Here is a 288358-nt window from a genome sequence, read left to right as displayed (position 1 = left end):
AGATCTATAGTTTTTCTTGTTGATGTTGTTGTTTTGGGGTTTAACATCCTTGCAACAGCCAGGGTCATGTGAGGACGGGTGTCAAGGAGACGCCGATAGAGGAAAACAAAGCTCAGAGAACAGATCAGTGAGGAAAGACCTACTTTTATGGCCAGTCTTTCGCCTTCTATGATAAAAAGCTGGGAGTATCTGATCTGGTAAAAAATCCGTAATACAGCGTGGTGTGTTCCTAATAGTCTTTAAATAGTTGATTGGTTTTGAAACTTCGAACCAAAATATTACAGTTCTGAAACATTTGGGTAAATCTTTGTAGAATTAGCTTGAAATTAGCTTGAAATTAATAATTGACTCATTCAAGACAATGACTCTGCCACGCTACAAGTTCCTTTTCCGAATATTTCAAATCGATAAGAATAGCTTTATAGTTGATATTTAAAAAAAATGTAACATTGATTCCTGCGGTTGTGAAAATGCCTAATTGTTTCGTTTCGTCCAACCGCAGTTCTATTTTTGAGAACATGACATGACCTTGAATGCAAGCCGGGTGTCAGCGATAATAATCAGAGGAACGCCTGGTCGTGCCAATCTAAGTTCCGGTTTCGTTTACAGGGCAGAATTCTCAGGAAAGAGATTCACACGAGACCGGCCGTAAAACCGTAACAAGCGAGCGTAATTCAGGGTGGTCGAACTTGGGTTGGTCCACATTGTTAAGTACTAAACAAGTAAGTATATATATATTCTTTTAATAAAAGTGTATCACTACAAGACGATTTTGTCTATTTTCCTACAGTAGGATTAAAGAAGCTGCCTGTCGTTTAAACATTTTTCTTGCCTTTTGCATGCTTACATGTTCGTAAAAATCACAAACAAAAAAGAGTTTTTTTGAAATAAATCGAAATAATCAGTTGAACAAAAGACACTTTAAAACAAGAAATAGGAATAAAATGATAATTATTGATTGATAATAACTTTTATCGATAAAAGTAATATGATTTTTAGTGAAATCGTTAAAATGCTTTACACTTATTTTTCTATGATAAGTATTTGTTCCATATTTGCAGAGTACCAAGTAATGAATGGCGCGAGAAAGTCGTCCATGGAATTCCACGATGTTGGCCACGAGACACAGCTACTATCTATGGAAATATGTTGTGTTTTATCTCTCTGCAGCTGTATCCGTAGGCATTTTATGTATATAGTCTTTATTTTATGCTTTGATATTCAACCTTTTATCATTTACAGTGGTAAATTGTGTGGAATGGCATTGTTGTGAACTGTAACTGTAGCCAAAATGTGTTGCATATATATGTAGTAAGTAGTTTTACTTTCTTATTTAACTTTCCTTTTTTTATGTATATACAGTGATAAATTGTGTGGCATTTCATTATTGGTGACTTGTCCGAATTCACATATCATGCGATGGATTATTCAGTTAACATATTCGACATCATGATGTTTACCAAGGAATTATCCGACCATCTCCTATAGTCAATTTTGTATTAGTGTATCGCCGTTAGGATTTTTATACTCTATCGTTGAGACGTTACAATATGGTAAAGTGTTGTTGCAGTCTCACTACGTATATTGCATCATGAACGCAATGCAATAGAAAATTCCCTGTTTTGAAAGAACGTGAATGAGGTGCAGTTAAAAAGGCAATTAGATACAGTATAAACGAGTCCTAAAAGATATCTTCATTCGTCATTTCTGTCAAAATGTGTGCATATATATGTTATTACATTTTTACCAGTGAAATATCAAAAATTATTCATTCTTTAAAAGTGATATTTTTCACTAGTGAAAAATATCACTTTTGCTGATTTGACCAATCAAATTAATGATTAGAAAATACCAAAATGATTGACCAATCAGAAAGCCCGACATTTATGTCAGCACCTGGACAGGGGGAACTACTTTTTTTGCTTAGAAATTTTCGCTGTAGGCCTAGTTAGCATACGGGGTAGGTTTTTCGTTGATAAAAAATGTAATAAACAGAATATCTAACAGTGTCTTCAGTAATACCAAATATATTTCACTCGTGTGGCTAATATTTTGATATTTTTCACTCGTGAAATATATTTGGTATTACTGAAGACACTGTTAGATATCCTCTTTATATATATATATATATCATATTAACATATGTACTATGTGTTGTGGGTCCGAATTTCTTGTCGCAATGGATAAGATGTATGCATGTCTTGTGTGTTATCATAAAATCGTTAAGATTGATACTAATATATATAGTCGAATGTGATCCAACTCTTTTAATAAATCGCAGATCTGCTGATCAACTCAGATTGTACAATGATATTTCCGCAATTATATTCACGAATCGGCATATTTAAAAATGTTTGTCGCATTTTATATTGGATTGTGAGCATTTTTCATGATGACTCACAAATTTGATCAATTTTATGCAATATACATATTGATTCATTTTCAAGATATAGATTTCACGAAAGAAAGCAGCGATTACTGTGCTAGATACCTTAAACAGGAGAAAAGATGACTAATAAAATCTGTCCCTACCACGAGAGTATGATGGAGAAATCTCCTACCTTTAGGATGATACTCTGAGCAGTCTAATCCGAGGCTCTGCCAAGGGTAATTAAGAATATCAACCCGAGTGTTTGAGATGTATCTTTCACGTTGTCAAGGTAGGGGGTGGTTAATTTTCTAAAAATTTAATGAAAAAAAAGTATTGCAATGCAACACAATGTTGGCGAGACATTATTGGATTGCCGACATGACGTCATTGTATTGATACAGCACGTGCTTTCTGTCATACCCTAGGCGTTGACATGGAATCGAGTCATATCGTAGGGGATGACAGGGAAATCTCGAACAAGCAAAACGGGAGAGAACTCTGTGAATATTGGGAGAAATGAACTGTCATTTTTCAATCAGAATTTTCAAACGTCCAACATAGCGTTGGTGTAATGTTGACAAAAAAATATTGTTATCTAACCACGTGACTGAATTATGTCACGTGCTATCACTGCGATGTAAGAGGATCATATTATAGGTCAATCACTAGTTGTGGTTGTTTAAAATAAATATTCTTAATTGAAATTTTAAATATTTTATTATGATAGTATATATATGTTTATCATATAATCAAGCAGTATGCTTCAGTTAGGCATGTATATCATATTCGTTTTTAAGTTGACCTCCCTAATGAACGATTTAAATCTGAACTGGTTGTCAAAATAAACATTCCCTGTGTTATATGGGTTACCTCCCCTGTCACAGTATTAACCAAGTCGCTACAAGATCACCGACACGCTAACCACCATATTTGTATGAAAATCGCCAAAGAGTACACAAACTCGGGGTTTTAAATACGTTTTGCTTACCATTCTGTATCATTCCGCTTTGCTAAGTATTTATGAATGAATGTTTAGATTTTGTACGATCAAAATTTTACATATCTAAACCTGATGTAATGTTAACATATCAAATGTTTTTATACTAGTTTATATTTTGATATTCGTATTGATTATTCATTCATAACACATAAACTTACCAATGTACAGTTGTACTAGACAGATCCCTTAAGGTAGTGCGTAAGAAATGTACATGTTATCATGAACGAGTGAGTTTGAAAGTAGTGTTAATATTGTTTATGAATATGACGTAAAATTCTGCAAAAATAATATAAATATATATACATGTATATATAAAAGAAAGTGAAGAAATGTACATGATTTTCCCATCGCATGATCAGCAAATATATCCCTCGATTTCTTTCAGATTTACTTTTCTTCTAAGTGTCTCCTTTGACACTGCATTTCAATTTGCCTTTAGTTGAGCATTCATCCTATATGCGGAAGGTTGTGTATTCAGTTTCCAAGCCTTGACATGCCGAAGGTCTTTAAAATGGTACTTTGTGCTCAACACTTAACGCTCAGCTCTGAAGGGTGGTATATATACCTGACAAGGTCTCGGTGTCAGTATAATGGGACGTCAAGTATGTTACGTCAATGTATCTGTCGAGGGACATTGCAGTCGACTCGCGCTATACGTGAAGGTGTTGATAGGACGTTAAACTAAATAATTTAAGCTGGTTTACCTTTATATTGTTAAACGACCTATCAACTGCTATGGACATCTAAGGACGGCCTCCCAATGTGCAAGCCTGCATGTGTGCAATGTATGTGTTTAAACCATCATATTATGCATGTTTTACCAACTTCCTTTATCACACAATTACTCTGCTGTTTTGGCAATAGAACAACAAACACTTTGGTTGTCGAAAATTGAACATTTACTGAAATGCCAGTTATCTGTTCACAAATAAAAAAGATGAGGGTTTCTTACTTATAAAACGCCCATAGTATTTTTGGAGGCCGCGGTATGCACGGGCGAACCAGTCGTCCCATTCCAAATATGCTGAGCGCCAAGCAGGAGTAGCAACTATCATTTTTAAAGACTCTGGTATGTCTCGGCTAGGGGACGGAACCCAAAACCTTCCTCACATGGGCCAACGCTCAACTAAAGGCCAAAAGTGAGGCATTGTCAAGGGAGACATTAGGAAGGATAAAGAAGAGAAAAGATAAGATATCAAATTAAGTCGCCTCTTACGATCATGCAATGGGGGCAGCAGGTACAATTCGGTCCCGGGGACAGCACCCAAAGCCTTCCTCACAGGGGCGACAGAACAAAAGTGAGGCATTGGCAAGGGAGACATTAGGAAGAAGATAGTTGTTTAAAATAAAAGGGGAAAATATGAGATAGCAAATTTAGTCGCCTCCTGAGATCATACGATGAGACAGCAGGTACAATTCTTACGCCCTACCTCCAGAGGTCAGTATCGTGCTGGATGGAACAATTTTGATACAGTTTTTGACTTTTTTCGTTAACTTAGAAGAAATAGAATATATGTTAGTGTATACCAAATTTTCGATGAGGGTACACCAAAGATATACCTAAGATATTTGTGTACACATTTTTATGCATGGATATGTGTTTGCTTTTCATCCAGATTTATGATGCCATAATCATAAATATACAACAGACAAATAATCCTATTTTTTATACTGTTGTCGAAGTTACTGAAGCTCGATTCCAGGTTCTGATTGTAGGACATTATCAAGGAGTTTAGTCAATATAAAATGATTAAAATGCTGAAACAGGAAACAACTATAACATTCCTGACTATCTGAAATAAAATTAAAAAAAAATAAAATAATAGTAATAATTATAATGCAATTTGGGATTAGCAATTGTTTGGTGATGTTTGATTTAAATACGATTTATTTTCTATGAACCCAACTTTTACGCTAATCCAAATAATTCTGAAGTTTTAAAGACTTTTATAGAATAGTGCCGGAGATATACTCAATCTCTCTTGAAACCACTCAGGTTTGGGGAATGCTACAAATTTTTTCTTCTTTTTTTCTTTGTTTTTTGTTTTTTTGTTTTTTGTTTTATTTTTTTAAATAAGATATTGATTCATATGATATTTACATGTATGTGGTTTTGCTGTAGCCTTTTAAGTTTCTCCTCATGGTGATATACAAAAGAGGAACCTCAATATTACATACATATCATCACAAATATTATACAACGTACATGCTACAGAGAGCATTACCATGTCTGTTTGGTATTTTTTAATATGATATTGACAAAAATGATAATTGTTTTGTTTTGCTAAGGTTTTATGCTTCTTATAATGACGCTATGCAATATAGACAACTCACATATTACATGTTCTATGACATCCCTCCGAACTGTATTCCTATTACATATGCATATTACTGTCTGCCTTTATATTTACTAATAAACTGCTTTGGTTTTGTCAATATATTTTGTCGTCTTATGTTTAATTTAATTTTCGCTTGAAATAGCTTTTATGTTAGAACGATAGCTACATTTATATACGACGATGTCAACATGTACACATGCTTTATTATGATACTCTGATATACATGTCAGGGTATTATTACTGGACATTGTAGTGTGTTATTTCAGCGGGATAGCACTATAAAAGCGTACAAAAGTATCGTCTATTCATTATGACTTTTTGTGATAAAAGGTCTTCAACGCCATGCCTTTCCCTACACTGAAAAATCCCTTATTGAATAAAGAGGCCGCATTCACAGGCGCGTTGCAGTATGGTCAGATTAATATAAACATGATATAGCTTTCATAATTGTTTGCATCGAAGAGAGTCTTGGGGACACCAATAGACAGGGTAATATAAGGATGGGTGTCTAGGGGACACCAACAGGTAGGCCATATGAGGACGGGTGTCTAGGGGACACCAACAGACAGGGTAATATAAGGACGGGTGTCTAGGGGACACCAACAGGTAGACCATATGAGGACGGGTGTCTAGGGGACACCAACAGGCAGGCCATATGAGGACGGGTGTCTAGGGGACACCAACAGGTAGGCCATATGAGGACGGGTGTCTAGGACACCGACCGGCAGATCATATGAGGACGGGTGTCATGGTTGCATCAGGCATCAACAGTCAGGGTCATATGAGGTCTGGTGTCATGGAAACGCCAACAGGCGGGGTCATATCAGGTCGTGTGTCATGAGACACCAACAGCCAGGGTCAAAGATCTGCTCGGGTAAAAAGTCAAAATGTTCTAATTGCTAACTTTTTAAATCTTATACCTCATTTAAAAGGGGCTAATTCGGAGATAAAAAACGCAAAGAAAGCATATGTCGGTGTGCCCTTTTTAGCTATTGTTGATCAAAGATTAGAATTTGACATCATATGTAATTTTACGTGAATTCTGCTGTTTTGACTATACACACAACAAATCAAAGCACTGTCTTAAAAGTATATTTTCAGTTTGGTATGAATGTTTTTGGAATTGACAAAACTGACATATCATTTTTAGATTAAGAAATAAAAAATGATCTAACCAATTATGATCTAATCAGAAAAGCAGTCTATGTAACCCATACCCCTAACTTTTAAACTATAAAAACTTTTACCATCAGTCTACATATTTTGGATGTAACGCTTAATATATTTTTCAGTTTTCCGGGATCACATTTTTAAGTGCTTATCTTGCACTGAAACGTGAAAATGAAAATGAAAGCCTGTGTAATTTCCCACTTCGTAGTTTACTAATTTCGTAATATTGGACATCGCCAAGTTTTACAGCAAAAATCAATTCATAAACATTCAAAATTGTCAACACAATGATGCTTTCAGTGAGAACGTCAAAAAACGTAAAAATTGAGCCTTGTACTAAATTCCAGAAACAGCAATATTCAAAATTACCGCAAAATGAACCATTCTTTTGAATTCTTCTAAAATAAAATCTACTCACATAAGAAGTCAGAAATTTTGATACATTTTTGAAAAACAATCTTGCTATAAATTTTTTCCCTTCTTTTCCCCCCTCTTTTTATACAAGTTCAAAACGAGATTCCAACGTGACTGAAACCTCAGAAGAGTAGCTTCTTAAGGAACAGTTTCCTCGATAACTAGAATGTACTTTAGTTCGGTAATTCAACATCACCAGTATGTTATACGGAGACATCATCCACGTACGGTTGTATAACATCTTTGCTGTTTCTCTGACATTTCTGAACACGATTTACATTTCGAGTTTGTTCGTTTGTCTTCCGTCTTACGCCCCCGCACCAATAAATGTCAACGAATTACACAATGTTCTAAAAGTAAATCGCTCTTTTGATATATGAAAATATAATGTTGACCTGAACATCTTATATAGCAATAATTTTTAGAAATTTTCTATCACTGTCATGAGAAAAAATGACAATAATTCAGCGGTAATTTTATTTTAGCCGTTTTCGCGCTTGAATGTTAATGCTAAAAATCATTACGTTAATCACACTTTCTGTAAATTGTTTCTATATACATGTATGATTATTTTGGCGCGATAATTCACGAAAGCGTTAATCAGTTAAAATTCGGAAATTCGCCAAAAGTTTTAGTAGGCCAAATAAGTTTCATTTACAGTAGTATATTCCCATTGAAAAGTAAATGTAAAATACATAGGAGATATTGAATAAAAATGTATTTCACGAGTATGACAGCATATCAGTATTTTTTAACGAGAGCGAAGCGACGTTCTGATTGGATACAAAATTTACATTATCACGGTTTATCATCGTCTTATCTTATCAACCGGATCTGGAAATAACATAATAACAAATATTGAATTACAATTGTAACCTGAGTAAATACTAGCGGAATAGACCGCTCAGCTAGAAAGATCTTCTCTTTATCACGATCGGTTGAGTGTAAGACTATTAAGCCAGAGGTCCAGGGTTCGATCCTTAGCGGAGGAAGTGATTTGAATTTAATTCATCATGAGCTCTGATACACAATCAATTTAGTAGTGCTGCGTTTTAATGAAAGACCATAATGATCCGCAAAATTAATACCAGTGGTCTGCACATGCAATGAAGAGCACTTCCGGTTGTTTTCCGACATTAGTTTACTAATGATGTGAGTGTCGTTTGTACGGGATAGTTGTTGGAAAAAGGTATTTGACATTAAACACCTTAGCAGTCTCGTATATCCAATTTTAAATTCACAAGGCTAATCTGTCGGGATTTTCTATGTCAGAACTCGTTCGCATTAGACTTCATACAGTTCTTTTGTTCACCAGAGATGCTAGTGACATCATACAGCCCAATCATGTTGTAAACTTGTTACAATAAAATACGTTTAAACTTAAACAGCTGTTTTGGTCCTAAGGACATATGTATTGTCTTTCTAGGACTCGTCAGTAATGTTAGGGACATCACACAGCTGTTCAGTCCTTCTAGGACTCGTCAGTAATGTCAGGAACATCACACAGCTGTCCAGTCTTTCTAGGACTCGTCAATGATGTCAGGGACATCATACAGCTGTTCGTCATTCTAGGACTCGTCAATGATGTTAGGGACATCATACAGCTGTTCGTCATTCTAGGACTCGTCAATGATGTCAGGGACATCACACAGCTGTTCAGTCCGTCTAGGACTCGTCAGTAATATTTAAGGGCATCATACAGCTGGTTCGTCCTTCCTGTACTCATCACTGACGACGGCGACGACGACGACGACGACGACGACGACGATGATGATGATGATGATGATGATGATGATGATCATGATTATGATGATCATGATGTGTTAGACCGATATATCTCTATTTGAAACATACAAATAAAATAGCCCAACCATACAAAAAATACAGCTACATGTATTAAAATATATAAGTAATTGCGCATTAACTCCCTACTGTAATCAGTGCTGTGTGTTTATACGATAAAATCAAAAAACAGAAATAAAAAAACTTGAAAGTGAGTTGAATGTGTATCTGTATCTACTTGCCACTGATAAGAATTCAAATGTGATTCGTCTCCGAAAAGAGTAATTATGATAAATTGAAATAAAAAAAAAAATATTTCATGTAATATCAATAGTGACATATTTTACGCTAATATCTTCCTCCAAAAGCTTGAGCTTCTTTTTATAGGAATAGGAATAGATTCAAATTCCGATATTGCCGGTCATCTATTGTGGGTTAGCTTTTTCCGTATTCCTTGAATATTGTCAACTTAATTCAGCCAACTGAATTTTATCGATGATTTGTTGCATGTATATTATCATATTTCAAAATGAGTATTGAGTTGTATGTTTGTTTATATTGATCAGGTATTACGTGAATGTTTTGCTTATAAGTTCAAATGAAAGTAATATACGCTAGTTCACTTATAATCGATATGAAAACGACGGCCATATGTACATGTGACGAATCTCGCTATAAAAAGAAATGCGGCGATTTATCTTTATACACAAAAAACATGTCGCAAAGATTCCCCCGGTCAAATGTCGAGTCCACTGGTCATTCAATATTAGGAGATCGTGAATGAGCATCTTGAATTTCCATTTATACATGTGTGAAATTAAAATTCTAGGTTATTTGAGAGTTTGCGGCTTTATCACAAACATACCGCAGCCTCCAAAAACATACATATTATACGCACTCATCACATGAATACGTATCGAACGCACGGGAGGACGTCCTTAAATGACCTTAGCTGTTAACAGGAGGTTAAACAATAATTAACCAAACCAAATCAAATGATTCAAACATAAAGGAGTACATGCTGCTAAATAGACGAGAAATATATATGTTTTATTGCTTAAAAACTAGAAAACGGCTAAAATTTGTATATGTAATCAGGAAAATCTATTTTGTACTTTGAAAGCACCTTTCAACTGAATTCCTCACCCTGTAGATACTAATACGGACAACATTGGACGTCTTACGTTGATAAATATCATTAAATGGCGATCTTAAACGACCCGTAATCAATTTCAACGTTCTGCGTACCAGCACAAATCTGGCCGAAATTAACATAGATAGAAACTGACACGGCCATCATAATGAAATCAACATCATTCAATCAGCGTGAAAGTGATTACGAGAAATCTACACTCGCCCTGATCAGAAAAAAGATCACGTGACCCAGTGTCCCGTTCCCGTGGGCCAATAAGAGAAAGTTAAAGCATCGCTGACACGTTTGAAATCAGATTACGGAACAATCGCACAAATCTTAGGTGGTTATGTACTTAAATAATTGACCGCTGTGTTGTTATATCGGCCCGAATTAGAAAAACAAGATGTTTCCCGGATAGACTCCTAAAGTACACCAACAGAGGCCTGCGGGTACTTTTTGTCTGATAAAATAAATTACTGTCTGTCCAAAATCTATCTCGACTTACCCGCTGTACTTTCAAGTTTTTATTGGATTTTGATTTTACTTTTTTATTTTGAAGTTTGTTTTGCAAAAGTACATAATGCATTTATAACAATACGTAAATAATTGAATAGATAAATAAATGATAAAATAAATAAATAAAAATAAATAAAAATAAATAAACGAAAAAAAGGTTATAATTAAACATACATATACACTTTTTCTCAGAAAAAACTCCAATAAAACAAAATCAAATTCCTGTGAGTGATTCTTAAGAGGCGACTTATGTGATAAGCTATCAACCAACAGGATTTATTCCCGTGAAAATTCAAAATTCACAAACATAAAAAAAACCATTGCAAATGTCAGAAAATTATAAAATTGCAACGGAGAAGAAATGAATAAAAAATATGTATATCACTTTTTATTCACCTTCAAGTAAAAATAATTTTTAAAATAGTTAATCGTATGAGTGCGTAAAATAAAAACATCCAAAGAAACAACGAAAATAACAATAAAAAAAAGGAATAAAATTAAAAATTAAAATTAAAAAAAATAAAAAAGAAGACGAAAATTATTGATTTTTCAGTATATGGATACCAGTTTGATTTGTTTTTAATCTACAGAGAGACAGACATGATACAACTGTATACTTTCCCGATAACTCCCGAGATATGCTCTGTACTTTGACAGCTTACACGGTACACGTCGATCTCGTTAGCGTGCAGAATCATGCACGTGCATCGGTCTTTTATGTAAACGATGTACTTTTTGTATATCAATCTGTTTTATGGCTTCCATGGTATGCCGCTCCCGATCAATTCAAAATCAAGCATCGCGCGCTTTGAGAACAAACATTTGAATCTATAAACCTTTTTTCTACTGTAATTCAAAACAGACGTTTATCTAGATTCAGAATAATAACTGAAGTCAAAAATCGTGAGAGATATACACTTTTTAATTTGTTGTAGAACATTATGGATTGTGTTTTAAATTTTCGTTCTTTTTCTGTCGTAAAGCTTATAGGATCTGCACTCAGGGATCGCCTCACCCAATGTTCTGTTAACTCGCACCCTATCAGATAGCCTGCACTTTATAGATACAAATATCATCGGTCGGTGTTTATCATAGAGTTCTACTACACCCGGGACCAACGAGAAATAAATCACTTCGGAGTTCCTCTGCACCCTACATTCAGATCGTACGTATCAGCGAGGAATTATTTCGAGTACTCTATAACTAGAGTGCGCGGAAGATACATGTACATATGCTTGATATTATCATACAATATAGTGCACTCTTACTAAAGTCCTGTTGTGAGGTCGAATGGACATCATGTTATCACGGGAAACATAGGCATTTGGCACGAATTCTCAACAAACGGTCCATATATTGGGGAACGATTTATATTTTATTATCACTCAGGAAGCATGCTATAGTATTCAACAAAAGCCCACCATGAAATAGTACAATATTATATTATGGTTGACAGCAAAGCACTCCTCCTGGGGCGTCGGTGGCCGAGTGGTTAAGTCATCTCGACACTTCATCACTAGCCCTCCACGAGTTCGAAACCTACGTGGGGCAGTTGCCTCTACCTCCACAACCTGGTACATCCTTAAATGGTGCTGGCTGTTAATAGGACGTTAAACAAAAACAAATCAAACAAAAGCACTCCTTTTACTTTGCAAGCAAACATTAATATATATAAAAAAAACTATTACAATCATCATAAACGTTACCATATCAGAGAGTAGTTAGGATCGTAATTTCTATTGTTTGTTGTATTGACTATTTTGTATATATTTACTAGATCACTTGAGGCTAGGTCCAGCTTCTTCCCAATAATCATGAAGCAGAAGGCCATGATGAAAGCCAGAAGCATGCTTTGATGAAAGGCTTTCAAATTATTTGTTCAAATGAATGACCTTGACCTAATTTTTAAGTCACATGATTCAAATGTGTTAAAACCATGATACCCGGGTTTATGATATTTTACCAGTATCATGCTGGGACGAAGGTCAATCAAGCTTTTTTCAAACAAGTGACATTGATCTACTGTCAAGGTCGTAGGGGTCAAATGTGCCAAAATCGTCAAACGACTTCTTCTCAATCATGTCTGTAACCAAGAGGCCCATCGTAGTGGTATCGAAGGACCACCGAACTCGCCGTAGAACTGTCGTACAAGCTAATGTCGTGACTGTCCGGGAATGATCGTAGCTTTCGGGAGCATTGGTGACTCACGGCTGCACTACGGCTTAACTACGACACCACCACGGTGACGCCGTGGAGCCACCGGAACGACCGTAGTATATTCTTGGAAAATCGGTATTAGCCCGGGACAAGCCCTCACGATAACCTAGTAACACGGAGGTGGTGTCTGGACGTCCCTTGGTATATCGTAGTTGATACGTAGTGGCACCAGCATAGAACCCTAAAGTTACTGTACAATACCGCATACCGTACAAACACGATACGAAACCAGGCTCTTCCGGAATATACCGCGGTCAGTACCAGCGCTGGGATAATGAAAATTATCTTAACCGCGCTGGGGCTAAAACTGGTGACTTCTCGCTCTCTACGCGTAGATCCTACTAAAAGGGGTTCAGGGAAATTCTCGCTCGTCAGAACTGGTAAGAAATGCTTAATCCCTCCAATTTTGTCCCCGTCCGTATATGACTTTTACCTAAAACCGGTTTAATTTGTATTCCATATACCTTCTGCCTGCTCTGTCTCGCTCCCTTCTCCGTAAAACTTATCCTGATTCCTTCGGACCTATAAATTACTTAAAGTGTCTTCCGGAAGGGTAACGTTATTACAGCGCAGTTACCGTATACATCTCGCATATTATCGCATTTATATATCTGTTTGTGCACTCTCAAGCCGTTACTGTCCGTTATTCAATGTCCCGACCTACACAACTACGCCCCACTCCAGTATCCTAATGGTGTTACAAATTAGGTTGTCCTATCGCAATCTACACCTTTCACAACTGTCCTGCAGAAAAGTGCGTAATGATCGTTAGAGGCGACTGAATTTGGGATCTTCTTATTCTCGTATTTATTCTTCATAATGTCTCCCTTGAGCTGAGCATATCCCCCCCCCCCCCCCCCACCCCTCCCGTATGGATTGTACTTTATGTTATTTTCCTTGGTCGAGTCTTTAAAGGTTGGTAGGTGATGATACCACTTAATGTTTAGTATTATGGGACTGGGACGAATTGTTCGCTCGTTGTTAGTATAATGTGACCGGGTGGGGTGTCCTGCTTGGTGTCGTTGGCAGTATACTTCAGTGAGGTAGCACTATAAAGTCGACATCCGTTGTGAACTATCACAAGGCGACAAACACTAACATACCGCATCCGCTCAAAACACGCATTCACCACACGCGCGACTCTCGCACACAGGGTCGGGGGAGGCTATCCTAAAATGACAATAGCTGTTGACAAATCAAACGAAACCCCTTCTTCCTATGTCCCCTACCCACGGGTCCCGTATAGCTCCCTGATTCCTACGTATACACACAGCCCTGGGTACCGTGTACTTTAGTGTTATCGGCTGCCGAGAAGACAGGCCGTGTATCTGTTTAGCGTTGAGCGGCAGACAAGTATGGAATGCTATCTCGGGCGGATGTAAAATGTTATCACACTCATAAAACATGGCGATAGGCAATAAAACGGGAGGTTAAATAAGCGAGAGACATCACTTAATTCTCAGCGGTTCCATGGGGTCCCCCTCCCCCACTGTGGGGGAGGTGAGCAATTCCTCCGTAGTCCCCGTGTTACGGCCAGTGTATGTGAATGGAGCACCGCAACTGAGTATAGCAGACATCTCTTGACTTCGGGCGCTATATACTATGCCACTACCATTCGTGACAAAACCTGTCTATAGCGACCGACCCTGACTAAAGCGACCCGGTCTGTTTACAGCAACCCGCCCTCATTATACCGACACATTTTGTCTTAAACGATTAGATCTAACAACCCATAGACACATACTTTATATACTTACTACAACGGCCCACTGTCTATAGCGATTTGTCCCTACTGGTATGAGACAGACTTACACTACCAGTATATAACCTTACTAAAAACACCCACCCAGCATATAGAGGAAAAAGCCTCGCTATAGCCACCCAGCCCTACAACGACCCACCAAGTCTATAGCGAACAAGCCTCCTAAAATCGACCTAATCCCTCGACCCACCCAGTATATAGTTATCCTGTCTGAACATAGCGAAACACCCTGTCTACAGCGACCTAACCTCACTATAGCGACCCACCCTGTATATAGCGACCTTACCTCACTACAGCGACCTAACCTCACTATTACGACCCACCCTGTCATAGCGACCTTACCTCACTAGAGCGACCTAACTTCACCATAGCGACCCACCCTGTCTACAGCGACCTAACCTCACTATAGCGACCAACCCAGAATACAGCGATCTAACCTCACTATAGCGACCCACCCTGTATATAGCGACCTAACCTCACTATAGCGACCAACACAGAATACAGCGACCTAACCTCACTATAGCGACCTAACCTCACTATAGCGACCCACCCTGTCTATAGCGACCTAACCTCACTATAGCGACCAACCCTGTATATAGCGACCTAACCTCACTATAGCCACCAACCCAATATATAGCGACCAAACCTCACTATAGCGACCCACCAAGTCTATATATAGCGACCTTATCTCACTATAGAGACCCACCAAGTCTAAAGCGACCTAATCTCTATATAGCGACCCAACAAGTCTATGGCAACCTAGCTTCACTATAGCGACCCTACCACTCCTTAATGACAAAGCATGGTTAGGTTTTTTTCAAACGGAAGACGATATAATATGCAGAGAACACATATCGTAATATTATTCAATGTCAAATATCGAAACAAACTTTCGTTAAAATGACGTGTTCAACTTTTGTGCAGTTCTAAAAATATAGTAATCTACCCTGTGACCGAAAAAAACAGTTTCAAGATGAAGCGACTTTTCATGACATTTGATTTCTATTTGATGTATCCGCACTATCATAACGAAATGATACTTCGATTTGGTTTGGTTTGGTTTGTTTTTGTTTAACGTCCTATTAACAGCCAGGGTCAATTAAGGACTTGCCAGGTTTTGGAGGTGGAGGAAAGCCGGAGTACCCGGAGAAAAACCACCGGCCTACGGTCAGTACCTGGCAACTGCCCCACGTAGGTTTCGAACTCGCAACCCAGAGGTGAAGGGCTAGTGTTAAAGTGTCGGTACACTTCGAAGCATTCGAGATAAAAAAAAATGTATCAAAGTTACTAAAGATTTCAGCTTTTCGAGATATCAAAGTTACAACTAAGTTAAGCAATTCGAGATATATATCAAAGTTACAACAAAGTTCAGCTGCACTGTATTTCGGAATACATGTCAAGACTGGTAGGGATGCGATTGATCTGACAAGGGAGATAAACATGTGGGGCGCGAAAGACTTTTTGTGAATCCATTTAACATAAACATTCTCGGATAAGCGAGACGTAATTAGCACAATTTAAACACTATTTACATGTTGACTTTCTAAATTCCAGCGAGGTCGGATGATAAATGAGCTAAATTCTAATGATAAATCATCATGTTTCTCGTCAGCAGTTCTTATCATTGATATTTATGTTTCTCGCATTTCGTTTTAAACCAGACATGCTTCTTGCAATCTTCCGTAAATAAATCGTTTTGAGCATTGCACCCTAATACCTATACAGATTCCAGATACTTGCAGGTAGGTGCTGTGAGATTTTCAGTGCTAAACGAACAAGATGTTCATGTTTGATTTTTCAGGTGGCATTCATAGCCAATGTGAATGCCAAGTTTCTTCAACATTTTCTCTGTTTTTGGAATAAATAAAATCGAGAGATTCCGGATCGTTTTAGTGTCAGTAATTATTATTACTAATGTACTTCCGGTTTTCTAGATTACAAAATTCAGAGTATCTATTCACTCAGAAACAATGAGCATGCGGCATGTGTAATATAACAGACATCTATTTAACAGACTAACAATATCTATATACAAAAGTTTATTCGGTTTTTCAAATCTCTTGTCAAAGTTTAAACAAACTGATAACTGGCTAGACAATGACGAGACAAATTATTGGTACATGCGCACTGACGTTGCCTGGCAGCCGTCTCTGTTCCAATGTTGGAGAAAAACAGAAATGTCTATTTCTATGGACAAAAAATGGTAGGTGATGAACTCTCGTGCCGCCCTCACGTGATGATGATGTACTATTTCTCTACCTTCTTTCCAAAAAAGTTCATCAAGATTGTCCATTTCTTTTTTATTTTAACGGATATTTTTGACAGTTAAGATACAACACACAGTAATATTTATTGCAGCTTTCAAGAGCGATACTGATTCCAACATACTGTATGATAACAGAAAATATTCATAGATCTTTAATTTGATATACAAATGTACATTCTTACATGATGCGGCCATAATCATTTAAAAGATGTGTTATTTCTAACACGCAGTGGGTTATGTTTGTGAACACATGGAAATGAAAGAAATACGATATAATACTTCTTACATATTGAGTAAATATTCTGGTACACATAAAATAGATTCGTTTTTTATACAATTATCATTCGCGAACCATTAATTGAGCGAAATCTCTTAATTTGTTTATACAATTATTATCATTCGTGAAACATTAATGGAGCGAAATAACTTAATTTATTTATACAATTACAGTTGTATTGTCATTCGTGAAACATTAATCGAGCGAAATATCTTAATTTGGGTTTCGCGAGATGTAAATAAGACCACGGGAAGATTAACATCATGATGTTATTGAGAAATACTCCATTTCCTTGTGTGACATAAGTCAGAGGTATGGTGACTGATTACGGTCATTTTGTGTTGTCATGTTGTCGACTTGTCGTCTTGTCGTTTTGTTGCTTTTCGCGGCTTGAAAACGTAACACGACGACATTTTATCTACTAAATCTTGGATTGTCGCAGATTTTGAACGCGACAAAGAGACAACACGACAGGTCAACATCACGACAACACGAGATGGCCGTCACAGCCATCATAAAGGCGTGTCCCATCCTTGTTGTTTTCACGACCCACAATCTCATTTTCAGGAAATGACGTAGAAACCTGAACTTTGACCTAAATTTAAAAAGAAGATGACGTCGATGAAGCGGAAGACGTTTACCCTTCAGGAACGCCAGGGCCTTATTTCTCTATTTTTTCCAAGTTTATACATACAATCCAATTTTTGTTCGTTTTGTCTTCACTTTACTAAATTTAGATAAGAATGACGTTTTTGTGTTAAGGTCGATACTTTCTTGTGGTTTTTGTTTTGTGTTGCTGATTGTTTTTCATTCAACGTCTAACTAATCAAGGTGTTTTATATAATGACAACTTTGAAGGGGCTATGGAATCATCATGTCAGCATTGTAATCCAAAAACAGATTCTAATATTGTTTGGCAAGATCTAAGAGCAAGACTTAGATAAAATCCTTGACAGTCCCGTGACTAATTTAACGCTACTATATACCGTATTTTTTCTCAATTGTTTAGACTCATTTTTACATGATGTTAATGTTTTTTTTCTAACTTGTGCGCATTTTCATTTTTCGCTCTCTGACTTTCGAGGATAACGCGGATGTGTAAGAATAATATCCAGAATATTTCTTCGCTTTCGATTCGCGTTTTAGTACTAGTCCCCTCGACCTTGTTGAACTCATATGTGGGTTAGAACTAATAAAATCAGATGTAATCTTAATGGTACATTTGGATAAGGAAATTATTTGGTGTATTGTCGGTAATTTTTTCGATAATATCTTAATAAAACTTAACCCAATTGAACAGATTTCACCAGAATCTTCACCTTAATATTGCGTTTTTCTGTGTCAGCGTTTACATACCCTCCAAGTTACAAAAATGTACTTTTAGACGATACAGATATTTACGACATGATTAAGCACGTGCTGACAGCTCGTGCTGTTGGAGGTAAATACGAACCAGTAGCGGGATGTGGGGAACACTGATCCCTCCGATAGCCTTTTCAATCATAGCCTGTCTACGATGTAATTAATTTTGAAAATAAACCACGTGTTTCTATGTTTGTTGTGTTTAGACGTACCCTACGTTTATATGGCATGGTATCGAGAAGCATGCGGAGTGTACTTTTAACGCCTGAGTGACAATGGTGATGATGGCTTTTAGAGCAGATGAATCCGGCGGTAAACAATTACCTCTAACTAGACGACCAAGATGTAGAGTCTCTCGCAGAATGATATTCCGTACTCATCCTTAGAATACGTTCTAATTAATTTGACCCAAGACAAAATTTGGTCCTGTCTTCGGAATTGTCTCGAGGTAGAGGGGCATATATGCATTGTATAGTCCCCTGTCGGAATTGTTCATCGGAGGGGGCCGAAAACTGGAGGTCTCGTGTTCAGAATTTCCACAATGGTATGATTTAAATTTGTTTTCACTCGCTGCCCCACTTTTCGTCCTTCTAACGTTCGCTTCTATATTATAGTTTTTGGTTGTGTCACTTTAATGGCCGAGACATATCAAAATAAAAGTTGCCGATCCTGCTAACCCCCAGAATTTCGGGAGTGGGGACGACTGCTTCATCCGTTGTCTGTATAATATGACCCGGTATGCTGTCCTGCTGGTGGTCTTTGGCAGTATATTTCAGTGGGGTAGCACTATAAAGTCGGCTTCAGTTTCGTACTTTAACCATAATATACATTACAGAGCGCAAATATACCACACATACCCAAAACACACACTCACACCACGCAGGCAGCTCACACATAAATGGAACAAGTCCTTAAATTGTCATAGCCGTTGATACAAAATCAAGTCAAACCTGTAGGTACCTCGTCACAAATGTTTCCCAGACGGGACCCGAAGTATGAGGCCAGTCTCCTTTGCGGGGCGTATAGCTACAGGTCGGCGCCATACAGGTATTTGATATTCAACTTCAACAACACAATATATCGACTCTATTGAATACGCTACAGCGCCGACAAATAGTGATTGTTATTGATAGGAAACAAGACCAGATACGTTAGTATTTTTCTACAATAACAAAAGTTAGATGTTTAACGCTAATCCCGTCCTCGAAATGTTTCAGCTGCTCCTTCATCTTTTAAACTCAAGATAAAGAAACAATTAATCGCATCCGAAAGAAATTCATTCATGCTCAACCTATATATTCTAAGTGGGCGATCCCTATTTAATCTAAGTGGGCGATCCCATTTGTGAATAGGTATGGCAACCCGTTCATTGATGTTTTCGTGCACCGAGTTCATTACCTAGGCCTACACGGTGTGGAGAAGCTGCTGTGATATTGCGAGATGCTTACAAATGATTCAGGAAATACCAGTGTTTTGGGGAGACAACAGCAAACAGTGACAGGTCTAAACAAAATCATAATGTGTCATACGCTCAATGTTGCCTATACAAAAAACAACCCGAAACAATTAACCCACTAATTGAAATGTAAACAAACATAACATATATGTTTATTTGTATATGTTAAATGATATTAAATACGTAAGGTTATCAAAAATATTTTCATATTTTCATTATAAACATTTACAAAATTGAATGTTATCGGACGTTTGAGGATCTATAGTTATGGCTATAGTCGAGTGGTTAAGGCTGCCAGCAATGAGAATGACGGCAATAATTGGAGTTTGACTTCGAGAAACTAACGAAGAAGGAAAAACAAACAAAGGTAGATAGACGGATGCAGTAAATACATACAATTGAAAAATGTACACATAAACAAAGGGAAAACAACGTTCTTCGGGATTCGGAACCCGTTACGTAACCACTCGGCCCTCACGCCCGATTCGTCGATATAAATAACCTCTTTTTTCTCTAAACGAATATCTTCACGCCGAAAACCAAAATGTAATCAAAGGTCAACACGAGGGGTCATTCTGGTCGGATTATAACTTTAGGTCTTATATTCGACCATTATTGGGATTATTTTTTTTAATTTTAGGTCACCTGAGACGACCGTCTTTTGCCGGCGTCGTCCGTCGTAAACAATTTACATTTTCGACTTCTTCTCATTAACCAATAGGCTCCGGGTCATTATATTGGGCCAGAAGTATACTGGGATAAAAGGCTACAAAGATTGTATAAATCAATGAACTTGACCCACTTTCAAGGTCAAGGGTGTCAAATATGTTAGAATCTTTAAATGACACCTTCTTAATAACAAGGAGTTCCAAGGTCATGATGTTGGGCTAGATGTATGCTGGGATGAATATCTACAAAGTTTGTTCAAATCAATTACCGTGTCCTAATTCTAGGTCACAAAAGTCAAAAGTGTTAAGATATTTAATCTCTTATTCTCATTATCAAAGAGACCCAAAATCATTATAATGATTCAGTAGCATGCTGGGATGAAGGACTACCAAAGGTGATAAAATATATGACCTTGATGTACTTTCAAGGTCATAAATGTCAAAAGAGTAGAAATATTTAAACAACTTCTCAACAATCAGGAGTCCAAGGGGCGGGATATTGGGACAGCGGCATGCTTTAATGCCATATTGAAAAGTTTGTTCGATTGAATTACCTTGACCTACTTTCAAGGTCACATTCGTGATTTCTGTTAAATTCTCCACTAAAAAATAAAACATCAACTATCAGTATGTATTTCAGATCTCAAGTGACCGTAAATCCCAATGGGCCTCTTGTTTAAATCTTGTTTGTTATTATCTTTACCATGGGTGCAATTTTTATTCATTTTTAAACAAGCAGTGTGAAACCTGTTGGCAGGCACTGTTGCATCGTTAAGTTAATTATTTATACCATTTCGTTTTTTGTTTTTGTTTTTTTTTCTGTCGGGATAAAGAACCACCTATTCAAATATTATGTGTAATCGGTAAGATCACGAAAATCATGTCATTCCGTTCGTTAATTTTAACTTTTAAAATAAATCGTGCACTAGATAAACCGACCACATGGATTTCCGCCAAAGCAGTAAAATTACATCTGTATTTATTTAATAATCTTATTGCACTTGGCTTGGATTTACACCTCTCCGTGTTGCCCAAATTCTGTCCAAGAACTTCACTTTTAAATCAATCGTGCATTAGATAACACAGCCTCATGAAATTCCGCCAAAGCAGCAAAATATGTCTTTAATAATCTTTCTGCAATTGGCCTAGATTTACATTTCTTTGCTTCGTACAAATTCTGCCCTAGAGCCAGGAATCGATCCGTGCTACAAAAGTACACATTTAGTGTTGTCGGCCAATACGGAAATAATGCATGAGGATATTTTGGCGGGTTCTCATTGTGGATGCTACGGTCTGAATACTTAAAGTACACTTACGGCCGGAGAGCAAGCCGTTACTATGGATACCTATAAATCACAGCTGTTTTATCAATATCTGAAATGGTTGCCGTCACTCAATATCTCATGTACTGTAGCAAATACAGACACACGCGGTCAATCTTAAAGTTCAGGTCATTTTTGCACTTTGCTTTGGATATGGACAAAATTTACAAATTTACATTTTGCGTTGAGATTAGCCGTAACCTGTAACTTTAGATCACGTGACCGTGACATGACGCCATTTTAGCACTATGTTAACCCACGTTTAATCAACGTTTTGCACGAGACTTTTGATAACCACCTTTATATTTTTTTTAATAATGTTATCTTTCTTGTAACAAGCATTTCATAAGCTTGAAAAATCATGTTATCAGTCCATAACATAAAAAAATGATAATGACGTCGCCGTTTGTAACGTCGCTTTTGATTGGCTAATACAGCGGCGTAATTATTCCCTAGAGAAAAAAAGTTCATCAATAACAGTTGATTTTCACAGGGATTGTGGACAGTAGATTTAATTATAAGGATTAACTTGAATATCTGTTTGATGTTTTGGAGCTATAACACTAAGAAAAATACATTTTCAAGTTAATCACTATCTGTTTAGTGTTTGTGAAGCTCTATTACGAAGTAAATATACACGATGAACTTTATAATGAAGGTTTAATTGGGGCAAAAAATGTTCAGAAAATTCTGAAATATAATCATTACTTCTGAGCGGATGTCGTTCTACTGAACTGTTACCCATACTGCAATAACTATATGACGACCGTTCAATAGAACGTGACGTCACATTCAGATTAAGACGTCGATTTTGTGACGCCATTTTTATCACAAGCCTATTCTTATCACTGACGTTATTTTCTCAAATACGCAAATTCAAGTTTACATTAACTGTGACGTCACTTTCGAGCGATGTCAAACCGAAGTACATTCAATCAGAGACCTGTATTAATTATTTAGTATATAGGTCTCTGATTCAATATATTACATTTTTCTCAATACCCTTCACTTTTCCCTTTAATTCTGTATCACTGTGTCCAAGAACGAGAACGATAATGTCCACTTGAAAAGGCATCAACTTTTTTTTTTCACATTTGAAGGTATATGGTTATGACGTCACTGCACCTTTAAGGGTTACCTTAAATAATATGACGTCACTATCATCTAAAATGACGCACTAAAACGATAAATTTAATACCCTCAGAATTTTTTAGTTTGATATTGTTCTCATATGCTGCTCCTTATATTTGAATAGATATAGTCCATAAGGGCCTGTGATTATGACGTCACAGAATCCCCGATGGATATCTCACGTGTCATTTAACATCCCGACTCCCCGGGAGTGGTATACGATTGTCCTGGGACGAGTTCCCTGGAGTACTGTAGTAACCACGCGCTACAGCTTTCGGTAGCCGCCGTATGCCAAACAATATGATGTGACTAGGTTCTGATATAAATCAATCGGAGTAAAAATCTCGTAAAATGTGATAAGAATAGAGGCTCTGGCACGAAGCCTCGCCTCGACAACTCTTACACCCACCGCGTCTAAAAGTACAGTCGACTCCGGACCGCGGATCCGTATTCAGCGGACGAAAATGTACTTTTAACTGTAGTATTGTTCTCTTCATCACTCGAGTGTCCGTGTTTTCTGTGTAAGCCTTGTCAGTCTATCATGAACGGAAAACTAAATCACAAATAGAAATAAAAATCAATTATAAAAAGGAATTTTAAATCTAGACACGTTCAATGTAAATGTATATATTTATATGCAGGAAAACAACACATAACAAATATAATTTGCCGTATTTGAACAAAGTCATCCTAAGTGTATATATATATTTAAATGACCAAGCTTTTTGTACAGGAAGAAGTGTTTACAGAAAATCTGTCTATATCTTACTGTTTTATTTATTGCTTTGGCGCTTAAGATTCTGCTGAACTATCAAACAAGATTTTAACACAAATACAAGTTAGTATGACTGTTCGAGTAGTAAGCATGCACTTAAAAAACTGATATGAAATCTATGGTGGGGCTTAGGCAAAACCAAACTAATTAGTAGATTTATTTCTTATATGCTTGTGTATTTATTTCCTATTTAACTCTTTGACAATATTCCGAAAAAAAAACAACAAAAAAAAACAAAAAAAACAAAAACAAACAAACAAACAAACAACACAAAACAAAAACAAAAATCCAAAAAACAAACAAACAAACAAAAAACGCAAACAACATTATATTGATCTCTAATGAAATACATTATTTCACCTTTCTTCAGACAAATATGGTGGAACCTTATTGAGAAACATTGAGACAAAACACTTCAATTGTTTTTAATATGAAAAGCATACATTATGTATTTCTCCCCTTCGATGCATTTTAGTTTAAAATTAGCAGGGGTCAAATGCAATTTTTGCTATTTTTTATGATATTTAAAGATATATATATATCTGGGTGTCCATACATTTGATCACTTTTGGAGGTTAAAAATTAAATTTTAACATAGGATTTTTTTTTACCTTTAAGTTTGTTTTCTAACTGATCAAACATGTTTTTGCAATAATAGTCAAAGACGCAATTAACACTTAACAGGGAACTTCTGATAGGAATAATGATCTATTGATCAAATAAAATAATTAATTAAAACAATCAATTAAAGTAATTAATTAAAATAAATAATTGATTAAAATGATTAATTAAAATAATTAAATGAAAAATTAATAATTAAAACAGTATTTTGCATAACCATTTTCCAAGGGGGAGATAGAATAAAAGTGGTTTATGAAAAAATCAATAGATACCAAAATAATTCACCCATAGTTAACCGAGATTATTTCAAGATGTAATGTAACCAGTTATCTAAAAATAGATAGTTTACGATACGGCGTTATAATTTTCCAACAAAACAATACTTTGGCTTGGCCTTACTCCAGACGAGCTCTGGTTATAATAATAGTAAATTTACCAATGTCTTTACGCCTAATTCTTGTCTCAGATCATATTACAGAGGTGGATTTTTATTAAAATGACAGAATATCAAATAAATAGATCAAAGCTGCAGATTTTTTTACCGAGTTCGATAAAATGAGATAGCGCCTCCTACAGTACTAGTGAACTCAAACTCCTGGCTGTCAACTAAACATGTACTTTTATACTCGGAATTCAAAAGTTCCGGAATTATAGACAGAGACTATTAGGAAAGGAATTGAATATGTATAATACGTACTCGTCTAGCCGGGGATACGGTCTTCGCTACAGTATTGTACACATATATAGCTTAGCTAAGAAATTTCGCAAACCCGTAAAAAACGAGGAGCTGTATTTAATTTGAACGTGAACATTCATAAAATAAATAAATAAATAAATAAATACCTGATTTCAGATTTAACATAATATAATATTTGTTATTTTTCCGGATCATACTGAAATCCGGGTATTACATGTATGTTCCGGAATGTTGGTTTTTACTTAAGATGAAACTGATTAGTTTAAACTTTATTTTATTCAATAATACATGGCAACTTTCCGTGACATATATTAACTGCTGACGGTGAAATATTGACATTGGACTTCCAGAGATGTAGGTTGATGAACAACCTGGTAAAATGCTTTGGTCGTGACGTCACGATCTTGTAGAGAAGAATGATATCTTATTGTGACAGAGAGGTCATGTGTTCAGTGGTTGCCGATATGTTGTCACTACCATGGTTCCCATTTTGAGGAAGTGACATTACATCTGACCTTTGATTTGACCTCTAGTTGACCTCTATGTCGCCCTGTCCTTGCCCCACTTTAACACATTGTTCAATGTCTTGGCACTTTTCAGAATCGGTCTTCAGTTTGAATTAAGAGTTCGTTTATGTGTTGATGAGCTCAGTTTATTCATGAAGTCCTGAAAATTAAGCATTTTTCTGTAACGTTCCCCCTACCACCAATCAGCTGACTAAACGATGAGGACATATTGATCCCTTTCTACTTCAACTTTGTCTGACGTCATAGATTTTGTTGTTAGTTAAGTAATACACAAAACGCTCACAGTGATAATCCGGAACTCCGTCTCTCTAGCAATATCGTGACGTCACTGACGTTTCACGTCAACCCTTTTTTTCTAGCGCCAGCGTTATCCAACATTTAACCGATGTATATGTCTACATTTAACCCACGTATATGTCTACATTTAACCCATACATATGTCTACATTTAACCCATGAATATGTCTACATTTAACCTATGAATATGTCTACATATTACCCATGTTTATGTCTACACTTAACCCATGTATATGTCTACATATAACCCATGTATATGTCTACATTTAACCCATATATATGTCTACATATTACCCATGTTTATGTCTACACTTAACCCATGTATATGTCTACATTTAACCCATGTATATATATACATTTAACCCATACATATGTCTACATATTACCCATGTAAATGTCTACATATAACCCATGTATATGTCTACATTTAACCCATGTATATATATACATTTAACCCATACATATGTCTACATATTACCCATGTATATGTCTACATTTAACCCATGTATATGTCTACATTTAACCCATGTATATATAAACATTTAACCCATGTATATGTCTACATATAACCCATACATATGTCTACATTTAACCCATATATATGTCTACATTTAACCCACGTATATGTCTACATTTAACCAATGTATATGTCTACATTTAACCCATGTATATGTCTACATATAACCCATGTATATGTCTACATTTAACCCATGTATATATAAACATTTAACCCATGTATATGTCTACATATAACCCATACATATGTCTACATTTAACCCATATATATGTCTACATTTAACCCACGTATATGTCTACATTTAACCCATGTATATGTCTACATTTAACCCATGTATATGTCTACATATAACCCATGTATATGTCTACATTTAACCCATATATGTCTACATTTAACATATGTATATGTCTACATTTAACCCATGTATAAGTCTACATTTAACCCATGTATATGTCTACATTTAACCCATATATATGTCTACATATAACCCATGTATATGTCTTCATTTAACACATGTATATATAAACATTTAACCCATATATATGTCTACATATAACCCATACATATGTCTACATATAACCTGTATATGTCTACATTTAACCCATGTATATGTCTACATTTAACCCATGTATATATAAACATTTAACCCATGTATATGTCTACATTTAACCCATATATATGTCTACATATAACCCATGTATATGTCTACATTAACACATGTATATATAAACATTTAACCCATGTATATGTCTACATTTAACCCATGTATATATAAACATTTACACATGTATATGTCTACATTTAACCCATACATATGTCCACATTTAACCCATGAATTTGTCTACATATAACCCATGTATATGTCTACATTTAACCCATACATATGTCTACATATAACCCATATATATGTCTACATTTAACCCATATATATGTCTACATTTAACCCATGAATATGTCTACATTTAACTCATGTATATGTCTACATTTAACCCATGAATTTGTCTACATATAACCCATATATATGTCTACATATAACCCATGTATATGTCTATATTTAACCCACGTATATGTCTACATTTAACCCATGTATATGTCTACATTTAACCCACGTATATGTCTACATTTAACCCATGTATATGTCTACATTTAACCCATGTATATGTCTACATTTAACCCATACATATGTCTACATTTAACACATGTATATGTCTACATATAACCCATGTATATAGTCTTACATTTAACCCACTGTATAATGTCTACATTTAACACATGTATATGTCTACATATAACCCATATATATGTCTACATTTAACCACATGTATATGTCTACATTTAACCCATGTATAATGTCTACATATAACCCATATATGTCTACATTTAACCTGTATATAGTCTACATTTAACCCATGATATATCTAACATTTACCCATGTATATGTCTACATTTAACCCATGTATATGTCTACATTTAACCCATGTATATGTCTACATTATAACCCATGTATATGTCTACATTTAACCCACGTATATGTCTACATATAACCCATGTATATGTCTACATTTAACCCACGTATATGTCTACATTTAACCCATGCATATGTCTACATTTAACCCATGTATATGTCTATATTTAACCCATGTATATGTCTACATTTAACCCATGTATATGTCTACATTTAACCCATGTATATGTCTACATTTAACCCATATATAAGTCTACATTAACCCATACATGTGTCTACATTTAACCCATGTATATATAAACATTTAACCCATATATATGTCTACATTTAACCCATGTATATGTCTACATATAACCCATGTATATGTCTACATTTAACCCATGTATATGTCTACATTTAACCCACGTATATGTCTACATTTAACCCATGTATATGTCTACACTTAGCCCATGTATATGTCTACATATAACCTATGAATATGTCTACATTTAACCCATGTATATGTCTACATATAACCCATGTATATGTCTACATTTAACCCATGTATATGTCTACATATAACCCATGTATATATAAACATTTAACCCACGTATATGTCTACATTTAACCCATACATATGTCTACATTTAACCCATGAATATGTCTACATTTAACCTATGAATATGTCTACATTTAACCCATGAATATGTCTACATATTACCCATGTTTATGTCTACACTTAACCCATGTATATGTCTACATATAACCCATGTATATGTCTACATTTAACCCATATATATGTCTACATATTACCCATGTTTACGTCTACACTTAACCCATGTATATGTCTACATTTAACCCATGTATATATATACATTTAACCCATACATATGTCTACATATTACCCATGTAAATGTCTACATATAACCCATGTATATATCTACATTTAACCCATGTATATATATACATTTAACCCATACATATGTCTACATATTACCCATGTATATGTCTACATTTAACCCATGTATATGTCTACATTTAACCCATGTATATATAAACATTTAACCCATGTATATGTCTACATATAACCCATACATATGTCTACATTTAACCCATATATATGTCTACATTTAACCCACGTATATGTCTACATTTAACCAATGTATATGTCTACATTTAACCCATGTATATGTCTACATATAACCCATGTATATGTCTACCTATAACCCATACATATGTCTACATTTAACCCATATATATGTCTACGTTTAACCCACGTATATGTCTACATTTAACCCATGTATATGTCTACATTTAACCCATGTATATGTCTACATATAACCCATGTATATGTCTACATTTAACCCATATATATGTCTACATTTAACATATGTATATGTCTACATTTAACCCATGTATAAGTCTACATTTAACCCATGTATATGTCTACATTTAACCCATATATATGTCTACATATAACCCATGTATATGTCTTCATTTAACACATGTATATATAAACATTTAACCCATATATATGTCTACATATAACCCATACATATGTCTACATATAACCTGTATATGTCTACATTTAACCCAAGTATATGTCTACATTTAACCCATGTATATATACATTAACCCATGTATATGTCTACATTAACCCATATATATGTCTACATATAACCCATGTATATGTCTACATTTAACACATGTATATATCTACATTTAACCCATGTATATGTCTACATTTAACCCATGTATATGTCTACATTTAACCCATGTATATGTCTACATTTAACCCATATATATGTCTACATTTAACCCATGTATATGTCTACATATAACCCATGTATATGTCTACATTTAACCCATGTATATGTCTACATATAACCCATGTATATGTCTACATATAACCCATATATATGTCTACATATAACCCATGTATATGTCTACATATAACCCATGTATATGTCTACATTTAACCCATGTATATGTCTACATATAACCCATATATATGTCTACATATAACCCATGTATATGTCTACATTTAACCCACGTATATGTCTACATTTAACCCATGTATATGTCTACATTTAACCCATGTATATGTCTACATTTAACCCATGTATATGTCTATATTTAACCCATGTATATGTCTACATTTAACCCATACATATGTCTACATTTAACACATACATATGTCTACATATAACCCATGTATATGTCTACATTTAACCCACGTATATGTCTACATTTAACACATGTATATGTCTACATTTAACCCATATATATGTCTACATTTAACACATGTATATGTCTACATTTAACCCATGTATATGTCTACATATAACCCATATATATGTCTACATTTAACCTATATATAAGTCTACATTTAACCCATGTATATATAAACATTTAACCCATGTATAAGTCTACATTTAACCCATGTATATGTCTACATTTAACCCACGTATATGTCTACATATAACCCATGTATATGTCTACATTTTACCCACGTATATGTCTACATATAACCCATGTATATGTCTACATATAACCCATACATATGTCTACATATAACCCATACATATGGCTACATATAACCCACGTATATGTCTACATATAACCCATGTATATGTCTACATTTAACCCACGTATATGTCTACATATAACCCATGTATATGTCTACATATAACCCATACATATGCCTACATATAACCCATACATATGGCTACATATAACCAATGTATATGTCTACATATAACCCATGTATATGTCTACATTTAACCCACGTATATGTCTACATTTAACCCATGAATATGTCTACATTTAACATATGTATATGTCTACATATAACCCATGTATATGTCTACATATAACCCATGTATATGTCTATATTTAACCCATGTATATGTCTACATTTAACCCATGCATATGTCTACATTTAACCCATGTATATGTCTACATATAACCCATGTATATATAAACATTTAACCCATGTATATGTCTACATTTAACCCGTACATAAGTGTCTACATTTAACCCATACATATGTCTACATTTAACCCATGTATATGTCTACATTTAACCCGTACATAAGTGTCTACATTTAACCCATGCATATGTCTACATTTAACCCATGTATATGTCTATATTTAACCCATGTATATGTCTACATTTAACCCATGTATATGTCTACATTTAACCCATGTATATGTCTACATTTAACCCATATATAAGTCTACATTAAACACATACATGTGTCTACATTTAACCCATGTATATATCAACATTTAACCCATATATATGTCTACATTTAACCCATGTATATGTCTACATATAACCCACGTATATGTCTACATTTAACCCATGTATATGTCTATATTTAACCCATGTATATGTCTACATTTAACCCATGTATATGTCTACATTTAACCCATATATAAGTCTACATTAAACACATACATGTGTCTACATTTAACCCATGTATATATAAACATTTAACCCATATATAAGTCTACATTCAACCCATGAATATGTCTACATTTAACCCATGTATATGTCTAATTTAACCCATGTATATGTCTACATATAACCCATGTATATGTCTACATTTAACCCATGTATATGTCTACATATAACCCATGTATATGTCTACATATAACCCATACATATGCCTACATATAACCCATACATATGTCTACATATAACCCATGTATATGTCTACATATAACCCATGTATATGTCTACATTTAACCCACGTATATGTCTACATTTAACCCATGAATATGTCTACATTTAACATATGTATATGTCTACATATAACCCATGTATATGTCTACATATAACCCATGTATATGTCTATATTTAACCCATGTATATGTCTACATTTGACCCATGTATATGTCTACATATAACCCATGAATATGTCTACATTTAACCCATGAATATGTCTACATTTAACCCATGAATATGTCTACATTTAACCCATGAATATGTCTACATTTAAACGATGTATATGTCTACATTTAACCCATATACAAGTCTACATTTAACCCATGCATATGTCTACATTTAACCCATGCATATGCCTGCTGTTTCCCACTTCATGTTGTAAGAGACGACTAATTGTGTCTATGCTGTTATGTAACGTCACCCTATATATATATATATATATAGGTGTCAGATTTATATAAGGGTCTTGACACTTGTTTCTGATTCCTTTTTGTATAATTTACATGATGTATCTATATCTTTAAATGAAAATTGTCAAATAAAATACAGTTTAAACTAATCAGGGATTTTCTTTTGTGTCGTCTATTAATTAAGGGGACATTGAAGGGACTAAATAGATACTGCGCCCTTCGGAACACTTCGGATCTTAAATCTGTCTTTTCTTTCCTCACTTCTCTGTTTTCATGGCTTTGTATTCTTAGTCCTTAATCTAGGTGTTTCCTTGGCATCCTTCCTCCTCTTGGCTTTTGCGAGGACGTTAAACCCCTGAAAACAAAACAAACAAAAATATTATACATAAACAGTACATTTGTATGTTGACCTTATGTGTCATTATTCAAATCAAGCATTTTTAGGATTTTTCCATATAGCTTCCTATTAATATTCTGTTAAACCCCCAAACACTTCCAGCGCCTCTGGGAACACATTTACTCTCATCCCAAGATTAAACTTTTGACCCGTCAATGGCTGAAAACGGTTATAGTTGTAAAAGTGCGCCCGACATCGGAAAGTCTATTCCGGACTTGTCGACTAGTTCTCGTGATTTGGGTGTACTTTTGACATGAAGCTAGGGGTTCCGTCAGTAAAACAGGAAACAGAAATTGATTGTTTTGGCATTCATTACAAAAATAATGGATTTTGTTTTAGTATCATTTCTGTCCAAAGCTAATGTAAACAAAAACACGAGGAAATGTTGACATCCTCTGCCATAATAATATTCACAAATAAATATAAATAAATTGTTTAATTTAATTGCTATAATCTTAATAGTTTTATAATGGGTTTTAAAAAAAAAAAATTACTATGTTGTTTAATTTAAAAAAATGTATAATTTGAATAGTTTTGTCTTTATTATTGTTTAATTTCACATTATTACTTAACAAAAATTAATGTTTGATTTGGGTTAAAACAAGAACGATTTAAGCATAGTTTTGACGTCTCCTACGTTAGAATTGGCCCCCTGGAAATGGAGAATGCGACCAATAAATATTGTAATAGCTCTATTTTAAGCGATACACGCACCTATACATATTACATCAAACTTGTGTATGTTATTGTACCTATATGTAAAGTTTGCTCAAAAATTTCCATAGAATTTAAAATATAAAGGTCTGCTATGATTTTGCCAGTTTGAAATTGGTGCTAAAATATATAATAATTCTTAAAAATTAAAATTCGTTTAAAGTTATTACCCAGAGGAGCGAGTCTGTTAAAGAAAGTCTAAAATCTGGTGTCACGTCAATGATGGCGATCGAATCTTTGATTGGGGAGGCGCCATGACAAAAAACGGATCACTCGCTCTCCTTATTCACGGATTATTAAAAGTGCAGCCTGTTGTTTCCGTTATGGCTAGATAACTTAAAAACCCATTAAAGTTACTTTTGAATCAAATCCATTTCCATTCGATCAAAGAGAAATTTTCACTGATGAGACGGTGGATTCGAGTAAACAACTATCGAGTTATGTAATTTCAAAAAACCGTGATTTCAAGATAAATAGATTTAGTTACATCATGTTTATGAAATAATATTTCTATTTTCATGGCAGTACCGGCGATATTAAACAACTAGAAAGTAGCGTGTTTAAAAGGTTGTAAATGCCACTCAGTGCGTGCTCTTGATGACGTCATAACTTTGGACATGGGGACGACGATTTTTCGCTATCAAAATTGTCTTTTACATGTACATCTAAAAGCTTCCGTTGTAGGTTATAACTTGTACAGCTGAAATGTTATTAAAAGCTACTCTAGGCAGCTAAAGGAGTAAACTGGCAGTTATATGTATTACAACTGTAAATGCCAAAGCAACGAAATTAGCCTCACGTTTGAACATTAAATTCTGTCCAGTAATTTTGTCTCGAATATTGCAATAAAATATAGTTACCATGCCTTGATGGTTTCCAATGTTTAACAAAAATAACATGTTTACCGGAAATCTAATTCATCTTCATGTACAGAATGTATTTGTTATCAGAACTAAACGATAATGATTCGGTTACTTTCAAACAATGCAGATTTATGTTTGCTTACAAACAGAATTCTTAGTGCAAAGAGTTTTTTTCCAGAAACACGGAAGTGGCATTGTATAACTAAATAAAAAGTCGATACCGGTCATGCTGTGATCCGACTGAGTTGACGCGCACTTTAGGCCGTGAAATGATGGGCGGTATCGCTGTATTATGTTAGAGCTACTGCGATCGTTTAGTTAGGAATTCGGTTGCAAGCAAAACTGTTAATCAATAAAGATGTTTACATTAATTTTTTTCAAACTGTTCCTGTAGCTGACAATTATCTATCTGTGACGTTGCTAACAGGTTCCTGTTGGTGACAATTATCTATCTGTGACGTTGCTAACAGGTTCCTGTTGCTGACAATTTTCTATCTGTGACGTTGCTAACAGGTTCCTGTAGCTGACAATTTTCACTGATTATTGTTTAAAACTTCTCTGTAGAGTCAATGTTCTAAATATCTAACGTCTGACCCCATGTCCTCGATAACGAATACACAGAATGAGTGTCGTTTATTGTTCGGTATTTTTTTTCCATTTTCTGTTTTCTTTATTATTTTTTTTTCGTTTTTTTCTTTCTTTTACTTGTACCTTGTTGCTTGTTTCATTATGTTATTGAGTCATCGTTTCATCATGACTGCTTTTTGAATCAAGGGAGACATATTTGCCTTAGCACCAGTTCTTACGATTCTCATTCTTCTAATAATTTATTGTCAGAGTCATGTCTTTTAAAAATTAAAGACATCTTGACCAAACCTGCAGTACTATTGAATCACTTAAAACTGATATACAGGTTTTCTGTGGTTAAGTCACTGTAATGTTCACCTCAAGGTCAAAGGTCAAATAGGTGCACATTTCCATTATATGTTTTGTCCGGTGGATAACTTTTAAATCGTTTAGGATTACTTGATCAGGGCTGTTATTTACATGGATCACCAACTGACGAAGAACATAGCTCTGTCATTGAAGTATTGTGACCTTGACTGCAAGTTTCCAATAAAATCTTGTCCTGGCGATATCTTTAATCCCTGGTAAATATGTCTTAATAAAACTTGCTGCAAACATGAACCTTTATCATCCACTGACGAAGTGCAGTGCTCTGTCATTCGATCACTGCGACCTTGACCGGAAGCTGGTTAAATCCGACCCCTGGGGCCAGAGGGCCGAGGGGACGGGGCGACAGAGTACATTTCCAGCATCACTTCAGCTTAAAAGCAACATTAGTCTAATTCTGACGAAACTTGGTAGCAATCATAAGAAATGACAGAGCAACATACTTCGACACATCAGTGGTGAACCATTCCCTGCAGGCGGATGACAGCGCCATCTACAGCCCAGACATGAACAGACTTATCCGCCGTGCAACAGCTTTGTCGTTACTTCCCCTCGACGAAGTCGACGACTACTGGATACCATTTTCCCCCAGAGTGCAATGCGGTAACCCTTCATGGCATGCATTATAACCGCAATGCACCCTGGAAGAGGTTGTCCTGGGTACATGTTTGGTAGAACGTACCCGAAACTGTTGTCTGTACCAAACTCCACGACTACGTCATGGAGACATTCGAGGATGTCAGATTTCCTCAATAATCTTTGAATCCACTACCAAACAGAGGGGGCCAAGACCAACAACCACCTCGAGGACTCACACAACAAGCTGAACCAGAGAGTCAAGATAGCTGGCTCAACCATCTTTAAGATTGTCAGCAAATTCCAGAAAGAAGAAGCGGCGAATGAAGTGAAGATCGTGCAGAGGACGCAGCAAGTGGAGAGATGAGAAAAAGGACGAAGAGGTACAAGTGGAAGACACTAAAGGCTGAAGTCGAGGATGGACTAATGACATAGTATAATATGGGGAAGGAGCTTCATACATCTTCAAGAGTGGTAATTCACAGAATAGTCTTAGTTTGGTTTGGTTTATTTTGTTTAGCGTCCTATTAACAGCCAGGTTCATTTAAGGACGCGCCAGGTTTAGAGGTGGAAGAAAGCCGGAATACCAGGAGAAAAACCACCAGCCCACGGTCAGTACCTGGCAACTGCCCCACGTAGGTTTCGAACTCGCAACCCAGATGTGGAGGGCTAGTGATAAAGTGTCTGGACACCTTAAAGGGACAATTTAGTCAAGCATGCTTTTTATCATTCAGGCAGAATCGATAAAACATATATCCAGACAAAATAATTTGCGGTCAATAATTATTTGCTACGTAGCCAATGTCCATTATGGTCAGTTTAAGTTTTGGGAAAGCCCACGTCAAATATAGCGATACTCCAAATATAGTTCAACATGTTGCGCCCTCTGGCGGGAACAGAGTTGGTTATAAGTGACGACACGGTAGCTCTCACTATACTTATTTCTTTGGATTTTGATTTAACAACATGCGTGGCAAACAGTTGTTACATGTATCATAATTAATAGATTCAATGATGATTTATTGTTTTGACAATTCAAATAGACCAAACACAGGTTTATTCTATGGGCACCGCACGGGAATTCGTGTTCATGTAATTGTGTACACACATGCATGTATGCGACCGGTACGTATACAGAGGTAGATTGTATTTTTGATTTGTGTACGAATGAAAAAAAACGCCCATCTTGGTGCTTTATTTCATCCATGATGTAATCAGAACAATACTTATAACAACTACGAATGGAATTATGATAATGGAAGTTGTATAGAACAAAAATATCGCACCTCAACATTACTCCGTAGGCCGGTCTAGATCTAGCTACGTGTAGGTCAAGTCTCGGCAAACTCGCTAGAAACTTCTTCATTGTTGTCACAACCGTTCGAAAAACTCACATCTGTTATATTGCTGTCCTAACAGTAATTCTCTATATTTTGTTTATCCTTTCCCTGTCTCCGTTTGGCACGAGACTCGCAACCCAGTTAAAATATCCGCTAACGGCTTTAACTGCAAACCAATGTTTACAGTCACGAGACGGGGCTGCGCTTGCACACATGTGTACAAAGTGTGTAGAGACGGCTTGCTTATTTGCATATAAATCGTATGGTTATACGATTAAGATCCCCCTTACAATTAGTTAAAAAACGAATGGAAAACATAAACTTGTATCAATATATGGCCAAGGATAGTTCATAAGGAGAACTGAAGTATACTTTCATGAATTAATTTGTGAAATGATAAAAAAGTAAACAAACTTGACTAAATTGTCCCTTTAACCACTCGGCCACCGCGGCCCAATTCACAGAATAGACAGAATAGTCAAGTTGTAACTAGTGCGTAAAAAACCCCACAACCATTTATCTTGTTATGTGTGTCGACCAGTGCCTGAGTGTAAATTATCATGTCAGATTACTCCCAGCTTGTATATTAAACTATTAGTGCGTGGTTAAACATGTTGTTATGTGTGACGCCCAGTGTTTGAGTGTTTATTACGTCAAACTACTCAGAGCTTGTTAAATTATATGGTTATAAAATGGTAATAAAATTTGAACATTTTACTTACCTGGGTAGTTTCGTTTATAGCAATCTCATATCTCACGAGCTCATAAAAAAGATATTATCTGGTTCGTACCCACTTCACCTGTGAATCACAGATAAGGCTGAAGGACAATATGTTCAATGTAAGATTTTCACATCGAAGGCGAAAAATGAAGATCGACCCAATTAAGTGCAAAAATTAAATGTCTAGTATTGGAGAAAAGAAGACATGTTTTTTATTCACAAAAACAAATCTTTAGTTATAATTAGATTGTCGATACTTCTTTCGCTGCTTATCGCTCAGCATATTTGGAGTGGGACGACTGGCTCGCCCGTTGTCAGTATAATGTGACCAGGTGGGGTGTGCTGCTGGATGTCTTCGGCAGTATGTTTCAGTGAGATAGCACTTTAAATCGGCAAAAGTTCCGGCCTATCACAAGGAGACTTAACACGAACATACCGCAGCCTCCCAAAACACACATACGCACTCACCACACGCATACATGTCGCACGCATGGGAGGCCGTCCTTAAATGACCTTAGATGTTAATAGGACGTTAAACAAAATAAACCAAACTTCTTTCGCTATATGTAACACCTTTTTTTTTTGTAAAATAATTTCCTAATAAGGGAATGTCATATCCTTATCGTGTATCGTGATCTTCAGATGAATTATAATCATTTCCATAAAAGGTATCACACCTCCTTATTATATATCACAATTGCCTTATATGGTATCACAATTCCTTATATGGTATCACAATTCCTTATAAGGTATCATAATTTCTTATATCGTATCACCATTACCTTATATGGTATCACAAATCCTTATATGGTTTCATTTCCCAAAGGATATGATGTTGAGGAATTAGTATACAAGTTTCCTTGAAAACATAATATATAAGCGCTCCTTGTTGTTTATGACCTGTCGTATTGTCATTAATCACGTGATATTCGATACTTTTTATGATGAAGACGACTAATCCCTTACAATTACATTGCCTTTTTTTAGAGATAATCAAGCCATCATCATCATCATCATCATCATCATCGTTTATCTTGACCAATCCGAGGTAATATGACGGTGATGACGTCATAATCATAAGGACGTCATAATGTCCACATGTAAATTACGAAGATAAATATAATGGAATTCCACCCTTTGGTAGACAAGTTTCATAAAAATTACGAACCTATGATTCGGTTGATATTGTATTTTCTATAAGTCCAAGGTCAATATTTTTCTGTGCTGTCGTGCTCGGGGTGGCATGCGACGGACCTCCCGTATGTTGTTCAGTGAGGTAGCTAAAGAATACTAAACCGCTGGATTCTTAAAAATAGATAAGACAGGTATTGGATAAAAGTGCATGAGATAAATATTAAGCGAACACTACCGGTGTCCTGAGTCTACAGACAGTCCTAGAGAGGCACGTTATGTCTCGCTCGCATTTTGGAGCTAACCGACAATTTAGAGCATTTCAAAAATAAAAAAAATATGTGATAGAATTATGTCTAGATTGTTTGCATCAATCGAGGATAAAGAGAAAAAAAATGTAATATGATGTGAACTCATTTTTACTAAATGATACGTTTTGACCTTGCGATACACCTTGGGCTATGCCTTTATTTCTTATTTTATAATATGATTATCACATTTTAACGGTTCCTAGCAATTTCGAGAAAGTACAAAAAATAAGGGTCTTTTTTGTGGATTTTACTTTAAGTAATCCAAATATCCGCATCACCGAAAACCGAAGAAACTTTGAGATAGGACAATTTAAGTGCATGTAGTACATTAGAAAATTCAAATCATGATCTACGAATGAGTTCTATTCGCCAAAACAACTCCATCGAGATAGTTGGGGTGTCGATATACATGAATCCAATTTAAAAATCAATCATCAACTATCTTCAAAATCAATAGTTAAATATTGCGTTATAGGCATTAAGGCTTCGCATCCGAATCATCAAAATTCTTTACTCCGCTAGAACGAGAAATAAGAAATTTTGAAAAAGTGGTAGCAACTACTGGAACCCTGGCGACATTTTATATTTCGAACTAGGAACTGCTCTATATTTACGCGAGATTTTAACATTTCAAATGTGTTTTTTTTCTTTCTTTTTTTAATCGCAATCTAAGTCAAGGACGAGTTGACTTTTCTCAGCTGTTTCATCTGTCGTCGGGACCATGTTTATTATAGGTAGCAGTCCATTGTTTGACCGTTCACGTGTCGACCGCACGTGACATTAGTGAATATCTATTTTAAAGACCTGTTTATTTAATCATATGGCAGATCGTGCTACTGTCTGACCAATATGGCCTTTCGTATTGTACTTTTCATTTAATAGGCAAATTAGGTTATCCAATTTGTGTGTATGACAACATGTTAAGTGATGTTTCGGTGCATCGAGTTCATATCTCATGGAGATGTTAGCATCCATCAAATACGATATTGCGTATAGTTTACATTATCCTTAAAATGTAAAAATGTTATAACAAAATACAAGATTTTAAAGATTTAGGGATACATGTAGCGGACATATTTTCCCCTAAAATTCACCATGACAGCTAAATTACGTGGCATTTCAGTTTCTTTGTTTGTATGTTTGCTAGGTTTATCGCCCCGTGAACAGCTAGGATCATTATAGGCGGGGTCTCCTTGTAGTAGTTGGTGACTACCTTACTGAACAACATACGGGAGGTCCGTCGCATGTCATGCAGAGCAACTAGGGTAAAATGTCTTGCCTATGGACACAACTACGAAAACACAGAATGACACATTTGCTAGCTCCGAAAAACACACAATAGTGCAGTGTAAGAAATGCCGTGTGTAAGCTGTTAGCGCCGAAATGGCAGCTCCGGCGGTATGCTCTCCAGAGAGTTGAGAAAGTCATTGGTCGATCGCTATAGACCTAAAAACCACTTTTAGTGTCATTAAACATCGATAATGTTATAAATGTAATATATATATATATATACTTGTTTTTGTCTATTGGAATGTTTGGTTTTTGTTTTAGTTTATTAATTTGCTTCGGGGGATAGGTGTGAAATCCGTCAAGCTACTGAATTCTAAATCAATCAATAGTTTGTAGCAAAACTAATTCCTTAAGATCCGACTATTCCTACGACAGTACGTAAACTTACTAATGATCCTGTTTTCCAACTTTATAACACGGGCAGTCTGTGTCTATTGATACATGTATCTTAACCAAAACGTAGTTAAGTGACAAGGTATGTACTACCTGTTAATAGGTGACTAGCTATACATAGATGTGCCCGTGCATTAGTGCGCGTGTCACAGGAGTTCCCAGTACGAATCTATACACAGAATGCATTGTCACATCTACGACCATTTTGGTAACATACCAACAGTCAGTATGCCAAGGATACCAGAGTACCTAGAAGGTCCGGTAAGATCAATAATCGGCCAACAAATTCAGAGAAATTAAACTGTGGCAATATACATATAATTGTATATATACGTTTAAATGTATGCTTCAACAAGAAGTTGAATAAACGTGGTTCTAGGTGACAGTTTCTTTTTTTTCAAATGATTGTCAAAATTAGGCAAACAAAAATGTTAGCTTGACGCCAATATGCGGGATTGGGGGATTTTGTTGGTTTGCTATTTTTTTCATACAAGGACATGATCACAGATCTCCATTTCAAGACACAGGGACTTGAGGATTTGTTACAGTCTACGTGTATTTGGACCTTTCATAGCGCTAGACACACTAGGGAAGGTCTAAATACACGTAGACTATAACATATTCATAAGTCCCTATGTTTCCAGATGACCCGTACTGGACCCGGACTGTCACGCGCACAGTGGTTCTATTCAGACACGTAAACATTACAATAAAACATAACAGAGGTCATTTTTGAAGTGCATACATGTAGGAGAGGTCAATCTAGTTGGACAATACACAGATTTGTTTTCATCCCGTAAGGCCATGTTGTGAATGAAAACATTTACGTGGAAGTAATAGTATTTAACTAATCGCTGAGTCGACACCGGACCGGAGACTTGTTGACAAACGTGTGCCTTTACATGCAAGTTGTGCTAATTTATGTGTTTTATCAAAACGACATTTGTTCATTATTTTTGATGATTTTTGTGAATTTCAATTTTTTTTAGATCTAAATGCAAACAAATAAATACTTAATCGTCAAAATATTTTTTACCTCTCGATTTAGCTTATGAAGAAGCAGACTTACACACAGACTAAGATCGGTTCTATTTTAAAGCCAAATACAATGTAAATTATAACTAAATTTATAGTCAAAAATGAACATTTATTACCTTAAATAACAATCATCAATGATGTACAAAAAATAATAAAAGGGGTTATATATTCAGTTGACAAACGCCTCAAAATTAATCATAATATCGCACTTTCTAAAAAAAAACAATGAAAAACTATTTCTTATATTTACATTTTTTAATGGAACGCTACTTAAAAATCAATAACCGTCATTCATTGGACGTTATACACACCGACGGAACAGTCCGACTACTGACGGAACAGTCCGACTACTGACGGAACAGTCCGACTAGTGATGGCTAGCAGAAGAGCTGGTTCTAATTTGGCGGGAAATGTTGTCACCTGCAAGAAGTAAACAGAAGATAGTTCCACAATTACATCATTTTAATTTGTTTTAGTCATATATTTAAAACATTTACAACTTCAATTCACATCTTTTGATTTGCATCATTGCTTATAAATATATATATATTCACAAAATGTAAAACAATAGAATAGAGCGTGAAGGTGCTGATTCTGTGCTCCGACATCACTAATTAAGAGTGTACATGTATTATGAGGTTACTGATGAGAAGACCCTGGGCGTAATGATGGATAAAAAAATAAGATTCTCGGCGCACATCCACCTTTCGGTCAAAAAAGCAAACAGAATGTTAGGGTCATAAAGGAAACTTTCCGGAACATGACTACAACACCGGTCCGAAACTTATATATGTCTTTATTTTGCATTAGGCAATATTGCCTTTGAGCAAATACAAAACCATTACAATCTATGGTGGACATTTGATGTACAATTGAGTAGCAAGATTTTAATAAGTACAATAAGGAACAGTAATAATTCAGTTAGCATATAACAATCCAACAAAACCAATTTAGTAATATAAATCAATGGTACGACCATATTTGGAATAACGCCTCACCAGCATGGTCGATCATTAACAAAAAAAGACGCCTAGCTCATAGAGAATGTCCAGAGACGTGCCACCAAACTATTTCGACAAATTAGGAATTATAGCTAACATGAAAGATTCGTCACTTTTGGACTACTATCACTTCAATACATGCGCCCAGGAATGGACATGATCGAGGCCTACAGAATTCTCCTACTGGATAAATGTGACAAAGATAAACTGTTTAAAGTACGAAAGGAAGACACAAATAGAGATCACTCAAAACAACTTACCAAAGAACACTGTAGATAAAATATTAGAAAGCTGTCATTCTCTTAAAGAATGATTAACCATGTACTCAAAATAATTAGTTTATTTAAGGAAGTGGTGTCAGCTAAAACCATAAACCAGCTCAAATCAGTATAAGAAATATTTGGAAGAACATAAACATTGAACCTATATAGGTGTTGTATTTATATAAGTGTTTTGACACTTGTTTCTGATTCCTTTTTGCATCATTTACATATTGTATATATATTGTTAAATGGAAATTGACAAATAAAACGAAGTTTAAGCTAAATTCTGCCCTGACTGCTGCCAAAACCAACCGGAACCGGAAACATATATTGTGATGGGTCAGAGAGGCGAACGGCTATAGAAGACCTCGACCACAGATAACAGGTATGTTTGGTTTGTTTTTGTTTAATGTCCTTTTAACACCAAGGGTCATTTAAGGTATGTATTCCTACGCCCAGACTAAAGTTCACCAAAGTGTAAAGGTCAATTTCTTTGGTAAGGCAAAATAGACATTAAACACCGAAAATGGAAATGTATTTGTAAATGACCCTGCCGATGAATGAGGGGTCTATTCCCGCGACATCAAAGTCACTGTTTCGACATGCGATCTGATTCGACACATGACTTGATTGCTTTCGCGTTCATTCATCATGCTCTTTATGGCACATCGTTGACAGCCTATACACTGCATCAACAAAAATGCATAAAATGGTTTTAACTTATTGAGAAAAATTAAAACTTACAAATGTACAAATTATAGATTATAGAGAGGAAACACGAAATAATTTCTTTGGAACGTAAATCAATATTTTTCATCTAATATTGAAAAAGAAGACACATGTTTGGAGAGTGCAAATACATGTAGCGTGTGGTATTTAACTTTTGGTATAAAATTATACAACAGCCTATTGTTGCGCTCAATAGATCATGATTAAGCTTAGTTGGCGATGTAGCACCTATTTGTAAGTTGCAGTCTTTAGTAGGTTTACCGAACATAATTATTAAATTGATTAAATTGATACGTCTTTTGTGTCACGAGTGGTTGTTCTGACGAACCATTAAATGTCCTTGGAAGAGTTCGATCAGAAGCTTTTAGACTCTTGACTGGTCTCTCAACAGTAGCCTGCTGTGAGCCACTTTACCTTGAGGATCTTACACCTGGTTCATACGCCGTATATTTGTTGAAAGTTGTATAATATTTTTCCTGTTCATCATATTTCTGAAAGGAGACTTTAATAAATAAGTTGAAGTTGAAAAGTTAAAGTAGTTGAAACTGGCTGACTGCGTTTGATATCGAAACACTAGAAGTACAAACTCTCTCAGCACCATATTATCTTCATTGCTTGTTTCGTTCAAATAGCGGCGGTCTTTATCGAGACTTCCGCAACCCAGATAACTACCAACTGCCAAGAAGTAGATTAAATGCATTTAATAAAGCATTTAGCCCTTCTACAATTAGTTTGTGGAATGATTTCAAACATTCTTCAAAGACTTAACTTCGTTATTGGTATTTAGTATTAATATATCGCCTTTATCATCCGTTTTACCTAAATACCTGAATGCCGGAAGCCGCTACCTAACATTTTACAGGCCTATAAATACCTACTATGGTGTAATTTAACAGAAATAACTTGATCAACTTTTACTATGTATCATGGCAAACCATGAGTCTTGCTGTTGCCATTTTATTTGTTAAGCTGTTTGTAAATTTCAACAAAACATGCGAAACATTCATGGTTCAGGGGGACATAAATAGCTCATTTAAGGATTGAATAAAGTTATGTTGAGGTGTATGGGGGTATAAACCTCAATAGGTCTTGAGACAAATTTATTATGAACTGCTTCATAAAATTTGTCTCAAGACCTATTGAGGTTTATACCCCCATACACCTCAACCTAACATTATTCAATCCTTATATTTATATTGTTTTGATATTTTGTACAATATTTTGTCTTTGACAAATAGGGACTTGTGCAAGTCTACCACAGAACTTGCCGAAATGGACGTCATCACTCTTCGTCTACATATGGTTAATACTTTTAGGATTTCTTTCGTGAACAAACTTAATAGCGAATTAAAACAAATATTAGTTTTTAAAGAATTTATTTCATATAAATATGATCACTTTTGAAAAGGAATTAAAAAAATATAGTCCAAGCTCGACAAATGTATTCCTACGCTGGACTTGATATAGTTCATTGAATAACTGTGGTAGGTTCATTGAGTCTTAATTGAGTGGAAATATAAATATTTGTGAATGATATCACACAAATATGGATATTTCAAACATAACAAAAAAATATTCATATTAGACAATATAAAGAACTCTAGATATGGCAAGAAGACTGTTTTTAGGAAAAAATGTTCAACCTTTGAGTTTGAGCTGAAAGATGCATGTTTCTGAAAAAGGCAATTTGTCTTAAAAGAGTCCTTTTACTATGATCAGATGTCTTAAAAGTATGATAAAGGACCATTTTTTGTTGCATGAAATGCCTCCCCTTTTAATATATTTGTGTAATATTATTCACAGACGTCATTGGCAATTCAAGGTCAAAACAAAATAAGTGTTTATACCTACATAAAGTAAAATCCGGTCAAACAAATGCTCCTACCCTGTGCTTTAGACACTTGTGAGCATAAGAGCTTTGCTATTTTTTCGCGTTGGTTATTTGCGTGACTTAAACATTATTCTGCTATGTAGATGACCCTTAAGAGTGACCTATCTCGTGTGGGTATATGACCGTCACTTATTCGCCAATGAAGTCTGTCACGTGATGAAGATTCGTATCACATTTTCTCCCATTTGTCCACAATTTGCAAATCCACGATTAGCCTTATTAAATTCTCTATAGATGATATTGGTATCCAGCTAGTTCGTCATGTCCATAAACTCCTTTGGTAGACATAATTAACCTTTCATTTCAAACAAATCTTAAAGTAGTCCTGGACGTACTTTCTTTTATCAAATCATCAAAAAGGTTTGAAACTACTTAGTAGACAACCAGATCTTTCGCTCCTTATCTCTCCCTTCCTTATCTCTCCCATCCTTAGCTTTCTCCTCTTCCCTCTCTTTCATTCCCTTTCTTTGATATTAACAATAAGAATACTATGAGTACTCGTACATGTTTAAATCATATCGGCGCGTGCTATATGCTATTTTACTGTCAAAAGAGGTCATTACAAGTTGTAAGAACTTGTGCCCAACCTCTTTAATGTCCTATCGATATGATACGTTTGAATGAATTAAATTGATTTGTAGGGGAACTGTACTGGGCAGAACGCCGGTAGCCAGTAAATGATTAGAGCGTCTGTCTGGAGTTAGAAGGTCCCTGGTTCGAGTCCCGGTCTGGGCGCTGCATTTTTCCCTCTTGTTACATCTGACGCCCAACTAAAACACCACAGGTGCGATTAAAGGTCACGTGTGAGTCTTCAGGGTCGATATGGCGGAGTCTAGTGCAGTTTTTCCCTGGTGTTGGAACTAAGCGACTGTATCGGTGGTCGAGTGGTACAGTGGTAACAAACTTGTCTTTAACATACGCGGCCTGGGTTCGATTCCACGATCGGACGTTCACCTAACCGACCACGTTGGTTTTCCCCGGTACTCCGATTTCCTCCCACAGTAAGACCTCTCGCGCGCTTCCTTCTGGGGCCAACAAGCGTGATTAACATAAGTTGATACATGTATTACTTGTTTCGCAATTGCTGTAAAATAGATAACGTTTACATTTAAAAATGCTGTACAAGCAACACTATTGTGACGTCACACGATTGCTTGTGAAAAAATGTCTAAAAGAAAAAATAGCATGAAAGTTTATATTATACGCAAACCTTCGTATCATATCATTGAACTATTAAACAATTGCATATGATATCAAAATCATGTAGGATAATTTAGTACATATGTGCTGTAGTCACGTGATATAGGTATTTATGCAAAGATAGCCTCTGACTGATAAGAAAGTCACCGTGTTATCTCAGAGATCGGTCAATATGGCGATTGAACAGTTTATACTTCTGTTGTTGTGGGTAAATGTGACTTTCACTAACGGTGAGGACTCTCTTGAAATGCAACTCCGTAAAATCGAAAGAGACTTTTCCATGTCCATACAGTCGCTTAAATCCGAGTTGAAAGACACTCAAGCAAAACTGCAATACGTGGAGTCGGAACTAGTCTCCACAAAATCGACATTGAAGGTTGTCGGTTTAAAACTTTTAGTTGCCGAAACGAAGCTAAAGGACACTGGCTCTGAACTAAAGAAGACTCAGTCTGAATTAGAAATGACTAGGACAGAATTGTCTGCAATAAAGTCAGAATTTCACAAAGCCCGATTCATGAGTGAAATATTCAGGGATGAAAGTGAAAAAGAAGCACCAGAATCGGGCATCCCTACACCTTGTGTTAATGACAGACAGGACACAGGTTCCGAACAGCATACATTCAGTGACGAAAGTGGCAAAATCGCTCCAGTCTCTGGGATTCAGAGTAGAGTGATTCCGCTGTTGTCTGATGGACAAACCTCGTCCCCTAATCTACAGACAGCTTGGGGTAGTAAAACTAAAAATTATAGACGTTTATCGTCACGAGGTAAGTTTTAAATCATAAATGTTGTTATTTCCAAGGGATCACATTTCCATCGTATCCATGTATAGAATATAACCGGGAAAAGATTACATGGAAAACAATATTAATGAAAAAAGTTTCATCATTTTCAAAATTTCTGGTAAAATGAGTTCTTTTGTGGCTTCAAAATGTTGGATATTGTATGACACCCAATCCCACCCACGGTCCATATACATAGAAGCATTTAAGGATTGAATCTTGATTTGGTCGATTTCATGGGGTCATGAATTGAGTTGCTCTTGAGACAAATTCGCAGTTCATTAAATTTGTCTCAAGAGCAACTCAATTCATGACCCCATGAAATCGACCAAATCAAGATTCAATCCTTATATTTCAATTGTTTTTTTTTAAATAAAAAAGTCGGTCTAGATATTAATGTCTCGAAGCTTGTGCAAGTCCAAATGCAGAAAAACCCGAGGAGTTCCGGATTGTGCATGTCTAGTCGGTCGAGTAAAATAGTCCGCAATGTTAGGATAAAAAACAGCATTATTTTGTCAAAATAGAAGTATTTATTTTCATAAAATACAACAATACATTATAAATTTGATAATTTTAATAATTATTCCATGTTTATAACAACAATGTAAAAAAGTGAAATCGTTCCGCGGAAGGATTTTAACCATGTATTCATACGCAATGATCAGTGTTAATCTGGTCAAATTCATGAGCAAATGAAACAGATTAAGTTTGGTAGTTTCATTGAGTCCAACTTGAGTAGAAATTGAAATAGTGTTTTATCAAATATAGGAAATCCCCGGCAGAGAAAACCGGATAAGAATTTTCAAAATTGTATTTCATACATATATATATATTGCGGGTCGTGAATCCAACTTTATTATATATCAACGCAAAGAGAAAACATACAAAGAAATTGGCGAAGTTTTTAGCAAGTTATGATATTAGGAATTCGAAAAAGTTGAAAGATGGTGCGGAAATCGGATTGAAATCAACAAGCCACATATATTTTTGACTTCAACCGCCATGTTGACTTTTTCTTTTGTAAAGGATGCGGTTATCACGTAAGGAAGCAACATTGTCAACTATGAAATGTTTTAGGGAGTTCTCAAAGGAACATAACCGAGAAAATATCGAAGTTAAACAATCTGAGCAGGAGATTTAATATTTCCCAATGGATAATTTTAATTGATTTATTATTTATTTGTTTGTTTGTATTTATTTATTTATATTTATTTATTTGTTTATTTATGTATTTATCTATTTTGTGAAATAAACAATGCATTTTCCTTGCTGTCGAGTGACAATACTATTTGTTCACCCTCGACATGTCACATTATCTTAACCACCGCCACCGGCAAATATATATTACGGCTCGGGTTAAGAAATATTCATATCTCCCCGGAGGAAGGGTAATACGTGTATGTATAATGTATCCGACATTCAGGGACCCAGAAAACAGTGTATACAGTCAATATTGTCGATCCTGAATTTTTACTATGAATAAAGATATTCGAGTTATCAGAGTTTATGTTAACGAAGTTTGAATATATTCTATATTGCAGGTCGCCGTGTACCTGACGAACACATGGAGAAGGCATTTTCCGCTCAAATGGCAGATCATGCCCAATCGCTTTCATCTCACCAGACAGTTTTATTTCCTCACTCCATCCTCAACGAGGGCGCGGCCTACGACAATCTGACGGGAATATTTACATGTCCGGAAGCCGGGGTTTATCATTTTTCTGTTACTATCATGGCATTCTCCAACGAACAGGTCGAAACAGAGCTGGTTGTCAATGCCAACCTGTTGATGAGGAACTATGCCGGCGGGAATCAGCGGTACAACCAGGGCTCCAACTCAGTGATGGTACATTTGAACGTCGGAGACCGGGTTTGGGTTCGAATAATGAGAAGCCCGGGTATCAACAACGAAGGTTCTACACGGGTATATGGATCTGTTTGGTCAACTTTCTCCGGCTTTAAGTTATAGCTTCTGGGGAAAAGGTTATCGTGTGAAGCATGTATAACATACTTATAAAGGACATGGTTTTACCCTTCTGTCTTTTGGATTTATTTTTTCCCTTTTCCCCCTTTTTCCTTCTGTTTTCTTATCCTTTCTTTCTTTATGATTTTTTTAGCAGATTAAAATAATCTTTCTAACGAGGATTGGATTTCAAGATTCCGATCTCCTTTAGGTTTTGCTTTTGAGACAAAAATACGTGACGTCATAAAACGAGTGACGTCACTCATCCCTGATGTTCAAGAATACAAAGCATGCGTATCATATCACCTAAAGTTTTACTTATATATATCTACTTCTGTTGTTCATTTGCCTACATGTATATGTCGTTTGTAAACCAATCTGTAGTAAATGAGATTGCATGCTTCAAGTTGCAGTGATTCGGCCAGCGTATGAATACAACTAGAGGTGTTTGGGCAAACAAACGTATGGCTACGTGGTTTCAATATTTCCGAATGTTAGCCTTAGTTACGAATATAAGATTTCAACACTGTAAATATATGTCAGAACGAAGCTGCACAAAATTATTATAAGCACCTTTCAAAGTTCGTCAAAGTCGTCTGTAAGCAACACTGATTTGACCGAATAAACATGGAAGAATCTAATTCAAACGAAATGCTCATCATGTGCCACTGGAATCGTTATCACCTACTGAGCGGAAGGATTTTATTTATTAATTCCGAATGGGTATTTTGCCGAAAATCCAGTTTAAAGAAACATAACCATTTCAATGGAAACACTCGAGACTCTCAATCTAACCCGTTCGAGCCCCGCCTCATGACTTTTAATCCGTGCAAAATATCAAAGCACGATAAGGCTTTAATTCCAAACTATTTTTATTCTATGAGCTTGTTGTTTATGATGACACGAGGAACTATAATTTGCTGGAAGTACCGGCTGTTCTGGGAATCACTACTGGATTCAGTCTTTAGGTACACTGTAAGCAGCAAATTTAAGCACCCTATTTGTTTGATGGTCGGGTGGCACATTACCAATTACCACACTTGCCTTTCACCTAGGCGGCCGGTGTTCGATTCCCTGGGTACTCCGGTTTCCTCCCATAGTAAGACCCCTCGCGCGCTTCCATCAGGGCCACAAGCGTGTTTAGTATAAGTTAATACAACTTGTTTCGCAATTGTTGTAAAATGAATAAAGTTTACATTTTATGTGTTTCTGATTAAGAAAAAAATGCCAAAATGCAAAGATTAACGTTGAACTGTTACGGATGCTATGCCAGTATACAGTCGATATGAATACAATTAGGGTGACAGATAAATAGAATGTCGCCCGCTATTATCTGTGACTCAAATTGTATTCATACCGATTGTATACTAAATAGCATCTTCAAGTGATATATTATATATTGCTTCAGAGATGATAAAGACTTTTATCTCGGATTTATGTATAACTAATGTAGACTGGATTAACTAGTGTTGACTGAGTTACCTACATTAGTACCATTTTTCTCCGCTAGATGGCGCTAATTAGTTCTAAACTTTGAGCGTTTACATGAAACCAACCATGTTTAATAAGAAAAGTCAATAAACAGCTAACGATATGTAGGACTGTTTTTAATGGACAAACAAGTCATTATTGAGCAGTGCTTATAGGAAATATAACTTTTTTCCCGCGAAAAATCCCAGACGCCATCTTAAACAAAACAATATAACGGTCGCTACGAATATTCAAAATGATAGATTTGATACCCCCGTGCTGTCGATGTATTGCCGAAACAACCCTGCAATAGTGGGACGAGGAAGACTTGATAATCACGTAGGAAGCGTAAAGCTTAAAAACGCCGCTAAGAAATCTGTAGATATCTTTAAAAGAAACTTAAAAAGGTTTGAAATGTGATAATAATAAAAAGTGTTTTTTTTTTAAATGACAAGAATGAAAATAAATATAATCCCCTCTTATAAATGGATCAGTTTTTCGATTATCTCTAGATGTTTGTGAGGAAAGACGAGACGATTGTCGGACATGCCCAGTTTGACTTTGACGGATAAATCATTGATATGATTTCTAATTGAAATCGAATTAAGGAAACGACGCATCTACGTTACTGGTGCAATTTTATGAGAAAAAAACTTCTTCTGACGTCATTTAACGTTATACCATATAGACTTAATCTCCGTAGTCTAATTTGATTTAAAAAAAGATTATCTATTAATATATATCTAAAGGATGTAAATCCTAAAGAGATTAAAAAAAAAACAGGAAAAAAGTTCAAATCCGGTCAAAACATTATCTTTGGTGTCTGACATGTACAGCAACTTATTATCCAATTAGAACTGCTTCAGCTAAAGGTTTATGTATTTATTATGAGGCCTTCCGACATTTAGCAACCGCTGTCTGTTAGACATTACGGAACGAACGTCCGAAATCTAGGAGGAAAGTTAAGTCAATAAGGTCTATATTTAAAACTCTAAAACATAAAAACAGTCGTGTGTAGTAAGAGTTTTAGTGCACGCTCTACATATCCCATTTAAATGAAGTCAATCTACTACTTATTCACATCAAATTAATAATTATTTACCACCATCATTCTACAGCACAATTCCACCACTTTAAGTTATATAAGATCATATATAAATGTTTATATGAGAGGTGTTATGATTTCCTATCGGACATTACTATTGCTGACAATCTGTATTTATTATTTGGATCTCTCTTCTCATTTTGAGAGCGTGACATTGAAAACTATTGAACCAGAAGACGCTTTCACTTCCAGACCATCTGGTCTGTCTGAAAGGTCTCAATGTAAAGATAATCTTGCAGGTAGAGCGTAGGAATAGTACTATGAACATGCTGCCCCATTGTACAATTCTTAAGAGGCTACATGATTTTATCTTTTCGCTTTTTTTCTATGTGATGATAGAATTTTCTAATGACTTCCTTGAAACTTTCTCATTTTAACATAAGGTAAAAATCTGAGTCACACAGTTCGACGTTCCCTACCCGTGGCGTTTTTTCTTGCTCGGGAAGCTGAGAAACGGACCGGTCTGGCTGACGTGATGGTGTCCTAGGGCAAGATGCTTTACTCTTATTGCTCTAGATGGCATATGACTGACCTTCCGTCTATTGTTAATAACATAGCCACAAGCTACTACAAGATAAGTGTGCCTAAAAATGACCCTTGCTGTTCATGGGACGAAAAAAGCAACAGACAAACAAACACTCCAATCACTTCTTATTAGAGGTTTTTGTCCCTAAGCAGTGAAATTCAGTTCCGCTGTCAGTGTTGTTGACCGAGAGAAATGACGTCATGCATATCTCAATGAAACGGCTTCTGCCTGAAGGTACACGCTGCCCCATTTGCATCATTCTTGAAGAGGGGACTAGATTTTGAATTTATCTTTTCTCTCCTTTCTTCTTTCTAGTGTTTCCCTTGTCAATGCCTCACTTTTTGGCTTTAGATGACCATCCGCCCCTGTATAGGAAGGTTTTGGGTCCTGTCCCCTTGACCTTTAGTTGAACGTTCGTGAGGAAGGCTGTAGATTCTTTCCCCTGGCCTTTAGTTCAGCGTTCGCCCCTGTGAGGAAGGCTTTGGATTCTGTCCCCTGGCCTTTAGTTCAGCGTTCGCCCCTGTGAGGAAGGTTTTGAGTTCTGCCCCCCTGGCCTTCAGTTGAGCGTTCGCCCTTGTGAGGAAGGTTTTGGATTCTGTCCTCTGGCTTTAGTTGAGCGTTCGCCCCTGTGAGGAAGGTTTTGAGTTCTGCCCCCTGGCCTTCAGTTGAGCGTTCGCCCTTGTGAGGAAGGTTTTGGATTCTGTCCTCTGGCTTTAGTTGAGCGTTCGCCCCTGTGAGGAAGGCTTTGGATTCTGTCCCCTGGCCTTTAGTTCAGCGTTCGCCCCTGTGAGGAAGGTTTTGAGTTCTGCCCTTGGCCTTCAGTTGAGCGCTTGCCCCTGTGAGGAAAGTTTTGAGTTCTGCCCCCTGGCTTTCAGTTGAGCGCTTGCCCCTGTGAGAAAGGCTTTGAGCGCTGTACCCTAGACGAGACATACCATATACAATGGTAGCTGCTACTACTGCATAGCGCTCAGCATTTTGTAGAGCTGGACGAATTATTAAAGTACACTTTCCTCTTATTTCCTAAGTACTGTCTCCTTCGTGTGATATCGCCTCACTTTTAGTGAATTTCATAATGAATCCGTAAAACATTGTAATACTGGAAATCACTTCTATTTCGCGTAGGAATTATTTTCGCGTTATACAAGAGGCGAGTCAATCGCAAATGCAAATCATTGCAATTATTTGTACGGAAATTACTTTGGATTGCAACCAAGCTATTGGATATATAGGACTTCTGCAAAACCAATCACCCTAAATGCTCATCATTCGCGAACATCAACTATTTCTAGATCAGCGTTTGCGAAATCAATGTATTCGCGAATATATCAAGAGGTACATATTCAAAGGGGCATTCCTTCGTGCGGACATCAGAAACATACACATTTTTTATTGATGAAATCTAGGTCCGAACGATGATAATATGAGAGCTTGTGGCTATTAGTAATGAAATTAACGCCGAAATGTACAGGAAAAGGGTTTATCGTAAAGAAATACCGTATGTCTTTGCAGTAATTAGTGATACTTCGGGTCGAATTAAGAATTTTCAGGACTTAATACTCGAAGAACGTTGGTTTATCTTGAAAGTAAAAATGCCTTATTAATGTAAAGATTAAAACTTTTAATATTTAAAAAAAAAATTCCTGTAAGTTTAATTTGACGACCTAAACTTTTTTTCAAACGGAGGAATGTCCCTTAAAGTTCGCGAAATAAAGTATTCTTAGTGATTCACAGTTTGTCTAACATATGGACAGGAGTGTTCAATTGTATTTATTGTATAACATTTTGTTAAAGAATTTAGTTTCAAGGACAGATCGTCGGTTGACTTAAAACTTAAGTTCCGGTCTGATATTGACTGATATTTCCACTAAATATGAGAATATTGTTATTGGCTGGGAGCGCTATTTTTTTTTTATTTCCAACGGAACATTGAAATTTGTTCATCCGGATCACATCACGTCCGGCGTCCGGATCAGATTTTAGCATTATAACTTGTAAACAGTTTTGGGAATGCAACTTTCTATCCATCAGTTATCACACAAGCGTTAACCAGACGGCGATTAAAACAGTACAGCGATATTGATTACACAAAAACATATACAATTTCGTTGTTGTTGTTGTTTTTTTGTCTATAAGTCATGTATAAATAACGTCGAGAATGAAGCGGCTTCCTAAACATGTATCGCCACAGTTGTTATATATTGTAAGATATTAAGTGAATTTTTATTTCATATGATATTTGATTAAACGAGTCTAAGATGTTATTATTTTACGAGCTCATAAAATCTCATTTGAATTGAAAACAAATTCTTAATACTTCTTGATTACAGAATTCAGGAATTTACATTTTGGCAGGTTTTAAAGTCAAAATGCGGAGGACTTAATTAAACGGAGACTGCCATTTTGTTGTGCGATTTACAAATCATGACGTCAGGTCATTGTCCATATTATGATATTACGATCGATTGGAAAATCGATATAAGCATTGTAAGAGGTGCATTCATTTGAGGCCTGACTTTCAAATTAGGAAGATATTTATACTCTCTCACTTTGACATGAATCGATAATGCAGGAGATGGCAAGCCATACATGTGCAGTGACCAATCGGGAACTGTCGGCAATTTCCGTAAACGACATCCTCGTTTACGGAAAATGCCGACGGTTCCCGATTGGTGCCACGGACACGGAACAATTACGATGCATAAATTGTCTTATTGTGAAAATAATATAAAATGTACATGTATGACACCAGTTGCTTTCTACCTCTCTTTATCAGACAAGCTTTATTCACACCGAAATCGGTTTTATTGCAAACAAATCTTGCACCAGTCAATTCAAGATACCCAATATATCCAGTTTCTGTCCTGCAGGTAGGGCGTAAGAATTGTACCTGCTGCCCCCATTGCATGATCGTAAGAGGCGACTAAATTTGGGATCTTACCTTATCTTTCTCTTCTTTCTGAACCACTTTCTTTTTCCTAATGTCTCCTTGTCAATGCCTTACTTTTGGCCTTTAGTTGAGCGTTCGCCGCTGTGAGGCAGGCTTTGGGTTCTGTCCCCTAGCCGAGACATACCAAAGTCTTTAAAAATGGTAGTTGCTGCTCCTGCTTAGCGCTCAGCATATTAGGAATGGGACGACTGGTTGGCCCGTTGTCAGTATAATCCGACCGGGTGGGGTGTGCTGCTGGGTATCTTCGGCAGTATGTTTCAGTGAGGTAGCACTATAAATCGGCAAAAGTTCCGGCCTATCACAAGGAGACTTAACACAAACATACCGCAGCCTCCCAAAACACGCATACGCATTCACTACCCGCATGCATGTTGCACGCACGGGAGGCCGTCCTTAAATGACCTTAGCTGTTAGTAGGACGTTAAACAAAATAAACCAAACCAAATCAAATATCCAGGTTGATCAAGACATCATGATCTCATTGGAAAATACCATCTTTCCTTTTACGATATAACGCGACTGGTTCCGTTGTCAATATCCTAGTTCCCATTTTGAGATTTTGACGTAACCCAGATTTGACCGAGATTAGGGTGGTCGGCTGGCACAGTGGTTACGCACTTACCTTTCACTTAGGCGGTCGGGGTTTGATTCCCCGATCGGACATGAAAAGATATGGGGGTTACCTAACCGACCACGTGGGTTTTCCTGATTTTTCCGGCTTTCTACCACAGTAAAGCGCTTCGTGTGTTTCCACCTAGGCAAACAAGAATGAATAATATCAGCTCATATAACTAGCTTCGCTATTGTTGGAAAATAAATAAAGTTTGCATGTTACAATTGTTTGGCGTGTGTCGTCGATGGAGCAGAAGACGCTAAACCTTCCGGACCACATGGTCATATTCTCCAAGTGCGTTTTCAAGTGTCTCCGTGTATACCTTCATATTTCGCCCTCGTTTCACTGATTTTGAGTTAGTATTATGATTTCGTCATTATGTCAAAATGATCTAATCTTAAATTAGAAGTACATGTACGTTTTTGGTGATACATAAGAACAACACTGTTCTTTCATTTAACAAAACGTTTTGATACTTCCTGAATAAACCTTTTACAATCGGCATCGAATATGTACTCCCTGTACTCCCTGTACTCCCTGTACTTCCTGTACTCCCTGTACTCCCTGTACTCCCTGTACTCCCTGTACTCCCTGTACTTCCTGTACTCCCCTGTACTCCCTGTACTCCCTGTACTCCCTGTACTCCCTGTACTCCCTGTACTCCCTGTACTTCATGTACTTCCTGTACTTCCTGTACTCCCTGTACTTCATGTACTTCATGTACTTCCTGTACTCCCTGTACTTCCTGTACTCCCTGTACTCCCTGTACTCCCTGTACTTCCTGTACTCCCTGTATTTCCTGTACTCCCTGTATTTCCTGTACTTCATGTACTCCCTCTACTTCCTGTACTTCCTGTACTTCCTGTACTCCTGTACTTCCTGTACTTCCTGTACTCCCTGTACTCCCTGTACTCCCTGTACTCCCTCTACTTCATGTACTTCCTGTACTTCCTGTACTCCCTGTACTTCCTGTACTCCCTGTACTCCCTGTACTTCATGTACTCCCTGTATTTCCTGTACTCCCTGTACTTTCTGTACTCCCTGTACTCCCTGTACTTCCTGTACTCCCTGTACTTCCTGTACTCCCTGTACTCCCTGTACTTCCTGTACTTCCTGTACTCCCTGTACTTCCTGTACTCCCTGTACTCCCTGTACTTCCTGTACTCCCTGTACTTCATGTACTTCCTGTACTCCCTGTACTTCCTGTACTCCCTGTACTTCATGTACTTCCTGTACTCCCTGTACTCCCTGTACTCCCTGTACTCCCTCTACTTCCTGTACTCCCTGTACTCCCTGTATTTCCTGTCCTCCCTGTCCTCCCTGTACTCCCTGTACTTCCTGTACTTTCTGTACTCCCTGTACTCCCTGTACTTCCTGTACTCCCTGTACTTCCTGTACTCCCTGTACTTCCTGTACTCCATGTACTTCCTGTACTTCCTGTACTCCCTGTACTTCATGTACTTCCTGTACTCCCTGTACTTCCTGTACTCCCTGTACTCCCTGTACTTCCTGTACTCCCTGTACTCCCTGTACTCCCTGTACTTCCTGTACTTCCTGTACTCCCTGTACTTCCTGTACTCCCTGTACTCCCTGTACTTCCTGTACTTCCTGTACTCCCTGTACTCCCTGTACTTCCTGTACTCCCTGTACTTCCTGTACTCCCTGTACTTCCTGTACTCCCTGTACTTCCTGTACTCCCTGTACTTCCTGTACTCCCTGTACTTCCTGTACTCCCTGTACTTCCCTGTACTCCCTGTACTTCCCTGTACTCCCTGTACTTCCCTGTACTCCCTGTACTTCCTGTACTCCCTGTACTTCCTGTACTCCCTGTACTTCCTGTACTCCCTGTACTTCCTGTACTCCCTGTACTCCCTGTACTCCCTGTACTCCCTGTACTCCCTGTACTTCCTGTACTCCCTGTACTTCCTGTACTCCCTGTACTCCCTGTACTTCCTGTACTCCCTGTACTTCCTGTACTTCCTGTACTCCCTGTACTTCCTGTACTCCCTGTACTTCCTGTACTCCCTGTACTCCCTGTATTTCCTGTCCTCCCTGTCCTCCCTGTACTTCTTGTACTCCCTGTACTCCCTGTACTTCCTGTACTCCCTGTACTCCCTGTACTTCCTGTACTCCCTGTACTTCCTCTACTCCCTGTACTGCCTGTACTCCCTGTACTCCCTGTACTTCCTGTACTCCCTGTACTCCCTGTATTTCCTGTCCTCCCTGTCCTCCTTGTACTTCCTGTACTCCCTGTACTCCCTGTACTTCCTGTACTCCCTGTACTCCCTGTATTTCCTGTCCTCCCTGTCCTCCCTGTACTTCCTGTACTCCCTGTCCTCCCTGTACTTCCTGTACTTCCTGTACTCCCTGTACTTCCTGTACTTCCTGTACTCCCTGTACTCCCTGTACTTCCTGTACTCCCTGTACTCCCTGTACTTCCTGTACTTCCCTGTACTCCCTGTACTTCCTGTACTTCCTGTACTCCCTGTACTCCCTGTACTTCCTGTACTCCTGTACTTCCTGTACTCCCTGTACTTCCTGTACTCCCTGTACTCCCTGTACTTCCTGTACTCCCTGTACTTCATGTACTCCCTGTACTCCCTGTACTTCCTGTACTCCCTGTACTTCCTGTACTCCCTGTACTCCCTGTATTCCCTGTACTCCCTGTACTCCCTGTACTTCCTGTACTCCCTGTACTTCATGTACTTCCTGTACTCCCTGTACTTCATGTACTTCCTGTACTCCCTGTACTCCCTGTACTTCCTGTACTCCCTGTACTTCATGTACTCCCTGTACTCCCTGTACTTCATGTACTTCCTGTACTCCCTGTACTTCATGTACTTCCTGTACTCCCTGTACTTCATGTACTCCCTGTACTCCCTGTACTTCCTGTACTCCCTGTACTCCCTGTACTTCCTGTACTCCCTGTACTTCATGTACTTCCTGTACTCCCTGTACTTCATGTACTCCTGTACTCCCTGTACTCCCTGTACTCCCTGTACTTCCTGTACTCCCTGTACTTCATGTACTTCCTGTACTCCCTGTACTTCATGTACTTCCTGTACTCCCTGTACTTCCTGTACTCCCTGTACTTCCTGTACTTCCTGTACTCCCTGTACTCCCTGTACTTCCTGTACTCCCTGTACTTCCTGTACTTCCTGTACTCCCTGTACTTCCTGTACTCCCTGTACTTCCCGTCCTATCTTACATCTTTTTCCTCCTAAAACCATTTTCGAAATTGATGTCAACAATATATATATAATTTTGTTTATAAAATTACCTCTGTGCATACGAATAATGTATGTCACGTGATGTAAATTGAATTGCATATGCTGTATTTAAGGAAAAAAGCTCCTTTGTTTTAAGAACACGTCTCTCACCATTTATTATTTTGGACAATAGTCTCTCATCCATTTGTCAATTTCGACAATAAAATATGTTTAAATCAACTATCTAAAATTGCAGCAGAAACGAAATTACAATTGACGTCTTGATGAAATGAATTACCAGCGCCCTTTAAAAAACAATAAACAAGAGTACATATGCGAGGGCGCATGCGTATTACAAAATGTGTACATTTACGTAACTAATCTCGTAGTAAGTCTATTTGTAACAGCATTCTTAATATATCTTATCGGTAACATTTTACATGAGATGATTAAAAACAAAAAGATAAGACCTTAGGGATATATTTTATTCCAACAGTTTTGTAGAAACAAAATAATTTAAGAGGCCGTAAATTCAGTAGGCTGTTTTCGATAGATAGTGTTTATCTGTGGGCTGGGAAACGCTATGCTAGAGTACGCCAACAGAAAGCGACTGAAAAGATTAGTTAGCTTAATATTGTCAATCGCGAATATCTTCGTTAACACTTATTGCAAAAACGACCAAATATTCTAAATTGATTCAATTATATTTTGTAAAAGATATTTAGCAAATAAATGAAACATCAAATATTAAAAAGAAAATAAGATTGGTGATATCATTTAATGTTTAAAATGTTGGCTTGATTTTTATTAAGTTGAGTCGAAGGTTTGTACTATCGAAAACTGCCGACAACGATTCTGTGACGGCTTTGTACTTTAAGGGGCACAAAACCGAAATGACTCCATTTGTTGTAATATTGCATATAATATCAGAGTAAAAACTAAATAAAGCTTTTACTTAACAACATTTGATAACTTTTGGAAAACGGTAAATTTGAGGCGATTGAGAAATGTTTCCAAACATTAGGAGACGTTTGCGGACATGTACTTTAAGGAAGTATGCTAACCTGACAGTGATATGTACCTTCATTTACAAAAGAGTTCCTTTCTTCGAAACAGGTTGAATACTAAAGAGTGGCGATGCAATAAAACATGCTTCAAAAATCTAACACGTTTATGGAACACAATATTCGGGTATTGTTCCTGTAAATAAAAATAAACAATTAAATAAATACAAGTCAACATGGCGGCGCTTTAAAAAGTACAGGGACCAGGTGTTCTAGAAGAGGAAGCGCCCTGTTTCATCGACGACAGCTGTTTTGTAAATCCAGGGCAGTAGCGATGTACATTAGCAAAGGCTGCAAAAGGATATACACGTGTTAAATGAAAATGATATTATGTCTCGAAATGCTAAGTAGAAAGATAATGTTATGTTCTCATAATGCGAACCGGAGCAGCGATTATAAAACTGCAAAGCATAACAGCGAACATTGGATACAAAGTCAAAGAATATTTCCCTCATAATTATAACGACTCATCAATACTACCTTAGTTCCTTTTTTTAGATTTTAACATTTAACATTTGAATCCCACCCTTGCAGTCTCGGTCCGTTTTGGAAAAATAAGAAGAATTCTACGTCAAATACAACATTAGAATATCGAAGTATTATAAAAATTAAAAAAAAAAAAATGAGATAGTGAATTCCGGCGAGGAGTATGCTTTTTCATCAATTTTTCCACAATTCGTTTTTCCTGCAGAAGACGTGATGTTTAAAGCAGTATCTATAGTTTCACATTCCAAAACTCCGAATCGTCCAGAAAGAATGAAGAATATTCAACCAAGTATCGTAAGGAAAAGAAAGGGATGTTCTTGTTTTCGAGTTAAGTACAAATGTTATACTTAATAGCCGTAAATAAGTTTATTACTACTATGATTTGAAATATTACATCGTTTGTTGTTGTTGTTTTTGTTTTTGTTTTTTGTTTGTAAAATGTATATATAGCAGGTGTGTGAAGCATCCATGTATATGACTTTCCTGTTTTGACGGAATGAACATTGACACAAATTAATTTTAACCAACTTAAAAAAAAAATCCAGAATAAAAAAAAAACAACAATTAATGATCTAATTTCACTTAACAGTACTGATACCCAATCAATATATTTTCGTCCAATGTATCAGCATTTTATTACAAATGTGTGGACAGACAGACGTACAAACGGAAGCAGTTTTGCCTCTTTGCCTCTGTCCGTTTCGTGCTATGGCAGAACCCAAAGACATTTCGTTGAATAAAATGCACTACTAAATGCGCCTAACCTTATTCTCACAGGCATGTAAAACTGTTTTATAAATGAACACTTTGTTGTGTGTGGTCTAAACGTGGATTCATTTACACATGATAAAGCAGGCTATCGCGTGTGACAGATCACGAATCACGTGCTAACCTTGCGGTCGCGAAAAGTACGTGTTGATTAAACGTGATACAGCCGTTTGGGGTAGAACAGAGTTAATTGTCCGTTATATCTATATGGTTTGACTCCATGGGTGGTATGTACATGTACTATATAGATCTAGAGGAGGAGGAGGAGGAGGAGGAGGACGAGGACGAGGACGAGGACGAGGACGAGGGCAGAGAGATGGCGTCGAGGGGGAGGAGGAGGAGGAGGAGGAGGAGGAGGAGGAGGAGGAGGACAGAAAGATGGAGTCGAAAAGGAGAAGTAGGACGAGGACGACGAGGAGAGAAGGAAGATGGCGTCGAGGAGGCAGAGGAGAGCAAAACGATGGCGTCGAGGAGGCGGAGGAGAGCAGAAATATGGCGTCGAGGAGGCGGAGGACGAGGACAAGGAGAGCAAAAAGGTGACGACGGTGGAGAGAGGAAGTGGAGGAGGACAAGAGGGGAGGGCCGAAGGAGGAGAAGAAGGAGGGAAAGAGGAGGAGTACGACGACGACGAAAGGAGGAGAGGACGATGAAAGGAGGAGGTCGACGAGAGCGATGAGCGGGCCTGGTCGACGACGAGGACGATGAAAGGAGGAGGAGTATGAAATTCACAATAGACTTGTTTTGTAAATACAGGACGGTCATTCAATTGATTTTACGTCATACAGCGAGATAGCGCAGGCTAGCATGTAATTGTTCCTAGCCCTTGCACGGGTTACAAAAGAGTGCAGAAGAGTAAAATATATATCAATCGTAAAATGTTGATTCATTTAACCCGCTAAACAAGTTATATAACGATACTGTCGACATGTAGTCTCGCCGTCTCTGGTCCTGATAACGACTTGATGAAAATCGGTCGATTGCTGATAAGCGTATCAATTTCTGAATAAAGCAATTCAATTTTTATCATCGTACGCATTCAGTAAGGCCCAAGTATGATCCATTTTAGTCTTTCAAACTCAACAACATGAACTTTACTTGTATAGAAGTAAGAAAGTGATTTCTTTTTTTACATATAAATAGACATGTTGATTAGTATATAATGAGTCGTAAATGCTAGATCAATATGATGAATCAACAAAAACAAGAGGCCCATGGGTCCTACCGGTCACATGAGTTCTGAGTTCAATTTTCGTCAATTTGCCCCTTTTAAGGCCCCGTCCATCATCTCTTGGGGTCAGTCAGGGCTATAAACCTTCAAACAGTCATCCCATACTGATAATTCTAATCAAGTATGTAATGCTGTGTATCCAATAACAATTAAATGAATTATGCCCAAAAATTGCGCTATAAAACGTGGGACCCCAGGATCATGAAACTCACAATTTTGGCAGAGCACCTTACAATTCTATATCAACATCCTAAGACCCTTTTCACCGATTCTCACTCATTGGGGTATTTAGAAGAAGAATTTTGAAATTTCTGTCAATTTGACCTATTTTGTCCCGCCCCTCAGATTTCTGCAAAATGTTATTGAAATTAGTTCAGATGATTGTTAAAAGTCGTGTAAATTGTTTACGGACGCACGACGCACAACGGTGGACAAAAGGCGGTAAGAAACTTCGTCTCATGTGACCGAAAATGATATACGTCCCATTTCAAACAGTAGATTCCAATTTAAAAAAAAAATGAAAATTACCTTATTTGAACCTATTCCGATGACGATAATGATGGAATCGTATTTTTAAAGTAAAACTTAGGGAACACAAGTGATTAATTAATTACGACAATACACTTCCGTATGGTATTTCTGATTTCTGACGGGATATCTTGAGAAAATTCATCACACAGTAGTTCAGCATGTCACATCGCTACAACAGAACATAACTAGAGACAAAAAAACATATTCTACATCCCTGATAAAACATATAACTGGTAATGGCCATATGTTTATTGGCTTAAATACGGTACAATATCTGAACGTACCAGACGTTTGGCTAATCACCATCGAGGTACAATCCGTATGTACCTACATGTGCGTGTGTCACTATACATCGCTAGACAACCTGATTGAAATCAGATTCAGATCTTTGTTGCGTTAACCGAAATATTGTACTCTAGTATCTACAGCTGATCCGGAAAAGCGGCGACCGCATTCCGCCTGCTAGTGGTTAGGCGGGAAAATTGGATCTTTTCGAAACAGGAAGACAAAAACACGTCTAATCAAATCTCCCTTTCATTAAATCTGTCTGTTTCAGAATTAATGAGCAATGATGTAGTATACGGATTCAAAAATGTACATTACAATCATTCGTGAATCATCGGTCCTGTCCGTAATTGGAGAAATCATTTACGAAGATTGCCGACTGTGTACGGTGGTACAAAATTGTGATCTAGTAGCTATGAACTTACAAACTTTTAAAGTCGTAACACTGACTGTTAGTGTTCCCATAAACATCTCTCCTCATATGACCTGACCGTTGGTGTTCCCATAAACATCTCTCCTCATATGACCCTGACCGTTGGTGTTCCCATAAACATCTCTCCTCATATGACCCTGACTGTAGGTGACCCCCTTGTCACCAGTCCTCATATGACCCTGACTGTTGGTGTCCCCCTAGACACCCGTCCTCATACGATCCTGACTGTCAGTGTCCCCCTAGACACCCGTCCTCATACGATCCTGACTGTTAGTGTCCTCTAGCAACTTGTCCTCATATGACCCTGACATTTGGTGTCCCCTAGACAATCGTCCTCATATGACCCTGACTGTTGGTGTCCACACAGACACCCATCCTCATATGACCCTGACATTTGGTGTCCCCTAGACAATCGTCCTCATATGACCCTGACAGTTGGTGTCCACACAGACACCCATCCTCTTATAACCCTGACAGTTGGTGTCCCCTAGACACCCGTCCTCATATGACCCTGACTGTTAGTGTCCCCCTAGCCACCCGTCCTCATATGACCCTGACAGTTGGTGTCCCCTAGACACCCGTCCTCATATGACCCTGACTGTTAGTGTCCCCCTAGACACCCGTCTTCATATGACCCTGACAGTTGGTGTCCCCTAGACACCCGTCCTCATATAACCCTGACTGTTAGTGTCCCCCTAGCCACCCGTCCTCATATGACCCTGACAGTTGGTGTCCCCTAGACACCCGTCCTCATATGACCCTGACTGTTAGTGTCCCCCTAGACACCCGTCTTCATATGACCCTGACAGTTGGTGTCCCCCTAGACACCTGTCCACATATGACCCTGACTGTTAGTGTCCCCCTAGCCACCCGTCCTCATATGACCCTGACTGTTAGTGTCCCCCTAGCCACCCGTCCTCACATTTAACCCTGACTGTTAGTGTCCCCCTAGACACCCGTCCTCATATGACCCTGACTGTTGGTGTCCCCTTAGACACCCGTCCTCATATGACCCTGACTGTTGGTGTCCCCCTAGACACCCGTCCTCATATGACCCTGACTGTTGGTGTCCCCCTAGACACCCGTCCTCATATAACCCTGACTGTTGGTGTCCCCCTAGACACCCGCCCTCATATAACCCTGACTGTTGGTGTCCCCCCTAGACACCCGTCCTCATATAACCCTGACTGTTGGTGTCTCCCTAGCCACCCGCCCTCATATAACCCTGACTGTTAGTGTCCCCTATAGCTAGCCACCCGTCCTCATATAACCCTGACTGTTGGTGTCTCCCTAGCCACCCGTCCTCATATAACCCTGACTGTTAGTGTCCCCCTAGACACCCGTCCTCATATGACCCTGACTGTTGGTGTCCCCCTAGCCACCCGTCCTCATATGACCCTGACTGTTAGTGTCCCCAAGCCCCCAGTCGTAAGACCCCGGATGTTCAAACGAATAATCTTTTCATGATTATCTCCCTTCGGTAAGCTATCTAAATAACATTTCTTATCAAGTGTATACTGTTAAAAATGAAGGATGGTCATGCTATTAATATTATATATACCTACAATATTTTTTATTTATAAACCCTGGTTAAATACATAAAACATAGCTCTCATTACCTGATGTATCTATTTTTAATCCAGAGCTTCAAGCAAAAGATAAATCGGTCGAAATCTCGGTTATGTAATCTTTAAATCCATTCCGGCATGGAACCCTTCTTACTTCGCTCTCCGGATCCCAAATAATTAATAACAGAAATACGCGAATTCGGATGTACGCATGATGCCAGTTTAATCGTTATAAAATATATAAATGAAATAGACGTAAGCCGAAACATATTGACAGGTACGTTTCTATTTTACAGTAATGCTACTTTACGAGTGGCCCCCGATTAACCGGGGATTTTGTATAGCCGTCGAGCCGGCGGTAAAGAACTTTAGGCCAGAACCACCAGACATAGTAAATAATTGACAAGGCAGTAAGATTAATATTAAAGATACATAGTCATCTTCAATAATTTTGAACAAAAGCAACTTCTTTAAAAAAACAAACAAAAAAAAACACGAATAATATACAACGTCAAAAATCTAAAACACTTTGTTCTTTTGAATTGTATTCAGTGCGTAAAGAACTTATGATGGAAGCGTAAAAATAAGTAGATTTTTTAAAAAGTATATTTAAGCATTGATGTAATTTTTTTTTTCATCTGGGTATGAAACAAATTTTGTTTGCAAACTGTATGAATCCGCGTAGCGTAGTTTGCAAACAAAATTTGTTTCATACCCCGATGAAACTAAAAAATAATTGACATCAACGCTTATAATTAATTTTTGAAAATGATTTTCTAATTTAAAACATGTTTTATGTACAATTTTACTGGTTTTAAATGGGATTATTTTTCTCAAATCAATGCGCAACGTCAATTGCCGTATTGTGACGCCACATTTTTCGCGCTATTCTCGGAATTTCTTTCATAGAAGAATGAAAAGAATTTTTCGACCAATCACATTTGAGTATTTACCATGAAAACAAAGAAAAATTAATTATATTCAGATAACAAGATAAAATATAACTTCAGTAAGTTATATTTTTATAAACCGGAAAAAAAAATCATTAACAAGGTGATAGATATTGATTTCTATCCCAGGGGATCAATTTCAATTCTAATTCGTGTATATTTCATTTCCAGGTAGTACGAACATGTTTTGATGTTTCTATAACGGCTGGAGCGAATCAGCGTTAAATTGTGTGGTTGTTCATCGCTAGGCGCCATAACAGAGCATTAAGAAGTCCCCCCGCCCTCGTCTGTTTACTCAAAAATGCCATTTTAAAGCTTTTTTTATTCGTTTTAAAACTCGGCATAGTTTGCCGAACCCATTTATAACAGTATCGTTAGTATGGCAACACCGGGTTATAATGGAAAATGCCAATCCCGAATCATCGGGGTTCTAGTTTTCTGTGCAAATAACTAGAGTAGGGGGCTTAAATTCCGATTGATAATTTCCTGTTTATATTGGTGCAAGTTTATGTGTATAACTAATATCGAAACTGCTTAAAATGTCTTATTAGTACAAATCAGTGCACGATGTACTTTAGAGCTATCCGGATCAACACTTTGACGTCAGCAAATGAAGTAGTGAAGTATTCTGTGAATTTAAACTAAGAATGAGGGTGGGGGCTCTGCTCTGCACTATGACAACATTGGCGACATATTTACTAATTGGGGAGTTTGTATGAAACGCCATAGCTGTCACATACGGCATAAAAATATATTAATTGATATTTTCAATGTTTTATTTGATTTGGTCATTATATTATATGGTGTTTTTGGTTTGTTTTGTTTTACATTGACGTATTAGCCATGATCATTTAAGGACAGTCTTCGCTGTTTTTCCAGGTGCATGTGTGGTGGATGTTTGTGTGTTGCGGTAGTCTGTGGTTATAACCGTCCTTTTCCCCTTATGACATAGCGCTACCTCACTGAAACATACTAACGAAGACATCCTGCAGGACACCCCACCCGGTCACATTATACTGACAACGGGTGAACCATTTGTCCTACTCACATTAAGAGGCCAAGTATCATAACTAGTTGTCTTCCTCACAGGGGAGAACACACAAATAAATGCTACAATAACTAGGTAGTGTCAAGGGAGACATAAGAATGTCGCGAGACAGTTGTCTAGAAAGAAGAAGAAAAATATTATCACAAAGTAAGTCGCGTTTTACGAGCATGCGATGGGATCAGTAGGTACAATAATTACGACTTACATGCTACATTTTAAACCCCATTTATGATTTGTTAATGAATAAAAAACTTTCAAGTAAAACTTCTTAATCCGTTGTGATTTATCTTCGTTTAATTGCCATCAAATCGGCTCAGTTACGTCAACAATTCATCAGTAAAGTATGTAAAAACATCTAAAAATAGAACGTGGACAGACCATGCGCACGCCGAGTTACACCCCCTGATGATAAACAGAAAAGCACGGGTTTGTTTATCAAATGCCGAGAAATTTTATTGCCTTCCGGCTTTCCGGTTTAACCGATCTTTAATTTTTGTCTAATAATCTCACGTGACTTTAAGCCGTAGATGATGTTATGATTTTACCCTAATCCTTTCCTTTACCTTGGTGGCAGCAACGGGTACGTCTGATCGACTTTAAGCTTCTGATGCAAGGCTTTGATTACCAGTCTGTCATTCTTAAAAATCAAACCAGTTTACGCATGCGTGCATGACATATTTTCCGCACTCATTTACATATAAAAAGTGGAGCACCGCATTAGAGACTCCTCGTAACATGTGGGGTGGTTTTCTGGTTTTAACAAGGTATTGATTTTCACTTTATATCAATATACGGGTAGATATCTAACATTCTTTTTTTCTTAATTCCTTCATAATTTTTGAGTTACGAAAACATACAGAAACCTTAATGATAAAAGTGGATTATAATTTTTTTCATTTTTTTAATCTGTCATGTAAATTAAAATGAAGGGATGGGATGACAGCTTTCTACACATCTTTCATCAAGATGGCCGATGGTTTGTTGTACCATCTGGCTGATCCACATCATTCGAGATTTATATGTGTGTGTGTGTGTGCTAGGTTTGTTGCCCGGTGAATACCAAATGTCATTTTAGGTGGCGTGCGCTTGAAGCATGTAGTGGCTACCTTACCGTAGCAAGCTTACCAATTTATAATTAATACTTGTGTGAGGAATCCCTATCATTTATCGTTCAAATCGACTCAGCTGTAAATGAGTACGTGGTGGAAAAGTTCAAGCAACGGCGTGTGTAATTAAGCTGTTAGCGCCAAAATGGCAGCTCCGGCGGTTTTCTCCCCACGGAGTTGAGAAAGACATTGGCTTGCTGCTAAACGCCAAAAACCACATATAATAAATTGTGAGCCGTTTTAAGACGCTATTCTGCTGTGATATAGTGGTAAATAAAATCTATGTTATATCAAATGATCATCTTAAAATCTATATAACACAACGCATGAGCTTGTCCATACCATCGGCATTACCGTCTTTTAAATTATCTGTCACAATCGATAGCCATTTATAAAAAGTGTCCCGTAGCAAACTTTACATTATGAAATTAGGCTCCATAAAGTCCATAATCCTTTCATTTGTAAAACGCCCTGGCAACTGTGATAAAGCTAGGCTGTCCGTAACCTTACCATTAAGTTGTACGGGCCGTATATTTCATTAACCGTCTGCTATTATTGGCGCGTGTGTTGTCTATACATTACACTGAAGCTACAGTGGCTGAGCCCGTCTCAGAAGTCGCTAGCACTGCCTTATTTGGATAAAACTCAATTAGCCTTATATTTGTTATTGAGTCTGATTCGCCGTAAAGCGCACGTGAACCTGTAGGGGGACGTGTACCTTTAGCGAGAGTTCCCACGCAATGTAGAAAACTGAAACGGACTATAACTCCGGCTCTTGGCTCGAGGAATTTGGCAAGAGTGCATGGAACTATTTAGATTATAGGAATAAGAGGTGGAATGGTTATAGCCGATTTACAGCTTAGGGTTATTAAATGAGATAGCACAGTGCGGGTAGGGGGCACATGGATTTATTGTTTATTCCAATTTGACATATCAGCTTATAGATGAGAGTCGAGATGTACTCTTCTAGATAGCGTCGCTATCCGTGACTTCTGCGCCGTATCTATAGAGAGCATACAAGTAGATTTGCAATGTCTTTTTATTCTGACGATATTCTATGAATATTTAATGAATATTGATAGTCGAAGAGAGCGTGATTGTTGGAACTATTTGGCACCGGTCTTTGTAATATATACTGCTAAAGTAGAAGTAAAAAAGAGAAAGGTTTCGTGCGAAAAGTCCATATCGCTCCGCAAGGTAAACAGACCGGGACGAAAACGGTGAGCTGATTGAGGAAAAGAGATGTCTGATGCCTAATAGCGAGTCTGGACTTCCCTAGAGAAGCGTACTTTTAATCTAGCACAAACACAAAAGACGCGATCGAAACTCTACCGCCTTCCTTTTGATCAAGTTCGCAGTTAATTGTTCGAATCATAGAGCCAGAGAAAGTGCAACGCTTGAAACATTATAGAATTTCAATAATTTCCGAAAGATAAATTGATAAAAAATAAACGGAAATCATTAATCCAGATTCCAATTCCGAAAAAAGAAATTAACATTTTATATATTAAAAATGCATGTAATTGTATTGAAACATATGTATAATATAGATAGTATTCGAAAAGAATTTGTATTGATTGACATAGAATATCGATATATTATGAAATTTCTCCAATCCGATTCTAATAAGCCGCATTTTTCCGGATGCAGAATACTGAACAGACCGTACAACATTCACCGGACAGACAGGAAAAACGCATACTTAAAGAATCCCAAACGGAGTTAAATCGCAAATCGCAATTACCTTATTAGGAAATACAATGTACCTTGTATACATACATTGTGTCAATAATTATAAATCGATTAATTTACATGTATTTATTTCAAAAATAGAATTTCATATCAATGTCTTATATTGAAATTGATTAAAATTTCAATTGAATGAAATTACGGAGTCCTGTATCATCGACGTCTTTAATTGTCTTAATTGTTTTTGCTACTTACATATGTATTTTTAAACTTTCCAGAAATTTGGAGTCTGGGTTAAGGAGTTCGTAGTGTATTCTATTTTGTATGTGGTTTTAAAATTAGTATTGCACATGAATTTACAAGAAGCGCATTGGCGCATGCGTGAGAAATGTATACTCCAACAAGCGTTTTAAAGTAGATATGGTTGTCTGTATGTTACGTTAAGTAATTAAATTTTCAAACTTAAAGATTTATGGTAAAGACAATTGTATTTGTGTTTTCCTGTCGATCATTTTCGCCAGGAACACACACACACAAAAGTACTCTATGCTCCACACGAACACGCTTCTAACGGAATTCCAAATCAGCGATCAACCAGGATAGACATTACAAGCTTAATGCAAAAACTTATAAACATCATTTCTTGCTTAAAAAAGTGAAATTATTCTAAATACCTGATAATTTTATTTTACCTTGACAAAATCCTTTGATTTTAGTATTTAAAAAGTTTTTAATTTTGTTTTCATGTTATTTTTATTTTTAAAGTTAAAAAAGAAATTTTGTCAAACTAACAAGGCTTTAAGTAAAATGTTTCAGGTTTTCTTTGGAGTCATTTAATCACGATACATTCTACACAATCAAAGACAGAATTCATTGTAGAGAATAATGAGATCAACCCTGTGTGTTCGACATAATTGGTAACTCGGGCGGGCTGTACTTTATAGAAGGGAGCTTTCCCGTGGTGTGAGAGACTGGAACATCGCGTTAGAGAATGGTAAAAAAACTCCTGGGTTAGAGCAGTGAAAATATGATTGATTTAATGGGTTGTGTTGGGAAGCGCTGTGTCAAGAGGATTGTAGATTGTACTAAAACATAATGTATAGGTTGTGGTATATCTGAATGTTAATTAATAATGCAAAGCAGACATGTCGAATGATGGGCAAAACAGACACACTGCAGTGTCGTCCTTCTTTACAGATGGTGTTCAACATGCGACAGAGGAAAACTACCTGCTGACATTCAATCCAGCCTAATAGATACCGCGCCCATGTCCACCCCAGGGAGCTGTCCGGCCTTGAGAACGTACCGAATGGGCTTAAGTTTTTTTCGGCATAGCCGTCTAATTTTGTTTTGGCCCCGGATATGACGCGACAGGTGGCGTTACTGGTCAAGATGAAATATGTGATTGGTCAATGTAGCGGTCAATGCAAAATGCAGTATACAGTTAAAAGCGAAACAAAGTTAAAGGAACCTCACGGTAAACCAATATTTATTTTGTATTTTTTATCATATTATTGGGTATATCTTTTAAAAAAATAACCTTCTGAACAATAACCATTCGAATTCGATGATGTATGTACATAAAAACATCAATTATCAATTATTAAAAGGTTATCACAATTCGCTGATCAACAATCTGAATATGCAAAAATTTTGTGACATATACGATAAACGCATGCGCACAACAAACTAAAACACATGGAAACAAAAATGGCTTCCAATGTGAATCGGCTGCGGTTGAAAACGATAACAGCTTCCGCAATGAAGAGAATAATTGGAAAATGGGTCAAACACAATCCTAGAATTAAACTTGGGAAGCAGTACAATAGACTGTAACAGTTCAAACATGAAAACAGCAGTAATACGGACGCCTCTCGTATTCTGCTTGATTGTTTGATAGTAGGTCATGACAATCTCGGTAATATTTACACAAACTCTGTAATATTAACACAAACTCGGTAATAGTTCCACAAACTCGGTAATATTTATACAGTCTGTACCAGTACATCGCTACATGTACTGTCACTATACTATATGAACAATGTTTACACTTATTTACACATACATATGTGTGCCGTAATATATACAGAACGTGTTATTTAACATTTAAACCACTGTATAATGTCGTTATCCAACTAACCCAGATGGAATATAGATATCGCCTTGTAAACTATCGTGTGTTTGTGTTGCCACGATTTCAAAACAGTCACGTAATGATTTTAAAATAATTTCCGCGCTAAATTTAGAGGGGGATTCCCAACTAAATCGAGTAGTCAAGCTGGACATAGGGATTGACTGTGAACATTGGGACAGCACAGAAACATAACTGGAAAGGAACAAAACGCGTTCATTCAGTGAAAATTGCAACGTTTTTACCGTGATGTCCCTTTTAAATTGAATGCAAGCTGAATAAGTGGATGCATCTATTCAAATGACACATTTGCAGTCTTATTATCACCAAAAATGATTCAAACTGATATAATTTTGTTATCCGTGCTGAAACTGCGCAGGGCCGCGGTGGCCGAGTGGTTAAGGTGTACCGACACTTTATCACTAGCCCTCCACCACTGGGTTGCGAGTTCGAAACCTACGTGGGGCAGTTGCCAGGTACTGACCGTTGGCCGGTGGCCGGGTACTCCGGCTTTCCTCCACCTCCAAAACCTGGCACGTCCTTAAATGACCCTGGCTGTTAATAGGACGTTAAACAAAAACAAACAAAACAAACAAACAAAAGCATTTATTAATTGCAATGTAGTTCGTTAACTTATTTCACCTTATTTTACATTATAACCAGCAGCATTAAAACTATGCCGTTTATCTTTTTTAAAGATATTTATGGCTTTGTTATAATTCAGTTAGAATTTGAATCCAGTAAAAGTTTTAATATGATATGAATTTAAAGTTGGTTAGAATTTTAATGTGATAAGAATTATAATATAGTTAGAATTTACATACAGTAAAGAAATAAAAAATTGTAAGAATTTCTATAACGTAAGAGTTGATTGTCCTTTTTTGTTTATCTGTTGGATTTTAATATTACCTAATGAACAGCCAGTGTCCCTATGAGGCATATTATCTTTGTAGTAGCTGATGGCTACCTCAACGGACATGTACGCTGGTCCTTTTTAACATCAAGAGCAACTTTGTTCACATCAAGACTAACTTTGGTTAATCAAGACAAACTTTGACGAAATGTGTAAAAAAAATTACGTATAAATATTTGGACATAGCCAGGGAGTGCAAACCTACTAAAACTGTTATAATTAGACCTAACGACAAGCCCTAGTTTAACTCTGACCTTCGCCGAAAAATTAGAAAAAGAGACAGACTTTTAAAAGTTTTTAAATCAAATCGCTCTGTAAAAAATTTGACGAATTTTCGGAAACAACGTAACCATGTCAACAATCTTAAAAAACATACCAATGAACTTTTCTATGCGGATATAAATGGTATTCTAGATCGTTATTCTTCTTAAAATCCACGAAATTTTTGGAAAATTGTTCGGAGATTAATAAAAACTTCTGACACTGCTAATATTATACCACCGCTTGTACATACAAACGGAAATCTTGTAATGACAGACGTCGATAAAGCCAATATACTAAATGTTTACTTTGTTTCCATTTCTACCATTGACGATACAGACATTGACGAGCCAGAGGTCGAACTAAGGACTGACGCTACGATATCAGACATACATTTTCAACTCAGCGACATTACCGACATACTTAAATCTTTATCTCTTTACAAAGCTGTAGGTCACGACGGAATTAGCCACAATATGTTAAAAAATACAGCATTTTCTATAGCCTACCCATTATCATTAATATTTAGATACTCTCTTGATACTGGTATTTTCCCGGAACACTGGAAATTAGCAATGGTTATGCCATTATTCAAAAAAGGGGATAAACACGTTTCTTCTAATTATAGGCCTATTTCATTACTTAGCACTATCGGTAAAGTTTTTGAACGTTTAGTAGTTAAATATTTGAATAACTATTTGCTTGATAACTCACTTATTTATAAATACCAATCTGGTTTCCAATCTGGTCATTCTACCGTCCATCAAATGATAGAAATGTACCATACCTTATGTGAAAATTTGGAAAAATATCAACCAACCTGTCTAGTACTTTGTGATATCTCCAAAGCGTTCGATCGTGTGTGGCATAATGGACTGTATGTAAAGTTAGCGAATTATTGAATTAATGGGAAACTTCTAATTTGGTTAAAAAATTATGTAAGTAACAGGAAACAGCAGGTTTTTGTAGGAAACAGTAAATCTTCCGTTAGGACTACTAATGCTGGCGTGCCGCAAGGATCTGTATTGGGCCCACTACTTTTTATTCTTTACATAAACGACATATCTAATAATCTCGATAGTCTTTCAAAATTATTTGCTGATGATACCTCTTTATTATGTTCTGGTCGATCACCATTTGAAATTGAAATTAAAATAAATAATGACTTAGCAAAAATTCAAAATTGGGCAGAAACCTGGTTGGTGAAATTTAACCCTCTGAAAACGGAAGCCTTACTAATTTCAAAAAATGAACATGAACATGCTATAGACATTAGATTTAATAATATAGATGTAGAATTTGTTGATCACCACATACACCTAGGCATAACATTAGATGTAAACTGTAAAAGGTCTCGACACATTGAAAGCATATGCAAACATGTATCTAAACAAGTAAGTATTCTCAGAAAGCTCAAATATATTTTAAATAGACAAACTCTGTATAAAATTTACAAGTCATATATTCTGCCTTTATTTGAATATTGTTGCGGGGTTTGGGATGGATGTTCTCTCAGTGATGCAGATAATTTGGAAAAATTAAATTTAGAAATTGCAAGAATAATTACCGGATTACCTTCCTTTGCTAGCAGGCTTTCATTATACTCTGAAAGTGGATTAGAACCTCTTGTAAATCGTCGTTCTAGAAGAAAACTACAACTGTTCTATGAAATTACTAACCAACTCACTCCTAGTTACTTATCCACTTTATTACCTCCCTTGGTATCTGAAAACTCGCATTATAACCTACGTGATGCAAATAATTACTCTCTACAGAATTTCAGACTTCAACTAACAAACAAATCGTTTTTCCCATCTACTATTCGACTTTGGAATCAACTTGATCTAGAGATTGGACATAGTATCTCATATTCAGTATTTAAAAAATCTATCTCAAATAGAACACAAGTACCTACCCGTTACTCAGTTGGAAATAGAAAATCTAATATATTGCATGCGAGATTAAGAAACAAATGTAGTATTTAAAAAAATGACCTTTTCCAATCACATCTTATTGATTATCGCCATTGTCAGTGTGGACATCCTATTGAGGATGCATACCACTACTTCTTCATTTGTCAAAATTAATTTGAACAGATAATCGAATTGTTCCGAAATCTAAACATTTTCATGCCACTAGACCTGCAACTACAAGTATTATTATATGGAAACAATGATTTATCCATTGAAGATACTTATATGATAAGCCAAATCACTCAGAAATACATTCTTGACTCAAGAAGATTTTAATTCCCCGTTTTCTCTTTTCTTAATCAGTATTGTGAAATAATTTACATACATATATATATATTGACAGTTAAAAAAATGTATTTATAAAGTCTCTTCCGATTCCGATAGCGCAAGAGAAACGATTTTTTCCCAGAAGGCAATGGATCGAACGGAGAAAGCTTACCATGGAACAGGATATAACGAACATTAGAAATAGCAGTGGGTTTTTGTGCAGCAAACAGTTTAATCTTCTGCTATCGAATCGGAATCGTTTGTTTGTTTAGTAGATAATTAAACTAAATTTATCAATTGAATATTTGAATAAATTCGACTCGTAATACCTCTCTCTCTCTCTCTCTCTCTCTCTCTCTCTCTCTCTCTCTCTCTCAAATATAATTGTTAATGTTTCAAATGTCATGTCATCTTGTATAAAAATTGTAAAAAATCATGATAATTAGGAAAGGGCTTCATATAAGTTTGAAAACGTGTGCCCAATCCTCTTGTATATATTGATACAAATCAAATATGTTTAAATCACAATTTGGTTAATCAAGAGTAACTATGGTTTATCAAGAACATTTTTGGTTACGTTAAGAGTAGCTTTGGTTACATTAAGGACAAGTTTGGCTACATCTATACTTACGTTGGTGAAGCGTCTAAGAATCATACAAATTCGCAGGACGGTGAGAAACAAATCGCTCTCTTAAATGTTCCTGCAGTCGCTGTTCTTTCGGATCCCCTCTAGTCCTTCTATTTATCTCATCGGAGCGTAGTTCCAGAGAGGAGCCCCGATACCTCAGTTGTTAGAATATTGTCTAGCCGAAAGTGAATATCAAATTCATATTCATATTTACACTTCGCATTAAACAGTGAACATAATGAAGACTAGTATCCTAGACGGTACTATCCAAAAGTTTGTTGTTGTTTTTTGGTGGATGAGCCGTCATATTGTTTATATTAGCAACCTTTGTGGGAAAATATCGCCTATTACTCTTACGGAAAGTGAGTATGCTAACCGATATTTACATCAATATTGTAACCCAAATTTTTGTTTCGAAAGTCTTGATAATCTTTTTATGCGGAATTCAAATTCGAGTCTTGTCCCATGCCCTTTGTCAGTATGATGTGACCGGGTGGGATGTCCTGATGGGTGTTTTTGACAGTATGCTTCAGTGAGGTAGCACTATAAATTGGCAAAAGTTCCGGGCCGTCACGTTACCTTTCCTGGATTTGACCTAGATTTACATGGCGGGAATTATTAATCAGACTGAAAACGCTTCCACTTCAGGAACACTTTTATTTCTTTTGTATTTATATAGGGTCAACATGGAAATCCATTTCTAGTTTGCAGTGTACCTTCATCTAATCGATTTGTGTTTAAATTAATATTTCGATTAAAAGGTTCTAAGAATACATCTGAAACAATATCTGTCGGACAGAATGCATTTCGGTTATTATTTGGAGGTCCTCTAACCGGTGACACAGTCACACACAAACGTCCCAGACCGGTGGCACAATCTCACAGACACGTCCGAGACCGGTGGCACAGTGTCACACAAACGTCCCAGACCGGTGGCACAGTGTCAAACAAATGTCCCAGACCGGTGGCACAGTGTCACACAAACGTCCCAGACCGGTGGCACAATCTCACAGACACGTCCCAGACCGGTGGCACAGTGTCACACAAACGTCCCAGACCGGTGGCACAGTGTCACACAAACGCTCCAGACCGGTGGCACAGTGTCACACAAATGTCCCAGACCGGTGGCACAGTGTCACACAAATGTCCCAGACCAGTGACACAGTGTCACACAAATGTCCCAGACCGGTGGCACAGTGTCACACAAACGCTCCAGACCGGTGCCAGAGTGTCTCACAAACGCCCCAGACCGGTGGCACAGTGTCACACAAATGTCCCAGACCAGTGACACAGTGTCACACAAATGTCCCAGACCGGTGGCACAGTGTCACACAAACGTCCCAGACCGATGGCACAGTGTCACACAAACGCTCCAGACCGGTGCCAGAGTGTCTCACAAACGTCCCAGACCGGTGGCACAGTGTCACACAAATGTCCCAGACCGGTGGCATAGTCTTACAGAAACGTCCCAGACCGGTGGCACAGTGTCACACAAATGTCCCAGACCGGTGGCACATTCTCACAGAAACGTCCCAGATCGGTGGCACAGTCTCACAAACACGTCCCAGACCGGTGACACAGTGTCACACAAATGTCCCAAACCGGTGGCACAGTGTCACACAAACGTCCCAGACCGGTGGCACAGTGTCACACAAACGCTCCAGACCGGTGCCACAGTGTCACACAAACGTCCCAGACCGGTGGCACATTGTCACACAAACGTCCCAGACCGGTGGCACAGTCTCACATAAATGTCCCAGACCGGTGGCACAATCTCACTGAAACGTCCCAGACCGGTGGCACAGTCACACAGAGACGTCCCAGATCGTTGGCACAGTGTCACATAAATGTCCCAGACCTATGGCACAGTCTTACAGAAACGTCCCAGACCGAAAGCAGTCTCACAGAAACGTCCCAGACCGCTGGCACAGTCACACAGAGACGTCCCAGATCGTTGGCACAGTGTCACATAAATGTCCCAGACCTATGGCACAGTCTTACAGAAACGTCCCAGACCGAAATCAGTCTCACAGAAACGTCCCAGACCGATGGCACAGTCACACAGAAACGTCCCAGACCGGTGGCACAGTGTCACACAAACGTCCCAGACCAGTGGCACAGTGTCACATAAATGTCCCAGACCGGTGGCACAGTCTTACAGAAACGTCCCAGACCGAAAGCAGTCCCACGGAAACGTCCCTGACCGGTGGCACAGTCACACAGACACGTCACAGACCGGTGGCACAGTGTCACACAAACGTCCCAGACCAGTGGCACAGTCTCACACAAATGTCCCAGACCGATGGCACAGTGTCACAGAAACGTCCAAGACCGGTGGCACAGTCTTACAGAAACGTCCCAGATCAGTGGCACAGTTACACAGAAACGTCCCAGACCGGTGGCACAGTGTCACACAAATATCCAAGATCGGTGGCACAGTGTCACAGAAACGTCCCAGACCGGTGGCACAGTGTCACACAAACGTCCCAGACCAGTGGCACAGTGTCACATAAATGTCCCAGACCGGTGGCACAGTCTTACAGAAACGTCCCAGACCGAAAGCAGTCTCACGGAAACGTCCCTGACCGGTGGCACAGTCACACAGACACGTCACAGACCGGTGGCACAGTGTCACACAAACGTCCCAGACCAGTGGCACAGTCTCACACAAATGTCCCAGACCGATGGCACAGTGTCACAGAAACGTCCAAGACCGGTGGCACAGTCTTACAGAAACGTCCCAGATCAGTGGCACAGTTACACAGAAACGTCCCAGACCGGTGGCACAGTGTCACACAAATATCCAAGATCGGTGGCACAGTGTCACAGAAACGTCCCAGACCGTTGACACAGTGTCACACAAACGTCCTAGACCAAGGGGTTTGAACTCTTATCGTGACACCGATTGGTCGACATTTTTTGGCGAAAATCGATAGCGCTACGCCACATACCTACGTGAATATAGTCCACGATTTCTGAGTTTATGCATTACATAACTACAGTCTGCATAGTCTGAACGAAGTTTAACTGCCGTGGATTTGTCACGTAGTTGCTTATGACGAAATAAATTTGAAGATAGACTGGCATTTACTAATAAGATGTATTTTTTAATATTAATTAGGGACTGTTTACATTTTACATTATCACTACCCTTTGTTTGCATAAGACGACAAGCACATGCGTATTAAAACGAGGTCACGATTCCGTCGCTGCTGAGTGATATTATTGTTTTAGAAATAGATCACACAACTCGTGGTTGTTTTTCTCAAAACTAATTCGAGTGAAATAAATACTATTTTAAACACCTACTCGTTGTGAAAACCTTTTAAGATCACATAGTGTAATCTGATCACAGCCTTCCTGTACGGAATATCCTCCAGAATTTATGGTCCAGAGAGTCTGGAGATTACGGATGCTGGAAATCTGGACTGTACTCAACTCAGTTCCTCAAAACAAGTATTTTTGTATCAACTAAACATGTAATATATTTGCATCGTAGTATGAACATCACAATACATTTTACTGATTCTTCAGAAAGAGTGATTTTTGTGGTAAAGCTACGTATTTAGATTATTATCGATCTTGCTAAATTTGCCATTTGTTTTCGATGTGTCAATACTTACAGATATAATGTATATGGTATTTTTATGCTATCAAGTTCTTTTTTTCTTCTTTTTTTTTCTTTTAAAGCTGATTGATTTTTTTGTTTGTGAATTTCCGAATTCTCTTAGAAGTTCCCTACTTTCCATACTGATAACGTGGGACAGGCGAAATCTATAATAACGTAATTCCTGGTATGTATTCAATATAAACCGTTTTTCATTTCATCATCTTGGAGTTAAAGGAGCCGCGGTGACCGAGCGGTTAAGGTGTACCGAGTTCGAAACCTACATGTTCTTGGGGCAGCTGCCAGGTACTGACCGTAGGCCGGTGGTTTTTCTCCGGATACTCCGGCTTTCCTCCACCTCCAAAACCTGACACATCCTTAAATGACCCTGGCTGATAATAGGACGTTAAACAAATAAAAAAAAAAAAAAAAAAATCTTGGAGTTACAATATACAATTCAATTACGGATTGTACCTCATTTTGACTGCGTATACGGTAGTATGCCCGCAGTTTCCTATGGTTAGAGCGTTAGCGCTCCATAGGATATGTTCGTTGCCTACTGCGGGCATACTTCTGTATACGCAGTCAAAATGAGGTACAATCCTTATATTTACATCAAACAAATAGTTGAAGCACCGTACGAAGAAAAATAAAAGTCGGGATGTGTTTCGCCGTTGGTAACTATGGCAGCCGTGGTTGCTAAGGTAATATACATATATGTAGTTCAAGTGAGTCTGCGTAAAGACACTAGTATTGTTATCAAAATTAAAAGAAACAACTGAGCATTTTTGTTTATATTTTTTACGTTTTACATCAATTGATATATTCACAATCCACAATGTCCGACTCAGACTAACTTTGGTTGTCAAGCACAGCGTGTATTGACACAGGTTTAGTAGTGACGTGGTCAAATGTTCTAGGAGCTGTACGCTTCAAGCAGTTGTTCCTTTTTTTGGCAAAACACTCACTTGGCGTTAGCTTTTAGTACAGAGGTAATCTTATAACAGGAGAAAACGCTAAAATTGCGTTGATCAGTCCTTTCAAAATGGTGCCGTTTAATTGAAATTCCGTAAGTCTTAAACAGACGACGCCATGTACATGTAATATGTAACCGATTCCTGCGCTTATTAATCCGCTGAGCCTTTTTACAGTGCGTATACGCTTATATATTCGCAGTAAGAATCTATTAGGCTAAAAAAGGGAGATATGTAAACATTCAGTATCTAAAAAAAAAAAAAAAACAAGAAATAAGTTGTGAAACGTATACAAGTCAATCTGCTTCCTTATGCATTTTATGTAATAATGATAATGTTAATTTGATTTTCCATTTCCTGCATACCGTTATATCACAGCAATACAGACGTCTGAGAGTGGTTCACAAATGATAAATTAATTGGTGTTTACGTTATTATTTTATTATCCCACTGTTATTGACGTCAGCAACACCCGGGTGTCACGTGCGTAAATCGCATCAATCCACAGGAGCTCATGCGTTTTGGTCATGTCTCGAGTAAATATGATACTCGAACCAATATCAAGGATGAAAATTAACGGTTTTCCGTTGACACTTAGCTTGTGTCCTCTTACGAACATATCTCCAATACAGAATTATCTAAGGTAGTTCCTCCTGGGGCGAGGTGATTACCGGAACATATCTCCAATACAGAATTATCTAAGGTAGTTCCTCCTGGGGCGAGGTGATTACCGGAACATATCTCCAATACAGAATTATCTAAGGTAGTTCCTCCTAGTGCGGGGTGATTACCGGAACATATCTCCAATACAGAATTATCTAAGGTAGTTCCTCCTGGTGCGGGGTGATTACCGGAACATATCTCCAATACAGAATTATCTAAGGTAGTTCCTCCTGGTGCGGGGTGATTACCGGAACATATCTCCAATACAGAATTATCTAAGGTAGTTCCTCCTGGTGCGGGGTGATTACCGGAACATATCTCCAATACAGAATTATCTAAGGTAGTTCCTCCTAGTGCGGGGTGATTACCGGAAAATATCTCCACAAGGTCTTACATTCAATCAATCGATGAAATTTATGTGTGTGATTGCATGTATATACTGTATGTGAGCAAGTAGCTTCAAGTGTCTATGATACATATGATATATGTGAGTGTGAGTGTGTCAGTTTGTGTACTAACTCAATGAAATATATCATCTAATATTTACCGCGTGGTTCATTGAAATACCTTAATCATTTCAATTTCACGAGTGAACAGCACGAGTGAAAAAATATCAAAATATCAGCCTCACGGGTGTATATATGGTATTACTGAAGACACTGTTAGATATCCTCTTTGTAATTAAATAGTTGTTATGAAGACAAAAAGCATATGTGTAACATATTTTAATGGAGTTTTCCGTTAAAGTTCCTCACTCAATGAGTATGTAGCTTTTTCTTACAACAATATTATAATTTGGTATATTCCACCATATACTTGGAAACTCTCCTATTGAATAATCAAAATTTTAAAGTGAATGTGATATGAAACGCTCATAAATGCTACCTCCCGAGAAAAAAGAGTTCCAATCGAACGTCGACCTACGTTTGGGTATAGTTGGTAAGAGTTGTCCCCCCTTTGATAATGTAGTCAGGTATCATTTCAGTCTGTGGCACTATGGAAACGACGGAACCACGTGACGAAATATATAGGGGAGATAACTTATCTTTATATGATAAAACGAAAACAACAATCATGTGTTGTATTATTTATATTTTCGTGGTAAAGTTATGTTTAAATTCTTCCATAATCTAATATTGATGATAGTCTATAACTGCAAGTTCGGTTTTATGATTTCATTCTGGACAAAAAAAAAAAAAAAATAAATAAATAAAAATGATGGCGCAAAGATTATTCATGTCAATTTCCAAGACAATCACTTAATTATTTCCTGGCCTTGTCGTATCCCCTTGAAATATATCTAAAGGTTATTGACATGCATGACAAATGGTCGGTTTTGACTCTCTGTAGTGCAAGCCGTTACTGGTCATGTGGTCTTAGCTCCTGTGTTTGTGTTTAATGGCCAGATAGCTCCGTCCACTCCCTAATTAGTTACTGTAGTTGCGGACAAGCCGGATTTTTTTTTTACATAGGTCATTGACAGATTTTAAAGTACACGGAATTTTCATTGGTCGGTTATATTATATGATAAGCTGTTTTCAGGGACAATTACGAATCAGAGATGAAATGTGAGCTGACGTCTTTTTGAGATTATTCACAGCTTATTCCTTCTATGACGTAAATGGTGTCAGTATTTGCCGGCTAATTCTAAACTGCTTAATTTGAATATCACGCATTTAACATTTAGAAGCGTGACTTGTCCCCTGTTATGAAAACGAGGACAAAACTATCGATATACATATTTTAGCTTTAATTTAATTTAATTGCGTTCCATGCTGTACACATTACGCTGAATTAGGAGTGTGATAATTATAATTTTCGACAGCAGCTGTTGTGACTGCTCAAACTCATCAAGTAATACATGATACATGTGATGCACGAGACAATGTAATAAATGGAGAATGGAGAGCATTGTTACATTAATGATTTTCTCAAATTATTCGCATATAATCACAAACTTACTCAACATACTGAACTCTTTGCCATGTGGAGTTCTGATAATATAAAAGCGTGAAATATTAATTAGAGACCCCCCCCCCCCCCCCCCACCCCCCCCCCCCCCCCCCCCCCTAAAGTATATTTGTATACACTTCCGTTCTAATATCTTAGTCACATGGACACACTAAAGACAAATTCAGTATGCGGTAAAATTCGAGTGTGCCAAAAACAGAGACGTATATTGTATAACCACCTGATATACAAGTCTCTGCCAAAAATAACCTCATTTGCAGTATTTGTCATTACTAGCAGAGACATATATAGTGTATATATGTCTCTGTTACTACAGTGTAGGTAATTTTTATTATCATTTGCAGTATTTGTCATTACTAGGTAATTTTTATTATCATTTGCAGTATTTGTCATTACTAAGTAATTTTATTATCATTTGCAGTATTTGTCATTACTAGGTAATTTTTATTATCATTTGCATATTACCTCTAGATTTTGTAAAATATATGAAATGGGTACTTTCTATATACGAGAATAAAGTGTAGGGTCTTGAGGGTTGGAAAATAAAAAAATATACACTCATACAGAGAATAGAATGACGTAGAATTCGAGGTGTAAAAAGGCGGGAATTCCCCAGGTAGGGGTTCCCCAGTGTACTGTTAAACCGATACAATAACAACATTTATCCGATAGAAAAAACTTCAAACTTTAATTTGATATAAATTTCACATCATTTGAACTTCAAACGAGCGAATAAAGTGATTGGGTCACTAGTAATAACATATAGTGAATTATTTAGTTGTGTGAGTCCTTTAATCTGCGCTACGATATCTGAACTTCGAAAAGTGAAAGTAGGCAATTAATTCCAGGTACCGCAGTCTGTAGGTGTGGTGACGAGTCACGTCCAGTCATCATGTGACCTTCGACTGACGGATAAACAGTCCAGTTCCTACGTAATAGTTCTTCGTAACCATGTGAAGTACAGTAAGTAAATTTACTTTTGCGCGTTTTCTAGGCCACCTATTAGATCTACTAAACTTAAGTAGCGATGCTCAAGCAAAGGGCAGGTGGCTTGTATCGATATCTTAGAAACGCTTTAAAACACGTACCCCAACGCATAAATTACCTAAAAATATCCATTGGAAATCCCTGTGATTTAACCATATTGGCAGAAGGGTAAGGAATGACGATTTTTTGAAAAACTGAAACATGAATATTACCGTGATTTCGGCCGGGTCAAATGGCTTCTCCATGCTGGCTGAATTACTTAGGCATTTCTGATTTTTTTAGTATATGATAATATGCATAACAATACCGGGAAATACATGAACATGCCATTTATTCAAGACGGGGTCATGACTGACACATTACCTCGTAAAATCAAAGATGGCGGTTGAGAGTAGCGCCGAGAGACCCTGATCAAGGCGGTACACAATATACATTTTCTCTCTATTTTTGTATGGAATCAATTTGTTTGAATTACCCAAAAACGAAGCAAATAAATTTAAGCATCAATTAAACAAATGAAACGTTTACAATAATAGATGAACACACCATTTCTTTGACGAACTGACTCAACGTCATGTCGAAGTCAACTTCACAGTGTACAGTATAACTTATTTTTTGTGTAGACTGCAGTTTATCACATACCAACATTACTATCATTTGTTTATATAAAAAACACAATTAATTAAATGGTGTTATAGCTACACTGAGGTGTTATTACTACCTCGTTGAAGATATTTGAATCTATATACTTTCAGTTTCACTTTTAACAAATTTAAGAAGGGGAGGTAATCCACTTAAAATGGCCATAATGGAACATTTTACCTGTAATATCTTAGGTAAAAATAGAAGAATATTCTGTTTTTAGTTTAAATAGTACAATTGGCAAAATCTTACACTATTTATACAAACAAAATCATATATTACTTATGAAGATGGAGGAAGGTGTGTAGCGGGACTGGACTGGGTCGATCATCGGTGACCAGGTAGCTCAATTGGTAGAGCATCCGGCTAGTGTTCGGAGGTCCCGGGTTCGAACCCCGGTCTTTGCCCTCGAAGACCCACGAGACCCTTTTACCACCACCGTGGTTATTTTAGTTGGACGCCAATTTTGTAACAGGAGAGGAGAAAATGTAGCGTCTAGACTGGGGTTCGAACCCGGGACCTCCAAACACTAGCCGGATGCTCTACCAATTGAGCTACCTGGTCACCGTGATTGACCCAGTCCAGTCCCGCTACATCATATATGGAATGGATTATTAGAAACCAGACACCTGTGAATGAAACCACCATAATTGTTTGAATATTTCCAATTACAATATATATTTCAGGATAATGATACATTGATCATAATCAAAACAAAAACGTACCATGGTTTCTTGATGTGGCGTGCATATAAAAATATTTAACTCTTTACCCTGCTAGACTAATAAAACAATTTTGGGCACTGGGTGTCTTCGGCAGTATACTTCAGTGAGGTAGCACTATAAATCGGCAAACAATCCGCCCTATCACTAGGAGACATAACACAAACATACCGCAGCCTCCCAAAATACACATACGCACTCACCACACATTGCATGTCGAATGCTCAGGAGGCCGTCCTTAAATGACCTTACATGTTGATAGGACGTTAAACAAAATAAACCAAACCAAACCAAACCAAAATAAACAATTATCCTTGTCTTCGCAAGTTGTTGAAAAGTATGGGAAGGGTTTCTCAAACTTGGTTGTACCTGGTTGTACCCCAATTTTGAGTGTAATTTTGAGAGCCATCTTTGATTTTGACGCTTGTTATTGCTAATTTACAAACTCCACATGCACTCATGTAGGTTTCCCTTCGTTCCTGTTATGCTGAGTTGGATCGTAAAATCAAAATTACCAAATGACAGCCGTCTTAGATTTTTACAATGGAAGATTATTATTTCTTGAAAAGTTCTGAAGGGATATTTATCATATTTTCATATGTAGGTTCTCCTTTGCCCCTAGTTGTATACATTAAATTTGGAAAACATGATGGCCGACAGACAGCCATCTTTGATTTTGACAGTATCTGCTGGGGATGGAACCAATAACCTTACAGTTTTAGTGTAGTGACAGTTATTTCCCTGATGGTATAATGCCTCCAGACTTTCTTTCAAATGAAAGTGTGGTATACTGGATAACCTGCTGTTGTCTTTAGGTCACCTGATACAAAGTTACGCCTTTTGTCTGTCGACGACCGTGGTCCGTCGTACATCATGCATTGTGCGTCCTTAAACAATTTAGATTTTCGAATTCTTCTCCAAAACCACTGAACCAAACTTAATGAAATTTGGCAGGAAGCTTCTATGGTTAAGGGCAACCGAAAATGTGAATTATATGGTCCTCACACCATAGGAGCCTGAGGGGTGGAGCCAAAAAGGGTCAAGTTGACCAAAACTTCAAAAAAATTTCTTCTCTACTCTCAGGAGGGGCCGCGGTGGCCGAGTGGTTAAGGTGTCCCGACACTTTAACACTAGCCCTCCACCTCTGGGCTGCGAGTTCGAAACCTACGTGAGCAGTTGCCAGTTACTGACCGTAGGCCGATGGTTTTTCTCCGGGTACTCCGGCTTTCCTCCACCTCCAAAACCTGGCACGTCCTTAAATGACCCTGGCTGTTAATAGGACGTTAAACAAAAACAAACCAAACTCTACTCTCAGATATGGTGTAATCGAACACTCTTCATAGATGGAAGGGTCTTAAGGTACTTTACCAAACTTGTAAATTTCATGACCCTGGAGTCTCACGTTTGCCCCTGGGGAGGGGGTAAACTTTACTATAGTTTATATAGGGAAATCACATTTTTGACTAGGATTTGATTGATTTCAATTGGAATTCATCCTTACTTTTAACATAATCAGCATGGGATGGCAGTTTGATGGCATGCACATGTTGGTCCTGACTGATCCCCAGGAGTAAATGTACGGGCAAAAGGGTCAAATTAACTGAAATTTAACAAATCTTCTTCTCCCGACCCAAAAAAGTTGAAATAAATACTCTTCATAGATGGAAGGGTCTAAGGTGCTTTACCAAAATTGAGAATTTCATGACTCTAGGGTCTCACGTTTGCTCGTGGGGAGGGGGTAAACTTTACTATGGTTTACTTAAGGAAATCACATTTTTGACTAGGATTTGATTGATTTGTATTTGAATTCATTCTTACTTGGTTAACATTATCAGCATGCATTGGCAGTTTGATGGTATGCGCAGATTTGCCCTGACTAACCCCTTGGACTGATGGGTTGGGCCAAAAAGGGTGAATTGAATTAACTGAAATATTTCAAATCTCAGGTGACCATTAAGGCCCATGGACCTCTTGTTCTGCTGTCCTCCTCGCTTCGAAAATACAAAAACAGATTAGGGCTATCGATCCTGATGTTTTGATTGGCAAATATTTATCTTGTGTCTTGGAATTTTAGCAAAAAAAATACAAAAATCTTTTCTTACAATCACTACCCTCTCATTGATCATTAATTGAACAGTAATCAAAAAACATTTCTTGTGTGTACATGGAAGAATATTTTTTATGCTGTTGGTTGTGTGTTGAATGTTCAATTTAAACATATGGTTGTTACAAGCAGAGGTTTCCATCACTTTCAACTACATGGGATGGTAGGATACATGTAATTGGTCCCCTACCGGTGAAACCAGGGGGAACTATAGGCTTTGACTGCATCCACCACCCGTTTGTCAGACCGTCAGTCCGGTTAAAGTTTTGGTTAAAGTTTTATAATGACACCCCATTCACTTAATAATGGTATAAGGATGCTGATTCTTTGCATAGAGGTTCTTTGGTAGCACACCACAGTAAGACAGCTTGGTATATTCAGTATGAAGTAGTACATACATGCAGGCTTCACATTTATTAAAACAAAAATTAATAAATTGGTTTCCCGATTATAAATATCCGGATTTTCCGAACGTGTGTTTACACACGAAATTTAGTTTTGCCTACAGCGAAAAATGGAAGCCCACAGAAAAGGTAAGATAGCGGAAAAACTTAATTTACAACATATGTCCAAACAAGATTAATTCTGTCTTTGGGATAGAGATATTTAATTTTAAATAGGTTTCAGAAAAAAAATTGTGTAGAGAATTGTGCCATTTTGGGTCAAATATCATAATATTTTGCAATTTTTGAGAATTTTTTAAGCTGTTACCATGGTATTCACAGCTCTAAAAATCACAGAAAATATCAGTTTACTTTAATCCTTCACAGTTCTATTAAAATTGCAAATGTTGTACAGATTTCAAATATATATACACTTTTATTAGAGGTTATATGTAAGGTTAACTGTCAATGTTTACATATCTAAAACATGTGCCATATTTTTCAGAATTTGGCATTTTTACTGTACACTGCTACCTTATGAGGCTGAAAAATGTATTTTTAGGAAATTGTGCTTAATTCATGCTTGATTAAGCTTGATTTTAATTCATTATTTCTCAAAAATACATGAAAACAATTTAAAATTTGTTAATTATCTGTCTTGTCATATTAGTGGAATCAGGGGAGGTAACTTGCATATCTTCTCATTTTAAGGGTGGGTTAATTAAGCATAATGTTAATGAGTCAGTGTAAATTGAAAAGATATTCTATGTTTTATAACAAACCCAAAATAACTTATTGGGTATCTAACAAACCATATAGACTGAATTCTGGTTTATTTTACCTGATTTATTACCCCGTATCCATGGAAACTATTTCAGTAAGTGAAATTTTTGGTGAAACCATTGTTTTCAGTTTATTTATACAAGGGTAAGCATGTAATTTCAATGGATTGAGTGTACGGTTGATACAATATTGTCAATTATTGTCATTTCCTTTGGTGAAGTAGAAAAAATAGCATTTTCCGCATAAAATGAGATCAGCGGGCAGTTTCATATTATCAATGGTACATATCTGAATTACAAGGGTGGAAACAGATGACTGTGATGTCATAGGCATGACATTTTGAAATCTTGGATGTCATGTCATGATTTATCAGTTAGAATAGTGCATGTGTTGTTAAGCTGAGGTTTGGAAAGGAATTTGGTTATTTAGTATGACACCATTGAGTATTTATGACGTCATAGATACCCTCTGATGGCGTCATAGTTACTGATGACGTCATGGTAACTATGACGTCATATTACAAGGCTAAATTTGATAGTTGTATAGTATTTTTTGATTGACGACATGCACATAGACTCAAAGTACCATGTTCAACTCAAAACACAACTTTATTCAACAGATATGTACAGAATTATGGGAGTTTTCATTTTTAGCTCACCTAGTCCGAAGGACCAATTAAGGTGAGCTTATTCCATAGCGTGGCGTCCGTCGTCCGCCTGTCGTCCGTCCGTCCGTCCGTCCGTCCGTCAACAATTGACTTATTTGACTTCTTCTTCTTAACCGCTGATCAGAATTTGAAGAAATTTGGTCAGAAGCATCCCTATGGGATGGGGATTCAAAATTGTACAAATGATGGGGCTGACCCCCAGGGGCCTGAGGGGCGGGGCCAAATGTGGTCAATCTGGCTATATTGATATAAACGACTTCTTCTCTGAAACCAAGCAATGGCTATCGCTCATATTTGCCGGGTAGCATCACTATCGGGTGGGGATTCAAAATTATACAAATGATGGGACTGACCTCCCTAGGGGCCTGAGGGGCAGGGCCAAATGTGGTCAATTTGGATATATTCATATAATTGACTTCTTCTCTGGAACCAAACAATGGTTATCTCTCATATTTTACTGGTAGCATCACCTTGGGGTAGGAATTTGAAATTGTACAAATGACGGGGCCGACCCCCTGGGGGCTAAGGGGCGAGGCCAAAAGGGGTCAGTTTAACAGAATTGATATAAACAACATCTGCTCTGAAACTAAGCAATGGATATTATTCATATTTGCCTGGTAGCATCCCCATGGGGTGGGGATTCAAAATTGTACAAATGGTCGGGCTGACCCCCAAGGGATATGAGGGGTGAGGCCAAAATTGGTCAATTTGTTTAAACAACTTCTTCTCGGAAATTAAGCAATGAATATTACTCACATTTGTATGGTAGCATGGTTATGGGGTGGGGATTCAAAATTAAACAAATGTTGGGGTTGACCCGGTCTAAAAGGGGGCTGAGGGGTGGGACCAAAAGGGGTCAATTTGGCTAAATTGATTTAAATAACTTATTCTCTGAAACTTAGCAATGGTTTGACTGGTAGCATCCTATTGGGGTAGGGATTCAAAATTGTATAAAGGAAGGAGCTGACCCCCAAGGGGGCAGGGTCAAAAGGGGTCAATTGGTCTAAACAAGATCTTCTCTGAAACTAAGCAATGGATATCACTCACATTTGTGTGGTAACATCCCTATGGGGTCACGCCAAAAGTCAATTTCATTTCATGGATTAATGCACTTTTTGGCATTTTCAGTATTAAAATAAAACCAATGTACATGTACCCATATACAATGCTTATGATATATATTGACATAGCAGTACCAGCGCCAATATATACTTAAGCATTATTCTTGTTTCATATCTCATGAAACCAGGTGAGCGATACAGGCCCTCTGGGCCTCTTGTTAAAATTACCTCCCCTTTTTACTGGATTGGGAGAAAATGTTGTCAAAATACACCTGTCAGGGAAATCAGCAATACTCGGTGACTATTAAAGATACACAGTAACCCGATATGTCATTTTGTTCGTCGGAACATATTCTAGAGATTCATGGGGTTTTTAGTAAAATTAGAATTTAAAAAAGTGATGTATAAGGTAGAACACCACAGTATGACAGCCTGGCCATGGGCAATTTTTTTGTTAAGCAAATAACTCCTGTATTATGATATGCATAAAAAATGAAAAAAATAAATGTACACTATAATTGGTATATTCAGTATGAAGTAGTACATACAGGCTTCACATTTATTAAAACAAAAATTAATAAATTGGTTTCTGGATTATAAATATCCAGATTTTCCGAACGTGTGTTTTTATTTGAACTTTTTATGATTATTTTACTTCAGTTCATTCCTACTAAACAATTCCAAGCTTCATCACACACACAGACCTGTCAAGTGCCCCGCTTTTTGCGGGTCACTCCCGGAAAATCGGTCTATAACCCGCAGACAGAAATAGCTCCTGACGGGTGTTTTGAATCTCCTGCAATTCAGTAAGATCTTGTTTTCGTTCGAGCTACCTCGACACATGATGCAGTTGTATTAATCAACCCAGAGCTCACTTGGTCAGGATCCTGACCAAGATGGCAGCCCTGACTTGTCTTTGCATTCATGAACCTAGCAGAGAGAGAAATGGTAATCTTGTCTAACAGTTTAGTGACAGAGTTATTTCCTTTTTTGCTTAATGCCTCCTGCCTTTTTTGCCCTTTAAGTGTAGTTGCAGAGTAATTTCTCTTTGGGTATAAAACCGCCAAGTGACAGAAGTTTGAGTAATCAGGGCTTTTTCTCACTGGTTTGGGATGGGGCTTTTGGTCTCATTTTTGGAAGAAAATTTGTGATTGGGAAAGATTTTTTTTTCAGGAGTAAGCTGCAATTTTTGGGAATTTGGCTTTAAAATAAAAGAATTCCAATGGGGAATTGGGCCCATTAACGGCCCCAAAAAGCCCTCAGAAAAAGCCCTGGATTTCTACTTTCATTTTCCGTTGGTTTACTCTTAACTTCTTATATTACAAAGCATGCTATTTAAATATAATTAATAGCAAAAAATATAAGTTAGAACTGTTCATCAACAAAGATAGCAATCTAATTGAAATGAGACTTGTGATTTCGGCACATCCTCGATACATGGCAATTATATACAATCATTGTATTGCAATGTATTGTAGAGGAGCGGAAACCACATCTTATTTTAATTAGATTGTAAAGATTGTTGCGTCAAAATGTTACGATAGAAAATAAAGATGTGAAACTACATGGAGTACGGCAAGTATGAAATAAAAATAATGTTACAGAGAAAATAGACCTATTCAATTCCGGGATAAGAAGCAAAATGGGCGATTGACATTGAAAAAAAAAAAATAAGGAATATTTAATGGTAGACTTACCGATCAGTAATTAAATATCGTTCAGTTAACTGATTATATCCAATCATCAATGTTGAAATCTCAACTGATTCCCAATGCTATTTGAGGATGCTGTGCTTTGAATGATCTTGGTACTAGCAAGCTACATCATGTTGAATTTGTTTTTTATTTCAGTTTGCTGTCTCATAAGAAAACGCCAGTCATGGACCAAGGACTGAAGCAGGATAGTTTTATCCTGGTGAGATGAGAAGTATCTCAACTTTAGTCAAAACAAAGCAGCCGATAGAGACATGTCTGATCAGCGACAGAATTTACCAGGAGTTGTGGGTCCATCACATGGTAAAGGATCCATTAGAATGGTACCAACACAAGTGTTACAAAAGAGCACAGGGAAACAATTGGCTACAGACTCCAACAATTCTGAAAAAGGTGATTACAAACAAGAAATTATGTGTCACAGAATGACATGAATGATATTATAAAAACTCAAGTGCATAAGCTCTTATATTTAACCAGTCAAAAGGTCAAGGTCACTGTTACTGTAAATAGAAAACTGGTTTTAGGTCAATAATTCAATAAAGTTCAATAGGACAAATCTCACACAAACGTCCCACACTGCTTTCATATTGGAGTGCTTCTTTTTAGGTTTCTTTTCAAGTCAAAAGGTCAAGTTCACTCTTAGTATAGGTAGAAAGTTTGTCTCAGCCCTATAACTTAAGTGTTCATGGAACTTAAACATTAAAAGTGTAGGAAATCCTTTTTTTCACAGACACAGTTTGCTTGGGATTGCTTTTTGATATCAAAAGGAAAACATCTCTGTGTTACTATTTTTTTATAGAAAATGAAACTTTGTGTCTGCTCAATTGGACAGATCCCTCTGTTTCGACTGCTATTTCCATGCAATGAAGCAAGTTCAAGTGGACCAATCAAACTCAAACTTCACAAACATGTTGCCTTATTGGAAGTTTGTACATAACTGTTTTTCTATCAAAAGGCTAAAGGTCAGACGTACTATTAAGATTGCTAAAAATAGCTGGAAAGGCTGGAAAATGAATCAATTTAGAGATTAATATTGTTCAGTGTTACCTGGTTTAACCTTTTAAAGTCTATTACCTCCTAGAGGCTGAGGGGTGGGTCCAATAGAGGAAGTCATAGCTGGTTCTAAATGTTGAGTGCTTTTCCACTGAATTAGCTTTGAATCACCTATGGAACCAGGAAGCTAACTGACAGTAGATGGAAGGTGCAGACTACATTGTAAGGTCCTAAATAGGATAATGTTTGAAATATAACTTGAAAATGTTTTCCATGATGCAGACCTTCTGGGCCTCTGTTTCAAACTTGATTAAGTAGTACATGTACCTTGACCAATATAGATATGGCCCTGTAAATTATATCTGACTCCTTTGTCCCTTGGTTGAAAATTAATTGTCCAATTATGTATTTGCTTTTTGCTTATTTGCAGTTAAATTTGTATCAGACCTTTGTTTTGAGTATTATAGCCTATTGTGTATGGTATATAGTTTGGATTCTGATCCCTTTTTACAGCAGTTGTACTCTTCTAAATTCTTTGTCCTCTATTCATTTAGCTATGTTTCAGCAAATGTCTATGTGACTGAAAAAAATATTACCCGATGTAATTCTGTTCCTTGATATTATTTTAGTTTTGCCCCTGTATATCAAGATTACAAATGTTTTTAGATAGGAGGGGGAGTACATATAAAATGTATGTACAAATGGCTGAGTATGGGCTATTAATTGGCCATTCTGACATAATTCTTGTATTGATTAAACAAAAAATGTTAGTTAGAAAAATAGCTTCATGTTTTATTTTGTTTTTCTGTTTATACATTCTTGTTTCTTATACTCAGCAGATAGAGATCAGAGAGAATCTAGCCAGGAATATGACAAAGAAATGAATGAGGAAAACTTTCCTTCATCTGGACAAGTTCATCCTCGTAAGTTTGAACATACATTGTACATAGCAAAGCCAAGAAAACAGTTATAATGTCCTATGTTTTCAGCTCCCCTGGCCCAAAGGGCCAAGTAAGCTTATGACACATACAGCTGCATCTGTCTTCCTTTGTCCAATGTCTGTTGTCCATCAACATTTTTACATTTTAATCTTCTTCTTCAAATTACTTGGCCAATTTTGACCAAACAAGAGCATGGGGATCTGAATTATGGGAAAGTGCCGCTTATTTAATTGCCTTATGAACAGCCAAGGCCAATTTTAGAGCTGGTCACCTAGTATAAGTTGGTAACTACCTCACTGAACAACATATTTGAGGCCTGTCACATGCAATCAAGGATGAAGTATGGTAAGGTGAAGCACATGGTGAAGTGAACCCCCCCATGGTAAAGTTAAGCACAACCCCCCCCCCCCCACCCACCCACCCTAAATTCCTGACCCAAACATTTTGTGTGTGTTAATGTGTTAAGAGGAATCATATAGTGTAATTTGAATAAGATTTGACGAAAAAAAGTGAATTAGTAAGAAAATAGTGAAATGCTTCACTTTACAATGGCCATGGTAAAGTGAAACGCCCCGCCCCACCCTAAATTTCCTGACCCCTAAACGTTTTTGAGCTTATATATGCCATACCGCGGCGTCCGTCGTCCGTCCGTCAACATTTGACTTCTTCTTCATAACCGCTGATCAGAATTTGATCAAATTTGGTCAGAAGCATCCCTATAGGTAGGGGACTCAAAATTGAACAAGTGATGGGGCTGGCCCCCCAGGGGCCTGAGAGGCGGGGCCAAAAGGGGTCAATTGGGCTATATTGATATAAATGACTTCTTATCGGAAACCGAGCAATGGATATCGCTCATATTTGCTTGGTATTATCACTATGGGGTGGGGATTCAAAATTGTACAAATGGTGGGGCTGAACCCCCAGGGCCTGAGGGGCGGGGCCAGATGTGGTCTATTGGGCTATATTGATGTAAACAACTTCTTCTCTGAAATCGAGCAATGCATATTTGCCTGATAGCATCACTGTTGGATGGGGATTCAAAATTGTACAAATGACGGGGCTGACCCCTATGGGACTTAGGGGTTTGGCAAAAAGGGGTCAATTTGGTTAAATTGATATAAACAACTTCTTATCTGAAACTAAGCAATAAACAACTTCTTCTCTGAAACTAAGCAATGGATATCACTCAAATTTGTATGGTAGCATTATCATAGGGTGGGGATTCAAAATTGTACAAATTTGGGGGTTGCCCCCCAAGAGGGCTGAAGGGGTAGGGACAAAAGGGGTCAATTTGGCTAAATTGATGTGAACAATTTCTCTGAAACAGCTCATATTTGACTGGTAGCATCCTTTTGGGTAGGGATTCAAAATTTTATAAAGGAACTGACCCCTGGGGTGCAGAAGGCGGCTCCAAAAGGGGTCAATTGGTTTAAATGACTTCTTTTCTGAAACTTAGCAATAGATATCACTCACATTTGTGTGGTAGCATCCCTATGGGGTTACACCAAAAGTAAATTTCATTTCATGGATAAATGTATTTTTTGGCATAAAAATCTCACGTTCCCATATAAAATGCCTATGATATACTGACATAGCAATACCAGTAACAAATATACTTAATCATCATTCTTGTTTCATATCTCATGAAATCCAGGTGAGCAATACAGGCCCTCTAGGCCTCGATCTTGTTGTGTGTTAATGTGTTCAGAGGAATAAAACAAGGAAATCTAAAAAAGATTTGGTGAAAAAAAATGAATTAGTAAGAAAATAGTGAAATGCTTCACTTTACCATGGCCATTTATGTAATTTGTATCCGTGAACAATTCTTGTTAGCCCACCTGGTCCGAAGGACCAATGTGAGCTTATGCCATCAGTTGTCTGTCGGTCGTCCGTCGGTCGTCCGTCCGTCAACAATTGACTTCTTCATAACCGCTGATCAGAATTTGATCAAATTTGGTCAGAAGCATCCCTATGGGTAGTGGACTCAAAATTGTACAAATGATGAGGCTGGCCCCCAAGTGGCCTGAGGGGCGGGGCCAAAAGGGGTCAATGGGGCTATATTGATATAAACGACTTCTTCTCTGAAACCGAGAAATGGATATCGCTCATATTTGCCTGGTAGCATCACTATGGGTTGGGGATTCAAAATTGTACAAATGATGGGCTGAACCCCCAGGGCCTGGGGGGCGGGGCCAAATGTGGTCTATTGGGCTATATTGATGTAAACAACTTCTTCTCTGAAACTGAGCAATGGATATTGCTCATATATTTCTGGTACCATCACTATAAGGTGGGGATTCAAAAGTGTATTAATGATGGGGCTGACCCCCCAGGGGCCTGAAGGGCGGGGCCAAATGTGGTCTATTGGGCTATATTGATGTAAACAACTTCTTCTCTGAAGTCGAGCAATGGATATTGCTCATATTTGCATGATAGCATCACTGTTGGATGGGGATTCAAAATTGTACAAATGACGGGGCTGACCACTTGGGGACTTAGGGGTTTGGCAAAAAGGGGTCAATTTGGTTAAATTGATACAATATTGTATAAAACACTTCTTCTCTGAAACCAAGCAATTGATATCACTCAAATTTGTATGGTAGCATTGTCATGGGGTGGGGGATTCAAAATTGTACAAATTTGGGGGTTGCCCCCTAAGGGGGCTGAGGGGTAGGGACAAAAGTTGTCAATTTGGCTAAATTGATGTGAACTACTTCTCTGAAACAGCTCATATTTGACTGGTAGCATCCTTTTGGGTAGGGATTCAAAATTTTATAAAGGAACTGACCCCTGGGGTGCAGAAGGCGGGTCCAAAAGGGGTCAATTGGTTTAAATGACTTCTTTTCTGAAACTTAGCAATATATATCACTCACATTTGTGTGGTAGCATCCCTATGGGGTTGCACCAATGATAGAAATGATACTAATGATAGGGCTGAACCCCCAGGGCCTAAGGGGCGGGGCCAAATGTGGTCTATTGGGCTATATTGATGTAAACAACTTCTTCTCTGAAATCGAGCAATGGATATTGCTCATATTTGCCTGATAGCATCACTTTTGGATGGACATTTTTTGTGTGTTAATATGTTTATAGAGGAATTATATAGAGTAATTTGAAAAGATCTGGAAAAAAAAGTGAATAAGTAAGAAAATAGTGAAATGCCCCACCCTAAATTTATTAACCCCAAAACTTTTTTAGCCCACTATCATCAGATGGTGGGCTATTCAAATCGCCCTTCGTCCGTCGTCCGTCCGTCTGTCTGTCAACAATTGACTTCTTCTTCATAACTACACATCGGAATTTGACCAAATTTGGTCAAAAGCATCCCAATTGGATTGGGACTAAAAATTCTCAAATTTCAAATGTAGGTTCCCCTTGGTTCCTCGTATTGCTTTTTGGAACCAATCTGAAAACAACATGGCCAACAGACAGTCATTATCGATAAATCTCAAATTTCATATATAGGTTCCCCTTGTTTGAAAAATACTGGAGGGATGTTTCTCAATTTACACAGATTAGTAAGAGGATGGGAAAAATAGAGAGATGATCAATCTGACGTGAAACCTATAAAGATCATTCAATGGTGGGTGCCAAGATCCTTCTGGGATCTCTTGTTTGGAACCAGAAAGCTAAATGTTAGTTATATGAAAGTGTTGACTGCAATGCATGGTACTGAATAGTAGATCTTAAACTGGGAAAAAGAATTGTAATTATATAACTTAAATGAGAGTGTTTTGCCATAACCACTGAAATATTCAGGTGAGTGTCAGTGTCTTGTTAACATAGTGGTATTTAAAGCAGTTGGCTAATTTGACCTTGTATATACCTTCAACATAGTTCTTCAACAGTGTCAGGTTTTTAATTTGCTGAAATGTAAAGTAATTATAGTAATTATCAATTATGTGGAACTAACTTGATAAACAACTCACATTAAAAAACAATTGTGTCTTTTGAGTATTCAATTCTGTCGGAATCGCTATTTTTGGCACGGTGCTGTAGTATTACTTTTGATATTATATTCGAGATTTGATCAGTAATCAGTAAAGATCATATTTGATAATACCAAAAATAAACAAGATCATTACAGATGAGTCAAACTGATTGTTAATGTGTATATTAAAAGATAAACAACACAATTTCAAACATTGTAATCAATGTAATGTAATAAATAATAAGCCGTTGAGCTTATGCCATAGTGCAGTGTCTGTTATCCAGTGTCTGTCTGGCTTTTAATTGAAAAAAGGAAAGAAATAAGGTAAAATAAGGAAAAATAAAATAAAATAAAATAAAATCCCGAATAACGGGATTTTGTCCACATTTGGTTTGAACCTGTTACCTGTATATTTTTTTGTGAGTTGCAGAAAAAAAACTTTAAAAGTAGGAAAATAATTGTAATATAACTTGAATGAAAGTAGTTTGTCATGATTACTGAAATTTCTAGGTGATGCAGGCACTATGGGCCTCTTGTTTATTTGGTTTTGTTTTTACGCTAATATGCGATACATATCTTTTATTTTAGGTACTGTACAATATAATGAAAGAGGACAGACGAACCAGACTTCCTCCTATCAAGAGAAACTACAAGAGACGACAAGCGATCAAAGCAGGCGAGTAGTAGAATCAGGAGCTATGCCATTTGATAAAGGTATTCAGGTGGAATGTAACAGACTTGATAAAGCCTTGCCGATGTACGCCAGAAGATCGGATATCCTTGATATTGTGAAGAACAATCAGGTGTCGGTGATCATTGGGGAAACTGGATCCGGAAAGAGCACACAGATTGCCCAGTTTCTCTATCAAAGCGGCCATGCCAACAACGGGATGATCGCCTGTACTCAACCTCGCAAAATCGCCGCCATCAGTGTTGCTACACATGTAGCAAGCGAAATGGGCACATCTGTAGGAGACATTATTGGATTTAAGGTTGGAATGCAAGAAAAGAAAACATCACTTACAAAAGTTTTGTTTATGACAGATCATGTTCTATTGAAAGAATGTCTTCGGGATAGAAATTTATCTTCATTTTCTTGTATCATCATTGACGAAGCACACGAGCGAAGTATATACACAGATCTGCTACTCGGTATGATCAAAAGCTGCCTTGACGTGCGTACCGACCTTCGTGTTGTGGTCACATCTGCTACAATTGACCCTGAGATCTTTGTCCAATATTTTGGTAAATGCCCAGTACTGTCCGTGTCCGAAAGAATGTTTCCGGTAGATGTCATATGGAGAGAACCCGATTCTGTTCAGGAATCGTTCTCAAACTACATAGATGAATGTGTCAAGAAAGCAATGGATGTTCATTACAACCAACCTGCAGGAGATATCCTTGTGTTTGTTACCTCTCCACAAGAGACGGAAATATGTTGTGAGAAGTTTATGAATTTCACGGAAGAAAGAGATCAAAATTTTGTTTGTCTACAGCTGCACGGGAAACTTCAAGCTGAAGAACAGAGAAAAGTGTTTGATACTGTTAATGGTAAACGCAAAATCGTGTTTGCTACTAACATTGCTGAGACGTCAGTTACTATCCCCGGCATCCGGTATGTTATTGACACTGGCTTGGCTAAGGAGATGAGATATGATCCGAAACGAAATATGAACACATTGGCCGTAACAACAGTGACACAAAGCGCAGCTAATCAGCGAAAAGGTCTCGCGGGACGACTTGGACCTGGGGTATGCTATCGACTTTATACAGAGGATGAATATAACAAAATGAAAGTTAACATGGTTCCAGAGATACTACGAGTGAATATTGGCCAGGCATTGTTGAAGCTTATTGAACTTGATATTGATCCTTTCGAGTTCGATTTTGTCATGTCACCATCTAAAGAAAATATGATAAGTGCAGTGAGCGAGTTGGAAAATCTTGGAGCCGTATCTGCAAGAAGAATAACCAATCTTGGCAAACGGATTTCAAAGTTGCCTTTTGATCCGAAGTTTGGAGTTTTCATCCTTAATACACTGGCTATTGGTACTGGTCTCGAGGGGATAGTTATATCTGCGGCTTGTAGCGGAGGTCCTGTCTTCCTCAGAGCTGGATCAGCTGACGAAAAAGAGCAAGCCGATCGAAAAAAGATGAAGTTTTGCCACAAAGATGGAGACTTGATGACTATGTTGAACGTATTTAGAGAATGGTTCGGTCAGCCTGAAAAAGCCAGAGGACCGTGGTGTTTTGATCAGTCAATTAACGGCAAAGCGATGGAAGGAATAATGGAAGTTGTCGAAGAAGTTCTATTAACGCTGAAGAGAGAACTGCAAACAGAAGTATCATTTCGATTTGATAACCCAGTAAAATGTAGACCACAAGCTTATCAAGCCTCTTCTAAAGATATTTCATGGAAATATCAGTTACTATCTTGGTCATCCAAAGGTAGGGTATGGTCTCGTTACAAGGAACCAGAGAGTAGAAGTTCATCCATCATCATCTTTGATATCTTTGGGAAACCAGCCTGAGTGGCTTGTCTTTGATCAGGTGATGAGGACATCGAGAGATTTTGCAATGAATATAACACCAGTTAGCAAACAAATGGTGTTAGACTGCATTAAAGAGGGATTATTGGATTTTGATATTAAAGAAGCCATAAGAAATCGAGTTGTACCCATTGATACATCATATGTTGGATCACAAGTTTTTAGAGAAGTTGTAGGACCTCGATATGCAACTCTCCGAACTTTCGAGGGAGCGTTGGTTGACACATGTCACGGATCAATGGTTGTGGTTATACCTGACAGCGAAATCGGTGAACTGAAGATATTCTCTAAAATAGCCCATCAAGAAACCCTAAAAGGTTCGTTAGATAACGTTCTTAAGCCTATCAAAAAAAAATTTCTTTGTGAGGAAAGGGAGGTAAAACTTGGTGTTAAGTCGACTGACCAATCTGTAAGAGCTATCCTAAGAGCAGGGGGCTGTACAGAGACATTGTTGATGCCAGATGAGAACAAGGTCGTGATGATACACTGTGCTATAAATAAAACACAAGAATTGGAATATGATGACGTATTTCAACATTTCATCAAGTTCGGAACAATTGCAAAGTGTATTAAATACCATTTTGAGAAGAATGCACCGTCTCGTTGGGGTAAAGTGGTTTATCAGAAAACTGAGGATGCTGCACGAGCAGTTTCTGATACAAGAGGAAATCCTGATCTCTCCGCGCGTCCCAGTATTAGATTGACAAGAGAACAATCTAATAAATTCAAAGTACGCATACAGTGGTGTCGCAGACGTTCACGGGGGTTTGGATTTATCACATTTAGTAGCGTGCTAGATGCCGAGAAGGCCATTCGGACAGGTCATATTTCGGTTGGTAATTCATTCGCCGAGATCAGGCGATCAGTAACAAAAGGGAATAGCCCAACCACAGAAGGACAGATCTATGTGACTGGGCTTAGCAAAATGGTTAATGAGGATGTGTTGAAGGAAAGCTTTGCCAAAAGTTTGGATTTGGATCAAGTCACCAGTATAAAAAGAGTTACTATCATCAGGGAAAAGGTCAGCAGCGAAAGTGAAGACAATCTTAACAAAATAAAACAACGACTTGGTGCAGAAATCGAAAAATATGTTGATCAAAGTTCCTACGCATTGGACCTGAGACAGATCAAAAGAGAAACTGACATCAACTTCACTGCATTTGTTACGTTTGATAAGCCCGAAGATGGCCAAATAGTTTGTGAAAAAATGGACCACAAATTTGTATTGAACGATCAGACTGTGTCAGCCAAGCCTGTTCTTCATTGTTCTTTGTATATCCCGAAGATAATATACGAAAAGAATATCGATGCTATAAATCTGTACGTTAGAGAGCTGGAAACAAAGAGAGTTAGAATGAAAATATGAAACCTCTCAAAAATGAGAACGTTCTTATTGAAATAAAAACAGATGATGTTGAAACCCTCGTCAGAGCAAGGCGATCTTTCCAAGATATCATGAAAGGAGAAGTAATCGAATGTGACGAGTCAGTTGAGTTGAAGTCGTTATTCACATTAGAAGGCCGACACAAGTTGAAGCAGATCATGCATCGAAACAGAAACTCTCATCCTTACAGACAATAGGGTGATGTCTGTCTGCATCCACGGGCTTCAAACAAAATCGACAGAGAGCGAAACAGAAAATCGACGAGTTTCTGTTGGAAATATCCTCTGACAGCTTCCGAAATCGTGACTTTAAAAGGCGAGGGAAAGCCACCAGGAGTTTTAAAGGCACTTGTTGTGAAGTACACATCAGATTTCTCGAAACTGTGTCAAGAAACTGGTCTTGTTTCTATTCGATTGGACCAAAAAAATCATCAGTTGATGTTATTCGGATCAGAAAGCACTGTCAATGCAGCAAAAACACTCATTAGGGAAGTAATGGAGAGTCTAAGTCCTATTGGTGTTAAAGTAGAAGAGGATGATCCGGTATGTATCACATGCTTTTGTCCTGTGAGGCGAAAAGATTTGTACCGTGTAGAATGTTGTGGTCACCCTTACTGCATGGAATGTATCCAGCTCCAAGTCCAAACGTCCATCACAAACAGGGAATTCCCACTGAAATGTGAAATGGAAGACTGCAACACTCTATTAACGTGGCAAGATATCAGCAATCTCTCGAAAAAATTGGTAACATCAAAATCTCCGAACTAACCGATTCGTCCGTAAGTAAATTTGTTCAAGAAAACAAACAACTAATATCGTTTTTGCATAACGCCTGACTGCTCTGTTGTGTACCGAATTGCAGAGATTGGAAAGCTCTTTATTTGTCCAGAATGCAAAATCAGAATTATGTACAAGCTGCCATGTACAGTTTCATGATGGTATCACATGTGCCACGTTCAAAGCAGAGGAAAACGAAGATCCAACTATGACAAGCTGGTTCTCTGAGAACAGAGCTAATCGAAAAAGATGTCCGAAACTGTGCTATGTCTATAGAAAAGAACAGCGGATGCAACCATTTAATATGTTTGTCATGTAGAAAACATATTTGTTGGGTGTGTCTGGATTTCTTTGACGAGAGTTGCGCATGTTACGGCCATCTTCGTAAAGCTCATGGCAGCTTTGTTTGAAGACGTTTATTTATAGTCCCCTGATGTTAACAGAACCCTATTATCCCGATGTCATCATGTATAAGTGCGACAAAGAATGCAACTGTCCAAAAAAAATGTACAGATGAATTCGCGAGAAGAGGAAAACAAAGTTTAGATAGACGTGAAAACTTTTTCTTGTTTTGAGCGAAAAATGCTTGTGAACTTGCTGTATGTGTAGTGAAAGGTCAAAAGGTCGCACTTGACCTCTCTGAAGATAAAAAAAATTGTGTATTCGATATCTCCTGAACCCCAAGACAAATATTATATACATATATAGTTCACATCAACGACATCGCATTACACCATCAAAATCTACACCTGATAAGACGCCGATGGGCATCGGTCAAGGTTAAACGGTCAAAGATAGCGCTTACAACTTGAAAAAAAAAGTTGTTCACACATAATCGCATGAACCTTTAGACAGATTTTGATGGTCATTGGTCATGGATTAAAGTCAAAGGTCACATTTGACCACTTTTGGACTAAAAAACTTGTGAATTAGATATTTCACGAACTTATATTCACCCTATAACCTTATAACCTTATGTTGGTTAATTTAAATGCTATCACCATCTCCCATGATATTTATAGACAAAAGACATTGTTATTGCTGAAAGGATGTCATTTTGAGCCAGTTTTCATCAAACTTTATTTTTTGTTGAGTGTAATAATGACGAACATTTTTGTGTTTTGGTTACAAACATTTCATATCGCGTACCATTAGATTATACAGAGACAGTTGATATTATTATTTTTTCATCAGGCATGGGTTTAATTACACGGAAATAGTATTAATTAATTACATGTTACATTGTAAAAAATACATAACCATTACCATTGCCAATATTTGCATTGTAACTTATCAAATTAGCGTAACTTTTAGCCCGTCTCTTCGAAGAAGAGTGAGAGCTAATGTTGTCATCCCGGCGTTGGCGTTGTTATCCCAACGTTAAGTTTTTGGTGCAAGTGTTGAAGCGCATTAAGAAATCACCATTGTATTAGGGTAATGATATTTGCCTAGGCTCCCTCTGGGGTTATACTAACCTCTCCTGTGGTCGAACTAAAATATTGTTTTGGGAAAAGACCTGCGCTTTGACATGTTTTGGACTTAGACAAATAATTGAAATTTTTGATGCAAGTGTTGAAAGGCATTATTATATCACTTTATGATTGTACTGATGTGCTGATATTTAAGTTTAGACTCCCTGTGAGGTTATATTATCCTGTCCTGGAGTCGAACTTAACAATTTTTTGGGAAAAATGCTTTTTGACGTGTTTTAAACTTAGACAAAACCTTTAAGTTTTAATTGCAAGTGTTGAAACGCATCAACAAATTATAATAGTACTATGGTGCTGAAGACTATCCTCTCCCGGAGTCGAACTAAAGTATAAAGTTTTTGGTGCATGTGTGAGACACATCATTAGCTCACTTGTTAGGCTAACACGTTTGTTCAAATAAATGACCCTGACTTTCATTCAAGGTCACATCGGTCAAATAGGCTATAATCTTCAGCGACTTCTTCTCAATAACCAAGAGGCCCAGGGACTTGATATTGGGCCTGTAGCATGCCGGGGTGAAGGGCTACCAGGTTTGTTCAAATAAATGACCCTGACTTTCATTCAAGGTCACATCGGTCAAATAGGTTATAATCTTCAAGCGACTTCTTCTCAATAACCAGGAGGCCCAGGGACTTGATATTGGGCCTGTAGCATGTTGGGGCGAAGGGCTACCAAGTTTGTTCAAATAAATGAACTTGATCCTCATTCAAGGTCACATGGGTCAAATAGGCTATAATCTTCAAACGACTTCTTCTCAATAACCAAGAGGCCCAGGGACTATATATTGGGCCTGTAGCATGCTGGGGTGAAGGGCTACCAAGTTTGTTCAAATAAATGACCTTGACCTTCATTCCAGGTCACATGGGTCAAATAGGTTATAATCTTTAAACGACTTCTCAATAACCAAGAGGACCAGGGACTTATATACTGATATTGGGCCTGTTTGTAGCATGCTTAGAGCTAAGAGTCACCAAGACCCGATCTTAGGCCAATAGTATGCTGGAATGAAGGACTAGAAAATATATTGGCATGAATAAACCTGGCTTACTCTGATATTTGAATAAAGTTGTTATCAGCATAGTATCTGTAGAAATGACCTCAATCAACTGCAAGTTTGCTGTAATGCCAGGTGAGCGATACAGGCCCATTGGGCCTCTTGTTTTATAATTGTACTCGGGTATTGATAATTGACATCAGGGTCCCTGTGGGGTTAGCCTATTCTCTCCCGGAGTCAAACTAATGGGTTTTTGGAGAAAAAAGCCCCTGCTTTATGACATATTTTGTACTTTCGATATTTTTTAGCTAGTGATGAATTATGTCTATTAGGGTTGAGAATCATAAATTAATTCTGTCAAATACACAATATAACTCTTATTTATCCAATATGCAAAACAATACAACTTTAATTATTTTGATTATTTATTGTCAAACATTTGTGAGACGAGCGATGCTGTTTTACAACAGGTCTTCTTTTTAGAAAGTAATCAATCAAATTAATATTGCATTCAATTCAAAATTACATGTTACTTTTCTCGTGATGTATTTACATATAGCCTTCATTTAAAACACACACATTGTGACCTAACTATACAAAGGAAGAGGCCATACTTAATTGTATATGTACGTTTTTAGCTCACCTGGTCCGTCGTCCGTCGTCCGTCCGTCCGTCCGTCAACAATTGATTTATTCTTCATAACTGCTGATCGGAATTTGACCAAATTCGGTCAGAAGAATCCCTATGGGGTGGGGACTCAAAATTGTACAAATGGTGGGGCTGACCCCCAAGGGGTCTGAGGGGCGGGGCCAAAATGGGTCAATTTGGCTCTATTAATATAAACGACTTCTCTGAAACCAAGCAAAGGATATTGCTCCTATTTGCCTGGTAGCATCACTATGGGGTGAGGATTCAAAATTGTACAAATTATGGGGCTGACCATCCAGGGGCCTGAGGGGCGGGGCCAAAATGGGTCAATATAGTTACATTGATATTAACGACTTCTTCTCTAAAACTGAGCAATGGATATCGCTCATATTTACCTGGTAGCATCACTTTTGGGAGAAGATTCAAAATTGAACAAATAGAGAGGCCGACCTCCCTCGGGGCTGAGAGGCGGAGCCAAAAAGATTATTTTGGCAGAATTGATATATATACAACACTTTCTCTGAAACTAAGCAATGGATATCTCTCATATTTAACTGGTAGCATTCCCTTGGGTTACAAATTCAAAATTGGACAAATGACAGGGCCAACCCCCTGGGGGCTGAGGAGCGGGACCAAAAGGGGTCAATTTGGTTAAATTGATATAAACAAATTCTTCTCTGAAACTAAGCAATGGATTTCATTGTGTAGTAGCAGATTCCCTATGAGTTTGCGCCAAAAGTAAATTTCATCTCATGGATTAATGTATTTTTTGGCATAAAAACCTCACGTACCCATATAAAATGCCTATGATATATTGACATAGCAATACCAGTGACAAATATACTTAATCATCATTCTTGTTTCATATCTTATGAAATCCAGGTGAGCGATACAGGCCCTCTGGGCCTCTTGTCTGTATCCCGTTTTATACCATTTGAGATTTGCAGTCTCTTTGTTTGACCAGGACAATATATAGTTGAAGTTAGTTGCCTCTCTACCTGGAAAAGTAACTAAAATAGCTTTTTATTGTGTACTCTATGAATTACATGGTAGTGTCCTCACCTGCCTTTGTCTACTGTATTTGATTATAATTACCTATGTACAAAAGCTGTATTGAGAAGTTAACGCATGATATACAGGAATATATATGTTTAATACAAAACACTTCCAATAGTCTTATGTAAATAATTGTTAAATTTTATATACAACTTGTTGTTCTATTCTTAATAAAGTATGCAGGAAACTGTTATGTTCCGAAGATGTCTTTGACCTCCAAAATATGCTTGACGTTTTAAGGAGGTACAGTTTATTCGGAGCGTTAAAAACTGACTGTAAATGTAGATAAAACCAAAAAAAAAGCAGAAAACATAAGCGATTGTTTCCAAATGAACTATGGAAAAGTGATGGAAAGGGTTTACATGTCATTGTGGTAGATAAGTTTTGATACTCAGACTTGATACATTGTATTTAATTATAATGGTATATTTACTGTGGCACATGATAACATTGCTGCGCAAGGCAGCAAAGCGTATTATATCTTCACTTGTACGATACAAATATTTATCTCATGATTTATATTGTCATATTCCGATGTTGATAAATTCTTTTGTACATTTTCAACTAAAATAGAAATCAATCCATTCTTATTGAATGTAGACATTACGATTGTATTTTGTTTTTATGGTTTGAATTCACTCAGGTGTAGTTGTCTTGACAGCAATTCGCAATCCATTATTATTTTTGTACTCTTGATAAAATATACAAATGTTATACATTTTTGATTTTTTAATCATTACTAACATAAGAAGTTAAAGTTGAAAGACTCAATTCATTTTGTTCAGTTGCTGAATTCAATTATCTTTCTACAACGTAAGTTAGGAATTTATTATTTTACAGACAATAAATCTCTTCCTGCGTTTATATATGTTAAAGCCATGGGTCACCATTAAAGATGTAGGTGCTCATATAGCATCATGTTGTCCTCTATAGCGCTATGGATGGTCACAACGTCACGTATTATGCCAACAAGCTATAGGATGACGTAAGAAATGTGTTTTATTCCGAGCGGTGAACAAAACTCTTTTAGCAGCAATTTTTTAAAACCATTTTTAATTGTTATACATTGTTATATTATTGTTTCCGTTGTAAGATGATTTCCGATTAGTCATCACGACTTGTTATTATTTTTCCTTCTTTTTACAAATATACGTAAGATATATGTTATCGTTTTTTAATTTTTTTGTTGAGTGTTACCTATATTGATGACATCTAAGTGTTTTTCAAGCTTCCATATCTCTTAATTGACCCATGAGATAGTTCCCGATGGGTCATCAACCGTATCAATATGTGATCAACCGACTGTTATTTGTTTAAAAAAAATCGTTATTTTCTTGTCCTTATTAAAGAGGCTTACCCGCAGACGGACCGGTAAACGGCACATCTCCGATCACTAAATAAACTTCAGTACACGTTTCTATGTGACAAAATTAGAGGCTTTCCGACTTTATTTCTTGAAAACAATTACAGAATATGTATTTAAAATACATTTTAAAACTCAACCTGAGAGGGAAATGTATGGAATATAACGGCAAATCTCCTTTGTAAATCGCCGCTGCCTTTGAAGTTATCACTGTGCGGCACTGTGCACGTGCTTGTTTCTTTGATGTGTCAATCAAATTAGACTTATTGCGGGTTGCGATTAAATAAATAATATTTAAAAATGAGGTTTTAATATCACTTTTCAGCGTTTTATAAGGAAAATAAAATGAAAAACTCAACAATTCCAACAATCTGTCATGTGTAAAAAATCTTTTTCTATTAGCCAATTTTTCTGATCTCTCTGCAGGCAAGCCTCTTTAAGAACCATTATACACCATGCTGCTTTAGCTACCCCGAGACGATCGAACTGTGGTGATTCTACTAAGCATCTTGTTAAACAATTATGATTTGTAAAAACGCCAGCTAAATACTGGCTGTCGATTGTTCAAGTACATATTGCGGGAACGTCGACAGTTTCATGTGTACCGGAAATCAAACACAAATGTTTAAAAGTGAAAATTATTAGTTCAGGAATGTTTTCCTTACTTGAAATGTGTAATTTTAAAATAAAATGTTGAATGTCATTGTGTCTTTTTTATAACTTAAATATATTTCCCTATGCAGCTTTTTCTTCAACAAAGGAAACAAGACTTTACATGGTCTGGGAAACGGGTTAGGTGGTCAATCTCTACCGTTTCAAAATCGGTCGCACGTACACTGTTACTTTAGGGGTACGAAGTCGTTATTTATGCGGGTGTCAACCAGTCTCTTACTAAATTGATATTCAATGTAGGTTATAATTACGTTCTAGCTGACCTGGTCCTGAGGACCGGTACGCTTATACCATAGGGAAATAGAAGCAAGTCATATAAATCGTCACTAGAAATGAACGAATGAAATAATTATGCCAATTTTGGTCAGAAATATTATTTGGTGAAGGGCAACCAATTAATCAATGGTGACTAGTCTTTCTGGAACCGGAGGGATAGGCCCAGTAGGAGAAGTATATGTTATTCCTTTATTAGCTCACCTGGTCCGAAGTGATGTAAGTTATTACACGGTAGTTTTAACACATTACTGATGCTATGTTTTACACAATAGCAGTTTTTACAGATTACTGGTATAAGTTATTATACAATATTAGTTTTAACACATTAATGACGTGATGCATTACACAATAGTAGTTTTAAAACATTACTGGTGTTAGGTATTACCCAGTAATGGTATATTGATAGTAATAGAATACCCGACTATTTTAGTTTCAAAAGCAGTCTTATATTCACCTTCAACATTAGTTTCCAGAATGAAATGTTTAGCTACGAGGCACAGGTGTTGTTGATCTGTTACTTAATTGTAGCATCTGATACACAAGAGGTTGATCTAACCTCAGCGCTTTTTAGGTCACCTGTGACCTATTGTAATCGCCTTTTGTCCGTCGTCGTCCGTCGTCGTCCGTCGTGCGTCGTGCGTCCGTAAACTTTTTACATTTTCGACTTCTTCTCCAAAACCACTTAACAAAATTCAATGAAATTTGGCAGAAAGTTTCTATGGCTGAAGGTCAACCAAAATTGTGAATTATATGGTCCCCAGCCCCCAGGGGCCTGAGGGGTGGGGCCAAAAAGGGTCAAATTGACTAAAACTTCAAAAATCTTCTTCTCTACTCTCAGATATGGTAGAATCAAATACTCTTCATAGATAGAAGGGTCTTAAGATGCTTTACCAAAATTGTGAATTTCATGACCCTGGGGTCTCACGTTTGCCCCTGGGGAGGGGGTAAACTTTACTATAGTTTATACAGGGAAATCACATTTTTGACTATTATTTGTTGGATTTGTATTGGAATTCATTCTAACTTGTATCAAATTATCAGCATGGGATTACAGTTTGATGGTTTGTACATGTTGGCCCTGGTTGACCCCCAGGGGCTGGTGGGCGGGGCCAAAAAGGGTCAAATTGACTGAAATTTCAAAAATCTTCTTCTCTACTCTCAGATATGGTAGAATCAAATACTCTTCATAGATGGAAGGGTCTTAAGGTGCTTTACCAAAATTGTGAATTTCATGACCCTGGGGTCTCACGTTTGCCCCTGGGGAAGGGGTAAACTTTAATATAGTTTATATAGGGAAATCACATTTTTGACTATTATTTGTTGGATTTGTATTGGAATTCATTCTAACTTGTATCAAATTATCAGCATGGGATGACACTTTGATGGTATGTACATGTTGGCCCTAGTTGACCCCCAGGGGCTGGTGGGCGGGGCCAAAAAGGGACAAATTGACTAAAATTTCAAAAATCTTCTTCCCTACTCTCAGATATGGTAGAATCAAATACTCTTCATAGATGGAAGGGTCTTAAGGTGCTTTACCAAAATTGTGAATTTCATGACCCTGGGGTCTCACGTTTGCCCCTGGGGAGGGGGTAAACTTTACTATAGTTTATATAGGGAAATCACATTTTTGACTATTATTTGTTGGATTTGTATTGGAATTCATTCTAACTTGGTTCAAATTATCATCATGGGATTACAGTTTGATGTTATGTACATGTTGGCCCTAGCTGACCCCCAGGGGCTGGTGGGCGGGGCCAAAAAGGGTCAAATTGACTGAAATTTCAAAAATCTTCTTATCTACTATAATTTGTTAGAATCAAATACTCTTCATAGACTGACCCCATTAGGACTGATGGGTGGGGCCAAAAAGGGTCAATTTAGTTGGCCGAAATATTTCAAATCTCAGGTGACCGTTAAGGACATTTGGGCCTCTTGTTATCTTAACACAACCACGCCAATAACGTTGTTTTTTTAAACAAAACTACCACGGGTTCTATCAAGATGTCTATAACATGCGCCACTCCCATCGAAAAATTCCAGACACAACCAACAAATATGTTTTCTACGTGACAAACATGTCACATGGTGACACCCATCGTTCTTTTCTATAGAAATGGCACAGTTTGGTCATCTTTTTCGGTTGGTTTTGTTCTTAGTGATCCATCTTGTCATAGTCGGGTCTTCGTCTTTTTCTACTTTGAACATATCCACATTCTGGGCAGATGAATGATCTCCCAATCCCTGTTACTCTATAGACAACAGGGCAGCCAGGTGTTACACAAAAGCGGAAGTCTTTCTCATTTCCTTGAATAATTCAGAAATTTTGGCGAAACCCATTTTGGATAGGTTGCAGATGTCATGCCAGGTAATCGGAGTGGTACAATTTTCCCTTTCACACTTCATCGGAAAGTTTCGATTGGTAATGGACATTTGGACCTTTACCTGAAGGCAATTCTTACAATAAGGATGGCTATTGCATACCTTACGATACAAATTCTTTTGTTTGATAGGGCAATAACACGTGACGCATTCTGGTTCGTCATCTTTTTTCAGTCCATCGGGGATGATTTTGCAATTGTGCCTGTAATCAGTGTTTTTATCTTGGTTAGGGCATAATTTTCTCCGATCAAAGTCAATCTGTGATTTCCTATATCCACACGAATAGCTACTAAGCCTGTCTCTTGACACAATCTAGACAGGTCAATGCTGTATTTTACCAAAACTCCAGGTGGACTTCCTTCGCCTTTTTAGTTGATCACTTCTGAACTTGCTGTTGAAAGCCTCACCAGAAACTCATCGATTTTGTTTCGCTCTCTGTCGATTTTGTTGGAGCCCATGGAAGGAGACAGACATCACACTATTGTCTATAAGGATGAGTGTTTCTGTTTGATGCATGATCTGCTTCAACTTGTTTCGGCCTTCCCATGTGAATAACGACCTCAATGATGTTGCACATTCAATGATTTCACCTTTGGTTATATCTTGGAATGTATGCCTGACCCTCACAAGTGTTTCCACGTCGTCTGTGTTAATACCAACGACTACATTGTCGTTTCGAAGTGTTTTTATCTTCACCCGAACTCCATCTTCTTCAACGTCATTGACGTATTTTCCGACTTCTTCGACACTCTTTTCATAAAGTCCTTTTAGAATGTACAAGGAACAATGTAAAACTTGTCTGGCAGAGACAATCTGATTATTCAAGAGAAACGAATGACCTATTTCGCTTCATACCCCTTCTCAATCTTCAGGGTTATCAAACGTAAGAAATGCAGTAAAGTTGATGTCTGTCTCTCTGACTGGTTTTAACTCCAGTTCGTATGTTCCACCCTCGACATACCTTTCAATTTCAGCACATAATCGTCTTTTAAAAGTGTTAAGTTTTTCTTTGCTTTATGGTTGAACCTTTTTTCTAGTAATTGCCACGTCTGTAATATCATTATCAGGGTCAAGGTCACAAACAGTAGCTAGACTTTCCCTCAAAATATTTTCATCAAACATTTTGCTAAGCCCAGCCACAAACACTCTGAAATCATCTGGTTGGTTTGCTTTGGAATGTGGACGTCTGATTCGTGCTAACGAATCTCCTATTAGAAATTCATGTTTACGAATGGCATTGTCGGCATCTAAAAATGAGGCAAACGTGACGAAACCAAATCCCCGGGAAGGTCTGCGACACCACTGCATCCGGACTTTCATTTTCTCAGATTTGTCACTTGACCTCCGTATGTTTGGTCGAGCAGAAAGATCTGGGTTCCCTCGCGTTTCTGTGACAGCTTTCATGGCATCTTCAGTTTGTTGTATGTCACCTGGCCCCAAATGGACGGTGCCTTCTTCTTGTGGTAATACATTTTGCACTCCTTATTTTTTCAAAATTTGCTGAAGTGCTAAAATACGTCATGGTACTCCAATTCTTGTTTTTTGTTAACAGCACAGTGAATCATTATATCTTTGAACTCATCCGGCATAGACAAAGTCTTAGTACATCTTCCAGCCTCTAGCACTGCCCTTACGGATCGACCCGCAAACTTTACACCAAGTCTCTTTGATAGACTTGAGCACGTTTTCTAACGTACCTTCCATAGTGTCTTTATTAGCCGGTTTTGAGAATATCTTCAGCTCGCCTTGGTCACGGTCTGCCTCTACAACAACAAAAGATCCGTAACATTTTTGTACTAATTAATCTTCAAATAATCTGAGGTATGTGTACCTTGGTCCAAAGAATTGCCGGAGAACTTCTGATCCAGCATATTCTCTATGCACATGTATGATTCGTTTTGCTCTTGCTTCCTCAAGATCCAAATTAAGAAATCCTTTAGCTTTTTCAACATTTCCTCACTGATCGGAGTAATAGTCATCGCGAAGTCCATTGAAGTCCTCGTCACTTAATCAAAGTCAACCCATTCTGGCTGACTTCCTAATGATATCATAACTGTTGTTGAACTTCAACTCGCTGGTATTCCGTGATCAGCACGTAGCCTGCTTTAGGGTGACCGAGGTAGTGACTGCTATTCTCTCGGAACACCTTCAAGAGAGGTTGGATCAGCAAAGAGTCGACCCTCTCTGGATCTTCAAACTTGAATGGAACGTTTACTTTTATTTCTTTTTTAAGAGTAGTGAGCATTTCATTCACGGTTTCTCGCATTCCTTTAATTGCTTTGCCGTTGATTTAATTTTGGAAACACCATTTTCCCTTGACTTTCTCCTGCTGTTTGGTCCACTCCCTGAAGACATTTAAATATCAACATATCTCCATCAGAATGACAAAGGGGAATCTTTCTTAGATCAGAAAGTTCTTTTTCCTCTTGGGTACCAGCTCGGCAAAATATTGAGGATCCACTGCAAGCTGCCGCAATTACCATTCCTTCAAGACCAGCTTCGATTTCCAGTGAGTCATGAATAAATATGCCTAATTTTGGACCCTGGGAAAGGTCTGAAATTCATTTTCCGAGATCTGTGATTTTTCTCTCTGAAACCGCACCAAGATCCTCCAAAGTCTCCACTCCAGTCTCTTTTGACTCGGTAGATAGTGCCATTACAAAATCAAACTCCAGAGGATCAATGTTAAGTTCTATAAGCTTTAACATTGCTTGAACAAGATTCACTCGTAGTATCTCTAAATGAACTGCTATGACTTTAAAAACAACCACAGCGTTACGGTGATAAAAACTTGTACGGTCACTGAAAAGTACTTTTTATCTCTTGTTAAGATGGCAGAAATCGGTACTGCTTCAATGGAATACGCCAATGTTAGACTCAGAAAAAATACCCTGTTTAAAAAAACACAAAGAAAAGAAAAGAAAATTTCCAAACACCAATATATCCAAATTTATGGTAATACTAGTCCGAAGCAAAGATCCTTTTGTCGAAATTATAAGACAAAAAATTATTTGCTTAATTATAAATTATTATTAAAAATTGACATTATTTTAAACGTAATTTTTTTTTGGGGGGGGGGAGCGAATTGCCGCACCGAATGAAAACTATTATTGTAATGTATGTAATGTAAACTTTATTTACTTTACAACAATTGTCAAACACGTTATATCAACTTATATTAATCACGTTTGGGTGCTCGGATGGAAGCGCGAAACAGTGGCGAAGGGGGTCTTACTGTTGGAGGAAACGTTTTTAAATCTTTAAATAGAGCTCTGGAAAAAAACATTTGCTTGTAATTTAATAGATGTAAATATACCAATGAGTAACCCGATATCTTCTTCAAACTCACAAGAAATACACTTTTTTAAATTTATTTTTTTCTGTTAAAAATCTATATGTGTAATATTGATTTCCTATTAAGATAATTAGGAATACATAAATCATTTCGACGTGGAATAAATGATAATGCAGTCAACCTCAAAACGGACTTGATCTTAAATTCCAAATTGGTGCATTAAGAAGGCAATGTGAAATCAGGATTGTACAAGATCGACTTTTTAAAAAGTGATTATCATTCCTCCAGAAAAGGCTCTCTGACAATACATATAGCATAATGATTAATTAACAATTACTATCTTTCCATAATTTTCAATCAATATTCAACTGCAAGTAATCAACAAATTATTATTCTCAATAATGGACCTTTGGTTAAATCAATAAGGTGTGATATGTATTGACCGAGGGGGAAACGAGATCAAAATCTTATATTCTACCAGGTTGATATAAAACCGTATTGACCGAATGAAAGTCCTTATTTTATATAAGATATGAAACTTGTCTGTAAAAAAGTAGAATAGTATTATATTTATATTAATAACAGGAAATTTACATGTTTTAATCAACGAAAATTGAGGAAAATCGGACCACATCTAATTTTTCATATTTAGCGAACGATGTTATTTTTAATAATCAAAGAATTTTCTTAACTTCCATTCAACAATAAATAATGATAATATATGATACATATATATATAAATAAGAAAAATATTATATTTATATATCTACAACAAGATGGAAGCAGCAAATCCTATTTTCATGCTTTTCTCCCTTTTTATTAACAACAATATATCTAATTATTTGATCAAATTTCAGCTATTCACAATAGACTCTATTGCCATTATGATACGATGTTTTATCATGTCTATGATGTTATGTAACGTCAACCTACATATATAGATGTCAGATTTATATAATAGTCTTGACACTTGTCTCTGATTCCTTTTTGTATCAATTATATATTATGTATATATTGTTAATGGGAACTTCACAAATGAAACACAGTTTAAACTAAAATATTCTACAAAAAATAGCAAAATGAACTAATGATTTCTTCTTGTCTATTTCTTTAAAGTTATACTATTTCTTTAAAGTTATATTATGAAAAAGAAATTGTAGCAGTAGATGATAATATATAAACTATATATATTCTAATATTCAACGTATGAAAACGTGTGCCAAAGTATATAAAACTGATATTCGTATATCCACTTAATTGTTATATTGTTTTTCGTATATAATCTTTTCTATTCAATTGTTTGTATATGTAACCTAATACATATAACATATATCTTTACATGTTACCTTTTTATATTATATTATTCCGTACATAATCTTATCTACAGAACTTTTTTTTATTCACATGTTTCTGGATTTGACCTAGATAAATCCACACATCCTGTACATGGATTATTTGTCATATCAATTTTTCCCTATAGTATTGCACGATTCAATTTACCTCCAAAGTATTACCTGATGATATTAAAACATTTCCTTATAAAATATATCACATTTAAATCTTTTCTGATTATTAAATCAAAGTAATTTTGATCTCCGACAAAGGGTTGAAAACAAGACCAGGCTGTTGCATTTTTCTAAACATAACCAAAATTTGTTTCGTTAAAGATACATCCTCCCGACTTTTGAGCTAGTTTTATTCTCTGAATTGAAAGGAAAACATAATCATATCATCTCATACTCTAAAGTATGAAATTCTCGGTCCTACAATTGATCATATTAGAACACTGATTATTTCCCTTTTTCGTCTGTTGGTGTTAATTAAAATTATACCAAGAATGCTCTATAATAACTGTTTTGTAGCGAACTATTTCTTGTATATATCTTTGATATCAAACTATTGTATGTATATTTTATTTTATATTAAATTATTTCCTGTACAGAACATTTCATATTGGACTTTTTTTCTGTATAAATCCTTTTCTATTAAACTGTTTAATGTATTTATCATTTTATATTTAACTATTTCCTCTATATACCATTCAATATCAATCTATATTTTACAGTTAACCCTCGATATAACGCCCCTCACTTCTCATTATAAAGTCAACCCTCGATATTTCGCCCCTAGTTTCTCACTGTAAAGTCAACCTTCGATATTACACCCCTCGCTTCTCATAGTAAACTCAACTCTCGATATAACGCCTCTAGCTTCTCATTGTAAAGTCAACCCTCGATATTTCGCCCCTAGCTTCTCACTGTCAATAACACCTTTGCTATAATGTCCCTAGTATCCACTATATAGGAAATGCCTTTCATTTGTGTGTATTGCCAATATAAATTGCCCTCATTTTCGTTTGCACTTTTCTCTTAATATTACGCATTACTACCCGAGTCCCATGTCATGAGTATAAACATGACCTAGGTAATAAATTCCATGAATTCTGTCGCCAATTCAATTAAGAAAGCAGGAAATTCAGGTAATATACACTTCTTAAAAAAATCTGATTAAAACGTGTTGATTTCATCGCCGTACAGTAAAGGCCGTGAATATCAACAGTTTGTTAAATGTCAGCTTCAGATTATGGATTAGAAATTAGATATCAGCATCGTGCACTTTTATGTTTCTATTTGTTGTTTTAATAAAAAAAACTAATCAGAAGGTGTTATATTGACAGACATAAGGAAACGGCAGTTTTAAGCACGTTCGCCGAGGAAAATAGAGACAAGCAATCCCACTATCTGATTGTAGCCTATAGATTTCGAGCTAATTAGCAGGATCGTTAGACTTGTCTCCTATATCGTTCTTACTTGATTTATAAGCTTTGTACACAATAAAAAAACCCAGCTGTATTACATCTCTGACGAGACCTACATGTAGAAGGATGAAACAGCTGTATGATGTCCTTAGCTTCATCGACGACTGTTAGAAGGGCGAAACAGCTGTAAGATGTCACTAGCACCACTGACGAGTCCTAGAAGAATGAAACTGATGTATGATTTCGCTAGCATCATAAACGGCTCCCAAAAAGGACGAATCAGCTGTATGATGTCCCTTGCAACATTGACGAGTCTTTGAATGACTGAACAGCCCCTAGAATGATATGACAGCAGTATAATGTCCCTAGCATCAAGGACTACGTTTAAAAGGACGAATCAGCTGTATGATTTACCTGTATGATTTACCTGTATGATTTACCTGTATGATTTACCTGTATGATTTACCTTTGTTTATACTGCAAATGTCCTTTATTTTGCGTACTCAAATTTTAGCGGATTTCCTAATTATGAAAATATTGCTAGGTATTTAATCCCTCAATATATTTTAAATGACCGTCAATATACGGAAATTAAATCCCACACATATTTACCGACTATACAATGTATCTTCCCGTAATTTTTTATTCATCCTCGAAGAATAGGAAATTGCTGTGAAAATAACAAAATTTCACAGTAACAGTGGTTATTATCCTTTTGTTTGTCAGTACAGTGTGACAATGTGAGGGGTCGTGTTAACTAGCCTGGCTGTAATATACAAGGGTGATAGCGCTTTACAATGTTCCCTTGATTAATGCTATTATCGGAGGCCACAGTCGTTATAACCTAAACTGATGAGTGGGGACGTGTTTCTTTTATATTTGTTGAGGTTTATATGAGGATGGTGTACATGAATGAAGAGGGATAAATAATGGTTTATTTTATAGTGCAAGTACACTGAAATGCCAATTGTACGTTGTGTTGTTGTGTATGGGGTGCCAGTTGGTGGTTTTTGCAATCGGGCATGATATGATTTGGGGTCACCTGTAAGACTAATGAGTTTTCTCCAGCTTTTCGGTTTCATCACATAGAAAGGGTCCTCGAATGATTCCAATCCTGGTCATAAACGATTGGCTTTGATTTGTATAATTTGATCCCTATGATTTTATAACAACTAGATAAAGTTGACATATAAAGTAATTTTGAAAATATGTTTTTTTGTTTTTCAATTTCCATTAAAAAACAAATGAAAAACGTACCTAGAGCAGAAAACCTGGTTTTAAACTCCGTTTATGTTTTGGGGAGCCTCCATACATGACCATTCACACACCTGCAGAGCCATGACATAGACTAACAAGTCAATTGATACCTCGTGGTGAGGCTGAAAAGGGTTGTCCAGTTTATTTGTGTCGGTTACATATTAACTTTCTCATAACAACAGCCATTGTCATATGTATGATGACTTTCTCCACTTCTCTCCTCATCCCTCTATCTATCTTTCTCTCCATCCTCTCTCTCTTTTTCCTCCCATCTTTCTTTTTTTCTTCTTACTTCTTTCTTTCATCAATGGAATTTATGTTCATGAAATCTAAGCTTAATATAATAGTTGTATAATGTATTTTGTACGTTATGGCAATAGGGCGATTTTGAATTGCAATAACTGTCCAATCCCTTTGTTAAATCTTTTGCAATAAAATATGATTAAGTTAAACTATGAGGACAAGTCTCATGAAGAAGCGAAAAAACAATAAAAAAAAACCCAAATCTATAAGGTATTAAGAATATTGCAATGTTCAATGGTCTGCATGAAAACTCTAGAATTTTGGAAACAAGAAGAACGGGTCCGAACTGTTGGAACCCAAGTAGCTTTGACATAAACTGACACGTTTTGAATTGTGTTGCTTCAGGCGTTTCTCATAACTTAGTGTCTTCTCTTTACCATTGTTTTATAGAGATCTAAGATTGGAAAAGTTGAACGAACCTATCAGGAGGGCACCTGTCAGACCAAAACGATCCATAATGCACAGTATATAATATGTTCTCAACAAAATCGAACGCACCTGCAACTCCACGACAAAAGCAGCCCCACACTTGTCAAACGTATCATCTCTTCTTAGGACAACGAAATGTAACCCGCACACATGCTAAGGGTAAGTCATGTTTCTTATGTAGGTCATTTCCGTTCTATGCCAATAGGTCCATATTTATGTTTGTGAAAAAATCATCTTTTTTATCAATTCCTTTTTGGGTTCTTCATGTTTCCCGCAGGGTGGCCTAAGAGTACATCCAGGTGTTCGCTGCAGTTTGTTATCTATCTATTGATAATAGTGCTAACTGGCTTCTCAGAAATGAAAGACCTTTTACCATACAACTAATAATAATCGTTAATGTTTCTCGTTCCCCTTCAAATCTCGTCTAATTATGGTAGTAGACTTTATCATCGGTCTAGACGTCTAATTGGGCTGTTCATGTTAGGTGAATGGTTCATTAACAATCATGGAATGTTTTCTTCAGGAAGAAAAAAACAACCTCTTTATAAAACCTTTCTCACAGGAAACAATTACGCGCCAGCGCTTCAGGCACGTAAACACACGTGTTAGTTAGTGGTACATATCAACCCGGACTACACTCTGTCACTCGTGTATATTAAAACATGTGGATTTTTTTTTGCTTCATGTTTGGTTTTCCTAAATTGAATTTAAGGGTAGATTTACATTAGTATAAACAGTGTCCTGTGTGTAATATTTTGAACTTTGCCTTTGATGTTGAATATCAATCTCTTCATGGAAATAGCATTGTTAAATTGAGCTGATTTTGTGGATAGGTTGACATAAATATGAAAAGTTTTTGTTCTCCTTATGATTAAATTATAATCAAAAATAAATAAATCATGCAAAGGCCCTTGCTCATTGATGTACACATATGTAATTCTATCGTCTCTTAGCCAAGCTAATTTGAATTAATTTGAATTGATTTTCGTAACTTTTTACAGAACTCCACTGACGGCATCAAAAATATGTGAAAATATACAATTTCCGCAAGTTGATGAGGTTGATGTATGGTTTTATTAAACCCATGTCGGCCTCGGTCGATATCATTGACCTTGGCTTGATAAAATCATGCATCGACCGTATTCAACATGCGATACTAGTTTAATTATTTCTTCATATTATTGTGTGTAAACAAACTTTTCAGTCGCAGCTTCTAAAGGTTCCCCCCCTCCCAAATATACCAAAGGCAATAAAATTTCATCTTTAACAATATGGTTTTTTTTTTTTTTTTTTTACAAAATGCATAGAAATTATTTTACTTCCTTAATCAAAACTTATATGTTCGAGGTCGTCATCATTGATGAAGGGGTGGCTTATTTTCATAATTTCTTTAGTTATTCCGCCATCAATCAAAATGCTTTTGTAATTTTTGATGTCGGTATTGTTCTTTTCCAGATACCACTGTAATTCTTGTCGGTAGGCGATCAGGGTAGATTTGTTTATCCATTTCTCCTTGTTTTTTTTCAAGTACTATGTTAAAATCCCTAGTGCTTTTTCAGGTTTTTCCTTTGAAAAGTTGTCGAAACCAACCGCTTTTACTGTATTCTCCAGATATTTCTTCAGTTGCCTAACAGCCGCGGATGTTGACCGCTTCTTCATCCTTGGACTGCCAACTTTACAAACAGCAGACAACTCCCCATATGCATGTTCGTTGTTATCTAGGCAGGAATTATGGTCATTTAGAAATTTGACATGCTCGATGTTTTACCGATCGTTTAAGCGTTCAGTTGAGCGCGAAAGCTTTATAACGTTACCAGGTCAATGCACGTTTTTGTTCTGCATTTTCCCCAGTCGTCTACAAATGATCACGCGTGGTTTTGTTGCCTTATGAAAATACAAGTGTACGTTGAACTTGCATATCTTAACTATCTAGTTATCTATCCATGGCATTCGAAAGAGTGTTGTAGTGGATTGGAAAAGAATCTCTTCTACTTCTGAAAATTTGTGTTCAATTATTTTGTTCATATTCTTTTGAAATTAAACATTCTCCAATTAAATTTCCCAATTTAGACTCGCTTATCTAATTTCATACAATTTCATAAAAAGTGGGATCAGACCAGGTGTTCCGGAAGAGTAAGAGTCCGTAGCTTCTTCGATGACATTTACAATAGAAATCTAGGTAAAATACGGGTTAAACCATATTCTCTAATTGAGAACTACGGTGGTTACTACTGTGCAATAAGGAGGCTTATCAACAAACATCGGACATGTCTGACTTCAAACAGAAACTGTCGTTTTCTGCATTGAACTATTTCAATGAATTTCTTGTGAATGTTTATTTTGCTTCATGTACCCTTATTTTATCGATTTAGAAGTTTAATTTCTTAATGTGTCACACCAAGGGGGTTGAAAAGAAACAGTAATAATATCCTACCATTGCCGCGCTTAAGACCGAAAGTTAAAGAGAGATGCTTAAACATTTTTTAGGCAGTAAAATAAGTATGCAACTATTGGTGTTGTTATAAGTATAGAACAGCCTACTCTTGTTTTCAAATAAACATAATTACTCATTCGGCAAACTTCGACAGATTCATGTAGGGAAATCTTGCGAGGATGATAACTCTTTAAAGGCGATGTAACACATTCGAGAGATTATCACTTTACTCGCGTCGTACAATAACTGGGCTACAGCATGCCACAACTCAGTGGTGCTCATCTCGCGTTTAAACTTAAGTATAGATAATTGTTAATAAATTAATTCTTCCTAAGTTAGACATTCACGATGCACGTGTCATTTGGTGATTGTTTTAATGCATGGTCTATGTATTAAAGAAACGGTAATGGTTAACATGTCTAACATACGCAATCTCTCTGTCTGGCAACGTTGAGTCATTCTCATTACATAAATCATCTAATTGTATGCTATACTATTAATAGTTAGAGATTTGAACGTTAAGATGCGAAGATTCGTCAAGTCACTTCAGCTGTTTGATCACTGATGCAGGGATTGATGCAGGGATTGCCATGTTTAAAATGTATTGAAATATTCCTGCAAGTTGGATATGAAAAAGTCCGATGAGTGTTGTTCAGCCTAGCAAGGACGATAAATTCTGTCAATTTTTGATTTACACGTCTGTTTTCCTACCATCAATCTAGGTCATGTGATGAAAGTTGTCTAGGAGGACAAGATCATCCAGGTCACGTGACGACGGTTGTCTAAGGCGGAGAAAAACAGTCAGGGTCATGTGATGACGGTTGTCTATGGCGGAAAAGAACAGCCAGGATCATGTGATGACGGTTGTCTACGGCGGACAAAAACAGCCAGGATCACGTGATGACGGTTGTCTACGGCGGACAAAAACAGCCAGGATCACGTGATGACGGTTGTCTACGGCGGACAAAAACAGCCAGGGTCATGTGATTACGGTTGTCTACGGCGGACAAAAACAGCCAGGATCACGTGATGACGGTTGTCTACGGCGGACAAAAACAGCCAGGATCACGTGATGACGGTTATCTACGGCGGACAAGATCATCCAGGTCACGTGACGACGGTTGTCTATGGCGGACAAAAACAGCCAGGATCACGTGATGACGGTTGTCTACGGCGGACAAAAACAGCCAGGATCATGTGATGAAGGCTGTCCAATGAACATCAGACATTGTCATGTGAAGACGAATGTCATTGGGGTCAACAGCAGTCAGGGTCACACGAGGACGAGAGTAAGGGGAATGTCAACAGCTGGGTTTATATAAGTCAAAGGTATTTGTTTAGGGGGAAACAAATAGAAGGCGACACTATACAGGAACAACTGAAAAGAATAAACGAAAACGATTTGATGTAATGAAGACTCAAAAGAGTTTTATTGGAGGAACAAACGAAATGTCCCTTTGTCTAGACAGCTGGTTCCATCAAACAGCTATCATCGGGGTACAAAGGGAAAAAACAATTAATCTATCTATGGTGTTCCGTTAGGGCTAAATTGCCAATATCGCTCCTTCGCTCCTTCGACCTAAACGCAAAGGAGCGAAGGAGAGAAAACACGATGGCGAAAGAGCGAAGAAGTGAAGGAGCGAAAACACGATGGCGACGGAGCGATTGAGCGATATTGGAAATTTGGCCCTAACGGAACACCATATTTATCACATATCTTGTCAGTTCTAACATGTCATAAGGTCATGTAATACATATCGTAAGACACTTGTAATTACACTATCATGGCGTCAATAATACAATAAATCTGTGACGTCGCCCGATTGTCTCTGCAGATAAAGTTTACCGTTTGGGCCTTTCATATAATTTAATTTGAAACATTTTACTTATATTCTCATAGATATGAGTTATTTGATCAACAGAATCTTACACTCGTGGCTGTGTTATATGGAAATGATTTAACTTTGATAATAAATTTCGTATTGCATAGCCACGAATATAAAATCCTCTATATTAAGCACAGGTTATCACCAGACATTAATTGCTGGTAACGCCAGGGGCTGCGATAGCTCAGTCGGTTTGAGTGCTGGCCACGTTACCTCAGGTGAAGGTCCGATGTCCGTCTTCCCCTTACCGTGTCGGTTTATTTTCTCGGTAAGCTATGAAACAAGCCGGTCTGGGCTGCCGTGGTTGTGTCCTTGTGCAATACACTTTACTCTGATGGCTCTGGATGGCATGCGACGGCCTCCCGTATGTTGTTCAGTGAGGTAGTCACCAACTACTACAAGGAAATCGAACCTTAAAATGACCCTAGCTGTTCACGGGGAGATGATAAAGCGAACAAACAAACAAGGTATCGCAAATAAAGTTTGATTCCGTTTTACACTTCTTCATTCATGTAGTCTTACTCTTACGGTTACTTACAATTGTATGTGTTTCAGTCATCATACCATTTTCTACTTATTAATTGTGTTATTTTAATGACCATTTCTGGATGTGATTATCACCTCTAATTAGGGACTCTGTAATAATGACACATGTAAAAGTATATCAGCCGTCAGATACACGATGACGCTGGATAGTGTGAATCGGTCCTTGTCGTGATGTTATATCCTTGAATTGACATGTCAACAAGTTACTTAATCTTTAACAAAACGCCATTACTGCTGACGTAAACCTCACGTTCACACAGGGCTAATTATTAACTAACGATATAGTTACCATGACAACGATTGACGATCTGCGGTGTTTACAGTATGACGTATATGGCGTGTTAAATAATATGTTATTAGTTTGCTTGTGATGATGATTGGCAAAATAAGTACATTCATGAAATATGTTTGCATTGTCATCAGCATTAAGTCCAGACGACAATGGCAAGCCTATCTCTATATAAAATAGGTTTGCCTATACTTAAGGCTTATCTCGGGAGTATAATTGTGAATTTCATAATGGATAAGTATTTACAAATTTGCACAAAATAAGTCATATAAATGACCAAATTGTTTTTCTGGACATATATTTTCTCAAAATTATCAATAATTTGTTGAAGATGCTGTAGTTCCTCAGTAGAGTAATTTTGTGGTAGGATGTAAGAGGGGATCTTTTATAAATCGCATACAAAATAACAATGCTGTTATTATAACACGTGTCTGCAACACACGATAGGAGAATTTGTTTGATCGAATTTGACTTATGCACAAGTACGTATAAACAATTATTTAATTTTGACTTGAAATGTAAATGACGTCTTTGAATAATATTACATAAATTATTACAAAGATTTTTTTGCAATATTTGTGATACAAATGTGTCAATTCTGTCCCCTGAAATTAGTATTTTTTGCATGTTTTGTTTAATTGTTCAAACAGCTTAACAATTTACTTGTCAATAGCAAGGCCCATGATTAACCATCCACATACTTAAAACTAATCAAGTTATTTCTGTTAAATTGCACCACGATAGGGAGGATTTATGGGCTTGTAAAAATATCACTTGATTTGCTGAATTTTGTGTTTAGATGTCTCTTAAAGATACTTCCTCTCTGACAGAGAGTATTTATGACTTAAAACAGAATAAACTATATACATGTATATTCTTACCAAAACTTAACACGATATTACGTCCTTTCAAATTGTGACCGTCTTTATTTTCTTCTTTTAAATTTGAAGTAAGTACATAATTATATAATGTGATTACATCCTTTGGAAATGTTCGCCTCTATTCTTATAGGCCCCTAAGTTTTTTGATAACATTTGCTCGGCTAAATTATAATACTAGATTATTTCTCATTAGTTTGAAACCTAAAATCAGACAAACTTTGGAAACCAATCAATTTTAAACATTTTATACTTTATTCCCTATTTTTCCTTATTCGTGCGACTACAATAGTTTTTTCCATCTTAAAACTATGAAACAATTTCAAGAGCCACTTCATCATTATTCCTTAACTTGAAATTTTTCATAGAAAAGCATTAGAGAATTGAAGGACGATCCTTAACTCGGCAATTTTACATTATTCAAATCATGCTTCACATGGAAATTTTCAAATTAAGGAATAATAATAATAACTGGCTTAATAACATATTGAGTCAACAATCCGTCTTACATATGGTCAAACTTTATAAAACGTGCATAATATACAACAACATTACAATTATGAAACAATCAAGCCGTTAAATATGTTATACACTTAATTTAAATATGTTATACACTTAATCATAACAAAATCAGTAGTAAGGTGATAATGTACAAATATCACAATGGTATTATTGTTGTATGACCACATATGGTACTACATTTGTAATACTTCCTGGTAGTCTGATCTATCGTACCAACGCAACAGCCTCTGTGTCGGTCATATCAACGGTTGCCAAGTCAACTGGGTCATCGGCACGATTGACCACGCTCCAAACTTTTTAATCCAATAACAAGCTGCCACACATATCACAGCTTTGAGTATTTCGGAAGCAATGCGCTTAGTAGGAAACACCATTTTAAAAGGACTAGAGGCTATTGTATAGTAAAAGCTATGTGTATATTAACATTTCTAAATCAAATGAATACACGTTGCATTTCTGCACAATGAAATACTGTTTAAAAACATTTCTTGAAAGATAAAAGACGTTTTACATTTTTGTACGTAAGCTCGTAAACTATTCCATGTGTGAGAACCTTGATATGTAAAAGATCTTTTGAACATATCTATTTTGTAGTAAGATCATTTTGTTTTATGTTTCTGCAATTTGTTTTTTCTCAAGATAAACACGCATCAATTGCTACTACAAGATGTTGTTATTTGTAAACGATTTAATAAGACAGAAAGTTGTTCTCTTTACATTTCGTTTGTGATGCTTCAATTAACATAATCATAGGTTTTTTGCAGTGTTGACATACATTTTGTTTTACGTCACACAAATTTTGAATTAGATATCATCATCATTTAGGCTGTAATTGATGTTTTCAATGGATTTCCCATGTATATGAGCTGTTGTGTCATCGGCATACATATCCTTTGATTTCATTAAGTTACGAAAAGTTGTTGACCAGGTCTATAGTGGTAAGGCAGAACACGCTCATCCTTGCGGGGCACCTGGTCATATTATCACTGTACTTGTTAAAAAGCATCTGTTTATGTAATGTTCATAATATTTGGCGGGTGACGTTGATGAAGCAGAAGAGTGACGTTGATGAAACAGAAGAGTGACGTTGATGAAGCAGAAAAGTGACGTTGATGAAACAGAAGAGTGACGTTGATGAAGCAGAAAAGTGACGTTGATGAAACAGAAGAGTGACGTTGATGAAACAGAAGAATGACGTTGATGAGGCAGAAGTGTGACAATGATGAAGCAGAAGAGTGACGTTGATGAAATCAAAGACGCTTACCATTCCCGAACCCTCGGTCCTATACTATTCCATGCAAATCTATATTAGGTTATCAACTTGAATTAGTTATATATTTGTAGTTTGCCTCATTTCTATCCATTTTGAATTATATTTATGTTTCCCTTACTAGTCAAAATTTGTTTGCTTCTAAAACATAATAAAAACAATATCTTATGAAATATGTTACTGTAAGCATGAAAGCTTCTCCTTATGACACTGTGCTTTATATGTTTATATCTTGATCCTGGCTTGGTATTGATAGTAAGGCTATGGATGAAGTAATTTAGGAGGTAGAAAGGAGATATTGAGGTCGACGGGACTTTAAAAATTATGCACTGAAAAATGTACAAATATATATAATCGGCATGACGCTGCAGTTTGAAATCATGAAGAGTTTGTAGGTTTGTATAAGGGCATGTCACAAGGGGACAACAACAGATGACAGCAACAGATGAGAAAAACAGATGACAACAATAGATGACAACAACAGATGACAACAACATATGAGAAAAGAAGAGCATGCAGATAAGAGGTAAGACTCCATGTTATTATTATGGAGAGAATGGTTTGATTTACATATTTTACATAATGAGGACGTTCTTACTGAAGTCAGTACTTATCGCTTTTCTAAATCTCTGTGTACTTTTGATATCAAACCACCACCATAGCCCCCCCCCCCCCCCTCTCCTTTCCGTTACCTTATACCTTATGAGTTGGTAATGTGTTGTCTTCAGATATATGAAATATAAATATTACCCTTATCCACTTCATATTATTCTTCAACACCTTTTTCTCATTTTTTTCCATTTGTTTTTGTTACAACAACGATTTCATTAAGGACTAGCAATTGTCTTTTTTATATAAGGTGAAATCGTGTTTTTTTCTTCTTTTTTTTCATTAAACACATTTTATTGTTTAGAAAACAATTGGGTAAGTAAAAACTGAACAAAATACCATATCACACAATTAAAGGAATCAATATCGTTTCAATTCGTTATATTTGTTTTAAGATTAACTATAGCAAGTTAAAATTCTTTAGAAGGATAGCCAATTCATGAAAGATCATGCGGAATTCACAAAACGTTTTGACGACAACTTTAGGACTCGTCACTAGCACTCACTTGTTTCCATTCATCTCGGGGTAAACAGTAAACATAGATTTACAAATCATTTTCGGTAGTCGCTCTTGTATAACTCATTTCATTATCGATAAAAAAAACCTGTATAATGAGTATTAAATAGATATAGTCGCTTTCAAAAAAGCCTCGAGTGCGCCCACGTTTGACTTTTGAAGCATCATAAAATAGCAATCATTAAATGGTAAAATTGAATTGAAAAATGAAAAAAGGCACGAAGGAGACAAAAAGATTTCTTAATTGTTATTGACTTTGCCTATGCTTATGTTTCTCAGTTATCTATAGGAAATAGTTGGAAATTCTAAATTGTTTAGAAATATTGAATGTTCACGATTTACACCCACTACTGTTCATGTATTTTAACTTAACACTGTGTATCGAGCGCGGCAGTATATTAGTATTAGTAGTAATTAATATTGGCGACAATATCATGTTAAATGTCATCTATAGGTGATGATGTCAATATCGTTATTGGCTAATTTGTGCTCGTGACGCAGAATTCCAAATATTATTGATAAGCAATGCTCAATTTCTGATGATGTGGGCAGTTGTTTATCGTGAAAGCGTGGATATTGATGACAAACCTATTAGGATATATTAATCCTGTATAATATATATATATGAATTATGTAGAAGATACATTAATGATATATAGAATTACATTAATCATGTAGATCTTGTCGTTTTAATGCGTTCTCAAATTCACGCTTTCAAGTATTTTATTAAACCGCAAAATAGATACTCTGAAAAATAATTATTATTTAAAAATCTTCTGAAAATGGATAGATTTCAACGTCGTTCTTTTCCGAAAATTTTGCTTATGTTTCTGTTTATACCCGGAGAAAAACCACCGGTCTACGGTCAGTACGATTGCCCCTCGCGCGTTTCGAACTCGTAGCCCAGAGTTGAAGGGCTGGTGCTATATCACCAAGAAGTAATTTTGATCGGTTGAAAAGAGCAATAGACTGTTGTTAATTTTAATAAAAACCTAAATTTACATACTTCAGGCAATTACTGCCTTCATCACATTTAAGCTTCTAATTGTATATTTTAAATTACATTTTTTAAATGACACCCCCCCCCCCCCCCCCCCCCTCCCTCCCCGGTCTAATTGGTATGTAAATGTCGATCTTATAAGCGATTATTGCTAGGACGATGCTATTCCTTCTATACCGTGGATATTAATATCTGTTGAATTTTATTTTATTAATTTTACTGAGAAGCCTTGTATACGCTGTAGGTGTTAGAGCGCCTTTGACGACCCACTGAGCTATTGTTTTCAAACAGATCGGGGTTAATCGGAAAGGACGCCACCGATGGCATGTTGGTTACATTTTAATAACCCCGGTCTGTTTTAAAACAATGGCTCAGTTCTTTGTCTAGATATATTTCTAAGTTATCCATATCAAAGCGTTTGTTAAAAAGCAACGTAGCACTGCATACAGCAGGCAGTAGGGTTTGTTTCTGATTCTACCGACTTTGACGGCTTCCACTTTACCCGTCCTTTGGCGTCTGGCGATTTCATGTTAATTGATAGTATAGATAAAAAAAGGTTGTGATATGGGAATAATAGACGGATTTGGCGATATGATATTAAATAATAACTCTGATAAAATTAACAAATATGTTATATTTCCATTGAGAACATATCTCGGGTGTATGCATGTATGTAGGTAAGTGTAGGTAGGAAGGTAGGTAAGGTAAGTAGGAAGGTAGGTAAGTAAATTGTAATAATTGACATCTATATATGGACTTATATTTATCTTTCGTTTTTGCCCGGATAGAAGCGCGCGATGGGTCTTATTGTGGGAAAAACTTGAGCACCTGTAGGAAACCCATATGGTCGTATGTTGAAACTATCTTGATGTTTCGGCATTGACGATATCAGTATGTGTTCGACACTATCTTGATGTGTTTACAACTGTCAAATTTGTCATCCTTGTTTATTGACAATTTCTTTTTGTTTGACATTATCTTGATGCGTTTTTAAGCTGTAAATATTTCATCCTTGTGTATTGACAATATCAGTTTGTGTTTGACACTATCTTTATGCGTTAACATCTGTACAATTTTTCACACTTGTTTATGACGATTTCTTTGTGTTTCACAGTATCTTGATGTGTTTAAACTGTAAATATTTCATCCTTGGACATTGACAATATCATTGTGTATTGGTATGTAGTTGTGTTAAACTGTAGAACATTTCATCCTTGTGCTATAACAATATCATAATATTTACATTTCATTCTTGCTAATTGACAATATCGTTGTGTGTTGACACTATCTTGCAGTGTTGAAACCGTTGTATATTTCATCTTTTTGTTGACGCAGCAATATATTACATTTGTGCATGTTGACATGTCTGTTCATTTACTGACATAAAATACACAACGCCCTAACTTAACATCAGTTATTTTTGCATGGCATTGTTTTATATGTAAAAGTGGAACAAAGAAATCGAAATTAACAAAAAAGGGCATGCTCAGAAGAATAACAGATTTAATTCATATAGATGATATCTTCCTATCATTCAAATAAAAAAATATATATATACCATTTGTTGAACTAATATACAGCTGTGGACTAGGGCGTTTTAGATATACTCCATCCCCTATATAACAAAAGACCCTCAAATAAAATTAGATGGTCTCTATTCAATTCATAGACATTGCATACAAATATACAAAATAACAGTTCATAATTTGCAAAAGGATCTGGGAACAAGTTTAAAGCTTATATCAATCCATCTCCCTTAAGAGGTCAGCAATTTTTTTATGTAGCATAGTGGTCAAGTCACAACACTGCTTAATCTTTTTACAATTCATATAGGTAGTTATATAAATGATAATGTATTAAAACATAAGATGTTTATTCAAGGAATGAAATTTCAGATAAAGAACATTGGTGGAACATATAACGAAAATTTGTTGAGAGTTATTTGAATATTGTACATTGATACATAACTATCACATTCATAGCTTCAATTTGGTTTGTAACTGGGGGTTAACTATGATATCTATTCAGATTCCTTTAGTCAAACCTTTAAGATGGTTCCCTAAGGTTAATATCAGAGCTAGAGGAATCATTGTCGTAGACGACATTAAGCGGTTTCGATATGCTGTATCGGATACAATAGGTTGCATGGAATTCCGTCCACTTTTAGATAGAGAGAAATACAGTTGGCATAAAACCTCCATTCTACAATCATGTTCCTGATTGAGGATGGCAAAATGTTCCTTTCAACTCATAATCTGTCATTCAATGTTTTTTTATCTCAATAATTTCATGTGCCAAATATATATGAAATGAAACAACGCTGTTTTCTCATTGTATTTTTATGAATATCATTATTTTAAGCTGCAATAATTCAACCATTATGCATACTCTATTACATATATCCTTTATATTTGTTAAAAGATTGGGATAATTTGTTTTCAACATCTTTATTTTTGTTTAAGCATGAGATTATCAACATGACCATGAGTTGGTTTAGAGACCTGCCAACAGATACATTCTACTTCGGATTATACCTTAACATCATACCGACGCAATAATGTCATTTATGGACACTGTCCACATCAATGGACAAAATTATGAGCTAATAATATGGATAAAGTTATCAAATGGAACGGCATCAATCTATTTCAAATATATGCAATTTATGTCTCTTAAAAATAGCGACGCAATAAGGTCGTTTATGGACATTGTCCACATCAATGGACCAAATTATGAGCTAAAATATGACTAAAAATATGGATGCAAGTTATCACTTCATCAATTTATTTCAAATATATACAATTTATGTCTCTTTTAAAATCTGCATATCTAAAGATAACACTGTATACAAACAAACATCTTTGTTTTTGTTTTGTTTTGTTTTCAATTTTTAGCATGAACCTATTTACATAATTATGAGCTGCTTTAGGGACCTGTCAACAGACATGGCGGGGTAAAAATAAAACAACTCATTAACATATATATAGACAGTAGACATCTTAATAACCAGCCGACGATGTGTATAAAGTCATGGGGACAGTACAATTTGTGTATGCAAATTGACAAGATTTATGCAAATGTATAATATTATACAGCGACATTAGAACGAAAGGTAGATTTTGTCACGAGGTTCGGATCGTCTCGACTGGGGACAGGTGACTGCTCTTCTGCTAAAACCTGAAATTGCTCACCTGTAAGTTTTGTACCTGGGACATATCATCGCTTGCTAAAACAGGTAGGTATTAGGAAATTTATTTGATAAGCATAAACATTATAAAAGCAAATGCCTTCATTTCGAATCAAATTAGTAATTTGTTATCATCAACTGAAACCCTTTACATAGGAAAATGAAATGTTGAAACTCAATAAGAAACGTCCTCTTATAAATCAATAATTTCTTCTTGTAACGTGAAGCAAACAAAATTTGTAAAAATTGATAAATATGAAAATATAATGTATTAAGTTAATAAATCTCTTGTTAGGAAAGGTAAGACAAGTACCGAATAAATAAAAACGCAAAATGTTTAATGTCGTACCTCAAGTCAGCCATTTACACAAACAGTTAGAGGGCGAACTCAGCCTATAGGATCTGATGTTATTTCAATTGTAGGTTGCTGAATACGGATAACATAGTTATACATGAAAGCATCTAAAACTAAAAAAAAAACTAATTGTAGACAAAACAGAAAATATACTAATTCAACTACCGACAAATGTCTAACCAAAGCACATTAGAGAGAATCAATTGCCCGTCATAACCGCTTTTTCATTGTTTTCATTGACTGGCATTGCATGCTTTAAGTGCTAATATATATTTCGAGAACAACAATTATTTAATATATGACTTCACAATATTAATAGAAACAAAACTATTTATAGCTTTGTAATTGGAATTTATGAAATATGAATGATTTCTTTCATGTTTTTTTCTGAAATCAATTAATCCCTGTAGGCTAATGAATTAACAATTATGTGTAAAATACTTTAAAAAAATCAGTTTCTATCTGTATTTTAATAACAATCATAAGGTTGAGTTTTGTGTATCAAAAACACCTTTCTGTATATGGTAAGACAATTATCAATCAGATATACATAACCTATTTCTAGAACCAAAAACATTAAGTTAGGACTCTGTACGATTCCACATAACATGGGAGCTATATTTCGTTACACTACGATCATGCGGCTTTAGTAATATACACATGTCTTAATTAATTTACCATTGAAGTAATTTTGTGGAGTAAAATGGGGATAAAATAAAATCTGTTTGTAATCTAATTATATGTTTACTTACATATACACGATAAAAACAAGCAGGCAAGAACACTTTTATTATCGTCGCCTCGATACAGTGTTTAAATAATTTCGACCATCATCATATATATCACTGTGGACGCCTAAAGTTTATTCAATCGCAACCAGTATACCGATGTTCAAGCCATGGCAAATCCCCTTAATCCAATATATAGATTAAATAACCATGTTATATCAGCTCCAAAGATATATTTTATCGCTAATTAATGTCCAGTATGGTTTTCGTTAATTCCTTTCTGGAATAACACACTAGCATCTCCGACAAGTCCTCGAAGGAGGAAACAGCTGTATGATGTAGTTTGCGATTCAGTATTCACCTTGTACTGTGTCGTGTACTATAATTCTATTTACAAGTGCCGCTAGACTGGCCGCCAGACCCAAGTTAAGAATTGCCAAGCTAAGTTCTAATGCTAGATTCTAGAATCAGACATCTCCTAGGAACCAGAATCATGAAGCTCAATTTTATCTATAATTTAAATATTCTAGAGACAGGGGGCCAGTCTATAGTGCCACCAGCGTACGTGTTTTTGTACATTGTAAAATTCTTAAACCTCACAGTCTCTAGTCGGAACCAATTATATAACATACTAAGAGCAATATCCGTTCGTTTTGCCTTTTCTTACTATCTTTTTGTCCTGTGTTAATAATCCTGGTAAATATCATATCCTATGGAACCATGATGTATTAATATTTTTTTTACAAAAACGCCAAATTTTTAATTTCCTATTGAAACTTTGTTTTTAAACCACAATCTCCTATTATAAAGGACCCCGTTAGACTATTCATTTTTTATAAAAGACAAATACTTCGACAATCAAAACATGTTATGTATTAGATTATTACCTGAAAGATAGATATTCCATTGTTAGAATTACTTATAGCACAGTTGAAATGACGTCAATAACACTAGCGGGTCCTTTATTCCAAACTACAATGAAAAAAATGATGTCAAGAATGCCACTTATAAATACTAACAATGTAAAACGAGAACTTTCCACAACATCTATACACAGGGGTACACTTGAACCTCACGGAGGACAGTAGAATAAACTATCCCGTATCTACTTGTGTAATTCTCAGTCTGAATTCCGGCCACACAAGTCTTGGTGTCCGAGCGTCCATTATTTACTATGATCTATTGGGATATATCATCATAAATCACAAGGGTCGTCATAACCTCAGTCTCCACTTGCCAAATAGACTGGACCCTATTAATAACCCCGGTGTATATTTAGCAAGGGACATAGACATCTTATTAGACAGACATTAAGCGCATATTATACATCATAAAACCAATATTTTATCAGGGAAATCATTATTTCAAATTCATTGAATTAATTGTCTGATATGTAATATAATGAAAATATGACGTCACGGAGAATGTTATTACGTATTATTATTAATATCATACTGCGATTTCGTAACAAACTTATCATGTCGATAAGGTTAATGGATATTAACTGAATCTTAGGCGAGTCATCTAAATCTTCATTTAATAAACCGCGTGTTTTTTTCCGGGTTCTGCGATTGCCACCCACATTTAGTCACCCTTTGTGCACATCCGGATCAACATAGGTGATTTATGAAAGCTTATAAATTGTAACATAATTGTTTTTGATAAATAAATTGTAACTGAAATTAACTCAAAAACATGGCAGACAACTGTATTAAAATGTGAATAGTCATAAAAATTCAAATATTATGCCTAAAGTATCGAAAATGAATACAAAAATATCTCGTTATTTTTTCTATAATTTACCGGGGGTAATGTAAAGTCAAGGTTTTCTCCCTGAAGTTTGTGACATACATTTTTGTAGTTTCTATCATTTTCTGCTGATTTATTTTGTCATTATGAAACCAGATCATGATTGTTATTGTTCAGTCTACTAATGACTGTTGACTAGTACCACCTGTTTTAAATATAAACTATAAATACAATTATGCTAGTAAATCATCTGTTATATGGTTTAAGTCCGAAAGAACGACATTAAAGACTTATTGATATTATGACCGTATTTTACTAGATTTGATATATAATATACCTGGTCATGCACATAGTTTATAAACATAATTTACAATAGTTAAAATATATATGACTAAATATAGGCATAACGTATACGACAAAATTCCTAAACGTGAAGTACATTTTCAATGAAACACCGAGTCTTATGCTCCAGATATCTAAATCAACGTCTATAGGTACACATTTAAATTTGTTTATACAAACGCTTTTGAGCTGTTGGATGCACTTTTGATTATTTCAATCTGCAGTTGTCATTACTGTAGCTGCGCACTTAAGTCAGCGAATTGACTGTGCATATCTATCTAATTCTAGTTGTAAAGCGTTCTGATAGAAGGGTAGGAAAAACGTACCATTTCATAGCTATCAAGCTCCCTGATTCTATCTATATTATACCCATACACGTAATCTTTACTACATTAAATTTAACCTAAAATGATCACAGCTTGACACAGAAGAGTGCATCTAGCCAACAGGGAATTTGTCGGAATATTTAGAAGGATTAAAATATTATATGAAATGTAGGTAGATTTATACATATCAGAGGACCGACAGATTTAATATAATCATACGCTTCGTAATAGTTGAAAATTAGATAAAATATTTCAAAGGAGAGAGAAATAATCGTTATAATGGAATTACATAGGGTTATATGTACCTTACCAACGTGGTGATAAAAATTACGTACAATTACCTCATAGAAATGTTGTCTATGTATGGCCTATCAACAAAGTATTTTAGCTTTTTAGAGCTATTTAGTGTGTAATTAGAATTTTATTTTCCGCATCATAATTATTAATAAATAATTATTAACTAATAACATAATCCAAAACAATTCACAAGTCTTACCGCGGGAATTCAACGACTGGAAAATCCGGGGATGGCCTGTGACGCTGTAGTTCTAGATTTTAATTTGAAAATTATTAAAGGATTTGTCTTTCATTAATCTAGTTTATGAGATGATAAATCCAATGGAGCACGAGGTAAATCACATAATGCCACTTTAAACGTCAGAAAAATTACATGTTCTTCAAATATTAAATAATGATAACTTATTAAATAATTCTGATAAATTGTCCACCATTAATGCATATACGTGTTATTGACAGATTAATTATCATTTGGCATTATCAGATTGTTCTGAAACATTGTTTTAAAACAATACTTTTGATCATTGTTTACTTTCTGACGGTGAAATAAGGTAATTAACGGACAGTGTCCAAATAAACTGACAAACTTAAGGGCTAAAATGTGACTTATATTTTTCAGCCTAAACAAATACTATCTGAAGATGACACTACGATATGTGAAGTGCAATTAATGAAATTTTCTAAATGTATATTTTGAAAACATATTTTTCATACTTCTCAACACATTTTTATGTAGAAACTACTCCCTTGATAAACATTGGGTTTGCTCTCGGTAGAATAAATAACAATCTCAAGCAGATAGGGTATGACTTATCGGTTTTCACCTCTGGCAAATTAGGTCCCCTACAAGACCACATGATGAAATCCTGTGGATTTCGTACCAATTTTTACAAGTAATATCTTGTATTTCTATGTCAGCTTATGGTAAGTGCCACAATTTCCACTGATTGAACTAGATACCAGTCGTTATCACCTAAAACATGCTCCATGTCTCACGGCTTAGATTACAACCAGTTTCAGCGTTATAAGCAGGGCTCTTATCAAGCTATCCCCATTAACTTTTGAGAAATGTCCTAAATTCCCTCTCCATGCGTTCATGAGTACTTTAGTAGTGTTTAAGATATTTATAAAATATTATGTTCTCATTCACTGATTCTCTACAGGTTGAATTCATGTCATGAAGTGCGAATGATAATTGTTTGTTTATCTGTGACTTGTTGTGGAAGATTCTGTCTATACTGGCTATGATTGTTGATATTGTCTAGCAGTTCCAATTCAGCGAAAAGTTAAATGTTACAGACATTGCCCAAAATACGATAAATATTTTGATAGAATATAAGCATATTACAAAATATTTATTTGCAAATTTTCATTATCTTTGTAAGACTTATTTCGCTTCAATTTTCTATTCCTTTTTTATAACATGATTGGATCTACAATTATTTATTTCTCTTAGGATTTAGAAAAATAAAGATTTATTTGTATCAGAAAATAAAATGTGTTTAGATTTTAATTGATTTGTATCAAACAATACTTACAAGGTATTATGTATACAATAAATGGTTATAAATAATCATATGCATTTTTATGGAAAGTGTTGAAGTTTATATCATTTATTATTTTTTGTTGATGGCTGTCTTGGTCTGAAATATAGCCTAGCTTTAGAATGATATATCTAAATAATTGTAATTATCTACAAACTTCTGAACATGAATTAACAAACACATTTTATACTGAATTGTGCATATAAAACTGCATCATATGTCTGTTACGTAGCTCTAAGGCGTTAGTTGCCAAAAAAACGTAGAAATTCAGAAGGGAAATCGAGCGAGAAAATGTATAATATAGACGAGAATGTGTGTTACTGGATCAGTTTATCGGAGAAATGAAATTACATAATAAAGTCCCGATCTCAATTTGTATTACAAAACAGACATGAGCTTAATGGTGTTATCATTACATGTTTAAAATTCTATTTAAAAGCCATTTCCGTCAAAAATACAAGTTAATCGTGTTTTTAACGAACCAAATGTACAACCATTAATATACACACTGTTTTTATTTAAAACACTTACAGTTGAATTGAAAATATAATTTATAAATCATGCTTCTATTTCAGAAGTAAGTTTACATTTGTAGATAATTGCTAATCATTCTGTATTTTTCTTATTGATTCCTATCTGACTTTCACACCGTGGACATCCTCACAAACATATCGCCCCGAGACAACATGTCAAATAGTGACATTAAACATTGTAGTGTATACATACGCGGATATCGGTGACCGTCTGTGAGTGACCAGTGTCCACAAGCACGGACAAGCGAGTCCAGAGATAACATTAATTCCATGTAGTGTAGTGTGTATGACGCAGACCGACTGTCCCTAACACTTCAAGTGGAAGTACGCCTCTGTTTTTTAGGATATTATTTTGTTAGTGAATGGTATCATTTTGACTGTAATCTCGCCATCATCTCGTATGGTTTCAAAAAATGAAACTTCGCCCGCAGATATCGCGTTAGAGTATTCTGCTCTGCCATTGTCAGCTTTCGTATAAATGTTGTTTAAGGACAGCCTAACACACATGTATGGTTTTCATGGACATTGCTATGTGAATTATGAAAATTTCAGGAGGGGAGGCAATCAATTAATTGAAATAAAACGACTATATGATAAAAGTGTACGAGATAACAAAATGTTTAATGTGCAATTGAAGGTTTGAGGTATTGATGCTTTTATAAAATGTCCATCGTTGGTTCACAGCCACTTACTTTTGTGTACTACTTGATTTACTTAATATACATGTATGTTTATAAATTGGGGTCTAGTAAGTAATACCGACGGTGAGGTACAATACAGGTACTGGATTAAAAAAACAAATGTTCTCTGGATACGTATTACCAGAAAGAAATAATTTGTCAAGTAGCAATAACGACGAATTTTCAAGGCAATCTGCCCCTTTATCAAGACACAATTTAAATGTTCCATGTTCTATGTCTATGTGTATTTGTTTGTAATTTACGTGTATATATATGTGTATATATATTGATTGATTTACTTATTTCAACTCAAAATTAGAGTTAGATACAGTAGATCCAAAATAGAATCAACTATATCATACAGCTATTTCATGAACCATATCACATAGCTATTTCTCAAACTATATAATACAGTTATTTCATAAACTATATCATAGTTATTTCATAAACTATAGCATACATTAATTTCATAAACTACATCATTACGTTATTTCATAAACCATATCATACAGCTATTTCATTAACTATATCATACAGCTATTTCATTAGATATATCATAAGACTATTTCATTAACTTTATCATACAGCTATTTCATTAACTATATCATACAGCTATTTCATTAACTATATCATACAGCTATTTCATTAAAATTATCATACAGCTATTTCATAAACTATATCATACAGCTATTTCATTAAATATATCATAAGCTATTTCATTAACTATATCATACAGCTATTTATTAACTATATCATACAGCTATTTCATCAACTATATCAAACAACTATTCCATTGACTATATCATACAGCTATTTCATTAAATATATCATAAAGCTATTTCATTAACTATATAATACAGCTATTTCATTAACTATATCATACAGATATTTCATTAACTATATCATACAGCTATTTCATTAACTATATCATACAGCTATTTCATTAACTATATCATACAGCTATTTCATAAACTATATCATACAGCTATTTCATTAAATATGTCATAAGCTATTTGATTAACTATATCATACAGCTATTTATTAACTATATCATACAGCTATTTCATTAACTATATCAAACAACTATTCCATTGACTATATCATACAGCTATCTCATTAACTATATCATAAAGCTATTTCATTAACTATATAATACAGCTATTTCATTAACTATATCATACAGATATTTCATTAACTATATCATACAGCTATTTCATTAACTATATCATACAGCTATTTCATTAACTATATCATACAGCTATTTCATTAACTATATCATACAGCTATTTCATTAACTATATCATAAAGCTATCTCATTAACTATATCATACACCTATTTCATTAACTATATCATACAGCTATTTCATTAACTATCTGAGGGACAAACATATTGATACATCTTAGGCGGGAGAAAAAAAATAGGTCAAACGTAAGAAGAAGACATTTTTTTAGTGGAAGTCAAGTTGGTATTATTCGTCCTACCCTTTTTAGGTTCTCGAGTCAATACTCTAATACAAATATGATCATAGTTTTCATAGAATTGTGTACGGATTATGATTTATCTATACTTAGGAATCGTTGGTATATACTGTGATCAACATACGTACCGTGTTGATCCTTACTTCTTAAGAGAAGGTACACGTAATATTTACAAATCAAAAGCTGTTTGGGTCGTTCCGCCATTTTGTGACAGAATGCAGAAGCAATATATGGCATGACATTAAGTGTAAATTATGACGGAAATGCCCGAATAGATTCCTTTTTGACCTTTGACCTGTTTTTGCCTTGTAGAATAGATATTCATAGAAAACACTACTATAGCACGAAACAATTGTTGTTCCATCCATTGGGTGTTTTAACATGTGAAATAAAAGGATACATATGGAGCCTAGTTGAATTCAAGCATACTTTCAACAATATGGAATGTTGTAGCAGCTTAAATAATTTTATATTAAGCTACGAAGGTGAATCAAAATATCAAGCGAAGAATCGGTATTAATACAATGATAAATGACAAAATGTTTGAGTGCAAACCACATTTTCGTTCAGGCGGTATTCGCATCCAGAAATCGTCAATTATCACGTAACCGTTTTAATATTTTTCTCAAACCAAGTGTCACTGAAAACAATCAACACTGTTAAACGGTAATATCTAGCCAGTTAAAATGTTATCAAAATAACAAATTGTACTTCCCGTGAGCTTTTGGCATTTTACAGTCTATATTCATGAACTTATTTTCTCATTCATTTTTATAATTGAACTACTGTTTTATTTTACTGCTTTTTGCTTTTTAAAAACAATGTGTATGCTTATAAAGCAATATTTATGTAAAAGAACGTTAATAATTGGAGCAACTGACTCATTGTTATTGAGAGCGTTACTTGAAAATGAAAGACAAGCGTGAAATTGAAATAAATACATACAACTTTAAGTAGTTATTTGATGGATCCTGAGCAATGGGGGTATTATATTTCCCTCTGGTAACGTTTTTGTAGAGGAAAGCAGTAAAAGTATAACCATTTCCCTCGAAAATGGGTAATGACATTTCTTTGTTTAAATTTTTACTTTGAGTAAAGCAGGGTTTACGAGTGATTGGAGTTCGTGATAACGAACTTTGATTACATAACTATTCTCATGTATAAGAAAGCATCAAATATTAATGGTTTACTGATCACCGATGTCCATAGCCAAAGGAACGCATTTCATTCCCATTCCGAAATAAATCCATGAATATTTTTTATATGACGTCAGAAGAATCGCTCAACTGTGTTCATTGCCAAATAAACATCTAGGAAAACAATCTAAGAAAGGGAGATATGTGATCAGAACCGCAGCAAACTATTTGTATGGCCTTAAACTTGTTTGAGTCCATATACATGATAGTTATGTAGATGTGGAGGGGATGATCTGCTGATCAATAAGATCCATAGCCAAATAAATGCATGTCTTTCTTTATATTATTTTAAGAGCAAATAGTCACGACCAGAACCACAACACGCTATTGGTATAGCCTTAAACCTGTTTAAGATAGCCCATTAAATATACATGAGACATTAAGTTATGTAGATGTGGAGGGAAAGATACATATAATTATTCATTCACAGTACTTCAGTCAGCAGGCATTACACTGTTCACCGGTTTAATATTCATTACAAACAGGTCATGAATATTCGCCTGTCACCTACCTACAAATATAAAGGACATTGTTATGTATGGCTTACCTTGAGAAACCTTTGTAGTTCGTTGGCCCTGTACACGACGACTATACCTCTCTGTGATGGTCTTTTTGCCTCTTTTTTCCCCTCTGTGTTTTAGCTGATACGACATTTAACAACCTCTCTGTTTATTTGTATGACTTATTCCTCTTTTATATTTCGTCTTTCTCTGTCTTTCTCTCTGTCTATAATTATCTCCCTTTCATTTTAGCATGTCTCTCTATATGTTATTTAAATATTTAACTGTCCTCTTCGGAAAATTGTTGTCCTAAAGTTATCACAGGATTTCAGAGAAATTGAGTTTGGAGAAGAATTATATCAGCTTATATCTTCTTATATAATCCTACTGATAGAAGTAATTATATTGTGATGTAGTGTGGAAGTATATAATATTGTTAGAACTAAATTGAATAATGCACGTTATGATTCATTTGTCTTCAAACTTGAGAAAGTTATAGACGAAACTTTTCCCTGAAATTTCAAAAACAACCAGAACAAACAAAGGACACAGTTATTTAACGAAATACTTTATTTTCAACTTTCTAAACTCGTATATAATCCCTTCATAAGGTACACACATCGTGTAAAGGACGCTTAATGTTTCCAGATAGAGGATTAAAACATCAGCATTTCTCCCGTAAACGTTTATTACACTTCATTGGCAATCATCAATGATCATGTTGTGTTCATGTATTTATTCGTCAGGTGTGTATGATGTGTAATGTATATGTACAATACCTACATGAGGATAAATCTTAAGGGGGAATTGGTGAGATAAACAGAAAATTAGTTGATAAATCCATCTGCTGAAACATGGAGTATAAAAAGGCTGAATTATTAATCAGCTCGTTTAATCAAACACCTTAATTATAAATATATAAAAAGGATGATTTAGAGCTGAATATAAACCAAATATATTTTCAAAGAAATTCTTTCAACAGGCAACATGTAATGGTGTTATTTCAGGTTTTACCAGTAGAATAAATCCTCTATGGCTTAGGTACATACATTTAACACTATTCCCATGTGTGTTTGATATCATGTTTATATCATTTGATCATCAGAGAGATGCATACAGAATCCAGTTGGCATGCTATCTACTTTAGTTTAAGCTAGGTTGATTCAATGTGTGCATACACATTTCTGTTATACACGAATAATCCCCAACAATAACAATTAACGCCAGACACCTAGTTATATTCTGTAAATGTGGTAACTGGATTTGGAGAATTAGCATGAGTGTAATGCGGAGAGCATACGGCGTGAAATTATGTAAACAAAATAGATTAAAACAAACTGAAAGAGATGAAGCTACATCGTCTGTTATGAAGGCTGAAACAATAGTTTCTTCAATTTGAATAAATCAAAGTCAGTGGGGCTTAAAGATCATTTCGGATATGTATGTATGGATTAATTAATTAATTATTTCATGAATGAATAAACGAAAAGAATCGATACTATATTGAATCAATGAACGAACGAATAAAAGAATGAATTAATGAATTAATATGTATGAATGAATGAATGAATGAACGAATGAATGAATGAATGAATGAATGAATGAATGAATGAATGAATGAATGAAAGGAGAAGGAGAACAGTTAAAAACAGATCAAGAACTTCCCCCGAACACATACTGTGCGAAATTAGAGCTGGAACTACTGACACCACACACCTCTCAAATGACGCTGGAAAACTAAGAATAATTGAGCCTAAAAAAATCACCCGAGTTGCCACAATGACAGCGTCATATAATGTAATCAGAATGAATTAAAACAAACTGACAGATATGAAACAAGTTTCTTCATTTCGTAGAATTACAGTCCAACGTCCTTATCCTGAAGTCAATGGGGTTACGGATAAACACTTCCGGATACCCCGAATATTCGGGTTAACCAATTATATTTGTAAGATAATTTGAACTGTCGGCACTGAATCTGTACTTCGAGTTAAGTAGTATTCGAGTTATCGAAGTTCGACTTTTTAGCACAAATCAATATTTTGTTTGTTTATTTAGTCCTCGCAACAGCTACAACATTGAGATTGAAGCCGATCAAAGGCCCCTATACAATGTCATCAGTGAAATACCGAACCTGGATAGGGTTGCATACAACTCCCCCATTCTCACTCTATACTGACAACATGCTATGGGTGCATGACAACTTCCCCATTCTCAATGTTTACTGCCAACAGGCTATGGGTGCATGACAACCTCCCCATTCCCACTCTATACTGACAACATGCTATGGGTGCATGACAACTTCCCCATTCTCAATGTTTACTGCCAACAGGCTATGGGTGCATGACAACCTCCCCATTCCCACTCCATACTGACAGCAGGCTATGGGTGCATGACAACTTCCCCATTCTCACTCTATACTGACAACAGGCTATGGGTGCATGACAACTTTCCGATTCTCAATCCATACTGACAACAGGCTATGGGTGCATGACAACTTCCCCATTCTCACTCTATACTGACAACAGGCTATGGGTGTATGACAACTTTCCGATTCTCAATCCATACTGACAGCAGGCTATGGGTGCATGACAACTTTCCGATTCTCAATCTATACTGACAGCAGGCTATGGTTGCATGACAATTTCCCCATTCCCTATTTATACTGACAGCAGAGTATGATTGCATGACAACTTCCCCATTCTCAATCTATACTGCCAACAGTCTGTATATTCCTTACCTCAAACGCCTTAAAGCTAACAGTCAACCATAAATACGTACCAGTTATATCGACTTATGTCTCGATAAGGGGGAATAACTCATGACCTCCCTTTTTAAGGGGTTGGTATGTATAGTTATTTGGAAACAGAGAGAACATACAGCAAATGCTGAAAATTCTGGTATCTTCATAAAAGGAACAAAGATATAACCTTGACAAAAAGATTATCTATTCTCATTAATCTTATGTACGAGAATAAGAGAATTAATTAACGAATGAATAAACTAATGAATGAATGAATGAATGAATTAAAAGATGAAAGAATGAGTAAATATGAAATAATAAATGAATGAATTTGTACAATTATAGTCTATCAGTCTTATCACGAAGCAAGCGGGGTAATGAAAAAAAATTCGCGGATAAATATGAATGATTGAATGAATGAATGAATGAATGAATGAATGAATGAACAAATGAATGAATTAATTAATCAATTAATTAATGAATGAATAAATTAAATAATTAATTAATTAATTAATGAACATAATAAGTTTATAATGAATGAATAAATGATTACATTAACTGAATGAATGAATGAACGAATGAATGAATAGAAGAAACGAAAGTGAAAAGAGAACAAGATGTAAAAGATACCACCTGTTTGAAATGACAAATTGTTACAATGATGAACCTAGGTCTCTAACCCCTGACACACATTTCTCAAATGATGTTGAAGAATTCGGCATAATTGAGCCGTAAAAAGACTTTCTGCCCGAGCTACCTCAGTGACAGCAACTTGTTAATTACCCTTCCAAAGGTGTATCTGTGTTGACACCGTCCAAAAAGTGTCTATATAGTCCTATATACACCTGCTGTATAGTCCAACAGGACCTTTTGATCCATATGAAGTTATTCTATAAGCTGAGTGAGAGGGTCCGATCCCGCGATAACCGACAGTTACCTATGTAAATCCATCAGTAGTTCCCTTCATGTTGTTTATACACTTGACTAGATATCTGTATCATACAGGACCACTCAGAGGCTGGACTAGTTCAGTCGAGACATTTAAAGGCCAAATGTAATTGAATTTAATTTGTATTTTGTGATCCGTTAAGAGATATCCGGAGGAAGTTGTCCTTGATGTCTCCGAAATCATTGTTACTTACTCAAAAAAAAAAAGAATAAATGTCCTACGTTTTATTGAGGGACACTCTAGATATGCTGTGTTAATTGAATTTTTTCTCCCACAAAAAGTGGTACTTACACCACACATTCTAGGTTTAACGGCACATAAATTCAACAGTGATCCGCTTATGATATTTTTCGTAAAAGATAAATACTACAGGACTTAGAACGATCACGTGATGAATCAATATTTATTATTTACCAATGCAGTAATTTTTGTTATGTTTTGATAAAGACAAAAATTAGAACAATAGAATTACAAACCTTTGTTTACATTTTCAGGTTTAAATCAGTATACATGTTAGATTTTTAGGTTCAAATCAGTATTAATGTTAGATTTTATAGTTCAAATCAGTATACATGTTAGATGTTTAGGTTCAACTCAGTATACTTGTTAGATTTTTAGGTTCAAATCAGCATACATGCTAGATTTGTTAGGTTCAAATCAGCATACATGTTAGAATGTTAGGTTCAACTCAGTATTTATGTTAGATTTTTGGGTTCAAATCAGTATACATGCTAATTTTCTAAAATGAGATGGGCCCCAGTGTCAAGACTACATACGTATGTGTATTTTTGTTTGTTATTTACATGGCATTCGTTGTGTAATGAAAACATATTTTAAACCACTTGTCCCAATACTCATCTACTTTTTACCGAAATTGTGCTTGGTGATATAACGCATCAACTTAACAAATTCGATAGGAAATATGTATGAATGACATTATGTTCTCTTTAAACAACAAGATAACCACTATTCATGAAATTACAATTTTCTATTTAATTCTTAAACAATTTTATTTTGTTCTGTTATGGATAATAGTTTACTTCAGTGATGACAACCAATATAAATCTATATTGAAGTCAAAAGCACAAATTTATTTTTGATTTCTTTCACAATTTCGTTCTGTTTTGTTAAGGATAAGCGTTTTCCTCAGTGATGACAACACGAACAAATCACACGGAAATCAGAAGTAACTTATATTGTCGGTATTTCTACGGTCTTACCAACAACATTATGCAATTGCATAAGAAACTTATTACATATTCCATAGTCTATACCCATGGCGGTGTGAGGATATATCAAAATCACATGAACGTATAGAATGATTTATGTGGGGTCAAATAGAATTTTGTTGTAGATTGTCCTTAGGGATTTGCGTCATTCTCTATCACTTATTTTCCATTATGTGTTGATGGACTGTTTGTTTTTATTTCAATTTATTTTACCGATTAAGTTTACGACTTCAGTTTCGTCTTTTCAGAAGCACACAACTCTTAAAACACCTCGTATAGCGACAACTCTCCCAAAGGTAACCCCATACATGTATAGTATAAAATGCCTCCAGTATTGACGTCAGTCTTATAAGGAGCCTCATACATCTATTATATATAATACCTCGTGTTTTTACGTTAGTCCATACGGAGCCTCATACATCTATAGTATATAATACCTCGAGTTTTGACGTCAGTCCATACGGAGCCTCATACATCTATAATTATTTTTTCTTTGTTTTCATGGTAAATACTCAAATGTGATTGGTCGAAAAATTCTTTTCATTCTATGAAAGAAATTCCGAGAATGGCGCGAAAAATGTGACGTCACAATACGTCAATTGACGTTGCGTATTGATTTGAGAAAAAGAATCCCATTTAAAACCAGTAAAATTGTACATAAAACATGTTTTAAATTAGAAAATCATTTTCAAAAATTAATTATAAGCGTTGATGTCAATTCTTTTTAGTTTCATCGGGGTATGAAACAAATTTTGTTTGCAAACATCTGTAAGAATCCGCGTAGCGGATTCATACAGTTTGCAAACAAAATTTGTTTCATACCCCGATGAAACTAAAACAAAATGACATCAATGCTTAAATAAAATATAATACCTCGAGTTTTGACATCAGTTCCTAGGGAGCCTCATACATCTATAAAATATAATACCTAGAGTTTTGACATCAGTTCCTAGGGAGCCTCATACATCTATAAAATATAATACCTCGAGTTTTGACATCAGTCCCCTAGGGAGCCTCATACATCTATAATATATAATACCTAGAGTTTTGACATCAGTTCCTAGGGAGCCTCATACATCTATAAAATATAATACCTAGAGTTTTGACATCAGTTCCTAGGGAGCCTCATACATCTATAAAATATAATACCTAGAGTTTTGACATCAGTTCCTAGGGAGCCTCATACATCTATAAAATATAATACCGAGAGATTTGACGTCAGTTCCTAGGGAGTCTCATACATCTATAAAATATAATACCTAGAGTTTTGACGTCAGTCCCATGGGGAGGGAGTCTTATATATCTTTAATATATTATATCTCGAGTTTTGAAGTCAGTCCGATAGGGAGCCTCATACATCTTTTATACTTGTATAGAATAACTCGAGTATTGACGTCAGTCCCATAGTGAGCCTCATGCATCTATAAAATATCATACCTCGAGTTTTGACGTCAGTCCCCTAGGGAGCCTCATACGTCTATGATACAACATACCTCGAGTTTTGACATCAGTCCCCTAGGGAGCCTCATACGTCTATGATACAACATACCTCGAGTTTTGAAGTCAGTCCTATATAGAGCCTCATATATCTTCAATAAATAATACCTCAAATCCTGACGTCACCCTCATACAGAGCCTCATACGAAATGAACCTAATGTATCTACAATACATAATGACTGAGGCGTTTTGAATGTGAGAGATTGATTCTCGAGCCCTTGAATTGTCCTGATACCTTATGACGTTTATTCAGTATTTCAGGTACACCGCTATATACGATATCAATAGGTTTAGATAAAATATCAGACACCTACTCAGTGTCTAATTGAGAAAAGATTAGCTTCGATAAAAGGACATACTACAGGTTAGTTTACGTCGTATAGAACGAACTACATAATAGATAAACAAATAAAGAAATGCATAAATAAACACATACATTAAAAAAGAGATAAATAAGGATTCAATTCACAATAAGATAATAATAAAAATAACAATATAAAAACCAAAAACAAAAACTATTTATTGTTCAAAAATGTTTTTCTATACAATATTTTTCTATATTTCTATTTTTTATCAATGTTCTTTTCTCTTGAAAATTATTAACAGGAAATTTGACAAGTATTGTTTTACATTTATTTGAGATATTTTCTATCATGCTTTGTTTTATGTTTAACTTGTACGTCGTGGACCTGACCTCCTACCAACAACCAAATTCGTGTGCTGCCAAGGTGAAGGTCACACTAACAAAACGTAAACAAAGCTCTGACCGAAAGGATGAGATCAAAACTGTTGCGCTAACGACACTTTCTATTTTACATATATATATGTACGAAAGTTCAGTTTACAATACCGACACCTTATGACAGACGTCTAGGGTTACCAGTAATTCAATTATACACCTACAAATTTACACCATTTCTGCTCTAATGCTTCAAATAATTCTCTCTCATATAATTCATAGGGGTAATATTGAAGATTTTTTGTTGGTCCATGACTTCTGATTTTTATCCATTCGAAACTGGAACGTATATTTAACGATCATACTACATTTATTTCAAATTATACATGCCTTCGACAACATCTTTATTTTATAGACTTTTTTCATTTACCAGATCAAAACCAAAGTATTGTAGCAACACTCATGTACGCTTTAAAACGATTTTAAAGACGAATGCCTAATGTATTGGGAAATAGTTTGTTCAAGTAACTGAGTTTATTTAGCACAGTTTAACAATGAATTTGACAGGATGATTGAGAAGGTAACACGGTCTACGTGTAAACACTGTAGCGACATTTTATCTCCATTGTGGTATAGTAGAATATGAGAAGAATAAGAGAACTGCTACTGCCCCTGTTAAAAGGCACCTGTGTAACAAGCTTCTATCCCTGAAAATCAAATACCTGATATGCACGTTTTATGTCGTATCGAAATTGTACATTAACTATATATGCTTCCCTAAACATGTTTGACATTAGAAACTAGTAAGTGTTAATACATTAAGAAAATCCTAACACACAAGATACTTTAATTTTGACTTTTCAGTTCTTTGCCTACCCTACAATATTTGTTTTCTGCTACTGCAAGTGAGGAACGATCATAAGTATTCTACTTTGAATAATTTGCTGCAATGTGTTTAAAAGCTATCATCTTTTAGAACGTTTTAATGTTATGTCTTATAATTGTTATCTATTTACTAACAAACATAAAAAAATTATTGTTAAAGAAAAGTGAAGCTGGCGATTCTACTAGCCTGCTTTTGAAATAAACTATAATACTGAGATAGAGGTATTTCCAGATAACAAAAAGGAAATTGTATTCAGGTAAATGACCCTTTCAATACACGAAATAAAGCACTAAATTTGCTAGTTTTAAGTGCGATGACCCTCTAGTCACGTGAAAATCAGCACAACAAAAACGCTTTGATTGTATTGCAATTTCAATAGGACAGCTGTTGGACAAATGTAGCAGTGAACAGGTAAAAATGTCCAATTCTGAAAAATATGGCACATATTTAAGATACGTAAACATTGCCAGTTAACCCTACATATTACCTGTACAAAAGTATATATATTTATATATATATCTATACAACATTTACAATTTAAATACAGATCTGAAGGATAAGTAAACATAGTTTTTCTATGATTTTCATACCTGTGAATACCATGGTAATAACTAACTTAAAAACAAATTAAAATTGCATAATATTATGATATTTGACCAAAAATGACAAAATTCTTTAAACAATTGTTTTCTGAAACCTATTTGAAATTAATATCTCTATTTCAAAGACAGAATTAATCTTGTTTTGACATGAGTTGATTATGAGCCACCATTTTTAGCTGTAGGCAAAACGAAATTTCCTGTATAAACACACTTTCGGAAAATCCGGAACCAATTATTTATTTTAGTTTTAACAAATGTGACGCCTGTATGTACTACTTCATAATATACCAATTATAGTATATATTTATATATGTTTCGTTTTTTAATGCATATCATATTACAAGAGTTATTTGCTTAACAAAACATCCACCATGACTAGACATTCTTTCTTTGGTGTGGTGTGCTATCACAGTCGTACTAATAGATGTGTGATCGAATTAAGAAGAATATGATAGGTAGCTTACTCTTAATTGGATACAATGATGATAGGATATTCCATAAGTTCTTTTAAAGTGATACGAAACTGATTTATTCTTGTATTTGATTACAAAAGTGATTATTGCTAATGCAATGATGATTATATATCATTGTTATTTCAATAGTCTATGAGTCTAAATTATATATATATATATTAATAAATAATGAAAGCAACCCATATTTTTTTGTCAACATCAAAACCAACAACAACAAATGTTAAGCATGTTGTTTCCAACTTCTTGATCGCATGTAATAATCCAATACGAAACTACAATTGGTGTGGTTTATATATCACTTTATATATCGGGGGTTATGTCCACTAGTATGGCGTTCCGGCATTTCAGCTGACGAGCAAATACAGCTAAGGGAGAAAAAGGGAAGAAGCGTGGAGTAAAAGGAGAGACTGGTGTGGAGGAAATCAAATAATAGGATCAATACAAAACTTGGGCTTGTTTACGTATGTGATCTTAATTATTGATAAAAGAAAGTCAACATTTCTTTTATGTTATTGTATAAAGATACAGATATTTTTGTGTCATTTTGAAGACACGCTAGATTTAGGAAACACAGACAAAAACTTATTCGTCACACCTCTCCTGTTATTCCATATTTTCAGATACTGAACTTTTATGACTTTTAAATAAACTGAAAGAATATGAAGCAACACTCTCAGACTGACATATTCTTCCTAATATTACTGTAAGGCTTTATTAAATAGGTCAATTATAAATGACAGATTTATCGGTAGAAAAGCAGATATAATTCGGGCGAAAAGTATGGAACCTGAAATAAATATTCAAAATATGCATAATTAATGTTTTGATATTCATTGAAGATTATCTACAGTATGAAATTAATTTCTAATAACATATATAAAACGGTTTTCTTTGCAATGGCTGATTATACATTCTACAGTCAAATTAGGAATACTGTATTGCATTGCGCCATTCTGTTTAATAGTTCCTAAATGGGAAACGTAATTTCGTAATCCGCTTGCTACTTAATAATTTATTTACAAATATGTATTTATAAATTACACACGTACTTAACGCTCGTTTTAAATCAAATTTTGAAAATGATTAAATTCATTGAAATTTTGGATAACTTGCATTAATATGTTGACATTTGTTTGACCTTTGACATTCGGCCGCCTCTTAGGATCACGTTAAGTCGTTAGCATCACTGACGAGTCTACGAAGGATTGGATGGGTGGTGCTCATATCTTTAAGTATCATACACGATTCAGCAGTAGATAATAAGTTAACATTCATCTCCGAAAAAGCTCCAAAAATTAACCATTTCTTTAATGAAATCATTATATACAACCATATACAATGATTTTAGAACACAAGATAAGTAAGATAAGTAATTGCAATTTCACCGACTTTTTTCTAATATTTCAATTCAGATTTGAGTTGAAAAATATATATCCACTAAGCATAAATTGAAACATATACATATGATATATAAAGTAATACATATGTAAACATGTTTAGGTTATGATACATGTGTATGTATATATGCTTTCACGAATCATATATCATACAAAAATGAGCAATTTCATACAAATACGTGGTGACAATATCAAATAGAGAAATCCCATTGAAAACGTGAAGGCCGGTGTGGTCATAAAGCACGGTTACTATAATGTGTACGTGTCTCTCTGTGTAAGGTGATTCTGACAGCATAAAGAGAGGGAGATTTATTTGCTAGTACCCGTATGACGGGAGGAGGGGGGCATAAAGCAGTATCGTAGAGCAGAATTTTACAGGCGACTGGGCCGGTACAAAGGCCGCCCTAGCAGGCTCCTGGTATTATAAGCATATTCAACTTAATAAAGAATATTTTCAATATAAATCGTTTAATCTTTCCCCAAACTAATGCAAGTTTGGATTCAAAATGACCATCAGAGATTAATGAATTATATAAATAACGATATCTCAAAGCAGTTTTAAAAAAGAATACATTTTATGAAAATAGTTTTTTCTTTATAAAGCTGGTCGTATTTTTAATTACAAATTGAAGTCCTTTAATGCCCAGCCGCAAGGTGTCAGCACCAGATCTAGTCGACCAGAAATAGATACCCACCACTACGTTTAACATCTCCCCGGATGAGTCCGAGTTTTAGATAAAAATACTGTTGTAGTTTGTGAGATTTTATATTATTCATAATATTTTGGATGAACCTTTGTAGATGATGTGATCGAATTGGGATTTTCGATGTGATTTCGCTGGGAATCATGTGATGCAACTGGCCTCCAGAGCCGGACGGTCCCGTGAACTGTGAGTACTCACACAACCTGTTTGCACGTACATACATTACGAACATTCATAATAATAACATTTACTAACCATTTATAACTGAAAAACATGAGTTTGTACACAATGTTGCCAAGTTCGTCATTTGCATAACACTTTAAAGGCCCCGTCGCCCTCGTAAATAACTAAAGGCATTTTTTTCCGCCCCCCCCCCCCCCCTTTTTTTTTTTACGAAATCCGTATTTATATATGGATTTCATTAAAAACAAAAGCAAACAAAAACAGAAATGGCAAATAATATACACATGTATACAAAGCTGCCTCGTACATTACGGCTGCATGTCTCGTCCTTTAAGGACTCGTGAGGGATTCGAGGGGACAAAATGTGGTGAATGTATTCAGGACAATTTTGGGGGAAAGACGTACTACAACTGCCAAAAGTAACCGTGTGATTCAATCAACGGAATAACTTTTGAATATTAGATAAGATTAAAAGAATGTGGAACGTGTTTGTGTATTTAATAAATATATTTAACTTCAGTACATCTTTATATACAGAAAAAAAAATGTTTTGTTAGCCAAGCGATGGGCAGACGTAAAGAGATCCCTTGTAAGAGTTTATATGGTTTGGTTATACATGCATACGATGTTGTGGAATGATTTATGGGGATACGAATATGGTCCAATTGGTAAGAGAGGAGAAAGGTTTTGTCACTGAGCAATTTAGTGTACATGTTGTCGCTTGTGTTTGTCTCTTGAGCTTCTTTTTCTACAATAACCCAGGTAAATAAAGATATACAATACCTATGTAGGCAACTTAAAGATCTCATATATATTCAAGAAATGCCTCTCCTTCAATATATATATCGCTACATGTCTGATACAGGACGTCATAGTTTACCTATAATTTATAAAAATGGCAGTTGCTACACTTGCTAAGCGCTTAGCCTTATGTGAGCAATGTCAGCATAATGTGACCGGGTGGGGTGTCCTGCTGGTTGTCTTCGGCAGTATGTTTCAGTGAGATAGCACTATAAAGTCGACGTTAGTTCCGCGCTATCACAAGGAGACTAACACGTACATACCGCGGCCTCCTGAAAAACACATCTCACCATGCATCTGGCACTTATGGGAGGTTTGGTTTGGTTTGGTTTATTTTGTTTAACGTCCTATTAACAGCTAAGGTCATTACTTATGGGAGGCCGTCCGTAGATGACTTTAGCTGTTGATACGACGTTAACAATAAGACAACAAACCAAATAAAGGACATCGGAAACATCATACTTTTCCATATCCATCAGTAAAACTTATCACATTCAATGAATAATGCAAATAATGCACATACATGTTGACTAATATCTCGACATGTCTCTATGAGGAATTAATGTAAGAAAAAATCACAATTTATTAGCTTCTACTTTTACATGAATTCGTGATCTATCTAATGCATGACGAGGCCTAGAATGAAGAAACAGCTGCCTGGTGAAGTTTAATATTCATTATGCCTCATAAATTGTACCCATTACTTCACTATTTGACGGATTATACAAAAAACAAACAATATACAAGCACGTTTAAAAACAAATATAGGGTTACGTACAGTAGAGCCAAAATGGATTAAAATCAGAATCCTGTTTCCTCCTTCTAGGACTCGTCAGTGATGTAAGGGGCATCATACAACTGTTTCGTCCTTCTAGGACTCATCAGTGATGTTATGAACACCATACAGCTTCTCGTTCTAGGCAAATTTCCGTGACACAAAGGTCATAAAGTGTTGATGTCTCCAAAGCGAACATTTCTTCCATTTGTCTTCTTGCACTGGTATATTTCCATCTCTTGATTTTGTCTTTCGAATAACTTTCGGTTGAAATTCCTTTTTCTCTTGATGTCTCTTACTTCTCTCTTCTCACGAAAATTAGAGCCATTCACGGCCTAACAACACCAGAGAAAGACGCCTATAAAAGAAATACATCAAAACATCAGAGAATACAGACATAATAACGAAACCATTATTCTAACACAACACAGACACAACGAAGGCAAAATATAAACAAAAAGGGTTAAATTTGCATGGAGATCCTTGGAAAAGGACAAGGAGAATGAGACCAGGTTTTCTGGCAGGCTAAAGTTCTTCTACTCCATTGACGATATCCTTCATACAAATAGGTCAAGTCTGGGCTAAGTGTCATAATCAAATGACACCAACACAACCTAATTCGAGTTCAAAGTGTGTAACGGTACAATTATAAAAGTTGTTAAATACATATAATTGTATGCCAAATATGAAGATACATGCGGTATAGAAATTGTATAATAAAACGTAAACATTTAACGGAGTAAACAACATCAGGAAAAAACTTGAATTGTTCAATTTTAATGAGTTGATATTTCGCTACAGTCCCGTGGTTTGGATATTCCGTACGTTTCTACTTTCGCGATATCCTTAATGACCGCAAATAAAGGGAAATAAGGTCAGCTGCTTATAGCATGACCTCTATAGTATAGTGATTAATTTGCTTAATGTATGACATTTATTGTTTAACTTCATAATAGAATACAAAATTGTAAGATTATTCCTGTTAGTAGAAGAATATGGAAATCCATGCAAACCAATTTTTACTGGTACAATAAGAAATTGTAAACAAGTGAATGGTAAACTAAATGAGTAATAAACAAAGAAATGGTAAATGAAACATGGTAAATGAAGAAATAGTAAACAATGAAATGGCAAACAATGAAATGATAAACAATGAAATGATAAACAAGGAAATGATAAACAAGGAAATGATAAACAATGAAATGGTAAACAATGAAATGATAAACAATGAAATGATAAACAATGAAATGATAAACAATGAAATGATAAACAAGAAAATGATAAACAAAGTAATGTAACGAGAAACAAAGAAGTGTAAACAAAGAAAATGTCAACAAAAAATGGTAAACAAAAAAGGTTAATAAGGATAAGGTAAACAAAGAAACAGTAAACAATGGAATAGTAAACAATGGAATGGTAAACAATGGAATGGTAAACAAAGTCAATTTGTGCAAAGAAACGGTAAACAATGGAATGGTAAACAAAGTCAATTTGTGCAAAGAAATGGTAAACAATGTCAAGTTAAGCAAAGAAATGGTAAACAAAAATCATTAAAACGTTGTTAAAACATAAATGAGATAGAGATGAACTTTGTAAAACTTGAAACAAATCAAGGAATAAAATACCAGGTGTCCTTGAGGGGTAGCCATTCTCTGTTTCCTTAACCAAACCAAACGTGTAAATCTAGGTCACAACCGTTCTCAGAAAATGTTAGCCAAAAAAAAAGAATACAATATAACTCGAGGACAATATCAAAACAAGTTATAGATTTCGTGGGGAACATTGAAAAACCAAGAGATATGAGACAATGTATTCCGCAAGGTTAAATATATTCTGCTTCATCGAGTATATCTATCATTTAGGTCTGGGTCATATCCAGGTCAAGTCGTGATTTCAAAATGATGATTCATTCAAATCTTTTTATTGTTTCGTTCGAAGATAAGGCACTTCCTTGTCGCTGTGGCTTTATTCCTGGTTCAATTTCAAAATTATCAGGATATTAAACAAAACTTAACATAATTGTAAGAAATATATCTTATACATAAAATATGAAACACGAAAGTTACTAAGATTTGACCCTGATTTGAATGGCGGGTATATTCGACAGAACAGTCTTAACCTTGCGAAATACCTGGTCTCATATTCCTTGGTTTTTTAAATGTTCCTAATTTCCTTTAAAAGTATCAGGATATTGAACAAAACTTGATATAATTTGAAGAAAAATATCTTATGCATAAAAAATAAATTACTCAAAGTTGCTTTAAGTGGTAATTTACAGTTTTACCAGCAGTAGGAGTTTTTTTTAAAGGGTTTATTTTTATTGAATATTTTGAAAGTAAAATGAAATTCAGAACTGAATTTCATATCACTTAATTTCGCTAGTTCTCCATTGTCTGATCTCGTCGTCATTAATATCACGTGATCGCAAGACAGACAGACATACTCTATTTATGACATGAGATGTCGTAATAACAATAACTCGTTAATCTAAACAATGTTCCCAGTTGGATTGTTATATTACAAAAAATCGACCTATTACAGTTAAATGTCCTGATGACTTTGATGTTTTGCCTTAAGTTGTAAGTGTAAATGTCAAAAGTCTCCATTTATAAATTGATCACGTTTTTGCCATTTCAAACATTTTTAGAATAAAATGGGAACGAATCGTGAGTTAGATGTCGTTAATGAGCTTGTTTTGTCTGCAGATTGAATAAAGCTTATCTGTGATCATTGGTATCGAGACTGATTTCCTGAATTTGACAGCAGACGCAAAGGCTAGTTTTTTAATGCGGCATCATTGCATCAAGAAAACAATGTCTGCTGCGCGTGATGTAACTCATCGTAATAGACGATAAAAGGGACATTGTCGTGTTACGTGATAATAAATTACCAAGGATATAAAGTGAAGATGAATAGACTTTTACATCGGTCTTTTGTTGTCGGCATAGTATGACCGGGTTAGGTATCACACTACCGTGTCCCGGCATTCCAGTATGATAGCGCTATAGTAGAGACCATCAGAGGCCCCCGTCAATCATTGACATCGTCCGTAACTGACGTTAATGTTTGAAAATGACGTTAAATAGTACTAAACCAAACGTGTTGATTTCAAATAATCATTCATAGGGGATGACGGGTAAACTTTTTTGGGATGTTTGGTCAAAGTTCAAAGTTCGTATTTATTTTCGACAATTGAGAAAAAATACATAAACTGCAGATTTTTTGTAAACTAGTAATAGCGAGCTGATCATTCAATACCCTTCAATAATAACATACCAAAATGACTTTGTCTCCAATGACTTCAAACGTATTTCTGGTAAGTAACTTCAATGTAAACAATGGTTAACACTCACCGCATTGTTTGTTTAGGTAACTATATCTCTGGTCAAAAAATATGCTATGAGGGACAACGAGAGAGGGCAACAAAACATGAATCAATAATCCAAATATCTGATAGCGATAGAAGATCAAACGTTGTATCTTCAATGTCTCAGGAGACATTTTAGTCAATAGAAGACACGGAAGAAAACGCGTGTGTGTCATGCGTCTAGAATTGGAATTTTAGTGGAGAAAGCGATATAAAAGCGTCTGTCAGAGGCGCGAACATAATTGAACACCACTCTTTATGACCTTTAAGGACATGGGTCACGATTTTAAGGGGAAAAAATATTTTGCGTTAATCTGATAAAATGATGTGATAGGACGTTCAATCATGAGCAAGCAATCTTGTTATTACCCTCAAAATGGTTGACAATCCACTGCTAGAGCCTTGACCGACTTGCATAATTCATCATTATAGAAACGTCATCTTTTTTAACGAGTAACTCCATATCACTGTTCAGACTGGGTGTGTTCTAATAGAGCTATTGTAGTACAGACTGATTGATAATTCCGTTCCATTGTGATGACTAGATTGTCTGGTTGCCTTTTGCGATTTCATAAGCAGTTTTAAAAAACATTTTGATATTTTACCGTCAGATATTGATTTTGTCACCAGATTAATTAGTCTGCTTTGAATTATTGATTAAAGAACTCTTTTGATAAGGCACAAAATCCAATACTTTAAAATAGTAAATAAATTGTGATGTTTCCTTTGAGATTAAATCTTATCTCTAACTACCGATTATTTGAGCCTCGGTATCAATATTTCCTGTAATTAACGTTTTTTTTTTTTATAAAAGTAACTAATTTACATAACGGAAAAGAAGATTTGGAATCCTAATTTAATCGTCTATTTTTAAAATCAACCTCAATGACTCTTTGTTTTAATCATGTCATACTTATTAAATATATTGAAGATGCATCATCAACTCATCGTTATAGAAACGTCATCTCTTTCTGTGTACCACTGAAAACGTCACCAATTCTATGTGCGTCATCAATTACTGTATACCTATCAAGTGTGTCATCATTCTTGGTGTAATGCAACATCAATTTATGTGTTCCTCATCAAATCGTCACCAATTCCCGTGTAACTATTATATTCTTGGTTAAGCTAGACATTTAGACATAGTCAGAAAATCTATCAAATGAGATGTTATATGCTGTAGATTTCTGGGAAGGAAGTTGCATTAATAATTATAAAAAAAGACCCATTTAAACCTTCGTTTTATTAACATAAACCCATAAAAGTGCTTTCGGGATTCAAAACATGCAAGATTTTAGTGATACAGTTCAGCAATTTACCGTAAATCATTTTCATCCATCAAAAGCTGTCATGTCTAGATACTATCTTATGTATAACCACTTTGGCAGCTACCTTTCATGGCCAAATGCTGACAATAAAATTCATTCTGCTTTTTGATTCTGACAACAATAGTGGAGTTTAATTTTAAATGCTGCAGATTCAAACATAAGACAACTGAAACAAAGACCCCATGTGAGCTGGCTTTGGTACCAAATAACGTGCTCATTCAATGCGGCCTATTCAAGGGATGCTTCAAAATACTGCAAGTTTAACTGTAGTGTCATGTCACAGAGCAGAGGACATGACATCTCAGCCAGATAACGGCAAAGCATGCTTCCGAAAATGTTCAATCCAATGAGTCTCTGCAATATTACGCATACATTTTCCTTAACATGTTTCCATGCTCAAATATTTCTGTATAAGTACTAAACGACATTAATGGCACAATAAAATCGTTTAAATCAGGCAAATCTGGGTATCGTCACATTCTCAAAACGATTATTAGGGTGTGACAATGGAACCATAGGCATATCAACGAGATACAGACACGTGTGATGTCATATCACATCAGGAAACTAAATGTTTCCAAATAAGGTCATGTTGTCAGCATCACATCCCCCCCCCCCCCCCCCCCATATTCTGCAGTAACCAGTATCATTCAAAACCTTGTGTTACTATTTTTTTGGGTGTAGTCGACATTGGAGTGGAAGATGAGCGAAGTAAAGAATCTAACTCCATCATACAGCTGTTCCGTCCTTCTAGGACTCGTCAGTGATGGTAATATAAAACTCCGTCATACAGCTGTTCCGTCCTTCTAGGACTCGTCAGTGATAGTAATATACAACTCCACCATACCGCTGTGCGTCCTTCTAGGACTCGTCAGTGACGGAATATAAAACTCCGTCATACAGTTGTTCCGTCCTTCTAGGACTCGTCAGTGATAGTAATATAAAACTGCATCATACAGCTATCCGTCCTTCTAGGACTCGTCAGTGACGGAATATAAAACTCCGTCATACAGCTGTTCCGTCCTTCTAGGACTCGTCAGTGATAGTAATATAAAACTGCATCATACAGCTGTCCGTCCTTCTAGGACTCGTCAGTGATAGTAATATAAAACTGCATCATACAGCTGTCCGTCCTTCTAGGACTCGTCAGTGCTGGTAATATAAAACTGCATCATACAGCTGTCCGTCCTTCTAGGACTCGTCAGTGACGGAATATAAAACTCCGTCATACAGCTGTTCCGTCCTTCTAGGACTCGTCAGTGATAGTAATATAAAACTGCATCATACAGCTATCCGTCCTTCTAGGACTCGTCAGTGACGGAATATAAAACTCCGTCATACAGCTGTTCCGTCCTTCTAGGACTCGTCAGTGATAGTAATATAAAACTGCATCATACAGCTGTCCGTCCTTCTAGGACTCGTCAGTGATAGTAATATACAACTCCACCATACCGCTGTGCGTCCTTCTAGGACTCGTCAGTGACGGAATATAAAACTCCGTCATACAGTTGTTCCGTCCTTCTAGGACTCGTCAGTGATAGTAATATAAAACTGCATCATACAGCTATCCGTCCTTCTAGGACTCGTCAGTGACGGAATATAAAACTCCGTCATACAGCTGTTCCGTCCTTCTAGGACTCGTCAGTGATAGTAATATAAAACTGCATCATACAGCTGTCCATCCTTCTAGGACTCGTCAGTGATAGTAATATAAAACTGCATCATACAGCTGTCCGTCCTTCTAGGACTCGTCAGTGCTGGTAATATAAAACTGCATCATACAGCTGTCCGTCCTTCTAGGACTCGTCAGTGACGGAATATAAAACTCCGTCATACAGCTGTTCCGTCCTTCTAGGACTCGTCAGTGATAGTAATATAAAACTGCATCATACAGCTATCCGTCCTTCTAGGACTCGTCAGTGACGGAATATAAAACTCCGTCATACAGCTGTTCCGTCCTTCTAGGACTCGTCAGTGATAGTAATATAAAACTCCGTCATACAGCTGTATCGTCCTTCTAGGACTCGTCAGTGACGGAATATAAAACTCAGTCATACAGCTGTTCCGTCCTTCTAGGACTCGTCAGTGGATAGTAATATAAAACTGCATCATACCGCTTGCTCCGTCCTTCTAGGAACTCGTCAGTGATAGTGATAGAATATAAAACTGCATCATACAGCTGTCCGTCCTTCTAGGACTCGTCAGTGATGGTAATATAAAACTGCACATACAGCTGTCCGTCCTTCTAGGACTCGTCAGTGACGGAATAAAAACTCCGTCATACAGCTGTTCCGTCCTTCTAGGACTCGTCAGTGATAGTAATATAAAAACTGCATCATACAGCTATCCGTCCTTTCTAGGACTCGTCAGTGACGGAATATAAAACTCCGTCATACAGCTGTTCCGTCCTTCTAGGACTCGTCAGTGATAGTAATATAAAACTGCATCATACAGCTGTCCGTCCTTCTAGGACTCGTCAGTGATAGTAATATAAAACTGCATCATACAGCTGTCCGTCCTTCTAGGACTCGTCAGTGATAGTAATATACAACTCCACCATACCGCTGTGCGTCCTTCTAGGACTCGTCAGTGACGGAATATAAAACTCCGTCATACAGTTGTTCCGTCCTTCTAGGACTCGTCAGTGATAGTAATATAAAACTGCATCATACAGCTATCCGTCCTTCTAGGACTCGTCAGTGACGGAATATAAAACTCCGTCATACAGCTGTTCCGTCCTTCTAGGACTCGTCAGTGATAGTAATATAAAACTGCATCATACAGCTGTCCGTCCTTCTAGGACTCGTCAGTGATAGTAATATAAAACTGCATCATACAGCTGTCCGTCCTTCTAGGACTCGTCAGTGCTGGTAATATAAAACTGCATCATACAGCTGTCCGTCCTTCTAGGACTCGTCAGTGACGGAATATAAAACTCCGTCATACAGCTGTTCCGTCCTTCTAGGACTCGTCAGTGATAGTAATATAAAACTGCATCATACAGCTATCCGTCCTTCTAGGACTCGTCAGTGACGGAATATAAAACTCCGTCATACAGCTGTTCCGTCCTTCTAGGACTCGTCAGTGATAGTAATATAAAACTGCATCATACAGCTGTCCGTCCTTCTAGGACTCGTCAGTGATAGTAATATAAAACTGCATCATACAGCTGTCCGTCCTTCTAGGACTCGTCAGTGATAGTAATATAAAACTGCATCATACAGCTGTCCGTCCTTCTAGGACTCGTCAGTGCTGGTAATATAAAACTGCATCATACAGCTGTCCGTCCTTCTAGGACTCGTCAGTGATAGTAATATAAAACTGCATCATACAGCTGTCCGTCCTTCTAGGACTCGTCAGTGCTGGTAATATAAAACTCCGTCATACAGCTGTTCCGTCCTTCTAGGACCTCGTCAGTGACGGAATATAAAACTCCGTCATACAGCTGTTCCGTCCTTCTAGGACTCGTCAGTGATGGTAATATAAAACTCCATTATACAGCTGTTTCGTCCTTCTAGGATGACGTTAAATGTCTTAAGATTTGAAACCTTAGAGGCAACAGGGGAAATGCAGAATAGGAAAGAAATTTCAAAATCTAGATTAGGATGTGACATAGCTCAATTATTGTATAAATTTCATAATTTTCGCTAGTGATATTCAAAATAACGACCAGCACGTGTATTTTCTGAACTATGTAACGAGTAAATTGATTCGAATGATGTAAAGGTACAGTATTGATATAATTTTCAATCTCTTATGCTTCAACATTTTCATAAAAATCATAACGACAAAGACCTTGCTGACAGCCCATCTTCTCAACAGATCTTACCACTTGTCATATATGGAGTTTTTTTTGTATACACACTTGTTTACATCCTTTCAAGAAACCTGACGCCATTTAAAACCGGCTTTTCAGTAAGTGAAATATAATGCGGATTTTATTTAAATAAACATATCTCGGAGCCTTTATTTAACAATTTATTTTTAAGTGTAATCATGAAGGGCTGGTTGATCTGTGGTATTTGGAGCGTGAAGGATAATCGTATTGGTTGGAGGTGAATTCGGTATCCCGCTATGATGTACATGTTTGTAAATGTAATTTGCTATGTTGGATATTACGAATTCTTAATTTTCTTGAATACTGGGCTACGTTGGGGACACAAAAGCTGTTTTGCTTCTTTGATTGTTGTTGTTGTTGTCGTCGTCGTCGTCGTCGTCGTCGTCGTCGTTGTTGTTGTTGTTGTTGTTGTTGTTGTTGTTGTTGTTGTTGTTGTTGATAGAACTAACGACAAAATTTTGTTATTTCATCTTTTCCCTTTATGTGCCTCAGTAATTTGTTTTACTATTTGACGTTTAAGTTTTTGCTTTATTTGTTTCTTACGTTTTTCTCTGTGTGTGTGTGTGTGTGTGTGTGGGTGTGTTTGTATGTTTTTTTTCATTAGTTTTTTTTTGCTTTTTGTTTGCTTTTTGTTTGTTTGAATTGTTTTCTGTTTTGCTTTGATTGTTTGTTTGCTGTTTTTTTTTTAATTACTTTGCTGTTTAACTTTTTATTTGTATCGATGTCTCCCATTTTTTATGATTGAGTAAACATTAACAAAGTGTTTGGATTTACATTCGTCCTCATATAGCGCTGTCTGTTACGAAGACGTTAAGCCCCGTACAACCATAATTAAGCAAATAAGCTCAATCAGACAAGCAATAAGCAATACCTTCAGCATATCATTCGACATTTTCTTGAGGCGCTATTGACTTCTATTTCTATTATTTTCTTCTCATATTCCTTTGTTTTGTGTGGGTTTTTTTTCTTTTCTAAACACTTATTTCACACACAGGATATTGCCCTTCTATAAACCGCATCTGTATAGCGGCGAAAATAGCGATAAGAGTTCCAATATCGATACAAAGCACTTCTTTCTCATACTCGCGTTGATCCATATCAAGTTCATGAATTAAAGTTCTACAAATTGGTAATTCGACAGAAACTGCCAAAAGAGTCTCTTAAGAATTCCTTTGGTCAAAATATTCCTTACTAAAACCACATTCTGGAATTATGAACGACCTACGTACCCTCCTTCACTTTTTTTATTCATATTGATGATTTTTGACAAATAGGTGTGTGGGTAAAATTAGGGATTAATGGTACTTTTCGTGTTAATTAAGTCCCAAAAAAACGGAATAAGTTAAATTAATATACACACTTTGGAAAGTGATTCCACGGCGTACTCCCCCTCCCTTCATTTTGACTGACAACGGGGCGCTTTAGGTGTCGCTCTTTGCTTTGATCAGCGCGTGATGCTCGCGTGAGAACCTTTGATGTACCCTAACAGCTAGCAATGTAATTAAAAAAATATCCAGGATTTAACAGAATGTACTTCTCCTAAATAGGGATGCATTGGCTTGATTTGAAAGCGTATACGATTATTGACAGATTTGTTTGATGTTAGACACATTCGGCTCAATGCCCTTATAAAGTTTGTTCATAAATAGATTCACTCTCACCTTCAACGTCAGAATTGCAAAAACGACCTTCATTTTTCTCGCGAGGAGGTCTCACTATCCTGGTTAATTAACAATCAAATAGATTTTTTAAAAGGTGTACAAGGAAAAGGAAACTTAAATTCCTAGCATATATGATAAAAACCATGTGACACTTCAGCGAAATTAACTTTGACGAGCGGTCCGACCTACTTTTCCAGTAAGTGTTAATTTCAATTTTGAACTAAATGAACTGTAAATCACTTAAATTTCGCGATTAATTTCTGTTCGCGAACTTACCTCTTCAGACATATCCGCTAATATATTATTTCACGAACGCTGATCTAGAAATGACTTTCAATTCGCGAATTATGAGCTACCGTATAGCGGGAAATTTTAGCGGTCATAAAATTTGCTGATTTGATCATGAAAACTGACAGTTAAATTTTGGCGGGTTAAAATTTAGCGATTTCCCTCAAATCAAGGATTTTAATTTGGCGTTGAGCATATATATTACCTACCGGTATATATAGATACTTATGTTATGTCCATACATCCTATCCATGTTGATTAAGTGTGTTGTGTATTATCGATCGTCTGTCTCGAAACCGGAAACTATTACAAAAAAAATTCAGACGAACACATACATGTAGATTTGTCAAATTAGTGTTTATATGAGTATGTGTACAAGCAACAGACATAGAGAATTTAATCAACCGTAAGCTATCGCCATGGTCATCTATTGAATGAGGCGTATACGTACAGGTAAGTTAAGCAATGAGTCTACAGGTAAAGTGTAAACATCAGTTCATTGAAAAGTATAGGTAGATGGCTTTGTTTTCACAAAAATTAATTATGATGCGATATATGTCATACTTGTATTGCTATACATGTACATGTATCGTGAGTAGTTGTTCACTTAGCTATTCGTATAACATGTACATATCGGCATTTTGGCCGACAGTTGCCAGGCAACAACCAACGTTACGCACAAGTCGTTACTCTCTTGAGTTAGCAAAGGTAAACGGCCGTCAGAACGGAAACTATTGGCAAAATTGAAATTTTCGCGTCTTTTTATTTGGCGGTTTTAAAATTTGACGGGTTAAATTTTCGCGATCTTTATACGGACCCGCCAAATTAAAGCCCCGCTAAAATTTCCCGCTATACGGGTATTACAGTCATGGACTCTATATCGGTAATCGGTAACTTGTCGCCATTCAAAGATGGTATTGTCGTACAAATAATCGCAATGATTTGAATTCGCGATTGTCTCGTCCCGCGTATTAACGCGAAAATAAATCACAGCCGAAAAAAGAGTGATTTACAGTAATTTAGGTATATTCTGCATAACACACATCTGCTGTATGATATTGTTCCCAGTGATAGTGCAAGCCTTCGACAACATGCTAGGTAGTTCTACTAAAGTCGACATCAGTTCCGCGCTATCACAAGGAAGCAAACACGAACTGCCGCAGCCTCCCGAAATACACTCACCAACCACACGCACACACAGGGAGGCCGTCCTTAAATAACTGTAGCTGTTGATGGGACGATAAACAATATAAAACCAAACTTGTAAAACTGACGGCGTCATGAAACGGTTGGTGAATAATTTAACAGGGAAATCCTGAAATTATCGGGTCGCGGGGGCGTTTAGTCGAGTTTACGGCCATGGCAATGTTGTTGGGGGCGAAAAGGAAGAATTTAAAGGTCATAAACCGCCGTTTAACATTGACATTTAATTAACATTGTGTATCAATTGATGTAAGGCTTCTGCAGTTTGTAGACATTTTAATTTAGAATTTACTAATCTAGATTATCATTCAGTCAGTTAATTTATCTATGTATTCGAATTCAATGGAAGCCGTACTAGTTAGGAGATTTACGATATGGAATCGGTCCTCAGACCGAAAAAAAAATTAAATGAAAATAGTATGAAATGAAATATTAATGAAAAACCGTAATTCTAACAGAGAATCAATAATCAGAGGAAAACTACGAATAAAAGAGATTTGAGACCAATGGAAAATTACAATGAGGATAAGATCAGGTGTTTCGAAAGAGTAAGCGCCTTCTGCTTCATCGATGACGCCCGACATACTCCGAGAGATCGTAGAACATATATGACGTCATTTCGCCCAAGGAAATGGAATATTTCCGTTGAGCGGTCACTACCATTTCGCCCGTGGTTAGTATCATGATTAAGAAGAGCAAGAATTGTCAGAACACAACATCGCTCGGCGAGGGAGTTTAAATTCGGAATTAGTTTTTTTTAAGTAAAGGTCAAAGGTCACGGTCAAGGTCAGCTGATGTACATGTCGTACCAATGGAAATGTCTTTTCACAAGGACAACACATGTCAAATGTGCAATCCCTATCTCATACAGTTAACAAATTGAGATCAAAGGGTCAAAGGTCACGGTCAAGGTCTAGATATGACGTTTAATTCGCGAGTGATGAGCTATTACAGTCATGAACTCTATATCTATATCGGTAATCGGTAACTTGTCGCCATTCAAAAGACTACTTGATTTCGCGACTGTCCCTTCTCGCGTATTAACGCGAAAGTAAATCACATGCAGGCGAAAAATGAGTGATTTAAGTAAAGGTCAAAGTTCACGGTCAAGGTCAGCAGATGTACATGTAGTTCCAACGAAAATGTCTTGTCACAAGGAAAACACATGTCAAATGTGCAATCCCTATCTCATACAGTTACCATATTGAGATCGAAGGGTCAAAGGTCACGGCCAAGGTCAGCTTGTCCTCAAATGTAGTACACGTATTAATAGAAAGGTCTTGTCACCAGTAATAAACCTGTCAAACACCTTAGCTGTATCATCATTAGTACTGAGAAAAAAACTGTTTTATAAAAAAAACTAACCAGCTGTCTACGGACCCGAAGACATGGGGTATACATGTAGCCATAACGCCCGTGGACTTCGTTCCGGCGGGCTGAAAACGGACGGGATTTGATCTATGGTTAGGTACTTTAATATCTGTACAGAGATGTTCTTATCACGTAATATTGTGGTATGTTTAAATGCCGCTGAAAGCACGCGATTGAAAAATTAAAATGATACACACACAGCCACTGTCTTACGTAGAGGGCACACACAACCACTGTCTAACATAGAGGGCACACACAACCACTGTCTTACGTAGAGGGCACTCACAACCACTGTCTAACATAGAGGGCACACACAACCACTGTCTAACATAGGGGGCACACACAACCACTGTCTAACGTAGGGGGCACACACAACCACTGTCTAACGTAGGGGGCACACACAACCACTGTCTTACGTAGAGGGCACACACAACAACTGTCTAACGTAGAGGGCACTCACAGCCACTGTCTAACATAGAGGGCACACACAACCACTGTCTAACATAGAGGGCACACACAACCACTGTCTAACATAGAGGGCACACACAACCACCGTCTTACGTAGGGGGCACACACAACCACTGTCTAACATAGAGGGCACACACAACCACCGTCTTACGTAGAGGGCACACACAACCACTGTCTTACCTAGAGGGCACACACAACCACTGTCTAACATAGAGGGCACACACAACCACTGTCTAACGTAGAGGGCACACACAACCACTGTCTAACATAGAGGGCACACACAACCACTGTCTAACAGTAGAGGGCACACACAACCACTGTCTAACGTAGAGGGCACACACAACCACTGTCTAACATAGAGGGCACACACAACCACTGTCTAACATAGAAGGCACACACAACCACTGTCTAACATAGAGGGCACACACAACCACTGTCTAACATAGAGGGCACACACAACCACTGTCTAACGTAGAGGGCACACACAACCACTGTCTAACATAGAGGGCACACACAACCACTGTCTAACAGTAGAGGGCACACACAACCACTGTCTTACGTAGAGGGCACACACAACCACTGTCTTACGTAGAGGGCACACACAACCACTGTCTAACGTAGACGGCACACACAACCACTGTCTAACGTAGAGGGCACACACAACCACTGTCTAACGTAGAGGGCACACACAACCACTGTCTAACGTAGAGGGCACACACAACCACTGTCTTACGTAGAGGGCACACACAACCACCGTCTTACGTAGAGGGCACACACAACCACTGTCTTACGTAGAGGGCACACACAACCACTGTCTAACGTAGAGGGCACACCCAACCACTGTCTTACGTAGAGGGCACTCACAACCACTATCTAACGTAGAGGGCACACACAACCACTGTCTAACATAGAGGGCACACACAACCACTGTCTAACATAGAGGGCACACACAACCACCGTCTTACGTAGAGGGCACTCACAACCACCGTCTTACGTAGAGGGCACACACAACCACTGTCTAACGTAGAGGGCACACACAACCACCGTCTTACGTAGAGGGCACACACAACCACTGTCTAACGTAGAGGGCACACACAACCACTGTCTAACATAGAGGGCACACACAGCCACTGTCTAACGTAGAGGGCACACACAACCACTGTCTAACGTAGAGGGCACACACAATCACCGTCTTACGTAGAGGGCACTCACAACCACCGTCTAACGTAGAGGGCACACACAACCACTGTCTTACGTAGAGGGCACACACAACCACTGTCTAACATAGAGGGCACACACAACCACTGTCTTACATAGAGGGCACACACAGCCACTGTCTTACGTAGAGGGCACACACAACCACTGTCTTACGTAGAGGGCACACACAACCACCGCCTTACGTAGAGGGCACTCACAGCCACCGTCTTACGTATAGGGCACACACAACCACTGTCTAACAAAGAGGGCACACACAACCACTGTCTAACGTAGAGGGCACACACAGCCACTGTGTAACGTAGAAGGCACACACAACCACTGTCTAACGTAGAGGGCACACACAACCACTGTCTAACGTAGAGGGCACACACAGCCACTGTCTTACGTAGAGGGCACACACAACCACTGTCTTACGTAGAAGGCACACACAACCACTGTCTAACATAGAGGGCACACACAACCACTGTCTTACGTAGAGGGCACTCACAACCACTGTCTAACATAGAGGGCACACACAACCACTGTCTAACGTAGAGGGCACACACAACCACTGTCTTACGTAGAGGGCACACACAACCACTGTCTAACATAGAGGGCACACACAACCACTGTCTAACGTAGAGGGCACACACAACCACTGTCTAACGTAGAGGGCACACACAACCACTGTCTAACGTAGAGGGCACACACAACCACTGTCTAACGTAGAGGGCACACACAACCACTGTCTAACATAGAGGGCACACACAACCACTGTCTTACGTAGAGGGCACACACAACCACTGTCTAACATAGAGGGCACACACAACCACTGTCTAACATAGAGGGCACACACAACCACTGTCTAACATAGAGGGCACACACAACCACTGTCTAACGTAGAGGGCACACACAACCACTGTCTAACATAGAGGGCACACACAACCACTGTCTAACATAGAGGGCACACACAACCACTGTCTAACGTAGAGGGCACACACAACCACTGTCTAACATAGAGGGCACACACAACCACTGTCTAACATAGAGGGCACACACAACCACTGTCTAACGTAGAGGGCACACACAACCACCGTCTTACGTAGAGGGCACACACAACCACTGTCTTACGTAGAGGGCACACACAACCACTGTCTTACGTAGAGGGCACACACAGCCACGGTCTAACGTAGAGGGCACACACAACCACTGTCTTACGTAAAAGGCACTCACAACCACTGTCCAACATAGAGGGCACACACAACCACGGTCTTACGTAGAGGGCACACACAGCCACTGTCTTACGTAGAGGGCACACACAACCACTGTCTTACGTAGAGGGCACACACAACCACTGTCTAACATAGAGGGCACACACAACCACTGTCTAACGTAGAGGGCACTCACAACCACTGTCTTACGTAGAGGGCACACACAACCACTGTCTAACATAGAGGGCACACACAACTACTGTCTAACATAGAGGGCACACACAACTACTGTCTAACATAGAGGGCACACACAACCACTGTCTAACATAGAGGGCACACACAACCACTGTCTAACGTAGAGGGCACACACAACCACTGTCTAACATAGAGGGCACACACAACCACTGTCTAACATAGAGGGCACACACAACCACTGTCTAACGTAGAGGGCACACACAACCACTGTCTTACGTAGAGGGCACACACAACCACTGTCTAACATAGAGGGCACACACAACCACTGTCTAACGTAGAGGGCACACACAACCACTGTCTTACGTAGAGGGCACACACAACCACTGTCTTACGTAGAGGGCACACACAACAACTGTCTAACGTAGAGGGCACTCACAACCACTCTCTAACGTAGAGGGCACACACAACCACTGTCTTACGTAGAGGGCACACACAACAACTGTCTAACGTAGAGGGCACATACAACCACTCTCTAACATAGAGGACACACACAACCACTGTCTAACATAGAGGGCACTCACAACCACCGTCTTACGTAGAGGGCACACACAGCCACTGTCTAACGTAGAGGGCACACACAACCACTGTCTTACCTAGAGACCCTTGTCCAGTACAATATAGTGTTAACGTCTGGTAGGATCAAGTCTGTTGCACCTGGCATGGATTATGGAATTTGATATACGGTGCGTAGGCCAATATGTAAGCAATGTAAAGTGCCAAGCAGGGGATTCTAGCTAAGGAAACATCTTATGACGACTTGGGTTAAACTCACGTGAAATACAAGTGCACATGTACCTACATATGCTTATCGGATTATAAACATGCATTGTCACCTGTCTAACACACAAACCGCCGTATCTATATTTGTAGCGCGCGGGATCTGTACAGCATTCACATCCGACAGCCTCAGCAGCTAAAAGTACAAATGTTATCGATCTAAAACTGTTCCCTCTTGTACGCAGATACGTACGCCTCTGTCTTCGTTTGTAAATAAATACAAATATTTCGTATGGTATAGATTTGTCTGTAATTCGTATTTGGCAGATCTTTCGTGTATGTAATTACCTGTAATTGATTCCAATTACGTGTGATTACATTACTTACCTATAGTATACAGATGTGTGTATAACTTCACTATCTGCGTCAAGAATATACATATAAATCCACAGATTGCTTATACATTTGTTATAGACCTTCTACAGCTTAAAGTGCAAAAATGACACCATGAAAGTGTTAACATTATGTGTAAATGACAAAAAATATTATCGTTATATATTTAAATACTCCGATAAAATTATATGTTTACATGTATTATTTTAAGTTTATAATTGTATGTACTTGTACATCACTTGACTGTTTGTACATTATGTTCCTGTATTTGTCCCCATTCTATATGTTTACATTATCTTTTTTCTTTAAAGATCCATCACTTACATCATTTTCATGTGCTTACATTATTTCACCTTACCTACAAGTCATTTTACATGTATTTATATTTTTACCTATTATCTCAACATTTAGTTGTTGTTGTTTTTACATTGTTTGCTCTAATTGATCCCACATTTATTTGTATTTACATTATTTTCCCTTATCATCCCACATTTAATTGTATTTACATTATTTTCCCTCATCGGTCCCACATTTAATTGTATTTCCATTATTTCCCTTATCATCCCACATTTAATTATATTTACATTATTTTCCCTCAGTGGTCCCACATTTAATTATATTTACATTATTTTCCCTCATTGGTCACACATTTAATTGTATTTACATTATTTTCCCTTATTATCCCACATTTAATTGTATTTACATTATTTTCCCTTATTATCCCACATTTAATTATATTTACATTATTTTCCCTTATCATCCCACATTTAATTATATTTACATTATTTTCCCTCAGTGGTCCCACATTTAATTATATTTACATTATTTTCCCTCATTGGTCACACATTTAATTGTATTTACATTATTTTCCCTTATTATCCCACATTTAATTATATTTACATTATTTTCCCTTATCATCCCACATTTAATTATATTTACATTATTTTCCCTCATTGGTCACACATTTAATTGTATTTACATTATTTTCCCTTATTATCCCACATTTAATTGTATTTACATTATTTTCCCTTATTATCCCACATTTAATTATATTTACATTATTTTCCCTCATTGGTCACACATTTGATTGTATTTACATTATTTTCCCTTAGTGTCCCATATGTAATTGTATTAACTCAATTCCTCTTATTGCCCTTACATCATCAGCGCTTGAAAATGAATTGGAAGATACTTCATTTAAAATGTGATTGGGTGGCCATATTTAGGAAAATAATGATTATCCTTCTATCAATAATGCAAGTAGAAATGTTTAAATGACCTTGTTCCAAATAGACGCTTAATAGGAACTTTGTCGTCTGCAACCGATATTGACATGATGAATCAAGCTATGATATTTTCTGTTTCAGTATCGAAGTAATTTACATTGCGGTAACTATACATTGATTGGTACGCCAATAGGTAGTCACCCAAATGTGAACATTTCTTTGCAATACAGGTACAAAAAAAAAACATAAAAAAAAAATAAAAAATACTCAGTTGACAATCATGTAGAAATATTAATATATTTTTTTTCTGTTAACATCCACTATTTATGTCATATTCCTCCTTTTTTAACACTTTTTAAAATTGGCTACATATCCATCCTTTTTTTTTTACATTATTTTATGTCGCCGATTAACACATATTAACCTTAGTGTCCATTATCTGACCAGCATTTGTATTAACTTCATTTTTCTTTCATTTATCAATATACCAGCTGTATCTGTCAGCTAATGGAACAAACGTCCCAATATCTGTTTCCAATTGACGTTCATGAGATTTAAGACAAACCTGTACCAGCATCCCCTGCTAAAAGTACAAATTATCTGGTATGACGGTTAGACACGTACACAAGCGTATCCTCATTTGTAACTCTTAATTTGCACGTGCAATAAACTTTACCTGTATTTACCTGTATTTAAAAACACACCTACACGCACACTCACAACTTGAACACACCTATCTGTAGAACCTATGTTGTGTACTGCACGAGAACTGAGATAAATACGCAAGCTTCAGCATTCACGCTTAAAAGTGCAAATGGTATCGACCCGGTCGAGTCGCGTGTACGCTTAGCAGAGAGCGTGTTTTCTGTATGTTACAAAGACTTGAGCCGACATTGGTGTTTATCGTTTAAGCTGTCCAGTTAGCCATGTGTATTTTACGCGTGTCTGCTATTTCAGCCTCTCCACTCTTGTATGCTCTGGTCATAACAGACAATATCTAATCCAGGAATCTGTTATACGCTTGTACAGAGCTCACGCCGTCGTAGTCACTATCATTCGCACGCTTGCACCGACCGCGGGAAAGTACACGTAACCTTTCGTTCAATATACGACAAAATCCACTGCCCCGCCCCTCGAGCCATCTGATTGGCTATTTCGTTTTAAGCAGAGACAGTTGTCATCATAACAGTAAGGGTTTGTAATTAGTTATCTATGTAGATACGGCGTTTATGATTGGCTACCTGTATAGCTACGTGTGATTTGATTGGTCGATGCACAGGTCCCACGGTACTAAAGTGCATGTGTAAAACTAATCACAGACCATATGATTTATAAAAAGAAAAGCGCATTGCTCTGGTTTTCATATTAGAATTTTACTGTGAAAAGTGAACAGATTCAAGATCGACGTAAGGTAAGATTTTTTAACCACTGTCTTAATTAAACAATAGTGATTATACATTCTAATTTCAATTAAATCAAAAAAATTGTCTTAAATTGGAAATAGTTTAAAAAAATCTAGTCTGATAGCGTACAGATAGGTGAAAATTGAATGAAATTAACTTCTAGAAATAACCATAAAAATAATTTTGAGATTATCTAAATAATCTCTACTTAAATGTTACCAATTAAATTGTTTTTAATAGGGCCCGACTTAAATCATCGTAAATATTTTGTACATATTTCCCTTTTCATAATTTACAAAAATATTCATAACTGGTCTCACAGGTTGGTTAGCAATACAGGAGTGACGTCACTTCCTGATTCATTAGTTGATCAAGTTATTCCGTCGTACCATCTAAATATGATTTGTATCAAATACTTCCTCATGTCGAAGTGTTGCTTTATTCCATTCTTCTCTTATCTTAAGCAATTCACATAAATGAAGTATCTTCTTATCTCGAAGTACGTTTGCTATTGCGGAGTATTTCTGAGTATATCGGAATTTTAGGTTATCTCGAAGTATCTGTCGTATTACAGAGGTTTCGACAATCCACTTTCCAGTACCAAATCCGTATAATGATGCATGACTGATATATCTTCAATATATCGAATGTCCAGTTTGTCTCGACTTTTTGCAAATACAGAGCGTCAATGATCACTATATCGATGAACTGTTTATCTCGCAGTATTTATCTAATTATAAAGGTTGATTTCTGAATATGTCGAAAATTATAGTACTACGTCAGTATATCTCTAATACATTTGTATATCGTCGACATAATGAATATCTTGTTTATCTCGTATAATTTTGCTTGTATCTAGAGTTATTTTTATGTTTATCGAAAATCTCGAAATATTTCTGGTAAAGTATATTTCACAAGTTATCGAATGTACAATGTACAGCTAACTCATTAGTATTAAACTTCGATATCTCGAACCTCTATCTTATCTGGAATATTTCTTAATGATATATATACGATATGTCTAGTTTATCTCGAAGAATTTTCAGTAGCACAATACAACTTCGATATAGGTAAACCATTTTCAATATATCGAACTTCCAATTGTATCTATTTAAGGTATATTACATACTTCGAAAGTGTCTTACTAAGTGATTTATCCTCCATATACCGAATACCTTTCTATCTCGACGTAACCGTTTTCTTGCAGTTGATTTACATGTATGTATACTATATTAGATACGTGATATTATAAGTGTATATATCGAATGCTACTTTGTAGTTTTAAATGCTTCGACAAAGCGATTTTTTTTCTAAACGGAATTAACAACTTTCAACTTAACGAGATATGGACAGCTCTGCCATTTTCCCGTATCCGTTCAAGCATTATAAAAACAATCAGTAGAAATCAGAGAAGTCCGTAAATCAAACGGCACGCTACTAACACTACAGTACATTCGGGTCGATTCGTATTTATCGATATCTTAACCTCTATGTTATCTATGTATACATGTTTTATAGGTTTTTTTTTAGATGGACTTGATAATTATTGAATCACTCAAGGAAAAAAATATATTAATACAGAGATATTGTTCAGATCTTATGGATTACACGTTGTCATATTTCATTTTGAGTATTACATATTATTTTTAAACGTTATAAATAAGTTATTAGTGCCCGGCGAAGATGATTATTTTTAGATCCTTTAGCGTTTCATTACGTATCACAAGCCTCTCTGTATTACGAATTGTTTGACCTTCATGGTATGTTCACGTATATATGATGAATATAATTCTAAAAAATTTTTTTTACATAACAGCATATCACGACAAATAAGAAATTAACACCAAACATATATAAATATATACAATATATATACTGTATCATGAATAGACGTACGCCTATGTTCTACACGTGGGTAGATATCGTACGATCTATCAGCCAGCTCTCATGGAGAATGATGTAAGACACAACTAGAATTGAACACTTACTGTATAATATCTATGGATTTCGGGAGTATGATTATATTAACAGAAGTACATTTTCCTGTTATGTGATATGATCGATGTAGAAAAGAAGGCGTATGATAAACTTGATGAGTATGGAGATTTCTCATAGCAGATTAATGTGTATAGGAACAGTGACGTATATAGCCGTTTCCCGCTATTTGATGACGTATTTCACATCTCTCTAATTCAATGACGTGTGATAATTCCACGCGATATCATTTCCCATTGTGTTACGATAACTTACAGTCCGTGCTCGAAGGGAGGTAATCAACTTGTCAGAAAGAAATTGTGACATTTGTGTCTCGGTAATACCATAACAAGGGAGGCTACTCTCATATATCGTGTTCTCTATTGAAACTATTAATTTTGAGCTTTATAATTTTTGTCTCCTGCGTATGATTCTAAGCTTCAAACTGAAAGGAGATAAGCTAGTTTAAGGACTTAGATGGGCAATTATAAATAAATCGTAGGGGCTTTAGCCAGTCAAATGTCTTAATGGTAGAGGAAAGATTTGGTTGTCAATTATTCACATCAAAACTATATCATGTGACACTAACAGAATAGAAATCTGTTTAGATTTATCCGACAATGAGTAATTATGATGGATTGAATGATAATACATACAGGTATCTATACAATACAAACCGTTAATACTCTGTGACCTATCTCCAAAGTTTGAGCTTCTGGTAAAGTAGATTAATATTTAATCTAATTCCGATCCGAAGGAGTTATATATGTACATGATACTCTGTTGGTGTAGTTTGAAAATATGTATATATAACTTTCGGTTTAACAAGCATCATTATTAGGGCGTTAATTTCTTCGCGATATCTCATTCAGTTAGAGCGCCGGCCAGCTACATAGCCAATTCCACAATCTACAGTGGACAAATCCTATTTTCATTGGTGAATTTAAAATACAATTCACTATAATGTAGAATTGTTTTCAGCTTTTCCAAACAAAAGTCTTGTCCCCATCATAGCTGTGTAACATTTAAGAGGTCCCAAGTTTAATGGTTTGGTTTGGTTTATTTTGTTTACCGTCCTATTAACATCCAGGGTCAGTTAAGGACGTGCCAGGTTTTGGAGGTGGAGGAAAGCCGGAGTACCCGGAGAAAAACTACCGGCCTACAGTCAGTACCTGGCAACTGCCCCACATAGGTTTCGAACTCACAACCCAGAGATGGAGGGCTAGTGATAAAGTGTCGGGATACCTTAACCACTCGGCCACCTCGGTTTAATGGTCAGTGTGGTATCCATTAGTTACTATCGTGACGGAGACTGTGGCTCAAACACGACACTGGTTGTACACGAAGCGAGAGAACCCAACATTTAATCAATGTTAAAGAGTACCGCTGTCGATACAGTACAATACAGGATTGCTGGCACGTGCCTAGATTGTATATAAATGACTATGCACGTGAATAGATATCAGTTAATCAAGTACTTGTTTGTATTTTATAAAAATGATGTAATTAAATTATATTGGTTACAGTATAGATCGATCGGTCTGAAAACCGCCATAGCTTCAAAAGCAATCGCCGCTATTTCAAACCGATTAATGCAAATTCAGTATTAATTGAAGACAAATGTATAGCAGGTTTGTGTGATGGAGAGTTTGATGTGACTTATAAGGATGACAATGAAAAAAAATCAACCTATTCTGCCGAAAAAATTACCATTTTTTTCGACACCAAAATAATCCAATTTACGGCCTGTATCTTCTCTACGAAGAAGGTCAGCATAAAAAACCCTTGGATTTCGATGATGGATCACACGTGAATACATTACTGACTAACTCATTAATAATTTGATCATTTCTAGTTGTTCCAAAGTTGATTAGCTTAATCAATTGATTAGTGAAAATATCATTTCTCCTTTATTTCAAAAACCTAGAGGAGGAGATTGAAGGTGAATTTTGTAACATTTTGTCAAGTTTATTACCACCAGAAATGATTTTATCGGGATTCCAAATTTGTTGTCAAACTGCGGTTTTCCGAATAATGTTTTCACAAAGGGGCACAGAAGTATCACCCTAATACGTTTTTATACTAAACAAAAGATTCCATAACAGGGGAGACAACTCCCATGTATAGTGTTCTACACTGTCAGAACGGTAGTCAGGCAAATGTCTCTTCAATATTAAGATGATAAATTAAAGTGGGCTTTATCTTCTCGTCTCTTGGACATGTCTTATCCATATTTTAAGTTTCAGAGTGAGAAAGGGAGATAAGCTAGTTTAAGTACTTATATGGTTGATATATCTAAAAACTTCACACGTCAATTAAAAATCTTAAAACTTGAAAATCCATCGTAAAGGAATAAATACACTACAGTATAAAGAAAGGGAGATACAAAGATGCTGGTAATTATATATAAACATTAGCAGATTGATGTCGCTTATGTCATTATCAAGAGATGGATAAGTTGTAAAGGGAGATAATCCTTAAAAACAACACGCACACTATAATGTAGCATACACACTTAAGAAAACCACTGATTTCTCCTCATCACCTCAGTTTTATAAGGAGAAATATGTATTTATTCAAACTTAATGAGCACGCAAAACTTTATAGACTTCAGGTGTAGGAGGAGCCTACTACTTTTGTAGATCAATCACATACCAATCGTGTATCAATTTAATAATAAATTAACATAAACAGAAATTAAATCAAAATTTGGTTATCTAATAAATTATTATTTTTAGCTATTATTTTTCGGTTACCAAGGGAGGTTATTGATGATACTAAACTTATTCATTTTCATTACAATCTAGGATACAGCATATTGTTTACTTTCAGAAACTGAAAAAATGTACCTTCTGCACCATTGGAAGGGACAATATTCTTCATCTATTTTAAGAATGTTGAGTTATAAAAACATTCTTACTTTTATTTATAGAAATTTTGGTTAACAAGTAACACCTTTACCCAAAGACCCATTAACCTTTCTTTTTGGTGTTACAGACATAGAACATAATTATAGAATAAACTTTTTATTGCTATTGATAAGATGCAATATATATATGTGTACATTGAAAAACACAACTCCGATAATTTCTGAAAGCAACAATATCATCAACCGTTACAATGAAATAGAGGATATGTGTACATATCGTCTAAAAAAATAATATTGAAAAAATTATAGATTTTTTTTTTTCAGAAATGGAAACTACTGTAAATATTTGACATACATATGTATAATAATAGCTCGATAGAGTTTGAACGACGGGGGGGTCATAGTAAGGGAAGTAACTCGTGCAATTCGACCACCCTTAGGTCACTGCCTCTAAAAAACGACTGGTGATTTGTTTTATCTCTCAGATAAGTTCAGTTATAAATCTTCCTATGTTTCAGTCGAGACCGAGTTATGTGTATGGACGGTTGTGTATTTGGGAAAAGAGTGGGAGAGGTTGGTTAAGGTAGATTTGTTTTAAACGAAAAACAGAACATTTGTAAAGCAATTTTAATCGCAGGAATGCAGGAGGATAAAGGGAGACCACTCGTGTGATCTTAACATCCAATTCACAACACCACCAATCCCTGTTCGTCGACATAATACCCGTCGGTAGCTTACATCCATGACCCACTCTTGCGATCACCGCCTATAACGACCATTCACTATTTCGACAAATCACATTCTGCCGATCACCGCCTATAACGACCTTTCACTATTTCGACAAATCACATTCTGCCGATCACCGCCTATAACGACCATTCACTATTTCGACAAATCACATTTCTGCCGGTCACCGCCTATAACGACCATTCACTATTTCGACAGCCATTATGACGATCACTTATTGTATTGATGACCGTATATAACGACCACTGTTTATAACGGTGACACTCACCACCAACTCAAAGGTTTTATTTGCACCACCTGTCGAAACAGTCAGCTTACACAAAATATTTTGTCCCGCATTATTTTCATTAATACAATTAAATACTTTATGCATTTTTTTTTATTTCTTTGTGATAGCTAGACCTACATTCGCGTATTGTTTTCCTTCTTTCTTTCTTCACCTTTTGGTTACTAAACCTATATGTACTATTTCTTTCTTTCCTTCCTTTTTTGGTAGCTAGACCTACAGTTACTTTTTTTTATTCTTTCTTTCTTTAAACAAGTTCTTTCTTTTATCCCTTTTTGGTAGCTATAGGTCTACATTTACTCTTTGTTTGTTGATTTGTATGTTTGATTGTTTGTTTGATTTTTTTGTGTTTTTCTTTTATTCGTTCTTTCTTTCTTGGTAACTAGACATACACATACTATTTCCTTCTTTCCTTTTTTCTTTATTTCTTTACTTGTGGTAACTAGACCTACACATACTATTTCTTTATTTCTTTCCTTTTTTTTAATTTTTTTTTTCCTTTTTTGATATCTCGACCTACAAATTATAATTCTTTCTTTCTTTCTTTCTTTCTTTACTTTTGGTAACTAGACCTACACATACTACTTGTTTCTATGTTTCTTTCTTTTTGTAACTTTTTGTAGCTAGACCTACACCTACTACTTCTTTCTTGTTTCTTCCTTTTTTTCTCAAATGTTTACTTTCTGCCTTTACTTTTTGATGTCGAGACTTACAAGTTCTAATTCTTTCTTTCTTTCTTTCTTCACTTTTGGTAACTATACTTACACATACTATTTCTTTCTTTCTATCTTTCTATCTTTCTTTCTCTCTTTTTTCTTTATTCTTGGTAACTAGACCTACACATACTACTTTTTTCTTTGTTTCTTTTTTTCTCTCTCAAATATTTCTTTCTTTATTTTTTTGTATATTTACCTACAAGTTATTTTTCTTTCTTTCTTTCTTTCTTTAGGACTAGACCTATATGTCCTATCTTGTTCTTCATCTTTTTTTTTCTTTTTTTTATCAGAAGATTTGTTTCCTTCCTTCTGTGTTTCTTTATTTTTTGCTTTCTTTGTAAAACTTTCTATCTTTATCTCATTTTGGTAACAAGGCATACACGTACTATTTCTTTCTTTCTTTTGTTCTTTCTGTTTTTCTTAATTTTTTTTTTTTTTTTTTTGAAACTAAATCTTCATGTACTATTTTGCTTTAACTTTTACATCCTTTCTTGTTTTTTTTTTCTTAAAAAACTTTCTTTCTCATTTTGCCCTTATTCTGTTTTTGCTAACTTGACCTTCGTGTACTAACTCTGGGAACTAATTGATAGACCTTTTCTACACGTAGCGTTAAAATCAATTTCCCCACAAGTAACAAAGTTCTAAGGGAGGTAACTCCCAACAAAGACTGGGAAACCATCGATTGTTTTTTGGAGATTGTTTAGACTACCGTGTGACCCTGTATGTCATTATTCTATCGCCAATGATAACAAGACAAAAGACAAAATGAATACGAATATAAAGTTCCTGCATGTTAAATTTAACGTGAGAGAAAGAAAAAATCGTAGGGACCTTTTTCCTCGTAATGCACTTTTAATAAGTTTTTTTCTGATTCAAAATACACTGTAATGTTTATCAAGAAATGCCTTGAAGGCAAGAAGAGCAAAAATTAAATGATCTTGGTCTCTAAATCGTTAACTGTCGTTTTATTGTATCCAATGGGGCAGAAATTTGTCTCCTGATGGTGGAGATCAACAGCATTTTACCGGAGATTTTTACCGAAAGGAGAACGATACATTTTAATGTCACAATGATGAACAATATCTTCTAACATTCTCATACAGTTTTACAATCTTTAATCTAAAGCAGACTGTTTTTATTTGCTTGTTACAGACTCTTGTCTGCAAATAGAAGGTGAGGAACATCTATTGAGCTATCGGCATATTGACAGTTCAGTAAATATATTTATTTTTATTGCCAGAGTACATATGGATTTCCGCCAACCCCATCTCTCCTATCCTAACCATGCAGGACCGGATACGCCTTAATTAAGCGTGCTTGCTATCCATGTGACATTTTCTTAAAGTCTCGTTTTCCCCTTTTTCCCCTGCCTTGTGTATGTATCTTGTCGCCGTTGTTGACCAGATTATAAAAATGTTGAACCTGAAGGTATTTTATATGTCTATCTGATATTGTCTGGTCACAAAACAAACTCCCTTACCTCGCATTATTATTATTATTTGTTTTTAATCAAATTGTTTATTTCAGTAAATATTGCTCTATTAGACAGGTATGATTTACAAGTGTTTGATATAATTAATTTTTTTTTTCTCGACTATTTACTTTTGTCAGTCGAAATCAGTAGCACGGTTATGTTCATGGAACGGTGTCTGTTATTTTAAACAATTCTTTGTATTCGTGTCTAAAATCTAAATATGATCAAATTTTAAATTATTTATTAGTTTTTTTTTTATATATTTTTGTTATAGATTTATATGGCCGGATACATCCAATCCCTCCTGTTTAACCTTGTGTACGTGTACTTTGTGACCCCCCCCCCCCCCCCCCCCCCCCCCCTCTCCCTCATATCCCTCCGGACTCCCACTGACCGCAAATGTTAACCCTTTTATTCCATAATGAATTTAAGGCTTAAATAGATATAATTCTCCTCCTCCCCGGTCCGCCGTTTCCCCCTAATACCTCTTTCTCCTAAACTGACCGCAAACCTTGCCCCTTATATAACGTACTTAAGAGTTATATATACGTACGAACCCCCTCCCCGGTCCGCCCTACTCACCACCGGTACTGACCGCAAACCTTGCCCCTTATATGCCACATGAAAGGGTTCAATCCCCGGCTCACATTTACTAAGTAGGGGGCGTGTCACTCTGAATACACAATCCGCGTCAGATAGTCGAACCTTGACACCCAATCGCTACAGATCAATACTGATCAATACTGATCAGATCGATTATCGACCTATTGCTGTGATCATTATAAAGTACATTCTTAATATGTACATATGTGTATTTATTTTTGGTGACTGGAAAGTACGGTTTAAATAGAATTGAGATAAAAGGCGAGACCGGGGCTAGAATCGGTGACGTATATATATATTACTGTACATGGGTGGCGGCGAGCAATAGCTGTGGACTTAAGGAACATGTCAACGAAAAAAAAAAAACACGCAGGCTCCACATTCACCCCCACGCCACGGCTGCCCTCTCGCCCCTCCCACGGTCCGCCCGCGCAGTGACGCCACGGCCGCCGCGCGCAGGACGCGCCACGGCCCCCGCCCACCGCCACGCCCCGCGCGCGGACCGCCACGGCCGCTGCGCCGGCCACGCCACGCCGCCCGGCGCAACGCGCCACGGCCGCCCGCGCCGACGCCACTCCGCCCGCGCCCGGACGCGCCACGGCCGCCCGCGCGCAGGACGCGCCACGGCCGTCCGCGCGCCGACCGCCACCCTCCCGCGCGCAGGACTGCCAGGCTCGCGCAGTACGCGCCCGGCCCCCGCGCCTCCGCCACGGCCCCCGCGCAGGCACTGCCACTCCGCCCGTCCATGACGCCCACTTGCCGCCCGTCCTGCACGCCCTCCCGCCCGCGACGCCCACCTCCTCGCCTACCTACTCGCACGTCCCCACTCGCCATACCCCACCCCCTTATCATCACTTCCCCTTCTCCCCCCTCCCTTAACTCTCCCTTCCCCCTTCTCAACCCACTTCCCCCTCCTTACTTCCACTCCTCCTCGCAAACCCCACGCCGTCCGTCGCAGACGCGCCGGCCCCGCCGCTACCCCCGACGCCGAATCAGCGCCGCTAACGCCCCCGCTGCCGACCGCCCTCCCCAGGCCCCCCGACGCGCCACGGCCGCCGCGCACGCCACTGCGCCCGTCTCTCCGCGCCGACCGCCTCCCTCTTCCCCCCGCCACCCCCTCCCCTCTCCACTCCTCCGCTCCGCTCACCAATCCACTTCCCCCGCCCCTTACCTCCTTCCTGCCTCTCCTTCCATCCACCTCCCTCCTCGTACCCCACTTCCTCCCCTCCGCACCCTTCCTCCCCCCATACCAGCACTTCCGCCGCCTCGCCGCCACGCCCCTGCCATTCCACTCCCCCGCGCGCTCGCTACGCCAGGCCCCGCGCCAGACGCGCCACGGCCGCCGCGCGCAGGACCGCCACCCGCCCGCGTCGCCGTACCGCCACGGCCGCGCGCGCAGCCCCGGCCGCCCCTCGCAGACGCGCCACCCGCCCGCGCCGACCGCCACGGCCCCGCGCCTCCACCCACGTCGCCCGCCGCAGACGCGCCAGCCGCCCGCCGCCTGCCACGCCACGGCGCCCGCCTCGACCGCCACGGCCGCCCGCGCGCGGACGCCACGGCCGCCCGCGCTGCAGGACGGCCACGGCCGCCCGCGCGCGGACGCGCCACGGCCGCCGCGCGCCGGACTGCCACGGCCCCGCGCGCAGGCGCCACGCCCGCGCAGCCACGGCCGCCCGCGCGCGACGCGCCACGGCCGCCCGCGCGCCGGACGCGCCACGGCCGCCCGCGGCAGACGCCACGCCGCCGCGCGCCGTACGGCCACGCCGCCCGCGCGCAGGACCCCACGGCCGCCGCGCGCAGGACCGCCACGGCGCCGCGCGCAGGACGCGCCACGGCCGCCGCGCGCAGGACGCCACGGCCGCCCGCGCGCAGGACGCAGGGCCGCCCGCGCGCAGTGACGCCCACGGCCGCCCGCGAGCGCGGACGGCCACGGCGCCGCTGCGCGGACGCCACGGCCGCCCGCGCGCCGGCCACGCCACGGCCCCGCGCGCAGGCGCGGCCACGGCCGCCGCGCGCAGCCAGCCACGGCCGCCGCGCGCAGGCACGCGCCACGGCCGCCCGCGCGCCAGGACGCGCCACGGCCGCCCGCGCGCTAGGACGCGCCACGGCCGCCCGCGAGGCGCGACGCGCGCCCGCGCGCAGGACGCGCCACGGCGCCGCGCGCGGCCACGCCCACGCCGCCCGCGCGCCGGACGCGCCACGGCCGCCCGCGCGCCGACGCGCCACGGCCGCCCGCGCGCGGACCGCACGGCCCCCCGGGCGCGTCAGGGCGCGCGCACGGCCGCCCGCGCGCAGGGACGCGCCACGGCCGCCCGCGGCCAGGACGCGCCACGGCCGCCCGCGGAGCACGCTGCCACGGCGCCCGCAGGCAGCGCCACGCCTCCCGCCGCGGACGCCCACGGCCGCCGCGCGCCGGACGCGCCACGGCCGCCCGCGCGCCGGACGCGCCACGGCCGCCCGCGTCCGGACGCCCACGGCCGCCGCGCGCAGCACGCCACGCCGCCCGCGCGCAGGACGCGCCAAGGCCGCCCGCGCGCGGAACGCCACGGCCGCCCGCGCGCCGACGCGCCACGGCCGCCCCGCGCGCACGGCACGCCCACGGCGCCCGCGCGCGACGCGCCACGGCACGCCCGCGCGCGGACGCGCACGGCCGCCGCGCGGACGCGCCAAAAAAAAAAAAAAAAAAAAAAAACCGCGCCCCCCCCGCCCGGGCGGCCCGCCCTCCCAACCGCCCCCGGGCCCCCCCCCGCCTCGGGCCCCCCCCTGCCCCCCGGTTTTCCCCCTCTCTCCTTACTCTCCACTTCCTCCCTCTCTCCTTACTCTCCACTTCTCCTCAAGTCTGCCTTCCACTCCACCACTTCCGCCTCTCTTCATTCGCTCTCCACTATCCTCCCCTCTCTCCTTACCCCCCTCCACTTCCTCCCTCTCGTCCTTACCTCCTCCCCTTCCTGCCTCGCTCATTACGCTCCACTTCCTCCCTCTCTCAGGAACTCTCCACTGCCTCGCGCGCCACCTCGCAGGACGCTCCAGGGTGTTTCTGCCGTCCGCCCTGCTCATTACTCTCCACTGCCTCCTCCTCTCCTCCACGCCACGTCCTCCCGCTTCTCATTATCTCCACTTCCTCCCGCTCTCCTTACTCTCCACTTCCTCCCTCTCTCCTTACTCTCCACTTCCTCCCTCTCTCATTACTCGCCACCCACTTCCTTCCCTCATGCTCATTGCTCTCCACTTCCCTCCCTCTCTTCCTTACGCTCCACTAGTCCTCCCTTCCTCCCTCTCTCCTTCCTCTCCACTTTCCTCCCTCTCTCCTTCCACTCCACTTCCTCCCTCTCTCCTTCCACTCCACTTCCTCCCTCTCTCCTTACTCTCCACTTCCTCCCTCTCTCCTTATCTCCACTCCTGTCCCTCGCTCCTCACTCTCCACTTCGCCCTCTCTCTTACTCTCCACTTTCCTCCCTCTCTCATATCTCCCACCCTTTCCTCCCTCTGCTCCTTACTCTCCACTTCCTCCCTCTCTCTTCCCTTCCAGCTTCTCCCTCTCTCATTAACTCTCCCACTCCTCCCTCTCTCATTACTCTCCACTTCCTCCCTCTCTCCTTACTCTCCACTTCCTGTCTCTCTCCTTCCACTCCACTTCCTCCCTCTCTCCTTCCATTCCACTTCCTGCCTCTCTCCTTCCATTCCACTTCCTGCCTCTCTCCTTCCACTCCACTTCCTCCCTGTCTCCTTCCATTCCACTTTCCTACTCCACTTCCTCCTTCCTCCTGCCTACCCTTCTCCCTCTCTTCTCTCCTTACTCCGCCCACTTCTCCCTCGCTCCTTAACTCTTCCATTCCTCCCTCGCTCCTTACGCCTCCACTTCCGCCTCCCTCTCCATTACTCTCCCACTCCTCCTCTCTCCCCCATTACCTCCTCCACTTCCTGCTCCTCCTTAACTCTCCACTTCCTCCCTCTCTCATTACTTACTCATCCATCCTTCCCTCTCTCCTGCTCCTCCTTACTCTCCACTTCCTCCCGCTCTCATACTCTCCCACGTTATCCTCCCTCTCGCCTTCCACTCCCCTTTTTCCCTCCCTCTCTCATTACCCTCCACTTCCTTCCCTCCTCTCTCCTTCCACTCCACTTCCTCCCTCTCTCATTACTCTCCACTTCCTCCCTCTCTCCTTCCACTCCACTTCCTCCCTCTCTCCTTACTCTCCACTTCCTCCCTCTCTCATTACTCTCCACTTCCTCCCTCTCTCATTACTCTCCACTTCCTCCCTCTCTCATTACTCTCCCACTTCCTCCCTCTCTCCTTCCACTCCACTTCCTCCCTCTCTCAGTACTCTCCCTTTCCATTCCTCCCTCCTCTCATTACCCCTCACTTCCTCCCTCCATCATACTCTCCACTTCCTAGTTCCTCCCTCTCATCCTGCCACTATCCACTTCCTCCCTCTCTCATTACTCTCCACTCCACTTCCGCCCGTCTCTACCTTTCCACTTCCAACTGTGCCTTTCCTTCCTCCCTTCGTCTCATACTCTCCACTTCCTCCCCTCTCGTCCTGCCATCTCCACGTCTCTCCCTCTCTCATTACTCTCCACTTCCTCCCTCTCTCATTACTCTCCACTTCCTCCCTCTCTCCTTCCACTCCACTTCCTCCCTCTCTCATTACTCTCCACTTCCTCCCTCTCTCCTTACACTCCACTTCCTCCCTCTCTCCTTACTCTCCCCTCTCCTTCCCTCTCCCTTACACTCTCGAATTCCTCCCTCTCTCATTACTCTCCACTTCCTGTCTCTCTCCTTCCACTCCACTTCCTCCCTCTCTCATTACTCTCCACTTCCTCCCTCTCTCCTTACTCTCCACTTCCTCCCTCTCTCATTACTCTCCACTTCCTCCCTCTCTCATTACTCTCCACTTCCTCCCTCTCTCCTTACTCTCCACTTCCTCCCTCTCTCCTTCCACTCCACTTCCTCCCTCTCTCATTACTCTCCACTTCCTCCCTCTCTCCTTACTCTCCACTTCCTCCCTCTCTCATTACTCTCCACTTCCTCCCTCTCTCATTACTCTCCCCTTCCTCCCTCTCTCATTACTCCCCACTTCCTGTCTCTCTCCTTCCACTCCACTTCCTCCCTCTCTCCTTCCACTCCACTTCCTGTCTCTCTCCTTCCACTCCACTTCTTCCCTCTCTCCTTACTAACTCGCTCTCCACTTCCTCCCTCTCTCCTTCCACTCCACTTCCTCCCTCTCTCCTTACTCTCCACTTCCTGTCTCTCTCCTTCAACTCCACTTTCTCCTTTTCTCCTTCCACTCCACTTTCTCCCTCCCTCTGCTACACTTCATTCCTTCCTTTCTTTTTCCCTTCCACTTTCTCCCTCTTCTCTCTTCTTCCTTTCCTTCCTCACTCTCTCCTCTCCACTTCCTTCCTCTCTTCTTCCACTCCAGTTTATCCCTTTCCCTCCACTCCACTTTCTCTATCTCTCCCCACGATCCACTTCCTCCCTACACTCTTACGATGACGCAAGGACCAACCTTTCAATTCTTCCTCATCCATCTACCGCATTTCTCGCCCCTTTTAGCCACCCCTCCTAGCCCCAACTTGTCTATTTCCACTTATCTACCCTTCTTCTATCCTCTCCTCAATTTCTTTTACCCCGTCTACCCCCAATCGCTCCTCTCTCTTGACCAATATAGCTACTTTAACTGTCACTCTTTCTAAATCCTTCATATCCATTGAGCTCTCCTACCCTTATTCCAACTTCTGATCGCGACTACTTAACCACAAGAACTATAGTTTGTACGACTCGTTTCATTTGCAGTGTATACATAATTGAAGTACTAATTAACGATATGAGTAATCAAATAATTTAATCCCTCTTATTTTATGTGTATCGAGTCATTACAAATGTGGGTAAGAATGTTCAACCGGCCACAAAGTAAACCTACCCCACACCTCTGCCACCGCCAGAAATAGTACAGTTAAGGATATTACACACATAGAATATCTTGTAAGGTCTTCAGTGAAACACTGGACTCCCCGACAGACTGTGTGGGGCGCCCTCCAGCGGCGACTTATGTCGGTAGAGGTACGAGAATTTCTAACAATCTCTCAGATCACCCTAATTACATTGAGTGATTAATTAACGTTAATTAGACACGGACAATGCGTAAGGTATGTTAATCTCTCTCTAGTTGGGGCTGTCATCGGTCAGGTCTTTGTCATCGACGTTCTCGTCAGATATTTGCCCTACAATTGTCGTCGCGGCGAAGACCTCCTCTCTGTCTTGTTAGATTTAAAATCCTCTCACGGTTCTCAAAATACAATAATTACTAGTGTCCACCACTAATTTTTCTACTTTGGATTCTACCCTCGAAATAACCCCGTTCCTTGTCTCCTCTCTAAGGCACCCTAAACTATACCTACGCCTATCTCAGTCTACGATCGTCTACATAACCCTTAATTAAGAATTTTAGCAAAATAATAATAATAAAATCCATTTCGACCCTCCCTTCCCTTTAATTCCCGGCTCCCCCACCCCTACTCATCCTCCGACCCCACCCGAGCTATCCCTTGCCTTTGTTTCCATTACTATTCAGGCCCCTACTGTATGTACTGTAAGATTTCTTGCCTATTTGCAACCAAGCCATCATTTGACCTTGGTTATTGGATGCGATAAAGCTCCTCCCAAACACAAACATTACACAAACAAATAAACAAAAATATAAGCAAACAAACAAACAATGATTCAACACAATCTTGATCTTGATTCCTACCTGTAATCCGACCTTGACATTTACCTCAAATTCTTGTAAACCACATCTCACCATTTTTTCAGCCTGGACCTTGACCTCATTCTCGGCCGTTTACCTTTACTATACACAGCCCAGTTCCAATCCTCGCCCTCGGGGCCCTCCCAACCAATTCCAAATTTCACTTAAGTTTGTCCAGATTGTTTCCGACAATAAAGAGTTTACGTCAACGATAAATTGTGTAACAAGGTGACCCGTCAGCATTGTTTCCCTTTCCATAACTTCACTTCCGGTAAAATGAATTTCAATGTTTACCTTCAATCGTAACATCTCGACCAATTCCGTCCAGAGTTCGATTCCGAGAATTGACGGAGATGGTCGAGATATTGCGATTATCTTTGTATTCTTAAGATACATCCCAAGACGACTCGTCGCTACCGTTTCCATTTTCGCACTTACTTCCTGTTCAATAGATTTCAATGTTTCAATCGCAACAGCTCGGCAAATTCCGTGTTTGATTCCGGGCATTGCCGGAATTTGTCGACATGAGGCGATTGTCTTCTCCCTCTTTGTTGCTGTATTTTATAATCATTATGTTACATTTCTTTAAAATATTTTCATTTCTTCTACAACTTATAATTCTCAAAGGTTAAAATGATGATGTCGCAAAAAATATTTCTTTTGATGATAAAATGTCGATAAGTGAACGGGCGTAAGCATTTTAATCTCTTCACGTTTCAGTCATAAATAGAAAAAAAGGAAATAAAAAAAACCGCCGAGATGGCTATGTGATAAACAGTTAAGTTACTAAAATCCTGTTTACTTCTTATAAGGAATCGTAAAAGTTGTACTTTTAGATTAATTCATCGAGCAAATCGTGAGTTAAAAGAAAAACGCATGCTAATTTTCGGATTGAAACGTAATCTCGTGACAATTCTCGTTTGACCTCGTGCCTTTACGTGTTCATCTCTATAGGTCATTTGCCAAATAGGAATTCAACCAATTGTACAGTTGTTTAGTTTTAATTAAGTATATAATACTATACGTTAGCTCGAGATAGTCAAAACCGGTGAGCGTGAAAATATGCTGCTGCGCATGTGTACTTTTAGGGCCGTTGGTCTACATTGTATATTTACGAGCAACTTAAGGTACATATTTTATGTAGGTAAAAGTACATCTCATATATGTTATTATTTTGAAATGGGAGAAACGTATATTCATCCTATATATCTCGCGATCTGACTTAAACGCTTTATCATATATATTAACAATGTTTCATGCCCTTTCTCATACGCATCTATATATTTTGCACTTTTAAGATGAGAGAAAAAACTAGGAGCTTTTCTAGTCATAAAACATTCGTTTAATTGGGGGTAAGTTTTATAGTGACATATTTTTGTAGAAATTATCTCACAGAGTCTATAGAAGACCTGTTGATTTATTACCGAGAGTTCACCCTCAGTATGCCGGGTAGGTAATTCCCCTGTGATTTACACCGACGCGGTTATGGTCCTGTTTACGGAGCGCAGGGCGTGTCTTAAAGTACAAATATTGGTTAAAGTGTGTCCTCAGATAGGTTTATATACAGAAGGGGTCGGTGTACTAATTCAGGGTGCTATTCAGGGTGGATAAACTTCGACCACCATACCTAAAGAACGCTTCAGCACGTAGGCCCAACATTTAGTATTCAGTTGATATAAATAGGTATTTAAAGAATAATAAAATTCTCGACCAAACAAACAAACAATCTCATGATAGCCTTGATAGTTTGATTCTACATATATGTATTTGGATGACAGGCTGGCGACCGATGGGTCGCGAGTTCGAGTCCCGGCGCGGCACTGTTTATCATTTACTCTGTTGTGTTCCACTCGACTCAGCTGTAAATGAGTATGTAGAGAGACAGAGTTGGTAATATCGTGTGTAAGTTGTTAGCGCTGTATGGCAGCTCCGGCTTAAGTGCCGAATGGCAGCTCCGGCTGTGTACTCTCCAGGATATACATATATCACATTACGAAGCATGTATTTAATTACTTTACGGTAAAGTAAAATTTTATCAGCGACATTATATCACATTTAAAATCAAAGCAAATCAGGTTTACTGATAGTATTTAAATAAAGATCGGTTCCGCACGTGGCGCAGTGGTTCGCGTACTCGATATGTTGCACGCATGGCGCAGCGGTAAGTACTCGATAGTTTTTTTGTTTTTTTTTACATGAGTGTTGTAAAATATGTATATTTATATATGCAGTCTATGTATATATCAAACATAGTTTGTAGCTGTGCTAGGTTTATCGCCCAGTGAAAAATCAGTTTCGTTTTGAGTCTCCTTGAAGTAGCTGGTGGCTAGCTCAGCATACATGAATCCCCGGTGAACTATACATACGTTAAACAGATACCGAATTTCCCTGCCTACTGAATATCTTATCGAATCATAGGTTAGTCAGAACTGTTTTTACTGTTACAGTAAATGTTACAAAAACTAAGCACTCTACGAGTAATCACTTGGGCTTGACGTAACTCAAATCTTCAAGTATTGTTTGTATTAAATGCAACATCCAATTTTTGCATTTATTTTACAATTACCTTAAAACTGATAATCAAAGATATTTTCAGAAATCAAATTCATTATCGTAGAAAGAAATTAAAATGACAGTAATATCTGTATCCCTTAAATGGTCATATACATATAGCCAATCATAACGTGTACGTTTTCAATAGGATTAAGCTGTCATCGCTACAGTTAGATTTATATATAAAAACATGTACAATGTACTGTTAGTAGTACAGTATTCAAAAGTACATTTCTTATAATTCTCAATCTCCTGGTACCTACTCCGACAATAAATACGTCTACCTATTTTTATGAAGTACTTAAAAAGTTTTAAAATGTTAAAAGTACAAATTTAATGTTTAATCTGGGAGGTGACAGCGGTTAGATAAATCTAGAAGACTTACACGAACTCGACATGGAGAAAGCATTACAGACAACAGTGGAAAATAAAAACACTTCCACGTTTCATCATTACTGAGTCATATATTGGTATTTGAATTAACAGATGTTGTGATATTGTGATATTACTTAAGGGAACATGTTTGAATTAACAACTGTTTACACGTGATTTATAGAAATACATTACACAATGAAAGAGGATGAAAGTTGTTTTTTTCTGTTTGCACCCCGCCAGAATAAACAAAAATGAAACAATTAAAAATCAAACAAACAATATGACAGTTAAAGTAATGAGGCGACTTATGTGAAACACCATGCAGAATTACTTCTTCTTTTTAGACTGTGTATATTTGTAGATGTCTTCTACCGAGGGTATTGAGTAGAGTAAAATCAAGTTGCATCCGTTTCCATATCAGAGGTTTCTTTCCTGTTTCTCTTTTCTTTTCTTCTATTGTGTCTTCCGTCTTCCTATGATCTTGACAGATTCAAAGATGAAAATTCCGATGTAAATGAAGAGTAATAAATGCACGAACGAACAAACGAACAAACGAACGAAAGAACGAACGAACGAAAGAAAGAACGAACGAATGATCAAACGAAACGAATGAACGAACAAACAGAGGAACGAACGAACGAACGAACGAAAGAACGAATGAATGATCAAACGAAACGAACGAACAAACAGAGGAACGAACAAACAGAGGAACGAACGAACGAACGAACGAAAGAACGAATGAATGATTAAACGAAACGAACGAACGAACGAACGAACAAACAGAGGAACGAACGAAGGAGCGAGCGAACGAACGAACGAACGAAAGAACGAACGAACGAACGAACGAACGAACGAACGAACGAACGAACGAACGAACGAACGAACGAACGAACGAACGAACGAACGAACGAACGAACGAACGAACGAACGAACGAACGAACGAACGAACGACTCACGCCATATCGAAAAGAAAACAAGCTGCAGACATACCTTTATTCCACAAGAAATAAAAATTTATTAACGTACAGTGTATCTACCTTTTCTATCGATGTTTAAATCGTGACGAAATCTTTCCCAATGCATGACGTATGTTGGGTTAGGTTAACACTTAACTGGACACCTTGACCTTGACTAGGCGAGGATATTAATGACCATCGGTCATGTTGACGTCACGATGGTCAAATATATTCGCAGGTTCATAATCTCTGTTGTCTTTGATTTATAACGCTTCATGTGACCATACTGTTGATACACCCATTGTACGGTTTACTGGGGCGAGGCAGTGCCCGTTAAAAATATGAAAGAGGCCATCTCGGCATGGATTAATGTTCCAATTTAAACCAACGAAAAATGACATCTCGGCATGAGTTATCATTCTGATAGACCATAACATTACTGAGGATCAAATAACGTTGTCTCGAACTCTGATAACCCGAAAACCTGCTTAAGTCGAAGTTAAAATGCAGTAAAATTCTATTATGTTTTCTCGAATACTCAGTATATCTCGAAGTATTTTTATGACCCGTTTGACATCGAGATACAGAGATTTGTCTGTATGTTCAGTATTAACTAGGCCGGGACCGTGTTCCTTAACATAATGTATGTTTTCGCAGTATTTTTACCTTTGTTCTGGAAAATGACATTGATTAAAAGTACATTTTATTTTCGTATGTTTTACGAAATTAAACAAACATGCATTAAAATCATATCTATTTTGTCTCGTAAAATGTTTTTTTTTTAATTTGATACCTTCATAAAAACGTGACGTAAATCAGGAGTACAATTTATATAAAAATAAGTTGCTACCAATTGCATATTGTTAGGAATGTCTAAACATTTAGGCTTCAATATGCACGCATGCGCATCTCTCGCAAAATGTATTCATGATAAACGCTACAGTTAGTTTATTTGAACATAAAATGCATGTTTAACATAGTTTATTGTCACAAAAGCTTTTAACCAATCAATCTTTTTGTTACGTTAATAACTCGGTAGAATTTTATATATACATAATTCTTGCCATGTTGGCAAGATTCTTACACAGAGCATGACCGGAGCGTCGAAGATGTCTCCCGTGGATCTACGGCTTTCCTTACCTGTTTAAAATCAATACATTTGTTTACCCATTTGACAAAGTAAAAGGTATCATTTGTCAGAATTTCTTTTCTTTGTATTACGCTTCAAAGGAATATCTATAAGCTACCTAGATATCAAAATAGGTAACGGTATGAAGTAAATGTGTGAGCGCCCGGCGTCCCTTTTCAGGATGTGCCATAATGGTTCGATCTTTTAACAGCTAAAAGATTTAAAAGCTTAAATAAACTATCAGACTTTGGATACCGAGACCTGCGATAACCTCACCCGGTTTTTTTTTCTCTCTCTCTCACTCTAAAAAGTGGGTTATTATCTTAAGCACTTGTATATTAGGGTCAGAAAAATGCTTTGTAAAACGGATGTTAGTTGGAAACCGGGGAACGCCGACTCGTCAAATATTAGAAGTCCAAACAGGCTTTGGTAAAGTGGGCCAGTAGGCTTTGTACTCTAGGAATGCCACGCGACAGAGAGATAGATAGATCGTTTTAGACATTCTCGGATCTCCTCAAGTCGTCGTTGACATTTTCTGAGCGTATTAAATGTCCACTGAAATGTCAGCGTCGCTATCTGTATTTCTCCTTATTTATGACATCAACAAGAGTCATTTCGTTTTTATACCCATTCGTTTTTTCCTGTGTATCTAATCCAGAGACGGCTATCAGCACCCCCCTTCCCTCCCAAGTTACGGCTATCAGCCCCCCCCCCCCCCTTCCCTCCCAAGTTACGGCTATCAGCCCGCCCCCCCCCACCCCCTTCCCTCCCAAGTTACGGCTATCAGCCCCCCCTCCCTCCCAAGTTACGGCTATCATCAGCCCCCCCCCCCCTTCCCTTCCAAGTTACGGCTATCAGCCCCCCCTTCCCTCCCAAGTTACGGCTATCAGCCCCCCCCCCCTTCCCTCCCAAGTTACGGCTATCAGCCCCCCCTTCCCTCCCAAGTTACGGCTATCAGCCCCCCCCCCCTTCCCTCCCAAGTTACGGCTATCAGCCCCCCCCCCCCTTCCCTCCCAAGTTACGGCTATCAGCCCCCCCTTCCCTTCCAAGTTACGGCTATCAGCCCCCCCCTTCCCTCCCAAGTTACGACTATCAGCCCCCCTCCTCACAAGTTAGGGCTATCAGCCCCCCCCCCTTCCCTCCCAAGTTACAGCTATCAGCCCCCCTCCTCTCCCAAGTTACGGCTATCAGCCCCCCCCCCCCCACCTCTCCAAAGTTACGGCTATCAGCCCCCCCCCCCCCCCCCCCCCCCTCCCCAAGTTACGGCTTGAAATACACGGTTAAGGGGACGAAATACACGGTTAAGGGGACGCCTCTGATAAGATATCGGCTCTGATAAGTGGTCACCTCTGTTAAGAGACCGACTTTTAAAAGTCCCTACAATAAAGACATTCATTTGGTAAGAGAACCCCTCTTTATGATACTTTCCGTATTAAAACACCATCAATTTTGAGATTCCGTATGAAAAAGACATGAATGACATTGAAAACTCTGTTTCAGGTTTTACCTGTTTAGTGCACCTTTATTAAGACATCTCATTAAAATACTCTTACAAATGTACATCGTCAGATCTGAATATACAGGTTGGTGAGTACGTAAAACACAACATATACCGAGTCTTTATACCGTTACAATTGGCATTTGCAGCGACGACGACAACGACGACGACGACGACGAAAATGATGATGATAATGATGATGATGATGATGAGGAGGAGGAGGAGGAGGAGGAGGAGGAGGATTGGTAATAGACTAACCATCAAACCGAAAAATCATCATCATCATCATCATCGTCGTCGTCGTCGTCGTCGTCGTCCCTAAAAAGGGATAGATACCGGGCTACATACACATTATACTTATAAACGAAGAAATACACACCATTGTACAGAGAGATATGTGATGGGTACCTACATTGTACGATATCCAGGTGTATAATCACCTTAATGAGAAATTCAACACCTGTAGTTTAAGAGTACACTTACACCAGTGATAAATGCCGGTGTTGGTATCATGGCCTTGTTATACACCGCACGACAGCAATAATAATTTTAATCAAGAGTGTATTCTTAATATCTAGATTATGACATGCATGATATATAGATTTTCTGGTAAAAGTGCATGCGTCATGGCCAAATGTGTTAAATGACATAGTTTGTGCGGCTGTTCCATACATTGGATAAAATTTATGTTATCCTGGAAAGTACACATCCTATTTACTACCGGACCGGTCAGCCCGTCATATGTACTTTTACCTGTCTGACTCCGCCCACAACGAAACTGTGACGTCACAACAGAACGTATACGGCTTCCGATAATGATATCTGTTAAGGGTCGCCCAAGATAAATTATTCCATCAGCTAAATTTTAAAAAATAAAAAAAATAAAAATTCAAATAATTCGGATGTTTCAAAGCACAATTTGAAGGATTAATCATCATTCCTTTCCAAAACGGGACCCCGGTCTCCCGTCCCCCGGGGACACGAGTCGATGTTATATACGAGTATTACTCTGACATGTCTCTATAATAAGATACAATAAGTCACACCAGAAGCCATTGGGGATTTATATATATATTTATATAACCATATATATGTATAGGTGTACCGTTTACTCTGTCAAATGTTCGTGCGTGTATAACACGGTCACCTGTGGTAAAAGTGCCCTCGACCCTGGCCGATGGTAAGCCGGCCCAGAATTTACTGCAATGTCATTTATGTACACAGCATGTGTATTGGGACGTTTTCTGGTCGGTGGGGAAAAAAACCACTCCCCCATAGTATATACCCAACAAAGCTAACAATAGGGTTGTCTCGATTAGATATATACATAGACTACCCGATCGAACCACGGACTGGCGCCAGAATTATCGACAGCGCACCCTGGTGGTCGTACTCGTCCAGGAATACGATTAAAACGAAGACCGTTTATTAAAACATGCACGTGCTTTCTCGCAGATGTTTATTTTTGCGTTAAATACATAGACAATCTGTCAGGAATTAAAATTACCCTTGAATTTTTTTTTTTTTTTTAATTTTTAAGAACTATTGCTGCCATCATTGAAATAATATTCCTTCCACCGCAAAATGAAGAGCTCCGCAAATGCAAGAGACATTATTCGCGGGATAAAGTGCACGCCAATTACAGTATGTACATGCTACGCACTGGCATTTATTTCAGGCTTCCAGGGCTCGGAGTCTATCAAGCCCAGATTCATAGTATACCTAAACTTGAAGAAATTCCGTAACTTAAAAGTTCCCATAGGAAAGCATTACAGTGGAAAGTTCTTTAACCGAGGTCTATCGCCTTAAATCTAATAATGCTTTCCGAAGGGAAATTTTAGGAACTTCCGTAGCTAGGAAACGTTGATGAAACCGAGACCAGATGCGTAATATTAACAGATGAGTTATCATCCACCGTATCCAGACTATGATATTTCAGTATGATAATACTATAAAAACAGGCGTCACGGTGGCCCAGTCTTCGAAGAAGACACCGACCTCATACAACTTTGGATATTTTTCTTTATCGTATTTTTTTGATTATTTTTTTGTACTCAAGTTTTAATTTGCGGTCAATTTAGGTTGATACACCGTTATTTCATGACTTTCGCCATAATTTAGGTGCAGATTAAAGTTTTCAATTAATTAATAATATTGTACAGTTTTGCTGGTACGTACAGAACAGTAAGCTTCCAAAACTTGGGCCTGATATAAGGTAACCTTTTTTGATAGGGTCATTATGAGTTAGGGTCTCCTTGTAGTAGTTGGTGTCTACCACATTGATCAACCTAACGGAGGCCCGTCGCATGCCATCCAGAGTAATAAGGGTCAAGTGTCTTGCTAAAGGATATTACATGTACCACGACAGTACAGACCGGCCTGTTTCTCAGCTCCCCGAAAATACAAACCGACACGGGTACGGAGCGTCAAACTACGAACCTCTGATTCTTACCTGAGGTAACGTGGCCTGGCGATCTAACTAACTGACTGTCGAACAAAGGAAACATGTGAGGTCCTTTTAACGACATGCACATCCATATTCTCAAGCAAGCGTTCTATTAACCTTGATTTGTTCCGCTATGAACAGTCGCATCCGTCATTCAATTGACTTTGAAAATGTCCATATTTAAAACCAGCTTATATTCACCCCTATTTATTCAGTCATGAACATGCGCATTACACCTCACTGCATTCGTTTAACATTGACTTTCTTTTCAGCCATTAAAGTGCATTATCCATACTTTAAAGCAAGCCCTCTGATGACCTTGAATTTTTCAGTCACGAACACGTGAGTCTTTCCTTTACAGCAAGCCCCCTGTTGACCTTGAAGCACCCCGCTATCATCGCTTGGCTTGCATTACTTTTTTCGTCGGAATGTCAGTAACCTTGTAGTTATCGTATACTTTTTCCTTCTATTTTTTACCACATTTAAAAAGCCACTTTGGTACGCGTTTTTTTGTGTTGCGCCTATGTTAAGTGCTATCGTATCCCGCCAGACAAAAGGAGTAAATGTTTCGATAACAAATAAGTCGGTTACGTCCACGTTTTCAACTTGAAAAAGCAAAAACAATTATTTTAACTATGACATCGAAAGTGTTAATATGAGCTAATTTTACTAATTAATTTCCTACTTAATCAACAATCATGGTTTTCTGGGGAACTAGACACTGAAAATATGTCAAAGACAGCGATAGTTCAACACTAAAATCGAAATTCTTTACTCATGAATTTCCCAAAAAGATTCACACAACAATTGAACCTTTTTTTCTGAATTCTCTTTCCCTTTGCAAGATATAACGAAATGACACAGCTATGTGTGTTGATGGTATGATGTATTGAAAGAATTATTGACCAGAATTCCGCGATGATCTCCGGGCGATGACCTTTGTGGGGCTCTCGCGCACATTTAGCGATAAACATACATGTCATCGCGATAATCCCTGCCCTTGAAGACGAAAATATACATGACCGACATATTGTAACCTACTGTACGTATGTTAGAAGCTCTGTTTGTGTATTCCATCGGATATTGCCGTAATTCTAACATGGAATGTGGAAATTGTTTGTTTGTTTACAGTTAAGAAATAGACTGCCATACTAAGGTCATACAGGACAAAATACGGTCAGCGACCATGTGTGGACGGTTCACTGCAGGGATCCCTACTAGACAAAAAGCGCAGCGTAAACCATTTTAGGGACCTCCTATCTTATGCTACGGTTCGTTTTGAGCCCCATTATGCCCCCCCCCCCCCCCCCCCCCCCCTGTAGTAGACATACGTGTATACACTGTATGTTTTTATTTTCGCGATTTTTTAGCCTGAAATCACGGTGCTAAAATATAGCTGTGCTTTTAGTTTCTGTGTGCTACATGTATTTCCAATTCAGCGTAATGCTAATCTGTTGAAATTTGCAACTGCGCTAAAATTTCAGTTCTCCAAAAGAACTACGATAGTATATAATAGACATTATACTGTCATGCTATGCCATCACACTATTGAATCTTTGCGAAAACTCGCATGTCATGTATATATATATATATTGAAATTTTTTTTTTAAAGATTATTCATGATACGGACACGCATTTGTCCTCGATGTAAGACAATATACAGCTATTGTACTAACTTGCTCTTTGTCGGTTATTACTAGTATTTGTCAACCTGAAAAGGGCCATATTCATCGACACCGGAAGCTGAGGTGACATCCTTTTTCAATAAAAGATAAAAGTCTTTAGCATAAAAACAATCATAGGAATATTTATCTTTAATCTAGGCCGATCTCTGAAGAATTTGACACTGGAATATGTTACTAAAAATAGAACTTCTTATCCTTGCGCCAGTTGGGATAAATAAACATTTTGTAGGACGAGGATGCTATCACTGAATAATGATATACACTGATTTTATTGAATGAGTCAGAATAAGGTCTCCATTTAAGTTAGAGAGCCTCATTTTGTATACAAATCTCAGTGTAATCCGTCAATCAAATTATCCCGTACTAAGGCGCGTGCCCTTGAGCGAGTTGTATAAACAGCTTACAGAAGTATTTTATTGATATTTATGGAAACGTTACGACGGTACACTCGCTAACTAGGGCCTCATAGAGTCTTTCGGAGGAAGAACGGCTATCTTTAATTACGATGATTTCTATAAATAAGTTTATTGAATATCAGGTCGTGTCATAAGGATTAGAATTCGTTATACTACCAACTTGTTCAGCGAAATGTCCAATGCACCGTTATAAAAATATTACCTCGCAAAGATAGAGCCCCTCACAATCTAGATAAACACGTGATGTCGATATGTATTTCTGTTTATATTTATCTGAAAGCTTCATTGAGTATAAAGTCCGTTTCCTCAATGTTAAATCCTTATAATGACAGTTTGTTTGTTAAGCGATATTATGACGTTGTAACGAGTGACAATATACTGATGTTTTAGTGTGTGATTAGGAAAATAATAGTGATAAACAGTGTGCGATAGTTGGGTTTTAGTTCATAAAATGTGGAAAAGACGTCATTTTGAGAGAAAATGGTATTACTCCGAGACTATGCTGCATAATAAAAAGCAGGAGACGATTGAACAGGATCGTATTGTAAGCTGTCAAACTTAGTATGTTATTTTGTCACGTAACTGTTCTGTGAAATTGACATTTCCATGTTTATGATTAAAGTTGACATAATTTCTTTGCGGATTACTAAATGCGGAATAGACACATTAACCCGTCACCTGACTCAGCTGTAGAATTCGTGGCGACCTTGAATACATCTTAATTCGAATCCGTGAGAATCCGTGAGTTCGTAATCGACATTACAAACCAAATCCCTCTTTTTCAACGCAACCTCAATGATCTGGACGAAAGCTAACCATGCTTTGCCAAAACATGAGACTTGACAAACAGATAAACGAGACCATAAATATATTGCATGAAGCATGGCAAGCTTAACATTTCCGTCAAACAATATATTCAAATATTTCTTTTTAATTTAAACCCAAAGAGAACAACTATACTGTTTAACTGTTTATCTGATGGGAGTCAGTTTAAGTCCAGGACTTGTAAGTTTAAATTGTACGGTTTGATGATCCTGGTGATATAGATAGAATGAAAAGCTGTTTGGTTTTATAGCAGAGGGAATCCTGTGGCACCGCATCTCTCCTCGCCGGGAAGGGGATAATTTCATTTCCAACTTTCAATCACAGTTGGCGTCTTCGCGTGATGTCGTAATACACTCTCCATTTCAATGGTGTTTATTAAACCTGTAATGCAATTTACGATTGCGTTCATAAACCTGTTAGATTTCCACTCATTGCGCTTTATAACCTTGAGATGTTTCTTCATCTTGAAACACAAGGACGCCAAATCCTGGCGGATTCAAGTAAAATAATTTTAGTCACGATAATGACATCACATGTGTCATTATGACATAGGTAACATGTTTATTTTGAAAAAAAAAACAACTTTTACCTTTAATATTGACACATTCGGATTAGTCATACTCATTTTGCAACGTTAGGCATTTCAAGCGTATGCGCTACACTGAAGATGATGATTAAGCGTTTTATTTGTCCGAGTCTCTCCCTAGGTACCCCTCCTCATAAGACATCCGTTGATATGATGCTTTAAATCTGTATAAGATGTGACATTCATGTACAAGTCACAGATGCACCTATGAAAGTAATGGTCATCCAAGTACACACATAACATTGAGTGGTCTGACGTCAGTCATGTTAACGTTTATAGTTTATCACGACCCCTGTACAATCCCGCACGTGATGTCAACAGATGATCACAATAGATGATCTTTTGTTATTAAATGTGGTTTTAGTCTCGGGAAACCTCAAAACAGGATGTATATTTGTTATTGTTCTTACAAGGATAGGCACAGTAAAATTAAAAGCTTTCCACAATGATTCGGTCTCTCATTGCATCGACACAGTGACGTCATAACGAGTTGTATTTTCATCCAATGATCCTTGAAACAATCTGAGTACAGAACAAAACCTCCTTAGGGTACCGTCTCTTTGGGAAGGACTAAAGGGACATTCAGTCTGAAAATACATATATTAATTATTTAAAAAATAATTAACGATGATTCGTGTATTATTGCAGGATATACAACGAGGACGAGGATATTTTGCAATTGAATTAATAACGAAGGCCGAATTACCTTGTAATTTATTTCTTGAGTATTGCATTATTTGTTGATGAAATATACAGGCAATACAGTACTACGATCAAGAGCATCTATCATATAGCATTGATTTTGAAAATAAAAAAACGATAAAAAAACAGAAAGAAAAAAGAAGAAAAACAATGTAGGATTCGAACTCGCGTCGTGATAAAAATATATTGAAAGACTAACCCATTAGCCCACTCGGCTATGGTAACCTTTAATAAAACGGGTGAATATTAGATATATAAAATTGTTACAGTCGTGACTCCCGACCGTGTATTATTGGCACGAGCGTGGGTTATTGGAAAATAATACATGGTTTTAAACCAATCAAAACTGGCGTTGCATAGTAAACATGGTAGAATTTAGGATATATCTATCATTTTAGCTACTTAATTACGTAACCAGGGTTTCCACGGGAATGGCCTGGAGGTACACGTTACTTTCTAAGAAACGATTATCGGCATTTGGTTTATTTTGTTTAACATCCTATTAACAGTCAGTGTCATTTAAGGACGTGCCAGGTTTAGGAGGTGGAGAAAAGCCGGAGTACCCGGAGAAAAACCACCGGCATACGGTCATTACCAGAAGACTGCCCCATGTGGGTTTCGAACTCGCAACTCAGAGGGAGAGTGCTAGTGATGAAGTGCCGGGACACCTTAACCACTCGGCATACGGCATAACAATTATTATTAGCTCTTTGATATTGCAATGATGTGACGTCACAGCGCGTGTTCTTCCCCCCCCCCCCCCCCCCCCCTTTATTTAATGACCTGCATATATGGTCTCCCGGCCTCCCCTGTACGAGATGGACGAGTATATTAATATCATGTGTGTGGGTTGTGGTGTTATTTCCGTGTGTGTCTCATTGCGATTCCGAATTTATAGTGCTACCTCACAGAAATGCTCTGCCGAAGACATCCAATACGACACTCCACCTGGTCACACTATACGAACAATGACCATCGAAACAACCAGATTTCAGCATAGTAATAGTATACCACATCTGAATGTTCCGAATGTATTACGTATCTATGGTTACCAACCGGAAGAGCCTTGGATGTACTCTGTGTTGGTTTGTTACTGTCTCGTGTTGAGTGATCACTCCCTGGTTTTCAGACGTCATTGCATCGTAATCAACTATTCTGAATTATCCAACCACGAAAATGAATTTGAAAATGTAAGTTAATTTATGAGAAAATATATCCCGTGTGAGTGAAAATACTGTTCTTCTGGCTGGGTGCGCATTCATGATTTACAGACAAATAATATTGTTACAATAGTGCAAAATTTTATGAAATTTAAAAATTTTACGACAAAATAATTGGTCGTTCTTACTCACCCAGTTAAAATTGAGGTGTACGTGTACTTTAGAGATGGGTACATTGTTTATCACCAAACAAAGACCGACAACAGTGCATTCCAACCCGTCAATAAAACCACGTTACCCTTACCTGGCATAACATCTAAATCGGAGATTCGGATTTCCTTTTTTCGTAAAATAATTTTTAAGAATCATGTAGTCTTGGTATTGAATAAAATGTACAAGTATTATCAACAATATAAAAGGGTACTGTATGCATAAGGTTTTTCTATGTTTCTAAATGCTATATTAGATGTTTTAAATATTAGACGATGTACTCATTTATCACCCGTCGAACTGAATTCGGGAGCGGTACTCTGGAATGATGAGGTGTCTTGGAACCCAGGCCTCTAACGAAAACCAGAAACATCACATTTAGTAGCGCTGTACGAGTGCTTCTAATTAGCGATCGAAACTGAAATCTTGCAGGATGTTTTCAACGGAAATCAAAGCTAGGAAGTCAAGTGATTACGACATCCGTAAACAGTCTAGACACAAACGGAAGTAGATATCATGTTATAACGACAGTCGTAAACAGAACAATACAGGCCAACGGAAGTAGATGTCATGTTATAACGACAGTCGTAAACAGAACAATACAGGCCAACGGAAGTAGATATCATGTTATAACGACAGTCGTAAACAGAACAATACAGGCCAACGGAAGTAGATATCATGTTATAACGACAGTCGTAAACAGAACAATACAGGCCAACGGAAGTAGATGTCATGTTATAACGACAGTCGTAAACAGAACAATACAGGCCAACGGAAGTAGATATCATGTTATAACGACAGTCGTAAACAGAACAATACAGGCCAACGGAAGTAGATATCATTTTATAACGACAGTCGTAAACAGAACAATACAAGCCAGCGGAAGTAGATATCATGTTATAACGACAGTCGTAAACAGTACTATACAAGCCAACGGAAGTAGATATCGGGTTAGAACGACTACCGCAAATGGTCTAAAGCCCAAACAGAAGTAGAAATCGGTTTAGACTGATAATCTTATCATTTTATACGGTAACGGAAGTAGAAATCTGGTTTAAACGACAATCGCAAACTGTTTAACACAAATCACAGACGTGGGTCATTCGATTTTAATATATTTCTCGTCTGGACGGCAGGGGTTCGATTCTTTGACGTAAAATTGTAAAGGGCCATACTGCTCAACCACGTGGGGTTTATCCGGGTACTCCGGTTTCCTCCCACAGTAGGATCTCTCGAGCGCTTCCAACCGGGCCAACAAGCGTGATTAATATAAGTTGATATAACTTGTTTCGTAATTGTCGTAAACTATGTTTAAACATATTTTTTCTCGTCAGCAGCACTTTATCAGCTTTCTCACCATAAATGGATAGATAAAAATGGGAGTGTGTGTTTACTGTGCATAACTTCCATTATTCTTTAAGTAAGCAACTAAGCATACCAAATGATTTCAGATTTTACCCGTTGTCGAACCATTCATTCTGAACTAGACAGCAATAACATTATTTATTGGAAAAAAATTAATGTTTTATAATTAGGTTTAGTACATACAGGTAACATGGCAGAACTAGGTCAACCATAGGTATGTTATGGAGTTGGTAGTTCGCTGTATGACCCAATAAACAAACGATTCACTTTGTCAGCTACATCAGTCATAAACGTCTTGATACGTAACTAAGTATGGGGATTACTTCGTTTGTCTATTAAAACTTCTTACTACCAACCTTAGTGCAATTAAATCAGGATTGAAATATTACTGAAATATCGTCTTGATCGAGAATTGGAAATAATGGTACATGTATATGGATTAAAAAATCTTAAAACATCCACTTCCAAAAAGCGTTTCTTTTATTAAAACTCTTTAACTACCATTCCTCATCGCATGTGCAAGAACCTTCTTGATTATCTTGTGCTGAGAACATTCCTTACCAAGAAACAGCGTTATGAATACATTGTTGTGAATTATATTGTTGTGAACATATTTCCTGAAAAATACATCTAGGGCTTTCAGACAATACACCGAAGAAGAAATCGTAATCTTAATTGTGTTTGGTGACCAAAGCTTCCAATAGACTATTGGCATACCCATGAACGAACTGTGTCCATCTATTGGTCAACTGTGGATAATACGGACTCTTCAACACCAGCCGCTTACCTCGATCTTTACTTGCATTGTAACTCACAGGAACAGCTTACAATTAAGTGTATGATAAGGTTGTTGATTAAAATTTTCCAGTTGATAATTTCCATTTCTTGATAGTAGCATCCCCACTTCCCCTTGCTACGGTGTTAACATATCCCAGTTGATTCGAATTATATGGGCCTGTTTCCTTTATTACGATTCCTGTGACAGATGTTGAAATACCTAGTGGTCCCTGATCTGACTTGGATTTTATGGTGGGCGTGGTCAATGCAGCAGAAGACGCCTTCTCTTTTAGAACGCCTGGTTTCCGAATATCTTTGTTCTTTTTCAAGGGTCCAGAGTTTTTGTTCATATTTTGCTCTTGTTTTATTGACTATGAGTTATAATTACTCTTTTGTAATAATTGATAACTAAATACAAATTTATTATTTTGTTTTTGTATACAATAGTGATTTTGTAGTTTTCTGTTGAAGATACATCAACAAGTTACGACATGTCGATATCTACATAACTAAAGAACCATTGCAGTGTCTAATATCGAGAATGAGTTCAAAAGTGACATGTAAACGTAATCGAAATTGAGTATCAAACAAAAGGGAAAATATATAGATGTAACATATACACCACATTCAAATTCAAATATAATACGACCAGGTGTTCCGGAAGAGTAAACGCTTTGTTCTCCACCGATGGCACCTGCCATATAAATCTATGTCAAATCTGGACAATGCCGCGCTCTCAAAATGTGAACTAGGGTGGAAACAATGGAACACTAGGTATATCAAGAAACAACGAACTTGTGTTGCAAAATATCGACAAGGAAAAAGAATATTTCTACATTAGATCATGGTTATATTTATAGGAATGTAAGAAAAAAATCACAGATGAATTAAACATTTAGATCCTAATGAAGATTCACGTGCCAATTCATGTAACTATTACAACATCATACAGCTTCTTCCTTAAATAAACGACTAATTCAGGAGCTTACTGTTTAGCAATGGCTTAGATTTGACAAAAAGCGACAAACTACGGCGCCAAATGCAAGCTTTATGTCAAAATAGAATCTAAGAAATGTGTTCAAAAATGTCTGAAAATAGATATAAGTCATCCGTGTCCTTGAAATTTAAATAATTCCCATCAGTTATTAAACAAAGCACGCTTAAGGTGCCGTTCTCAGCCGGAATCAATTATTAGCCAAACAGCATGACTAGTCTGATTCATCTTAATACACATATCCCGAGGAAGTTACATTTCATTGAAGTCTGAAGCTGTTTTATAGTCGTATTTCATCATTACGAGAATATGTATTTGTCAGTAAGACAGGTGATTCTACAGTGTATGGTCATTAATTGGAATTGGTGTGATTTGCGAAGGCTGAACAAATATCTCTCCTAAAATACTATTTATATACTGTATGACTCGCCATAAACTAGCATATAGATCTTAACGGCAGTTTTAAGTTTTCAAATTATACGTTGAGTTTGTCTTTATACTTATTCATTAGTGAAAGATTAGTATTGGGATTATCTACCACATTAGTAATATCGTACATGTTTTTTTTCGAAAGATATCAATTTAATCAATCAAGAGCGATTCTGAGTTTAAAAAATAATAATCAATCAAAAGTTAGCAATTCCATGTTTATCTATACTCACATCAGATTAAGGGACATTGCAACGATATTAGCTAGATTTATATTGCATTCCCGTTAAATATGACGTAAGTGCGTGTTACAGCTGTTGATTGGACAGGAGAGCTGTATAGCAATACTCCAGAGAAATCAAGCCGTAAAAACCTGAGCTGTATCAATATAAATCAAATTTTGAGAAAGAAAATGAATCATTTTTACCTAATAGAGGTATTCTGAAGTTTTCTCTAAATAAAAACTAAACGTCTTAACGCACATTTCCATATCACATTGGCTGTATGTTAAATTTCCTGGTCGTGAAATGTAAAACACACATATACCTATGTTAGCTCCTCAGAAAATTTATTTTTCTTGCTTCACTTTCACTGCCGAGATATAACCGCGTTGGGTATCTCACAAGACGATAAAACCGTAATGTACGAGCTGTCTGGTAAACATGATACCCTTAAGATGCTTGACCTCGTACTATTTGGAGTTTGCTTTGATTTTGTTGCCAGTGGGTAAACAGTGTCTTATATAGCAGTAATTCTCCTTCTGTGTCCATGGTCTGTACAACGGACACACGGGTGAATATCACATTCAAGAATGAATGATTTAATGGATATGCTATATGACAAATAGCGATTAAAAATGCTTCCCTTGCAGACGTTTCTTCTTTCTAAGACTCGTCTGTAATACTGTAAGAGGTTAAACATGTTGAAATCCAGACAGCAATTTTGGGAAAACGCGTTCTTAAATTTTGAACATAGACTTAATATCAGCAGAAGTTAAGTGGGCTATTCAATGACCCAATGGGTATAACAAGAATGTAGGATATGAATACCAGTATATAAAATAACATTTCTCGGGTAATATTTGTGTCAGAAGAAAATATCCTTCCCTCTTTTACTATGCATTAAATGGCTGTATCAATTAAAACAGACTATATTTTTTGTGTGGAAGGTCATATGCGATCAAAGCTATTTCTGTGGTTGTAAGATTAGTACACTGTACGATTTGCCGGCGTCCTTGTAGTCGGTCAGATGAAAACATTTCTGTTGTCCACGCAGCATGCCGATATTGGTAAATAAAGCGTGTCGTGTCTCCGAGAATGATCCACGCTATGGATTAATAGGAATTCGCCATCATAAATATGATTCCTTTTATCTTAAAAATGATTTTGACTATCATATGCTACCAAGGTGTTTGATTTTCATGGCTTCTGCCACCACAATCGATAGACGCATTCACCACGGGAGCATTGACCTACTGTATATTTATCCAGTTAATATTTTGTCAGTACTTAGATGTTTCGTCTGTTATGATTTTCGATTTTAACGTTAAATCTGACTATTTTTGTGTTTACAGGGCGAAGACGGGTACCTACGGGCTAGTCGGTGGTCAGTGAATATCACAAGTATCATCGCCTTTAGCCATCACCGCTGTCCAGTAAACTGGTCGGTCAGTTTTTACCCCAAGGAAACAGATCCACGCTAGGTATACTAGTATTAACATCTTAACATAATTTATCAAAAACATCAAATTCATCATTTTGGAATAATCTTTTAAAAATATGAATATTAAAATGTTTTCATGTTTAATAATTATAGAAATGATAAATATTCTGAAGAGGTTTTTTTTTGCACGTAATTAAGAATAATTATCGCACTGAAAAATCTGAAGGCGCCTAGCTGATCAAACATTTGTGATTGGGAGACAGTTCAAGGTCGACACATATAGTATTGATTGGTTCGGGACGGTAGTCCGGGGATATGATAGCAGTTCGGAAACAGACGTGCATAGAGAGAGGGAACTGGTAGAGGAGACGGCCGGAGGATGTCTCTCTGATGGAGAGTACAGGAGTTTCGTGACCGGAAGATATGTTGATTCTAGATTTTACATGTGTATGTGATTATAGTTAAGTCTTTATTGCGGATGACAGTTGTAATTAAAGCTTATTTGGATTTCTGCCTGGAAGATTGTGGTTTAGGATGAGGTTGCTCCATTATGTTGCATATGTATTAGATTGTAGTTAAAAGTCTTGCAACATATCAGTATTTGGATTTGCTGGAAAAAAAGTGGTTTAAACCTGGGAATGTGCTTTTCCGAAAATTGTTATCAAACGTATATATGTCTGGATGTCTGGTGTAAAATGTGTCAATAAGGATGTTTACAAGATGATTAAACATTAAATCCGGAAGTGCGTTGTTCCGATAATAATATTCATAATACGTATGTCTGGATTGTATAGACAATTTGTATCACGGAATTTATGGTTTGATTTTGGAACTTTTTGTTTCGAAATTGATATTTGTATCTATTACGTTTTCATGGATAGTTTTAAATCCTCTGTGTGGACTATCAGGGAAATCATGTTTGGAACCTGGAGATATGTTTTTCTGAAATTAATATTTATAAATACGTATGTGTGGATGATGTTACAAAGGACTATCTGGATTCCCGGGAACAATTTTGTGTAAACATCGAAAACGCGTTGTCTATATATAGTTTGTTAGATTGAAGTCAAATAAAATTCGGCTGCTTGGATATTTCTCAAAGGAAAAACAAATTCATGGTGATGCAGTAGCATAAGTTGTTTTAATCATGCAACGACAGAAGTGTTATTTGAAACAGATTCAAATACTAGAAGTTTTGTGCACGCAAATGTTTTTTTAATGATGAAAATCGTCGTAAGAAAGTTAAATGTCCTGTTCATACAGAATTATGTTCTTTATGTGATTCTTTGAATCATTTATTCGTCAGATAGGAACCACTTTTACCCCCTCAGGGAAACTTCAATACGCAGAAAAAAACGTTCTCAGAAACAATATTTTGAAACGTACGGCGGATCGCATAACAAGTTATTTTTTGAGTATTTCGATTGTTTGAAAAAAATAGTAACATATTAATTGTAAAATATTTGAAAATTCAAAACAAGTTAATTATACAGAACATTTATATGTCTTTTAGATTTTCAAAACTTTAGCATAATTTACATACAATAACGCTTTTGCCACGCGTTTAATATACTTGATTTCGTACCTTGTATATGAAAACTCACATGAATTTTGTTGTGAACAGCCTATTTTCCTTTGGCATAAACTATCTATTTTGTATGACATATATGTTATTCACTTTGATCCAAGATTTGTTTTGTTAAATAGCTACACTGAAGCTAATAATGATAGTTATAATGCGTGCAGAATTTGAAAGGCAGCATTATTTTTTCCAACTGCGTCATACCACGGTGTCCTGAAACTCTGAAGTTTCTCTCATTGATTGAATAGTATTGTTTTGTAAAAAAATATAAGAAAGCCTGAACTTGAACTTAAACGTTACAATACACATCACTCTCTTGGCTGTTGACATAATCAAAGTTTGTTTCATTGTACAGGTATAAGAAATGAGAGAATAGCGTTAAATCCCGTCTTAAGGTTTCAATGTAAATCACATGTAACACAATAAGCAGTGGTAATCTTAAGAAGCGCTGATGTGATTAAAGCAAATTCATCATTGAAAAAATATGTACTGATAAATCAGAGAATAAATCTCCATAGGTAGGTCATGTCACAAATCCATACTCGTGTCAATACACATTTGGTTGAATATGTCATAAAATGATAAATACTATCCTTAATTTAACGTAAGATAAAATAAATACTATATTTGCCGTCTGTCAATAGTCAGGACAGTTAAAAGGCCTGGTGTTAAGTGTATGGGTGTATTTTGCTATCGTGTGCTATATGATCACTGCATGCCTCTGTCAATTACTTGTGAATAATATTGATATAGAAAAAGAAACATTTGGAAATTCAACTTAAATAACTCTTCGTTTGGTAATGGTAGCGCTCACGAACGCCTGACCGATACAATGGAACCTGTGTGGTGTCGGACAGCTCACCTGTGTGTGTATCAGATATTTATATGGAGAGTTGTGTGCTAACACGCCCACTACCTGCTGTCTACTCAGGTACGAAGGCAATTAACAAAGCCACTTCTGCTCACCAATCAGGAAACCCGTGCCGCATTCCTCAATGTTACTACGCTTTATATACACAAACTTAGACAAGAGTTCGGCATAATATTATTATCCTCAATACTATCTGCACATGTTTATGTTTGATGGTTGAGAATTTTAAGAAGTTAAGGGACTTGTTACTAGTATTTTAATACGTTATTCCTGTTTGAATATTCAGGTATTAATTACATGTTTTCTGTTATTTTAGGATTAACATATTTTATCACCTCTGTTGAGGTTTGAGAACTTATGGACATTTGGCTTATTTAGGCGTCTCATGATAACAATTCACGAACTAAAAATTTTAAGATTTTTTTTTGTAATTTCCAGTGATTGTTCATTAAAGTTGAAGACAAAGAGATTCCGTTTCCAAGGAACTCTTAAACGGCTCATCCGGGGAATGATAAAGGACCTCCTCATCATCTACAAGGGTTCATCCAAAATATTTAACGAGGACATTTCGAGAAACATTATATATTTTTCTACAGAAGAGAACAAATCAACTTTTGACAGTTAAAGAAAACAAGACGAAAGGAAAACCTCGACGAACGAATAAAGCAGCATTAGCATTAGAAGATAACACGACTCACCGTTTTTATGAAAAGATTAATCTCCATAATTTATAGCTGATCAAGATTTGGATACATAAATCGCCAAAACACCTTGACACAGATTGAGACGCACGTGCATCCAGTACTGGTCATCTCTTCCAAAACTGCTGGTCATCTCCTGGTCATTCATATCTATCAGTTTGATAATCTGTACAACCGCACGCGCTACTGAGACGTCCGCACGTGGTAACGACCTTTGACTAACTGAACTGCAAAGCGGTGCTGTTGTACATACCGAAGTCTCCGGCCTTAAACAGCGGGGTACAAACAGACCCGGGACATACTTCCTAAAACCACAGGGAACTCCACACCAGTATCGGGACAACTTTAATCTTTGCCTGTGCACCTGAGATATACCTGGATATTTGACACAATGGGTGTTGTTGCATTGTCTCTTATCCTGGTAGTGCTTGTGCTATTATACAGGTAGGTCAACAAAGTTTTTTTTAAATGTCTTTGTAATTTTATTTTTCCTGATACATAATGAACATGTTGTCATTGAACGTAATATGTTACTCTTTAACTTACATGCTTTAAGCGTTTGTTTACATAATGTGTATAGTATTCCGCTATCACGTTACTGTAACATTATTAAACGTAAATAGAGTAAAATAATTATCATATTATGAATGTTTATCATATGATCAAATTAATTAGTTTTCATGTAGTTTATGATACAGTTACACTTTTATTTAATATAATCTAAATTTAAAGGTAGATACCATTTGATATACATGATTAAATATACAATCATACGTAAAGTCATTATAATGAGAAGTATATTTTAAGGTAATGATCAAGATTTTGCAGAAACCTTTGGAGGATAATTTTAACAGTAGTCACCAAAATGATACAATACTCTTGATAATGCGTAATGAGCTATATCAATTCAGTAACACTACCAGTTAAAGTAAATAATACTTCAAACCTTTATCGATATCGAAAGTAATATATATTACTTGTTATGATACGTCCACTCCGCGTGATAGATCTTATAACTTGTTGACGGAATTTTAAAATAAAATGTTCTCTTAAGAGTTAAAAGCTGTTTATGAAAATATCATATCATTATCATATTATATAGTTGTTTACTGATAATTTATATGCACTGTTACGTACAGAGTATACATGCACTTATAGCATACACCTTTATGACACACAACACAATTACAACAGAAAGTTCACATCCTTAACTTTCAGCTGTTAACATATATGCTATAAACATTTTAAATTTGTCGCCCCTCGTTAGGTAATTTTCATGTTAATTACGCTTTAAAAAACTCTGTTTACATATACAAATTCATTTAACTGAAACTAACATCTATTATTGTTACTGTACATTGCCGGTATGATAAACAGAGTCATCTTGTCATTTCATACAATCCGTATTTGTCGTGTATGGCGATACCTGTGATCGGTTACAGGCAGTTTAGAATATTCTAAATTGTTTACATTTTTAAAGTTTACCTGTGGAGTGTGTCTATGGGATAGACCTATTGAATGGTGTGTTTTTAATACACCTGGGGTTGCATTATATGACGTTTCGCTGTCAGGTAGGTCTTAAATAATCTTAAAGTTATACACACGTAATGTAATCGGCAGTAAAACACTGACTTAGTTTACTATCTCTTCTTACTTTCAATGATAATAGACTGAAATGATGGGAAGATCGATTAAACAAACATTAATAATTAAACATTGATCTAGATTTATTTCTGTCTGAACGTTACCTTCCCAAGAAAAAAAATTCTAAAGTAAAAGATAGAAATAACCAAAACAATACAGGTATGATTTGAATGACTTAGTTTTATTCTTTATTCTAAAATTGTATTTCTTAATATCAAAATAGGGAACTAATCAATCATGCACAATAATTCAGGTTTTATTTTATCTAAATTAATATTTCTTCCTCAAAAGCAATAGAAGATTGACAAGTTTCTAAAAATATATTTAATTATCGCTTTATGATCATCAGTTCTTACCTTTGAAATAAGATGTGCTGCAGTCTGCACCTAGCAATGAAATAAATCTGACAAGAAAAAATAAAGGGTTCAACATAATTAATATGATTTTGAAAGATCATTTAAAATATTCAACACAAAACCTAATTAAAATGAAGTTTATATTGTAGATGCATTAATTAGGATGGTAAACCTCGTAACTAATTTGTATTGAAATTACGGACCGAATGTCATTTCAACTTTAAACGATAACAAATTCCTGATACATGTTTGAGAATGATCTAATAAGATTGCTTGAAGAAGATGTAAACGCCATAAATAACTTATCATATGTCCAATATTTAAAAAAATTCTGACGATGAAATGTTTGTCCAATATTCAAAAGACACTAACGATAAACTGTTAAGCTGTCGATATTGTTATCAGACACAAATATTAAATTTATATTCTGTTTATGTCATATCCGGCTTAATGACAAATGTTGATATTTTTGAACTTTTCTTGATTTTGTTTTATGATGAATTGTGTAATCAAGTTTAATCACGAGGCGGTTAACTTTGTAATGTTGTTATTTCAATTAAACACTGTTTAAATGAGCTTTATTTATGTCCAAACGTTTCCGGTTGTCGACGACTTCCGGTGTTATATTAAGCGTACCATCATACGATCCGCTTATTGTCAACGAGCCGTGACCTTAATCTATACCCATCAAGCGTGTGAACATAGACACAACTCTCTTAAAAAAACACTTAAGCACGATACCATTTACCTACTCAGATCAAGCTTACTTGTATGGTGAATACCTGATGAGTATAGTTAGCTGTAGTTCCTTACAATATCTAGCATAAAAATCATTCTAAATCGTCAAAACTTTAAATTTCAGAGAGAAAATAGAAAGAAAATAAACATCCCGAACTCATCAAAATAATATAAAACAATCTTATCTATTTTAAAAAGGAAGCAAAATTATGCATTTTGAGCATCAGAGAAAATTTCAGAATCTCGAAAGAAAATGTTTCAAAATATATTCATTTGAAATTGTTTAAAGATTAGTAAAAGGAAAACGAAACTCTATATTTGTAATAAACACATCGTGAAGCTGTTAAGTAATTCTATGGTTAAGACGTAATATCAGAATCAAAACAGTGGAAAAAAGACCTTAAGTTTGAGTTATATTACAAGTATTGAATTAAACGAGATAAATGCTGTTACCTATTAGCACTAAGTGTAAAGAGTGAGGAAGCTTTATAAGGTTAACATAACAAGCGATGTTATATCAATATTAGATTTGAAGCTAGGGAGATTTAATGTAAATAAATAGTAAATTATCACAAAACTAGAACTCAATATTTTATAAATATCCCATGTTTCTTATGTTATAGTGTAATGTTAATTGCATTCCCTTAGATATACAAAAAAAATTCGATGAATTAGAAAGTTAATGAATTTTATCAATACTGGATACAAAAGTTGGTCCAATTTAACTGTGTTATTGTGTGTTTATTTATCTACGAAACTCACGTGAATTTGCTGATGAATGACCATTTCCGCCACCTACCTTATATATACACATATATACACTACCGATAAGGACACAAAAGTACATCCACTAATCGTATATTATGCTAAAAGTGCAAGCCTATTGACGCTTGGCCAACTGACCAAATTTCGGCCGCGGCCGGTACAGTGAGTTCATGATAAGTATATATGATATATCAGAAGACACAAGAAATAACAAGTTCATTAGTGAAATATGCAAAGGGAAGAAAACACACACACAAAAAACACAACAAAAAAAAACAACAACAACAACAACAACAACAACAAAAAAAAACAACAGCAACAAAAAAAACAACAAAAAAACACGAAAGTACATTTACCTGAATATATATATATATATAATTAGTTATTTGTATTTGTAATTCGTATCATTTTCAGGATGTTTTAATTTTAAATTAAAGATTTGTTCTCAAAGTCATAACAAACAAAAAAAATACATTTAAAAAAAAATGAAGTTTGTCAGGTCAAAATGCATTATTTGTTTTAACAGTTTAGTAGATATTTGACCATTAAGAATAATACGTCGTAAGAAATTTTTTTTCACTTAAAATCAGTTTTTCATAGCCATATACAGCCAGCAAGTTAAAAGCGCTATAAGACTTATGTAAACAGATGAATCGTTCACCCATTCCATATATAGTGTCTTGAAGATGTCAGTGAAAGTTCTCTGTTATAGTACTTTAATACTTTTGGGAACTTACCTTTGAAAGAACACACACGAAAATAGGTTACACTGTTTAAGATAAGGAGATTAAATTCCGTTTTATGTTCGTTCAAGCATAAATCTTTCACACCGATAAAAAAGGAAGTCCCAGTGCTCCTCATTGTATCTCCAACAAGAAAGAGTTCTAATTTAATCGACACTTGTTTGTTAGTTGTGAGCTTACTATAGATTATAAAAGAGTAATGTAAAACTTCATTTTAAATTTCAAACATCCTAAATTTGCTAAATCCAGTAACTATAAAACTAGGGGGCTTTTATTTTAGGGCAGATATGGTTTGATCCAAGCAATTTTCAGTCGCATAACTAGGGGAATCATTTCATAATGTTCAACATCCGTAAAAACTGGCATAACAATAATATCAACAGGTTGTAAAAAAAAACACACACGAATGTAGCAATAATTTGTTTAATTCTTAAAAAATTGAAATTATTTATGGTCACGGTAAAAGTTCAGGAGATATTTATATGAGCCCGAATGAAATGGGAAAAAAATGATTTCAAAAAACCATAATGAGAAAAAGAGCACAAAACTGGAGCCCAACATTGATAAAAACGTAACAACAGAAAACGGAAAAAAGCCACCTGACGCACCAAGATATAAATAACTGTTTATTAATTACGCTCAAATTCAAATGTGATATTAATTTGTTTGTATCTCGTTCATTAATTCATAGTATAACTTCAAGGATATCATGCATTATAGTATATCAAATATTTATATATATATACAGCAATGACATTGTATTTTCCCGCTGAGCACTTGATTGTCACATAAAACTGAAGTAAATTGTTATTTATAAAAAAAAATGTTGTGATGATACCGTCAGAAATCATTTTACATAAAATAATTGAGCAAAAACACATTTAAAATACAATACTTCAGGATAAAGTAGGTAGAACATGCAGATGTGTCGACCTTCTAGGAATCATAAATTAGACTTGGGGTCAAACAAACAAATAACAAAAACTTTATCAAACCTCAAATATGGAAGAGGGGAAGCTTCAGCTAAACAAAAACCCAATTTCGTATTTTATTTTATAGTATAATCCTAAAACAATCATTAAAAAACTACAAAAGACAAAAACAAAAGGAAAATAAATGTAAAAAAAAAAAATTAAATTAAAATTCTCTATTCACGAACTGTTTGATATACAAGATAGTATTTGATTATATGTCGAATATCTTAGATATACAATTTTACCTTGTCCAGGTATCTACAGAAAGTCTACACAGTCTTTGAGAGAATCAACCTGCCAGGACCTAAACCTAAGTGGATCATCGGGAACTTGAAGGAATTCAAAGACAGGGTACGTATATCATATTATATATAGTAGTCTTTATATACTGTATCAGACTTAACTCCAGTCTATCATCGCGTCAAATTAACGGAAAAGACGCCAACACGGATGTTTTCCTTATACACGGAATATGATAACGTAATTTCCTATGAAAACGTGGCGAAGTTAGTTTTGTGTTTTTAGTAGACAACTGATTTTCTACAAAGAAAAAAGAAAAGAAAAGAAAAAAATAGTGTCTATAAAATGATTATCACCATGCCTTTATTGTTAAGAAGAATGAAAAATGTCCGATAAGAAAATGTTTCTCGATTATCAACAAAGGATCTAGATCAAATACTTACATGTTTACATTTGTAATGTTTTTGTTAAACATCTAAAACACACCACAGTAATCTCGTTAACTCACGGCGACACAAACTACACTCCTGGAATAACATCAATTGAAAGTTATACGCATTTACACACACTTATGTCTATCCATGAGTAACTTAAACACCACACTGTACCTGTAATAAATCAGCTGAAAGTTATACCCAAATACATTAAAATATGTCCATCCATGAGTAATTTGAAAACTTCTTTTATATGTGATTCTTTTTTACGCAGTAGCCATAGCACTATTTGTCTAATAAAACAGCACTGTAATGTCATTGCATAGTCCAAATATTGAGGCCGAACATGTGTATTTCTTTAAACGGTAGTACCTTGTAAACCTAGTGCAGCAACGAAGAAGGCTTAGCTCCTCCATTTAGACTAAAACGATACGTAAACCCACATATGTTTAACCGTCCAATTAAAATAAATTTATTCATATTTCTGTGTTAATCCATTTCGACATTTGCATCTAAATTGACTTAAGTTTGGTATATATAGTAAGATACATGTCAGACTTCGGTAGTTTTGAAAGTGTTACGTCTGTGATATTTCGGATAGAATTTCAAAGATTTTGTACCCAATCCAGCTTATACAGAATATTCGGAAGATGTGTGACCGAAGAATACATATAAAATAGATTAGTTTAGATCATTTAGTTACATGATATATAAATATACAACAATAACACTTAGCGCAAATGGCCATATATGACTGCCACAGCAATATATTGTTAAATAGACATTTGTTATAAAATCCTATAAAATATTAAAAAAAACCGTTAACGCCAAGGTGTTATTAGCATCTTGCGTAACAGTTTCAAGGATCAAAATCATTTATCGATGTCATATTTACTTTAAAGTTTCGATATTAGATTAAGATCGATCGACAAAACGTTTCTAATAATAAATATGCATGCATGTAAAGCTGTTTTAATAGGTGTTATTAATAAAAATACTCTTCCAAATTCTCTATTTTTTCTTTAAGTGCGACAAAGCAAGATGATAAAAATATTAACAAGCCTACTCTGTCATCATCTGTATAGAGTTGTAGATTTTCGTTTTGACATTGTGGATATTTTATCTAGTTTACAATATCTACGCCCATGTGTATAGTTTAACATAAAGATAAAAAAAACAAAGTCCGGTTATGCACTCGTGCACTAAACATTGATATGACTCTGCCATCAGGTGATTTAAATGTCTATTATCTTCGTATCATACTCGAGCATCAACCAGCTGACCTTGCAGCTGACCTTTGACCCTTGTGTATTACAGAGAGTCGACAAAATTAAGGACCGCCGCGACTATCGGTTTTGACGTAACCGGAAACAAACAGGGATAATTAAATGCCTTAATCAATATCTTAATTATCTATCTTTTATCATCCAATTTTTTTTTTTAATTGAATCTATTTCAACAACTAATTTAATTTAAACATTTATTTTATTTTGCTTTGTATTTTATTAAAATAATTATTGTCAATGTGTCCCTTGGCACTCGAAGATAAGGACCGGTGTAAAGGATGGTATAGCATGTATTATAATGTCCCAGAACAACCTTCCTTTTTACTTTTATTAAAAACCGCACAAATTAGAGCCACCAAAAAAAATTTAAAAAAAAAACCGTGACTGTGATCTAGACACGTAATCACTTGGTTACAAAAATTAAAAGGAAGCCAGGAGGGATAATCTGTTTGTTTTCCCGTCCTCGCAGTTACTACAGTCAAATATCGTTGTTGTCCAAAATAATGACGTCATTCAAATTTGAATAGCACGAAAGGCACATGTGACAAAAAAGTTTGTATAAAAAGAGAAAACTATCATAATGCAATTTATTAGTTTTTGTGATACAGCATATCAACTATCTATAACCTACACAGGTGTCCTCATAAACGGACATAATAAGTACATTTGATATCTGAAAAGCAAACTTGTGGAATAGACAACATTGAATCATTGTTACAAGTAAAATAGTAGTACAAGTTTGTAAAGGAGACAACATTGCGTCGTTGTTTAAAAAAAATGTTCAGAAACACGTAGTATTTGTTTAATGTCAATATGAGGTTAATTTCAGTTGTACAAACGAGCACACAAAGGTATGTAGTCGTGCTGAAAGGACATGTTCCTGGCGTAAAGGTACGTTTCTTTAATACGGCCATACGATCACCGACAAAAGGATATTGATTCGATAGAAGTTGAATTATAATTCATATATTTATATCCATGGACCTATTTTTTAAACGCATGACAAGCTTGACGCAAAACTAATCACTTTAATTTTTATAAAAAGTGGGCAACATACTTAGGAAATGATTTTCAGTCATAACAATACATCAATTATGATATAAGCCCATATATTTAAAATAATCAAGTACAATAATATACGATATCATAATAATAAAAACGTTTGGTAAAATATATAGATTTAATTTTTCAAGTTGGCCAATAGTAGATATGTAAGGGTTTGGGTCAACATGACCCTTCTGATAAGTACATACGTTAATGGGCGGGGTCGGTCCTGGCGAAACATGGAAACAGTCGGTTAATACACAAATCATACAGCACCAACATAACTGTCGCTTTGCACGTCCATGCACGTGTTCTGATGTAGCATGTTCGGACAACTATGTCCTTATACCAATTGATATCGACAGGGACAATGATTCCCTTTAGTAGGCTTCGTTCACAAATATCTTTAATATTATTTTTAAATATACGGTGGAAAAGAAAATTTTTACGAAACGCTGAAATTGTCTATTGATCAGAGAAAAAAGGAACTACTGTGTATGTCTTGATCTAAATATATTTTGATTAAAGCGTCGTTGCTGTATTTCCTATACGCTAACAGCGTTGATGAAACATAAGACGCTCGCCTTTACGGAACACCTGGTCTTATTATCCTAATTTATGAGATTCACATTTTACGCTCGTTTTACGGATTTTGAGTGAGACTTAATATATCTAAGTTGTTCGGTATTCTCTCTTTTTTCTGTACAGCGCTAATCAAAAAAGAAGAAAATATCGAAAGCCCTTATTCTAACAAACAACCGATAAAACTAGTATAGAATATGAACGAAGTATACATCTACGAACAAATATTACAAGACCATTCATGTCAGAAGAGTAAGCGTCTTCTGCTATTATACATCCAGGTAAATATCACGTTCTCAATACAGGAACCGGGTTGGCGACTACGGAACCACCCGTCATATTAAAGGCATATTAGTGCAATATCTCATTACCGATATTTCTCAAAGATTGAGTTAACATAGTCATATTTTTATTCCTAATAATAAGCACGTTTATAATATTTAAAGAAAAATCATTTTATACTCTCGCGCGGATAAGAAAAATGCAATATGCACGTATTTGAGGCGAGTAACACCCCCCCCCCCCCCCCCCCCTCTCCTCTTAAATGAATTACTATGGCATACATTAAGTTAATCAGTCATATTGAAATGACGTACCTAGGTTTTAAAATAAGGTCATTATGCCCGTGTATCCAGTGATAATAGATTAAAATGCCATTGTGATCCGCACATAGTCTATATTTACATGTATCATTTATTCGAATCAAGAAGTGAGAATCGAGCATATAAGAACATTTGAATTTAATTAACAAATTCTAGGCCAAAAACGCAGATAACATTGTTATATTCCTTTACGTCATCAGAGGATGTAGGTCATATTACGACGGGTGTCAAAAGATAATATAGTCATGCTATCAATAGACTGAAGATGAAGATGTTAGATATTTGTCACTCCATGCAAAAAAATATAATAAGATATATTTCACACGGTAGCCATATATCATTGAATATAAATCTTAAAATAAATAAAGATCATATACAATCATCAAAATATTATATTCATATCATTATTTGTACATTTCACAAATATTTACTGTACTTTACATTTAATATGATATCTAAGCTTACCATGAATATGATGAGTATCTAGATCAACACAATTCATTTAATATGTAAACAGATACTTCAGAAAGCATTCAATTCATTACTGGTTACTTTTACATGAGTTAGCCGTTGTTAATATAGACTAAATATCTAGTCTGTATACGTTGGTCTTTAAATTATATTGATAAATCGTATGACGTGACGTCATGAAGGAGGAAAGTCCTGAATTGATCAGTTTGATGATAGACAATGTATTAATACAGGGGATACTGCCTATTTGATAATATTCGAGAAAGATATATTTTCGCTATATTCTCAGTCATCAAATAGCACGCAAAATAAATACCCAGCGAAGAGCTATCAATACGCACCAATTAATTTAAGTGTTTACTGAGTAATGTCTACAAGGTGTTGTGCAAAATCTTATTCCCGCGATTGGGACGTCCGCGAAATATTAGCCCCTTGTTCTTAAACAACTTAACCGTACTGACATTTAATAAAAAACGTACTCATAATTAACAAAACGAAGGCAAATTATCAACAATATTGAGATTCACATTGAGATCATTGAATGCTTCGGAAAAGTAAGCGTCTTCGTCCTCATCGACAATATACTGTAGGTCATATACTGTTATCTTACATCCTCCGAATGAGAAACATACCTTAACAAACAACGATTAAATGAAAGAGCACTGGTCAAGTCTAACTTATTACCGTACAAGGAAGCTTAATATCTTAAGGTAATATCCCAATGTGGACTATATAATACAATAAGAAGGAAATAAAACAAAACATATAACTGCTGGGATACGAACAAATCTGAATATTGTAATGTATACACAAAAGTACGTATGACTTTATTGAACGGCAGGAGAAATGAAATCGACTTATATTTACGCTTGATCCTGTAGTCACAGGGTAATAAAAGTATATAGGAAACGTCTCCTGTCCTGACATACAAATCCAGGTGACCTGAGTTAAGCCTGGACATGGTTACTACTGTCGAGGGTGGGGCTAAAAGTACAAATAACATTAGAACTCTTCTATAACGGTACATCGACACCTGTCTACAGGTGCGACCAGGTAAGAGCGTAGGATGGAGACCAGGTGTACTTTAGTGAGCTGACCTTTGCCTGCCCATGTATTGTAATGATACCACTACGAGTTTTCATGGCGGTTTATGGCCTAGGAAACACACATTTCCACTTATCTCTAAAAGTGCTATGCAAATTTTTACGATAATAATTTCTTGTTGGTTCAATCCATAAAAAACAAAAGCGACATTTTGAAATGCCAGTCGTCTGATGCGTACTTGAGCTTCATGTGTAAATGTGTTATTTTTATTACGAATTACGTGATAAAGCGCAAAATAATGCCACATTCTCAATAAAGCTTTGATTTATACTTCAACAAGAACACAATGTGTCGTAAGGAAGTTGAACTGTAAAATAAATATGCATATGCATGCATAAAAGTATAAACATACATTTTTTGCTTTGATACTTAATCTTATATAACATCTATCAATGTGTTTTGCGTTTTTACATCGAACATCTGCAATAGTAATATCTTTCCTTATTGCGAAATCGTTTACATTATATCAAAAAATATTTTCTTGTCCTGCACAGATGGTACTGGTAATAGGTAAGAGTTTGTATTTCCCTGAAGCTGTGGTTATGATATAGCAGAAAAAGAGTATTGATACATTATAATTTTAATAACATGATACTGAAAAATACCATTGAATTTCGATATCCATCAGATATGTAGAGTTTCGATATAAGTAAAACTGGTTTCAACATAAACGTATTTATAATTGTAGTATAGTGTAATGTTAATAATATGCTTGTCTTCGCTTAATGATTTATATGCAATAACTGTCATCAAACACACGTTGTTATAAAACTAGATAGACATATACTTAATATCTTGAAAAGCCTATAAAAGTTTACTACATTTCCATTCCTGAACAAACACAAACTGTCACTGACCCTCTTAAATCTGAATATCAGTAAACACACACTTATAAAAGTACATCGGGATTTATGGATACGATACCAGTAACCTGTGTGTACTTTTATCTTTAAATATTATTCAGAACGGTTTTCCGGATTGATAAAGTATTGTCGCTTTTCTTTTTAATTTGATGTTTCCGGTTCCTAATATGGTCTATCATGATCAAGCGTTTTGACGATGTAGTAATTTTATATGACTGGTCAGTAACCTGATGGAGATAGTGTCGACGCTTCCGGATATTCACAGATATATCTTGTTGATACAGAATTATTTTTCATCATTGACCAAATTAGTTGAACCATTTGTTTAGTCAGCCTTATTGACTATAATGTGACATATATCTAGATCTTTTATGATGCTTGTCCTTACCAAAACTAATTAGAAGTAACTAACTAAATTACGCAACATTCAACAGATACTATAAACAAACTTATTTTCGTGGCTACTTTATTCGCATTTTCATGTCAAGCGAACTTTTCGCGGATATTTACAGTAAAAAAGGCCTACTGTACCTGTAATTCGCGGCGATGAATTTTCGCGAATTTTAATCGCCTGCAAAATACGCGAAAATATATAACACGCGAAAATGCGCGAAAATAAATCACACGTGAAAATGATATTGTTTACAGTACTTTAACAATGTGACTCCATCAATGACTTATGCTTCATTCTCCTTTATGTCTCAAGCCATTACAGAAAAATTAACCAGCATGATTTCTCCGGTCTCTCATCACAAGGGACATCTCTCATTATGTTTCTCTTCAACGTATATGACACGCTCGTCACTACGTGTCCCAATCATGATGCCTCTAGTCACCACGTGTCCCCCAATATTGATGCCTCTGTCACCACATGTGGCACCCATAATGATGCCTCTAGTCTCCAATACCATACGGCACCTGTCATAGCATGTCCACTCATCACATATGTCGCCTCTTATAATGTAGGTCACACCTACCTAACAAGTTATGGCCGGCACTAAAGTCTCAAAGTTAATATTTTTGTCATTCGTCGAGGGTTTTTTAATCTTATTTCAAAGATAATCAATGTTAACGTCAATTTCATTTTTTATCAAATTAGTCAAACAAACTACGTGAAAGGCGTCAAATTATCGTTATATCGCTACATATCAGATTATATAAAGATTAGTTTTGGAACTCATTGAGATTAGTTTCTGAAATAAACGTTATTGTTAGAAATACTCATGAAATTGTATAATTGGTTTATTATGTGTTGTTAATACATAATTTACTGTCACAGAGTATGTTTGAATGGATATTGTTGACAAAAGTTATGATACATTTGTAAATTAGCCGTTCATATTCGGTATCGAATCTCTTCCGTCGTTCAAATGTACAATGCTATCGTGCCAATTATCAGTGCAGACATTCCAACAGGTACCCTGACACCAAAGTAGAAGCCGATATCTGTCATTATAAGATAATATGTAAAATATTATATACGATGAAATCAGGATCGGTGAATTTTTGTCAAGTGTGTCAAACAGCCAGCTTAATCTTGCAATGTAGATATTACAGTTGAATTATTTTCATCAAATTATTTCAAAATGAAACATGCCAATGTTTGGATACATTTTAATCAGCGTCAACTAACTGAAATACCTGTTTTATGTTTAATTGTTGAAAATAAAATGAAAATTTAGATTTGAATTTTTTTCGTTAAGCTGAATAAGTACTGCTTAACTTAAGCCATTATTGCTATGAGATAAGAATCTTCTGTACAATACGTGCTAATACGCCTGTCATCATTACGTATTATGCTATCTGTAATAATATCTGTATATCCGTATCACATACCTGTCATTCCATTGGTGACTAATTGAAAATACGCAAATATCGTGACTGGTTCCTTTCACCATATATATACTCTGATGTCAATTGACTTATAAGATAACTTACAATCTACAACATTGGTATTTTATAGAAAGTTAGAGACGATTCACATGCTATAGTTTCCGGATAATTTATATCTGATTCCAAACAGATAGGTTCTTCTCAGAGATACAATTTCATTCTTAAGAAACGACTTGACAATCTTATTTACGAGATTTGTGCGAGATTGTCATTGTCTTGTTATCAATATTATATACCTTACTAGGTAAAATACGATATATGTACACTGGTAATTCGAAAAGATAGTATACCCCACCAGCTTTACTGTAACAATGGAAAACACGCACAATTAATAATCGTCCTCGGTCGATATTTTTTTCTGTGGTTAATAAAACCCATGTATCGACCTGACGAAAGGTTATAATTGTATATTATTAAAATATTAGGCCGGATTCTGTTTCTGAATATACCACATGGTATATATACAAGGTTTCAAAATTAGCATTGCACTATTTTCATGAAGACAATTTAGTCATTACCAAACAGATAACGTAAGGTTTGATGATAAGCATTGTTTAAGATCCTACCAACAGTTATAGTCATTTAAGGACATCTTCAGAGTGTGTGTAGCGTATGTATTGGAGTTTGTCTCCTTGTGATAGCGCGAAACCGGTGTCGACTTTATAGTGCTATCTCACTGAATCATACTAACGAAGACACATTATGTATGAAAGTGTGTACAAGTGACGCATGAATAAAGTAAGTTACGATAAGAAGTGTACAGTAGATACAGTATATGTCGAATAATGAATATAAAACTACATCATACAGCTGTTTGGTCCTTCTAGGACTCGTCAGTGATGGTAATATAAAACTGCGTCACACAGCTGTTTGGTCCTTCTAGGACTCGTCAGTGATGGTAATATGAAACTGCGTCACACAGCTGTTTGGTCCTTCTAGGACTCGTAAGTGATGGTAATATAAAACTGCGTCATACAGCTGTTTGGTCCTTCTAGGACTTGTCAGTGATGGTAATATAAAACTGCGTCATACAGCTGTTTGGTCCTTCTAGGACTCGTCAGTGATGGTAATATAAAACTGCGTCATACAGCTGTTTGGTCCTTCTAGGACTCGTCAGTGATGGTAAAGACAAAAAGTGTGCCAATTCGTAAAGGTGTTGTTGGAAACGCAAAACCTAAACAAATGTCTAATATAAAGACTGCTATGAATTCACGTACCCTCCTTATGTATTTAACAAATTCCACAAGTAAATGATATACGTTTGTATAGGAACCCGGAAATTAGAACAAAGAATATAAACATGCTAACGAAGACAATGACTTTTCCTTGGTCTGATTGGGTAAGAGATAGTCACGTGCAGGTCGATATATAACAAACTTCATTTTCTACAACAACACGAATACCGATTTAATAACGAAACCATAGCCAACTCATAAGCAATAAATGAGACCAAATATGCATTTATACCTAGAAAGTACAAGGATAATCAGACCAGGTGCGCCGGAGGACAAAGCGCCTTCTGCTTCAACGACAAAATAAGTAATATAAAGACACTATGTATACTGATATATAAAAGAAAGAAAAAGCAGTAAGAAAACATTAAAAACAAAATACAAGTTTACTTGGAGACCTATTTACGATTTACATTCTTTTAACATTGTAAACACACCAGAGATGGTATTTAGACTATTTCGAATGTTTTGACAGAAGAGAGGAATATATATCAGTATGTCGTGCAGGTATATCCTTGTTATGGGTATTTTGTCAGGTGATTTGCTGTAACGAGTGCTGCATCCGGCCGGGTGTGCGTGTACCTGTGTCTGTGATGTAATATAAGAACGATGATTAGGAGAATGTATGGGGTGGTTTAGCCTCTTATAACCTACTTTTTTGTGTTATGCTGTCAGGTGTAGCCAAAAGTCAAAGATTTGTCAGCTTTATGCGAATTTATCGTAAGAAATATTCTCTCATTGCTTTTAACAATTAGTTCATGAACATAATGTTATTTTAATTTACAATTGAAAAAGAAGATATAATTATGTATCTAATGAGTTCATAAACTCGAGAGGTTCATCTTTTATCACATTAAATTTCGATATGATATTTGGAAGGATTTCTGGGTACTGATTTGAGAACATGACAAGCTAAGTTGACAATGCTTTTTTCACCTGCCTCTAGGCATCCCGGGTGTTGGCATGTTAAGAAGACATCATTTTACCCTGATTGTCTGTCAAATTACCCTTCTCTGTTTCGTCTGGCTACTTATCTAGTCATCTGAATACCGCAGTAAAAAGGACATTAACTTCTTCAGCTTTATCACACTTTTAATCCATTAAATATAATTCTTCTTTGTCAGCCTAATATATATTATAGATATTATGGAAAACATTGATTGAATACATCGATTTTATTCAACCGTGTGATTTTGTTTGTTTATCGCTTATTCCGAAGTGTTGTTTAAAGAAATGATGATAAATCTAACAAAATATTGTATTAGTGACCCCACTGTCTTGACAAGAGATACTTAGCATTTTTGTGATTGTTTACATGTTTTTGGTCACGTATAGCTATATATTAGTACAATGACTTTTAAAATATTACAGAAAATAAGATTTTACATCATTTTTCGTTTTTATGGGTGGGTTGCAGAAATATTGTTTGCTTTAATGTAAATACCTTAAAACGAAAGTGGAGAATCATATATCCATTTGTATCTTAAAAATCAACGTTAAAAACGCAATATGTAGTATCACCGAAAATAATAAATATTTGAAATGGGCTTGAATTTCAATAAAAAAATTATACTGGTCATTAGTTTCATTTGCTAGATTGTTTAATGTTAAAATGCATTGATATCATTTTAGAGTTAAGATATCAAAAATTCTAATCTTCTTATGTTATCGTGCTCAGAAGCAAATACATAAAACTTCAATTGATTTAATTACGGTAAAGTATTTTCATAAATTACATATGACTTAATATCAGTGAAACATGAAATCAAATAAACAGTAGTGTATTGAATTAATCTAAAAATAGAACAGTATAATTAACCAAATGCAGTTTAGCAAAATCTAGCCCAAATGATAAGTCATGAATTCAAACATATATGTGCCTTATCAGCCATGTTTTACATTTTGAGATATACATCATGTTATCGGCAGAACAACATAACCACACCCTCTTCATGGCTCGTGGGTTCGACCACGCCCTTTCTTCTGTCCGTGTTCGTTCGATCCTACGTCATTCATATCTATAGATCTTTTACACTGTTGGTGTGGACTATTTTTTTCTGGATAATTTGATGATAACTGAACTTGTGGTCATCGCCATGGGATACGGTGGAGTAGGAGCATGTAGCGATAATCAATTTAAATACCCTGTACGCATGCACTCAAAGGAATTCTTATCGACCGTGATATGTTATTAGACAACTTTGATATTGCTTTTATCATGAATCATGTTAATTATGTATAATACATGTGTTTTCACACAAAAAATAAATAAACATGTAGTTCTAATCATATACAAAAAAATATCGACTGTTTTTGCCTTTTACCGTGATATCATCACAATATTTCTGATGACGTCAGCATTGGGAATGATAGCATGTTTAGCATGTTTAACAGGGTTATTGTGTTGTATAATACAATATTATGAGACAAGTATCCGGTCATCTCTGGATAGTATTCATTCTTATGTTTCTAAACAAAATATTCATTCAGTTATTCAAATAATTTCAGATGATATATAAGATATTAGTAACATTCAATACACATTGAGAGTTACATATACAGTAGAGCTAAAATGAATTAAACTGCATCATGCAGCCGCCTTCACAATCTAATTAAAATCTAGATGGTCATTCTCACTACGTTACATGAACATCTAACAACATCCCATAAGGGGTCACGTCAGGGTGACCTTTTGAATAAGCCAATCAAATGACTACTTCCAGAATCTTGGAAGTGAATTTCATATGTCCGAATTAGCTTGACTAGAGTGCACAGCTTCTATAATCTATCAATTTGTTTCAAGTCATTTCGTCCCATAAAGCATATAGCTATATACTCTACCGAAATGGTTTGCTTCAGATGTATGTTGTGACGAAATGTTTTGCTTCGATGACATCGACAAAATGCCAATTCGCCCTGAAAGTGAAATACACACATCTCAGAGGTCATCAGAACGTGGCCCTTATGGGATGTTGTTAGATGTTCATGTAACGTAGTGAGAATGACCATCTAGGTTTTAATTAGATTGCCGCCTTCAAGGACGTGCTTGTGATATTAAGGGTCTATGGGATTATACAAAAGATATAACCACATTTCAAAACAAATCCAATAATATACTGTAGAGACAAATTGAATTATCTACAACATGTATCTGGTTCGTCAATTTGGGACTCTTCAGAGATGCTAAAAATGGCATCTCAAAAACGCAAAATAGACCGAATGCGAAAATGTGGTTAGTGAGGTTTAAATGTCCCATACCTGATCATAGGAGGTAATATTTAATTGTTTTAATAGCGCTAATATATCTGTCTTCTTTCTATGCATTGTTATTTCTATCTATTTCAGAACCCGTTGGAAGTCTTCAAAGAGTTCAGAAAGAAATATGGAAACATTTACGGGTAGGAGCATGTTTAAACGATATCAGATATCAGCCATTTATTTAATTCATTATTTATATATCTAATACTTTATCTTTTACATATTTATTCATTTGATTATTATTTTTTTTGAATTATGTGGGCCGTACATATATTGTGTACATATATATCAGCTACATAAATATAAACAATAATATACGCTGCCCCTATTAGGATAATATTCATTACTATAAGTGTATTCATTTCATATTGCATGTACATGAAACCAATCTTAAAACTATATATAAGACATGAAAACTTTGACAGTTTTAAAGTCCAACGGTCATTTTGCAGGGCCATTTTCAATTCACGATACAGCCAATAAAAACATTCCAGGGTAAATAGCACTAAGGGTATACGCATAAGTATTCCATGGGCGAATTCATTGGATGCCCTACTGATTATATGATAACATATTATTATATATTATATCAACATTCAACTTCCTATATATTTGCCTTGAAATACTTCCCCCTATCTCCATGTGACTTAAATGCTCTGCATATCTTGCCATAATGTCTATTAAAATATGTTATCTGAAAGAATCAGCTAAATTGATCGCCCTACCTCATGGTATAATTAATGCTTAAATGTTGGCATTGGTTAAATCATTGCATTAACACATATAAGTAACAGTAAGTACAGTGATATGGGTGTCCCGGTGGGAAGTCTCAGAGGAGTATATATGTTAATAGGTATTTTTTACCTTCAAAGAAAATCAATTAACTCGTGCCCAGCACTCACTCTTACGTTTATCGAAGAGCTGGTCCATAAGTCTTGGGAAACATTCAGCCAGGCGTTGAACATTTGTCTGTCTGTACGTGGTTACTCAACATATCGCTTAAGTGTTGTGCTGTAATGAAAGTGAAGTCTTACTCAAACAGATTTCTTTAATGTAATTTTATTTCACAAAAAGACAAGTAATTTGCAATCTTTCAGATATTGAAAAATACTCAGTGCAATGTAATTTAACTTGCCTTTTGAATAAATCAGCACTAACCTAAGCTTTTGCACGCATTAATGATCACATAAAGCCTCTCCAACATAGAGATATGCAACCCACATTGAAATGGGAAAACCGGGGATGGAACTTTTTTATGTATTGTTCATTAAAGATAATGTATATATACATGTATATCTTTATGAATTTATAAGTATATATCTCTATATATGTCTCTCTACATAAAAGTGGTTGGCAATAAAGTCACGAAGGGATATTGAAAAGAAAATTTGTTTTTTTGAGTTAAATCCGGGAGAAAGATTCAACTTTCATGAAAACATGTCCGTTTCTACAGGGGAAATACGTGTATACGTGTCCTATAAACACGCTTGATATTGTTTGGTTATCGCTCGATAAATTATGTAAATTTATGCAAATTGATTCTCTGTGTTGCCTAACTAACATATATGTCCACACTGACTGTTTGTTTTTTACAGGTTCTTTGAAGGTTTCCGACCTAGCATTGTGGTCAACGATCCCGAAATGACAAAGGAGATACTGGTCAAGCATTTCGACAAGTTCGACGTACGACCGGTAGGTATTTTTTTTATGCTAATGATGGGTCAGTACAGAACGGCTTGACCGCTAGGTCGAGAGACTCTAAACTGTATGGCATGTTTTGGGTTCAGACAACAGAAAAGCCGGTTATCTCCCTTGTATTAATAGCACGTAATTGCTATGTGTTTATGGAAATATGTTTCTAATTTCAGGTGTACAACCCGTTTACGTACTATCCTGATCACCTGAACCTTTTTACTACATCCGGGTCTTTATGGAAACATCAACGAGCCATTGTTGCTGCAGCCTTCAACAGAGCATCAATGGAGAAAGTAGGTGCATTTTTACAGGACTACCAGTATTACCTTTTAAAATCACAATTGAAGCATCTAGGAACACTACACTTCAATGGCGTTGAGTACCACACGGGATCCTACGTATAAATACCTACCTCAAAATTAAAGACGCAAAAATTGCAATCAGTATAATTTATGTAACAACGAGATAAAACTATTGAGAATATTTGTTGGATTTGTCAAGAAAGTAAGCAAAGGCAGCATTTAACACAATGGCTAGTAATAAAACATGTAAAACATATATACATCAACCTACAAACAATATGAAGAAGCAGAGAGAAAAAGAAGAATAAAATCTATTGTCCTAACCACAAAGGAATTATAGGTTACAATATAGTGTACATATATGGTAACAGGCAAAACAACTGTGAAACTGGATTTATCTTTAGTGTAATGGTATAACACTCACATGATGGTATGGAGATGATGATCCTATCTCGGGAACTTAGACAAACATAACAACATTATCACTGATCTCGGCGTACGTGTACTAAACATCATCGAGTTGGGTGTAAGAAATGTACCTGATTTATCCATTACATGATTGCACGAGGTTACTCAATTTAACTCCTGCCTACTTCAGCAACACATGAAATGAAATATAGGAGACACATAAAGTGACAAGAAATAGACTGGATGATCTTCCCTGTCAATACGCCTGTGATATGACATTTAAATTCAGCGAAATGTAACTTTGCCATCTTGGTCCCATACAAGTTTTACCTCCTTAAATTAGCTAAATGTGCTAATGAGTCCAATAATTAAACATGGTTTGCGTTTCGAAGACAAGAAAACGAATTTGACCGACGTCGTGGATTTTTACACTTCCGGTTTATTAGGTTCAATATATTCTAGTATTAATAAAATACTAGTTTTTGGATTATACCAGATGTCTTGGTAAACACGTATATCTTTCGTTTTATGCCATGTGGGTTTCATCATCTAATGTATTTAGTTTGTTTTGTAATTTTAAATGCAGATCTTGTTAACGACGTATTTCACCTGATTAGTTTTTGAGATGACCTTACTCTCAATATGTTAATAAGATAGAAGCCACAGGGTTGCATATACTTTTCCCTATTCTCTCAACCTATTTAATCATCTAAGGGCAGTGCCTGCTTGGTAGTTCCCGACTTACGGGCAATTTCAGTGCATATTTTACCGGGAAAAGTGGCCAGGGGTTAACAGAAAGATGGCGCCCTGAATACGATTTCGGGACTTATCATATCTACTGCATAAAAGGAAATTAAAATCTGTGATTTTATTTTCCTGATAGATTTTTTGCTGTATTTATGTAATTTATTGATCGATATAATTATATATATATATATATATAATACTATGTTACAGGCAGTTGAGAAGATCAAGGCCACCTCCGATATTTTCCTAGCAAAGCTTGCTAAGATGGTTGAGAGTAATCCAGATGGTTTCAATATCGCCTCGTAAGTTCTTAATGATATCAATCTGTTAGTATTTGAAATGTTTCTAATTTTATGAAAACATAAATGCTTTAAAAATGCAAGACAGTTCAATTGTTTTGAAACTAAACTATGTTTTGATTACAGACCGATTTATCCATATAAAACTTATAAGCTTAGCCCAATTAATGCTTAAATTTATCACTTTACCTCAAATATGACGGAATTGTTTGCAAATCTCAAAGCGACATGACATCTCGTAATCTGGTAATTAATTTTTCACGACCAATTTAGGCATACAACCTCGATACCCTATGTGGAAGGCAACTGGGATATCCATCACGCCTCGCTATCACCCCTTTTCCTCAATACCCCGATTTTTATTAGTTCTGCTTACTTTCCCCGATAGATTGCTGGACAGATTCACGTTGGACGCCTTCGCCTTGTCAGCATTCAACTATGAGGTAAATAGTATGGACAACTCCGATGCCACTCTTTACCAGTTTATGACGGAGACTCTGGATGCTGCATCTACAGAAAACCCCTTAACAGGAATTGCTAGTAAGGTTACTTATTACATAAGAAAGTAATTCCATGCCAATGAAGCAACTGACGATGTTTTGTCATTGAATTATTCATGCACGCAATTTAAATAACATCATTATGATAAGACACTAATATAATTACTTTAAAATCATACAAAGCAAATCTGATACAATCTCTAGGTATTTTTTATTAATACTTTTTAAATCAAGACCTTTTCATAATAATAATTTATGATTTAATCTAAAAATTCCTTTTATAAATAAAAATAATCTTTGGATTTAGAAACGTATTACAGAAATAAAGATATTCTCATCAATATATAACAGTTAGTTAAATTCTTCCCGCAGGAGTTTACGGAAGCCTGACCCCATTCCTGAAAATCTTTGACTACAAGCATAAGCGTGTCCATATGGCGCACGTAGAAAGGATGAGAAATCTTGTACAGAACACTAGACAGGAGATTGAGGTAACAAGTTTTCCTTTCTCTTCTTTTTCTCCTGCCTATATAGATGGAAACCACGGGGAAATGTTGTAAATGATATCACTATCAGATTTGAAAATATTCTCATTCCTTGTGTGGTATGGAGATAGATGTGTTCGAACCTTCGGGAAATACCTATTCTAACGCTGGAAGTCCCATCCCACTCCATCCCCACCCTAGTGCACATTTGGAAGGGGTGACATTACTCGGTTTTACCTATATTTATATGCGATGATGTAGAAGAAGTTTGCCATATAGAAACACGTAGAGGTAATCTTGTATTTTTCGAGGATCACGATGCAAGTCTTCATGTTTGTCCGTGTTTACCCTCATTTAATGATTTTGAATTACAATTACTGTTTTCTAATGTCAATATGCTATATTGTTCTAATGAAAAATGCCATTTACTGATGACATAGCTGGTGCCATGTAAAAGGATGAAACAGCAGTATAGTGCGGTTTTGTTCCTGACTACTACTGCTAAATTTATATTTAAATCAAATTGTTTATTTTATATGACTTGTCAGGGTGTCACGTCTCAGTGTGTAGGTAAGTGTTTCAGTGTGACAGCACTATAAAAGTGTCCACCACCCACAGAAATTCTTTTCAAAAGAAACAATTAGGCAAAATAATTACTTTTATCTGTGTGGTTATTTAACAATATTTTATTTTCATTTCTAGATGCAGGAAAAGAGTTCGGTGAAAATGAATGACAACCTCATCAACCACATTATCAATGGCACAATCAGGAGTCGCGATGAGGAGGGCAAATTGGCTCGTCGGTCACTCGATGACGAGGAGATCATTGCACATCTGCATTCACTGGTTGGTGGAGGAAGCGGGACTCTTAATGCCTCTCTCGAATTCATAGTGCATTGTCTCGCTATGAACCAGCCAGAACAACAGAAAGCATTTGACGAAGTTTTCGGGCAATGCGGACTCAATGTAAGTAAAGTCCGTAAAAGGCAACTAGTTTCCTAAGCAACAGAAAGATGTCCATGTCTTTTTCGAAAATATTCAATGAATAATCAACATTAGACAAGCCGTGATTTTAGTCTAATTTTACTATCATATACAGACAGAAAAATCTGTAGTCATACATACACGAATGTGATACAGGCCTATATCTACTCTTCTCGGGACATAATGGCACACGCAATTTTTTGCGCATGACTGAATTTCAATAGGCAAGCGCAATAATCAGCTCGCGGACCTAAATTACCTGTCGTAGAGAATAAAGTACAGAAACTATATTAGCGCGTTCACAATTTAGCGGAGTGCTATTATAATACGAAAACTGCTCTCTACAGGCGTAAAACATGTTTTAAAACATTTCCATTAAATTCCATCTATGTATTTAAGTTTATTGCTGTGCAAGCCTAAGAAATATGTCGCGTGTTATTTTTAATTACTTACCCGTTTTTTTTTCTCTTCTAGGAACATCCAACCGCAGCGGCCCTGAAAAGCATGGAGTATTTGGAGATGGTGATGAACGAAGCCCTTCGTCTCTACCCATGCGCACCGGGGTAAGCACAATAACATTGCATTTTCATGAAAGCTAGTAGTATGTAGAACTTAAATATTTAGGGGTAAACAAAATATGATAATAAAAACTAATTTTCTTACATGAAATATAAAATTTCTACATTGAAATTAAAAATTTCAATAAACGCATAATCTGACAATAGTGTCCTCATTTTCCCCTTGAAAACCGGTGTGTTTGAATTCCTTAAAATAGACAGTTAGCTAGAAATTGGCAAGTGTTACAGTTTCACAAAATGTTGTCAAATGTAGCTTTACCAAAAATGATTACATCGGGATTTTTGAATTATTATTATACTGGTATTAGCCAAACACCATTATAACAACTGGGCCTGATCTGTTCGCCTTTTAATGCCATATTACAAAAATAAATGTCATATATAGCGCATAGCCAGTGATTTTGTTAAATAAGATTTGTTTTCTAGGCAAACGTTCAATCATTTGTAGATATATATATAGTTTTATCAATAAAATGTATGCAGTTTACGTCAAACATGCTAATTTGAATATCATTATTACAGTTCAAATAATAGTATGTTACAAATTCGTCTTTCAGAACTGCGCGGATGTGTACAAAGGACTGTACGATCAATGGCGTAAAATTCAAAGAGGGGATGATGATTCGAGTAATGGCCTACACACTCTATGAGGACGAGGAGTGTTTCCCTCAGCCACACAAGTTCATTCCTGAAAGGTGAGCTTTTAGTCTACATTACACATACGTTAAAAATAGCGAGTCTTGTTTCATTGACAAATTGCCTTTATCACTATGATATATACTCTAGTATACTTATATATTAGACGAGGGTAAAAATAGCGACCACGTGCATCGTTGACAAACTATATGTATGAATACAGGCAGGATTGATGGTTTATTGGAGAACTACGTTGAGGAAGTCATTTTGGATATTGTATCCATCATATCCAGAACCTTTAGGCCTATCCTTTGTTAAAAAGCAAGTCGTTTATCATGGACATATTACCAATCCCCTAACACGTTGATAAACAATGAAAAAACCGCGTGCTACCTTCACGAAGCTGTTTTACTGATAATGTAATCAGTTAATCCTAGATGGTTAACATTTAGCTCCGTGTTCCTTTTAAATTCACGTTCCTACGTTTAATAAATTCACTGTAAAAAACATGCATAACATGTGGGTTTGAATTCATTAGATAGCAACGGCGACTTAGACAATATACCGTGATCATTCCTGTTCTCCCTAAAAGGATTATGCAATCAGTACTGAATTACTTATTTTCAATCTAATAAAATTCTACGTAAGAACTGAAAACGTGAAGGAAATAAAATCGTAAGCACTGAATCACCCCGCTAACACTCAATATTTTTATTGTCTGCAAACCTCTGTCATATTAATCGCCTATAAATGACAAAGGAAGGATGTTCAGTCATTTGTTAGATATAATTCAGGTAATCGCTAACAAATTGGCATAAAAGAACGAGTTAAATATCTATAGTTCCACGTGCTATGTTCCTATGAAACAGTGGTCGTAATTTAACCAATTTTCGTTAAGATTTGTTTGAAGTCAATTTACAAGTAGGTGATGAAAGACCATCCACATTAACTACATTTAGCATTACAATCGAGAAAAGTACAGAGCTCTTGTAAAATGAACGCTATCATTTCGTCTGTATGTGGCAAGCCTTCTTTCTTTATCAAAGTCTTGACGCTATATGTTCGTGAATTCATCAGATGTGGTAACGTTCGTTATCAGGGCCAATTCCGTCCACTTTATTGCCCTATCTTCAGGAACCGCTAAAAGCAGGTCGAGTTTCGTTCTTTCGGTTTGAAAAATTAACACATGTACTGTTGGGTCATTACATAAAGTGCAGAACGTATTGTAGTTCTATTTATATATTATCTTTTAAATTAGTAAGAGTGCATTTATACTTCCTCTGCTCGTCTGTAAACGGTTTATCTTGTGTGGACTACATATGCTTGCCTCGTTTCTTATTTTGAACGTGTTTACTTGTTGATTGTGTTGGCAACCTGATTTTTGATACTTCCGTTGTTTCTGTTGACTTTTGATTGTTTTTTTCCGTGGGCTATATTAATTGTTTCGACTTCATAATACAGCTTTAAGCATTAACATGTCATTAACATTTAATTAACACGCTTAATATGTACATGTCAACAATATTTAATCAGTATATCATTAACATGTTTCGAACATCATTAACATTACATCAACATTTCTTTCATGTGTCATAACCATGTCATTTACATAATATTAACATGTCATTAACATGCAACTAACATATCTTTAACAGAACATTTATATGTTAACATGTCATTAACATATGATTAACATGTCATTAACATAATATTAAATAATTATTTACAAGTCAGTATCTATCTACTCCGTAGATTCAGCACGGCTGCAAGGAGGGAGAGGCACCCATACATGTTCATTCCCTTCGGTCAGGGGCCACGAATCTGCGTGGGCATGAAGTTCGGCATTATGCTCGTCAAATTAGCTATGGTGAAAATACTGCAGAAATACGTCATCGTACCCTGTAGTAAAACACAGGTAAATAATTGCAATTTTCATATTTAACGTAAAAACGGCAGCAACAAATTATATCTTTTAATTATTTCGGTAGCAAACTTTTTACGCATTTCACACGGTTTAATCAAATTGACAAATGCATTAAAAAGATACTGATTTTGACTTGTTTTCTCGAATCTCTCCTGACTTCAATTCTGATTTTGACCTATTCCATCGGATCTCCTTTTACTTCAATACTGACTTTGACCTATTTACTCGGATCTCCTTGATATTTCTAACAGCTCTTTTTTTGTTTTTGTTTTACAGGACCCTCTGCCCTCTGTTCTTAGACCGATGCTGGCGCCACGAAATGGTGTGTTTATCAAACTTTTGCCACGCCGGACGGGGCCGCCTGTTATATCACAGGGTTAAATCAGACCGGAAATGACGTCAATACATGTACTGATGTTCTTGACGCTCTGAAACCCCGTGACAGGCCCAGTCACGTGCGCTCCGATAGCGGACCGACAGAGGACGGACTGTCCGTCCGGCCAATGTAGGGAACATATTATAGGCACAACCTGCTTATAGATATGTCCTATAGCCGCCTAGTAATGGCAGAATAATACTGGGATATAGTTTTCAACATAAATGTTTAATTGTATTGAGCATCCTAATCATTTATTCCAAAGTTATTATCAGCTATAATGTATTCTGTATCTACCGAAATGAATGAAACTGTGATTTAAGTTAAGGAGGTATGCGATACTTCAACGAGGCTATATGGACGACAAAAAAGGCAACAGACGTCATCGCGATATACCTACGCGCCACAAAAAGCGGATGATGGCCACCGTCACGGTAATATCCTGATGACGGAGCTGTACGTTATAAAATCCCCTGCTGCCTTTGAAGAACGAAAGAACTATTCATGTTAAAAGTGTACTCGTTGAACATTGCAAGAACGACATGTGTTATTAACACTGTGTGCTTAATTACAACCAGACACGGATTATAAGAGAACGAAGTGAGTATTGTTTTGTCATAGTGGTCAATGTAAGTGACCACTGATGTCCGGACGTTGTATTTGTCCAGTTCGGCGTTTAATGATTAAGCGTCACGTGATGTGATTGTTATGATTGTCTTACAATCAGCATTTTTGTTCTGATCTACCGAATCATTTTTACATTAACATATCCCTATATACGTGTGTTACTGTGACGTCATATGCCTTCCGGTACGTCTGTAATAAGACAGGTTAAGGAAATATAAATAGCTCTTTACGTTATCGTACTTGGCCCAGTGTTCAAAAGGTGATTAGGGTAATCACAGTTTAAAAATTATTTTGGAATCCCGATAAAATCATTTTCGGTAAAAATAACAAAATTTTATGAGACTATTACAGAGCTCAGTCTCTGCCTACCTGCCTATTTTAAGGAATATACATACACAGGTATTGAAGTAAAGGTGAAATGACATTTTCGCTTAACAAGTGATTAAGCTAATTACCTTTTGAATAACTGGGCTCTGGAAGATCTTAGCATATCAAAACATTGCCCTGTGCTGTGAGGTTACGATATGTAAGAAATGTTACTGAAATCACTTTCTTTTTGCGTGAATCTTATTCACAATTTTTCTGTAAATTTTCTTCGAAAACAAACTCTCGCGATAAGACATACCGTTCGAGTATTTTTTTTCTTTTTAAATACCCATTTGGAAAATATTCACAAGAGAATTTATTCACCAACGAAAAATAGTGTGGGTAAACGCGAATATAAGATCCGCCAAGAAAAAGTGATTTATTGTAAAACAAGAGCTTGATTGTCGAATAGCAATCCTACCTGGAGAATTGTTAATTTTGATATAAATCATATGCAGATGAATTGTTTTACAGACCATTCGTGAACAATGTTAATATATTATTATGTATATATATGTATATATATATATATTAAAACGACAAATCGATAAAGATAAATAAAATTAACGCACTATTCAGCATAACCGAATCAAAATCAATGTGTAGACCTAGCACATATTTTTTTTAATTTGTGAAATATTTTCAGATAATTTGTAAACGTGTCGAGGAAAAATCTTCACTTGCGAAAATCTTTCAGTTACAATAGACAACAACAAGGTTTATTTTTTAAATCAGTGTCGTTATACAGTGAAACATCGTTATCTCGAAGTCAATCCGGTTTTTTTAAAACTTATATCCAGAGTATTCGAAGTAACCGAGTTTATACATTTTATATGATTTTAACTGGCAGAATTGATTTTTTATTTCGAAATAAGCAGGGTCTTTGAGTTATCAGAGTTCAAGATAATGAGGTTTGACTGTATTTCTAACAATAGATGATCCATATGGAACTGCTATAAATCAATGGAGCATTTTTAAAGTTAAAAGAAACAATGACAAAATAATGTTGTATATAAAACGCGTTGCCATTGTTGGCTTCAGTGAATCCATGGCGATTTATCTTTTGTCAAAATCAAATTATTGTATGTATTGTTGGTATATAATGTCCTATTGTTTCTTACCCCAGTTGATGATATGATCTACCGAATTTCAAAGAAATGTGATTGACGGGTACCTGTTCCTTATTATCATTTTTACTTTTCCAAGCGGCAAATAAATCTATATCAGACTCCATGAAGACGGGTCTCGTTATTATAAATTCGAAGCTTCTGAATTAAACAAAGCAAGAAATGCAGGGATACTTTTTATATGTAATTGTTACCTAGGTTTGATATGATGAAAACTCATATTTCAGGCAGGTACAATATTTATATATGTATATATATAAATTTTTTTAAATTAAAACAGTAGTTTGATTTATATGACTTCTGAAACGACACATAAAATACTTTGATATATAAATATGTGTTTTGTATCTGTTCGTCGAGTTCTCAAAGTAATTGAATTTAAAGTAAGTCCGAATTGCCAAATAAGAAAGGAAATAGATGTTGTTATTTTTCTCTAAAATACTGTTTAGTTGGTAATATTTGCGGGGATAAAGTTTTCTATATTCGCGGTTACTAAATATAGCGCAAAAATAAACACCCGACGAATATTATCATATATACCAGAAGATATATAGACGTGTTTACCGCAATATATCTACATTTGTAAGAAACTGAATTCCCGCAAACTCGATCCGATTGGAACAACTGCGAAATTTAAGTCCCGTGAAGTTTGCCAACCTCACAGTAAGTTTCAGGATATAAGGAACATGTGCCCTTAAGGTGAGAGCCTTAGATATAATATTTACTAGCCTTAACTATTTTCTCTACCAGTATTGTACTCCGACTACCGAATAATAATGCTTTATGTCCATTGTTTTTTAACATTTATTAACGTGTTTAATATTATAATATTATACTAATGTATTGATAACAAATTGTGTAGACCGAATACCATGTAATCCGTCAACTTGTATACACCGGACATTCAGATATGTCAGTATTTGATCATTGGATCCGATTTTATCGGGAAGTATGTAGTGATTTCTCAACACTTCGAAGTGTTGTCATAGTGATGTTTGGTTTAACCATAGTGTACTATATACTAGTAAGTATTCGAATGCCATTTGGTAATATATGTTATAGCCTGTTTCTATAAAGTAGAAGTGTGAATAATATGACCGAATAATATATATTATGATCTGTTTCTATATAGTAGGTGTATACGTCTAATGTAATCGTAAAATGTATGGTATACTCTGTTTCTTATAAGTAATAATATGTATTGTGTAATCATATATCAAATGTTATGATCTGTTTCTATTAAGTAGTAATGTATATTGGTGAGGGTAATAATAGTCCTATTTAATCAGAGATGTTGCACATGTTTCCCGTGTCCCTGTCTGATCCTATTTCTATCTTTGTCATCTGCAGAAAATTCTCTCTTCAATATTGTTTGCTGCCGTTCGTTTGTCTTGCTTGCATTCTTCATATTCTATATGTATTTCAATGACCATCCTTTTGACTACCATGGGTTTCTGATACCCTGCTTTCGTAACGTTAATCAGTCTTGAAAACCTTTTATGTAAATCTGATGTTTGATTTTTATTTTTAATTATTCTATTATTTCAATTTCACCAATAATTTCTGCGAATTTGACGTGCTTATAAGCAAGACATGTGGAGGTAAGGACGTTGACCATTCCGATTGAAGGATATTTATATTATAGCAAATTATCTGTTAATTCAGTACCAGGAAAAATACTCTATCTTTTAACCTTCGCCATGTCTGCCCAAACAGAGGAGAGCGAATGACGCAATATAGCTAACGTTACACAACTCTCTACTGTAAACTTCTCATGAAAGGTCAGAGCGAATTTTAAACAATTGGAAAACATACATGATTTGTCATAGGGCGAAATGTACAGTAGTTCTTTTTTAACAATCAGCTGCTTACCATAGCTGTGAAACATTTACACATTTTTTCCCATAGGTTTATTAAATATTTATCTTATTTTACAAAGACACAGGACTGTTGGTGATTCTGTACCCCAGTCTGTTGACGTGTGTTTTTTTTTTTTTTTTTATCTTTTCTTTCTTTTTTTCCTGACAGACATTAGTGATTGTCGTTACATCTAAAACCATCACTGCCTTTATGAGTTAACATCAAATTAAAGCGGAATAGTTTCCCGCATTCAATTACATGTAGAAACCAGCATGAACCGTTCAAATTCCCCATGAAAAATATCCATTCCAATGTATTAAATATCTAACTAGTTATTGCATTTTAGATCATTTGGAATTTTTCGTAATTTTTGTTTCAATATTGAGCGAATTCAAGATTTTTGTTGGAGTTCATTGCAGGAAATAATGTCTCCAATACATATCTCACGATTAATTATTTCCTGCCATTTACCGGAAACAGAAATGTAATTTGATGTTAAGTAGAATATTTCGGTACGTATAAACATTGTATACCAATGTTGCTAATCACTTCCGTAGTTCTCTTTTCTCACTGGTGCAATAATAACTGATTAATTTATATAATATTTATATACGTATATAATGTATACATACCTATGTTACATGTGTTTGTCATTTTACCCTATGTTTATATCTAAATACTTTATTGTTATGAAATTTCGTGAAAAATTTAATTAGGATATTTATTTAGTTTCCCCAAAAAGTTAGAGAAGTAAATAATTGTTATTTGTTAACAAAAGGTGTTCGGTCACATTCTCATTCGAACGAAAATGTACACATTTCCTTTTTTATATTCCTTACAAGTCGAAAATAGTGTCTAAACAGTTTAATGTTATGTGAAATATAAACATGTGACACTCCTGAATTTTCAGGAATATTTTGGAATTTTCCTTTTTTCCTTTTTGGTTGAAGTATTTTCATATTAACATGCTAAATATGCTATTTAGGTTAAATAGTCTGCTAACCTTTTATTTGCATACATATACGACAATTATATATAACATTATAAGCTTTGTAGAAACCTTACTTACCAATGTTTTATACATGCACGTGACGTGTACGTGACCTATGTTGATAAAAATACGTCTTTATGTGAATATGACATTAAAACAACAATGAACCAAACAACAATCAATTGCGTCACATTTATTTAAAACAGAAATAACCGTCGTTCTAAAGTTGTTGATTAGCGCTAATTTACGCTAAGTGATTTCGAATAATATCATTTATTTTATAATATGATACCCTAAACTCATAGACATTATTGATACCCCTTTTAAATCTAAATAAATACAATTATTTTCTAAACATAATTTAAGGAATAATTGAAGATATTTATATAAAGTTAGAAACGTTTTAAAGAAAGAAAAGAAAAAACCTTATTCAAATTTCAATTCTAGAATTTTTTTATTTCAATTTTATCAGAAATGAAGATTTTAATCATTTTTTGGGGAAATAGTTGAATTCAAATAGGTATATTTTTATTCCGTTGATTCACAATTTTATCAGTGTAAGTCACGTAGAATATGCATTCCCGTTAAACATTATGTTTGTTGATGGATTCTTTGTCTTAACAATGACTTGCGATCATTAAATGGTGTGTCCACTCTTTGGCCTAGCGATGTCAATCAGTCCATTAATAATAATATTGTTTGTTTGTCTGTGCAGTTATAGAGCACAAAACGACAAAGATCAAACTGATCTTTTACAGAAACCAAACGCCATATTAATATTTAATACATTTGGAGTGGTTAAAGTTATCACAAACGAAAATAACAAAAAAACAAAAGAGATAAATATTAGCTTTGACCAAAAAAAAAATCAATTAAAAAATTGTGAAAAAGCACAGTTGGATAAAATCTTGTTTAAATTACTGGAAAATAAATTAATAATATATTTTCTCTATATGTATATTTATTGTTGTTATCATTATTATATACATATATGTATTTAGTGATTCGAGGCCACAAAATAGAAAAACTAAAACTTACTCCATTTTATGAGAATAACGATTGATATCGATAGACTATCAAGACAGGACAATCTAATTTAACAGTACCTTGGTACTGGAATGACGTTTTCCCCTTTCTTTGTCAAAACATTTTAATTCGAGCCATTTAATTACTTATAGCTTTATTATGGTTTATATACCCCAACCTATAATTACAAACGGGCCCAAAGTCAGCCATTTTGTAGTCTACCCCTTCATAACTTCTTAATAACAAATAATATAGCTTGGTTATACACAATGTTACAAAGTTTGAGTATCCTGTATTTTTCATCTGTATAATTATTTGAATCCGCTAATATCTAAATGTTTACATGAATGTTAGATAAAAAATATGATGATTACAAGCCCTTCTTTAATAGAATATTTTGCTTAGTATTCCCCATTCATTTCAACACACAAGACTCGTCGACGAAAAATCAAAACGTATAATCCACACAGTCAATTCATTCAACTTACTTTCTTAAAACCTGAATGGAGCTGCCTTTCCCTCGTACCATATATTTTATTTTGAACTCTGCACCCTTGAGCTATTGGAATGTTTTAATGGAAATAACGCGTACTCATACCCCGGTTGCGTGTTACATTTTCTTTCTTTCTTTTTTTTCAAATCACGTTATGACGAAACACTTTTGATGAACAATGGCAAACTTCTCATAAAAGGTAGAAGTGGCACTTGAAACTGATTTTAGGCCTCGTAAATAACATTGAAAGTAAAATTTTCGCATATATATGTGGTAAAGTTCACAGAGGTATATCCGTCCATTTTCAAATGATGGTTTGAGCACAAATTATAATGTTTTATGGATACTAGCCGGGTAAACTTTACATTGACGTGGCGTTTGTGCCACTATTTTAGGCCAGTTCGAGCTCTGTGTTGTCTGCCTTTTAAAATAAATATTTTTTCCTATATCCAAAAAAGTGAAAAGTCATACAATATATTAAAGGGAAACCTTTAATCGGTCAATCATCAACAAAAACATTTGAGAATTGTTAAACTGTTAATGTGGTTAAAAGTTTTATATAATGTGTGACACTTACCACCAGAAACATCATAAGGGATGTCAACAGGGCAACAACAGAATTTTAGGATGTATTTGCCCAATACATATATCGATTTGTACAATATAAGACTGCAAACGTACACAAATATAAGCATTTAATTTATCAGAAACAGAAAAACGCAATAATTGAATTTTTTCATTGACTGTGTTTATAGGATTAATTAGAATAACACCTCTGGAAGTATTAATATTTTTGCAAACATGTCAGTAATGATATTTTAATCAAACTATGTACAAATCAGAATTATATCAATTTTTGTCCGAATTATTTCAATATATTCATATCTAAAATTGTCAACTATTTTAATCTTCTAAAATAATTTAAAATATATGTTGAATATTCAAGTTTATAAAATATATGTGTATAAAATCTAAGTTCGGATATATTTTATGTCATCCAATTTGCACCTTGTATTCATTAAAATTTGTAATTAAAACAACATATCTTATTGATCGCCTGAAAATAATCCTATTTACGGATAAGTTTGCTGTTTCATGATAAGTTTATTGTAAGTCTTAATTCAACAGCAATAATACTGTTACACGGAATATGTAAGAAATGTAATGTATGTTTAAATGTCAATACTAATGAAACTTTGGATTGAATATTTCTTTATTTTCTGCCGTAGTTCAAAGAATGTTTTTATTCACAATCTGACTTTATAAGATTTTTTTTCTTTTGTTAGTAATGTCTAAACTTAAATAAAAATATATTTTTGTATTACAGTAACAGCATCATAGTATTTGTCAGTATTTGCTAATTCTTGTTGAATCTTTTTTCTGACTGGCAAATCAATTTCATTTTATGCTGAAATTGTTTGATATTTTAATGATAATGTAAATAAACGGTTCGAATAATTTGTTTGTGTACATGATGAAAGTAAAACTGATGAACAAAATGTCATTGTCAACTTCTATGTTTGGAACTCTCCAACCATATATAAATAAAATTGTAATGAACGTGTGTATGTGTTATAGTTATGTTTACAACGTTTCATCATTAAGATGATGCAGCAAAGCACATTTGAAGAGACGATGTGGCTGGATAAAGAAGCTCCATGTATTCATTTATATAAATGTGACTGTTTTGGTTTATTTTGTTTAACGTCCTATTAGCAGTCAGGGTCATTTAAGGACGTGCCAGGTTTGGAGGTGGAGGAAAGCCGGAGCACCCGGAGAAAAAACACCGGCCTACGGTCAGTACCTGGCAACTGCCCCACGTCGGTTTCGAACTCGCAACCCAGAAGTGGGGGGGGGCTAGTAAAAAAGTGTCGGGACACGTTAACCACTCGGCCACCGCGGCCCCAAATATAGTTGAATAGCATAGTATTTATTATATATTTTGAAATGAGAAGTGGTGTTGTTATCCTGTCACTTTCATCCGTATCCTCCCTACCCAAGTTGGACTATTGACTATTTCTTGGTAATGAGACATTGTACATAAAAATCATACAGTAGAACTCCTTAGCTCGAAGTCATTATGAGATATCGAGAATATTCGAGTTAACCATGTATATTCTATATGGCCTTTTGACTGACGGAACTTGATTTTTACTTTTTTTTAATCGAGTATTCGAGGTAACCGAGTATATTCTACGTGGACTTTTTACTGACGGAACTTAATTTTTATTTCGAGTTAAGCAGAGTTATCAGGGTTCGAGATAATGAAGTTTGAATAAGTGCTGACGCTGACATTTACATGAGTTTACATACCTTGCGCCATATTATTTTGCTGAAAGATTGAGCAAAAACGTTTAAGCCGAAATTTAGCCTACAAACAGAGATTGTGATTTATCAAATTAATTAAGAATAACATCCAATTCGATAAAACCATGTATTACACAGTAATCACATGCATCCACGTTACTGCTACTTCCAGCCATTTTGACGTCCCCTATTCGTGTTGGTTTGTGTTCCTTGGGACGCTGAGACACCAATTTGTGCTGTCATGGTTGTGTCCTAGGGCACAACACCTCACCCTAATTGCGTTGAATGACATGCGATGGATTTTGCAGTGAGGTAATCACTAACTACTACAAGGAAAACTCCTCAACATGACCCTATCTGTTCTGTGGAGCGATAAACCCAACACGTCCAGCCACGTCCTGGAAAATATTGAAGGTTGCGGTGTGATATTCATGGTCTTCGCCTGAGTACGATGGGGTTTTGACGTAGACATTTTTTAATTGAAGATGTTTTGTCTGCAATGATGTCTGAAATGTCCGTTACACGTTACTATATTTACATCATGACCATAACGCTCGTCAAAAAAGACAAAAACAAACAAGCAACAGAAACGATGGACAAAAAGAGAAAACATAACCAAAACGAATACAAATGAATAGAGACAAGGAAAATATCTGGTAATGCCGATACTCGTAAAACAACAAAATTAAAAAAGTAAATCCGTTTCCCTGCACCATGTGGATTCACTCTTTAAATTTAAGAAAGTAATATTTCCCAAACGATCGGCCTTTAACCAGGAGATACTCTGAAATGCTGAAAAGCTGGGAATAGGGTCATGAGAAACGTAAGCCAGACGGCTTAATAACTGTAGTCGCGGAATAGCGATATATCTGTGCAAGTCGACTTCAATTTGCGGTATTTAAGAACATTTTACATTAGCACAGTAAGAATACGTCAAAAGGAAAATATTAATTCTTCTTAATATCATTTTATGTTCCTATTCAATTAAGAGTGTTAAAATAGACGTACATTCAAACCTTCATTATTAAGAACTTTGATAATTCAAAGACTATGCTTTACTCGAAGTAAAAATCCAGTCACCACAGTAAAATTATATATTAAATATACATAAATCGGTTATCTCGAATACTCAGGAAAAATCGAAGTTATTCATGACCCCACTGATTTCGAGAGTACACTGAATATCACAATTTTACTCTCCGTTTATTTACAAAAACAAAACAAAATCCTTATAAAAATCACGAACAACATTCATCTCGATAGAATTCAATTATCCTAAAATACAATCGTCTGTTCTGGTTGATAATAACTTTTTATATATAACTTGTACGGGAAATGGAACATTTCTTCCTTAATGGCAAATCGTTGTTTCATTGCATTTTGTACAAATATTTAAGAACTCGAACATGTTTATCTACAGTGACACATGAAGTGCATGACAAACAAGCAATGTTAACCTACATACCATTGCTGTTTCGACTCCCGACTTGTCAGTGATACCAGGATGCTAAAATTGAATTCAGAAGGTAAGTCTAAATGGACAAAAATATCAGATTAGATAATGAATGTGCTGTAACCCTCTTAGTGAATTTTCTTGTTTTGTTTGTTGATACTGGCAATTTAAAAACAAACATGAATCATTTGTGTATATTGTGAACCGGTAACAAAAATTCAAGAATGAAACAAGAATTTAATATATCATATATATCATAATATATTTGAGATATTTGTAAGTTTCAGTACAAAATAACAGTTAGGCACAGTAGAGCTGTTTATGAATGAAACTACATCATATAGCTGTTTCCTCCCTGTAGGGCATATCAGTGATACCAAGGTCTAAAGTGTTGATGTCTGGATCAGGACTGACACAACTCGAAATATGGCGAAATAATGTCAGAATGGAGATTGGAAGATGCAATTGTCCCATTATTTCATTTCGTAAATATCAAAAGGGGGAGAACAGAAGTCCAAAATAATAAATGTAGAAAAAAAGCAGGCAAAAATCATTGCGAAACATTCACAGAGGTATCTGCGTACACTGGACTGAGGCAATCACGGACAGAATGTCACGTTAAATATTAAAACTGTAATTAGGCACATCATTACCGCCCTAGGGGTGAGTGAAATATTCAAAAGGTTGAAGATATATGCTATACTGGAGCCTGGTTTGGAATTATTTTTAATGTTTTCTAGGTTTATTATACTGGAGTCTGGGTTGGAATTATTTTTAATATTATGTGGGTTTTATATACTGGAGTCTGGTTTGGAATTATATTTAATGTTTTCTGGGATTTATTTTCTTAAGTCTGGTTAGGAATTTAATGTTATCTGGGTTTAATATACTGTAGTCTGATTTGGAAGCATTTTCAATGTTTTCTGGGTTTCATGCACTGGAGTCTGGATTGGATTTCCTTTTGATGTTTTCTGGTTTTTATGCTCCGGAGACTGGTTTGGAATTATTTTCAATGTTTTCTGGGTTTCATATACTGGAGTCTGCCTTGGTATAAAATTTAATATTTTCTTATTTTTTTTTTGTATACATGAATCTGGTTTGGAATTATTTTTGATGTTTTCTGAATTGTTGTTGCATTTATTTTTGGCTCAATACAGTTCTCATTGAAGGTAATATTTGAAACAATGGATGTTCCCATTAAATGAATGTATCTTAAATAATGTGTTTTGAATAAGAACCTTTAGATCGCTTTAATCACTTCCGGCCTCGTACTCTTCCTTCATAAATCAACAAATTATATTTTTCAAAGATAAGAAGTGTTTAAATTGTTTTATGAAGAATCTTATTGAAGGTACATATTCGACAAATGAACTGCATCATGTTTGACGATGCGGGTCCTGGCACTGTTACATTATAATGAGACTAAAGGCAGGGAGATTTCGGATAGTTGGAATGAGCGAAACACGGGGTAATTAGATCAAATTCTCCCGCCACGATAATGGAAGAACTGCTTTATGAGACAATGGCAGGCAAGGTTCAAAGGTCAAGCTGATAAACAAAGCTGTGTCCTTGATGGGCGCATTCACATAAACCAGTTCTACAGAAACAGCGTCATCCATTGCAGATCTAGAAAGCAATGGTATTAATCTTCTTTCTTCTTTTGTTTAAATAAGGTTTCTGCAGAATATCTGGATTTTGTTATGAAGATTTTTTATAGCTTATTAAATAAGCGTTATAGATAACAATAACTTTGTAAAATGTGTTAATGTTCAAAAACATGTTTGGAAATGAAATTTCATTTCAGATCTTAATCTAATAATCTATATTGTTTATGTTCTTCAGTGATGAGATGCATGCATTTCCTATAAAAATATCATGTTGACGTCCTTCATAAATCATACCTCATGTTTGTCACAGTGCCCCTGATGTCAAATTTTCCTCGGTCAAGTCGAAGGTGAATTATCCTCGGTGTAAAATTTTCCTGTCAAGCCAAAGGTGAATTTACACTCGGTGTCAAATTTTCCCTCGGTCAAATCGAAGGTGAATTTACCACGGTGTCAAATTTTCCTCGTTCGAGCCAAATGTGAATTTACCACGTTGTCAAATTTCCTCGGTTAAGCCGAAGGTGCAACGTGGGATATAAATGAATAATATGACGTGAAGCAATACCTTACCATTTGCCTGTTTGCAAAGGCGAATTCACTCATTTGTAGCAAAAAATTGGGTTACTTGCAGTAAATAAAGACAATTTTCCTTACTTTCATCAAAGTTTGCTGCTTTGTACTGTATCACTTCCATCAGCGGGCTGCCCAAGAGAGCACTCTTTATATTGCTGAAATTCCTGCAAAATGCAATAAATTACAGCATTTATAGTTTTTATGTCACACGTTTGTTGTGGTAAAGTGGCAACAAACTAAGAGATGAAGGAGACAACTTAAGATTGCTGTATTGAATTAATCGTTTTCCTATACCATGGTCAACGGCTTTCATTTTTGACGTTGCTAAATATTAATTCAACTGGTGTAAAATGCCATCATAAATTTTGAAATGCAAGTAGTATATATACATGTATATAATTTAATCTTGTTTGTAACAAGTCTTTTCATTGGCTTAGAAATTTGTGTTATCCGTCCATAACGCAAAGAAATACAATGTAATAGAAAAGAGTTCGTCAATAAAGAGAACTTTGAAGGGTATAGATTAAATCATAAGCAAATACATTTCACGAGTGGGAGAAATATTTTTTTATATTTTTCATGGGTGCGCAGCACGATTGAAAATTATCAAAATATCAGCCACACGAGTGAAGCATATTTGGTATTACTGAAGACACTGTTAGATATTCTGTTTATAACATATTTATAGCAGAATATATCAGGTCAGCTTTTAATTTCTTCATTTTCGATTGTAAGCAGTGTTTTAATTGGTCAAATCAGAAAAAGTAATATTTTTCACTAGTGAAAAATATCACTTTTATAGAATGAATATTTTTGATATTTCACAGGTAAAAATGTAATAAAAAGTCTTCCCTTGTATATACTTACATTTCGTAAACTTCAACATTTTATATGTGTATATATTAATATTGAATCAAACAATATTTCCCAGGGGTTCCTGATATAGATTGCTTATTTCTCTTAATTTTCTGCCAAATATTAAAGCATTTTTTCACAGTTTGATGTTATGTCATTTCATTTTTTTCCAAATCAAACAAAAACAAAAAATATTCAATTACAAAACTTAAATGATACTTAGAAATGCTACATTTGATAGGAATGCTCTGTTTCCATTACCAATTTTTATCTCTACCCATAGTCCGGAAATGATCCAGAGCTCTGAGACTTTTTTTTCTCGACCTTAATGATCTCAATCTATTTTTAGATTTTATGAGACGTTACACTATTTGCTGCGTGCAGACAGGAACATAAATAAATAGTCCGTGTGGCAGGTGATATGGCGAGGAATAACATCAGCAGATACCCCGTGTCGATAGGGAAGTGATATGCTTTGGGGTTACTTGGGATCCACTGAGGCAAAAAATGATTGCACAATCATGGGGACCATACCATCACCTTTCAGCAATCCGAGCTGTCTATCCACTTCATTTACTTAGTACGTTAGGGCATACCTACTTAATAGGTTCAAATTTTATATAAACGAGTAAATGTCAGAATAAAAGTAAGGAAATTCGATATCAAGCATTTATCCTTTAAGCGTCATATTCAATAGCAATGTGCGATATATTATTATTTAGGACTGGAATAAGTATAATCTTTTAGCTTGTTTTCCAATCCTATATGTATATATGATTTGTATTGTGATGTTGTGTGAAAGAACTTGAATATTAATAAGATATTGTTTAAACTAATATGAAACTGGGTATATTTTTTTTGCAATATTCATATTCAAAAGTTTCTGTACATAATTGGCAAGCACTCTACTAGTCTACTGTAAAATAGACCAATTTCAATTAGCAATCGTACGTTTTTTCAAATACATTTATATTAATTTAAAAGTATCAACATTTGACCATGTTTAAAACACCTGCCGACATTTCCTTGTGTTTGTTAACATTATTTGCCGCAAATCACAAAATCAGCTAAGTAACTTCAATCTATCAGTCATATTGGCCAGAATGGGTTTGTATTCGTATTGGCATGGAATTACACAGAAAATCGTGGTCGATCAGGTAATCTTATATTTATCCATGTCTTTTTGGTTTTTTACACAATTTCATTGCATTTTTAACAAGCTGATTTTTATTTTTTTTATTTTTGACTAATTTATTATTTTGATTTTTGTCTTATTTATTAATTGATTCATTCAATTATTAATCATTTATCTGCTTATTTATATATTTATATTTATTTATTTGTTTCTTTCTTTATTCTATTTCCAAGCTATTTTGTATATACAGGTTGAAATTTTCCAAAATGTCCAGCAAATAAAATTTTTGATACAAAGTTTATGTAAACTTCCTTTTGGCCGCTTAACTGCAGAATTTATGTTTATATTATATCAGATTGACCTCATTTTAACATGTCCAAATAAATTTCTCCATTTCGTGTCGTTATTGTTAGGTAATGTACGCACCCCCAACTACTTTACTGCGGAATATTTCAGTTCCAAACGGGCGGGGATATCGGATTCATCATACCCGGTGTTTATAATACTCATTCACCTAGTTTTTTTCAGTTTGAATTATACCATATCACATCCCATAATTGTCTTAGTGACGTATAGATGTCAGCCAGAATATGTAATTACGTAAAAATATCTTTCTGCAAAATTGTTATATTACACTTAATGGGCAAAGTTTACAGCACGTTCACGGGATCAACATTTAAACATCTGAAATTTCACATTCTATTAAATAAGAGCACTTTTATTGAGTTTACTTCGTTTTTAATTCAGAATCAGAAATAAAACTTACATACTGTGATTACAATAGCAGAAATTTGTACAAAACGTACAAACTAAAATTACCAATTATAACAACACTATTTGTATTATATTATTTAAGCATTGATGTCATTTTTTTTTAGTTTGCAAACAAAATTTGTTTCATACCCCGATGATACTAAAAATAAAAAAAAATTGACATCAACGCTTATAATTAATTTTGAAAATGATTTTCTAATTTAAAACATATTTTATGTACAATTTTACTAGTTTTAAATGGGGTAGGTTTTTCGTTGATAAAAAATGTAATTAACAGAATATCTAACAGTGTCTTCAGTAATACCAAATATACTTCACTCGTGTGGCTAATATTTTGATATATATAACATCAAAATATTAGCCTCACGAGTGAAATATATTTGGTATTACTGAAGACACTGTTAGATATCCTCTATATATTATATCATATTAACACCGTTAATTGTTTGATTTTATATTACACTAGTGTATACGATATCTACACCGTTAAGTACACGTATATTATATTATATAAGCATCGTTAACCATTCCATAGTAACAGTGACTTCAGTTTTAACTCCAATCGATTGAAGCGCACACTCATACAAAATATGAAAATCGTAAAAAAGTAGATGAATTTTCACAACAATCGGATAAACTATTAAGTCAGGTGATGATTTGTTTAATCTATTCATAGAAATGATGACCTTATTTTTTAACCTCACGGTACCTGATATGTAAACTCGGCCACGCAGCCATGATTACGAACACAGGTTTATACGATATCATAACAAACTGATAAAAATAGTGTTCTGAAATGGTTAACGTCTTTTCATTCAAACAGATTGCCATTCTACTTAGTCAGGATGTTTTCCAGAGTTTTTACTTAAAATTGTTTGTAAAGAAACCACCAACAGAGGTAATCAAAGAAGGGAAAGAGGGATAACAAAAAGAGAAATAAGGAGACAATAAGGTATGTATTCCTATTGCTAAAATTAGGAGCAGCATATATATCGAGCTGTCTTCAATTTCCTCCAATAAGCAGAAGACACAAAAGAAAATCCTCAGTTCTTAATGGGGCGCAGTTGTGTCCTCCCTTTACGGTCAACAAGCGATGGAGTGCTCGTCAACAGAAGACACTGTCCCTGACCAATCAGGGAACCCTAGAATTGTAGCCGCCACACGAGAAAGAAGAGACAATTTGTTTCCCAGTTCTAGTATGGGTTAAGTATATATGGAGACCGGGTATAGTATTCAAAAACAACAAAGAATACCGACATAATAACGACACCATAATTCCAACACTGATTCCATAAAACGAGGGCAGAATATTAACATTAATAACGATTTGCACAGAGAAAAATATCGGGAGAGTAAGACCAGGTGTTCAAGAGTGTAAACGTCTTCGGCTTCATCGACGACACCCGTTATATATAAAGGTAGGTCAAATCAAATAAAGATAAATATATATATATAACAGAAGAGATTTGAAATGTTAGATAGCAACCCTCGAAATACGCAAAATTATAACGGGCTGATCAAATCTCTTTATTAGAATTAACAATTGATAGGACAACAGATTTTGGACATTTATTTAAATACAATATGATTAATAATAAAAAATATATTTCAGAGATTATTTATAAAAATTATGTTGCCTTATATTTTATCCAATTGTTTAACTTGCATGTTTGTTAATTTGAAAAAGTTAGTCAAAATGATTACTGTTTAATCCAAAGCTTCGATAATTGTGTTATTTATGTCCACCAGCTAAGCGTTAACGTGACACAGATAAAAAAAAATATTGTCACGTGATCTACAACGTACACCTTAATGCTATCAAGATTACCATTGCACTAATTTGAGACCGACCGCAACACATTTTCCATTGTATGGTTTTGTATGCATTCATTTATTTTTGATTTACGGTTCTTATACAGTACACAAATATGTACAAATATATAATTTTGATATAATACAATTTAGAGTAAAAAAATAATCTGGTTGAAAATCATTAGATACACTGGTATAGAATTTGGCATTTAATCTTTTTTGATTTCCCTATATCCATATAACCGAAGAGGTGTTACGAGTATCCCGATAGAACGAAAGAGGTGTTCCGAGTGTTGAATGTTTTCCTTCCCGGTGATGGATGATAAACCGTCTGTATCCAGCATGGATCGGAAATAGAAAATGGTACATCGCGATTTATCATCCAGCTGGCTACAAAACACTCGCCATGACCCTACTCGCGCGTCTAACCCACCGCTGGATCTCAAACCATCCCACAATGTCGCACACGCGTCTCTTCCCTAGAGAGCTATTTTTCTTTTGACAACGCCTACTTTGTAATTACGTGCATTTCTGGCTTCAAAGTAAGACAAATAACACAATTTAAAATACACCGGGAAAGAAGGATGTCTAGCAAAGGCGAAATGAATTGAAATTAATGTCGTTCGACCTTGAACAGTTAAACAAGAGCATTCGTCTAATTTGTTGGAATTTCGGATAATCTAAAAAATTGGATATTTATCAAAATCAGGTTTTATAATTACTACACGCCCGGTGATTTTATCATTATAAGATTATCTTGCACATTTTACACGAACATATAATTCTCACCCTTTTTATAGATAATCAAGTTATTTTCCTCTTTCATCGTCATCACCATTTTTTGTTTCTGCATTCTCGTTATATTCTGAACGTACCGATTTCTAGAGTGGTTTTCTTTTCAATGTATGGTCTTCCAAGTTTAGTGCTATTTCTCAAAATAAACATATTGTACTAAACTCGTGATACAGCATGAATTAGATTGAAATATGTATGTTAAGGTTGATGGACGAATTATAGTGTTGTTTGTTTTTGCTATCATCATTTCAGAAAACAAACATAACAAAGCATTAATAGATCTTACAAAAGACTTTGTAATTTCGAAATACATGTCAGGTTCATACAGCTTAAGGATAAGGATTACGTGATGAAATCATTTTTCTGCGTTTCAGTAAAATATAATTCGCTGAGATAATTGTGTTATGATATGATGTGATGTGATGTGATGTGATGTGATGTGATATGATATGATGTGATGTGATATATGATGTGATATGATATTATATGATGTGATATGATATGATATATGATAATTAATGGATGCAGGCAATATAGCTCTATATCCATATCTGAATTATTGTGTCAGTGTCTCGTCCGGAGTTTGTGTTATAAATACAACCCGCCAAATGGTTGTATTTTAGCTAAAGGTCCTTCCTGTAGTTATTTAGGTCGATTTCAAAGCCTTACATTGTTGATGAAACAACAACACGTTCTGCTGGTTTGCTGTTTGTTTTGTTGTTTGTTTTTTGTTGTTTTTTTCTTCTTTTTTATGCCCTCTTTTTAATTACTCCTCTGTCGCTAATTTGCTCTGAGACTGCAATATTTAATTTCATTATACTACAACGTTTATTATCTTATTTACATTCCCTATGGTATAAACTGGAATACATTTTTCCACTGAAGAAATCTGTATACATATCTAAGACGGTCTTTATGGTTCAGTTATAATTCTTTATTATAGAATATTTTTATCTATACTTTGCCTTTCAAAAACATAATTATATATTATGTAATTCATAATTTCACGCATGTATAATTTCTATATTAACCTCAAATTACCTCCGTAGTTCTACATGTACATTTTCTGGTAACTATCTTAATTGCTTGTATGTGTATATAATTTCGCATTCTTTCTTACAAAAGTTTAAAGTCGAATTTGAATAAAACAAATTCATTACTATTTCAAACTGTTAAACGAAAAACTCATTTCGAAATAAGAATTTCCATAAAATCTTGTTCAGACATTTTCAATAGGTTTAGTGATGTCTTTGTGTTTTGTTTCCTTGTGATATTCAAATATTCACGAATATGAATATTTTTCGAAATTAGTTATCCTCAAAATGCACCATACAGATACCAAATCAACATTTAAATATTTGCTGTATAGCTTATAATATTCGCGGGAATTTAATTTCACTACATTCGCGGTCATTAGATACAGCACGAAAATAAATAACCAGTTAATATTCATTTATACACTGAAATGAAGTGTCTAGACAAGTTTGAACGAAAGGAAAGTCGAATTGTGTACCAAAGTGATTGTTGCCCGAGTCCGCTTAGGTCTACCACAAAACTATTTGTCTTTATGAAGTATTAAGATATACATGTATATCCCATATATATAAGATTATTTGTATCAATATCTTATAAAATCTCTTTCTGTCTCTCTCTCTTCTTTCCCCCCTCCAACTTCCACTCTCTTCCCCTTTCTCTCCGCCACTCTCTCCGTCTCCCTCCCCTTCTGTCTCTCTCTCTCTCTCTCTTTCTCTCTATTTCTTATGAAATTAGATTGTAACTATGTAAATAAAACTGCCATCATGTGAATTTTCTCTCAATGTAAAATTGTATCGGGAGAGGGCTTAATATAAGTTGGAAAACTTGTGCCCAATCCCTTTGTAACAAATTGTAAATTACAAATAAAATATGTTTAAATCAAATGAAGTGTCAAGTGAATAATGTTTTGACCAGGTTGTGCGAAATCTAATGCCCTTAAATTAGGTCTAACGGGAACAATTGCAAAATATTACCCCGTGAAATTAAATTTCTAAACAGCATTTGGCTTTCGAGTGTGTGAAATCAAACAAAGCTGACAATAATTTGAAAACAATATCAAAAACTGCAAGTAGAATTTTCATTTCCAACTGTTTTTTCTCTCTCGGTCTCCCCTGTTTTGGTAATAGAAGGCAGTATATCGGGAATAACCCCTTGATTTATGATGATATTCGTGTCAGCCTTCCGACCACTGAAACTTGTTTTTGCGCTGTGTTACCGATATACTAATCGATCTCCCAGACCTCGTGTGATTCTCCGCATACCAAGGAGGATCGACCTTGACACAAGGTCAAATACAAGGAAAGTCAGACGACCTCGGGTTATTTATACCTCGATAAATGGATAGAAACAACCGCCTGTAGCTTCACTGTGTGAGACCGAGGAAGTATTAAGCGTGGCTAAGATTGGAAATGAGGAGAATGTGAAAGACTAAAGGTACAGAGTTACACGAAGATGTTGATTAGAATGATGTTTTAATTATTCAAACATGTTATTGTGTCTTAGATATACAACGGGGATCGAGCACAACTTTTCCAACTGATTGCAGCTATTTCCAAATAGCATTATAAAACAAATAAGTATTTACCCAAGATAACATTATAATCTAAATATAGTAACATTGTTTTCGGAAATGTGAGTTTAGGAATGGTAGAAATGTGATGTAAAGAAGGCGAGAATGTGCTAGGCTCCTTCATTTACAATTAATGAAGAATAATGGGGATAATTTTTACAAAAGCTGACATTAGTTGACATTTCATTATTCCATTCTCTCAGGAAATGTTGTTCAGTCGAGACTTTGGATGGGCTATTATGAATAGAATGTGATTTACCTAAGACTGCGTGATGTAAAAGCAGGGTAATCTAGTCCAAATGTCATCCATATTCCTAGCGTAACATTTTTTATTGTAAAAAGAACATAACATAATTGATGGAAAGTTCTTTAAATTTGTTTCATTAGATTTATTCCTAATTTCTTATGAGAAATTTTGTAAGATGAAAAAAATAATTAAGTTAGGAGTTGTCCTTAACCCTTTCAACCCTTAGGAATGTTAGTGGGCTCAGCCATTCAGTCATCATTTGAAGTCCAATACGGTCAGGAGGGGTGAAAATGTTGAATTAAGGAACGTATATGAAACCGGGAGCAGATGCGGAGAGGGAGTATGGAAATTAAGAAAATGTTATTCATGATGGAGACTACTGCTCGAATAGGATAAATTCACTGGTCTGCTATTTAGGATATGAAGGATATGAAAGGTGTTGGAGAGATATGATACGATTCGAGGAAGAAAGTTTTAAAACATGCTGTTGTGGTGTTTTAGATTTGGAGGTGAAGCATTTGCTCTTGTCCCTCCGACAAACCTAGTATGATTCTCTCTGTCCATGTAAATCTTCATTGGATGCTAAGTTTCCCTCTCTTTTAGATTTTGAGTTACTTTTAATCACTTATATTTCGCGTGGGATATATTTTCGCGTTAACACGCGAGGAGAGTTAATCTCAAATTCAAATTCAAAATGAACACGTTTTTATGCCTTTTTGAATTGCAAGCTATCGGTTATCAATACAGTAGTCTTGTATAATACATGACTCTTACAGCTAATCATTTGTGAATTTAAAGTAATTTCTAGATCAGCATTCACGAAATCATATATTCGCAAACATGTCTAAAGAGGTAAGTTTGCAAAATAAAGCATTTGTGAACTCTAAATGGTTTAGAGTAGAGTTTGAATTTCATTTGCATGGGAGGATTCCGCTGGTGTTGTTGTTGTGCTTAGAAGTGGGTCACTTGTCATTGTGTCCTAAAGAAGACTAACCAATCGTTTAATGTAACCACTCGGTTAAAACATGTTTCATTCATCATAAAAAACACTTATCTCAACTTATAATTGCTTTCTCCAAAAATGTTCCTGGTTAAATTTGGCATGAAACTAACAAATTAATCTACAACAAGTTAATTATAAACTGGTATAATAAGGAGTAAAGAAAGGAAGCCCGAAAACGTAAGGAAGACAGCGACAGACTAAAATGTATTGCATTCAACTCGCAGCTTCAAACCTAAGGGTCTCATAAGTACAGATACATGTTGAAAGTCTTACCTATTTGTATATCTATTACAGTAAGTCTTGCTACTGAAGTAATGAGTCATATATAGTGGAATAAAAACGGCATATTGGTTACATGCTAGCCATGTAATTACAGCTTGATGTGAGAGTCGGATCATTGTGAAAATCAAGGGTCACCAAACAGTTCTATATTTTATATATTTGTTTCTATTTCACTCTCGTTTTCTCAATGTGTAATTAGAATTACGGTTTTCTTTCATGTCTGTTTTTCTGTTTATCCTTGTAAATACTTTTTTAAGTCGTTTGATATGATCAATAATAGTTTGCACCAAATATAAAATTATTTCTCTTTTCCACATCAGACAGATGTTGAGAACCACAAAGAGGAACATGGTAATAAGACATTGCAGTAACTCAATTTGTTGATAATTGGTTCAACCATTATTGCAGTCGCAGTCGTAACTGTAATGTTTAAAAGGAGCAAACACAATAATTTTATTGCCCTTTATGATAAAGCAGTTGCAATGCTCAATGTAATAAATATTTTCAAGATGTCAATTTGCCTTAAGTATTGAATATGTACTGATACTTGTGAAGACGCTTTGTACATCAATAACATAATATGGTCAATGGTAGCAGCTGTATGCATATATAACGTAAACGTCCATTCATACTTCTCTTGGCGAGATATGAAATGATTTTTTTTCAGATTTTATACGATAATGTTTTGAAGCCGTAAGTTGAAGAAAAAAATACTATAAATCACTAAGATTTCGCAAATACTTTATTTTGCAAACTTATCTCTTCAGACATATTCGCGAATACATGATTTCGCGAAAGCTGATCTAGAAATGATTTTTAATTCACAAATGATGAGCTAATAGAGCCATGGACTCTCCAAGACTTCTATATCGGTAACAGATAGCTTGGTCGCCATCCAAAGGTGTTATTGTCGTAGAAAAATAATCATGGAGAAATTGAATTCGAGATTGACTCTTTTAGTGTATTAACGTGAATATAAACCCCACGCGACGTTTAAGTGATTTGAAGTATATAAACTCAAAATTTGCTGAAGGTTGTTCCTGTTCTTACGTTTTTTTTGTTTTGTTTTGTTGTATTTGTTGTTGTTGTTGTTGTTGTTGTTGTTGTATTTGTTGTTGTTGTTGTTGCTTTTTTTTCTTCAAAACCTAATATTAATTTTATATTTAGGTATTGATTGATTCACTCACAGAATATTTTAAAAGAACCTTGTTTCAATAATGTTTAAGGAGATCTGGTGTTTCATTTTCAAGTCTATTATTTATTTCTGTTTGTGTTTATCATGTGAAATTAAGGGTTGTTTTCAAAGGAAATCAGAAGAAAAAAGGAAATGATAAAAAATTCTAGCAGCATTTATAGTCTCTGTAGAAATGTTTGAGCAGTTTGTCTCCCATTAAATACAATTTTATGATTGTAAAATGTTTTTGATGAAATGTACATGCATGAAAAAAGACATTATTTTAGGTACGCTTTCATGCAATAATATTTGTATAAGTTGAAGTTACACAATGAGCGGTCGTTGTATATGGTATTTAGTTCACTCTCGGTAGTTATTTTTTAAAGTTAAAAAACAAAACAAAAAAAAACCACGAGCTTCAGTGAGTGTTATTTTGTAACTTTGGAAAAAATAACTAACGAGAGGGAAATACATATCACATGCAAAAACCATGAGATATTGTGACCTGTTTCTACCTCAATAGAACATCTATTCTGTGGATGAATTAATTTGTTTTGTGTCAACGTGTGTTTTCACAATATCAAGTGGGGTGTACAAAAAGTATGACCTAAAGTGAAAAACCGGTAATTAATATGCAAAATTGACCATTTCGGAGGTTTGTGCATATATCATAATGCATTGTTAATCATAATAAATTAGCAAGTTTATTATATTTTAGGTTTTTTTAATATAAAAATCTAGATAAAAAAAGATTTATCACAAAAAAGGTTGCAAACTATTCTTTGTTTGTCATCATTTTCACGCCAATCAATGAAGCGACCTTCATGAGTAAGCCAATAAAAAAAAAAAAAAACATTGGACCACGTGATTAAGAAAGTAGTCCAGGTCAAAGGTCACTGTGGCAACCAATGAAAACGCGTAAAGAGTTTGTTATTCAACAGTTGTAATGATTGTTCCATGCCTGTGGAGTTGAGTACCATCCACTTATAGTGGTAGAAATATCGTTTGCGCATTTTTTTGTGTGTGAAAGCTAAATCATTATTTTAAAAAAACTAGTCCGACCATTATTGCTTTAAGCCAAGACGTGACAAGTATTTATGATACTTCATTACAAGTAATAGGGCGTTTCAGCAGCAACATTTGCTGTTTTCTGATTTCTGTTCGCATTGTAAAACTTTGAAGTCATTAGGACTAATATCGAGTATTAAAGCAAAATTTTGAAAAAAAAATTATCGGGTAATGTAAACCCCTGTTTGTATTGTGCCAAATATATCTGGTTAAACCGACTGTAACAAACCAAATCGCTTTCAGTTGTAATGATTTCAAAATGTACAATTAAGAATTTCCCTTAATTACGAAAATCAACAGAGCAATGAGTATAAAATCTACAGTTAATAGCTTTAATGAGTAAGAAATCAATAGTTATAGTCGCTTAATGTCTGAGTCAGGCTTACTTAATACTGCTGATAAAAAAAGAAAAAAGAAAAGTTGAAAACACCTACATTTACAGTATACGTCTCAATAAAAACCGATAAAGAGTGGAACAAAATAGATTTTATAAAATCCCTGCGTTAAAAAAAATCGGTCTCCATCATGTATATTCAACATTAATAATCTACAGCATCATGTACTAAATATTTCATCAGACCGAGTGCTTATTTTCCATACACATGTATATTTCAATTTCGGGTTTCCTGGCACGATTTCGTGATTTTATCAACATGCAAGCCTTGGTCGCGTTCTCCTAAACATTAGTTGAAATAAAAGAAAGTAAATCAATATCTGAAAGTCACAACGTGCTAACGGCTACTTAAAATCATTTCATTTCTCTGCAATTGTCATTTGAACGGAAGGTCCCGAAAAACAACAGCTAGAATAACACCTCTTGTTTTTCCGGCTTCCGCATCATGATTACCACTCACCATGTAAATCTAGGTAAATTCTTTAGCATGTCATGTTCTTGATAAAAGAACCAGGTCACCGGAAGTCATTAATACACATGTACATTATGTATCACGGGGGTAGTTGACAGGAATAGTACAGGATAAATGTCATACTACACAAGGATTTGAGATATTAACATTTCTCAACTTAATTGTCTTGTGATTTTATGTCGCATACTCCCAAATAACCTGAAATTTCTAGTTGCACATATGTATTAATGGCAATCAAAGATGAGCGGTGTATCAAAATACCTCGCCACGTTGCTTTTTATCGCGAGATTCGTCACGGATTGGTGTAGTTTACATATCGCGTATACATGAACCTGCCTAATAATGCTTAATGAACAGATTAGTAAGATACTATCATGACAACTGATCAATATAAACAAACAATAACTAAATTCTTAATTTAAGATATATTTTGCCGATTTCAGTACCCTTTACGTTTCATTTTGGCAGAATATGTCTACGTTTGGCAGGACCATGCTTTCGGCGTTCCGCCTTTTTGTGCGGAATGGTGGGACTAATTTGCATAGAAACTTGGTCCGTCGGACACAGTTACTATTTTAGGGAATTTCTCGCATACTTTGATAAATACACTTTTTCTTCCAGTATTTGATTCGCGATAATTTGTTAGATATACATAATATGTTAAATCTGAAGAGGTCAAAATGTAAACATATAGATGTATTTCTTTGGGAGTATGCGGCTTTAAGATTTTTTTAAATCACTCGACTACTTTGGGGATAATTAAGAATTCACCGGCTGTCCCACCTCACATGACCGCGGACGTTATTCGGAGATGTACATTTAGTTGTTGGACGACATCATCTGGTAAAAGTGATGGTTAGCCATACTTTTTGAAAGGTTATGGTTTACCATAAACTCCCAGACTGATCATTGCTAACGGATTTTGAAAGACGACAATAAACGTTTATTTTCCTCCGCGGATTAAGGGAGTAAATCGTTTTCCGGTAATAAAATCTTGGAAGTCTTTACGTACCCTACGCCTATTACGTTTATCATTCAAGGTATTGTTTGGATTAAAGTTGAGGAGTTTCGATTGATATGATGACGCAAATCCGGAACAATAAAGAGTGTATGTCTGTGACACGTGTTTCTATGTCCCATTGTCTTTGTTAGAAACAATTATGTCTGAACAAGATGAAATAAAATAAAGTTTAAACTAAATGGGACGCCCGTTACCACGCTGTATCACATAGAGTGCTGCCTCTATCCCTAGCAGTGATGGCTATAGGGAGCCTAACTGCACTGTGCCCTCGGTCTGTGACAACAGTCGGCCTTGTGAAGTCGATCAATTGGAGTAGTTTTGGCAGCATACAATTCATCAACGGGATTAATTCTCTCCGCCATAGCCCGTCCCGACTCCACACTAACCCCCTCCTCTAAAACCTTCATTGTCTACACCCTCCAGAACACGCTTGCTTATATACTGGGTCCATAAGGAACGGTTAAAGCAAGAAAAAAACAAAAGCACATTTTCTTCAATGCGGAATATTCTATAATTAAGTGAATATTTTGAATGACAAAAATACATCGAGGAGATATTGATTTTGGTGTCTGCTATTCGGTATCAGATCGCTCGCTCCTTCCAAACAACTTCGACGTCTATACCGAAATAGTCGAAGAATATACAACTTAATTGTGGTTCAACAATTGCTTGAAAATGTATCCAATTGAAAATCTATAGTTTAAATTCAAATTTTCAAATTATCTCCAAATATTCATAAACAAGAGGCAACCTAATAAATCTCTTGCCTTTTTTATATTCTGGATAGTTTTTTTCATTGACATATACTCAAGGTGACCGGGCACTCCCCTCTCGGATTTTAGGTATGACCTTGGCGCTTATCTTGGCCATCGACCCTGCTGGATACGAGGTTACTATGTCGAATGAGGACACAGAGAGAGACTGAGGGGGAACACAGCAGGGGAGTGGGCGGAGGTGATAATCTCACCGAGTTTTATCCTTTAAAACACTTATCATGGTATTAGATACGGAAGCTAAGACTAAAAAAACGCAACATACAAACGTAAGAAGTGTCTGAAAATAGCCTGCCGCGAGCTACGTCAAATAGAGGAGATTGCTCCAACGGCGGTGTAACCATTCATTTCCTGGGCTCTGTTTCTAGGTCACGCCCCAAGGTCACGGCGTCTCTGAATAAGTCGTGTAAAATGTGGAGGCGTAGGAGAGTGGGTTCGAGTTTACACCGACGACAATGTTTTTGCTTTCTTCTGTCATTATTATTGTCGTATTGCCCATCGGCAATTGAGTCAATAAGGGCCAATCACGTGACCACGTGTCCATAATTATATATATTTATATATGTATAAGTGCATGTATGTAAGTCTTATATGGGGGTTAGCAAAAACATTTTGTTTTAAATATGATACAGTTATTGAGACTTGCCAACAGCCCCTTAAGTTTTTGTTAAGAATTGCCCAACTGAGTTCTAGTACTAGATTATCTCCCCCTGTTTTGAATTTAAAATCAGAGATATCCTAGACACAAAATTTATAAAGCTGACTTTAAAAAAAAATGAAATTCTAGAGACGGTGCCAATCTAGTCGATAATGAGCGAAAAGGAATAACACAACAAGGAAATGATGTATGTTAATATTTTCTCAAAATGGTTTATTTTTTTACCGCTAGATGTCGCTCGTTTGACAGGGCTGTTGGTGAAATATTGAATAAATCGATATTAATTTGGTATTACTATCACTTCCTGACGAATTCTAGACGGTCGTGAATAATTTACGGCAGATTGTCTGTGATAAACTCAGACATTAACCTTACCATATCCTTAATGATATATTTGTGTAATGTGGCATACACCCTTAAATGAAACATTCTAAGAGCGTTGCACCAAAAAATGGCATGCTCAAGTGTCATTATCGTAAATGGATTTTGTATAAAGTGATGAGGTGTCTATAATTGTTTAAAAAAAAACTTCCACCTCATTGCTGACTAGAACACTTAGTACCAATAAAGCTATGATATACCCTTAAATAAACTAATTCTAAATTCTTACATCAATATTCCAAGTTAAACATTACCTTTGTCGCCCCGGCTTCCGTCCGATGATGTGTCTGTAACCAGTCATGATTACACTAAAGGGGGAGACAACTTCTATGTACTTTTCAAAGTAGCATACACATAATTCAACACCACGGTTCTAGGTTGAAATGCCATCGTCATTGTTGGCTTCCGTAGAAAGTGTTGAGGTGTCTGTAAAAGACCAAAGTCGCACCCCTGACTCAGAGTAACATTCAGAGTAAAGTTGAAATGTTATTAACATTCTCAAATTTTGTAGAAAGTGTTGAGGTGTCTTTTATCCTCTTAATTTACCTGTACCTCTCAAGGTAGCATACACCCTTAAGAAGAAATGCCATTAGCATTCTCGGCTTCCGTAGAAAGTCATGAAATGTCTGTAATTCACTTACAGTATATGTATCCCTGAAGGTAGCATACACCCTTAAGTAGAAATGTTATTAGCATTCTCGGCTTCCGTAGAAAGTGTTGAGGCGTCTGTAATTAGCTTACAATATCTGTACCTATCTAAGTAAACTACATCCTAAGTGGAAATGCCATTAACGTTCTCGGCTTCCGTAGAAAGTCATGAAATGTCTGTAATTCACTTACAGTATATGTATCCCTGAAGGTAGCATACACCCTTAAGTAGAAATGTTATTAGCATTCTCGGCTTCCGTAGAAAGTGTTGAGGTGTATGTAATTAACTTACAATGTCTGTACCTATCTAAGTAAACTACATCCTAAGTGGAAATGTCGTTAACGTTCTCGGCTTCCGTAGAACGTGTCGAACCGATCAAGGTCACTCTCCTGACTCACGAACACATTCACCTCTACATCTCGTTAATATTCTGTTTGGAAAAACACACATATCTCACGAGCTATCTTCACGTGCTTGCACGAGACCGATATTGTTTGAAATGCAATCACCAGCCGATAAGCACACGTTTATCACAAAGCGAAGCACGCGCAATCTCGTAATTTCTATCCTAAGATTTAAACAATAAATCAATCATTCAGTCAACGGATTCATTTCACCTGTTGCTGTTGATATATAACGGCATATCAAGTTATTCTCGCGAGATTTATTTTTGAGAGATTATGTTGGGTTTTTTTTTAATTCAAAAAAAAAAAATGTCTGAAGCGAAAACACTATTGAACGAACGTCCAAAAATGACTTCGTGTGAAATCTGTGAGTGACAGTGATAAGTTACGAAAAGAACATCATAATTATATTCCTATGGTGTTGTGTTATTGTAAATTGTGTTCCCGAGAAAAAAATCTTGTCAGTTCTCGAGAATAATATCAATAAACTATTTGCGTTCTTCTTATTTCAAATATTAATTTTGATCAGTCATTTTATGTCCCTATATTTGTTGATTTTGAAATCTGATATAGATTAAGACAATACATCACTGGTAATAAACACTTATTGTAAACATGTTGACATTTAAATCCAATCACTATCAGAATGAAGTACGGTCACCTCCAAAGTACAAGGATGTGTGTCAGTCTCTCCTAGAGGGCAGTGCGATCACCTCTAAACCGGAAGTACCAGGGTAATTGCGAAATACAAGGATTTGGGCTAATCTCTCCCAGAGGGCAGTGCGGTCACTTCAATTGATGTTGCGTAAAGAACAAAAGGATGTTTAGTGAGTGGATGTATATCGTCCGCTATAGAACAAGCGGACATAGTTCAGTAATATGTAATTGATTATTTCAACGTCGAAAACAGAATATCTCAAAACTAGAAAAAATGTCTCCAAATTGACGTCACAATTACCGGAAGGAACCCCATTAAAACGCCATCAGATATGGTAGGAAGTCCTAAGACAACTTAGTCAAAACCAACAACATGTGACAAATTTTCATAATGTAATAAATTTATCAATATATCATTATCATTGCCAGATCACTTTATCTGGGCAAAATAATAAAGTGTAAACAGTTGAACAATTTATTTTTAGTTCAAGCAATTTTAAAGTGATACATAAAAAGTTGAAACCGCAGTGTTAGTGTTAGAACACACACGTACCCAAACTAAACTTAATTAATTAACTAATATTTATATTTCCACTCAATTGAGACTCAATGAACCTACAACAGTTAACTCGAGAGTCATTTTTCAATGAACTATATCAAGTCCGGCGTAGGAATACATTTGTCGAGCTTGGACTATATTTTTTTAATTCCTTTTCAAAAGTGATCGTATTTATATGAAATAAATTCCTTTAAAACTAATTTTTGTTTTAATTGCTATTAAGTTTGTTCAGGAAAGAAATCCTGAAAGTATTAACCATATGTAGACGAAGAGTGATGACGCATATTTCCGTGGTAGACTTGCACAAGTCCCTATTTCTCAAAGACAAAATATTGTACAAAATAGCAACTTCGCAGTTCATAAAATTTGTCTCAAGACCTATTGAGGTTTATACCCCCATACACCTCAACATAACATTATTCAATCCTTAAATGACAATACGTCAGAAAACAACGTTAAGAGACATATACGTCACAACCATCCTGAACCCCACAGTCAAATCATATAGATTTTGATATAGATAAATTAAAATTAGGATCGGCAAATTTTCCGGACACGGACATGACATGCGTATGGAATACGGATACGGATACGGATACGGATACAGATTAGGATTAGGATACCGATACGGATACGGATTCGGATACGGATACAGTTTCGGATTAGGATACTGACACGGATACGGATACGGATACGAAGAAATAGTATAATAGCTTCAATTACGTGCAGGAGATTTAAAATTCCTTATATTGCCATCAATGATAAAAACCAACAGTTTTTGTCTCCATAACTGATACAGTTTTATAATGTGTACACACAACTTTGACGTAAACCGGTATACTGAATGTCTCCTCAGTTCGCTGTGGACTTGTAAACGACCGACAATTCATTACACAAATCTCTGTCATCCCAATAAAATACTGAGCCAAACCGCTGGTCCTGTCTCGTTAACGCGGGAAAAAACACCACTCCGCATCATTAAAATATCCCTGATAGGCTGTAACAACACATAACGCCGCCGTCACGGAAATCTCGCGGGAACACCATCTCGTGCAGAATTCCAAGCACAATTGGATTGTCGCGTGTCAATTTTCTCGAGCACCAGAGCGTTCCCGTTTGGACAATTATCCAATTACAGACACAGACTGCCAAAGTAACGACTTAAATCTTTGATCGAGATGGAAAGAGATTTGGCCTTGAATTTTTCAATTGTAATAATAGGGGTATTTTTTTTATTTTATTTTTTAATATTACGTCAAATTACGGATTCGTTTATCTCGATGATTGATCCATCTCCGCACTTTTATTGTATTTTAAAAGCGATTTTTTAACGTCCTCACAACAGCCAGGGTCATATGAGGACAGACGTCAAATAGACATCTATAGAGGAAAACAAAGCACAAAAATACAGAACATTGAGGGAAAAAATGGTCTTTTTAAGATCCCAAGCATTGCAAAGGGGAAAGAAGATCTATTTTGGTCTCTTCAATGAACCCTAAATAATCACGGAAGATTCTTTAGAGGATACATTGTTTGTTTGGTTTGTTTTTTGTTTAACGTCCTATTAACAGCCAGGGTCATTTAAGGACTTGCCAGGTTTTGGAAGTGGAGGAAAGTCGGAGTACCCGGAGAAAAACCACCGGCTTACGGTCAGTGCCTCACGTAGGTTTCGAACTCGCAACCCAGAGGTGGAGGGCTAGTGTTAAAGTGTCGGGACACCTTAACCACTCGGCCACCGCGTCTCCTTTAGAGGAACCATTTTTATGGTGAAATGAGAATTTCAAATTTCCTTCGAACAATAATGGTAAAAATTGATGTCAAAGTTATGAAGTATATGTACCTAACTGGTATTTTTCGTTACGAGTCCAGGAAAAAAAAGAAATACGATAAAGTTTTATGTTTTACGGGAAAACTTGTTATTATAAATTTCCTGTAAAAAATATTGATGATAAAAAAACATAGTATATAAATCGTTTGTATTCCCTGCTTTGTTACGCTTGAACCATGGCGAAAATGAAAGTCTCGCGAATACAGAATAGATTGAATATCTATACGCATTTCCATTACGCGACCCACTCGGCGAAAAATCTCATGGGAACAGCCAGTCTCATAGAGTGATGCTAAGGATAAAAAATGACTTCACTGAGATAAAAGGTATTTATCCTTCACCCAGATAGCACAGCCTTCACCCAGATATAACGCATGCAAAGTTGTAATAACTTAGCGAACAGAAATCTCGGAACGTCATTAGTGAAACTTCGTCTGAACAGCATCAGGTTACGCTCGCTATCCCCAGGGGGCGCTTCGTGGCCTTGGAACGGACAAAAACCGTCAAACTACCATCATCTGTATGTTGATAAACTATGAGACTGGGAAATGAAATTTAATTATAATCTGAAAATAAACAAGCATTTGGCTAAAAAAATCTAAATAGGAAACAATATTATTACGTTTTCGGCTTAATGCATTCTGGCAGTGTGTCTTATAATGTAACATCCATAACGTTAGAAAATTCAGCAGAATAAAGCCCAAGGCCAGAATGAGAAATTCCAGAAAACTGAATAATGCCGACTGATCGATTGATGTGACTGGGGCTATGAGAGAGCAGTATCCTCCCGTCTGGCTCGTGCGTGATTTGTGTTCTCGCGTGATTTCACGGGATATGTTTAGTCGCCATTGACAATTGTCCAACATCGGTTTTTTGTTTGTTTTTTTGTTTGTAATTTTTTTTCTTTTTCTAAACGATGTTATTTATCTATATTGGATTTTGTGTTTATATTGAGCGAATTATTTTTGTTTTGTCATGTTATCTCGTGAGATGTGTTCATTGCTACATGGAAATGTTCCAAGATGACTATTTCTTCTACATTTTAAGTGTCTATACAGCTACATTGTATGGCGGTTTCTACATTTATTTTTAATTACCGAAATGATTTTGTGCTCGCGTAATCTCGCGAGATATGCTTTTTTTCCACTCAATATTACGAACGATTACTGTTCTCGCAGTATCTCGCGTTATCTTGCGGGATTTGTCCCTTGTCCAATATCTAGTTGTCAGGCTATACGTAAAGCTGTATTGTCGATATTGAATTCCATGTTTACGTCTTTGGGCCACTAAAGCCCGGACACATTGCTATCTGACCAGTAATAAACCCGTCCTCCCCACTACGTGTAGACAATCGGACCGTCACGTTAATGCCGTACTGACCAGATCTGACCTTGGCTAGTAATTATGTTGCCTTTTATTCGTCTGTCCTATATTCCCTACATTTTGTATGTCTATCTATCTTGACCTTTCTTACCATCCATAGCTTAACTGAATTCTGACCGTTGATAAAACAGACGAAATGATGATAACCTCTTTTATTTCACAAGAACCAACAGTACTACAGAAACGAAATAACGTCTTAAAATAGGAGTTCCCTTTGTGACACCAAGAACAGAGAGACTGGACTAAAGTTCCTAACACAGGGTTAATATATAAATTATATCAACCCTAGTGAATACGCAGAGATCATATAAGGTAGGATTCAGAATAGTCAGGGGTCAGATTAGACAATGTCAGAATACTTACGGGTCAGATTAGACATGTCAGAATTCTCAGGGGTCAGATTAGACATGTTAGAATTCTCAGGGGTCAGATTAGACAATGTCAGAATATTCAGGGGTCAGATTAGACATGTCAGAATACTCAGGGGTCTGATTACCAGGATGTCGGAATATTTAGGAATCCGATTAGACAGTATTTCAGAATACTTCGGAGTCAGATCAGACAGAAATTCGGAATATTTAGTGGTCAGATAAGAGGATTGTCAGAAAAATCAGGGGTCAGATGAGATATAAGTAGGACGTTAGAATACCCTGATATCATAATCTACAGGATGTGGGGTTGTATAGGGACCGTTATATACATGGTGTCAGATTATATAGGGACCGTTATATACATGATGTCAGATTATATAGGGACGGTTATATACATGGTGTCAGATTATATAGGGACCGTTATATACATGGTGTCAGATTATATAGGGACCGTTATATACATGATGTCAGATTATATAGGGACCGTTATATACATGGTGTCAGATTATATAGGGACCGTTATATACATGATGTCAGATTATATAGGGGCGGTTATATACATGATGTCAGATTATATAGGGACCGTTATATACATGGTGTCAGATTATATAGGGACCGTTATATACATGATGTCAGATTATATAGGGACCGTTATATACATGATGTCAGATTATGTAGGGACCGTTATATACATGGCGTCAGATTATATAGGGACGTTATATACATGATGTCAGATTATATAGGGGCGGGTATATACATGATGTCAGATTATGTAGGGGCCGTTACATACATGATGTCAGATTATATAGGGACGGTTATATACATGGTGTCAGATTATATAGGGGCCGTTATATACATGATGTCAGATTATATAGGGCCGTTATATACATGGTGTCAGATTATATAGGGACCGTTATATACATGATGTCAGATTATATAGGGACTGTTATATACATGGTGTCAGATTATATAGGACTGTTATATACATGATGTCAGATTATATAGGGACGGTTATATACATGATGTCAGATGATGTAGGGACCGTTATATACATGATGTCAGATTATATAGGGACCGTTATATACATGATGTCAGATTACATAGGGACTGTTATATACATGATGTCAGATTATATAGGGGCCGTTATATACATGATGTCAGATTATATAGGGACTGTTATATACATGATGTCAGATTATATAGGGACGGTTATAAACATGATGTCAGATTATATAGGGGCCGTTATATACATGATGTCAGATTATATAGGACCGTTATATACATGATGTCATATTATATAGGGACCGTTATATACATGGTGTCAGATTATATAGGGGCCGTTATATACATGATGTCAGATTATATAGGGACCGTTATATACATGATGTCAGATTATATAGGGCCGTTATATACATGGTGTCAGATTATATAGGGACCGTTATATACATGGTGTCAGATTATATAGGGGCCGTTATATACATGATGTCAGATTACATAGGGACTGTTATATACATGGTGTCAGATTATATAGGGGCCGTTATATACATGATGTCAGATTATATAGGGACGGTTATATACAAGATATCACATTGTAGTGTGGGCGTTATATACATGATGTCAGATTATGTAGGGACCGTTATATACATGATGTCATATTATATAGGGGCCGTTATATAGATGATGTCAGATTATATAGGGACGGTTATATACATGGTGTCAGATTATATAGGGACCGTTATATACATGGTGTCAGATTATATAGGGACGGTTATACACATGATGTCAGATTATATAGGGACCGTTATATACATGATGTCAGATTATATAGGGCCGTTATATACATGGTGTCAGATTATATAGGGGCCGTTATATACATGATGTCAGATTATATAGGGACCGTTATATACATGATGTCAGATTATATAGGGCCGCTATATACATGATGTCAGATTATATAGGGCCGCTATATACATGATGTCAGATTATATAGGGACCGTTATATACATGATGTCAGATTATATAAGGACCGTTATATACATGATGTCAGATTATATAGGGGCCGTTATATACATGATGTCAGATGATGTAGGGACGTTATATACATGATGTCAAATTATATAGGGACCGTTATATACATGATGTCAGATTATATAGGCACCGTTATATACATGATGTCAGATTATGTAGGGACCGTTATATACATGATGTCAGATTATATAGAGGCCGTTATATACATGATTTCAGATTATGTAGGGACGGGTATATACATGATGTCAGATTATATAGGGACGGTTATATACATGATGTCAGATTATATAGGGCCGTTATATACATGATGTCAGATTATATAGGGACCGTTATATACATGATGTCAGATGATGTAGGGGCCGTTATATACATGATGTCAGATTATATAGGGACCGTTATATACATGATGTCAGATTATATAGGGGTGTTATATACATTATGTCAGATTATATAGGGGCCGTTATATACATGATGTCAGATTATATAGGGACCGTTATATACATGATGTCAGATTATATAGGGACCGTTATATACATGGTGTCAGATTATATTGGGGCCGTTATATACATGATGGCAGATTATGTCAGGGGCCGTTATATACATGATGTCAGATTATATAGGGACCGTTATATACATGATATCAGATTATATAGGGGCCGTTATATACATGATGTCAGATTATGTAGGGGCCGTTATATACATGATGTCAGATTATGTAGGGGCCGTTATATACATGATGTCAGATTATATAGGGACGTTATATACATGATGTCAGATTATGTAGGGGCCGTTATATACATGATGTCAGATTATGTAGGGGCCGTTATATACATGATGTCAGATTATATAGGGGCCGTTATATACATGATGTCAGATTATGTAGGGGCCGTTATATACATGATGTCAGATTATATAGGGGCCGTTATATACATGATGTCAGATTATATAGGGACGTTATATACATGATGTCAGATTATATAGGGACCGTTATATACATGGTGTCAGATTATATAGGGGCCGTTATATACATGGTGTCAGATTATATAGGGGCCGTTATATACATGATGTCAGATTGTATAGGGACCGTTATATACATGATGTCAGATTATATAGGGGACGTTATATACATGGTGTCAGATTATATAGGGGCCGTTATATACATGATGTCAGATTATATAGGGACCGTTATATAAATGGTGTCAGATTATATAGGGGCCGTTATATACATAATTTTAGCTTACTGAAGGGCCGTAATATACCATTTTGCCTGTTTTGGAGGTTTCCGGTTTACTAACGGATTGAATCACACGGGTTTATTTTATCCTATATATATATATATTATGAATACTTCTTCATTCAGGAAACAGTGCATGATACACAAATCAGCTATCTCATAGAATACAACATGCTACTATATATACATGAATACTACTTGAGACAAATAGGTCGAGTGGAGATCCAACCAGAGATAAATCAAACATGTTATAGTACAGAGCTGTTAACTGTGTCCAATTCACATGCACTATGGGTTCTTCTGTACTATAAATGCTTCCCAAATCAGCACAATTAATCCATGTCTGTTTGTAGTACGTCTGGACTAGATGTCTGGTCATGTGACTTCTGAACTTTGACCTCACACCTGGCCGCTTCTCCACATGGGGGGTCAGACGGCGGGTCGACATCAAAAAAGGAGCTTCCGACCCTTTATGATAGAGCATGTTGCTTACCTACTGTAGTTCAATGTCTGACATTTACAGGTGTGACCTTTTACATTTCTCCCTGACCCTTGACCCGACCTCCTCCGATGTTTGGCTGTTATCTCCTACTTCTGTCGAACTGAAATACATTCGATATCAGCAGTACTTCACACAAAATACTTGACATGCATTACTATACAATCTTTACAAAACAAACACACACTCGCCCTATTGCACATTAACCTATGCAGTGCAAAATAGTACCTAAATTTCACACGCGTAGTGATACGAAACTAGACGTCATTAGCGGCAGACTGTAAATAGCATATTGTATGTTAACGTCCGCGAAACAGGTCAATGCCTTATCTGGACAGTGGCCTAGCAACTGACATCCCGTTAAGTAATCTTATCTGTTAAAATTGAAGAGTCATGACCACAAAAATTAATCAAAAACTGAAAATGAAAAAAAAGGAGTAAAACTGGTAGACTATAAATCTACCAGGTATACCCTTTTACCATGCCAACTACCTTGAGACAGGTTGACGACATGACGACATGACGACGATTTGTGACTACACAGGGACTTGGGGAACTCAATGATAGATATTTTTGACGGACCGTTGGGTGACAAATATGTCCCTGTGGCGACATACACCGGGTTATCTTTTAATTAGTTTGTTATATGTTACTTATTCCTTTGACAACAACTTCTGAAAATTACGCCATCATCTATGAAAAGCAACAAATTGCTTCCACTTTATTTTTGATTCAGAAAGCTCCTTGTGATGTGGTTTTTCCAGTGAACTCCACGGTTCACTTCCCAAACGAACGTAAACGTAACGCAAACACAAAAATGCAGGCAACAACAATCTCCGCTAAACAAGGGAGACAACCAATTCTGACCTTATCGACCCCACATCTGGTACTAACCACGTGACATTGTTGTTATATGTCCAGAGATATTTGGCTTCAATTAGATGGGAATTCTTAACGCCATCTTTAGCGCGAGTTTGACGTCAAATTACGTTGCATGGCACGTGACCAGATGTATGACATCATAACCCGTCGCGTGCTTTATGTCAGCGCGTGCCATCTCGTCGGGACAACCCGGCACCACCTGTCAGACAGTTGGAATTCTCGGTTACGTACATAGTATATAATATGTATACTTGTGATTTGACAATCCAGTTTGCTCTGACGTGCGAGTTCGGTATATACAGCGATGTTAGCCTTGAACTGACATGACCTTGAACTGACGTGACCTTGGGCTGAAATGTCTCGTGTCTTTATCATGAGTGACATCTGTTTCACTGTCGGTGTCAATTTCCGGCATTCCACCAATGTTGCATTTGATAAAGTAATAACACTCGTCCCCTCCAACAGCTTATCATTCCAGTCACAGAAGGATTGTCTGGGGTTCCTAACAATCCCCTTCCAGTCAACCAGTGCAAAGGGCAAGGAGAAAAACTGACCCTCGTTGCATGTTGTAAGAAAAAAAAACCCATCTTCACCCCCGTAATTTCCGTAAATGAGGTAAAGGACAACCAGCATAACACTCGTCACATCTCGGCAGATTCCGTAGATACAATTGTTGATGAAGAGTACCGGAATGAGCCGAAGTTATCCGAATATCAGCATATTTAAGATCGTAATTGTATCCCTAAGCAGTCCGGGTTTCGTGAGAGAGATGATTTAAAATTCATTGATGTTGTTCTATAACTCCTTAGATAATTTACCAAAATATCTTACAGTGTTCAGCAATATAACTGATTAACTGGAGGCTGCGGCGATAGTCGCTTCGGAGACAGCCCAAGTAATCCCAGGTGTAGAACCGAGATAAATGGTTCGATACTTCCTACCCGTCAAGGTTGATGTGTATCGGGAAGCTGAGAAACAGACCCGTCCGTGCTGACGCGGTCGTGTCCATTGGTAACACACTCCACCCTCATTTCTCTAGATGGCATTTGACGGGCCTCCCTCATGTTGTTCAGCGAGGTAGCCACCAGCTACTACAAGAAGACTCTGACTCAAAATGACCCTGGATGTTCACTGGACAACAAACTGATTACCTCTTAAAAACGGTCAAAAAGAAAATCCCCGTTTCCTTAAAATTCAGGATTAAACACATGATTATGTTGTAAGGGAGATAACTCTGACACAGAATAATTTCAAAAGTAGTATATAACCTTAAGGACTGTACATGTAGTTGGCCTACAGGTAGTTTATGTGACACCTTTCTCAACTCTCCATCACCATTGTCAACTGAGTGGGCGAAATAAATAAATAGTTTGGAGTTCAGAGAGAGTGGGCGAAATACAATAAAGAGTATGTCGATCAGACTGAGTGGGCAGAATACAACAAAGAGTTTGGCGGTCAGACTGAGTGGGCGGAATACAATAAAGAGTATGTCGACCAGACTGAGTGGGCAAAATATAATAAAGAGTGTGGCGGTCAGACTGAGTGGGCGAAATATAATAAAAAGTGTGGCGGTCAGACTGAGTGGGCGAAATATAATAAAAAGTGTGGCGGTCAGACTGAGTGGGCGGAATACAACAAAGAGTTTGGCGATCAGACTGAGTGGGCGAAATAAAATAAAGAGTTTGGCGATCAGACTGAGTGGGCGAAATAAAATAAAGAGTGTGGCGATCAGACTGAGTGGGCGAAATATAATAAAGAGTGTAACGTCGTTTCAGCCTACTTTTGACAATTATGAGATCACTTAAATTTTATATCGAAACGAAAAAAAGAAGACAAAAAGCAAAAGGAGAACAAATGACTCTCCCTAAGGACCGTGAAGATTATAATACAATGGTTTTACTCTGGCAAACGTGATGAATTGATGTAGTTATCCTAATTACAGCAGCTCAAACCTTGGTGTATTGGGTTAATGAACATCAGTATCGACCTCATCAAAGGTCTGTAATTAGCAACGAATTTTTTTCTTCTCTAATTTCATCCTCAAAAGTCATTAGAACATTTCGGTTGATGAATACAGTTTCTTAATAGAGTGGACTTAATCAACAGTCCATCATTAAAAACTAATAACACCGTCTACCTCCGACTTATTTCAAGTCATATTGTTAATATATTTTACCTGGAGCATAGATAACGATGAATGTCGGTCTTGAACAGGGTCAATTATTACTTCCGAAGTCACGTTGCGGGGCACATGCCTTCAATTACGTGCTACAATTAAGCCATATTGTAGATGTTAGAGAGACATAAAAAATATATATTCCTTATTGCGGCTGTGCAGAGATTTAAAAAAAATACACAAATAATAATTACATTTTGTAAATTCGAGGAATTATTTGAATATCTAAGTTTAACGAATCATGCCACGTTCATTGTCGCAGAGTAGCAACTCAACTCAACTCCGCAAACAACAATTGACGGCGACGAGGACGACGACGACGACGACGATGATGATGATGATGATGATGATGATGATGATGATGCGAGGTAAAAGCCGAATGGGTCCACAACGACTCTCTTTATAAACAAGAAAAGTATACATTTTCGGGCAAAAAATACCACCCTGATATAACATATATACATATATTTAGTATCTCGTTTAAAACCATACACCGATAACCAAAAATGGCTTTATTGTCATTTCTGTATATAAGAATATAGTTAATTTGTGTAAACGACCACACAGGTGCGAAACGCACAGGTATATGATAGCATGGTAGATCCGCTAATTGTCTGAATTCTAGGTCTATTTCCGGTTCACTTGACTCGCTTGTGTAACAAACATTGACAAGACAATGATTAGAACACCCTAATTTAAATAGTTCATACTCGACGTCATAAGAAATCTTCTTCAGTCGTGTACGGAGTGTTGTCGGGGTCATTCGGCTAACTTCGGCCGATTTCCGGTACCCTTCATCTAACATTAGATGGAGTTACGGAATCGGCCGAGATGTGACGAGTGTTGTCGGGGTTATATCCGTTAACGGGATACTGAGACTTCGTGTTCTTAGTTCTGTTTATACTTTCACCAAAAATAGGATTTGTTCCTTTGTGCCCTTACGAGCCACACTAAAATACCTGATGCTGACATAGAAAATCTCAAGAGGTTATTACTGTTTTGAAGAATTATACATGCCTTATATTTAAACACATTCTAATGCAAAAATATTTCGCAAATTAATCTAGTACAAGTTTATCATATTATGTTTAAACGGACATTCATAAGTTTCAAGAAAAAGTGTATGTCACTAAAATAAAACTTAATAGGGAAATATGTATTTTTTCCGAATAACAAAAGTTATAATCTTTAGATTAATACGACAGTTTTACTCCCAAGGGAAACCAAAGTGCTTCAAATATTATATCATAAAAATTCTCAATTCGACCCGAAGTATCACTGACTACCGCAAAGGCAGACGGTATTAGTGTACGAAACGTCATTTGTCTGTACATTTCGGCGTTTATTTCATTACTGGTAGACACAAAAACTCATATAATCCTCATTTGGGCATAGACTTTATCAATAGAAATTGTGCACGTTCCTGATGTCCGAACGAAGGAATGCCCCTTTAAGTAAGCTTTCTGGGTTGCAAGTGCGAATCAATTTAAATCCACGTACTTAAAATATAATTCAAATTAAGATATAGGGAAAATCCTTATATATCGTATAAAACTGACATGGATTAAGTTATGAAAGAAAATATGGTGTGAACATTGATGTATATTTTAAACGTAAGTAGCGGAATCTGCCGAGGGTGTTCCGAATGGAATTTCCGCCAAACCGAGCTGTGACGGAAATAGCCGAGGTGTTGCGATTAAAACACCTCCCTGAACCATTCAACATATGTCGTAGCCCGAATTCACTCTGAGTGGAAACCTTGATTATTTCATTCGTGAAAATCAACAGCACGCGCCTTCCAAAAAGATGTTTTAACAGTTTTGGTGTACTTATTGTAATGAAATCAAAATTAACTGTATCATCAAATTTTAACAGAAATGGCACAACCCGCTAAGATAAGATTGGTATGTTCACAGCTGATCCTAATAAGTCTCCATATGTATATTACTCACCGGCGTTGATCGAATATGTAAGCTTCTTTTCGAAAGCAATTAAAAACAATTATATCAACAATGATCAAATATTTAAGGAATTTTCAAAGTGGCGTATTAAATAGAATCGTGTATTCATGTCGAAAATTATAATTACGTTGCACTCTTCAAACTTAAAAAAAGAAAAGCAGATTGCTTTCAATATCAACTTTTCGGCGTACCTGTATGGGAGTTATGTGTTGTTACAGTACAAGCTAATCGCTTGACCTCGTACTTTAGACGTCCGCCGTACCTGTGTATACCTGTCCGTTACTTATATACACCTGTATTTAGCCAGGTGGGTTTTCGTGACTTATAAGTCCTCTCTAAACTCATCACTGTCTAAGTTATAATCAACCTTCATTTTATGCTGTAAACGTTTATAGTTTTTCTGTATTGTTATGGAAAGGTATTTTAAGTGGTCGTCACTTGTATGCAATTTTTTCCGTTTTTTTTTTTTCTTTTAAATAGATGGTGTATTGTATTTAAATAATGTTAAAAGTACAACACAATAAAACATTGTTAACTGCATTTTTTTTTTCAAAACATGAATTATTTATAATTATGAAAATATTTTTTATCTGCAATACTGTATAAGTACATGGGATTCAGTTTAAAGTACCTTTGGGTCTCTAGCATACAACACAGCCAATATAGAATTCACTGTGTAGTCGTCGGGTTACTGTCATATCGTCTCGTAAGAGTACACCACAAGGACAAATTCTTGTTCTTTTATCTTTCATTTGTTTAATCATTTTTTTCAATTATAATTATACAGTTCCAATTTACTAAAGCGTTTTATTTAGAGTACAGTCCGTTGTTTGTGTTATACTTCCATAACATAAAATATTCAAGATAATCCTTACAATATAATTTCAATTACATAATGTACTATACAATTTCCTTTGGGGCCGCGGTGGCCGAGTGAAGGTGTCTCGACACTTTATCACTAGCCCTCCACCTCTAGGTTGCGAGTTCGAAACCTACGTGGGGCAGTTGCCAGGTACTGACTGTAGGCCGGTGGTTTTTCTCCGGGTACTCCGGCTTTCCTCCACCTCCAAAACCTGACACGTCCGTAAATGACCCTGGCTGTTAATAGGATGTTAAACAAAACAAACCAAACCAAACCTTGTGAAAGTCGTTTTATTGATTAACTCTCTTCTCATAGAAATTATCACTCCGCTGTATCAGCCAATCAAAAGTGACGTTACAAACGGCGAAGTCAGTGTTTACGTTACGGGCTGATAACAGAAAGTTTTAACCCAATGAAAATGCTTGTTACAAGCAAGATTTAGTTCAATATATAAGTTTTGAGGAAAAGTAAAATACTAGCTTGTGAAGACGCTACTATCATATTTTACGGAAATTATTCAAAATACAGAAAATCCAGTCTCGTTCATAGATGTAATAAACGACATAGAATTTGTCGTGATCGATATTTGGGCATATACCCTTGCTACTACCTCGGTTTTCATTTAGAGAACTTTACATTATCTGTGTTTGATCTACAAGCAGAAGACGCTTCCCCTTTCGGAACACCTGATGATTTCCATATAAATCTATATTTTGTTTATATGTTACAATGTATTATTTTATCGATTTCGAGCTACAAATGCGTTCCGTGTACATGTAGTATTTTATTAGTGTCCTTGCTGATAAGTGACATTTACTGTGCATTGTCGTGAGTTATCTGCTGACCTCGCTGTAAAGTACATACAATATCAAAGTTTTACATAGAATTAAAGATAAATGCTGTAAGCGTGTTTAATTTTTGCATATTTTCACTTTTTTTAATGTTTTCTTTCGGCTTCGTCCTCGGTCAATATTGTTTTTGTTTGGTACAAAAAAATATAGATCGACCTCAGCATCAGTCTATAATTGTCATTTTGTTTGATTTAAAAATATATATGTATTACAAAAAAACCTATATATTAAGCCCTTTCCCAATAAATTATATATATTTTTTTGTAATATAGATAATCGTTCACCTTTCTGGTGCCTACAGTTAAAGTAACATTTTAACACTTTTCAAGACGTATCCATATTGATTTGATTCCTACTTGTCACTTGGTCAATTTGGAAAAACTACCAGGGTCTTAAAATATGACGGTATAGCGAGTTGTACGGTTTATAAAGGTTGACGTGTGTATGGACACTAGGATTTTCTCCAGTTCATCAGTAAAGGTTCTTTGTTCATTTTTCTTCTTAAGTTCTTAAATTCTTTTTATTGTTTCAATGTTCAGTAGTCGTCCAAATCACCATATCTATTATCATGAAAGGGACATTTCCTATTTAAATATATCCGTATTAATATTTATTTCTAAATGTTTGCAAATTTAAGTACTGTTTTGTTTTCAATAGGAAAAAAACTTACATAAATTGACGACAGTGTTTGCCTTTCCCGAACGCCTTCCGGAACTGTTTTAGAATAACAATGTGGCTTTCCGGAATTTGACTATGTACTTTATTATTGTTGTTGTTGTTGTTGTTTTGTTGTTGTTGTTGTTGTTGTTGTTTTGTTGTTGTTTTGTTGTTGTTGTTGTTGTTGTTGTTGTATTTGAAACGTTTTGTGTGTGAGGATGCGTGTGAGGGTATGGGTGTGTGTGGTGTTTTTTCGTTATTATTATTTTCGTTAATAACTTCTTAATCATAAGATATAAGTAATGTGACGGTAAATCTCTTTAGTTCCTGATTTTATTTTGTCCCTATATCGTCAGCAGGTTGCCACCCGGGACTATCTTTATCTAACGTAAGTAAACTGTATCGTGACGTCATTGCTATGGTGTGATTGTACTTTTATCGACCTTGATACCGTGACCTCTAGAAGCTCGATTTATAAGAGTACAAGTGACACGAAACTTAAACGACCCTAGACGGTAATTATTAACTTGACGCACAAATTTACGATTTAATTGTCAACCTGCGTGTCGTTATCCCACGTTATCCTGTAACTGTGTGTCATCCCCCTTATTTATGTTTGTATATCGCGTCCTCATCTTTGGCCTTTGTCTGCCGATCTGGGACAAATATATATTATGTCAAATATTCTGTTGTCATATCTGTTTCACACTAATTTAATGTAGTTTTGCCTATAAACGTGGTTGTCGCATTTTGCTTCATGGAGTTATCGTTCCTGTTCAGTATAAAAAAGGGTTATCGTTCCTGTGTTATGAACAGAGTTATCGTTCCTGTTCATTATCCTACACAGAGTTATCGTTCCTGTTCATTATCCTACACAGAGTTATCGTTCCTGTACTTTATCCTTCATAGAGTTATCGTTCCTGTTCATTATCCTACACAGAGTTATCGGTCCTGTTCATTATCCTACACAGAGTTATCGTTCCTATACATTATCCTACACAGAGTTATCGTTCCTATATATTATCCTACACAGAGTTATCGTTCCTGTTCATTATCCTACACAGAGTTATCGGCCCTGTTCATTATCCTACACAGAGTTATCGTTCCTGTACATTATCATACACAGAGTTATCGTCCCTTTACATTATCATACAGAGTTATCGTTCCTATACATTATCATACACAGAGTTATCGTCCATTTACATTATCATACACAGAGTTATCGTCCCTATACATTATCATACACAGAGTTATCGTCCCTTTACATACACAGAGTTATCGTTCCTGTACATTACCCTACACAGAGTTATCGTCCATTTACATTATCCTACACAGAGTTATCGTCCCTATACATTATCATACACAGAGTTATCGTCCCTATACATTATCCTATACAGAGTTATCGTCCCTATACATTATCCTACACAGAGTTATCGTCCCTATACATTATCCTACACAGAGTTATCGTCCCTATACATTATCATACACAGAGTTATCGTTCCTATACATTACCCTACACAGAGTTAT

General features: G+C 36.4%; 4 protein-coding genes and 1 pseudogene across 5 annotated transcripts in view; all 5 read left to right on the top strand.

The window, feature by feature from the left end:
• LOC117315976 overlaps positions 1-1797 on the top strand; it is a 13519-nt gene extending 11722 nt beyond the window's left edge. Inside the window, exons 13-14 of the mRNA XM_033870457.1 lie at positions 610-722; positions 1062-1797. Of these exons, the coding sequence (XP_033726348.1) occupies positions 610-722; positions 1062-1073 (125 nt within the window). The 3' untranslated portion in view covers positions 1074-1797. The remainder of the gene's footprint in view (positions 1-609; positions 723-1061) is intronic.
• Positions 1798-47179: 45382 nt separating this feature from the next.
• On the top strand, positions 47180-49834 carry LOC117315595. Its single transcript, XM_033869857.1, has 2 exons — positions 47180-47786; positions 49343-49834. Exons 1-2 carry the CDS (start codon positions 47192-47194, stop codon positions 49768-49770), a joined length of 1023 nt encoding a protein of 340 aa, XP_033725748.1. The 5' UTR covers positions 47180-47191; the 3' UTR covers positions 49771-49834.
• Positions 49835-85034: 35200 nt separating this feature from the next.
• On the top strand, positions 85035-105086 carry LOC117315177 (annotated as a pseudogene).
• Positions 105087-124300: 19214 nt separating this feature from the next.
• Positions 124301-188380, top strand: LOC117315176 (basic proline-rich protein-like). The gene is made up of 3 exons (XM_033869321.1): positions 124301-124462; positions 185494-187710; positions 188108-188380. Exons 1-3 carry the CDS (start codon positions 124301-124303, stop codon positions 188378-188380), a joined length of 2652 nt encoding a protein of 883 aa, XP_033725212.1.
• On the top strand, positions 154747-250008 carry LOC117315082 (cytochrome P450 3A12-like). 2 transcript variants are annotated; one of them, XM_033869222.1, is made up of 15 exons: positions 154747-154952; positions 211549-211677; positions 214529-215235; positions 220266-220362; positions 233108-233160; positions 234616-234712; positions 234889-235008; positions 236383-236474; positions 236860-237011; positions 237344-237462; positions 238159-238422; positions 238915-239003; positions 239576-239713; positions 241407-241569; positions 241855-250008. In XM_033869222.1, the coding sequence occupies exons 3-15, from the start codon at positions 215183-215185 to the stop codon at positions 241957-241959; spliced, it is 1542 nt and encodes a 513-aa protein (XP_033725113.1). In that variant the 5' UTR covers positions 154747-154952; positions 211549-211677; positions 214529-215182; the 3' UTR covers positions 241960-250008. The 2 variants fall into 2 exon arrangements, with proteins under 2 accessions (XP_033725113.1, XP_033725115.1); XM_033869224.1 differs by lacking the exons at positions 154747-154952; positions 211549-211677 and adding an exon at positions 211989-212084.
• The last annotated feature ends 38350 nt before the right edge of the window (positions 250009-288358 follow it).

The sequence above is a fragment of the Pecten maximus genome, chromosome 17 (assembly GCF_902652985.1).
Source record: "Pecten maximus chromosome 17, xPecMax1.1, whole genome shotgun sequence".
Lineage (NCBI taxonomy): Eukaryota > Metazoa > Mollusca > Bivalvia > Pectinida > Pectinidae > Pecten > Pecten maximus.
Note: the sequence above shows the minus strand (reverse complement) of the source record. Positions and strands in the feature narration are given on the sequence as shown.

What these genes read in the sequence shown, in the direction of transcription:
- LOC117315595 (XM_033869857.1), top strand. Translation starts at nt 47,192, where the DNA reads ATGGCGATTGAACAGTTTATACTTCTGTTGTTGTGGGTAAATGTGACT. An exon ending in TAGACGTTTATCGTCACGAG is followed by an intron (nt 47,787 to 49,342) that starts GTAAGTTTTAAA and finishes TCTATATTGCAG; the next exon opens with GTCGCCGTGTACCTGACGAA.
- LOC117315176 (XM_033869321.1), top strand. Translation starts at nt 124,301, where the DNA reads ATGGCGGACAAAAACAGCCAGGATCACGTGATGACGGTTGTCTACGGC. An exon ending in AGGGTCACACGAGGACGAGA is followed by an intron (nt 124,463 to 185,493) that starts GTAAGGGGAATG and finishes AAAAACACGCAG; the next exon opens with GCTCCACATTCACCCCCACG. An exon ending in ACGGCCGCCCCGCGCGCACG is followed by an intron (nt 187,711 to 188,107) that starts GCACGCCCACGG and finishes TCCCTCTCTCAG; the next exon opens with GAACTCTCCACTGCCTCGCG.
- LOC117315082 (XM_033869222.1), top strand. Translation starts at nt 215,183, where the DNA reads ATGGGTGTTGTTGCATTGTCTCTTATCCTGGTAGTGCTTGTGCTATTA. An exon ending in TGAAGGAATTCAAAGACAGG is followed by an intron (nt 220,363 to 233,107) that starts GTACGTATATCA and finishes TATCTATTTCAG; the next exon opens with AACCCGTTGGAAGTCTTCAA. An exon ending in CTCTACCCATGCGCACCGGG is followed by an intron (nt 239,004 to 239,575) that starts GTAAGCACAATA and finishes TTCGTCTTTCAG; the next exon opens with AACTGCGCGGATGTGTACAA.